Genomic DNA, 288,358 nt, shown 5'->3' on the forward strand with positions numbered 1-288,358 from the left:
GTACCACGTTCCATGAATTCAACCAACAACACCCCTTTGGCATCCCAAAACACCGTTGCCATCAGTTTTCTGGCAGAAAAATCTTGCGAGGCTTTTCTTGCTTTGGTAGGCGAATTTGAATGTGCCCACATCTTTGATTGTTCTTTTATCTCAGGGTTCACGTACTTAATCCAGGTTTCGTCACCGGTCACGATTCTGTTTAACAATGGTTCTCCTTCGTCCTCATAACGTGACAGAAAGTCTAATGCAGAGGCCATTCTTTGAGTTTTGTGGTGGTCGGTAAGAATTTTGGGCACCCATTGTGCACAGAACTTACGGTAACCCAATCTTGCTGTCACTATCTCGTACAAGAGAGTCTTAGAAATCTGTGGAAAACCAGTAGACAACTCCGACATTGAGAAACGTCGATTTTCACGAACTTTTGCATCAACTGTCTGAACGAGTTCGTCAGTCACCAATGATGGTCTACCCCTCCTCTCTTCATCATGAACGTTTTCTCGTCCACTTTTAAATAAACGTACCCATTCACGGACAACTCCTTCACTCATAACTCTTGGTCCGTACACGGCACAAAGCTCACGATGAATAGCTGCTGCAGAATATCCTTTGGCTGTAAAAAACCTTATGACAGCACGCACTTCACATTTGGCGGGGTTTTCTATTGCAGCACACATTTCAAACTGCCACAAAAACTAAACTAGCGCAGGTACGACGTTCACTCGACCACGGCTTGATGCCGACTGACCTGTTGAGTGCGTGAACGCACAGATGGCGTCGCTACTCCCCCCACAATCCGCACTGTGACCAATCGGAGGTTACTTTCTGAACCGCCCTCGTAGATAACGAATTTAATTGATGAAAGGAGAAAATATAAAAATGCAGTGATTGAAGCAGGCAAAAAGGAATACAAACGTCTCAAAAATGAGATCGACAGGAAGTGCAAAATGGCTAAGCAGGAATGGATAGAGGACTAATGTAAGAATGTAGAGGCATATATCACTAGTGGTAAGATAGATACTGCCTACAGGAAAATAGAGAGGCCTTTGGAGAAAAGAGAACCACTTGTTTGAATATCAAGAGCTCAGATGGAAACCCAGTTCTAAGCAAAGGAGGGAAAGCAGAAAGGTGGAAGGAGTATATAGAGGGTCTATACAAGGGCGATGTAATTGAGAACAATATTATGGAAATGGAAGAGGATGTAGATGAAGATGAAATGGGAGATATGATACTGCATAAAGAGTTCGACAGAGCACTGAAAGATGTAAGTCAAAACAAGGCACTGGGAATAGACAACATTCCATTAGAACTACTAATAGCCTTGGGACAGCCAGCCATGACAGAACTCGACCAACTGGTGAGCAAGATGTATGAGTCAGGTGAAATACCCTCAGACTCCAAGAGGAATATAATAATTCCAATCCCAAAGAAAGCAAATGTTGACAGGTGTGAAAATTGCTGAACTATCAGTTTAACAAGTCACAGCTGCAAAACACTAACACAATTTCTTTGCAGATGATTGGAAAAACTGGTTGCAGCTGACTTTGGGGAAAATCAGTTTGGTTTCTGTAGAAATGTTGGAACACATAAGCAATACTGACCCTACAACTTATCTTAGAAGATAGATTAAGGAAAGGCAAACCTATGTTTCTAGCATTTGTAGATTCATAGAAAGCTTTTGACAATGTTGACTGGAATACTCTCTTTCAAATTATGAAGGTGGCAGGGGTAAAATACAAGGAGCGAAAGGCTATTTTCAATTTGTATAGAAACCAGATGGCAGTTTTAAGAGTTCAGAGGCATGAAAAGGAAGCAGTGGTTGGGAAGGGAGTGAGACAGGGTTGTAGCCTATCTCCGATGTTATTCAATCTGTATATTGAGCAAGCAGTAAAGGAAACAAAAGAAAAATTTGAAGTAGGAATTAAAATCCATGGAGAAGAAATAAAACTTTTGAGGTTCGCCGATGACATTGTAGTTCTGTCAGAGACAGCAGAGGACCTGGAAGAGCAGTTGAATGGAATGGACAGCGTCTTGAAAGGAGGATATAAGATGAACATCAACAACAGGAAAACGAGGATAATGGAATGTAGTAGAGTTAACTTGGGTGATGCTGAGGGAATTAGATTAGGAAATGAGACACTTGAAGTAGTAAGGGAGTTTTGCTATTTGGGGAGCAAAATAACTGATGATGGTCGAAGTAGAGAGGATATAAAATGTAGACTCACAATGGCAAGAAAAGCATATCTGAAGAAGAGAAATTTGTTAGCATCGAGTATACATCTAAGTGCCAGTAAGTCTTTTCTGAAAGTATTTGTATGGAGTGTAGCCATGTTTGGAAGCGAAACGTGGACGATAAATTGTTTGGACAAGAAGAGAATAGAAGCTTTCGAAATGTGGTAATATAGAAGAATGCTGAAGATTAGATGGGTAGATCATGTAACTAATGAGGAGGTATTGAGTAGAATTGGGGAGAAGAGGAATTTGTGGCACAACTTGACCAGAAGAAGGGATCAGCTGGTAGGACATGTTCTGAGGCATCAAGGGATCACAATTGGATGGCAGCATGGAGGGTAAAAATTATAGAGGGAGACCAAGAGAGGAATACACTAAGCAGATTCAGAAGGATTTATGTTGTTGTGGGTGCTCGGAGATGAAGAAGCTGGCACAGGATAGAGTAGCATGGAGAGCTCCATTAAACCCGTCTCTGGATTGAAGACCACAACAACCAACCAACCTATTGTCATATACAAGGATTGGAACTTTAATAGTGGCAACTATTTGTTTACAGCTCGTACAAAATAGATACATGTTTTAAAGTTTTACTGACCTTCAAAGTAGTCACCTACATTGTGTATAACCGGTTGCCAGAAATGTGGAAGTCGTAGGATACTCTTAGCAGTGCCAGTTGTTTTGGCAGTTCTAGCAATGCGGTCTATTGCCCGATGAATTTGTAGCAGTTGAGAATTCTGTGAAGTGTTTCCTTCAATTTAGAAATCGAGCTGATCTCATGAGGGCTTAAGTCAGGGGAGTGCAGTAGGTGGTATAGCACTTAGCAGCCCCATCAGTCAAACAAATCAGTAACAGCTTGCACTGTACGTGCTTAAGCATGGTCCTGGAAAATGATGGTCAGGTCCTGCAGAAAGTGTCATCACTTTTGTCTCTAAGCTGGTCGTAGGTTGTGTTCCAAAAACGAGCAGCACAGCTGTTCTCAGTTTCAGATCTTCATTAAAAACAAAATTTTTTGCAGAACTGTTCTTTTATTTAATTTTCATTTGAAACTATTTGGAATGCATGTTGTCAATCATGTCTTCTACTTCCTAAGTAGTTACTGTAGGACACGGTTTGCATGATATTTACTATCCTATTTTGCAAAAGAAATCATCTTGTAGCGTATGTACATGCAATTCATAACTGTCTTGTACATAACAAATGACCAGTGATATTATTTGCAGGTTGTACAATGAGATAAAGAAACTGCCACTGAACAGGCAAATACGAAGGACTGGATGTTACCACTCAGAAAAGTTCAGATATTAGCATCCCAAACGAACATCCTTGCAAGACAACGAAAGTTTATCTTTAACATGTAAGGTTATTATATTCTGTTTTGTAAAGGGGTCTGTCCACTTTTAATGTGGTTATAAACGAGAGAATTCTAAACAAAAGATAAAGTGCCCAAACTGTGAGGTTATCTTGTGGGATGAAAATGTAAAATACTTTTACACAAATTCTCTCACTCAACTCCTTTAAACATGTACAGCAGTACAGGGCGTGTGTCCAATTAGTACAAGTACAAGAAATGGATTTATGTTGTTCTGTAAATCTTAGTGGGATTTCTGTATATAAAGATGAAGACAAGCCTTCCTTACCGTTTGCTTCTGGCGTGTTGACTTATGTTAAAACATTAACATGTCTGAACCTAGTGGAGGCACACTACCTGATATAAGAAAAATACCTAGTTATATGCCCCAAATTGTGAGGCAGCAACTGGTTCAAAATGTGGCAACAGTTGCCAGAATGCCTTACACAGTCCACACTGGTCTCCATCTTCCACCCAATTTCTTTATTGACATTTATTACAACTGTAGTGGACAGACATTGTTGATCATGATAACATAACAGTTGTGGATATCCTATCACGAAAAATGTGCTTTCTTTATGCTTCCTCAAATCAAAAGGAGCTTGAAAGGCTGTAATTTTAGGATACCTAAGGTGGTCCAAGCGGCTTCAATGTGATGCCTTGTAGTTTCCAATTTGAAGGAAGCATATGAAAACTCGAAAATGTGCCGATAGCATTGTATTAATACAAGAGGGATCTATTTTGGATAATACTATCTAGATGTGTACACATACATCTTCAATAGAATTCTATTTATGGCCTCGGTCACAATACTTGAAGCGTGCATACATTTTGTAGAATTGTGTGGAGTAATTTTGCATATGACAGTCCGCATAGCCTGCTGTAATTGCTGACCTGTTTACCATCTGAGGGCAGCACTAAACAGCAAGGCACGCAGTTTTTGTGCCTCTGTATACAATACTGTATATTACAAGAATGGTGGAGTGTGGCAAGGTGATGCTTACCACAAGTGGTTTGATACATGCAAATAATGCAATGAGAAGGAAAAATTAACATTGATAATTGACAAGATACTGAGAAGAAAAGGCTTTGTGATGCTGGATTTGAATGAATCATGAATAGGAAAGGTAGTGCCTGTGAAACAGCACTCAATAGGAGTTAGTGGAATAATGCTTTATGGGTTTTGTAAAAAGGTTTATGTCTATAGAGTAGCATATGTGTCCTGTATAGTGGTGTAGGTGCCCTGTGGAGTACATGGCCCTAACGACATATGTTATATGCAGCTTCTGAAAACATCACAGCAAAAATAGGTAACATGAATAAAATTAGCTACAGTTCTGTAGTTATCACCAATGAAAAAATATAATATATAATCCGAGCACTGCTACATTATTAAAGAGAATGTGAAATGTGATAATCCAGTAGAATATTAGGTATAGGTAGTAATATTGATTGATTGCATGATTCAAGATTGTGTATGCAGTGCTGAAATGTGCTCAACAGAAGGATGCATGGACATAAACCTTGAAATTAAGTTAAAGTTGTACAAAGAATATTATGCCTTGACATATGATGAGCAGTCCATTTACTTGACAAAATCCATGGAAACAGATATGCCAATGAGACGAAAAAAAGGTAAGACAGATGATACTTCACGGAAACGATCTACTTTCAAATACAAAGCCTAGTCAAATGAAGTATGCCAAAAAACATTGCTTGACATAAACTGCATCACACAGCAATGGATACAGACTCTTAACATAACTAAAAGATGGAATGACTACTCCTCAAGATGGTTGAAGAACACATTTCAACAGGCCACATCAAATGACAGCAGTGCTCTGATCCAAGAACAAGCAATTGAGCCATTGCAGCAATAATAAATCTTCAAAAGAATGTCTGCTCCCCAATCTCAACCACAGAATGTTATCAATTGTTTACCGTAAAGTTTCCTGATAAATCAATAAGCAGGTCATACTAGCAAAGTGTGTTTCAAACAGATTTTAATTTGAGTTTTGGAACACGTAGGCCATATACTTGTAGACAATGCGATTTGTCGTTTAACAAAATAATCACAGCTTCAGATGGAACAGAACTGCACAACATCGAACTTGAGAGTCGGTTGCGTCATACAAAAGTAGACCAAGCCTACAAAGTGCTAAGAAACAAAGCATATACTTGGCCCCATCCAATAACAAGGAAGTCAAAAACATAGTAATGTCATTAAAAAAATACAAAATCAGCAGGCTATGATGGATTGTCTATCAGTACACTTAAAGATGCATAGACAAAATATCTGATGCCATGGCGACAGCAGTAAATGATGTAATTGCATCAGGTTGTTTCCCAGATAGTCTAAAGACAGCACAAGTAACCCCGATTTACAAGAAAGGTGATAAATCTAAAATTGAAAACTACCACCCCATCTCAATCTTACTTGCATTTTCTAAGGTAGTTGAGAAAGTTATTTATACTAGACTAATGACATTCCTGAGTCAACACAATTTAATATTTGAAAATCAGAATGGCTTTATGAAAAACAAGTCAACATCAGTAGCAGCAGCACAATTAATAGACAAAATAATAATGGCCATAGAGAACACGGAGTATGTAACTGGAGTGTTCCTTGATCTAGAAAAAGCTTTTGATTGTGTCAACATCACCATATTACTTGACAAGCTGTGGAACCTGGGTATCAGAGGAACTGGCTATGAGCTAATAAAATCGTATATGAGCAATAGAAAACAATTTGTCTTGCTTAAAACAAACAGTGGGTCTTACAAATCTAAAATTAATGATATCAAATATGGAGTGCCTCAAGGTTCTGTCTTGGGACCCCTTCTTTTCTTAATTTATGTTTATGATATACAGTATTGTTCTCCTAACTGTACAAACATATTGTATGCAGATGACACATCAATAGTGTGTAAACACAAAGACTATGAGAGTCTGGAGGTACTGTGCAACAGTGTAACTAATGAAATAGTCAAGTATTTTAATGAAAGCCATCGAAATGTAAGTGCTTCAAAGACTGCAATGATGGAATTTAACACAAGGAAACATAGAATTTGACATGAAATTATTCACAGGAAATGAGATTGTAAAAAAGGAAAAATGGACAAAGTTCTTGGGAATTACAATCCAGGCCAGCCTCAAATGCGACATGCATATTGATTCCTTAGCGTGTAAGCTGTCGAAGAATGTGTTTGCTATAAATATGATTAGCAAATATTGTAAGGACATGTGTGTGCTAAAAACTGCTTATCATGCCCTATTATCATCAAACTTAAACTATGCTGTAGAAATATGGGGTGCAACAACTCAAGCCAACGTAAGTACATTATTAATATTACAGAAAAAAGTTATCAGAATTATTTGTGGTGCCAAACCTCGAGAAGCATGTCGGAATCTGTTCCCAAAATTAGGTGTGATTACCATTATAGGTGTATACATATTGGAAGTTATATTGCTTGTGAAAACAATAAATCCAAATTTCAACTGTGACCTGCACCAGTACGATACAAGGTAAAAGTTCAGATAACATGTAAATAGCCACAGAACAGCTTTGTATGAAAAAAATGCACTTCATGCTGGGCTGAAGCTAGCCAATGCCCTACCAAAAAGTCTCACAACCCTTCCTACTAACAAATTAAAATATCAGCTAAAAAGAATTCTAATTGAAAACCCTTTTTATTCCCTAGACGAGTATTATATCTGTATGAAAAGTGCTTCATAAGTATGTCAAGCTCATAGTTTTAAGTAACCTACAACTAATATAATGTTGATAAAAACAATATTTGTAATATTGTGATTGTATACTACCAAATGTAAAATGCATCAAAATGTAAAATTTATTAATACAAACAAAACTTTAGTTTGTAATTTATAAACTGACGTATTCAGAAGAATAATCTGTATGATGTCCTGAAACTGTATTATTTCTAGGGATTGTATTTGATTATTCGATGTTGAATAAATATTATTATTATTATGGAAATGGATAAAAGGAACAACAATACACATTATATGTGTTGACCTACAACAGGTTTTAGTTTGTCCAACACTGTTACATTCCATGGTATTTTACCACGGACTGCTGTTGTCATAGAATTTCACAGTTCATGACATTAGGTACTGGAAACATCACAGTAAATTTGTGGGATGAATCCACCGCAAGGAGAGGTTCAGATGAAATAGTTTGTTGTATGCTTAAATTTGTGACAATTACAATATGCATGAAGAAGGTATGGAACACGAACTGATTGTACGGTCTGACTGCTGAGTCGCGCTGGAGAGTTTTGGCACTTTATTTCTGTCTGGTGAGCTCCAAGCACTTTTTACAGAAATACATCAGAAGTTTTTATATTTGGGTCATAGTTTCCTACCCAAGGACAAGGACTTTGCAATGATCGAGAAAAGAAATAAAGTGTCAAACATTATTGTTCATTCAGAATGGAAGCATGTTATTGCTGAGGCCTTTGTCAATCCTTCAAAACTGAACATTCAGGAGATGATGACAGAAGACTTCAAGGATGTAGGATCCACTGACTTGGTTTTCAAAAAACCACCTACTTTGAAAATCACTAATTTACTGTGCAGTGATGATCCTCAAGGTGCAAGCATTTGTTGCAGTCACAATGTGCTTTGGCTATGGGAAAGACATTATACCATAAAATATGGTTGTGAACATCAAGTAAAAAATTGTCTAGTGTGGTTGCTGTACAATGGGACACAAACTTCATAAGAAGAAGAAAAGGGATCTACTGGGCATGATGGATTATATGGAGCCAAAAAACATGCATTTTTACAAAAACCTGCAGTGCGACAACTGAGTTTAATGCATCAAATTTGTGTGTCAAGCTGATGACAAACTCATGTTCCAATACCTCTTTCAAGACCAAAGTAATCAGTTTACAATAAGTATTATTTCGTATGTTGTTGTAATTTTCTTTCTTACTTTTTGATTCAAGACAACCTTCATTACACCACAACAGAGTACAGAGTGATCTGGGATAATGCTGTATATCCATTCCTATACAGCATTTTTCCATTTTAATACTTACTTATTTAAAAAAAAAAAAACTATGCTTAGTGCAATTTTAAAAAGCACAACCAAGTATCTTCAATAGTATATATGCACAAACAATACATATCTGCTATTACATTATTATTCTGCAATTTCCTAAAAACTATAAAATGTGCTACACAGCATTATTCATTTATTGGATGAACTTCCCGCAATTTTTAAAGTTTTTCTTCCATTTAAAATGATGTCAATGTGGAGATAATTTAAAAGGAAGTGCTTCTGCAGTACATTCAGCTGCTCACATGCAGACAGTAGCTTTCTCTTAAACTACCATAATTTGGGCAATCATAATGAAAAATGTTTTATTTCATTGTTTCTACATTGTCCACCAGATTTACAGTTGACATATACCATTAGCACTGGTTACAAAGTATAAAAAATTCAATTCCCAGTTAATTTGTTATTTTCATAACAAATAAAATATCAAATATTATTACTATAAAGCACCAGTTCAAATCAATCATGAGAAAGTATGAGATCTTAGTAAGTCAGTGTTTAAGAACATAGCAGATCAAAGAATAGTGAGCTTCCTTCAAAATTTTAAAAGTAAGAGATCAAAACTGCATAATTTATGTAGTGGGACAAATTTGACGTGACAGAATAACAAAACAGAAACAACATCTTGTCATATAATATATGATGAAGCATGGTAACCAACTGGTACCGTTTTTCAGACTTGTGTCCCATTCTTCTTCTTCTTCTTCTTCTTCTTCTTCACATCTTCATTTACTCCACCCCTTTGGTTAATATTCTTATTTGCTTACATGAAATAAAATATATACTTGTAAAGTTTTAATTTTATCCTCTGCAGAAAGTCAAGCAAGAAATACAGTCCTGACAACAATAAAGTATAGTCAAAATTTCCTTGCTCCTAACTATAAAATTTATTTAAAAGATCAACACTATACAAATAGAATATATGTCAGCCTGTGTGCAGTCTCTTTAAGTTAATAATGTGTTGGATGAAGACATACTTCTAACATGACAGAATACAATTTACATGCTGTGTTATGTAACAAATCTGCAGGAATGAACATTTAATCTGACAGTATGAAATGCAAAATATAGTAAGCATTTGTGCCTGCAAAGTCTTGGAAAGTTATTAGAAATATTCTACAAATATAAGTCTTGATATTTATACCTACGCTTCTTTGTGAATCAAGAAGTAGCCGTATTTACACCAATAGTGTATAATAAATGCACTGAAGCAATAACATCCACCATTCCAAAGTGGCTATGAAATGCCAGCAAACACAATAATACAGAAAGTTTCATTCAAATGCAATTACTCTGAAACAAGTAGCAAGTATATTTCACCTTTCACTGTGGCATAATTACTCTGGTAACATTTTTCTACAATTTTAATTAACTAGGCTACAAAGATAACTTCTTCGGCTTATAAGCTGTGTCAGTTGATGCTGTCAATAAAGGAAACAACTTCCCTGTGCACATCAGCAACATAAACCTTTCTCTTTTAAAGGTGAACTATGTTTGGTTTGCATGGCAGGAAGCATAAATTGTCCCAGCTTTTGATTTTGCCAGATCAGTAGCCTTCTTAGCGGCATCCTTGAGGGCATCTTTCTTGGTTGATCCTAAGCCCTGGTTCATTGTTTCCTCTCTTAATGGGATTGATGTAACAGGAAACAACGAAGAAAGTACATAATTGAAGCCTGAAACCATTTTCTGACAATTTTTGCGAAATCTTTCTACGCCAAATGCTTGTATAGCACGCCCAAATCCAAACACTTGAGAATCTATCCAAGCTGATCTTTCTGCTACAGTCCAGTTAGGATTTTCCTTGCTTACTCTGTATGTCACCTTTTCTATAACACTCTGAAACAGACAATACAAAATACATTTAAGTTCTAAATAATTTGAAGTTTATTTTGAACTGAAACATACGGGTCACTCAAAATAGTTATTGTATCTGATAACAAAATGGAAATACTTTTCTTTTTTACTTTGTCATGTGTATTGGTTAAGATGTTCAACTACTCCTAAATAACAGTGTTTCCTTTTCATCTATAATTGAGTTTCATGTTTTTGAGTTAGTACTCATTTTGTCTGTCTCCCCTCAACTATAATTTTTCTTTGAAGGAGCAGACTACTGTAATATCCCTTACAGCCACGGAGGGCAGGGGTCCACATTGCCGGGAACCAGGTTTCCTGGAGGGCAATGCAGAAAGCAGGTGTAAAGCTTAACAGCTGCCGTAGTTCAGCCAGGTGGTTGAAAAAACAGTCGCAATTCTTCTAGACGATGACGTTAACGTGAGGCTGGGAAGGCACGAAGGACACAAGGAGGCAGGTTATGGCTCAGGGTCACCTGCTGCCTCTGAGTATTTGTAGCCATTTCTATGGTGGATGAGGCATCAGTGAGGTCCAGGTCCGCAGGGGACACTAAGATCTCCACTGCATCCTCAGATGCAGAATTGATAGGGAGTGGTGGTATTGGCGCCACCAGAGGGTCCTGTTTCTTAGCATACTTATTCTTAGTTTGCTTTCTCTCTTGCTTCTCTTTAGGGGCTTGCTGGGAAGATTTCTCCGAAGGAGCTTCAAGCATGGAGGAAGGCCGTGAAGCTCTTCGTCCAGCAGCTTTTGGCTCCTCGAGCCACCGGCGAGTGTCCGCTGTGACGTCAGTGGAGACCTTGGGAGAGAGGGCCCCAAGGAACCACTTCTGCATGAGAGGAGCTGGAGGAGGCTGTTGCTTCTCCGGCAGGGGGGAGGGGACCGATGTCCTCTGCGTTGGGTGGGGGGGTGGGGGGGGGAGGAAGGGAGGGCTTGCTCCTGAAGTAGGTGCTTTAGGAGCAACGGGAAGATTTGGCCCCTACCATCAAGGGGCGGCCCGGAGGGCCTGCTGTTCGTGTCACACAGTGAGGAACCACTGGCACTTGGGACGGCAATGGTGATGTAGCTGCAGCAGATGTCAACGTCAACTGAATGCGGTGTAATCTTTCGAAATTACGTTTAGCCTCTGTGTAAGTCAACCGGTCCAGGATCTTGTACTCCATGATTTTATGCTCCTTTTGGAGTATCTTCAGTCTGGTGAGCAGGGGGAGCGGTGCTCCCCACAGTTGATGCAAGTGGGACATGGCGCACATGGAGTATCTGGGTGCAGTGGACGTCCACAGTCTCGACATGTGGCGCTGGAAGTGCAGCGGGAAGATGTGCCCAAACTTCCAGCACTTAAAGCACCGCATAGGGCGAGGGAAGTATGGTTTAACGTCACAGCAGTAAACCATCACCTTGACCTTTTCAGGCAATGAATCACCCCGAAGGCCAAGATGAAGGCACCGGTAGCAACCCTGTTGTCTTTGGGTCCCTGGAAATGCGCCGGATGAAATGAACACCCCACTGTTCTAAATTGGCGTGGAGCTCGTTGTCAGCCTCCAAGAGGAGGTCACGATGGAAAATAATCACCTGGATCCTGTGCCGTATGGTCACCAGCAAGAGATGACTTAGTCCACTTCATTGATGCTACCCACTCTGATCAGGGGCTCTCACCACGGGCACCACCCAGCGACAGCAAACGCCAACTGGCATGATGGCTGTTGCCAGGAGTCCTGACGCCCCAGTAAGACAGGCATCTACACCTCGGCATATGTGGGGAGTTTGCAGCTAGGCATCAGTAGTGTGATCCCTGTGTTGTCAGGGGGCTACCACCAAATAGGTACATGACAGCCCCACCACAACAAAATGCGCTGGATATTGGGGCAGAGAAATCCAATATTGTCAAGGGGGCAAAAGAGGACAGGAGGCAACGAAAGAAAATGACGTACTCTGGAAAGTTTCCTTGCCCAAATAGTTGAATCGCAGGTGGAGATGCAAAGCCATGACAAGAGATTCAGGCGATCGAATCTGAGGGCACTCGTGCACCACGTAAGGTGTCCTTCCCCACATGGCCCGCACTTCTGTAGAATTTTGAAAGTGACAGGTCAAACCATAGAATGGGACCTGAACTCACAGGACCGAAAAGTGAGAGACTCCTTTTAGTCGTCTCTTACGACAGGCAGGAATACCTTGGGCCTGTTCTAACCCCAGGACCCACAGGAGTGGGGGGGGGGGGGGGAGAACTTTGTATATAAAATTAGACACATTTATTAGTTTACACACACACACATTACTGGCGCAATTTCCGAGAGTGTAGTTAGGAAGGAACCGGAGAGTACAACTTAAATTACTGAGAGTAAAACTAGCAGCAATGGAACCTCAGCATCACAGCACGTCAGCAATCATTGGTTAATATATTAGAAAACTAAAAACCCGCCTCGATTGCGAAAAAAGCACCTAGTGTTAAGTGTTAACAATGTTCCACTGGGAAGGTTAACACTTAACACTAGGTGCTTTTCTCGCAATCGAGGCGGGTTTTTAGCTTTTTTAATAGCAGCAATGGTATTTATAATTCCTTGCTCATTACAAATAGACTGTGGTTTCTAAGAGTACAGCTTACACTGGTGCAGGCGAAATGAACGGCAATCACATTCTTGTAATTCCTTACTTGTCAAAAATATTTTGCTGCCCATTTCTGAATATGTTGCTATATTTGTGGGTGTGATTACGCAGGAACGTGAGAGCTTAAACTGACAGCTCAGATTGCTGCAAGTGAAATGAGTAGCAGTGATATTTATATTCTACATTGTCAGAAATTTTTAGCTGTTTGAGAAGAGACGTGGAGAGGAGAGTAGGCTTTGCGCATGCACAAGGTGAGGTGCTTCTTATGTTAGTTGTGTTTGCAGCAGGTGCATGTTGTACATTTAACGTCTTGTCTGAGAATCTACATGAAATATATTTTGATGTAGAATTCTATGGATATGATTTTTTTTTTTCTCTCGAGGAGATAAGAGCAGTTTTCAAGTTTTTTGATCAAATTCTTTATCTGACACTAAAAACCGACATCGCAGGGTTGTAGTAGTGAATTGCATCTGAGGGAATCACTTTAATACTGCAAGATGGCAATTCCTCTTCAGCTTGAAAAATACTGTCATATGATGTGGATTTGTTTGTTCTCCCTACGAGTCAATTAACAGAAGAAATTTGTTCTCTTGTACATAGGTTGTTACCAAACTAGTCACAAATGTTTTACATAATGCTGTCTTAAGTTCAGCAGATTTTGACAAAATAATGATGATATTCTTATATTTTGTCGGATCCTCACTCACCATTTTTTGAATCCCCAGTCCGTAAGAGTCATTACTTTCTTATAGGCATATGTAGACTGTTGGTATAATTTTCCAGAAAGGTTTATAGCATATTAGGCTGTATACAAGTGAGCTACTTTGTTCATATTTCAGTTTATTTGCTGTGTATGTAACGTAAAAATTGAAAACATGAAATAAAATAAGAAAAGAAGTTTCTGCATTAGGACCTGACCTCACAGCCTCCAGTTTACTGTTCTGTACACTTTTCGCTGTGCCAACAGCAGCCTGGAAATTACACTAATATTAATGGTTCATGTCCCTCCTGACTGGTGCCAAAAAAATATATTTTATTAATGCTCTGCCATCTAGAGCTTCCATTTCTGTCACATTTGTTTCTGGCAGAGCTCTGCATATGCCATAAATGGGATGGTGAGGTCACCTGCCTTTCTGTTCTGATGACGTCCAGTGTGAATCGTCCTTTAATGGGCAATAACTGGGCAACCATCTTTTGCTATTACAGTCTTCGTATACGTTAATTTTCAAGTACCATAACTCCGGTCAAAGAAGTGTTACATGCATGAAATTTATAATTCCGTAACTGTGCTTGTGAACAATAATCAAATATTAACATAACCATCTGCCTGTCATTTTAAACTACTTTAATGCATATTTTGAGTCCTTCAACCAAAGTTTTGCAAGACATACCCACTGATAAGAAGTACACTTTAAAGAGGTACATCATCAAACTTCTATGTAAATCACGAGTAGCCGATTAGTATTGGCCTTACCAGTTCTCGAGTGAATTGCTTTTAAGCGATGTATTGAAATTTGTATTCCAGCATTCTGGAAAAACCACATATCATTCATTAGCTCACAAGGTGAAGCATAGAAACAGTTCGCTTACTTAAAAAAAGGACACATTCTCTTACTTTTGATAATTTCTTTATTTCTGAAATGCAAATGCAAGGAAGTCACACTCGCTTCCACTAGACTGCTTTTGTCCACTTTGCAGCCGGGGTGCAGCTCGTCAAAACATTTCCGGCACAGATATGTACTGCTGCAAACACTGGTGTGCAACAGTGACCGGCATTATTGCCGAACATGTGCCTACAATTCACATGCTGCCAATGTTGTTGGTAATATGCAATTTTTACAGCACATGTAATGGGTAAATTAATTTTCAGTGAAACAGAATTCATTTCAAACTGAAAAAATTCTGTTAAATATTCTTTCAAAAGTCAGCAATTTTGCCAACTGAGGTGCTATGCATTTGATCAGATGCTGCTGAGAGTTGGACACGAGGGAGGACTGAGAAGGAAGGCTCACTTAATTCATACGAGCTGTCCACTGAAAAGTTCGGCTGAATGAACCCGTAAACATCAATTATGTCTACATCTTTGATGATTGCAAGAGACCCCACACGACAGTATTAAACACTGACATTTCTTATTTTAAATTTTTATGCTGCACGCCCCTTAGCTGCAGTCGTGGAAATGGACAGCACAGGACTATAACAATACTAGATAAACTGATAGAAACAGAACAGTGTTTAACAAAGGTTGTACTGCGAATATCTTGTATTAAGTAGGGCTCTAACTTTTAACAACTATTCACTAGAGAGCACACAATAGTAACTACATGTATCAATAAATCTGTCTAACTAGAAGCTGAGAAGGGAAAAGATGAACAGATTAATTAGTTACCTCTATAAAGTGTTTATTTCTAATCTAAATTTGTGAAAATTATATACCTTTTTTAGTTTAAGGTACTTTACTTGAAATGATAGCCTTCTTTTCTGCACATCCCCTACTCAGCCTACACTCATGCCATGAGAAGTCGCAGCGGCTTGTATATGAATGTTAGCCGGCACTGATGCTATAACCTAAACTACAAACACTGATTCACTTAGTTTTCTTGCAGAGGGGTGAATACACTGAGGAAGTCATTAATATCTTCGATCACACTGCAGCTTCTAAATTCAATAACGTTAGTTTTCTTAGTGTCACCTTGTCCTACATTATATACTAAATTGTCTATGATTTATTCCATGGTTCCATCTCTTTGCCAATAATCTATATTACTAAACGACTATCCCAGAACCTAGGGCACTGTGTCAGCCACCATTATCTTGTGGCTTCCAAGGATAACAGAAATCTGATTTTCAATATTTCATGTAATCATTAACCTAATTAACACATATAAAATGCTGTCATAATCTACTCATTTACGGTTATAATCTTATGTTGAAAGTTTAACACAATAAGACAAGTATTACAGTTGCAAACTGTGTGTGTGTGCACTTGCTTGGGCAGGTGTTGAATTGGCGACATGCTAATACCCAGACTTTACTCCTACAGTCTTTGTGAATGAGAACACTTACTGACTTCCAACAAACTTTAAGCATAATTTAAATCTTTTCTTAACTTTTCCTTGCTTATATGCTTAAAGGCAAATATTTAACACATTAACTCATTTCTAAACGGACATCTGAAGCTTTTCTATATATGGGAGCACAATTCTTCAAAGAATCGGAGCTTTACTGGTAATCTTTAACTTCACTATTTCATGACAGAAACGTGGCCGACCTTTTGCTGCCATACTTTGAATATCATAATTTCAAGACCTGCGATCTTTTTAGTAACATGTCACAATCTGTATTGTGTGGTTTTACATGACTTCACTTAAAGTGAAGCTAGCTTGAGGGCATTAAGTTCAAACATATATGGCAGTAGTCTGACAACAGAATGGCCGCAGATAGCCAGTTTATCAACGTAGTAAGTCTCTCCTTGGGGCTTATTTGTTCTATTTCTGTAAACAGCACACACTTTCGCATTGTCTCACCCCATGCCTTCTCAGTTTAAGTATTTATCTTTTTTGTGGCCTTTTCAACAATGTTTTGTGGATCTGTTTCCCACGAAGGGTAGTGTTGTCCACAACTAATACAGACTCTCTTTGCAGTTTCTTTAAACTGTTAAACTGCGAACGACTTTCTTCTCAACCCACTTCTTAAATTACTGGAGTTTACAGACGTTGGTAATCACCAGTATCTGTTCCCACTTTGTATAGTAATTTGCACCTTTCAACAACATTTGAATATCCCCCAAGATGTACAATTACTCAGTTTGATGCCTTCTCCCTGATGCATTTACATGGCTTGTGACTCCAATATCAGTACCTTTATGACTTTTCTGAATGTTAACTCTGTATCAGCCCAAGTTCACACACACAAAATATCGGCCCACCATCACCCCTCAATTACCTTACCTTCCGCAAGCAGTGTGTCCTCCAGTTAATAATATTGACCTTATTATTAATTTTTTCTTTCCTACACACATTTCTTCTATCTAAAGCCCACTTCCTTTGAGTTGTGTCTTGATGCTGTGCCTTTTCATTAGAAATTGATTCTCCCCCCCAAAAAAACAAAAAAAAAAAAAACAAACTTAGTAATGTCCTTTGTTTTATGATGATAGAAACTATCAACACGTACATTATGCTCTTCCGAGTGATTCCATTCCTTTCCGCAAGTTGACAAGAGCTGTTTGCTTTGTTACAGCCAAGAACTTCGTTTCTTATCCGTTGGACTATTTTCTGTTAAGTGTCACGAACTCTGCAACCCTGCCAGTTGTTTTCATTACATGAACAACCAGATACTGTTTTGTAGCTTCCTCATCAGTGATTCATAGTTTGTGCAATTAAACATCTTTCATCCCTATGGACTGCCTCTCCAAGTATCCTTTTTTATTATATGATCAATTAAATTTGCACTGTCACAACATCAAGGAAAAAATATTAGCATAAATCACAACACTTGCAACACACAATATTGCAAACCATGCATACTAAAAATGAGAAGGATGATGTAATGAAGTTACTGCTGTGACGGCGCTGCCCGTGTCTGCTCATGCACATATGGCACTTTCCTCTTTTCGTGCCCCTCGACACACTGACAGGGCACTTCTCCTGTGTGCAATATAATTTTTACATCTGTTGGAGTGTAGAAACTGGTGAAAGCCAGAAACTTACCGATTGGTCAACCTCTTGCCATCCTTAGCTAGGAAACAATATGGCATGCCTCAGCAAAATAACATTGCAGTGGGCATTCTGAATGCAATGTTGATTCCAATTTACTGCTTATACTGTAATTAGAAGGAGCTTGTTCCCCCACACCTCCCCACCCACTGCAACAGCCACTGTATCGAGGGGTGCAGGACCTATTCCTCCCCTAACCAGATAGGCTTAGTAAGTAGCAGGACCATTGCCTCCAGAACAAATCTCGTTACCAGCTCAGGCAGAAGACCTGAGGCCTTCCTGTCCCTTCACTATGGTTGTCTGACATCTTGTTTCGGTCTACAGCAGATCATTTCATAATGTCCCTGTAGCACAATGGACGTGTGACATTTTTTAACATAATGATGCTGTCAAAAACATCATACTATTCTTTGAAGGTGAAAAACCTCAAAATACTTATTGTGACACAATTTATGTCAATGGAACTTTCAAATACTGCAAAACGTTTTTTTTTTTTTGTCAAGTATTTACAGTCCATTGGTTTATTAACAGACATTACAATTCCAATGGTCTTTTATTTGTTGAACAATAAGGAAATTTCATGTTACTGGAATGGCCTTTCACCAGTTGTTGATAAATATGCTGATCTGGGCCTGAAATATCCCCACCAACAATATTTCCAGACTCTGAAGAAAATAATACGAAAGCTGGAATTACGAAGTGTGGACTGATGTAAGAATCCAGGGACATAAATTTCATCTAACACAAAGCTGTTGGTGAAAGGTACAAACATTCGGACTTTTACCTAACTACTAGTACAAATGAAATTGTGAAGTTTCCGTCTTACACATTTTGCTTAACAGTGCTGGATCCTGATATGATTGTTAATTGTTTTGTTGAGGACTTAACATCAAAAATCCCTGTATCTGAAAAATTACAGTTGTCTTTGAGTGCTTAGTGTGTACTTATGTAGATGAAATTATTCCTTCAACCATGTCAGCTGAACCAAGTCGCTATATACAGAGAACCACCAATCCTCGTGAAAGTTTCCACAACAAGCACAGTAGTCAGTTTCAATCCTGTAGTACAGATACACAGAGTGATCCGAAAATATGTTTACAAACTTGACATGGCACATCGGGCCTACAATAAGTATCAGTAATCATGTAGGCACAGGGGGTCACAAATGACACAAGGGGGCGCTACGGTCACGAGAAGGCATTGCAATACAAACGTGGGTGGAGCATACAGAGACTGTCGCCATTCACACTGTGGAAACGTTGGGAGTAACATGGCTAGCTACACATACCATGAAATGACTGAGATGCATTTGATTTATGGCATGGCCAGCTGCAATGGAAGAGAAGACAAGTAATTATATCACGCAAAATGTCCCAATAAATGGGTGCCATGCCACACATTATTCACCAACCTGCATCACGAACTATGAGAAACTGGCTCGTTCCATGTGCAATGGACAGCTGTGATGGAAGTATTCTTGAAAGGGTGCAGCGTATGCTGTCAACAAGTACATGAAGTATCCTGCACCACAGATATCCCCCAAACCTCTGCCTGGCACATTGTATATGATGGACTGTATTCATTTCATTTCCAATGCGCCCAGGCTTTGAAACTGGGGAACAACAACAAGTACATGTCATTTGTGTGGCAGTTTCTGCAAGAATCTGCTGCAGAGTGAAGCTTCACATCAAGTGACCTCTTTACAGATGAGGTGGTGTTCTCACTTGATAGTATGAGGAATTTTCACAACCTGCATATGTGGGCGGATGTGAACTTACATGCTACATGTACATGTGCCTCACAATGCAAACCGACTCGTAACATGCAGGTTGGCATGATTGAAGACTGTTTAATTAGGCCGTACATCTCTCATATTTCTGTGAGGGGTTCTGTTGTACATGCTGAATGATGTTCCGGTGTCTCTTCAACGTCACATTCAATTTCAATGCGATGGAGTCCCAGTGCTTCTCAGCAGGCAAGTGAGGGCACATTTGCAGGCAACCTTTGCCGGCCACTGGATTGGTCGCAGTGCGCCAGTCACACGCCACCATGATTACTTGATCCATTTTCAACCAAGGTTTTTCTGTGGGTGTATGTGACGGGCCTTGTTTATGAAACACCTGTTACATCACTGGAGGATTGTTGTGGCAGCAGGATGTCTTCAAGATACACCAGGTATCTTTAGAGGGGGCACCATTCAATGCAGCACAGATGTCAGACCTGCATGGATGCATCTGAGCGAAGCTTTAAGCATCTCCTGTAGCGGGCATCCAATTTGTAGCATGTGACTAAATAACTGCAATGCCACTTAGTAGCCCCGAATGGTCTTTGCAACCCTAGTTCCCATGTGATTACTGATCTTTATTGTATGCCGGATGTGCCACGTCAGTTTGTAAACTATTTTTGAATCATCCTGTACACAGATTTCCTGAGGTATTGGAGCAAATTCAACTCAAAACCACAATCAATTCCTCAAAATAAATGAATTAAATAAACTCCTTCATGATGCAGCAAGTGAAGAACTTCAAAACTGGAAAAATTACAAGAACACAATATCTGAAATTAGTTTCCTAAAAAATAAAATCTAGAAACTCTAACTAAAATGAAAAATATTGCCAATTTTAAAGATGTGCAGCATACATACTAGATTAGTATTACAATAAATTTGTAAATATATCTAAAAACAAAGATGATATAACTTACCAAACAAAAGCATTGGTACGTTGATAGAGACACTAACAAACACAAACACACACACAAAATTCAAGCTTTCGCAAACCCACAGTTGCTTCATCAGAAAAGAGGGAAGGAGAGGGAAAGACGAAAGGATGTGGGTTTTAAGGGAGAGGGTAAGGAGTCATTCCAATCCCAGGAGCGAAAAGACTTACCTTAGGGGGAAAAAGGGACAGGTATACACTCATGTGCACGCACGCACACACACACACACACACACACACACAAAAACACACATCCATCCGCACATATGCAGACACAAGCAGACATATGTAAAGCCTTTACATTTTACATAAGTCTGCTTGTGTCAGTATATGTGCGGAGGGATATGTGTGTGTGCGCGCGTGCGAGAGAGAGAGTGTATACCTGTCCCTTTTTCCCCCTAAGATAAGTCTTTCCGCTCCCGGGATTGGAATGACTCCTTACCCTCTCCCTTAAAACCCACATCCTTTCGTCTTTCCCTCTCCTTCCCTCTTTCCTGATGAAGCAACCGTGGGTTGCAAAAGCTTGAATTTTGTGTGTGTGTTTGTGTTTGTTAGTGTCTCTATCAACATACCAACACTTTAGTTTGGTAAGTTACATCATCTTTGTTTTTAGATATATTTTTACCATGTTGAATGTTTCCCTCTATTATATTCATATCAATAAATTTGTAAATATATTAAAAAATACTACACACACACACACACACACACACACACACACACACACACACACACACACACTTTTGGGTGTGAGACAGTTCCTCCATGGATAATGCTAAATGAACTAGTACAAACACCACTAATTCACATTTAACCTTAAGAGGTTCATTATCTTTTGATCTCAAGATGCACGATAATGAGAGCCATTCCTTGTTGTTACATACAACAAATACAAAAAAATTTTACAGCCTCGATTAGAGGTGTGTGTGTAAAGCAACCTTTTTATAAGACGAAGACTGGGTCGACTGCGGGAGGCACGAGTCCTGTACTCCAGGCAGACCCATAACTGTTTTGGGAGGCATGGGTTCCATCTTTATGACTGCAGGAGGTGTGGGTTCTGTGCAGAAGCTACTGGCAACTAACAAAATCAACTGAAGATTTAACCATATCCTCCAAATAGCTTCAATATATTATAGTAATACGTAGATATCTTAATATTTACTATCACTGCACAAGACGACTGGGGAGGCGGGAGTCCTGGGCTCCAAGTCCTATTTTTCTGACTGCATGAGGTCTACTGGGCTGCTCTCAGGTGTGTCTGCTACCAACAGCATCCCTCATTGAAAGTGCCAATATTTACTGTGCATATTGTACTTGTGCATGAGTGTCAGCAGAAACTTAACTGGGCAGAGGCAGAATGGAGGGGGGCACAGAGGTACGACCTTTGGTACTTGAGATTCTAAGTGGGGTGGGGGGCGGGGGGAGAGAGGAAGGGCCTCCTTTTCCCCTCCCACCCCTTCCCCCACTGCCTCCTGCAGACACCTACGTACTTGCAATTTCTTTTTTTGTTTTAACGTGTACGTTTTTTTCTTTTCTCTCTGTTAACTATATTTAATTTATTAATTGCTTTTGTTTTATTACAAACCTACCATTCTTGCCTCACCTACTCCATTAATTTAGCATTTCCCCATCTGTAATGTCTATTCTTTCATTCAAGGTGGTTCTCATTGCCCACTTTACTGAGTTTGCATTTTAATTGCAAGGCACAGTTGAATAACTAAATACTTCCAAGGCTAAGGGTGCTAATATACACTTATATGGTGGGGTCTGATCCATAGGGCAGCCAGATTGGATCCTGGTGACAGAACAATTTTCATCACTATCATTAGTGGTTATGTCTTAGGTTAAATTGCAAATTGAAGTGAGGACATGAGTCACTGTTATTAATATATTTGTAAAATTGAGATATTGAGTTCTGAAATCCCCTTCATGCTAACAGAAAGAAATAGATTATATGTTGACATCAGGTAACATCCTTCCTTTCTTTCACTTTCATCCGTACATTACTGACATGATGAAGCCATCTACTTGACACACTATTACATCACAGAGAGAAGAGGAAGCCAATTTCCTCCAAATAATCATGAGTATGAGAAGCTACATTACATGTAAAACAAATGAGAAAAATGTAACTACTTTACTGCCGTTTAGTTGCATACAATTCCTCTCATACAACTTTCCCTTAATTTGATCTGATTTGTTTTCTGTCACTATTCTTTACCCACACAGTCTATAAGGAATTTCAAGCTCCAGCTGTACAAAACACTGATACTACCTGTAGGTCTCTATGGTTGCAAAACTTCGATGTCAAGAAAAATGACTTAAATAATCTTCCTATATTTGAACAGAAAGTCATCTGGAAGACCTGCATTCAGGAAAAAGTTGATATCACTGGCATTGGTATAATTGTGAGCTGGATAAAATCTACAACAGCCCTAACACAGTATTGTAGGTTTGATGAAAACCCCAACGTTAGAAACGCAAAACGTCAGTCACAATGAGAATTTTGTTATTAAAATTCTTCATATTTCTAGGGTTCCATATGATAAAAAATGGCACCCTTATAGGATCACTTTGTTGCCCATATATCTGTTTGTCTGTCAGTCTGTCCCACTGTTCAAAATCCTTTTTATCATAAAGGAGTCCACATATCAAGTTGAAATTTATGTCACACATTAAGGTATGTGGTCCCTTGGCGACATAAAAAAGAGAAGATTCTAAGTGAATGCAGTCAAAAGACATGGCAATTTATGTTACAAATTTTGATGCTCACAAACTCCCTCATCAAAATCCATAGGGTACTTCCTCTTGATTAAGAATCATGAAATTTGGCAAGAAGAGAAGTTTCACTGTACAAGTAAAAGAAAGATTATAAAATTGTTAATTTTTAATCGTATCACAAGAAAAATATTTCTTTTGTTATTTGTTATCTAACTTCAAACTTGAAATTACAACATTCTTGAAAGTCTTGGAGTCCCCGAGATGGATATCTTCCCACTCAATATATAAAAAAATTCAGTTTGTACGGAACCCTCAATGTGTGAGTCCTACTCTTATACGCCTTTTTTTTTTTAATTTTTACTTAAAAAAGAAAATTGATTGTTTACACAGATGTAAGTAGTCTGATCAAGATTTGGGTATTCAGCATAATATTGAACATTTACGAATATTTACTAATGTGTCTAAAAGTTGATTAAAAAAGGTGTTTTTACATAATGGTGATAAACTTCCACCAGTAGCTTTGGCTCATTCAGGGGATGAGAAGGAAACATATGAACGAGTTGTCTTACTAATGGATGCCAATATGTAATCATGAGTGGATAGTCTATTGTGATTTAAAAGTTGCTGCAGTACACAGAGATTTACTTGCTGGTTTCACAAAATACAATGTCCAGTCACATTAATGTGACCACCTGTCAAAAGCCTGAATAATCCTTCAGCACTGTGGACCACTGCAAGACGCACTAGAAAGGAGTCAGTGAGATTCTGGGAGGTACCACCAAGGATGTAGGCCCATGCATCAATAGTGCCATGACCTGCTATGTTATGCTTCTCAATTGAGGGCCCATGGTGCAAACAGCCCGATAGAAGTGGTCCCACAGACTCTTGGTTTGGTTGAAATAATGCCATGACCAGCTGTGCTGTTTCTCGATTGAGTATCCATGGTGCAAACAGTCCAATAGAGGTGGTTCCACAGACTCTTGATTGGGTTTAAATTGGGGAGTATGGTGGTCAAAGGAGTACAGTACAGTAAACTCATTCTGGTGCTCTTTGAACCACACACATACAGTGGGAGCTATGTGCTGAGGAAAAATACTGTATGTAGTGGGGTGATAGTCCTCAAGGATAGATGCATACTTCTGTTAATCGACTGTGTCTTCCAGAATGACTAGATCAGCCAGGGAATGCCACGAAAACATTCCCTAGACCGTAACACTCCCTCCTCTGGCCTGAACCCTTCCAACAATTGTTGCTGGGTGTTTGCTTTCAGGTATTTCAGGCTGTACATGCCAATGGCCATCTGTCTGAAGAATTAAAAAATGTAGTTCACCTTAAAAGGCCACCTGTCACCATTCAAAGGGAGACCACTTGTGGCATTTGCTTGCAAATTCCAGCCTTTGTCAATGATAAACAGGAGTCAGCATGGCTGCATGAACCAGGTGCCTGCTGCAGAGGCCTATATGCAGCAATGTTTGCTGAACAGTTGCTGGAAAGAACTGTTGGTAGCCGCTAGGTTCATTTTGGCAGTCAGCTGCTCAGCAATTGCATGTCTATTCCCCCACATAAATCTCCAGAGCCACTGTTCACTCCTATCATCTGTGGTGCACCACAGCTGCCTCAGCATTTTGGATAGGGCCATTTTGTCATGCACAATATACTTTAACCACAACGGCAGTTACATTATACACCATCATGTTACACGCTACAATTCAGAGTCCTCTAGCGGTAGAGGGCTGCAAATATGTAGATGTGAAGAATAAAGATGTAGCATGTAAACATCATTTGTTTTAGTTAAACAGCACCTATGGGTCATTCCATGTCAATTCAACCAATTTGAGAAAATGTTCCAGCTGATAGTCTCAGATTTGGCTGAAATTTAGCACACCAATGCTACCAAGTGTGGAACACTCATGTACAAAATTTTAAGTTCCCCTGTCCATTAGTTCCAGAATTATGGCTTGTGAAAGAAGATGGCATGACCCGGAAATTGCAACCCGCATCTGGCAATCTATCTGCAGACCCAACTTCAGGCCTTAATAACTTTGGAACTATTCCGCACAGTCCAGTGAAATTTTTACAATCCAGTAACATCCACTTAGAGAACACACTCTATGAATCAAAACACCAACAACATATTTCTGAGGGAAAATAAAATATTCCAAAATGTGATTAAAAAAATGTAATATGTTAAAAGATACATGTAGGTGCCCTCTATGCCAAATATATTTCACTCAAAAAGGGTATAATTTTTTTTTGTGTCAAGCTTAATGTGGCCTAAACACACACTGAACTCATCATGCCCATATCAGTCACAAAAACCGAGTTACATGCACACGAAAATACAAAAATTTGAAAAATTACCTGAAACAAATGAATTTTTGAAGTGTGGTAGCACAAAAGGGACAAGTGGTATCCAAGCCAAATTTCAAACACTGCATAAGTAGACCATAATATAATATGTGGCAAAATTTCAACTTGTTATTGCAAGGCATTTGTGTGCAATAAAAGTTGACAGAGATGTATTTGGTTACGTTTGCCTTGCAATAACAAGTTGAAATTTTGCCACATATTATATTATGGTCTACTTATGCAGTGTGTGAAATTTGGCTTGGATACCACTTGTCCCTTTTGTGCTACTACACTTCACTTCAAAAATCCATGTTTTTCAGGTAATTTTTCAAATTTTTGTATTTTCGTGTGCATGTAACTCAGTTTTTATGACTGATATGGGCATGATGAGTTCTGTGTGTGTTTAGGCTACATTAAGCTTACCACAAAAAATTTATACCCTTTTTGAGTGAATTATAATTGTCATAGAAGGCACCTACAATATGTACCTTTTGACATATTACATTTTTTAAATCACATTTTGGAATTTTTTGTTTTCCCTCAGAAATATGTTGGTGTTTTGAGTCATGGAGCGTGTTCTCTAAGTGGATGTAACTGGGTTGTAAAAATTTCACTGGATTGTGTGGAATATTTCCAAAGTTATTAAGACCTGAAGTTGGGTCTGAAGATAGACTGCTAGATGCGGGTTGCAATTTCCAGGTCACGCCACCTTCTTTACAAGTCATAATTCTGGAACTAATTGGCAGGGGAAACTAATACTTTGTACACTAGTGTTCCACACATGGTAGAATTAGTGTACTGAATTTCAGTCAAATCTGAGACTATGAGCTGGAGCCCCTGGTTGAACTGACATGGAATGACCCCTATGCAGTCTTTCAAAGTTACTGCACTAGGCGTCACTGAAATGATTTTGGGTTTCTAGATTAGTTTGTGATTCTATTTTGCATACAACATTCTAAGAACTGGCCTATTTCCGTAAATATTGGGCACAAAGGACTTGTCAACTTTGCTATAAACTCAAAACACATCAGTTACTCCGGAAGAGGGGGAGGGGGGGGAAGACACTGTTTACTTTACACACACACACACACACACACACACACACACAAAAGACTGATACTGGAAGGGGTTGGCAGAAGAAAGTGCTATCACTCAGTTCATTGATCAAGTTATCTCTCATGTTTTTAATGCACCGCATGCTAGCCTTAGCGACCAGACAGTTGCATGTGCAAGTTGCATCTGCGTGAATGCTTGTGTGTATGTTGTCCTTGTTTAGCAGTCTTTTTGTTATGCCTATCTGTGACTCAATATCCTCGCTATGTGGTGAGTAGCAATCTATCCTTTTCAGAATATTGTCATAAACATATAACAAGTAGTAATACCAAGTATGTTCTTGTTGGTTATCATTTTCTTCCACTGATCCATTCAAGTTCAAATCGATGTGAGCCTTACAGTGTATAACACATGACTTGGTTGTGTAGGCTGTCAAGGCACACTACCACATTTTTATTTGTGCCGTCCACATCTTCTGCTCTGATTTCACATAATATGTTCTCCAATTTCATTCCTTTTTGTTTCCAACTCAGCTCTTTTCTACTATGTCCCTTTTGACAACAGTTTTTATTTTTTTTTTTTTTTTCCTGCCACTCCACACTGAATTCAAACAATAATTGACAATCATTTCCAGTTATTAGCAGTGTCAGTCACAGTGTAGTTCTGGGTGATGTGTGCTCTTCTCTAACCATCTCTCAGCTTGGAATCAAAATTACAGGTAAACAACTTTCACCTCTGTATTGTATGCTCTGAACTTTTTACTTAACATTTTCTCATTTTTATGCCCCTACTATGTATTATGTCAATTTCATTCACACCTCTTCTACTCAAGCGACTTATTATTCGGCAAGCATGTCGACTGAGAAGTAAAAACTTGCCTAAAATTAGTAAGTAGCACAGACAATGTTTAAAATTAATTTTAGCACTCGTACATGTGACGCAGCTGAAACGGAAAAAAATATCTACATGCACAAAAATTTCACTACACTGCTAATAAAGGCAGTAATAACTCACCTCTTCTGAAATGAGAGTTAAGAAAAAGAAAGGGAGCATGGACTAGGAAAATCTTCATTTATCTTACTGGTCCTGAGACTCTGCCATTTTGAACCTTTTATTTTATGGTAATTAATTTTATTATTGCCTGAGGAACAGCAACAGGAAATACTGTCATTCGTAGCACATAAATAGTCCTATTGCTAATGCCACCAAAAGCTGCTTATTTTTTTAAATGCATACCTACATTTTGCAGTTTCTAGGAATGGCAATTATTTCCATTAACATATTTATTAGCAGTTTTCCACATTTAATATCACATTCCTTCTTAAACAACATGTTATACACCTCATCACTGTGAAGGCATGGGTGCATGGGGGGGGGGGGGGGGGGGAGGTGATGATATAAACAACTTACAAACTCATTTGGGCGGATGCAGCTTACTACAAAATCATGTAAACGCTTCCCAGTGAGAGTGATTAGACAAAGGCCTGGTTTCAACTTTCCAACTGAACATTTAAACCAATGAAGCATGTGACATTATTGTGCAAACTGAATTACAGTCTGTGGTACTTTTAGAGGAACCAGTAAAATTGTAGTATTTTTTTTATTATTATCTCTGGAGCATTTAATGCTTCCTGTGCACTAATTATGGGGTATCATTAAATATTTCTTTTTTTATCATCATTTGCAAATTTCTTTTGGAATAGTTACTACTTACAAGTAACTTCAGAAGTTTGACATCATTACACTAAAAATTTGACAGAAGTGTAGCCTTATGCAGAAGTGAACAATAAACAATTCAGACACAAAGAGAATACAAGCTTTTGAAATACGGTGCTTCAGAAAAATGCTGAAGATCAGATGAGTAATGAGGATGTACTGAATCAATCTGTGGAGGAAAGAAATTTATAGCACAACTCGACTAAGAGATCTGGTCATTTGATAGGACACATCCCGAGGCATCACAGAAAAGTCAATTTGGTAATGGAGGGAAGTGTGGGAGGATAAAAATTGTACAGGAAGATGAAGGCTTAACTACAACAGGCAAGTTCAAATGTGAAATCACATATATTCACAAAAAAAGAGGAATGTGTGCATTCTTACCATAACTCTGACATATCCAATGTTTCTGGTGTAGGTGACCAACAACTTCTGCTTAGGATCCACAACAGACTCTTCAACAACTTTGACTGTTCTGCCACTAATGAATCTTTCACCCCATTTAGGAACTCTGTTAGTTTTTGTAAGGAGTCGTTTTGTATAAAGCTTCTGGTCCCGAACTTCTCTGAATACTGTATCTTCACTCAAAACGTGATTGCTGTAATCACAAGACATGTAATATCATACTTCCAGCAGTATCTATTTACAAGATTCTGAAATAAGATCAACTGGAATATACCCCCCCACCCCCTCACTCTCTCTCTCTCTCTCTCTCTCTCTCACACACACACACACACACACACACACACACACACACACACACACACACACACACAAGATTAGAAATCACTGAATCCAAAGCTTTCTGAATTTCTAAGTTCTTTCATCATGATAAGTAAAAAAGTAAATATTCCTGAGGGGGAGGGAACAGCATTCCAAATGTTAAACCATCATAAACCCAAAATAGGGGGAATGAATTAGAAATAACAAGGTATGAACAACACATATTCACATTCCACTCATAAGAAGCTAAAGGTTGCCAGTACGTCAACAATAAGAGCTAAAATTAAAATTAATAAAAAGCATGCCTGGAGAAACACTGGAATGTATACATGCTGCATGCTCCTCATCATTAGCAAATCTCTGCTACATATGGGACAATGGTTTAATGTTGGTTTCCATTTACAAAAGAATCATTACTAACCAATCCAGTTTGCTATCATATTGTATGACAGTTGTATATAAATAGATCACCTGATCTCCAAACCAAGCAAAATTCCAATACAACTAATTAGTGCAATCAGTTGAAACCATCAATGTTACCGTAAGTAAACTTCCATACAATATGTTTCACATAATTTTTACAAGATTCTTTAATACGATTGTTTCATAACATGCTGTGAGGTTATTCCACTAAATGACTACAACTAGCTGAATGTAGGGGCCCAAACTCAAAAATATATCCTGTGGTGTCTTGGCACTGTATTTCATTTTATATTAAGTAAAGTTTCAATACTACTGTTTGTGTTGTTTGTTTTATTTAATTAAAGGCTTGAATGATGCTAAGTGGAGATCAAGGGATGCAGCATGTACATGTGCGGACTACATCAATGTAATTGTAACCAGTTCCTGACCGCTGCCTGTCCCTCACTGCTTTGCACTTCATGCTGTGTCATGTTGCTGATGTGAAGAACATGAACTGATTCGCTATTTTACAGCTCTGTATACTGCACTCAACATAAGGCATGCAAGCTAATGTGAGCCACAAGGTATGTGTACTTGGATTTTGCTCAAGAATGCTGTATTTTATAAATAATAATAAATGTGTTATCACACTCAGCAATTGTCTCATTTACTTCTATTGGGAACTAAAAGAGAGTAGTAATCTTGTATGAGAGAAAAATTGCTAAAATACATTTGATATTCACTCTATACAGGGTGAATGGGGACCAGGGAGGACTCAGGGTGATGTACTGATCCCCTCAAACTGATAAGTCTGAGGTGCTGTCTTTCACTGAAACTGAGCTAATGAGACTCACTTCACCTGTTTTGGGGAAACCTATTTTGTCCAGTGCAAGAGGAGGCAAACACAGAAGGATAAGAGTTCTATTAATATTGGCAGTTGAAACATACAGTGAATGATAGAACCCCTCACAGAAATGGCAGCAAAGAACAGTAAAGGACACCTAGTGCACTCAGTGTGTATGCTTGGGGTGGGGGGCTCATTCAACATGTCAAAGAAGTTATTCCAGCAGCCACTGAGTGAACAGTGTGCAACCAACTGCAGATTGTGGTGCATGTTGGAACATATGATGCCTATCACCTGGGCTTTGAGGTCATACTTGGGTCTTCCAGCAACTGGCAGAGAAGGTTGAGAAGACCAGCCTTGCGCAAGGAGTTTCAACGGAGGTCACAATTTGCAATGTTGTCCCCAGAACTGATCATGGCCCACTGGTTCTGTGTCAAGTGGAAGGAATGAACCAGATACATCAGAAGGTTCTGTGACAAGCTAGGATGCGACTTCCTAGGGTACAACCATAGGGTCCCACTAAATGGGTCAGATGTGCAATACACATCAGAGACTGTTACTAAGGTAGCTGACTGTGTGTGGGGTGCACACAAAGTGTTTTTAGATTAGGCAACACTCCATCCAATCCAGATAACAATAGCCATAGAACACCCAGACATATTATTGCAAGATCAAAAGAAATGCCTCCCACAGGCGAGAGTATTAAAATCATAATGGTAAACTGCTGAAGCATTCGCAACAAAGTGTCACAGTTAGAAGCACTTGTAAGAAGCAGTGAAGCTCACATAACACTAGGAACAGAAAGCTAGTTGAAACCTGAAATTGACAGCAGTGAGATTTGGGGGGAAAATTGCCGAGTATCTCTAAAGGATGGGTAAATGGGAAATGGAGTTGGTGTAGACAAGACACTCAAATCCACTGGGATAGAAATTGGAGCTGCATGTGAGATTGGGCACTACTCAGTATCAAGAGTGGGCATAAAATGATAACTGAATTCTTCTATTGCCCACCAGACTCATCTCCTGATGTAACTGAAAAATTTAGAGAAAACCTCAACTCACTTGTACATACATTCGCCAGTCATACTGTAGTAGGTTACCCAGTCATATTGTAATCACTGGTAGGAACTTTAAGCATCCAACAATTAATTCGGAAAATTACAGTTTTGTTAGTGGTGAGTGTGATAAGACATCCTGTGAAACATTACTAAATGCATTGCCTGAAACTACCTACAACAAATAGTTAGGAACCCCACTCATGATGGAAATATATTGGATCTAATGGTAACAAATAGACCTGACCTCTTTGAGGATGTCCACATCGAAACTGGTATTAGTGAGCATGACCTGGTTGTGACAGCATTGATTACTAATGGAAGAAGTACAACTAAAACAAGCAGAAAGATGTATATGTTCAGTAAACTAGATAAAAAATCAGTAGTGTCATATATCAATGAGGAACTTGAAACTCTCAGCACAAGGCAGGAGCATTTGGAGGAAGTATGCATCAAGTTTAAAAGAATAGTTGACCACGCACTGGATAGAAGTGCACCCAGTAGAGAGTTCATAATGGGATGGACTTTCCATGATATATAGTCTCTGTACAGAAACTTCTAAAGAAATGGTGACTAAGCATAATAGGTGTAAAAGCATAAGACTAGAGATAGAGAGCTGCTGAATTAAATAGGTTTGGCTGTCAAGAGAGCAATGCACGAAGCCTTCAATGACTACTGTAGATGAATACTGTCCGATGATATTTCACAAAACCCAAAGAAATTCCGGTCGCATGTAAAGGCTGTTAGTGGAACCAATGTTAGTGTTCAGTCCCTTAGCGAATGAGACAGGAACTGGAACTGAGGGCAGCAAAGCAAAAGATGAAATGCTCAACTCTACTTTCAAATGTCTCTTTACAAAGAAAAAACCTAGGAGAATTGCCCCAGTTAAATCCTAATACCACTGAAAAGATGAATGAAATACAAATTATTATCGGTGATGTTGAGAGACAGCTGAAATTGTTACAATTGAACAAAGGGCCAGGTCCCAATGGAATCCCTGTCAGATTCTATACTAAAAACACTACTGTCAGATTCTATACTGAGAACGCTACCGTCCAATATCCTTGATGTCAATTTGTTGCAGAACCTTAGAACATATTCTGAGCTCAAACATAAGAAGATACCTTGAACAGTATGTCCTCCTCACTGCCAACCAGCATGGATTTTGAAAACACTGATCATGTGAAACCCAACTTGCACTTTTCTCACATGACATACTGAAAGCTTTGAAAGGCAGCCAGGTACATGCAGTGTTTCTTAATTTCCAAAAAGCATTTCACTCAGTAACGCACCTACTCTTAGTGTCAAAAGTACTATATTATGGGGTATCAAGGGAAATTTGTGACTGGACTGAGGACTTTTTGGTAGGGAAGATGCAGCATGTTACCTTGGATGGACACTCATTGTCAGATGTTCAAGTAACTTTGGATGTACACCAAGCAACTTCCTCTTCATGTTTAATGACCTTGCAGACAATATTAATAGTAAGATCAGGCTTTTCTGCAGATGCAGTTATCTGTAAGTATTACCGGAAAGAACCTGCATATTCGGTCAGTTTTTGATAAGATTTCAAAGTGATGCAAAAACTGGCAATTTGCTTTTAACGTTCAGAAATGTAAAATTGTGCTAAGATGAATTTTTTTTGTTTGTTTTGGTTTTAGGGCGCAAAACTGCTATGGTCATTAGCGCCCGGTCTGTGACTTAGGAAACAGTAAAAAACGACAGTGGAAACCAGCAGCAATGGGAACAAAAGTCATAAAATTGGAGAAACTAAAAGCAGAAGGAAGGCTTAAAAATCCACTACAGAAAGGGGTTGGTTGTCCCCAAAAAAAAGCTTCAAATGACTGACGTCATTTCGTTGGCACTAATAAACTCGAGAACGCGATTGGCTGAGCGTGTGTCATCTGCTAAAATCGACGATATATCAGGCGATAGCTGTAGACAGGCACGTAACGGATTAAAAGAGGGGCACTCAATTAAAAGGTGTCTTACCGTCCACAGCTGAGAGCAGTGGGGACAGAGTGGGGGAGGATCGCCGCTTAAAAGATGTCGATGGCTAAAAAGACAGTGCCCTATCCGGAGTCTAGTTAAAATTACCTCCTCCCGACGACGCGTTCGGGAGGAAGAGGTCCAAGCACAAGGAAGAGCTTTCACGTCCCGCAATTTATTATGGGGAAGCGTCGACCAATGCGCGTGCCATAAATGAACAACACGACGACATAAAACGCTCCGTAGATCGGCGAAGGGAATCGATTGGATAGCTGGCCGAAGAAGAGAGACTGCAGCCTTGGCTGCAATATCGGCCGCCTCATTTCCACATATACCAACGTGTCCCGGGAGCCAGAGGAACGCCACCGAGATGCCCCCCAGGTGGAGCAAGCGCAGACAGTCCTGAATCCCATGGACCAGAGGGTGCACAGGGTAAAGAGCGTGGAGACTGAGGAGAGAGCTGAGAGAATCTGAGCAGATTACGTACTGTATCCGCTGATGGCGGCGGATGTAGTGGACAGCCTGGAGAACAGCGTAAAGCTTCGCAGTATAAACCGAACACTGGACGGGAAGCCGAAATTGATTTGGGGTGTCGCTAACAATATAGGCACTCCCTACACCTAACGATGTTTTCGAGCCATCGGTGTAAATAAATGTGGCATCCGTCATTTGTGCACATAGAGAAGCAAATGCCCGACGATAAACAAGTGAAGGGGTACCATCCTTAGGAAATCGACAAAGATCACGGAGCAGGCAGATCCGGGGACGGAGCCAAGGTGGTGCTGTACCCAAAGTTGTCAAGAAGGTTTTAGGACAGCGGAAGGAAAGAGAATGGAGCAGTTGACGGAAGCGGACTCCCGGTGGTAGTAGGGAGGAGGGGCGGCCTGCATACCCTACATCAAAGGAGGCGTCGAAAAAAATGTCATGGGCTGGATTAGCAGGCATGGAAGACAGATGGCTAGCATAACGACTCAGAAGGACTGCTCGCCGATTGGACAGCGGAGGTTCAGCAGCCTCAGCATAAAGGCTTTCCACAGGGTTGGTGTAAAAAGCTCCAGACACTAAACGTAATCCACGGTGGTGGATAGAGTCGAGACGCCGAAGAATAGACGGCCGAGCAGAGGAGTAGACTGTGCTTCCATAGTCCAATTTCGAGCGCACTAAGGCGCGATAGAGGCGGAGAAGGACCACTCGGTCCGCTCCCCAGGAGGTACCATTCAGGACACGGAGGGTGTTGAGGGATCGCAGACAGCGAGCCGAAAGATAGGAAACGTGGGAGGACCAGCACAGTTTTCTGTCAAACATAAGACCCAAGAATTTAGTGACCTCTGAAAATGGAAGGTTGACAGGGCCTAGATGTAAGGAAGGTGGAAGAAACTCCTTACGTCGCCAAAAATTAACACAAACGGTCTTACTAGGAGAAAAACGGAAGCCGGTTTCGATGCTCCAAGAGTGGAGGCGATCGAGACATCCTTGAAGACGTCGTTCAAGAAGGCTCGTCCGTTGAGAGCTGTAGTAGATCGCAAAATCGTCCACAAAGAGGGAGCCCGAGACATCAGGAAGGAGACAATCCATAATTGGATTTATGGCAATGGCAAACAGTACCACACTCAGCACGGAGCCCTGGGGTACCCCGTTTTCTTGGGAGAAAGTACAGGAGAGAGTCGTGTTCACCCGCACCTTAAATGTGCGCTCTGCCATAAATTCGTGAAGGAAAAGGGGCAGCTGGCCTCGAAAGCCCCAAGAGAACAGTGTGCGGAGGATGCCTGTCCTCCAACAGGTATCAGATGCTCTCTCCAGATCAAAAAATATTGCTTCCGTTTGGCGTTTCCGGAGCAAATTGTTCATGATATAAGTGGAAAGAGCAACAAGATGGTCAACTGCAGAACGATGCTTTCGGAATCCGCATTGGGCAGGTGTTAAAACACTGCGGGACTCCAGCCGCCAACGGTAATTCACCATACGCTCCAAAACCTTACAGACACTACTCGTGAGAGAAATGGGGCGATAGCTAGAGGGGAGGTGTTTGTCCTTTCCAGGTTTCGGAACGGGAACGACGATAGCTTCCCGCCATCGTCTGGGAAAAGTACTGTCGGTCCAAATTCGATTATAAAGGCGAAGGAGGTAACGCAGACTATGAGTTGATAAATGCAGCAACATTTGGACGTGGATACCATCCGGTCCTGGGGCGGAGGAGCGAGAAGAAGAGAGTGCATGTTGGAGTTCTCGCATGGAGAAAACAGTATTGTAGCTTTCGCGATTTTGAGAGGAGAAAGCAAGATGTAGCACTTCCGCTGCACGTTTCTTCGGGAGAAACGCTGGCGGGTAATTTGAAGAGCTCGAAATCTCAGCAAAGTGCTGACCCAATGAGTTAGAAATTGCGATGGGGTCCACTAATGTATCACGCGCGACAGTGAGCCCAGAGACCGGGGAGAAACTAGGCGCGCCTGAGAACCGTCGGAGCCGACTCCAAACTTCCGAGGAGGGAGTGAAGGTGTTAAATGGGCTAATAAAGAATTTCCAGCTTGCCTTCTTGCTATCGCGGATGACGCGACGGCATCGCGCACGGAACTGCTTATAGCGGATACAGTTGGCCAAAGTAGGATGGTGGCGGAAAATGCGAAGAGCACGTCGCCGCTCACGTATTGCGTCACGGCATGCCTCGTTCCACCAAGGAACTGGGGGGCGCCAGGGCAATTCGGATGTGTGTGGTATTGAACGTTCCGCAGCTGTAAGAACAACATCGGTAATATGTGTGACCTCATCGTCGACGCTGGGAAAGCGACGGTCATCGAATGTCGCTAGAGACGAAAAAAGGGTCCAATTGGCTTGGGCAAACTTCCAGCGTCGCGGGCGCATATATGGCAGTTGAAGCTGCAGTCGAAGGACACATGGAAAGTGGTCACTCGAGTGTGTATCATCAAGGGCGAACCATTCGAAGCGCCGAGCTAGCGGAACAGTACCGACCGCAAGGTCTAAATGAGATAAATTTGTCGTGGAAGCAGACTTTGTCAACGGTCATTAGCGCCCAGACTACTTTAGGAATGCACCGCGAGTCACAAGTTTAAAACAGCAACGAAACGGAAAACACGATGAAAGACATACTGACAGGCATAGGATTAAAAAAGAAAACAGCATAATCAAATGTCCTTTGAGAGGGTTGTCAAATTGATACAATGAAGAACGCGAGCAGCTGCTCGTGGGTCATCCGCTAAAATGGCTTCTACGGTACATGGCAGGCCAAGATCGAGACGCAGGGTGTTAAAATCCGGACACGACGTTAAAATGTGGCGGACCGTCAGCAATTGCCCACATGGGCAGAACGGCGCCGGCGCAGCCGTCAGCAGATGGCGATGGCTGAACCGGCAGTGGCCAATTCGCAACCGGGCCAAAACTACCTCCTCCCGCCGAGAAGGGCGTGAGGAGGACGTCCAAGCCACGGGAAGAGCTTTCAAGGCCCGAAGCTTGTTGTCTGGAAGTGCAGCCCAATCGGCATGCCACAGCGATACAATGCGCCGACAAATTACCCTGCTACAATCTGACGAAGGGACACAACAAGAAGCTGTCCGAGGCTGGAGGACCGCAGCCTTGGCCGCGGCATCTGCAGCTTCGTTCCCAGGGATACCGACATGGCCAGGAACCCACATAAAGCTAACCGGAGAACCGACGTCCACCAGCTGCTGAAGAGAGCGTTGGATCCGGTGCACGAAAGGGTGAACCGGGTACGGATCACCGAGGCTCTGCATGGCGCTCAGGGAATCGGAGCAGATGACATATGCAGAATGTCGGTGGCGGCAGATGTAAAGAACAGCCTGGTAGAGGGCAAAGAGCTCAGCTGTGAAGACCGAACAATGGCCATGGAGCCGGTATTTGAAACTTTGTGCCCCGACAATAAAAGAACACCCAACCCCGTCATTGGTCTTAGAGCCATCTGTATAAATGAAGGTCATATTAATGAACATCGAACGAAGTTCGACAAAACGGGAGTGGTAGACTGAACCGGGGGTAACCTCCTTCGGGAGCGAGCAGAGGTCAAGGTGGACGCGAACCTGAGCCTGGAGCCAAGGTGGCGTGTGGCTCTCGCCCACTCGAAAGGTGGCAGGGAGTGAAAAATTAAGGTGTTGAAGGAGGCGACGAAAGCGAACTCCAGGGGGTAGCAGGGCGGAGACATACAACCCGTATTGACTGTCGAGAGAGTCATCAAAAAAGGAACGATAAGACGGGTGGTCGGGCATTGCCAGTAGCCGACAGGCATACCGACAAAGCAGTATATCGCGCCGGTAGGTGAGTGGCAACTCACCAGCGTCAGCATGAAGACTCGCGACGGGACTAGTATAAAACGCTCCGATCGCAAGTCGTAAACCCCGATGTTGTATGGAGTTGAGGCGGCGTAAGATGGATGGCCGTGCAGAGGAGTATACGAAGCTCCCATAATCCAGCTTGGAGCGGACGATCGACCGATATAGGCGAAGTAGGACGGTTCGATCCGCTCCCCACGACATACCACTGAGAACACGGAGGACATTGAGAGAACGGGTACAATGGGCAGCCAAATAAGACACATGTGGAGACCAACTAAGTTTCCTGTCAAATGTAAGACCTAAAAATTTTGTTGTCTCCACGAATGGGAGATCAACGGGACCGAGTCGTAAAGACGGTGGGAGAAACTCTTTGTAGCGCCAGAAGTTAATACAGACCGTCTTCTCGGCAGAAGACAAAAATGTGGGGACCCCAGTGTTGAGGCAAACTAGATCCGCTTGGTGGAAGATGTCTAGCAATAGTGAGCCACGTGGACAAGGATGTGGAGATCCCCAAAGCGGGTGGTGGGCATTGAAGTCCCCAACCAGCAAATAGGGGGGTGGAAGCTGACCAAGAAGATGAAGGAGATCAGCTCGTGCCATTGGTGTGGACGATGGAATGTATACAGTACAAAGAGAGAACGTGTATCCAGAAAGTGAAAGACGGACGGCGACAGCTTGGAAGGAAGTGTTTAAATTGATTGGGTGATAATGGAGAGTTTCATGGAGAAGAATCATGAGTCCACCATGTGCTGGAGTGCCTTCAACAGAGGGGAGATCATATTGGACGGACTGAAAATGAGGAAGAACAAAGCGGTCATGGGGACGCAGCTTTGTTTCCTGAAGACAGAAGATGACCGGCGAGTAGGATCGTAAGAGGATCGACAATTCATCCCGATTGGCTCGAATGCCGCGGATATTCCAGTGGATAATGGACATAGGGTGAACAGAAAATGGAGGAATGTGACCAAAGTTGCTGTCAACTCAACGACTGCTCAGAGCTTGCGAACGACAGCATGGAATGGCATTCAGCCGAAGGCAGAAGATCCTGATCCATAGGTTGTTCAGGAGCAGCTCCTGCCACCAGCGATCGGCCAGTTGATCGGCCGCCAGCAGTGCGCCTCGGCGACACAGAAGACGGCCGAGGGCGATTTCCGCCAGGCGGTGCTGTAGATGGGACACGCCTTGGCGGAGAAGGAGATGAACTGGGTTTCTTTGTAGCCCTCTTGGAATTATGATGTTTAGAAGAAGGAGGAACTGATGGTTGTGAAGTTGGGGTACGTAAAAAATCTTCACGAGTATGCTCTTTTTTCGAAGTCTTGGTGTCTGACTTTTGGGCTCGAGATTTAGCAGAACCCGAAGAAGGGTGAGCCATAGAGTGGGCAGGCGAAAGTGGTGAGGTTGAACGGGCGATCTTTGCGCTGGCCGATCTGACGACCATGGTACTGAAGGTGAGGTCGCAAGTCTGCGTGGCCGCCTCCTTTGTTGGCCGAGGAGAAGCAAGGACAGTGCTGTATTTTCCTGTCTGAGGCACGGTGGGCTGTCGACTGGCGAATAATTTTCGAGCAGCAAAGGTCGACACCTTTTCCTTCACTCTGATTTCCTGGATGAGCTTTTTGTCCTTAAAAATGGGGCAATCACGAGAGGAAGCAGCGTGGTCACCCATACAGTTGATGCAGCAAGGGGATGGAGGTGGACAAGCACCCTCATGGGCATCCTTGCCACACGTAACACATTTGGCCGGATTGGAACAGGACTGGCTGGTGTGATTGAACCGCTGACACTGATAGCAACGCGTAGGGTTTGGGACGTAAGGGCGAACGGAAATTATCTCATAGCCTGCTTTGATTTTCGATGGGAGTTGAACTTTGTCAAATGTCAAGAAGACAGTGCGGGTTGGAATGAGGTTCGTGTCAACCCTTTTCATAACTCTATGAACAGCCGTTACGCCCTGGTCAGACAGGTAGTGCTGAATTTCTTCGTCAGACAATCCATCGAGGGAGCGTGTATAAACGACTCCACGCGAGGAATTTAAAGTGTGGTGCGGTTCAACCCGGACAGGGAAGGTGTGGAGCAGTGAAGTACGCAGCAATTTTTGTGCCTGGAGGGCACTGACTGTTTCTAACAACAAGGTGCCATTTCGTAATCTGGAACAAGACTTTACAGGACCTGCAATTGCGTCGACACCTTTCTGAATAATGAAAGGGTTGACCGTGGAGAAGTCGTGACCTGCGTCAGACCGAGAAACAACAAGGAACTGTGGCAACGATGGAAGAACTGACTGTGGCTCAGACTCAGTGAACTTACGCTTGTGAGCAGACATAGTGGAAGGTGATGAAACCATTGCGGAAGAATCCCCCATGATTACCGGCGTCTCTGATGGCGCGCTCCTCCCTTGTGGGGGCCCTCTCTGAGGCTGAAATTGGGCAGTCCAGCAAGATGTGGACGACCGTCATAGGGGAGTCACAGAGACACCGAGGTGGGTCCTTGTGACGGAGGAGGTAACCATGCATTAGCCATGTACGGCCAATGCAGAGCTGGCAGAGAACCACAGAGCCCTGCATGGAGGACTTCGACACATTTGTAGTCTCCTTAATGGCATACAGTTTGTGGTGCGTACTGCGACTATCCCATTCCGTCTCCCAAAGCCTTGCGGATAAAGACTGAATGCAGGTCAGTTTCATAGATGCCCATATCTAGAAGCAGTTTCCGTGTAGCCTGTTTGGCCAGCCTGTCAGCAAGTTCATTGCCTGGGATTCTGACACGACCTGGGATCCACAGTAAAACCACGAAACGACTGGACAGTTCCAGGGCATAGATGGACTCCAGAAAGGTCACTACCAAAGGATGGCGGGGGTAGCACTGGTCAATAGCTTTTAGGCTGCTCAAGGACTCAGTACACAGAAGAAGTGACTCACCAGGGCACGAACGGATGTGCTCAAGAGCATGAGATATGGCCGACAGCTCTACAGTGAAAACACTGCAGCCATCAGGCAAGGAATGCTGTTCAATATGTCCTCTGCGGACATATGTGAAGCCAACGTGACCGAGAGCCATCGAGCCATTGGTCTAAACCACTTCATGGACTCAGTACATGTCATGAATCGAGAGGAAGTGACAGAGGAGAACCACAGAGTTAACTGAGTCCTTAGGACCATGTGAAAGGTCCAGGCGAAGCCGCAGCCGAGGTGTACACCATGGATGTGTACATGATTGGACCTCGAGTATAGGTGGTAAAGGCAGGGACTCCATTTTATATAGAAGGGATCGGACACAAACTGCAATTTTAAGCCCTGACCTGCGCTGCCGATGCGGGAGATGAACCGCCGTTGGTGGTAAAAGGAGATGGTAATTTGGATATACAGGAGAACTAGGAACATGTGCAACATAACTTTCAATGGAGGGACTCCGGCCTACAGCAGGACACTGGTCACCGGACTCGTCCTAAAATCTCCCGTCACTAGTCGAACGCTACAATGGCACACTGGGTCGAGGAAACGCAATGCTGAGGGTGCCGTCGAACCGTAAACCTGACTTCCATAGTCAAGGTGGGATTGAACAGGGGGTCTGTAGAGCTTCAGCAGTGTATAGTGATCTGCACCCCAGTTGGTGTTGCTCAGGAAGCGGAGGGCATTGAGGTGCTGCCAGCATTTCCACTTAAGCTGACGAAGATCAGGAAGCCAAGCCAATCGGGCATTGAAAATCAGTCCTAAGAATAAATATGTATCCACTACAGTGAGTGGATCGTCATTAAGGTAAATTTCTGGTTCTGGATGAATGGTACACAGCCGACAGAAGTGCATAACACACGACTTTGCGGCTGAAAACTGAAAGCTGTGGGCTAGAGCCCATGACTGCACCTTGTGGATGGCTCCCTTTAGACACCGCTCAGCAACACCTGTACTGTAGCAGCAGTAGGAAATGCAGAAGACGTCTGCATACAGAGAAGGTGAGACGGACAGCGCTACAGCCACTGCTAGGCCGTTATTGGCCACTAAAAATAGAGATAAACTCAATACAGAGCCCTGCGAGACTCCATCTTCACAAAGATATACAAAATCTCAGCATGGTAATGTTTTCGAATGTAAGACTTATAATTTGTAATCATTATTACTATAATCTGTATTGTTGCTTAAATACTAGAAACACATTCTACATCCTAGTGATACAATCGCATCAAGAATCTATGGAACACGTAAATAAATAAATAAATGAACCTATTTGCAATCACAGTTCTTTTATGGCTTTGGATGGAAAGTAAATAGCCTGAGAGTGTTACCATTTGGGCTTCATGATCACTAAAACTTGTATTTTCACAAGCTGCCATATACATTGTGTTAACAAATATTTGGTCCATAGTGGCACAAGCTTTTGTAATTATAGCTGGAATTGTTATTGTTTGTTTTAAACTGAAAATATCTCTTAGACTGAGCAGCATAGAAATCTCCACATACTACTGCCAATTCCATACCTCCATGTATTCTACATAATAATGTTTCAGTTTATTGAGGACTGTCACAAATTTCAAGTTAAAAGAATAGTTGACATTACACTGGACAGATATGTGCCCAGTGTAACAGTTCAAAGTGGGAGGGAACCTCCACAGTATACAGTCACTGTAAAGAAAGTTCTAAAGAAACAGAGATTACTGCATCACAGGTGTAAAGCGAAGTGTAGGGCTACAGATAGAGAGATGCTCAATGAAACATGTTTGGCTATCAAGAGAGCAATGGATGAAGCCTTCAATAGCAAAATATTGTCAAAGGACAATTCACAAACTCTAAAGAAAGTCTGGCCATATGTAAAGACTGTTAGTGGCACCAAAGTTAGTGTCCAGTCCCTAGTAATGAGACACGAACTGAAATTGAGGGCAGCAAAGCAAAAGCTGAAATACTTAACTCAGTTTTCAAATTTTCCTTTACAAAGGAAAACCTGGGACAATTGCTCTGTTTAATCCTTGTACCACTGAAAAGATAAATGAAATAGTCATTAGTGATAAGAAACAGCTGAAATTGTTAAAACTGAACAAAGCTCCAGGCCTCGATGCAATCCCTCTCACATTCTATACTGAATTTGCCACCAAGTTAGTCCCTCTTTCACTATAATCTATCAGCTCTTGTAAAAAGGTGCAGGTCATACCAGTCTACAAGAAGGATAATAGAAGTGATCTACAAAATTACCCTCCAATATCCTTGACAAGGACTTGTTGGAGAATATGAGAACATATTATGAGCTCATACAATGAGGCATCTTGAACAGAATAACCTGGCCTCAACACCCAAAAACATCGATCATGTGAAATCCAACTCTCACTTTTCTCACATGAAATACTGGAAGCTTTGGATCAAGGCAATCCGGTAGATACAGTGTTTCTTGATTTCCGAAAAGCATTTGACTCAGTACTGCACCTACACTTATTGTCAAAAGTACCAACATACGGGGTATCAAGTGAAATTTGTGACTGGATTGAGGACTTATTGGTAGAGAGGATGCAGCATGTTATATTGGATGGAGAGTCACTGACAGATGTTCAAGTAACTTCTGGTGTGCCCTATGGAAGTGTGTTGCTGTTTATGTTTTATATTAATGACCTTGCAAACAATATTAATAGTAAAATCAGGCTTTCTGCAGATGATGCAGTTATCTACAACAAAGTACCATCTGAGAGAAGCTGCATAAATATTCAGTCAGATCTTATAAGATTTTAACATGGTGCAGAGATTGGCAACTTGTTCTAAATGTTCAGAACTGTAAAATTTTGCACTTCACAAAATGGAATAAATGTAGTATCCTTTGACCATAATATCAATGAGTCACTGTTGGAATTGGCCAACTCATACAAATACCCGGCTGTAATACTTTGTAGGGTTATGAAATGGAATAATCACATATATTCAGTCTTAGGTAAAGTAGGTTGTAGACTTCTGTTTATTGGTAGAGTATTGGGAAAGCACTATCGGTCTACAAAAGATATCGCTTACAAATTACTTGTGTGACCCATCCTAGAATATTGCTCAAGTGTGTGGAACCCATACCACATAGGACTAACATAGGACACTGAATATATAGAGAATGGCAGCATGAATGGTCATTGGTTTCTTTAATCTGAGGGAGAGTATTACAGAGATACTGAAGGAACTGAACTGGCAGACTCTTGAACACAGACAAAAACTATTCTGCGATTGTCTATAAACACAGTTTCAAGAACTGGCTTTAAATTATTACTCTAGGAATATACTACAACCCCCTATGAATCGCTCGCACAGAGATCGTGTTGATAAGATCTGAATAATTACTGCATGCATAGAGGCATTCAAACAATCATTGTTCTCACACTCTATACATGAATGGAACAGGAAGTGACCCTAATAAATGGTATGATGGGATGGAATGTGATGTCAATTACCCATTTCATGGGCGAGATCTGACTACTTGTTTTATCTATCAATGAAGATTTTTCGAGTCTAAAAACAAATTGTCAATCTCTGTTGTAATATGGCCTTCAAGCCTCATAACGAATTTTACTGTGACCCTCATCATCGTCTCCGCCCAAAAGTGACTCTGCAGTGGAGTCTGCATACCGAGTGAATCAGCATTGACATAAATACAATATACGATTTTCATATTTCACTCAGAAACACACTCTGTAATGCGGAACATGAACTGCAATCTCCCTCCTCACAATTAGCTACCTTTAAAACACATACTCTAGTAGCTCCAATTATGCGAAACCACTGCCGTTGGTTGCTTCTACATTTTGCATTAACTATAAGTTACTTGTAATGTTACTTTTGCTTGAGATGTGATGTTCCTGTATGTTGAGGCATTTTAATCCTCTTTTTGTCTGTCTTGCATCATTACACGGTTTTCTGCTGTGATCTGCAACAGCTAAAATGATCAGAAAACTACTTTGTGATATATCTGGGTCTGTTATGGATCTTTCCTAACAACGCATTCCTACTGTACGTGATTCATCGTGGTTTGTTACTGACCTATAGTTCAAATCATGCTATTGACGATTTGGAAGTAAGATGCCTGACAAAGTATATTTCACGATTAATGTTTCAACATACCTGTGCGGGTTGGGATATCTTCTCCAAAATCCTTGAGCAACTTGTTCCCAAGTATAGTGGAACACCGAACTTTGTTCAAAGTACCTCACCATTTTCGTACAAGGAATTGGCGCATAAAATGGGTACGCACACCAGTTTTTCAAGTACTTTTATTTGGATCCATTAATTACATCACCTTCGAAGTAAAGTTACAAAAAATTCTGCCAACTGCTTTTTAACAGTACTTAGGGGAATACACTCATCCTTACGTTCAAGCCATGCTACCTGCTAAAATCGTAGATAAACACTTCAGGGGTACAAACATTGGTGTCCACAGTACTTGTTATTGGGATCGAGTATTCGACTTCGTTTTTGCTGTTTTTAGTTCATATTGCCCATGCTGAAACCTCGCTATAATAAATATTTGTATATGCCAAAAAAGCACAAAAATTATATCATAAAATGTATTCGGTGAGAGCAGAAAGTGTTAAAGTAAATAAGAAGTTTTTGGTGTTGTTGACATTAAAAGATTTTATCTCGCACTGAACTTCACACTACTGTTGACAAATTCATAACAAATGCTTCACACATTGCGCACGGGGAACAATACCCTCTATGTTCATGAAGTGCGATTTGTTACGTATGTAGTGTACGTGTGTAGTTACAGACTAGTTTCATGTATTTGGAAGAAAGAAAAGTTATTAGTGAGTGTTGCATGAGTAAGATATTCATGTTTCCCTATTCACGTTTTGTTTCGAGTGTTTCCGCATAATTAGAGAAAACTAGTTTTATTAATGCCCACATGTTAATTCAACACCTTGTTTTGCTAGTTTCTTCTTGTTCAGTGCGACAAAAAGTGAAATGAAGTTTGTTTGCAATACGATCGTAGTATAGCGGTTCCGAGTTCAGGTGAATGACCTATAGGAACGGAAACTTATTCTGTTATGGCTCTCAGCTAAAAATCCCATCGTGTGTAAGAAGAAATATTATTCACACCTCAAAAGCTTATACACAATAATAAAGGTGCATACATAGGTGCGTATTATATGTTGTTACCTTTAAAATGTTGATTTGTCTATAGTTATAGAACTAATACAAAACTTAATTGTAGGGCTACATATAAATATTCATTTAGTCCAGTTATAAACGACCAGAAAGAATTAGATACGCCCATAAAGTCTTCCGAAACATTTGTGAAAGGTCAGATTATAATTGCCCCATTTCATAAAAAGTGCCATGAACGGGAGACAGCGTCTAGGCAAATTAATTTCACCCTGTTGAATGTTTCTATAGTTCACCTATTTGTAATTTAACGTGAGCAGTACAAAGCTTACTGAGTATTGTGGAACAAATAAAAAAAGGTGTATCATGGAGGTTTGAATATTTTGAAGCATACAAACGGGGGAAGAACGTTCATAGCGAGCGGAGAAGAGTAACTGTAAAATAGGGCGGTCTTGAAGATCGTCGCGTTTAAGCTTTTGTATATAATATAGAGGTAAGTCCCTAATCGGGATAATGTATTCTCCGTAATGTGTTTCCTGAAGCCAGCATCGATATGCCGCTGTAACCGATAGGACAACACGTGCGCCATTTTCAGTTTTTGACGAGAAATTAACTAGATTTTAAAAACTGACGTTACCGCTGTCTTGCCCTAAATAACTACCCCCACAATGTTAATGGCTGTAATGTTGCGACGCGTGTATAACGTGTATAGACTTGCATTCCGTTTTCTTTTTTAATATGAAAGCAGTGGTATAAGAGTGCGTCTTTCAGAATTTTTTAAGTCTCATTCAAACTGAGAAATGTTATCGACTAGAGAACAGGAATTAATTATCAAGAAATGCCAAGAAGCCTAATAAAACGTAGCGCACATAGTGCGTTGCAAACGAATGGCTGTACTATTGTAATTCGCAGTTTTGTAATTTACGGTAACCAGAAACGGAGTTGTGACAGTAGAATGTTATTTAGATATAACTAGTAATTATTGTAGGGTTCTTTACTGTGTTGCTTACCCAAATTCGCGCAACGTACCTACTAGTACGTAGAAGGGTAAAGGGTTGTGTGAATGCTAGCCTCAGCATTAGTGTATTTGGCGAGTATGTTCCTTGTAAGAGAAATATCAGCGGTACAGGGTTACTGATTATGGTGCAGTAATGAATATGTGATAAATCGGGCATCATCTGTTTGCTGTGCTGATACAACGGAAATCAGTTCCGATGAAAAACATAACGGGCCGTTGGTAGACTAGGTCACGAATGTTTTCGGGATGCGGTAGTGTTCGTTAGGCGAGTGCATGGCCGTAACTCAAGACACTTAACATAGTTTCGTAAGTAAAATCCTATCGTACTACGGCATTCACTACTTACTGTCAATTTCCCGAGTGGATTCAGCTTTAGCTAATAGGAAACACCAATTTCAGTTGTTTCTACTTTGTAGCAATTTTTTTATTGCCGTCTCTCTCTCTCTCTCTCTCTCTCTCTCTCTCTCTCACACACACACACACACACACACACACTTTTTACCGCCATCAGCATGTGAAATGAGATCTGTGGAAGCAGTCTGTAGAAGAAAATTGTTACAATTATATTAAACTTTCATAGATTTATGTTTGTCTCATGGGGGGGGGGGGGGGAGTAGGAAGTGCATAATTACAGTAACTTATACCTCCTCCACAGAAGGTTGTGTAACTCACACTTGCATATCTTCTGGAAAAGACTTTAATTTAAAGGGTAGAATGTTAGCTTTAATGTCCTGCCATTAGAGGTGAAGCACAAGATCTGACTAAAAGTGGCAGGAAATCAGCAGTGGTTTTCCAAATAAACCATTCTAGCACCTACTCAAAATGAGTTGGGAAGAAGACATATACCTAATAAAAGTGGTAACAAAGGATGGAGACTTGAATACTGCAATTCTCGAATGTGAGTCCAGTGTCTTGACCGCTCTTGTCAGTTTGCTTGATCCTTGATTAGCTGCTGAAATGGCAGTATGTTTATATGACAACATTGTCATCTGCAAACATTAAGAAAAATATGAATTCAAGGTGGTAAAGAAGGTAAACTTGATAAATTTATTATCATAATTTATTTTTTTATTTTCAAGGGTGTTTTTCCTCAAATGAATCAGTGAGACCCACACTGTTAATATGGTATGTAAACCATTTGTAGCTCTGTCGCATTTCCCAGATTGAAAACCAGTGTCATATTTAACAGAAAGTAGCAACATATACCAGATGAATCAAAGTTGTAATTCTGCATTTATTAAAATTAGCAATAGTTTTGTATTACTGTAACATATAGCAACAGATTACTGTAGCTGCTCCTGTCAGCATATTTACCACTTGGCTCATTCTACTTCCAAGGCAAAGTTCTGTCCTTATGACACCTGTGTCGCCCCACATATTAATGAGTGATTGATGTGTGGAACTGGTGTTTGCACCTTAGCGTAAACAACACAGATTTGACACATTTCATATTCTCTGGTCAGAATTAATTCACACTAGGGCATACTGCCACATATTTTTTCAAAGAATTTATTTGCATGAATGTCTGTTCCACTGACAAAGATTGGAACTATTATTTTTTCTTTTTATATTTACTGTTGATCTAGAAATTGGTTTACTAGCTCATGGTGCTTAATAGAAGATTTTTATTGACCTACATCATTTGTCCCCATATTCAAATTAGACAGAAAGAGGGAGGACTAGAGTGTGCTCTTGGAACTCCATTCTGAAATCATGATTGTGGTGACAGACTGATCTGTAGTGTAGCTCAAGTGTGGCTTAGATTGAAAGGTGATAATTTGTTTGAGAGTTGGCAATACCAATGAATATGAATGTGCCAAGTAAAGACTGGCAACATATTGACATGTAGGTAGGCTAATGTTTATACTTGCACCATATTCAAACTCACTTTGCCCTGTTTAATGCACTTTTTGTCACAAAAACTGAAGCTGTATGGTAAATTCAGAAAGTTTATATTAGGTAATGGGCATGTCTCAGAGTATTTTGATGCATGTTACGTAGGCCTACATATAAGATTCCTAATTTACAAAAAAAAATACAAGGGATTCAGTACATAACTTGTACCACAAGTAGAATTGGTCTTCCATAACTTTTACTGAAACATAACTCTCAGCAAGTTCACAATACCATTTGATCCAGCTCATGGAAAAAATTCAATGTTTTTGTGATTAATATAATGGACAGGCACCAGGAACATTATAAAACTTGCTACTTCTATATTTTTATGTATTTGTAATACCTAAGACATATATTGCCTCCAAGCACTTGGCTTGAGTTCTGTAGGAGAGTCTGTAGTAGCATCACAGCGTAAACATATGGTAACACAAAAAGGGTTTCATTTTATCATAAGAGTGATTTTGAAAAAGAAATTTAAATAATTTTAATTTCATTGGTGAATTATTGAACTGATAGTGAATCATGTACTGAACTGTTTAGTCTTATCATTTCTTATGGTGTATGGAGGGTGACAGAATCCTCAGGAATTTGACTCTAGGATTTAATGAGCATTACCAGCATTGAAATCGCTCTTTAAGTTTATTCCAATTTAAGTGCTGTGGATCTCCTACGGTCTAGATATAGAGCATGCAACATAAGCCAAATAAAACATGGTACAGTTTTTTTCTCAAACATCTGTGATGTTTACAGCTTACTGACTGCAAATGCAAGTTTAGTAGTGAAAAGTGACTGTCTAGTAAAGCAATAGGCCTAAAACACGCAAAGCAATTTTTAAGGCTGCTGGTAAGTGTCTGTTAACTCCACAAGAAGTTAATTATGTTCTTTTTGCAAAGATGCACTCAGCATGGCAAGGGTGTGGAGGGGAAGATTGACGAGCAACATGCCTCTGTAGAGCATCCCAAACAAGTTGCTTTGGGATTGAGATTGTGCGGTAGGAATGGCCACTATATTTATTTAACTGTTCGTTCAAGATGTTTGTACGTGGGATAAAGCCTCATATAATATACTGTTTTATCTTGTGGGGTGACGTCACCTGTTGGACTGACATAGATATATGTGTATATATACAGGGTGGTCAGAAAATGTCTGAAATGTTTGTAGTGATGTATGTATAGTATGTCTGCATATCTGTGTACCTGCTATTTCATAGAGAAAGACAGAGAGATGTGTGTATCCATGTTTGGCATGTGAACCATATCACAATTAGTAAATAATGCGATACCATGCCAAAAGACCTGTGGTATCATTAATATGGTGGAGATACGTGACTCAGGAAAGACCAATGACTTGAAACATCACAAATTTGCAAATAATTTCGTTATTTTAATTATGGGCTACACAAGGTAATAAAAAAAAAATGTTATCATAGTTTCGTTGGTTTCACAGTCTCACTTCAACCTAACTCAGACCCTAGGCTACACCACAGATTAGTCTGTTGCCACATCATTAAGAAAGAGTGGAAAGCAGAATGGCAGTACTGGATCCTTTAGTGTAATTGCAATCTGTAGTAGACGTAGATGTGTCTAGTATACAACATAATCTAAGCAAGTACTCAAAATAATTAAATTACGTATTATTAAAGAACACAAACAACATATGAAGATATCGCTGATGCCAGCTACGAAACACATGTTGTCACTGTCCAAAGAATACATCAGTGATTCGCGTTGTCTAGAAGACCGGCCATATCATTAATGGGATGTATTGTATTTATTATATTATTGCCAAGAGAGCAGTTTAATTAACCATGTAGCAATTGTGTACATCCTCATGGTAGCAAAGTTAAAATGAGGTAATACCACCTTTCATCCATGTATGATACTGTCCCTTAACCCATGGCTTTCACATCTGCCCTTTAGCTTGTAATGGCTGTGGTGCGACTACAACAGTTAACAACTTGTTAACGGGATGCAGTGTGTTTGCTGGCAAGATAGTATCAGGAGGGGTAAGAGTTACAGGTTCCCCCTCTCCTACACACATTTTTTCCTGTTGTATATGCTATATGTATGAAACCAGGACCAAAATAATTGTCACAATTTGTCTTTTATTGTCTTCATTTACCTTGCACATTGTGGTTTTACTTTGTTGTAATGAAAACTGAATTTCGTACAGAGCAAACATCAGTACAAGGATAACCTACAGATAAATCTCTTCAGTCTTCATTTCGTATTCATATTTGTTAGCTTCACCAAGTGTCAAACCAAGTTGTCACCTTCCGACCTAATTTAGACCTCAGACAGCGCTACAGATCAGTCTAGTCGCCACAATCGCAAGGGATGCTATCTCACTATAACTTTCACAAAGGTATGGGATCTGTTTAGGAAAATGTTAAACACCACTTCTCTTTTTACAAGGAAACTAATCTTATATTAATATGTGGAAAAGTGAAAGTAATGCCTTTTGAAACTAATTTTAACCACTTGATCTTCAGAGGATACTTTAAATACATTTATTCAATTTTTATTTAAGTTTAATCTGGTTTTGTAATATTCGTACTTCAGTCCATAGTTTTTAATATTTTACTTTGTTGTTGTATTATCATTAATTTTTTTGGATGATTATAATGTTGCCTGAAAGTGCACTAATAAAATTTGGGGGGGGGGGGGGGTTGATACCAGCCAATGAGGTGTGTTGTTAAAACGTGTGTGTGTGTGTGGGGGGGGGGGTTGATACCAGCCAATGAGATTTGTTGTTTCAAGCATTTGCATTCAAGATATTTGTGAGAAATTAATAGCAAAAAATGCCATTAGTCTAGGGGTGATTTGATGTCAAGTAATCTAGGGGTCCACATCACTTCTTTTGTTGAAATTTGACGTGCAGGTTTGGTATTTGATCACAGTGGAGATTTATAAATTTTAATACTTTTTGAGTGGAGGTCTTTTAAGTGGAAGGAGTGCAGATGTTACTGCGACATTTTAAAAATTTTAACCATCTTCAAGGTGTTGTAATTCAATGAGTAATTGTGATAATGCAAAAGAACATGGCAATGTAGTTGAACGGTCTGCATTGTGCACATTATGTAAGCTTTGTCATTTCCCAAACTATTTCTTTGGCACACAAAAGTTGTCAGTAACATTTGTCTTGACAAAAATTCTCTCATGTTGAAAATAGCTTGATCTCTTATCGCATTTGGTTTAGAAACCTCTCCTTTTGTGATCTTATATCCTGTTAGATTATTTATAAAACCTGTACGTTTTGTCACTTTTCGGTTCATAGTTTTTGAGAGAGACAGGTGTGAGGATTATGCCAGAGTGAGTGATGATGTTTTGGGCCTTGGTATCTTGGAAGGGGTGCATGATCTATTTGTGAGAGCATCTTTTTCTCTACAGATATCAAATTTCCTCAGATGTGTTTTCCTTGGAGTATTTGTCTTCAGCTCACTCTTTTGTCCATGTTTGCTCACACATAAATTTGCTTTTGAACAGGTTCTGCCTTGAGGGGCACACTTTTCCCCCTTTTTTTTTTTTACACAGACATATTTTGCCGAAGTCAAATTTTTTACCACATGCTGTGATTTTTGTGGTTCATGTGGCAACAAGACTGAAAATAACAAACCATTTGATGATGCTCTGTATCTTCAGCAAGACATGTCCAGGTAAAAAAAATGTTTGCTCAGGGTGGAACTATCCAAAAGCAAATTTGTCCTGTGGAAATTTGTAACAAATTTATTGCTGCTTTGGCTCTGCTTTCATCTGATGAATATGTGCAGAGTTCTCTTGGGGCTTGTCCTCTTAACAATCAGAGGGTTAAACACGATTTAAAAGACTACATCAAGTGCAAAGTTAATGAGACTCAAAGCTTAATAAGTAGTCAAGTGGCATCTGTTGGTTGGCTTCCATCCAGTTGAGTTACAGTGGTCTGCAGGTTCAGCTAAAAATGAGTATATGAAACATTCTGATTATACTCAGCTGTTGGCAGACTAGAAAGGAAAAAAATACACACTAAAATGAGTGTTACTAGACAATTTGATATAAATGTTAATTGTTTATTGAAACAAACATGACCAGGAAATTGGGTTTTCCAAATTCTTGCCTGTAGCATCATTTAAAAGGACTACACACTTTTGATGGATTTGAGAGCTTCCAATGCTGAATGAAAAGCTAGCATGCTTCATCAATGTGCAAACGACTGCCAGTTAATTATTTTGTCATAAAGATAGCATCAAAAATCTTCTGACTATTCACACGTTTGTTTTGAAAAATCTCAACATTGTGAAGCAAATCCTTGAGTCAGATGTGGTGTCCAAGGTGGTGTCCAATGTTTTTGGTGGGGAAAAGTGCAGCTGCTGCACATCTCATTGTTTATTTTGTTAAGACTGATTAAGTTTTTGCATAATTAGTTACAGCCAGACATGATACAGTTGTTACTTTAAAGAATCCTATATTTTATCTATGCTCTAAAGTATTGATTTGCATGAGAAACTTGACTGGGTGATGTAAACCTTCAGGAGAAGAAACTAAAAGGAAGTTTGAAATTCTGCAGCAGTGCTATCAATAAATCACTTTTGTTACTTGTAGTTACTTTTTTCTTTTACTTACTTTTTTTTTTGTTAGAAGTCACTTTTACTATGTTCTGTGGTGAAAGCAGCTTTAGGCATGTCGCCTGGGAGGGCTGAGGTTGAAAGGGGATTTTTCTGTGTAAAAAGATGTCTTACAGAGAACTGCACATCACATTCAGAAAAAACTGCCAATGTTATGGCAGTAAAAATTAAAATGAAATTGTATGACAACCCAGAAAAAGTATTTACGAAGAGCTGCTTTCTTTGGTGCAGTGTGCATGCAATAAAATACCGGCTCTACCTAGGAGGAGGAGAAGGAAGAAAAGCAAAAACAAAAATATGAAGAGGAAAAAAAGAACAGCTCAGGAGGAAGACAAGCAACAAAAACTTGCTGTGCAGAAAAAGAAGATTTTGTCATGTAGAAAAATATTTAAACAAAAACGACAGCAAGAAGAGGAATAACTTCTAGCACCTAATAATCTGACCTCTGAAGCTAATCAAAGACTCACAGAAGAAAGGTTTTCAGGAATTGCTATTCCTCTTGGTGAAATAAAGATAAAATAAGTATGAAGCATGTTGCTTTTGACAGATGTTAGGGTAAAGGTTAAAGAAATTATTTCTTCTTATTTGTAAACAGTCAATTATGATCTTAATTGGGCATTTTAATATGAGATATTTCCCCCTTTAAATCAGAAATATTGTTTTGAAATAATGCATTTTCACATCTAAAAACTGTTGGCAACCCTGTTTGGAGAAAAAGATGCTGTTTCAAATAGTAGTTAATGAAAGTGTGGATTAGGGCATTCCTTCTGTGATACAAGATTCAAAAATAACTCACCCTGAGAGCAAATTTGTTTTTGGGCAACTTAATCTCTCTCTCTCTCTCTCTCTCTCTCTCTCTCTCTCTCTCTTCCATTATGGACCACCTTAATCTCCTTTTGTTCTCACTTCAGGTGAATTTTCTCATCCTGAGGTCTGAGTGACCTGCCCGCCTACTTTCTAACGTTTCCCAAATTATCCCTTTTTCTGTAGTGAGGAAGAAAGTAGTAGTCTCAGAGGGTAGGACAGTTTTGTGTACTTCTGTATGTGTCTATAACACTGCTGGAATGTAGCCTCCAGAAAGTAAGTACTGGCCATTCTGTCTCTTTGTAATTTTCGCACTGATGTCTGTGCTGCCAGTGTCTTTGAATTTAACTGATTGTACTAGGTAAGGGCTCCACATGCTGGAGCAGAGAACTAGTCACATTAGTGTCTTGCGATTCCTTTGCAACTGCACTTAATCTTGCATTTGCCTTATCTAACAATGATTTCACATATTCATCACATTTTGTATCATTTCTTTGTACTACCCTGAAATATTTAAAAGTTACTTGCTGCATATTTTAGACACTTATATTGTAATATGTTAAAATTGATTTCTCTCTCTTTCGTAAATGTAATGTCTTGGATTTAAGCACATGTAAAGATTGTTATGATTCTTTGCACTAAATGGAAATTTTGTCAAACTCTTTCTGCCTGTGTAGCTGTTGACAGGATGTTAAACCCTAATCTTCCTTCCTTTCCTTCTTTCTGCATGTCCAATGTCAATAATTTCCTGCCGTAATATTCATTGTAAACATGCCTTTATTCTTACGGCATGTGGATAGCTGTCATCCTGTAATAAATCTCATTGTAGTGGTGTAGGTGTTAAGCTACCAGTAGGAGAAAAATATTAAGTACAATACGTTAATTCTGTCTGAAGAAGGCAAAGTAGTTTGTCACTTTGACAGCAGTCATTCTGCATCCCCTCTTCCATTTAGTGACTACATGACCTTTTCTCATAGATTCTGTATAAAATTGATTTCATGACCATATTTTCCAAGTAAATGGATAATAGTTAGAGATCAGGATTATTATGCCAGCTGTATTAATTCTAAATGTAGTGCCAAAAGTAACTTTGACATTGAAAATTGCTTTAACATCTTACATGTTGTTTATCTGCCAAACCTCAGTTGCTAGTGATAATCTAGTAATCATTTTTTGCGTTATAATAATGCAATTGAAGGAGGAAAAGTAACAACTCATTGAGTAGTTGAAGTACTGAATTATCAGTAGGCACATAAAAAATGCTGAGATCATTTCTAGCTTTAGGACAAATTATTCTTTAGAACTGTAGAGTACACACACATCTGCACACCTATATTGTCCCAGCTGACTACACTGTGCTGGAACTGCAGCTTGACCGGTGCCATACGCAGGAGGAGTTGGAAACTGTACACGGGAATAAAATAATGGAAGAGGGCTAAAGGAGGTGGTGTGAATACAAGATGAAACACAAAGCAAAAGTTGTATGCACTAATGGCTGGTAGATCCTGAAGGGCAGGATCATCTGCCTAATTGGAAATGTTATTCCTGTCCGCCACACCCAGAGGCACACACCCTATATGAAATATGAGAGCTGTGTGTGTTAGTGCATGAGGGACCAGTGTTGGCTCATAGCCTACTACTCTTGGAAGATCACCAAGGGCCTGCTAAGCTTAACATGCCCATCTGGTGGACATATCACCACCACCACCAGTGTCGGATGCCCTCACTTCATGAGACACTGCAGAAAGGTTCAGGATGTAGAAACAAAGAGTGGTGATAAGGAACTTAATGACACCACTCCTCTGTCTCTTCTGCTGTAAAGGCAAAGAGAAAATTGTCAATGGCATGTGGCATATCCATTAGGTCACCTATCCAAAGTATTGGCCATGTCCAACAATGCTTAACTTCAGTCATCTGACAGGAACCAGTGTAGCCACCTTGGATGGCCATTGACATTGCAAGATAAACTGAGTTGGCTTAGGTCATAGGACAGAAATGGCATTGGATGCAGGACAGGCTGGTGAAGATTAAGACCAGGAGGATTATGGGATCCAAAATGTGATACAGGGGCAGTTCCCATCTGCTGTTGGAGGGAAGGATCTAGATGGCATGGTTGTGAAGCAGTCATTGAAATTGAGCATGTTGTGCTCAGCAGTATGTACAATTACTGGACATTCAATTCCACTGTTGGCCACAATTTTGTTGTAACCATTTATTTAGGCACAACAGCTAGTAAAAATTCCAGCAGATCTGTAGTATGCTATGACCACTCTCAAAGGTGGCCCTGCCTCATTTACGACAGGGTAAGCATCGAAGTGGGCTGGAGTAGGATGTACTGGGTGCGTTTATTGGACAGGGTAAGCATGGAAGTGGGCTGGAGTAGGATGTACTGGGTGCGTTTATTGGACAGGTCTTGCACCTGATTCTTCCACAGGGGTGCAATGTAGATGACAAAGGCTTGGGAGTGGGTGTGACATAAGAGTGGTGTAGGGTATTGGGTGGACTGTGGAACACCATTGTGTGTAGGATGTTGCTCATTTCAGGGCATGATGGTAAGTAAGAACAGCTGTGGCAAAGGATATGGTCAAGTTGTTCCAGTCCAGGATGATATGAGGGGGATAAGGGAGGACTCTTTGCAGCTGGTTCCTGGAGTTCATCAGAGGATTAGGGGCATATGTGGATATGGTACAGGAAATGTGTATGGATAGATTTGGGGGATAATGCTTGTCTGCGAAAAGCCTTAGTAATGTGTTCAATATATTAGACAAGAAATTGCTAGTCACTTAGATGTGCTATCCGCAGGTGGTTAGACTATATAGGGTAGACTTATTTGTGTCAAATGTATGACCGCTATAAAATACAGGTATTGTTGTTAGTTAATGAGCTTGATATGGACAGATATTTGGATGTCACCATCACAGAAATATAGGTCAGCATCCAGGAAAGTGGCCCAAGGGCTTAGGGGGACCAAGTGAAGTGGGTGGGAGAGAAGGTGTTGCGACTCTAAAGGCATGGGGAATAGTTTCTTGGTCCATGGTCTAGATATGAATATTTTATTGGTGGATTAGAACCAGACAAGGGGCTGGGGAATTTGGGTGGCTATGGTTGCCTCCAGATGGTCCATAACAAGTTGTCTTATGGTGGTGATTTTTTTTTTTTTTTTCTCATGACCATGCCATTGGTTTGTTTGTATTGTTTGTACTTCTCTTCAAATGAGAAATGGTTAATGCATAAGGATGTTGTGTGTCAGGTACACAAAGAATGAATTTGTCGGTTTGGAGTTGGTAGCACGCTGGGATAGGTAGTGTTAGGTAGCAACAAGCACATGGGGATTGTTGATGTGTAAGCAGATGGTGTCACTAGTTAAGCCTAAGATTCCATTCATCGGATAAGGATTTCTCATTACCATATAAATGCAAATTACATTTTGTCAGATACTTTTCACTTAATTTATTGGGACATGTTGAACGTTAATATGTTTTTGCCATGTTCAGCATGTGTTCCTACTGATGTCCTGGAGAAGTCATTCTTCTGCCAAAACCACTGCTGGCACTGTTAAAGTGAAGTAAATTCGTGTGAAATGCGGTATTCTTCAGCAGGACTGGCGTGATTAGATTGTAAATCATGTAAATTCATAATTTTTCTTCTGTTAGTTAGGTTTATTAAATTTTATATACTTATATCACTTACGATCTTTCACATAGAATAACATGACTGTTCTCGAACAAAATTTCAAAATGCAATAGGCAGAGATTTCCAACTCTTCCCTCATCTTCAGTATCCCACAAATATAGTAGGTCGGCTGTGGTTGTTACAGTTCTTGCTCCAGGGAATTAGCCGACTGCAGAGGGGCAGAGCAAGTGACAACAACCAGAGCGTGCAAAGTTTAAAAGCTGGCCTTCCAGAAGGTTATAACTGCACACTGTCAGAATTGTGCAGCAATTTTCATGTGGGGTTGATTGCTGCCCTGATATCGTGCAAGTGTTCTTTTTTCACCTTAAAATACAAGTTTCAGTTGTTATTTCCTTGTCAGTATAGTACACATACCACACAGAACCTTACCATCATATCGTTACAACCTGAAAACACCATAAACCCATCCTGCCCGAAATATGTCTTAATTAGGGTGAAAAGCATCTGGAAAACTAAGTTTTGAGTTATTCAGTTGCACTTGAACATAACCGAAAAATCGCTAATTCAGTGTGTCTTACGAGGAACGGTCATTGTTCTGGCAATGATTATTCAAAGTAAAAAAGGCAAGGAAACGTGATGTAAAATATACACCTTACGAACAATGATTGGATATTTTGCTGTAGCAGAAATGAACAAGCACTTATAGGTCTTGAAGTATGCATTTCAGAGCTTGTGTTCACTGGGTTGTTCCCCCTCCCCCCCCCTCTCACCCCCACCCCTCCTCCCCATTCAGGCCACAGGCCACCACCTTTCTATAAAGGGCGTTCAAAAAGAAAGCCGGAGGCATATTTACAGAAACCAGTACCTTTATGTGAAGTATTGTCCCATGTGACACAAGGTGGTGTATGGCTGTCTCATAAAATTCCTGGTGCTGCTATGTTAACTAGTTCCGCACGTACAGCTGGACATCGGCATCCGAGGGGAATCGTTTGCCCCTCAGAGCCTTTTTAAGGCGACCAAAAATGGCATAATCACGGGGGGAAAGGTCCAGTCTGCATGGAGGGTGGCAGAGAACCTGCCATTTGAATTTCTGAATGATGCTACAACCGTGTTGGCTGTATGAGGCTTTGTATTGTCGTGGAGCAGAAGGACCCCACAGGTGAGATTGCCTGCTCGTTTTGATTTGATCGCTTGACGAAGGGTGTTCAAGGTTTGCGAGTAATGCTGGGCATTCACTGTTGTCCCGTGCTGCAGGAAGTGAATTAGGAGAGGGCCATCTTGGTTCTCTTAAAAAGGCTCCGAGGGGCAAATGATTCATGCGGACGACAACGTCCATCTGTATCTGCAGAACTGGTTAACACTGCAGCGCTGGGAATTTTATGAGATAGCCATTCACCGCCTTGTGTCACAGCGGGACAAGTGTCTCAACAGCCAGGGTCAATACTTCTGACATACAGGTACTGGTTTCTGTAATTATTCCTCCTGCTCATTTCTTTTTGAATGCCCCTTATAAGCTTGGGAAGTAGAGAGCTTTCAATAAGGTATTTATTTTTGAGTCCTTTTTTGGTTTGAAAGCTAGTTTGTCACATTCCTGTATATTGACCGTACCTCCTGGGACATCCTGTACATTATACCTTAACTTTAATTGTACATTTTTATTCTGCAACTGTTCATGAGCTACCTTTGCTGACCAATCTGTTCCTTTATCCTTGTTTAGGCTATTTATTAGAAGGCCAAATATTGCTTGGTAATTATATTTTTGTGAAATGTTGTCAGAATTTGTTTGTTTTAGCAGCTTACACTATCATTTTATTTTGCCATGGATAAATTTTTGAGTGTTTGGTAATATTTCTATTCCTTCTTGAATTCTGAAGGAGGTTATAGAATGTGATAACAGTAATATTCTGTAACAAACAGTGGAATAAGCAGACATAACCACTCGTTGTGTAGTGAAAGCGTTGAGAGATATAGGCCCATAAACTGAAACATGGTAACTCAGTTTATGAACATTTATTTTTCACCCCCTCCTCCCTCCAATTTTGTGTGTGGAGAAATGTTCACCTACATAGTCGAGGGCCATATACCTCCAGATGATTATTTTTCTCAGTATCGTTCAGGCTAGGAGCCATAATGGAATGGTGGGTTATATTTAGTTAGTTTTTATTGTGTGTGTGTGTGTGTGTGTGTGTGTGTGTGTGTGAGAGAGAGAGAGAGAGAGATTTTAGTCATTAATATTTTGACTGCTACTAATTTTTTGAAAATTTCTTTCTTTACTTTTGCATGGATAGAAGAGCTTGAAGAAACTCATGAATATCCAAGAAAGACACTGAATCAGGAGGAAGGCCCAGTTGGATACAAATTGGCTGACTGCTCAGATTATTAAGCGGTGAAAGAATTTCAGATAAGGAGGCAACAAGAACTTATAAAGTAAAATGAATACACATCAGAGAATGCTGCCACAGCAGTATTGTTTGAGGTGGAAGTACCACCACAACAATCTGCAAGTCATGTTCAGCCAACTGCTAGAGCGTGAAAGTTTTTGCGATGTGACCCTTGCATGTGAGGGCCGAACTTTGCGTGCTCACAAGGTTTGTATGAAGTTTCTAAAAGATTTCTGGCAAGACTATGAAGAGTTAGTTCTTGGTTTTGGCTGTTGCGTGTTGTGTGCAATTTTTTCTTATATACATTTTTGTAGCTTATCTTTTTCAAACATATTAAATGTCACAGACTCGGACACGTTTATTTAATAGTGAGTGAATTTCTAATTATGAGTGGGTATACACACAACTGTAATTTTTTGTGTTATTTTTTGAATGTTGTTAGCTGTTGTAAAGTACCAGTAAGTTCCAGTTTGAATTTCTAAATTCAAAATGCAAAACTGAGGTAAATGTTTATTTTCTTCCTCTGTGCTTTATTTTACTTAATTTATTGTTTTGACAAGTAGAAATTAATGGGTGTCTTTTGGAATTTGTTTTGTATAATTAATCTGGTTTTTTACTTCTGTGATAATCTTGGCACTCCAGATATTTTTCCCTGAAATGGATTATCAGCAGTGAATTTCTCTTACCACTGCATTAACTAAGAAGGCCTATTTTGTCATCCATAAAATATTAGGTTGGTGCACAAGTTTGTAGCGTTTTTGTTTTGCATGTTGGAATTCCAGTTGCTGTCGATTTATTTATCGATTGTCAATTTTTATTTGCAGTTCACTGTTGTTATTTGAGTGTACATATTGTCATTGTGAGATATTGATTGGAGTTGCAAACGCTAGAAAATGGTGTGCCAAGCAGAGAAATCAGAACCTTTCCGACATGTACTTCTGCTTGAGTTCAGTAGAGGGGTGACAGCAGTTGAGGCAGCCAGAAATATTTGCACCATGCCATTGGACAAAGCACAGCAAGAAAAGTTTTTCTTTGTATTAAGGAGGATCGTTACGATGTTACAGTCTGATCCATGAAGCATGGCAGTCCACGCATGACGAGGCATGGACGGAGATTGCATAGGCGACGATTCAAAATAAGAGCTGTGGTATGTGCATGTGCGTTGCTTGAAGAAAGTGTATATCCTGCAAATCGTGTTTCTCACTTGCTTATGCAGAATTTATCACTTTTCACCAAAATCATCGATGACAACTCGCTATGATCACATTTAATGCATAAATTAACTATGCCATTCACAGCAGAGTTCTCAGTACCCTACTGAAAGCTCTTTGGTTGACGGTGAATGTGTGACATAGGTGCGTAGAACAAGCCTAAACTCGACTGCCATCGTTCGTGACACAACTATAGTGACTGTCCACGTTCAGAAAGACATTCAGGAATTGATGAAGATTGTTTAAATGTCTCAATCCACAATGATCCACGTCAGTGTACTTGATAACTGGCAGATGTGATGAACTGTGCTCATTCCAAGGACATATGACATTTGTGTGCCATGGGAAAGGTTCAAAAATCAGGTTAATGGGTACCACTTGCTCTAAGCCAGAATCACAATCAGTGGGTGGTCATCTCTGATTGCTTCTCATCAATTGGCTCACGAGCAACACTGACTTTCCCTATCATGGATTGTTACTGATGACAAGAAGTGATGTCTTTCTGCTAACGTAAGGAATAGAATGGAAAAGTTGAGCCCTAACAAAGCAGCAACTCCCTGTACAAAAATCTATGCACATCCACAAAAGATAATGTTACACATCTGGTAGAACAGCGATGGTGTACTCAGAATTGCTTCCCGGAGGTGTAACCATCATTGCTGACATTTATTGTCAACAGATGAGTTGCCTTACAGACACAATCCAAGAACAATGACCAGGAAGACTGAGTGAAATGATGCTACTCCTCAATGCCTGCTCACATTCTGTTAAGACTGACATTTATTCATCGTATGGCATACATCGCTTATCTTGTAGACTTTATGTACAGTTTAATTACAAATTAACATTCAGACATTGAATATAATCACTAGCCTCATCTGTTGCAGCTAGGAAGTTGATGAAGGTTCTCTTCTCTTGTAAGCTTGAGCTGGACATTCTTATACAAGGGTTGGAATTTGAATAGAGGCAACTATTTATTTACAGCTCGCACAAAATAGATACATGTTTCAAAGTTTTACTGACCTTCAAAGCAGTCACCAGCATTGTGTATAACTCGTTGCCAGTGATGTGAAAGTCGTAGGATCCTCTTAGCAGTGCCAGTTGTGTTGATAGTTCAGGCAGCACGGTCTATTGCCCAACAAATTTGTAGCATTTCTGAAGCGAATGTCGTGAAGTGTATGGGCAGAGGGTTATTAATTACCTTGTTGTATTCTCCGAGGAGAGCATTTTTTGCTGTATCTCTGATGGTGGTATATGGCTTAGGGTTGGCAACTATATAGTAGAGGTGGATTATGTTGTGCCACTGATAAAGCTTACAGTGTGATTTAGTGCCACATCAGTTCTGCTTGTGTATGGGTTATAATCCATACTGGAGCACAGTGTTCTGCTACTGAGTAGACAAGGCCAGTTGCTGATGGATGGAGTGTTATCTGCTATGGAGCCCCCAAGTAGTGCCACACAATTTCTTGTCCTCATTTTGCTTGAAGTCTTTGTCAAGTGCTCCTTGCAAGAGAGTGTCCTGTCCAATGTAGCTCCTAGATATTTGGGGTAGCTGTTACAGTTAAGGCATTTCCCTTCAAGGATAGCATTAAGCTCTCTTCTTGCTGAGTGGTTTGCTAAGGTGGAGGCACGATTCTTTGGCCTTGTTTGGGTTTAGCTGTGGAAGTAGTCTTTCAGTGACTTTAGGTGGGAGCACAGGACATGTTCAGTGGCCTCAAATGATTCGTGTTGTACAGCTAGGGCCCAGTTGTTCATGTAGGCAAACTTCCTAGATTGACAGAAAACACTATAAAGGAGTTGCATTATGAAGTCATTTCACACCTGTCCTATTTACCTGATCTTGCACCCCCACATTTTCACCTTATGTGCTCTCTGTCAAACAATCTTAAAGGAATTTCCTTTCTGGATAAAAATGTGCTCTGAGCATAGCTCAGCAAGTACATCATCTTGAACCCATGTGATTTCTACAGCTGTGGAATCGAAAAGTTAGCCCAGCATTGGCAGACTGTTGTAAATAGTGAAGGAGAATATATTATTGATTGCTAAAATCTGTTATACGTATCTATTGTGTTTATTAAGTTATGGTAAAAAGCTATGGGGTCAATCCATGTCAAATCGCCCCACATTGTGTCACCCACCATCGAAGATTTTCATGAAACTTTGTGTAACTGCTTATGCTTATAACTTAAGAACATCTGTAAACTCTTTTTTGGCCTCAGAATAAAACTTTAATATTGAATTTTCAGTATAATGATGTTCTGATAATATGGCTCTGTGAGAATGTCCATGCAAGGTGGCACTTATCTACAGAAATACACGTAACCCAAGTCGTTTTGAACTTTGAAGCAAGAAGTGGTGGACATTGCTTTGCTAAATGAAGTGTTTAAATTTTTAAAAACGTAAACAAAGAACAGTAGCAGCTGGAATGCAAATGGGAGGGAAGAGCAGGAACAAAGATATTGACAGCACTTGTGAGGAAAACATTACTTCTTGCACCACATGCTTTCTCTTACCTAATATTTGGAAGATTTTCTGTTAAAAAAATTTTATTGAGACTGAAAAATTGTTGGAATTCTCCTTCACAGTTGGGCATATCTCCAGGCCACATAACAGCAGATTGCATGGTCTGCTTAATCCAACAGACAAATATCCTATAGTACACATTAAAAAGATTTTATTCTAATTTAGACATTTAACTTTACATTCTCAGTCAGCACGTTATTTAAAAAATCATTCAAAGGGACATCAAATGTTTCTTTAATATACTGTTTCTTACTTATAGACAAATCACTTCACGAACATTTCTGTATTTTTTCTAAATCTGTTTTCTATTTTTATGTTTTGTTCATAAAGTATGACATTTAAGATATTTAAATATTGCTTGGTATTGTATTATTATTTAAATATTATTATTTAAATATGTCTGCTTGTGTCTGTATATGTGTGGATGGATATGTGTGTGTGTGTGTGTGTGTGTGTGTGTGTGTGTGTGTGTGCGCGCGAGTGTATACCCGTCCTTTTTTCCCCCTAAGGTAAGTCTTTCCGCTCCCGGCATTGGAATGACTCCTTACCCTCTCCCTTAAAACCCACATCCTTTTGTCTTTCCCTCTCCTTCCCTCTTTCCTGATGAGGCAACAGTTCGTTGTGAAAGCTTGAATTTTGTGTGTATGTTTGTGTTTGTTTGTGTGTCTATCGACCTGCCAGCTCTTTCGTTTGGTAAGTCACATCATCTTTGTTTTTAGATATATTATTATTATTATTATTATTATTATTATTATTAAGAATACCCACTGATCAACCAGAACATTATGACCAGCTACTTAATAGCTGGTATGTCCACACCCATGGGCATGGATAACTGGGGCGACACATTGTGGCATGGAAGCAGTGAGGCCTAGGTAGGCTGCTTAAGGGAGTTGGCACCACAAGTGCACATGCATGCCTCCCCCCCCCCCCCCCCCCTTACACACACACACACACACACACACACACACACACACACACACACACACACACACACACGTCGCCGTAACTCATGTAAAGACCGGGAGGGGGTGATGAGCTCTGACGTCACGTTCAATTACGTCCCAGATGTGTTCGATTGGATTCAGCTCTTTCTAGTTGGGGGTCAGCACATCAACTGGAACTTGCCATTGTGTTCCTTGAGCCACTCCATCACACTCCTGGCCTTTTGACATGGCACATTATCTTGTTGAAAACTGCCACTGTCGTCAGGAAACATGATCGTCGTGAAGGGGTTAAGTGGTCTACAACCAGTGTACAATACTACTTTACCATCATGGCGCCTTGCACAAGCTCCATTGGACCCATGGATGCCCATATGAATGTTTCCCAGAGCCTAATTAAACTGTCGTCACCTTGTCTCCATCCCACAGTACAGGTTTCAAGGAGCTGTTAACTTGAAAATCGAAAGATTCCCGCCATCCTGTCGGCATGATGAAGAAGGTATCTCGTTTCATCAGGCCATGCAGTGCTCTGCCATTACGTTAATGTCCAGTGCTGATGATCACGTGCTCTTTTCAGTCGTAGTTGCTGGTATCGTGGTGTTAACATTGGCATGTGCATAGGTCATTGGCTGTGGAGGCCCGGAATTAGTGTGTTCCGTGCACTGTGTGTTATGACACACTTAAACTCTGCCCAGCATTGAAGCCTGATGTTAGCTCTGCCACAGCTTGCCGCCTGTTCTGTTTTACTAGTCTGCCCAGCTTAAGGGACATCTGTAAAGAGGGGTGACCACTGAGCCCCATGGTGTCTGGATGTGATAAATCCATTGTGTAATTTATATGGAGTTTTTGTTTGCACTCTGCTCAAATGTCTGACCAAAACAGAAGTAAGTGAAGACAATATAAGAAAGTATGATGTCTAGCACAAAACCTCTTGATGGGTTCCATGAGGAACATAGGAAACTGGCACAGAAGAGAAAGCTTTCTTCAGCAAAAAGATATTTTTTATATCAATAATTAGGATAGAAATAAGAGATTTTTTTTGAAACTTTAACACACAGAACTCATAATTTTGAAGATGTCAAATCTGGGGGAATCATACGACAAATTTTGGAAATAATGTAACTCCTTTTATGGTAAGATTTGCTTCAGCTTTGTAACTGGAAAAACTTTGAGGTCAGTCTACGAGGATAATAAGAATCTCTTCACCTCTGTCTCATTTTTTAGTTATTCTTTATTCAGTTATCTTTCATGATACATCACAGCAAACTCCCATGAAAGTGAAGACACAAATTGATTGCAGTAACTCAATACTAATTGTATATTCCATATTCTGGTCTAAAACAGCATGCTTATGGAAAATTTGTTAAGTATAATGGTAGGTTAGTATTCCCAGTCATCAAATGAGTATACTGAATGCATGAAGTTATACAAAAACTAATTAGTGGATAGTGACAACTCCGTCTTACTGTGAAATAAATTGCTAGCAAAAAGATATAACAACACAAAATGGTTGACGTTAGCATTCATAATTTTTTGCTACTGGCGCAGTCTTGGGTAATGCCTAATTTCACTATGTCTTTAAGGGGAGCACACCCTGCCTATCTAACCCATGTTAATTTAGGTAAGTAGTTGACCCATTTCTGAAAAACTATTTGATGCAGGACCTTAATATTTTGACTGTGTGTTACAGGATGCTAATAGAGTCAACTGTTCTAAAATCTACTTTATCCATTTTACACTTTTTAAGAAATACTTTTTCATATTTGTTAACAAAAAATATTAAGTTTTTCTGTAGAAAATATTTTTTGGGGACTTCCTAATGGGGGAATATTAGTGAATGTAGTACCAGAGGTGGCTTTTTATGTTATGCAGAGTCTGAAAATTTCATTCATTTATCTACGATAGTTTCTGATATAATGAGGCATATGTACTGAAAACTTTAGTTTGCGGGAAATTGACTTTAAAGAAAAAACTTTTGAAATTTGTTACTTACAGCTAATTAAAACTGTCCTGCTGCATATGATGGCCTTCTTTGGCCTCTGGCAGGTCTTTCAGCTTCTTTTTCACCTTCCTGGATGTTTGTCTTGCTTTCTTGGCCATATTAGATGCAGACCTGCCTGCATCGGCTATCCTCATTTTATCTCAATGTTGCAGCCCAGTGATTATATTTTCACCAGAGTTAATTCCCATCTTTTTCAGTACCCAACACTTTCCAATATTACTACAATTGAATGTAATAACAGCATCATGAACTCCTAGTTTCGTTGTATGCATGCCTACAAATACAGTTTTAGGAAGCCAGTTCCAAATTATGCTGTTGAAACATTCATTTGGGTTCTGTGTCTGCCCATGCAGACATTTCCTTAGGAGGTTAGGATGAGCAAAAGTCCCTGAAAATAGGTTTTATTGCTGCAATAACAGTAGCAGGAAGAGAATGCTGGCAAGAATAAGATTCTCCAGTTGCCTGAGCCCTATTGTATTTGCACCACAAATTTTCTCCTGATGGACACAATCCATGACATGGCTTATCATCAGTGGAGGACTTACGGAAGAATATGGCCCAAATCTCTCTCTTCATCGCCTCCAGATTTTCTTTATTTCTCCTAATTGCCTGCCCATAGTATACCTGCAAGTTTTCTATTTCAGTTTTAGTTAACCGACCCTGTCCGGTCAACAATTTTCCATCTCCTAATTTTTTTCCTCTCATATCAACAGTTAGTTTTCTCAGCCTTGTTCCCAAATGTTTTTGAACATGGCCTACACATTCTATTTTGCTAATATGGCATGTCCATATGACTTAGACTTCACCACATTGTTGTATGCCTTACTGTCACCATCGCCCAAATACTTGGTGTGCTGTATGCCTCTTGTTTCTACAGAGTGATGAAATATTTGTTGTACTCCATGAACTTCCAAACCACCACCTGTTCCTCTAAAGTTAGCCACACAGTTCTGTTTTCATGTTCATTGACTTTACAAGATTTGCAACATTTAGACATTATCTCCACATCCAACACTTTACCGGTGTCTACACTCGTGGAAGTCACTACTCCATTCAGAGAAGTATGCCCTCTTTTCTGCCAACTTCCATCAAGTGCAACTGCAATATCTGAACATTCATCATTTTCTTCCACTGCTTCCCTATCAGCCAGTTTCGTGCTTTCCTCACTGACCTCACATACAGCTTTCTCTAATATTGCAGTCAGTTTTTCAAATTTATTTGGTGGTTGATGTAAGTTCATCACTGAACAAAATTTTCTCCGTGCAGCCGTGCCCTTGTCAATGAATCGTAAGACATAAACTAATCTAGTATTGATTTCATTAGGGCCACTTGCATCTGGTTTTGAAGAACTCGTAAATGAAATCACAGCTGAGCATTTAGTGCAAATTAAATCCAAGGCAATTGCTAGGCCTTTTCTCCCACTGGCACTCTCAAAAATTTTTACACTCAGTGACTCACCACACTGTCTACATTGTACAAATTTAGAAATTACATCTGATAATATTCTCAAATTTATAATAATGTTACTGCACCCCTTGTCACTTACAGTAAATTTGTTGTAACTCTCTTGAAATGGTGAGAGCTTCTTTGATGACGCACTTGTTGAAGAATTACAATTAGAAACATTTTTGTCAGGCGACATAACCTCTTGTAAAGAAAGCTTCATAAACTTGTATCCTCTAAATTGTTGTTTCTTGAAAATGCCTTTACGTATCATCATCTTCAGTAAACACAACAAAACACACGTAAAACAAGCACTGCATCTACATTTATACTCCACAAGCCACCCAGCGGTGTGTGGCGGAGGGCACTTTACGTGTCACTGTCATTACCTCTCTTTCCTGTTCCAGTCGCGTATGGTTTGTGGGAAGAACGACTGCCGCAAAACCTCAGTGTGCACTCGAATCTTTCTAATTTTACATTTGTGATCTCCACGGGAGGTATAAGTAGGGGGAAGCAATATATTATATACCTCATGCAGAAACACACCCTCTCAAAACCTGGACAGCAAGCTACACCGTGATGCAGAGCGCCTCTCTTGCAGAGTCTGCCACTTGAGTTTGCTAAACATCTCCGTAACCCTATCACGCTTACCAAATAACCCTGTGATGAAGTGCGCCGCTCTTCTTTGGATCTTCTCTATCTCCTGTCAACCCGACCTGGTACGGATCCCACACTGATGAGCAATACTCAAGTATAGGCCGAACGAGTGTTTTGTAAGCCACCTCCTTTGTTGATGGACTACATTTTCTAAGGACTCAACCAATGAATCTCAACCTGTCACCCACCTTACCAACAATTAATTCTATATGATCATTCCACTTCAAATCGTTCCGTATGCATACTCCCAGATATTTTACAGAAGTAACTGCTACCAATGTTTGTTCCGCTATCATATAATCATACAGTGAAGGATCTTTCTTTCTATGTTTTCGCAATACATTACATTTGTCTATGTTACGGGTCAGTTGCCACTCCCTGCACCAAGTGCCTATCCGCTGCAGATCTTCCTGCATTTCGCTGCAATTTTCTAATGCTGCAACTTCTCTGTATACTACAGCATCATCTGCAAAAAGCTGTATGGAACTTCCGACACTATTTACTAGGTCATTTATATATATTGTGAAAAGCAATGGTCTTATAACACTCCCCTGTGGCACGCCAGAGGTTCCTTTAACGTCTGTAGTTGTCTCTCCATTGAGAACATGATGCTGTGTTCTGTTTGCTAAAAACTCTTCAATCCAGCCACACAGCTGGTCTGATATTCCATAGGCTCTTACTTTGTTTATCAGGTGACAGTGCGGAACTGTATCGAACACCTTCCAGAAGTCAAGGAAAATGGTGCCTACCTGGGAGCCTGTATCTAATATTTTCTGAGTCTCATGAACAAATAAAGCGAGTTGGGACTCAAACGATTGCTGTTTCTGGAATCCATGTTGATTCCTACAGAGTAGATTCTGGGTTTCCAGAAATGACATGATACGCGAGAATAAAACATGTTCTAAAATTCTACAACAGATAGATGTCAGAGATATAGGCCTATAATTTTGCGCATCTGCTCGACGACCTTTCTTGAAAACTGGAACTACCTGTGCTCTTTTCCAATCATTTGGAACCTTCAGTTCCTCTAGGGACTTGCCGTACATGGCTGTTAGAATGGGGGGGGGGGGGGGCGGCGCAAGTTCTTTCACATACTCTATGTAGAATCGAATTGGTATCCCGTCAGGTCCAGTGGACTTTCCTCTGTTGAGTGATTTCAGTTGCTTTTCGATTCCTTGGACACTTATTTCGATGTCAGCCATTTTTTCGTTTGTGCGAGGATTTAGAGAAGGAACTGCAGTGTGGTCTTCCTCTGTGAAACAGCTTTGTGAAAAAGTGTTCAGTATTTCAGCTTTATGCGTGTCATCCTCTGTTTCAATGCCATTATCATCCCAGTGTGTCTGGATATGCTCTTTCGATCCACTTACTAATTTAATGTAAGACCAGAACTTCCTAGGATTTTCTGTTAAGTCGGTACATAGAATTTTACTTTCGAATTCGCTTCACGCTTCACGCATAGCCTTCTTTACGCTAACTTCGACATCGTTGAACTTCTGTTTGTCAGAGTTTTTGGCTGCGTTTAAATTTGCAGTGAAGCTCTCTTTGCTTTCGCAGTAGTTTTCTAACTTTGTTGTTGAACCACTGTGGGTCTTTCCCATCCCTCACAGTTTTACTCGGCATGTACCTGTCTAAAACGCATTTTACGATTGCCTTGAACTTTTTCCATAAACACTCAACATTGTCAGTGTCAGAACAGAAATTTTCGCTTTGATCTGTTAGGTAGTCTGAATTCTGCCTCCTATTACTCTTGCTAAACAGATAAACCTTCCTCCCTTTTTTTATATTCCTATTTACTTCCATATTCAGGGATGCTGCAACGGCCTTATGATCACGGATTCCCTGTTCTGCACTACCAGAGTCAAAAAGTTCGGGTCTGTTTGTTTCAGTAGGTCCAAGATGTTATCTCCACGAGTCGGTTCTCTGTTTAATTGCTCGAGGTAATTTTCGGATAGTGCACTCGGTATAATGTCACTCGATGCTCTGTCCCTATCACCTGTCCTAAACATCTGAGTGTCCCAGTCTATATCTGGTAAATTGAAATCTCCACCTAAGACAATAACATGCTGAGGAAATTGATGTGAAATGTATTCCAGATTTTCTCTCTGTTGTTCTGCCACTAATGCTGCTGAGTCGGGAGGTTGGTAAAATGAGCCAATTATTAACCTAGATCAGTTGTTGAGTATAACCTCCACCCATAATAATTCACAGGAACTATGCAGCTTTACTGTATGATTAAATGATGATGGTGTCCTCTTGGGTGAAACATTCCGGAGGTAAAATATTCCCCCATTCGGATCTCCGGGCGGGGACTACTCGAGGACGTCATTATCAGGAGAAAGAAAACTGGCATTCTACGGTTCGGAGCGTGGAATGTTAGATCCCTTAATTGGGCAGGTAGGTTAGGAAATTTAAAAAAGGAAATGGATAGGTTAAAGTTAGATATAGTGGGAATTAGTGAAGTTCGGTGGCGGCAGGAGCAAGACTTCTGGTCAGGTGAATACAGGGTTATAAATACAAAATCAAATAGGGGTAATGCAGGAGTCGGTTTAATAATGAATAAAAAAATAGGAGTGCGGGTAAGCTACTACAAACAGCATAGTGAACGCATTATTGTGGCCAAGATAGAAACGAAGCCCATGCCTACTACAGTAGTACAAATTTATATGCCAACTAGCTCTGCAGATGACGAAGTAATTGAAGAAATGTATGATGAAATAAAAGAAATTATTCAGATAGTGAAGGGAGACGAAAATTTAATAGTCATGGATGACTGGAATTCAGTAGTAGGAAAAGGGAGAGAAGGAAATGTAGTAGGTGAATATGGATAGGGGCTAAGAAATGAAAGAGGAATCTGCCTGATAGAATTTTGCACAGAGCACAACTTAATCAGAGCTAACACTTGGTTCAAGAATCATAAAAGAAGGTTGTATACATGGAAGAAGCCTGGAGATACTGGCAGGTTTCAGATAGATTATATAATGGTAAGACAGAGATTTGGGAACCAGGTTTTAAATTGTAAGACATTTCCAGGGGCAGATGTGGACTCTGATCACAATCTATTGATTATGAACTGTAGATTGAAACTGAAGAAACTGCAAAAAGGTGGGAATTTAAGGAGATGGGACCTGGATAAACTGAAAGAGCCAGAGGTTGTACAGTGTTTCAGGGAGAGCATAAGGGAACAATTGACGGGAATAGTGGAAAGAAATACAGTAGAAGAAGAATGGGTAGCTTTGAGAGATGAAGTAGTGAAGGCAGCAGAGGACCTAGTAGGTAAAAGGACGAGGGCTAGTAGAAATCCTTGGGTAACAGAAGAAATACTGAATTTAATTGATGAAAGGAGAAAATATAAAAGTGAAGTAAATGAAGCAGGCAAAAAGGAATACAAACGTCTCAAAAACAAGATTGACAGGAAATGCAAAATGGCTAAGCAGGGATGGCTAGAGGACAAATGTAAGGATGTAGAGGCTTATCTCACTAGGGTTAAGATAGATACTGCCTACAGGAAAATTAAAGATACCTTTGGAGATAAGAGAACGACTTGTATGAATATCAAGAGCTCAGATGGAAACCCAGTTCTAAGCAAAGAAGGGAAAGCAGAAAGGTGGAAAGGGTATATAGAGAGCCTATACAAGGGCAATGTACTTCAGGACAATATTATGGAAATGGAATAGGATGTAGATGAAGATGAAAAGGGAGATACAATACTGCGTGAAGAGTTCGACAGAGCACTGAAAGACCTGAGTCGAAACAAGGCCCCGGGAGTAGACAACATTCCATTAGAACTACTGACGGCCTTGGGAGAGCCAGTCTTGACAAAACTCTACCATCTGGTGAGCAAGATGTATGAGACACGCGAAATACCCTCAGACTTCAAGAAGAATATAATAATTCCGATCCCAAAGAAAGCAGATGTTGACAGATGTGAAAATTACCGAGCAATTAGTTTAATAAGTCACGGATGCAAAATACTAACACGTATTCTCTACAGACGAATGGAAAAACTGGTAGATGATGACCTCGTGGAAGATCAGTTTGGATTCGGTAGAAATGTTGGAACACGTGAGGCAATATTGACCCTACGACTTATCTTAGAAGCTAGATTAAGGAAAGGCAAACATACGTTTCTGGCATTTGTAGACTTAGAGACAGCTTTTGACAATGTTGACTGGAATACTCTCTTTCAAATTCTGAATGTGGCAGGGGTAAAGTACAGGGAGCGAAAGGCTATTTACAATTTGTACAGAAACCAGATGGCAGTTATAAGAGTCGAGGGGCATGAAAGGGAAGCAGTGGTTGGGAAGGGAGTGAGACACGGTTGTAGCCTATCCCCGATGTTATTCAATCTGTATATTGAGCAAGCAGTGAAGGAAACAAAAGAAAAATTCGGAGTAGGTATCAAAATCCATGGAGAAGAAATAAAAACTTTGAGGTTCGCCGATGACATTGTAATTCTGTCAGAGACAGCAAAGGACTTGGAAGAGCAGTTGAACAGAATGGACAGTGTCATGAAAGGAGGGTATAAGATGAACATCAACAAAAGCAAAACGAAGATAATGGAATGTAGTCGAATTAAGTCGGGTGATGCTGAGGGAATTAGATTAGGAAATGAGACACTTAAAGTAGTAAAGGAGTTTTGCTATTTGGGGGGCAAAATATCTGATGATGGTCGAAGTAGAGAGGATATAAAATGTAGACTGGCAATGGCAAGGAAAGCGTTTCTGAAGAAGAGAAATTTGTTAACATCGAGTATAGATTTAAGTGTCAGGAAGTCGTTTCTGAAAGTATTTGTATGGAGTGTAGCCATGTATGGAAGTGAAACATGGATGATAACTAGCTTGGACAAGAAGAGAATAGAAGCTTTCGAAATGTGGTGGTACAGAAGAATGCTGAATATTAGATGGGTAGATCATATAACTAATGAGGAGGTATTGAATGGAATTGGGGAGAAGAGAAGTTTGTGGCACAACTTGACTAGAAGAAGGGATCGGTTGGTAGGACATGTTCTGAGGCATCAAGGGATCACCAATTTAGTATTGGAGGGCAGCGTGGAGGGTAAAAATCATAGAGGGAGGCCAAGAGATGAATACACTAAACAGATTCAGAAGGATGTAGGTTGCAGTAGGTACTGGGAAGTGAAGAAGCTTGCACAGGATAGAGTAGCATGGAGAGCTGCATCAAACCAGTCTCAGGACTGAAGACAACAACAACAACAACAACAACAACAACAAATTTCACTTCTATTTCACTACAGGATAAACTACTATTAACAGTGACAAACACGCCACCACCGGTTGCATGCAATCTATCCTCCTTTGTCAAAATTTCGGCAGAATTTATCTCTTGCTTCAACCAGCTTTCCGTACCTATAATGATTTCAGCTTCGGTGCTTTCTATCAGCGCTTGAAGTTCCGGTACTTTACCAACGCAGCTTCGACAGTTTACAATTGGAACACCTATTGCTGCTTTTTCCCCGCATGTCCTGACTTTGCCTCGCACCCTTTGAGGCTGTTGCCCTTTCTGTACTTGCCCGAGGCCATCTAACCTAAAAAACTGCCCAGTCCGTGCCACACAACCTGTGTAAGTATAACAACTACTTGCAATCACACTTGAACAAAACTAACCATGTGTTTGAAAGCGTGTTGTTTACATACAGCAGAAACAAAAGAATACTGAGTGTTGCATTCCAAGGATAGCCAACACACTCGGGAGTAAAAAAGAAAATTCCTAACGTGCAATGTGGGGGTGGGGGATATAAAGATCTAAAATATATGCAGAAAAGTGGGCGTGGCACATAAGCACACATGGTAGGAAAATGCTCGAAAAAATTGTTTTCAGCAAAATACTTTTCAGAGTACTTAAATCAAACCTCAATCTATCGAAATATGATGAAAACCAAAAATTGATTTTTTTCGACCTGAACTACAGCTTGGTGCCCTGAATGAACTATTATTTAATATATTAAATCTCATTTTAAAAGTGTTTGATTGTGATGCCCCCCCCCCCCCCCCCCAAACTCCCAACCCACCCCCACCCCCACTTTCCACTTCCTTGTGTGAGGCAAGCAAGGGCGGCAGCCGACTGGAGTTCGGCCGCCGTATAGCCTGTGCAGGCTGGAGAGGATGAGCTCCATGATGCCACATACTGTTCTTTTTAACAATAAATGAGAGTTGATTGTATTATGTATTGATTGACAAACTTATCACAATTAAGTAACAAGTTTCATGTATTAGTTCAGTTGGCAAAATGTAATATAAATAGAAAAATACATTATACATCAGCAAAGACAACTAGACTGCATTTTTCGTTTCACAGCAATGACAAAAAGAAAAAAGATCATAATTACACTTTTTCCATGTTAGCTGCCTTTTCTTGAATTGAGCCTGCTATTTTAAATGTCAGGAAAGAGAACACTTATATCTGGCAACCATGACATAACTGAAGGGAAAGAAAGTTAACTGGAGAGAAACAATGAATCAAGAAACATAATATTTTGCAAATAATAGCCTCAACCATAGTAGCCAAAAGAAGAATGGTTGGACCCACTGTATTTTGGGGAAGTTGGATATTTACAGCACTACTGGGTCCCAAGAAGTACCTCGCATCTGTTCGCACATTGTTTTCATTTAAGTTTTGAGGTCAACATATGATACTGCTGTTGCCAGCTGACTTGTGAGACTGAACAGTTTTTCAATGTGTAATAGCGGATTGATGCAGCTGAAATGCTGCTACAGTAGCAGTTGACACCGACAGCAAACAGAAGATAGTTGATTGTAAAGGTGAACAAGGTGAAACTGAACAGCTGGTGAGTGTGGAGTGTGTTTGTGAAACTTTGTCACGGGAAGAATATCAAGAAGAGCCAAATGAGGAGCATTAGAAAAAACTTGACAAACAACTGGAAGATCATATTGCAGAGTCGAGAGTAGAAAAAAATAAGTTAAAATTAAATTAATTAATGAATAATTAAACACTTTAAAACATAGGTTAGAGTAGGAACTTGTTAAAAATAGCATGTTCGTGAGAAGAGTTCAACAGTAATTGAGAAGTACAGCATACTGAAGTTGTAGGAATTGTGCAGGAAGTGTCATCCGAGGTAAGTGCCCAAAGAAAATTGCAGGAAAATCATTTCTTGTATGTAGCAACTGAGTTAAAAACACGGGAATTCAAAACTTTAAAAAACGGAGTAAACTTTAACGGTCACAGAATTATGGAATTGAAAGGAACATCCCAACAAAATCCTTGGGAAAAGTGTATACTGCACCAGTAGATTGTGTGCACAGAATACAACACACTGAAACTGTTGCAGGAAATCACTAGGCAGGTGGCAGACATTGCTAAGCACATAAACATTAAATGTACTGAAAGGACTACTTAGCAAACACAGAGAGTGTAATACCAACACTATTGATTTGAAGAATCTGAAAACAAGGGAGAATTCAAATGGAGTACTATGCTATCAACCAGAATTATGGGGAAAGCTAGCGAGTGGTAGGAGGAAATTTTGTTTAGACAGTGGAAGTCATCTATGTAATAAATTTTCGTGTTTCAAGCCTTTAAGAGGATTTTATGGTCTCGAGATTTCTCAGCAAATTATTTTTTATACTCGAAAATCATTTCAGTGGAAGCATGCATACATCTGCGCTAGACCCTCTCGGCGCTTGGGCCATTTGCGACTCCAATCTCTGTCTCTCCGTAAAGCTATTGTAACGTTCTAGGTCAAAGAAAGTATTGAAACGGATGTTGTACGTGCCCACCGCATGTCTCGGGTACATGCTTTCAACAAAAGTGAGATGAAAAAAGCGGTTATGGTGCCACTTTTTCCAAGGAATTCAGGGATTGACAATTGGTAGCACTATTACTGTTCAGAAAGTTCATATAGATGGAAGCAAGCTGCCGGCCATGGTGGCTGAGCAGTTCTAGGCGCTTCAGTTCGGAACCGCGTGATTGCTATGGTCGCAGGTTCGAATCCTGCCTCGGGTGTGGATGTGTGTGATGTCATTAGGTTAGTTAGGTATAAGTAGTTCTAAGTTCTAGGGTACTGATTACCTCAGATGTTAAGTCCCATAGTGCTCAGAGCCATTTGAACCATTTGGAAGCAAGCTAAGATGAACAGGACACTGGATACTTTTGATCATAAGCCACCAGAGGAATGCAGTTATTGAAACTGTTGTTACTGATGACAATTTGATGGAGAGATGCCTTGAACCAGCATGCAGCACAACAGTAAAGTCATTAATTTGGACTTATACTCCAAAACACATGTTTTTGAATGTAAAAGTCATCCAAATTGCTAACAGTCAGGTATGTGTTGATTTTAACAATGAATTTAAGGGTGTCCTGCTTTACGTGCTTCACAGGAATCGTTATCAGCGCCACGGCTTGCTCATTCACCATGAAAACTGAAGTGAAGCGCTTCAAAAATTTGGATTGGTGCTTAGGCCGGTATTACACTATCAAATTTCTTTGTCCAATATCTTTGTCAGATATTTTTGTCAAAGAAATTTGATGGTGTAATAGGGAACTTCATCAACTGTCGTCAAATATTTGACCAAATGTAGGGCGTCGCTGTAGATTTGATCAAAGAAGTCGCTTGTCTTCTGTTCACTGCAATGTGACACGTTACCACGCGGAGCACTAGCATTGCTGCAGCGTTCTGTCATCTGTAGTGTTTTTATAAACATTGCTGGTAGAAACAGTTGGTGTGTACTGACAACTACAAAATTAGTAGAGATGTATGAAGCTGATGAGGCGCTTTACAGTGTGACACACCCTGAATGCAAAAATAGATTAAGAAGATGGGAGACCCAACCAAACCCAACCCTCTCCTGTAGCAAGGAATTGGAGTGTTACAGTGAGCCTGTCTTCTGCAGATACAGCAGTTCTTAAGTGAGTATTGTATTTTGTGACATGAGGATACACTTCACTGAGCACATACAGAAATGTATGCTCATCCATTCTTAAGTAATTGATGTACGACTTGACGTCCTCCACTATAAGCTCATGTAAGAAGTTTTGTTGAATGCTTTTATCGTGTCGTCGTAAAACCCACTGCTTCACCCAAGTAAGTCTCCCCCCCCCCCCCCCCCCCTGCCGCTCTTCTCTCCCGCATGTGCATACAGTACAGTTGTGGTACATGCCACTGCTGCTGACACCAAGTTGTTGTTGTCAGCCATCTTGAACTTTGACAAAAAATATGATGACAGTGTAATACCTCTTTTTAGCACCATGTAAAAGATCTTTGTCAAATATATTTGACGAATATTTGATGACATCTTTGACAAAGAAATTTGATAGTGTAATCCCAGCCTTATTCCAGAGCAGTGTCACGACTAGAATCGTGGCTAGAGAGACTCGCACTTCAGAAAATGATTCCTTCCAAGAAGAGGAAGGTATATTGTATGGCCCAGAAATAGCGGATTATTGGCAAGTTGCAAAATTTTAAAGTTATAGACACAAAAAATGAACTCAAAACTTTAAATGCACATTCCTTGAGAATTTTTTGCTTGTTCGTGCGTTAAAAAAAATTGTAAAATTAGATGCAAGTTTGGATTTAATAAAATTAGCACTTGTGATTTTGGTGTGAACCTCAAATACAGCACTTTTTCATGATGTTCATTATTTATTTACATTTAAAGGCACCAAAATAAGTTGATTTTCTCTACCTACGTTTTCAAGTGGACGGCATTTTGAAATGCTCTTCAGGTTCATAACAGAAACTAATTCTGATAATGTAGCCATTTTGTGCCAAATAGGTTCATCAATTTAAATAATATTTAGGAAATGTACTTTTGTTTGTGAATATAGATTTGTGTGAAAAAATGTTTTGCAGGGAAAAAATGCTGAACATGAGCATACAATAATGCTCAGAGACTTGAAAACCCCCTTAAGAGGAAATCTAGCCTATAGTCTTTTTACAAACATTTGAAGATGCTTTTCCATCAGTGTGGAGTGATAAAAAGAAAACTAGATTTGTAACAGTGTACCTAAGGGCTGCAGCTGCAGAGTGGGCAGTCCTTAATGTGAAGTAATTACAGAATTGGAAGGATTTTGAGAGGCAGTTTAAAGAGAGATACTGATCTGAAGAAGACCGGCAGAAAGTAACCCTAGAATTAGTGGACCCAAAACTGTACTGTCCTAAATGGGGTTGGGGTGGATTGTGAAGGTATTTTGAATGGGACCAAACAAGGATAAATTTGTTGGATGAACCTAGTAATGAGAGCCATCTAATGAGAGTATTAATCAGTAGCGTGCCCGCCCATGTGCAGGAGAAAATGACTGGCAATGAGTGATAGAGAGTCAGTTAAATTTTAAGTTATTGGGAACAATTGGATATCCTTAATAAAGCTCGTGAAGAAAAAAAAATGGAGAAAGAATGGTCAGAATTCACAAGTGGAGGCTCAACCCAAAGAGGGACAGACAGTGAGCGAAAGTAGTTGCTGCACAGTGGAGGAACGAAAACTAATGATGCATGCAAGGGGTTCAAACACAAAGAAAGCGATATAACTGTGGTAAGATCAAATGGAGGGTAAATATAAACAAACACAATTGTTAAAGTTGAGGAAACTGAAAACTCTTTTGATGCAAAGTGATCGATTTGCTCCAAGTGTGACTGTATTGCTATGAGTGTTGCAGTGAGCTGCCAGCTGTAAATCATTACGATTAAACTTATTTTTATATTTTTCTAAGCTGTACTCGTTATAGTTTGAAGTTAATGTAAAGAAAGTGGGGTTTTAGCTTACAGTGAATTTTTGTAACATAAATCTAATGCAAAAATTAAAAATATAGATTTGTGTTTCTCTGATATCAACCTGAATAAACTACTACTTGCTAATCATTCCAAGGTTTTTCTATTGTGATGAGAGAGGATTATTATTATTATTATTATTATTATTATTATTATTATTATTATTATTTGTAGGACAAATAATAATGAGACCAGGAAAGTAACACCTGTGTCATGACGAATGACAGCTAGTACTTAATTTGATGGTTCATTTAAGTTTTTCCAAGTAGTAACATTCTGTGTAACTTTGTGCTGGGATAATTTATTGGGACACCTTCTGTAATGGGTTGAAATTATTATGTACAGGATTTCTGGGTGTATTCCAGTTTTAAGGATCTTAGGATAGCCTCTGTATTTGACTAAAAGTGGTCAGTGAGGAGAATCATCTTGTTCGAGTGAGAAATGTTAAGGTTCTTCATAGTTTTGTATGGGGGGAAAGGTGAGGGCAAATCTTTCACCCATAGATGTACTTTTCCCTACATCAGATCCTTCAGTCGATAAGTATTGTATTGGGTAAGGAGGTATCCAGAACTGTTTTAAGAAAGTGTGTTCCCTGTGGAATATGAAATGTAATGTATTTAGTTGTTAAATCCTGGGTGCAGCCAAAGTGCTACTATCCAAAAGAACATGTGATATGACATCCCAAATTCCCAAGAAGATACCCAGATTATATCCCAAAATAATTAACAAAAACCATATTAAGGGGGAATGTAACGGAAAATGTAAAAATTTATTAAAAAAATCATGCAGCCATATTTATTAATGTACAAATCTAAAATTTTGCATGTGTAAAGCAAAAGAGCTGTGGTTTAACAGAAAAATATAATAAAATATGCAGGATTAATATTTTGCCAGAAACGTGAATTTTTATTTTTTTATTGTCTTTTATAACAAGCCATAACTCAAATTCCAATCATGCAATTAATCTGAAAATTTTGTTGTGTCCTGAGAAGGATGTAAGACCACTGAACTATAGTTATTAATTCATGGTATAAATTGTATCATTAACAGGGTTTTTAATTTTGAACATCCAAAATTAACTTTTTCTACATGCAATCATCTAAAAATCAGAATTTAATTGCAGGATCTCATATGTTTTAGTTCCAGGGAGGCAGCAACATGTTGTGAAAAGTTCCTGAAAATTTCATAGCATTAGTCCCTATCAAAAGGCTTCTAATAATGTAAAAAATGTAAAACATAGAAAATGGGGTTCAAAGATTTTCTTCTCGTACTTCTACACGTAATAAGCGTACCTCAATTTTAAAATCCTCCATACTGATACTCCTCATCCTCCAGATTTCTCTTCTGTCCTCTTCGAATCCGCCTGGACTGCATTTGCAGGTAACACACTGAACTGTTAGCTTTCTTGACACTGCTCTCGTTGATGGTGCAAAATGCTTCTGTTGTAAACACACCAGGATCTATACCAACTCTCGTCAGCACTTCAGTTATGCCATTACTTCTGTTACTATAACATAAAACTGCATTATACACACCTATTTTGAGTACTTAAAGTCCACAGAACGTCCTTTTGGGCATCTAATCCAAATTAAATTATTGAGGCTTTCATTTGCATTTTGTGTCTTCCCGTGAAGACACTTCCTCAATACATCAGGGTTTGCGTGAAACCTGAATGTGGGCTTAACTGCATTCATAACAGGTTCTGTTAATGAATGTTTATGTGAATATGTCTCATTTCTGTTGTTGAACTTACACCAATCATCTTTCGGATACAGATTGTGCATTGGTGTTTGGTAAGTGGATAGTTTGTGGAAAAAAATTGCCCACACAACACACCTCATTGCCTCTAAATTGTGTGTGTTTTTCCTGATAGCTCTCCCATAAAATAACTGAAGAAAATCAGTTTCTTTCAGAGTAAGCATTTCTTTTCCTCCCAGTGGTTTTCCATCCTCAAGTACTTCGCCTTTCTTCTCTTTCAGCAAGTGACGCCTACCACCAAGCCTCTTTTGGATGTATCCAACACATCCCAACTTTTCTATTGATGCATTGTATGGATTTTTATCTGTTACAGCTTTGAACGAAGAGGAGTCCCCACCACCAAGGTGCGATTATGTCGTAGCTGGTGATTTAGCATATCTAATACCATACTGGTCCACAGATCTGGAGAACATCATCACAACTGCAGTAGCCTCCATGCCCCCACTTGAGCCACTATAATTTTTAGAGCATGCTACTGCATGCTTTTCTTGCCACAGTTTCTCAATGTCTTCATTGTTGAACATTTTACTTGCTGCGCACTGGTGACAGTATTTAGACATAATTTCTACATCTAAAACTTTACCTGGATCAATACCAGTAACAGATGCAAATCGAGACCGAGATGTGTGATGCCTTTTCATCCAGGTCCCATCCCCAGGATCTATTTCTTTCTGGTTATTTTCACCAATTGCTCCCCTGCTTTCTTCATAAAAGCTTTGGCATTATCACATACAGCATCAGACATTTGTTTATTTTTTCAAAGCTTGCATAACATGGAGGCATGTCCAGAAAACCACACAATAAATTACCTCCTTCCCTTCCCTGCCCTCTCCAAGGCATCTCAGAGCATATGCTAACTTAAAATTGCTTTCATAGGTACCAGTGTCAGTTTTTTTGGAGGAGGAAAATGAAAATTTGTAGCCACACAAATCACAAATTAATTTAAAATCGCAAGCTATTCTCACTCTTCTTTTTTCAACAACAATTGTGCATTCCGTATTTTTACAGCTAACACATGAACATGAAAACTTTATACCCTGGCAGAGAGACTCTAAATCAAAAAGTCTGAATCCAGAGGAATCCATATAAATATCATTCATGCATGCGTACAATTCTCCTGTCTTAAGTTTCGATGCTGAAGCTGAGAGCTTATGTTCTTCATTTCAAGCTGCTTCCTCTTTTTTGTTGGTAAACAGATTTCCATGAATCCTCAGTTTCCTAAACACAGTTTTTACACCACCCATTATGTGTAAATCTTGACTTACATGTATAGGTTTGCGAATCCAACCTTCCACCTACTAATATCTGTTAATATTGTCAAAAGATAAATAAACCACTTGCAAGAAAGTTTTCAGGCAAAGATATAGACGTCAGCCAAAGATATCGAAAGAAAATGGCCTTCACACTGACAAAAATTCCGCTGAAGCAAGCAGTTTCCCAAATGTTGGAAAAGGTGGGAGTGGCCACCAGTGCAGAGTTAATCAGTTTAATAATTTAAAAGCATTTACTGTGTAGATGAAGAAAATAATATTTTTGAAAAACGATTTTTTGACCAAAATCCATTATATTCCCTCTTAAACGGTACCCAAAACATAGAGCATTAGGACTTCCTAATACCAACCAGTCCAGAATTGCAACAAAGCACAACAAACTTTATGTTCTTATGAAGTGAAGTGGTCAGTGACATAAAGTAATAATGGACATACGTATTTCAGCCCATTCCCGTAGAGGGCGTAATATATGTGGTCAGAAGGTTATAAAGTTGATGGGAAGGCTTTCTTCCTATACAGGCTAATACACAGAGATATCTTTGTAGATTCTTCTTAAAGGGAGAGGACACAGCTTTAGAAAAATGGAGTGAAAAGTCAACACAGTATGACAATTTCTAATTGATGAAAAAGAAGCTAGAGGTTTATCTGTTACAGCTGCTAACAAAATAAATTTGATGAAGCAGATCCTAAAGAATATTCTTGCTATACTTGGTGCATGTAAGCTTGTCCATTGTTGACATAAGTATGTAGAACTTTAGGGGAATTACATTGAAAAATAAATAAGTGTTGTAGTCCATTCTTGATATAGATTCTTTAAAAGAAACCCAATTTTAAAGAAGTTGAATGACCTTAGTGCCATAATCAGCCAGTACAACTGTGAAATATTAATGAACTTCATTCAAACTTAGCATGGGCCACAGCAGAAGTGTCATCTATATATGTGGGTCCTGAAATGTTGAAAAAGTGAAAGCACGCATATATGAGACATAGATTGATAAGGAAAGGCTAAAATAGAAGAGAGAAAATAATTGATATACTTTGTCATAATCTCCTAATTTTTTGTATTCGCTGGAGAATATAATTACTTGTGCACAGTGTTGCTTACGAACTGTCAAAATCATAAAGTATGAGATGAGTTCAAATGGCTCTGAGCACTATGGGACTTAACATCTATGGTCATCAGTCTATGAGATGAGTCCTTGGTGTGTGTGTGTGTGAAGACGAGTGTATAAACAGGGGACTGTGAATTTACTTTTCATGTATACATTGGTTAATACTAATCAAGCAGATACTGGATTTGTGAAATGGACAAAAAAGAAACAAAAAGGTAAGAGGTGGAGTTTTATTTATAGTGTCAATAAGTGTTGATATGCCAGATGACTGTCAAGTGCTGCTCATTCATGTGGATCAGTATGTTGTCAGTCTAATTAATATTAGGAACAGACTACATTACCTGTGGTTACAGAGCTAGCAAGGGAGGGGAGTTATGTAATGACACAAAATTGTTGACATTAGCATTCTTTCTCCTAATGCTGATGCAATCGCAGGTAATGCCTAATTTCACTACGCCTATAATGGACTGTTATTTAATGTATTTCATTTTCTTTCAAAAGAATTTGATTCTGGTTGTTGTTTTCTTTTACTGTGTGTGAGGCGAACAAGGGGCGAAGCCAACTGAATTTGGCCCACCGCATAATGTAAACTGGCCGCTCTTGTGCCTGCCACATAGGCCAAAGATATTTAGAGGATGAGATCCACGATGCCTCATAGATACTGTTCTGTTTAACAATAAATAACTTGATTGTTGTTTGAGATTGTGGAAAACTTGTAACAGAAGTAATGTCTTGTACATTAGCTCAGTAGAGCAAAGTGTAATATAAATGGAAAAATAAATTACATATCAGCAAAGGCAACTGGACCACATTTCTATGTCGTAGCAATGGGAAAAAGAAATATTGTTATTACGTTTTTCCATGTCATCTGCAAGAGCCTGAGAACAGTATCTATTAAATGAGTTAGCATGTTAGGCCTAATGGAAGTGTTATAGATGCAGCCACACAATAATGGAAAAAAAATAATTGGACAGGTACTGAAATTGTGTAGAAATGGTAGACAGTGGAGGAATGTCATGGAGAGCTGTGTTGATTAGACGTGTTAAAAGTCACCCACATTTGATTAACTTTGAGTGGGGAGACACAGTGGTCAGTATAATGTGTAACGGAGCCAAAGATTGAAATGTGCAACACAAATTTTTGGGGCGTATTTGGTGTAACAGACAGAGTGATAAAAAAAATAGCATAGCATAGGAGAAGGTGATGGAAGAGTCAAAATACTGTAACCGAAAAACTACCAGCTGATCTCTCTGACAAGGAGAGGTCCCCAGTAGTGGGATAGACTTTTTGAAACTATATATACAGTAATGTAGGGTAAGATCCCAGGTATCACACACTGCAGCCATTCACCCTGTGGGCCCCATTTGCAAGTAATTGACAAAAAAAGTTTTGCAATGTTGCATGATGCTCAATAGCATTAAAAATTTGTATTATGAAGACTGGTTGTGAGGTGCAATGAATCGGGTAAGGGTTTCACATGCAAGAGGTTGCAGGTTCAGATCTTGTCAGGTGCATGAAATGTTTCTTTTTTTTATTTTTAAATCTATTTTGATATGACTTTGATTACCATTTTTATTCAATTAATTGGTGTAATGTTATTTTTTTTTTTTATTTCTGTTCCTTTGTCACATCATTTTAATCGCCATATGAACTTTTCCATTCCATTAGGAATTTTTGTGAATGTGAATTTATTTATGTTTATATATTACCATACTCAGTTATTTGAAAATTTTGATCCATTGGTTAAAAAGCAAAAGACAAAATAATCTATTTATGTTGACTGTGGAGTGAGAAATGCAAAAACTCAGGCATGGCCATACATTAACCAACAACAGAAGTAAACCAGCTCTCATATGGAAAAACCTGTGTTGTCTTGGTATAGGCAAAGTATAAGCTGCAGGTGTTGCCATTATCCCAGCCAATGAACTGAATCGGTACTTCAAATTACCTACAACAATTGAACCACAAACAAAACGAAGAGTCATTGATTACTTAATGGGGATAACTATTTTTTTTGCCATGTTAATTGTCACAGAAACATAATTTAGCCCAAATTCAGAATCTGATCCAGTCCAGGAAAGTATCCTGTCACAATTGGGGCACTTTTGTGGTTCTTCTGTGGGAGGTTCTGGGTTTCTGAATGTGGCTCTCCAGCAGGGATACGACTTCCTCAAATCCTGCCCTGAAATGAGATCCATCCTTCATGAAATCCTCCCCACACCACCAAGAGTGTCTTTCCGCCGTCCACCTAACCTTCGTAACCTCTTAGTTCATCCCTATGAAATCCCCAAACCACCTTCCCTACCCTCTGGCTCCTACCCTTGTAACCGCCGCCGGTGTAAAACCTGTCCCATGCACCCTCCCACCACCACCTACTCCAGTCCTGTAACCCGGAAGGTGTACACGATCAAAGGCAGAGCCATGTGTGAAAGCACCCACGTGATCTACCAACTGACCTGCCTACACTGTGACGCATTCTATGTGGGAATGACCAGCAACAAACTGTCCATTCGCATGAATGAACACAGGCAGACAGTGTTTGTTGGTAATGAGGATCACCCTGTGGCTAAACATGCCTTGGTGCACGGCGAGCACATCTTGGCACAGTGTTACACCGTCCGGGTTATCTGGATACTTCCCACTAACACCAGCCTATCCGAACTCCGGAGATGGGAACTTACTCTTCAATATATCCTCTCTTCCCGTTATCCACCAGGCCTCAATCTCCGCTAATTTCAAGTTGCCGCCACTCATACCTCACCTGTCATTCAACAACATCTTTGCCTCTGCACTTCTGCCTCGACTGACATCTCTGCCCAAACTCTTTGTCTTTAAATATGTCTGCTTGTGTCTGTATATGTGTGGATGGGTATGTGTGTGTGTGCGCGAGTGTATACCCGTCCTTTTTTCCCCCTAAGGTAAGTCTTTCCGCTCCCGGGATTGGAATGACTCCTTACCCTCTTCCTTAAAACCCACATCCTTTCGTCTTTCCCTCTCCTTCCCTCTTTCCTGATGAGGCAACAGTTTGTTGCGAAAGCTTGAATTTTGTGTGTATGTTTGTGTTCGTTTGTGTGTGTGTCGACCTGCCAGCACTTTCATTTGGTAAGTCACATCATCTTTGTTTTTATATATAAAGATGATGTGACTTACCAAACGAAAGCACTGGCACGTCGATACACACACAAACATACACACAAAATTCTAGCTTTCGCAACCAACGGTTGCCTCGTCAGGAAAGAGGGAAGGAGAGGGAAAGACGAAAGGATTTGGGTTTTAAGGGAGAGGGTAAGGAGTCATTACAATCCCGGGAGCGGAAAGACTTACCTTAGGGGGAAAAAAGGACGCGTATACACCCGCTCGCGCGCGCGCGCGCGCGTTCGCACACATCCATCCACACATATACAGACACAAGCAGACATATGTATGTGTGCTTGTGTCTGTATATGTGTGGATGGGTGTGTGTGTGTGTGTGTGTGTGTGTGTGTGTGTGTGTGTGTGTGTGTGTGTACCCGTCCTTTTTTCCCCCAAGGTAAGTCTTTCCGCTCCCGGGATTGGAATGACTCCTAAAACCCACATCCTTTCGTCTTTTCCTCTCCTTCCCTTTTTCCTGATGAGGCAACAGTTTGTTGCGAAAGCTTGAATTTTGTGTGTGTGTTTTTGTTTGTGTTTGTTTGTGTGTCTGTCGACCTGCCAGCACTTTCATTTGGTAAGTCACATCATCGTACACAAATAAAGAAAAGATGTTATGTGGACACGTGTCCGGAAACGCTTAATTTCAATGTTAGAGCTCATTTTAGTTTTGTCAGTATGTTCTTCCACCTACGCTCAATGGAGCACGTTATCATGATTTCATACGGGATACTCTACCTGTGCTGCTAGAACATGTGTCTTTACAAGTACGACACAACATGTGGTTCATGCACGATGGAGCTCCTGCACATTTCAGTAGAAGTGTTCGTACGCTTCTCAACAACAGATTCGGTGACCAATGGATTGGTAGAGGCGGATCAATTCCATGGCCTCTACACTCTCCTGACCTCAACCCTCTTGACTTTCATTTAGGGGGGCATTTGAAAGCTCTTGTCTACGCAACCCCAGTACCAAATGTAGAGACTCTTAGTGCTCGTATTGCGGACGGCTGTGATACAATACGCCAGTCTCCAGGGCTGCATCAGCGCATCAGGGATTCCATGCGACGGAGGGTGGATGCATGTATCCTCACTAACGGAGTACATTTTGAACATTTCCTGTAACAAAGTGTTTGAAGTCACGCTGGTACGTTCTGTTGCTGTGTGTTTCCATTACATGATTAATGTGATTTGAAGAGAAGTAATAAAATGAGCTCTAACGTGGAAAGTAAGTGTTTCCGGACACATGTCCACATTATATATATATATATATATATATATATATATATATATATATATATATATATATATATGGAAACATTCCACGCGGGAAAAATATATATAAATAAGCTAGTAAGCTGTATTACATTCCATCTGGGTTTCTTTCCACTCTAGCCTTCATAATTTTATTTTTATTTTTTTATTATCCCCCCCCCCCCCCCCTCCTTGCGTGATCATAAATATCATGCCTCCAAGAATGCATTATGTTCTGTGGTTTCATACGTATATGAGCTTTGGAACCTGCATGTTCTCATCCCTTCACACATTGAACTGCCAATGTCACTGAATCAATTGCCTTACTAACTTTGAGAAAATATTTATTTTACAAACATGACTGGTCTTTCAAAGTATAATTAATAAGCATCTAGAGCTGAAGCAGAAAATAAAGGGAAATTCAGATTGTGACTTGTCATCTCAATAGTTGCACAGAGTGTACATTCTTCAAACTATGCTCTGTTTGGTTTTTATAGGTGCACTTGAAAACTGCGGAAATGCACAAACAAATTGATACTGCAGAATAAAATAAAAGTATTTACTTTTGAACCACCTTTGTATAAATGTTACCCTCGTAAATAATCAGCTGTGTGTTTGAATGTAGTGTCTTCCCGAGTTCATACTTACAGCTTTGAGGTCCAGCCGATTAGATTAATATTGTCCCTGTAGAACTTGCCATTTATGTTATTATTTAAAATGTAACTGGCACATCACTGTTTGAGACTCTCAGAGAGCAAAACACACAAAAAAGACCAAGCTTCAAAATATTTTTCAAATTTATTGTAGTTCTGTGATAAATTACAATTCTTTTCTTTCCTGCTTGTTTCACCACAAGATTGTTTCATCTTCTCTGAACAAATCTTACAAACCCATTTTGAATGCTGTTTCACCTGAATTGCAGGAATTTTAACAGGAATGTTGCATCCAACAAGCCTATTACTGATAGCTGCACTAGGAACAATTTCTTCCTGGGGAAGTGTCCTTCAGCAATTTCTTCAGTTTTTCCCCACTCATATATTTCTCCTTCTAATCCAGAATCATTCAGTGGTTCCTCTAAGAGTTTTCAAATTTCTTATACACTCAGCAAACTTGCCATTTGTAACAGAATTACAGAATTCGTCAAAATTAATGAGTACACACGTATGAATCTCTCGATAACGCATGCACGTAGTGGCTCTGTTGGTCACAACAGCAACTCCTATGTTTGCTACTTCTCCTATCAAAGTAATTCTTTAAACTGGCAACAGAGGGCAGCATCTGTCCAGGGACAGGCAGCAAAGATGTCCATACATTCCCATACCAAAGCAGTCCAGTTTTCAAGTGATTTGTGGCTCGTGTGTTGTGAAGCATCACAGCCAAAGATATATCAGGTGAAGTCCTTTGAACGCAGTTTTGTGGCTAGAGTAAATGCTTGGTTGCCAAAGTCTTAATAAGATATATAATTCACATTGGATCAGACATGCTCAATAATGTTCATGTGTGTGGAGTTTGGTGGCCGGTGGAAATGTTTAAACTCAGAATAGTGTTCCTGGAGCCACTCTGTAGCAATTGTGGATGTGTGGGGTGTTGCATTGTTCTGCTTTAATTGCCCAAGTCAGTCGGAATGCACAATGGACACGAATGTATGCAAGTGATCAGACAGGATGCTTATGTATGTGTCACCTATCAGTCGTATCTGGACATGTCAGGGGTCCCATATGACTCCAACTGCACATGCCCTACACCATTACAGAGCCTCCACCAGCTTGAACAGTCCCCTGGTGACATGCAGGGTCCATGGATTCATGAAGTTGGCTCCATACCCATACATAACCATCCGCTCAATACAATTTGAAATGAGACTCGTCCGACCAGGCATCATGTATCCAGTTGTCGACAGTCCAATGTTGGTGTTGATGGACCCAGGTGAGACGTAAAGCTTTGTGTCGTATAGTCATTAAGGGTACACGAGTGGGCCTTGGGCTCCACCCATATCGATGATGATGTTTCGTTGAATGGTTCGCACGTTGACAGTTGTTGATGGCCCAGCGTTGAAATCTGCAGCAATTTGTGGAAGGGTTGCACTTCTGTCATGCGGAACGATTCTCTCCAGTTTTTGTTGGTCTCTTTCTTGCATGATCTTTCTCCGGCCACAGCGATGTCTGAGATTTGGTGTTTTATCTGATTCCTGATATTCGTGGTGCACTTGTGAAATGATGGTTGTACGGGAAGATACCCACTTAATCGCTACCTCGGAGAAGCTGTGTCCTATTGCTCGTGCACCGACTATAACTCCGTGTTCAAACCCACATCTCTCTGCATTTGAATACACATGCCTGTACCAGTTTCTTTGTGCTTCAGTGTATATTCTTAAAATAATTTAATTATGAAGTGCCCATGATGTAAGGAGTATAAATTCCTCTGCTATTGTGCCAAATGTCCTGCCAAGGTCTCTATGAATTGATTTGCCACACCACTCCTTTCCATGATCCTAAAGCTCACTAACAATGAACAAATTTCTGACTTTTCCCACAGTACAAGTGCTGAAAAGAGGCAACTGAACATGTTCTCTACATGGACCTTAATTATTTTTCCTCGTGCCATGAGATGATAAAGGCTCTCATAAAATTCTTCCCCGCACATCTTAGTGTGATCTTACTACAATAAACTCAGAACTATGACGCAAGTACAAAACTCGTCCCATGAACCACCCATTTACTTGTTTATATTTCAGTCTTATCACCAAACAATGGAAAATTCAGGATGGAATGTAACAATATTTGAGAAGGAAAGTTGCTACTCACCGTATAGCAGAGATGCTGAGTCGCGATAGGCACAACAAAAAGATTCACACAAAACTTTTGGCCATTAAGGCCTTTGTCAGCAACACATGCACATACACATGCACGCGCGCGCACAAGGACTTGTGGTGGATGCAGCCATGCCATCTAGCAGCCACTGTGGCCCTTCCTGTTTGGAATTAATAAAATTAATCATTTATGTAATTTACCCCTCCCCCTCAAAAAACCTGTTGGATGAACTTCAATAGCTGTTTCACAACCAGTCCCATTTGGATTCCATCTTTGCCAGTTTTTAAAAGTACCTTCTATGAACTGAACTGAGAAAGTGGGAGTGTACCTCCTAGATATCATTTGGTTGCCCAACTATTTCAACATTGATCTCCATCTGCTCCTGCCTTCCACATGGCTCTACTTCTTTCTTCATCTCCTGCAACTGCCTTTGTTCCCACCCTCTGCCCCCCCCCCTCCCCCCTCCATATCTAATTAGCTTCACACTTCTCGCAGCTCCCATTTCTCCCGTTTCTGCATCTCCATATCCTCATTGGTTGTTGGTTCCACTCTTGAACCTCCACCTTTGTTCCAAATTGTTTTTTAGCTGCTGTTCACTATCCTCCTATCAGCTCTCTGTTTCACTTAAGTTTCTACTTGCCTGTACTGTTGTACACATTGAGTCCCTTAACTTCTCATTGCGTGTGCGTGTGCGCGCGCGTGTGTGCATAAGTGCTTGCTCATTTTCTTTGTTACTTTCAACGGAAAATGAGTGTACAGAGAGCAAGCTGCTTATTATAGGAATGTTGTTAGAAAGGGACACATAGGTTCACCTTGCATTTACATCCACACACTGCAAAGTCTGTGAATTGCATGGCACAGGGCATTTCCCACTGTACCACATATTAGGGTTCCTTTCTGTTCCATTCATATGTGGAGTAAGAGGAGATTGATAGCTTAAATGGTTATGAACATGCTGTAATTACTCTAGCTGCCCCCCCCCCCCCACCCATCTCTCTCTCTCTCTCTCTCTCTCTCTCTCTCTCTCTCTCTCTCTCTCTCATAATGGTGCACCAATATGTGGATGTGACATGTACCTAGATGTCTTGTATATGACTGTTACTTGAAACTTTCTAAGGAGGCTTTTGCAGGCTGAATTGTGAGTTATCTTTAAGTGTCTACCAATTCAAGTTTTACAGCATTTCTGTGATACCTTCCCAGGAGTCGAACTCTGTTTGTGCCACTCTTCTATGGATACATTAAAATCCAGGGGAAAACCCTGACAAGTCAGAAATTACAGATTTTCTGATTTTTCATAATTTAATAATTCAGACAGTGTAGTCTTAGAACCATTTTCAGAACTGGGCAAAAATGTGACAAATCGAGAGATATTCCAGTAACTTGAAAACATGTAGGGCGAAAAATCTTAAAGTCCATGCGAAATGGGGGAATATTCTGACAAGTCCAGGGAATGTAATGGGAAAATTTAATTACGTTATAATTCCTAGCTTGTGTAGGGCTGTTACCGCTAATACTATCATTGTCGCCAAAGTCATTGTCTTTAATTTGACCATTTTAGATTGGTTTGTGGATTTTGTAAAGGAAGTTCAATCTAGCATTGTACTGTGTCAAAGTAATATAATAAAGAAAATACAGACTTATCCACTCATTAAGAAAAATATACTATGTCTTCAGAGAAGCTGACCAAAAAAAAGAAGAAATTTGATCGCATTGTTGTTGTTGTGGTCTTCAGTCCTGAGACTGGTTTGATGCAGCTCCATGCTACTCTATCTTGTGCAAGCTTCTCCACCTCCCAGTACCTACTGCAGCCTACATCCTTCTGAATCTGCTTAGTGTATTCATCTCTTGGTCTCCCTCTACGATTTTTACCCTCCACGTTGCCCTCCAGTATTAAATTGGTGATCCCTCGATGTCTCAGAACATGTCCTACCAACCGAGCCCTTCTTCTAGTCAAGTTGTGCCACAAGCTCCACTTCTCCCCAATTCTATTCAATACCTCCTCATTAGTTGTGTGATCAACCCATCTAATCTTCAACATTCTTCTGTAGCACCACATTTCGAAAGCTTCTATTCTCTTCTTGTCTAAACTATTTATTGTCCATGTTTCACTTCCATACATGGCTACACTCCAAACAAATACTTTCAGAAATAACTTCCTGACATTTAACTCTATACTCGATGTAAACAAATTTTTCTTCTTCAGAAACGCTTTCCTTGCTATTGCGAATCTACATTTTATATCCTCTCTACTTCGACCATCATCAGTTATTTTGCTCCCCAAATAGCAAAACTCCTTTACTACTTTAAGTGTCACATTTCGTAATCTAATTCCCTCAGCATCACACGACTTAATTCGACTACATTCAATTATCTTCGTTTTGCTTATGTTGATGTTCATCTTACACCCTCCTTTCATGACACTGTCCGTTCCATTCAACTGCTCTTCCAAGTCCTTTGCTGTCTCTGACAGAATTACTATGTCATCGGCGAACCTCAAAGTTTTTATTTCTTCTCCCTGGATTTTAATACCTACTCCAAATTTTTCTTTTGTTTCCTTTACTGCTTGCTCAATATACAGATTGAATAACATTGGGGAAAGGCTACAACCCTGTCTCACTCGCTTCCCAACCACTGCTTCCCTTTCATGCCCCTCGACTCTTACAACTGCAATCTGGTTTCTGTACAAATTGTAAATAGCCTTTCACTCCCTGTATTTTACCCCTGCCACCTTCAGAATTTGAAAGAGAGTATTCCAATCAAAATTGTCAAAAGCTTTCTCTAAGTCTACAAAATGATAGAAACATTGGTTTGCCTTTCCTTAATCTTTCTTCTAAGATAAGTCGAAAGGTCAGTATTGTTTCACGTGTTCCAATATTTCTACAGAATCCAAACTGATCTTCCCCGAGGTCAGCTTCTATTAGTTTTTCCATTCGTCTGTAAAGAATTCACGTTAGTGTTTTGCAGCTGTGACTTATTAAACTGATAGTTCGTTAATTTTCACATCTGTCAACACCTGCTTTCTTTGGGATTGGAATTATTATATTCTTCTTGAAATCTGAGGGTATTTCGCCTGTCTCATACGTCTTTTTCACCAGATGGTAGAGTTTTGTCAAGACTGGCTCTCCCAAGGCTGTCAGTAGCTCTAATGGAATGTTGTCTACTCCGGGGGCCTTGTTTCAACTCAGGTCTTTCAGTGCTCTGTCAAACTTTTCACGCAGTATCATATCTCCCATTTGATCTTCATCTACGTCCTCTTCCATTTCCATAATATTGTCCTCAAGTACATCGCCCTTGTGTAGACCCTCTATATGCTCCTTCCACCTCTCTGCTTTCCCTTCTTTGCTTAGAACTGGGTTTCCATCAGAGCTCTTGATATTCATGCAAGTGGTTCTCCTTTCTCCAAAGGTCTCTCTAAGTTTCCTGTAGGCAGTATCTGTCTTTCCCCTAGTGAGATAAGCCTCTACATCCTTAAATTTGTCCTCTAGCCATCCCTGCTTAGCCATTTTGCACTTCCTGTCGATATCATTTTTGAGACGTTTGTATTCTTTTTTGCCTGCTTCATTTACTGCATTTTTATATTTTCTCCTTTCATCAATTAAATTCGCATTAGTAATACTTCAAAACTTTTAAAACTGCAAGCACATGACACAGGAGAACCATGTAAGCGTAAAAATAATTGTTTTGCTATTGTCAGCTATGAAAATTGAGGGAATATTATTAATAAGATGAACCAATTTGAAAATTTTGATGAAATAAATGTTATATAAATGGTTCAATCACAGTGGTCCTATACAGTGCAGGCATCCCAGAAGTGAAGAGCAGGAGGCATAGTTTCAAGATACATCTTATAAATCCAGTGTTTGTATTATCCTTAATGGAACTGTCCAAAAGTACATGTTTACAATCATTCATTTGCGTCATGACAAGGAATAAAGGAGGACAGGGTAGATAATTTACATAAGGAACTTAAATCTGGAGACCAGTCTCTGCGAGTTTGGATCATCATCATCTACTGAAAAGAAATGCAGCCTCATTCTCAACATTGATGCAATGAAACAGCCCGGAATTGCATCTTTGAAAGCAAAAAGTGTTCTATGATGGGAAGGAAAAGCAAAGAAAAAATGTCAAGAGTCCATCTATAGTTGTTGTAACTATGGACTACAGTAAAAATTTCCCTTGGCCAAATGCAAAAGGCAAATTAAATTCATTATATATGACAGTTGTCTGTATTTATTTTTAATGTTTATGTTTTGGGAATGGGATAGTTATTATTAGGGATCCATACCGCAATCAGTAAAAATGAAACCCTTGTACAATCACTTCGTTGTCCTGTCTGTCTGTCTGTCTGTCTTTTCAGCTGTTTAAAAGCATTTTTCTTGGGAACAAGTCGGAACGTATTAAATTGAAATTTGCACCACATACTCAGGTCTATCCCCCCCCCCCCCCTCCCAATGAACCATGGACCTTGCCGTTGGTGGGGAGGCTTGCATGCCTCAATGATACAGATAGCTGTACCATAGGTGTAACCACAACTGAGGGTTACCTGCTGAGAGGCCAGCCATATGTGTGGTTCCAGAAGAGAGCCAGCAGCTTTTTCAGAAGTTGCAGGACCAACAGTCTGGATGATTGACTGATTTGGCCTTGTAACATTAACCAAATCGGCCTTGCTGTGATAGTACTACAAATGACTGAAAACGAGGGAAAACTACAGCTCTAATTTTTCTCACGGGCATGCAGCTTTACTGTATTTACATGGGTAAAATATTCCGGAGGTAAAAAAAGTCCCTCATTCAGATCTCTGGGCGGGGAGTACTCAGGAGGACGTCGTTATCAGGCGAAAGAAAACTGGCGATCTACATATCAGAGCGTCGGATGTCAGATCCCTTAATTGGGCCGGTAGGTTAGAAAATTTAAAAAGGGAAATTGATAGGTTAAAGTTAGATGTCGGTGGCAAGGGTTAAAGTTAGATGTCGGTGGCAAGAGGAATAAGACTACTGGTCATGTGAATAGAGGGTTATTAACACAAAATCAAATAGGGGTAATGCAGTAGTAGATTTAATAATGAATAAGGAGTGCAGGTAAGCTACTACGAACAACATAGTGAACGCATTATTGTAGGCAAGATAGTCACAAAACCCAGGCCTACCACAGTAGTACAAGTTTAGTTTATATGCCAACTAGCTCCGCAAATGATGAGATTGATGAAATGTGTAATGATATAAAAGAAATTATTCAGATAGTGAAGAGAGATGAAAATTTAATAGTCATGAGAGACTGGTATTCGGTAGTAGTAAAAGGAAGAGAAGGAAATGTAGTAGGTGAATATGGAATGGGGGTAAGGAATGAAAGAGGAAGCGGCCTGATGGAATTTGCACAGAGCATAACTTAATCATAGCAAACACTTCGTTCAAGAATCGTGGAAGGAGGTTGCATACATGGAAGAGACCTGGAGACACTAAAAGGTTTCAGATAGATTATATAATGGTAGGACAGAGATTTAGAAACCAGGTTTTAAACTGTAAGACATTTCCATGGGCAGATGTGGACTCCGACCATACTATATTGGTTATGAACTGTAGATTAAAAGTGAAGAAACTGCAAAAAGGTGGAAATTTAAGGAGATGGGACCTGGATAAACTGAAAGAGCCAGAGGTTGTAGAGAGTTTCAGAGAGAGCATTAGGGAACGATTGACAAGAACGGGGGAAAGAAATACAGTGGAAGAAGAATGGGTAGATTTGAGAGATGGAATAGTGAAGGCAGCAGAGGATCAAGTAGGTAAAAAAATAAGGGCTAGTAGAAATCCTTGGGTAACAGAGAAATACTGAATGTAATTGATGAAAGGAGAAAATATAAAAATGCAGTAAATGAAGCAGGCAAAAAGCAATACAAACGTATCAAAAATGAGATTGACAGGAATTGCAAAATGGCTAAGTAGGGATGCCTAGAAGACAAATGTAAGGACGTAGAGAATTACATCACTATGAGTAAGATAGACACTGCCTACAGGAAAATTAAAGAGACCTTTGGAGAAAAGAGAAAAAGAGAACCACTTGTATGAATATCAAGAGCTCAGATGGCAACCCAGTTCTAAGCAAAGAAGGGAAAGCCGAAAGGTGGAAGGAGTATAGAGGGGATGGTGGTGGTGGTGGTTAGTGTTTAACGTCCCGTCGACAACGAGGTCATTAGAGACGGAGCGCAAGCTCGGGTTAGGGAAGGATTGGGAAGGAAATTGGCTGTGCCCTTTCAAAGGAACCTTCCCAGCATTTGCCTGAAACGATTTAGGGAAATCACGGAAAACCTAAATCAGGAAGGCTGGAGACGGGATTGAACCGTCGTCCTCCCGAATGAGAGTCAAGTGTGCTAACCACTGCGCCATCTCGCTCAGTATAGAGGGCGTCTATTCAAGGGTGATATACTTCAGGTCAATATTGTGGAAATGGAAGAGGATGTAGATGAAGATGAAATGGGAGATAAGATACTGCATGAATAGTTTGACAGTTTTGGATTCCTTAGAAATTTTGGAACACGTGTGGCAATACTGACTTTACGACTTATCTTAGAAAATAGATTAAGGAAAGGCAAACCTACATTTGTAGCATTTGTATACTTAGAGAAAGCTTTTGACAATGTTGACTGGAATACTCTCTTTCAAATTCTGAAGCTGAAGCTGACAGGGGTAAAATACAGGGAGCAAAGGGCTATTTACAATTTGTACAGAAACCAGATGGCAGTTATAAGAGTCGAGGTGTATGAAAGGGAAGCAGTGGTTGGGAAGGGAGTGAGAGAGGGTTGTAGCCTATCCCTGATGTTATTCAATTTGTATATTGAGAGAGCAGTGAAGGAAACAAAAGGAAAAATTCAGAGTAGGAATTAAAATCCATGGAGAAGAAATAAAAACTTTGAGGTTCGCCGATGACATTGTAATTCTGTCAGAGACAGCAAAGGACGTGGAAGAGCAGTTGAATGGAATGGACAGTGTCTTGAAAGGAGGATATAAGATGAACATCATCAAAAGCAAAATGAGGATAATGGAATGCAGTCTAATTAAATCAGGTGATGCTGAGGGAATTAGGTTAGGAAATGAGACACTGGAAGTAGTAGATGAGTTTTGTTATTTGGGGAGAAAAATAAATGATGATGTTCGAAGTAGAGAGGATATAAAATGTAGACTCACAATGGCAAGGAAAGCGTTTCTGAAGAAGAGAAATTTGTTAACAAGTATAGATTTAAGGATCGGGAAGTCGTTTCTGAAAGTGTTTGTATGGAGTGTAACCATGTATGGAAGTGAAACATGGACAAGACGAGAATAGATGCTTTTGAAATGTGGTGCTATAGAAGAATGCTGAAGATTAGATGGGTAGATCACATAACTAATAAGGTGGTACTGCATAGAATTGGGGAGAAGAGAAATTAGTGGCGCAGCTTGACTAGAAGAAGGTATCAGTTGGTAGGACATGTTCTCAGGCATCAAGGGATCACCAATTTAGTATTGGAGGGTAAAAATCATAGTGGGAGACCAAGAGATGAATACACGAAATAGATTCAGGATGATGTAGGTTGCAGTAGGTACTGGAAGATGAAGAAGTTTACACAGGATAGACTAGCATGGAAAGCTGCATCAAACCAGTCTCTCGACAAACATTGAGCTTCTATGTCAATGCAGTCAAAAGACATGGCCATTTATGTTACATATTTTGATACTCGCAGACTCACTCATTAATACCTGTAGGATACTTCCGCTTGACATAGAATCATCACATTTAGCAAGAAGGAAGGTTCTATAGTACAAGTAAAGGGCAAAAAGTCAGAAAATTGTTAATTTGTAATTGTATCATACAAAAAAATTCTTTTGTCATTTGTTATCTGACTTCAAACTTGAAATTAGAGCGTTCTTGAATGTCTTCGAATCTCTGGAATCGATATGTTGCCAGTATCAATGTTGGCATAACAGCCAAAAATTGTTGAAATCCTAGATTCGCGAAATGGATGAACTTTCTATATACATAATTAAGTTTGTACGGGAGCTTAAGTACGCAAGTCCTACTTGTACCTGACCAATTTTCTTATTATCCAGACAACATCAGCCGAAAAGGAGCAGATGAAGTTACAGCATTCCTTCATCATTTTGTACACAATTTTTCAAATCTATATATCAGAAATCTAGAGATCGTTTGGGACTTCTGCAGAGGGCAAAACAAGAATGCCGCTATGTTCAGATTCTTTCACCATCTAGTCAGTACAGAAAAATGACTGGGCGTTGTTAAAATCATATTCCCCATAAGAGGTTATTCGTGCCTTGGCTGTGGTAGAAAGTACAGTGGAGCCACAGTATTTCGAGGTTCTGTGCAACACAAGATGGTCTTAAGAAAATTAAAATTTTACATAAAACTAGAGTAGAAATATGTTTTCATATGTTGTCCACATTTACATTTTACGCACTTTCGAAAGTGTTACATTTTGAACTTATTTTACATGTACAAAACAGATAAAACTGTCCCACTTAGTATTTTTGTTCCTAATGCACAGAAATAACTTTGGCCTCGACTGCTAATGCATTTCTATTACAGATGAACAGGTACCATTAGGTTTTGAGGAATGCGCAGCGACAGTGATAGTTAAAATACAGTACACTGAAGTAACACTGCCGTATACATTTTCCAATTTTGACTGACAGTTGTTGTATGTACTGTAGTTGGTTGTTTAGTAACATCTGTATTGTAGTGAGCCCACCAACTGTGTGTTTCTTAATGTTTTAATTCATACATGACAATGAGTGGTAGGATTAAGAGAAAATTTGTGCTGTTGAAAGTGAAACTGGAGGCTTTAAAAACACTAGACAAAGGAGAAGCCATCGACCTTGCCACAGTGGTAACACCAGTTCCTGTCAGATCATGGAAGTTGAGTGCTGTCGGGCTGGGCTAGCACTCGGATGGGTGAAGGTCTGATTTGCTGAGCGCTGTTAACAAGCGTGGTGCACTCAGCTCTTGTGAGGTAAATTGAGGAGCTACTTGATTGAAAAGTAGCTGCTCAGGTCATGAAAACGTACAATGGTGGGAGGGCGGTGTGCAGATCACATGCCCCTCCATATTTGCATCCAGTGACGCCTGTAGGCTGAGGATGACACGACAATCGGTCAGTACTGTTAGGACCTTCAGAGATCTGTTGAGACGGAATTTAGTTTAGTTAGACAAAGGAGAAACATTAAAAAATCTTACTGCTGAGTATGGAGTCAGCGAAGTGACAGTTGGGGATTGGCATAGAAAGGGAGGCAAAATTGAGAAGTTTTAATCAAACAAATGTTCTGTTTTGTAATTTGAATGGAAGTCAATGAAGAAATCTGAGTATGAAGAAACGAGTCAAGCTGTTCATTTGATTTACTCAACAAAGACAAAAAGAAAATCAAATTTCAGGGCCTATTCTGCAAGAAAAAGCTATATTTTTTAGAAATAAGTTAAAGAAAGGTGAGGACAGTTTTGATGCAAGTTCAGAATGGCTGGATAGGTGGAAGAAGCAACATAGTCTAAGGCAGCTTGACATTTTTGGTGAAAAAATTTCTGCAGAGTCTCAAACTATTACACAGTTTAGCGAGAAATAAAGAAAAATTGTACAAGGAGAAAATCTTACTCCTGATCAGCTGTATAACTGTGATGAAGTGGGGCTATATTATGAAATCCTGCCATCTAAAACTCTAGTCTGAAAAGAAGAAAAATCTGCCCCGGCCTACAGAAAATGTAAAGAGAAGTTAACAGTTCGTGCTGCATCAAATGCAAGTGGAAACCAGAAACTGAAGCTGCTGGTGATAGGGAAGTCTACTAATCCTAGAGCTTTAAAAAAATTTCACTGCTTTAGCACTACTTGTTACATATGTCCACCAGAAATCTGCGTGGATGGATGAATATTTTTATGAAGTGGTTTTTTGAACATTTTGTTCAAGAGACCCAGAGATACTAAAGAAAAAGTGCTTGCCTTCCAAAGCAATCTTTAAGCTTTGACAGTGCTGGTTCATGCCCTAATGAGGAACAATTACAATAAGATGGTATTTGCACATTGTTCTTACCGCCTAATGTCATGAGTTTAATACAGCCTACGGATAAAGGCATTTTACAATGCTTGGGAAGAAGTGTCGTTGTTTGCTTCACACACTTCTACAAACACAAGGTGAAGGAACCCTCAAAGAACTTCTTAAAAAAAACTGCGATAAAAGATGTAGTTTATTGGATAGCTGATTCATAGTGGAGACACAAAAAAGCTGTTGGCAGAACTGAGGAAAAGTTTGCTGGATGTGAAAATGCCAATGCGAATGATGCTTCAAAATAGAACAACAGTTTGAAGTGACAGATCTTGCAGCTATCAAAATGGTTACTGAACCTTCTGAGGACAGTGACAACGAGGAATTGCCTGAAGTAATTGTACCAGTGACCACTCTCACCGAGGGTTTGGCAGTGCTAGATGTGGCATTGCATTATATTGAGCAGCGTGCGGAAGTTACTATAACTGACACCATGCCTCGTAGATGGTGGCACAACACCGCTGCCAAAAAATGAGGTTCTATTTTAAACCAGAGGACAATGGACAATTTCTTTAAACTATAACTTATATTTTTGCAACTGGATATGCTTGCCCATATATGTACATACAACACAGTATGTACTACTTGGTTTTTATTTATTTTTTGTTATTGTGCTCATTAAACACTTACTCATGATTTAACCATTGATTTGGTGATATTTTTGTATTATCTGTGTTTTTTGTAATTCGAGGTAATGTCAGCCTCAGTTAGCTCGAATTACTGGGTCTCTACAGTATTAGTATAATTGACCAATGTCAAATGCTGAAGGAGTGGTGTCAAGTTTTCTGGAATTTCTTCATGCACCCTTTGCCACCAGTTGTCATTGATGTTGAGGAGCAGCCAAATGTAATCAAAGGATGGACTGCGCATCTGGATAATACAGTATACGAGAAGAAACTCCGTTACCAATCCAGGACAATAAGAGAACAGGAAATTGCACAGTGTAAGGAAGCACTGGTTTAGTTTAGAAGCAGCCTGTTACTAAGTTTTGTTACTGCTACCTGGGAGGAAAAGACAAGCTACTTACAAGCAGAGTTCAACCTCCCATCTGCTTGAAATCAACATACTGTAGCTCCTTCATGACAGTAAATGTAAAAGTTTTTTGTGTTCCACAAAGTGAGTTTCTATTTTTTGAGGTCTGTAACTATTTGAATTTAGTTATCCTGATTATTTTACTGACAATTTGAAAATATCTACTGAAGAGTACAGAGATTTGCAAGACCAGAAAATATTTTGCTGTAGTGAAGTGCAAGTGTATTTAGATAGTCTGCTTCTTTAGTCCCTCCCATTTAAAAAGGACAGGATAGTATTTCATAATGTATTGTTATAAAATTACATTAGATAATTTATTGTAATGAGAAATTTAAAAAGTGGTTAGTGTTTGAAATCTAGTGGCTACTTGCAATATGTTATCGACTTGGCATATTTTTCCTATGTACAAGTTGCTTAATTAGATGTATATAATTTGAGCAGTATGATCACCTTAAACAGAAATAAAGAAAAAAACATGATAAATTGAAAGATTTTGAGCCTTGAAACTTTAAATTTTGTCTCCTGAAAAAAAGGAAAAAAAGGATTTACATATTATTTTCTCCTGGACTCATCATTTAGTATCAAGTGTCTTGCAAGCAACCTTCTTTGTAGGCCAAGTGTCATACCAATGAACCAGTCTGACCACCTGCTTCACCTACAACTAAGCCTATGTGATCATTCCATTTCAGGTTCTTCCAAATTTTTACACCCAAGTATTTGTTTGAGTGAACGGATCACATTTGTGAATGATTATTTTGTAGTCATGGAATACTAACTTTTTTCATTTTTTGAAGTGTGCATTTAATTACTGAATGTTCGAAGCAAATTGCCAGTCTCTGCACTACTTTGAAATCGTATCAAAACTGGCTGAATATTCATGGATCATTTTTCAGACTACTTCATTGCAGATAACTGCATTATATGCAAATATTGTTACTATTAATATTTTCTGCCAGATCATTGTATACAAGAAGAACAGAAAGGCTCTCAATACTCTTCCATGGCACACACCTGAAATTATTTCTACCTTTTTTGATGCATTTGTGTCAAAGGTAACGTGCTGCATTCACCGTACCAAGAAATCCTTAAATCCAGATACAGATAACTGTACCTTCATTAATAAGTGTTTATCTGTCATTGAGTCAAATGCTTTTTGGAAGCAAAGAAATACAGTATGTTCCTGATTACTTCGATCCAGTGCTTCCAGAAAGTCATGTAAGAAAGCAGTGAGTTGGGTTTTGTATCATGAATATTATTAGAATACAAATTAAACTGGGGTATTACTCAGGTTTTTCTTTGTATAGGGACATCTCCCCCTCTCCTCCCCCACCCCCACCACCCCACCCCACCCCACCCCACCCCACCCCTCTCATGATCAGTGTAATGTCTTACATTCCTCATCAATGCAGACAGTCGTACAGTAACTGCAATTGTGCCAGCAGGGTATACGTAGTTATGCCAGCCTAACATTTGGTTCCTGAAGAAAGAAAGGAAACTTTTCAGTAGTTTTAAGAGAAATAATGTGGATGTTTGAGCTGATGTAACTATAATGGCCTTGCTATGTTGGTGCTTCAGACTGCTGAAAGCAAGTGGAAACTACATTCATTATATTCCCAGGGACATGTTCAGAGAATTTAGAAGGAGAAATGGATAGGTAGATGTTACCTATAAGTGAAGTGTAGTGGCAGGAAGAACAAAATATTTAGTCAAGTAAGTGCAGGGCTGTCAACACAAAATCATATAAAGGTAATACAGGAGTAAGGCTAATAATCAATAAGAAAGTAAGGTCACGAGTAAGATACTACAAACAGCATAGTGAACCCATTATTGTACCAAAGATAGACACAAAGCCAACACACATCACATTAGTTCACATCTATGTGCACATTTGCTGTACATATGATGTAGAGATTGAAAAGATGTATAATAAACAAAAGAAATTACTCATAACTTTATGGGAAATGGAAATTTAACTGTGATGCAGATTGTAATTCAGTAGTCCAAAAAGAGTAAAAAGGAAAAATAGTATGAGATTGAGAGATTTGTTGACACTAGATTGTTTCAAACAACTGGTGTACAGAACTTTTGGATGAAAGTAACTTTTACGTGATGTGTCATTGCTAAATAACATACTCAACAAAACTTGAACCAGACATAGATAACTGCTATAGTATAGTATAGTGTAGAAGGTAGCTGAAAGAAAATAATATGCTCTTAAACAAACAGAAATGACACCTTTATTCAAAAACTATAACTACACTGAAGTCATTGCAATTTATGATGGTCCCTTGAACATTGCGCAAAAAAAAAAAAAAAAAAAAAAAAATAAAAAGGCAGCACACCATTCTCAGTAGGGTGTGTGATCAACATGGATGGCAGTACATGCTGTGCAGTGTGCTTTCATGCTGACCACAAGGTTGGAAGCAGTTCTTATGGTAAGGAATTCCATTTCTCCATGAGCGCAGTTGACAACTACTAGATGGTCATCTAGTGCGTGTGAATGTGCTGCAATACGTATGCTCAATGCATCTCACACGTGTTTGGTGGAGTTTAAGTTGGGGGAACAGATAGACCAGTCAGTTTGTCAAATATCCTGTACAGCATCTAACAAATAATTGAGGGCTTAGAGGAATTTGTGGCAGGCTGCATAGAACAAGTCAGAAGACTGATGATGGGGGTGGGTAAATAATGAAAGAGATTTTGAAAGCATAATTCAAAGTGCAAAACATTTTCAGATGCTGATTTGACCTGGCCATAGTGTATTGGTTATCAGCTACAGATTAATATTGAAGGAACTGTACAAGGGTGGGAAAAAGGGAGGGGCCTGGATAAATAGACAGAATCAGAGTTTACTGAAAGTTTCAAATGGAACATTAGGCAACTATTGACAGAAACAGTGGATGAAATTCCAATAGGTGTATTTCATCCACAGTGGATGCAGTTGAACTCGGTGACTGTTCTTTTATAGGTGTAGAGTAATAACTGCTACCAGTCATAGTTGAAGGGGACTTTATTTAACACGCAACCAGCTTCAGGCTTGTATCCAATCATCAGGTGGTTTACATTCATGTACTTGTTTCCATACTCGACGTTGGAGATCACTGTTTAAATAAAATAAAGACAAAAATGAAAATATTGGAAGGGGCTAAGCGACATGTGTTGTAAAATATTGTAGTACTTACATATAGCTGGTATGTCCATATCATTTTCACATTATAATTATCACATTTTTTTTATGAATTCTTGCTGGCAGATGATATAAGGTTAAGTAGACCGCCACCACCACCCCTCCCAAAAAAAAAGGAAAAAAAAACTAGTTGTTCAGCTGGATGGCATCCATGTGTTCCTGCTATCTTATAGTGAACTCCTTCCTGTCTGACCTATCAACTAAGTTTGTTAACAAATAGCTTGGAGAGATGTTGTGAAGCCTGTAAAGGGACAAGGAAAAGCCTTTGGGGAAAAAAGTAGTTGAATGAATATCAAGAGCAAGGCAGATGGTGTTAGTTATTTGCATGTTTTGTGGATCGTAACTGCAACCTGTTGCTATGATGTGGAATGTAAGTCAGTTTTATAATTAATGTGCTCTCTCTCTCCCTCCCTCCCTCCCTCCCGGAGACCAACTGTATCAGCCCCACCCCATTCCTAACTGATTAAGTAATTAAAATATGCCGGCCGGAGTGGCCGTGTGGTTCTAGGCGCTACAGTCTGAAGCCGAGCGACTGCTACGGTCGCAGGTTCGAATCCTGCCTCGGGCATGGATGTGTGTGATGTCCTTAGGTTAGTTAGGTTTAATTAGTTCTAAGTTCTAGGTGACTGATGACCTCAGAAATTAAGTCGCATAGTGCTCACAGCCATTTGAATTAAAATATATAATGTTCTTGGCACGACAGATCACTGTGTCAGACATGTTAACCGTGCAAGTTGTTCTCTGTGAATGGTTGCATGTTGAGGGCTTTGTTGAACACTTTCTGAGTGCACTTGCAGTTTTCCTCTGTTACTTTCCTAACTCTACAGGAGAAAGTTTTATTGCCTTGTCTCAGTGTTCCCATTGGAAGTAATCTCTGTTGGTCCCAGATCCTAATGTGCATTCAATAGACAGTGAATTTTGCAGTGGTTTGCGGAAAAATTATGATGCTACTACAGTGAAAGTTCCAGAATACTGGGATGCCACATGATTGATTCAATTTCAAAACTAGGAAATGTAAGTCATGGAGCCTAATTACAGCTATTGATCATCAGATTAATTCACCCAAATAATCTCCATATTACTTAAATGGCAGTAAAAAAGCATACTTAAATGTTTTCCTGTGTCAGGTTCACTTTTATGTGAATTTAATAAGCATACGCAGGACGTACGTCCTGCCTGCCAGAAATCTAGTTGTAGAGTGGATACATACTGTTTCTTGAGGCACTGTTAACTTTTAAATGTAACTTGTAATGCAAATACTTATACTCCCTATCAAGCTACACAATTTCTTACGTGGCTGCTCAGTGCACCCTTTCAATTGTTCGATCTAATTTGCCAGTCATTTCATGAAGTGAAATTATTTTTGTAATCATAATCTGGAAAAGCAATGTTCTACAGAAAAATGTAATAAAATTAAAAAGCAGTTTTGGACACGTAGATAGATATTTAAAAATGGTTACCAGTTTCAGTCCATTTTAGACCATAATCAGAACATAGTGACACAGAGCAGAAACTGTATGTCTGAGGCATGCATGTCATTGCAGCTCGAAGACAATTTTGTCCAAAGGAAAAGTACTCCAAATTGGCTAAGGAAAGCATATGCAGTACACCTACACCTCCCCCTTTGTGCAAGAGTTCAAGTGGATCATACCTTTGATTCGGAACCAGTTTGAACTGAATGCAGTTGTGCAAGAGTGTCCAGAGTGTTGGAAGTTAAGTTGCATTTGTTCAGTGTATTGCAAGCAGGGACTAGCAAAAGTATGTGTTGCTACTGAGACTTACGAAAAGTTATAAAGGGCTTATGGAGAACTTACTACATCCAGGGCATATGTTCAGGTGACAAAATACCATTTTATTTGGCCAAGAAGTAGTGGAAGGCAAAGCTTGTGCATAGATCCAAAATGTGAAGAACAAATGATAATGTGAAAGGAGTGAACTGATGATGTGAGAGAGAAAGAGAGAGAGGGGGGGGGGGGTTAATTTGAATTTCTTAAGTGTCCATCATATTTTAACATAGGATGTGGATGCATGAAAATTGTGCAAAATTTGATCCAAAGAACCTCACAACTAATAGAACAACAATAATTGGGAGGGTGTGTCAGGAACATCTTCAGGTGGAATCTCTTAATTCACATTATCATAGGTGACTAGGCATGGTTTTTCAGATATGATCCCAGAATTAAACACCAAAGTCTGGAGTGGCATAACGGTAAACTCTCCCTGTTCAAAGAAAGTGAGAATGAGCAAACCCAAAATCAGTGCTTTCGCCGCCTCCTCATCTTCCTGTCTACAGTTCCTGGATTCTACATTACGAATATGTACCTCCAGAACAAATTTTCAGTCAATCTTCTTATTGAGATGCTCTTGAAAAACTCAAGGAAAGCTGTACCTTAGCATCCAGGACTGGATGTACTTGGATGTGCATCGTGGCTATGTGCCATCACACGACTATCTCTGTCCATCCATTTTTGGCAGGAAATGGTATCCCTGTAAGTTCCTCAGTCCGCCTATTTACTGGATCTTGGTCCGGTGACCTCATTTTATTGCCCTGTTTGAAATCTACTTAAAGGGTATTTCTCTGATACTTCCAAGTGTAACTGACCAGCTGAAGTTTATTTTAACAGAAGCCTTCCAGGATTGCGACAAAAACTGGAAACATAACATTTGCCACTGTGTAACTGTCAAACTTGAGGTGTGAAAAATAGTAAAATTCATGCTTACGAAAAAATTGCTCTCATTACATTTTTAACTCATATTTGTGTAACTAGAATCCACATAGGCAATAAAAAAGATTATACAGTTTTGCCACATGTTCTGGAAATCAGGGCATTTCCAACACATTGTGAAAATATCAGGTCCCTCATTCTTACTGCTTCTCCCATTCCTACCACTCCCGTCAGCTTGCAGTCAGTGCTGCCACCACTTCTTGCCGATAGCCTTGCAGATACCAACGAGATGCAGGTTATGCATGAGGAGTGGTTTGTTTGGATCTAATTCTTAGAGACTGTAGATGCAGTGGCCAGAGATGTGGTCATGTGTGCGTGAGTTGTGTCTGGGTATTTGTGTGAATGTGTGTACTTTCGTTTTCTGATGAAAGCCATGGCTGAAAATTCAGTTGAGAGTGCGATTGTCTTTTGTACGTATCTGTCTGCAGCTCAGCAATCATGTTTACGGTGAGTTGCTACCTATCCTCATTATTATTGATTCTCAGAGTATTTGAAAAAGTTACCTGTTGCATGGATTGACCAATGTGGTCTCATTTCATCAACATGCTGTCCGTGGCTTGAGAATAGCTGGCCACATGGGTGGATATACACAACGAGGCAAAACTGGAGTCTGTTTCTGCGGGTATCTGTAATGGATTGGGTCTGCCGATCTGAAGCACATTTGGTCCTCACTAATGTGCAGGCCCTGCCTTTTGGATCTAGTCTCACCGATCTGCCTGCAGGCAGGGTCTGTTTGTGTGTGGCATAATGCAGCGGATTTTCATGGTTTATCCTTCTGCAGAACTGTTTTGAAATAGGCAGGGCACATTCTGAAAAAAGTTTGAATAATATTACTATCTACTAGTAGTAGTGAATTAGTTACTCAAGAATTAAATGCACAGAGAGAACTTTCTTAGGACACTGCATTCTGATTTCTGTTGTGCAACTGACACTGAAGTTGTCGACACACCACTTTCTATAGTTCCTAACGTTCTGACGACTTAAAGTGAGAGTGTGGATCTGTGTTATATCATCTTATTCCTCCAAGCCACCTTCCACTTCTTTACGAGGTGACTGACTTGGAATTTGCAACCACTCTTCTTTACTGAATAGCTGGCTGCTGGAAACCCTCTTGACTTCTTCTCTGTCGAATAATGCTAGGTACAGGAATTTTTAGACTCTTTCTACTTATGAAATAAGTAGACATACAAACTTTAGTTTTTGTCAACTAACGATGTATTTGACCTCCATACACAATAAAAATCTCACTTTCCACATGAATATGTAACTTCCTGCAAGTCTCTTGTACAGTTGGACGTGAGAAACAAATAGTTACAGTTAAAAGAAAGTTGGCTTGGATACCATGACCTTTCTTAACATGAATCGTAAAATGAGTTGCCTCTAACAAGGTTGCGTCAAGAGTCTACAAGAGTACTTTTTCAACTGTTCTTATTTTAATAACAATAGTCAATGACGCAATAAGCACAGAGCTGCATATAAATTCCATGGTTCTTCCTTACACACTCACTAAAACATCTATGGATTGCCCAACAGGTACTTGTCGGTGCCGTCCAACTGCTGCGTCTACTTTCTTCCCGCAACTGATTTTAAACCTGCACACACAAACATCTGACACGCAGTAGGTAGGATTCTACCATCCCACACTCATTTCCAGAATATCATGTGTTCGAGGCGGTAGAAGGCTGAGTGGTTCTAGAATTTACACAGAAATTCTCGAATCGGTACAAGTTACTGTCACGACATGCTGAATTGTGACTGTATATAATGTCGTGTGACTGTCACTGTGTGTGTATATGTGCCTTTAAACATCATGTTAACTGAACAGTTCACTTTGTGTCAGACATTCTTTTTAATAATCTGTGACACACTCTCCAAGTGAAAAAGGAGTGGTGACTGTCAATATGATAATATGTGAAAAATAAAGTTTTTTGTAGTCTGACTACACTATGTAATTAAATAACAATATAAATAACAACAGATACAACATAATATTTATGGCCTGGGATAAAAAATGGATCACTTTCAATGTACTGAGTGAGCTGCAGCTCCTTTCTAATATTTCCTAACCTACTCGTTTTCAACCGGATAAAGAAATTAACAGTTCTCAGAACTATAGTAGTTACTGTCTACTTTGGCATGTCTGTTTTTCAGTACTTTGAATTTTGAATTTTTAATGTAAATACATGCCAGCCACTGTATCTCCAAGAAATTTTACAGTTTTCTAGAATGAATTTTCCGTTTGATAAAAATAAATATTTACATTCTCCATCACCTTTATTTTTATAATAGTTGTGTATGAACTTTATACAGTATTTCATAAATTGCTACATTTTGATCATAGATTGTTGTACACTCCAAGAAGAAAGTTTGATATTGTGAGAAAATTGAAATTTAAAAGTGTGTGACTGTTTATATTTTTATCTTTACAGGTTGTGCTGTCAGCATGTAGTACATACTTCGATACAATATTTTCTCAGTATGAAGAAAAGAATCCTATTGTGATTTTGAAGGATGTTAAGTTTGCAGATATACGAGCACTTGTTGAATTTATGTATCGTGGAGAAATCAACATAGATCATGTGAGTATCAGTGCCTTGGTTCATTCTGCTTGGAAATTTTAATTGATTATCTGTTTGTGATCTAATCAACTCACCTTGCAGCTCCTCATGCCCTACCATCCCATTATCATCGTAAGCACTTTGCACTAGTAAGAGGATTGGTTCCTTCCATTGCCACACCAGATCACGTCGTACAGGACATTTCAGACAAGCTGTGGTGATTATAATTATTAAATTTGGCACTGAAATTTATCTGTGGCTCAAATAAAAATCAGATTAGTTATATTCAGCAATTATTCTCATTATTTCCCCAGGTAATAATTGTGAAATATTGTTTGGGTACACTGGTCATGTATATCAGGGCAGATAGTCGAGACCTCAAGGAGCTAGTCAGCAATAGCTGAGTTTGTGTTTCGGAACTGTGTGTGTGTGTGTGTGTGTGTGTGTGTGTGTGTGTGTGTGTGCCGCAGGAAATTGAGAGCTTGTTTTGACTTCAAGGGTGGAAATTATTGGTACAACCTCAGTAAATGTCCCTCAAACTAAAGGCAAACTATGCACCCATCGAGTGGTTTGCTGTTGAAGCAAAACGGTAGGTAGCGAACAATCTCCGAGGCGTTTGCTGTATTCCTGTTGCATTGGACTTGCTCAGGTATTCAGGGCTGTGCTGTTTAGCATTTAGTTCCTTAGTTCCTGACTGAGTGAAAGGGTGCAGTTGTATGACACTGGACATGTATTCATGGGGGGCAGCAGTTCAAATTCTTGTCTGGCTATCCGGATATACATTTTGGAAAAAATACTAACTTCTACTCTTTGTCTAATGACTTTATTGTAAATGGGGCATTAAACCCATAACTTGATCTTCCTTCATAGATGATCATTGGAATCAGTGTCCAAACTCTTAAAATTTCCAAAGTATAATCATACAATCTGGGAGAAATCCGGCTGAATCTGTGTAAAAGTCCTTGATGAATAATTCTTGAGAATGATAGTTCTGAAGAACTGTAACAAAATACTTGTCTCAATACATTTTCCTTAGAAATTCCTCCGAGAAAATTTCACAATTTTATGTGCATGAATCTGGGAGGTAAAATAACATTCAAATCTTACCATCTACATGCAGATACCAGACGGAGATTTAATTGAAGACTCTTACAGAAGTAAAATTCACTGACAAGAGACACCAGTTATAAATTGTTGGACCAGTTCTAGAATATTATTTATGAGGTTGGGACCCGTACTGAATCAAATTAAAAGAAGACACAGTGAACAATCAAATACTAGCTGTCTGATTTGTTGCAGATTGGCATAGTCAGTGTGGAAGTGTCATAAACTGCTCAGCAAACTGCAGTGGAAAATTCGAAAAGAAAGGCATTATGAATTGTGGAGAACCTTTCTCTTGAGATTCGGGGAGCCCATGAACAGCAAAAATGAAGAAAATTACTGGCTCCAACACGCACCCCATGTAATAGCCACATTAACAAAATTAGGTTTCAAGATTACGCCAAGAAATACGAGCAATTCTTTCCATGTTGCCTCTGTAGATGGAACAGTGGGACATAGAAATTATGATATACTACTAGATCCTCTGCCATCCACTGTAGAATGGTTTGTGGAATAGAAGATGAAAGCAAGAATTTGTTTTTCCTTCTTTTCCAAACAAGCCTTTTTACACACATTTAAATAATCTTAATATTATCATACATTAATTGCTATAGGTCTTAAATATACTGACAAAAAAAAAAAAATCGAGGAGGAGTTGTGACATAGAAACAAAAGTGGGTAAGCATGTTTCTACATCTGAAAGATGATGTCTAATCCAATTTCATGCCAGTCGCGTAAGAGTGGCGCTAGTAGTGCCACTATGAGAACAAAAATCAGATTTGCTTTAAATACATTCCATAACAGTTGTGAGCATTAGTGCCTCTGGGACTGGACTGGTGAGTTGATGTGTGTTAAGAATATTTTTAACACGCAAGGACCTTTAGCAACAGCTCACTGAGTTTGAATGCTGTGTAATAGGGCTATGAGAAACGGAATGTTCCTACCGAGATACTGCTGATAGACTTGTTATGGAATGTAGCCACCATACATGATTGCTGCCTGTGGTGGTCATGATAATGTACGGTCACAAGATGACCGGGCTCCGGACACCCACGTGGCACTACCAAGAGAGAAGACCACCATGTTTGGCATGTAGCTCTGGTGCATTATACTGCATCTGCAGCAGCAATTTGAATTGCATTTGGCACTACAGTGACAAAATGAACTGTTACAAATTGGTTACTCTGAAGACAGCTATGAGCCAGAAGCCTTGTAGTGTGCAATGCACTGACTGCGTACCGTCACCATTTGCATCTTCACTGGCATCAAGCAAAAGCTCATTAGAGGGCAGGGTGAAGGTCTGTTGTGTTTTCTGATGAAAGCTGGTTCTGCTTTGGTGCCAGTGATGTCTGTGTGTCGGTTAGGAGGAGGCCTGTTGAGGGCCTGCAACCAAACTGCCGGCAAGCTGAAAACACAGGACCTACACCTGGCGTCGTAGTCTGGCGAACAATTTCATATGATAGCTAGAGCACTCTCATGGTTATCCCATGCACTCTGACTGCAAATTTGTACATCACTCCGCTGATCCGATCTGTTGAGCTGCCATTCATGAACGGTATTGCAGGGGGTTTTTTCCAACTGGATAACACTTGCCCACAAACCACTATTGCAACCCAACATGTTCTATAGTGTGTTGACGTGTTGCCTGGACCTGCTCAATCACCAGATCTGCCTCCAGGTGAGCACATAAGGGACATCATCGAACAATAACTCCAAAGTCATCCATAAACCACATTAACTGTCCCTGCATTGGCTGACAAAGTGCAACAAGCATAGAACTCCATACCGCAAACTAATGTCCAGCACCTGTACAACTCAGTGCATGCAAATTTGTATGCTAGAATTCAACAATTTGGCAGTTACACTGTAATGTACTCACTTTTCACATTTGCAATGGCTTATCTCACACTACATCAACATGTGATCTTGCAATGTTAGTCACTTAAATATTTTACCTAGACAGATGTATTCTCAAAATTTCATTACTCTACATTAATTACTTTTTGGTGTGTCTTTCTTTTTTTTCTTTAAATCAGTGTGTATATAGGACTAACTTTTAAATTGCTTCCGGAGCTTATGTTTATTCTTTTGATCAACATTGGAGATCTCATTGACTTTACTTTGCTTATCCTAATGTTTATTGTATAAGCATAGAGAGAAAATTCTAGGTTGATAGATATTTAACATAGTTAAGATCTGCGATTTCTGTTACATTGTTTCACCTATTATATTCTCTGATGTTTTCTTGTTTTTCCCCTTTCTTACCGTAAGTTCTATGGCAAATGAGTAATTTATATTTCAGTCCCATTTGGCTAGTTTACTAAAAGCCGCAGAAGACTTGAGAATTAAAGGCTTGGCAGAGGTTTCCTGGCGATCTGAAACCCAAGCAAATCAATCTGTAGAGGAGAATGTGAACAATACTGACACCCGATCATCACAAATGGACACAGTGGTTAGTGATAATGAAGTTGAACCACCACTGAAAAGGAGGAGAGGTCGTCCTCCCATGGATGCAAGCAGTCCTGTCTTCCATCCAAAAGTGACAAGCGTGTCAAGTGTTGTCACCAATGAAGCAACTTTTAGAGTAAGTCCTACAAAATAATTTATTCTATTGCTCATTTTGAATTAGTTATATCACATTGTAGCTGCACGGTTGGAGGCGCCATGTCACGGATTGTGCGGCCCCTCCTGCCGGTGGTTAGAGTCCTCCCTCTGGCATGGGTGTGTATGTTGTTCTTAGCATAAGTTAGTTTAAGTAGTGTGTAAGACCGTTGACCTCAGCAATTTGGTCCCTTAGGCATTCACACACATGTTGTTATCACTTTGTAATAGTAAATATGTTCATTAAATGCTTATACTTCTCATTAACTTCAGAGTGTATGGGACAATTAGTGTTCGTTTTTCCTTTTCTTTTTCTTTTTGTTTTCCCCTCACTGAAAGTTATTGAAATCTGTCATGTTTTCATTTAACTTTGGAATATATTCTGAGTTAAGTTCTAGATTTCTTATATGTGGGGAAAGTAACATTCGCATGTTGGGTAAGTCAAAAAAGCTGTATCTTCATCAGTTATTAACATTAACTGAAGCCTTCAGGAACTTCCAAGTCAGGTTTCAACTAGTGACCCATAGCATACCAACCAGCAACACTAATCAGTACACCACTCAGCATGCACCACAGCTTACAGCATTGCTCCCTCTCCTGGAGAAACAGCAACCCACTGATTCAGAAGTTCTTTTTGGATTCAACTATTGCACCTTAGCTCGAGATCATGTCAGTGGTCCTGTTATGATGGTGCTTGCGGATCCTTGGGACTTGTGATGAGGATAGTTCCTCCCATCAAAGATGTAGTTTTTTTCAACATCCTATCACTGATCTGCACCTCTGGACTGTAGGATTGTTTTATGCAGAGGGCATGGATGACATCTCTGCCCTTTGTCTTCTTGATGAAGGTTTGTAATCCTAGACTTCACCTGAAGCATTAGACGAGTAATGAAAGATATAATACAAACCAAAGCAGCTCTTTAGTAACTTTTCCAATAGTCCTACTTTCTGCAGAGCCAAAAAATCCAAACCAAGTCTCCTAAACTGTATCTGTGCTTAGCACTTTAGCACTCTTGGTCCTTATCCTGGGCGTCGAGAGTCGGAGCCAGCTGTCTTGCGTCTACAGTCCTGGTGATGTTTCACATAGTCATATTGATTATCATCTGGCAGAAATGGGAACAATGTATCCACTGTCATTTTGGCCTTGTGGCCATGTAGCAGGAAGATTGGTCTGAAGCCTGTAGTGTCTTGCTTCACTGCATTATACTGAGTGTCATGATGGACAGTATCATCTTTCAGTCTCTCTGTTCAACATCAACATACATGAATGGCATACCTGCCAACATCTTATCAAAGTGAAGTGTTCTGTGAGGCCATTCATTTGTGGTTTGGTCCCTTCAGAATTTCTCTCTCTCTCTCTCTCTCTCTCTCTCTCTCTCTCCATTATTGTAGTATTTCAGTAATGTGTATTTCCTGTACTGTATTTGTTGTGTTTCTAAAGATTCTCTTTTGTAGTGTGCACATTTGTGAGAGTTAACTTGGGTAAATGAATCTGCATGTGTTTACAACTGTTCTGAGTTACAGTTGTAATTGTATTGTCCATTCACCTGTTAGTTAACTAAAGTACCAGAATATTATAGGTAAGAAAAGTTTTTGCCTGCTTTCAGAGTGATGGAGAGCAGCATCAGTCATTTCCTTTCGGGCTTTACTTAAGCAAATCCAAATTTCAACTAATAATTAGCCATTATCATTGCAGTATTTAGAGTTTTAATACATGCCCTAGTATGTCAGCCGCTGCTGTTTTGGCTAAAACTAGAAAGGAAATGACGGATTGTTTCTCTCCATCAGTTTGAAAGTCGTATCACACTCATTGAGTGCATTCCACATTCCTAGTAGAAGGTAATTTGTGTGTCTGCTTCTTCTTCAGATGTAAAATAATAAAAATGTGGGTAGTGGAAATATCCAACAGCATTTCAGTAATCTTAAGTCAAAGTGCTTGGGAAGACTAATTCGTAATTTATATCCATATCGTCAGTACTTTGTCCATTCTGTGTATGATCTTGATGAGGCAAGTTTCATTTGATAAAATATGGCTATTTTTCTTTCGTACAGGACAGAACTGGGACATCTGATGCAGAAAATGAAACTTCAGCTTGGGATGAAGCAGAAAATGAGGTGATTAATTGTGATACTTCAGCAGAAGCTACTCCAGCTGCATCTTCAGTGAGTGTCCAAAGTTATTCAACACTTCTCTCGCACCTCGCCAAGGGCACCCCGACCCCATCACAGGTACCTCACCTCACCACACTGCATGTTAATTTGCTGACACATTCATACTTTTGTTTGTTCTAAATTTGCCAGTGATTGTATTTTGCATTGTTTTGGTTCATAATTATTTCTAAGGTATTATTCAGAGAGAGAAATCCGCAGTTCTTGGCTGCTTATTTGCTTGCTTATAGTTCCTCTGACTCTCATTAAAATATCATTGTGAATTACATTTCCAGGAATCAAGGATTAAAGGCATATTTTCCTCAGTGCTAGCTGGTTTTTGGGCGGCACATTCTGACTCCATAGTCAGCACGAAGTCGAGGCTGTAGGCTAGCATAGTTTATTTTTTATGGTTCTGTACCTCAGTCGGTAAAAACAGAACCCTTATAGGATCACTTCACGAACCATTTGTCTGTCTGTCAGACCATTAACACCCCTTTTTCTCATGGTATAAAGTTCAAATTTGTTACGTACAGCACTTGGTGGTGTGAAAAATTTAAGTTTTGAAGTCAAACCATGGAAACACCAGGTTGATGTATCAACAATGTAAGGAAAGATAGATTGTTAACATACTGTAAAGATGACACGACACATTAGCTTTTAGCAACAGCGGCCTTCAATGGAAGCAGCAATAAAGAGGGGGCAGGGAAGGGGAAGGGATAGCAGTGTACGGATGAGGGGAGAGAAGAGCACTGTCTGGCAGTGTCTGCAGGGACTAGACTGCCAATAGGCAAAGTGTTGGGTGGTTGTGAGGCAGGGAGATGGGGTGGGGGGTGGGGGGGATGGGAGAGTGCGTTGGCAGACGGCGGCACACAAAATGGATGGGAGGCAAGAATACATAGGCAGTGATAGGACAGAGGGATGGAAACTTTTGGGTGGAAGATACGGGGATAGTATGTTGCCTTAAGTTGAAGCTGGGATAATTTCAGGAGCGGAGAATGTCTTGTAAGGACAACTCCCTTTTGCGAAGTTCAGGAAAGCTGGTAGTGGAGGGGATGATCCAGATGACTTAGGTAGTAAAGCAGCCATTGAAGTAAAGCATGTTATGTTTAGTTGCATGTTATGCCTCAGGATGGTTTACTTTGCTCTTTGGTCACAGTATGGTGGTGGCCATTCATTCTGATGGACTGCTGGTTGGTAGTCACACCAATATAGAAAGCTGTGGAATGATTGCTGCAGAGTTGCTATATGATGTGGCTGCTTTCACAGGTGTCCCAGCCACTGATGGGGTGGAATAAGCATGTGACAGGACTGGAATAGGAAGTGCTAGGTGAGTGGATTGGGCAGGTCTTGCACCTGGGTCTTCCACAGGGATTTTATTCTTGGGGCATTTGGGATTTGAAGTGGCATAGGTGTGGACTAGGATGTTGTGGAGGTTGGGTGTGTGAAGGAGCACCATTTAAGAGGGGTAGGAAGGATATTGGGTATGATGTCCCTCATTTCAGGGCTTGGTGATAAGCAATCAAAGCCCTGGCGAAGAATGTGGTTCAGTTGTTCCAGTCCAGGGCAGTATTCGGTGACAAAGGGGGCACTCCTATGTGCTTGGTTCTTGGGGGTGGTTGGAGGATTGGGGGTGTGAGGAGGAATGGCATGGGAGATCTGTCCACAGACCTGGTCTGAGGAATAGTCCTGTCTGTGAAGGCATTCATGAGACCCTCAGTTTAATGGGCAAGGGAGTTCTTGTCACTGTAGATACACCATCGCCAGGTTAACAGTCTGTATGAGAGGGATTTTTTGGTGTGGAAGGTAACAGCTGTTAAAATTCAGGTACTGTTGGTTATTAGGTTTAATGTGGACAGAGCCATCAGAGAGGATGTAGTCATCATCCAGGAAGATAGCATGCTGGGTTGAGGAGGACCAGGTGAAGTGGATGGGAGAGAAGGTATTGAGGTTGCAAAGGAACGAAGATAGGATGGTTTGGCCCCTAGTCCAGATCATGAAGGTGTCATCAGTGAACCCAAACCAGACTCCTCCACTTATAAGTTCTGCCAGAGTGATCCCATATCATAAGTACAGGAACTGAACCACATTCTTCATCAGCACTTTGATTACCTAACATCATGCGCAGAAGTGAGGGATATCCTACCCTAGATCCTTCCTACCACCCCCAATGTGGTATTCCATCACCCACCCAAACTCTATAATAACCTAGTCCATCCCTATGCCAATACCAATCACAGTTCCTTGCCTCTAGGGACATACCCCTGTGGAAGACCTGCCCAATCCACCCACCGAGCTCTTCCTGTCTTAGGTTTACCCTACCCCACCAGGGTCTAGGCCATCTGTGAAAGCAGTCATGTCATTTACCAGCTCTGCAACAATCATTGCACAGATTTTTAGATTGGTATGACTACCAACCAGCTGTCCACCACGATGAACAGCCACCACCAAGCTGTGGCCAAGAGCAAAGTAGACCACCCTGTGATACAATGTGCAACTGAACATAACATGCTTGATTTCAGTGGCTGCTTCACTATCCAAGTCATTTGGATCCTCCCCTCCACCACCAACTTTTCTGTATTGTGTAGATGGGAGTTATCCTTACAAGTCATTCTCCGTTCCTGAAAATATCCCAGCCTCAACCTAAGGTAAACTACTGTCCTCCACACCCTACTGTCGCACATGCGGGTGCTGGCGTGCGCGCACGCATTTACCTTTTGGGTGCATGTCTTTTTGCTGTACAGCGGACCCTCCATTTGATGAGTATGGACGCCCACTCCTTGAGGGAAGCCGCTGTGTTCCGCCGGTCATGTGCATTAAGTGACGCAACCATCGTTCTTCACACTCGCCAGGTCTGGTTGATACGAACAAAAATGAAGTACGGGAGTGTAAGTATCTTGGTTGTTTATCCTACAGTGAGGCTCATCAGAAATGTGACTTTCTTCATCCTGTTTCTATGGCATCTAATTTTGCCTCTGTTACATCCTTTCGTCTCTTCCCTCATCCTTATCCCTGTCTGTCTCACTCTCCTCTCGCCCTCCCCTGCAGTTCTCATGCCATGCCCTCCGGGTGCCACTCCCCTTACCTGACTGGAGGAATGTCCCCATTCTTAATCTCCTGTCAGTGATGGACCCCCCTCCTGAGGCTCCTCCAACCCCTCCTTGCTACCCCCACCCCCCAGCGTCTCTCAGACTGGAGGCTTCACAGCAAACAGACCTCCTATGCCCACAGCCCTAACTGCCCTCCTTCAGCAACTCCCCCCTCCCTTTCTCCTCCTTGGGGATTTTAATGCCCATTAGCTCTTCTGGAGCAGTGCTTTATTGTCTAGTTTGGGTCTTCTCATAGATCAGTTTCTTGTGGACCACAACCTGTGCCTTCGTAATGAACCCATTGTAATGCCACTTGTGGCACTTTCTCTGCCATTAGTGTTTCATTCACATCTCCTAGCCTTCTCACTTCATTACACTGGTTGGCGCATGATGACCTCTGCAATAGTGATCATTTCATGCTGATTCTTTCATTCCCTTTCCACCTCCCAGTGTGCAGGTTATCCCACTGGGCTTTCCATTGTACTGATTGGCCTCTATATTTGTTCCACGACTTGTTTACCGGTCTCTTTGTCAGGTTGTATTGATGAAGTTGTCCGTTATGTGACCAGTATGATTATTCACACCTCCTGCACTGCTGTCCACCCGCTCAGTGGGCACTTTGGCCATTGGTTGGTCCCATGATGGAGCGTGGCCACTGCCATCGCCATCACCATCTGTGATCACTGTCGAGCCTTGCAATTCCTTAAGAAGCACCAGACCTCTGCCAATGTTATTACCTTTAAATGCCTTCAAACTAAAGTCTATTATCTAATCAATCAATCAATCAAACAGGGTGTTGGGAACGTTTTGTCTCCTTACTAGGTTCTTCTCTTCCTTCGTCACAGGTGTGGGCTACACTCTGCACACTCAGGGTTGCCAATGGCCTCCTTCTTCCTCGGGCCTTGCCCTCCTAGGTGGTATCAGTATGGATCCATTGGTTCTTGAGAACACCCTGTGACCAAATTTGCGACGACATCTGAGTTACCTCCTACCCAGCTGAATTCCTCCTCCAGAAACAGCAGACTGAACCTACCCACTTATGTTTACCCGTTGTCAGGCAGAATCCTACAATGGACTTTTTACTGAACAGCAGGCTGGTCCTCTCCTCTTCCCACAATTGAGCTCTTGGCCTTGATTCCATCCCAACCCAGTTCTTCAACCTCAGTCGTGCACAACGACGTCTCCTGTGTGGATGTTAAATCATATTTGGCTCCAAGGTTTCTTCTCCTCTCAGTGGAGGGACAGCATCGTGATTTCTGTCCATAAGCCCGGTAATGACCTTTTGTCCCTCAATAATTATTGGCCAGTCAGTCCGACCAACAACCGAGCGAAGTAGCACAGTGGTTAGTGCACTGGATTTATGGACTCGCATTCAGGAGGACGACGGTTCAAACCTGCGTTCACCCATCCTGATTTAGGTTTTCCGTGATTTTCCTAAATCACTTCTGGCAAATGTCAGGATGGTTGCTTCGAAAGGGCACGGCCGACTTCCTTCCCCAATCCGATGGGATCAGTGGTCTTGCTGTTTGGTCTGCTCCCCCAGATCAGCAAACCAACACTGCAAGTTATTTGAACATATGATGATTTATCGGCTCTGTTGGGCCCTTGAATCTCGGAACCTTTTGTCTCCCTACCAGCGCATCTTTCAGGAGGTACAATCTCCAATTGATCATTTGCTACAGTTTGAAACCGCAGTTTGGCAGATTTTTTCTCAGCGCCGCCATCCGCCACAGTTTTCTTTGATCTTCGTAAGGACTAAGATGTGGCTTGTTGCCATCACATCTTTCCTCCACTTCATTAGTGGGGCCTTTGGGGCCCCCCTCCTGATTTTAATTTGCCAGTTCGTCACAATGGTTGTTCTGACTGTGTTGGCATGTTCTCTGCTCTCTGTGAACCCAGGAGAATGGCATTCCAGAGGGTTCCATATTGAGTGTCTTTCTTTTCCTCATTGCTATTAATAGACGTGTAGCCTCCATCGAACCGTTGATCATCCCTGCTTTGTACATTGCTGTATCTGTACTACTTCCAACTCAGTGGCATCTGCAGAGCTACAGCTCCAGGATTTCTGTATCTGGAATAGTTTGCACTCAGTGGCCTCTGCAGAGCAACAGCTCCAGGGTGCCATTTGGGGCACTATGGTCCGTCCCAATCCAGAGCTCTACCTCACTGCCAAATGACTGACCTTGGTCCTCCAGTTCCGTTTCTTGTGTCTTCTTTTTGACAACAAGCTTGCTTAGTTGCCCCATATCCCCTTCTCAAGATTGGCTGTTTCTGTCAACTCATAGTCCTTTGCCACCTTGCCCACATCTCTTGAGGCTTGGATCATTTGATTTTTCTCCACCTTTATCGGGCCTTAGTTCTGTCACATCTGTGTTATGGAGTCAAGTTTATGGCTTGGCTGCCCCTTCCACACTGCTTCTCGTGGACATGGTCCACCATTACGATGTCTTTTGGCCAACGGTGCCTTGCATGGTAGTTCTGTCGATAGTCTTCTGGTTGAAGCTTGGATCTGCCTCTCCTCTTTCAGTTTAGTGGTCCCAGCTCCTGATATCCTATGCCATCGCTATCTGCTCTTTCCCTGATGTTGCCTCATATTTTATTCTTTTCACGGCTGCGGGATGTCGCGTGGCCGCTGCTCGCCCTCGTATGGTTTTACCGATTGAGCTTTGCTTTGCTTCTCTCTATTGCAGTTTCCATCTTCCCTCTTTTTTCCTGTTCCCTACACTCTGTCCCAAACATCCCCCTCCCAACTAGTTCCTCAGCCCTGGATTCAGCTGAATCTCTTTTTGGAATCCAAAAGCCTCCATTGCTCCGATGGTGTTCCATTTTCTGTTCTGTCTGCTCCCATGATAGTTTCAGGATGCTGTTGTGTTGTATGCCAGTGGCTCTAAATCTGCCAAACATGTAGGATATGCCTTCACATCTTCTGTTGGCACAGAATACTGCATCTCTTCCGTCCACGTATGAGAAGTGCATTGCAGAACTGGGCTCTCTGCTTTATCAAAAACCGACTGAGGTAGTACATTGGCTAGTGCACTGGACTCACATTCAGGAGGATGATAGTTCAAACCCACTTCCAGCCATTCTGATTTAGTGTTTTCTGTGATTTCCCTAAATCACGTAAGGTAAATGGTGCCTTTGAAATAGCATGGCCAATTACCTTCTCCATCCTTCCCTAATCCAAATTTGTGTTCCATCTTTAAAGACCTTGTTGTCAGGGGGATATTAAACACTGATCTCTTCGTCTTCCTGCTTTATTAAACAGTCCTCACTCACCTGAGTTTTCTTATGTACAGGCTCAATGAGTGGCCTTCAGGCTATCACCTGGTGTTTTTCCCACCACCCCTTGGTCTCTACCATCCACTTTTCGCTGATCATGACCACGCTGCTTGTTAGATTGAGTTCCTTCGGGTTCCCAGCCACGTGGGCATGCTGTGTAATCATCTGGCTTGGTTGGGGGGGGGCACCTATCCTCCCATTCTCTGTGACCTCCAGGATCAGTTTTGCAGCTTCTAATCAAATTACATTTCGCTCAATCATGGGCCGGCCAGGCTCCCCCCTTTTTCCTATGTTTTGTCTGGTCTTTTGTGCCATTTTGTTTCCCCTTTTATTGGGTTTTCTTCCCCTGCTGCTGTCTCTGTTGTGTCACGATGATAGTATGGTGTGGGGATCGAGATGTGTCGGCGTCGGTGCTGGTGCCCCATCGTGCATAGTGAATCTGGGGTGCGCCCTACTCTTTGTCCATTTTCCCATCCCATCAACTGGACCATGTTGCTGGTATTGTTCCTCCCTTCTTTTCTGTCACCTAGAATCATGAGACTGATGAACTTGTTATTTGGTCTCTGCCTCGTCACCAGTGAACCAACCATCCATCCATGTTAAAAATGTAGGTCCCCCTTGCCTAGCTGGGGTGGGGCAAGTTAGGAACACGCAAGTCAATGGAGTGGCGTCCAGTAGAAAGACTTATTATTATTATTATCTGTATATATAATTAAGTTTGTATTGAGTCCTGCTCACACTGTCCAGTTTTTTTTTCACGTCTATTGTAGTAGTGAAACACACAAGGTTATTGGGAAGGGAAATTTCAGGAGAAAATGTTTGATTGCTATTTTGTTCCTGTGAAGTCCAAAGAAAATATAATCTTACAAGTCTCTTACAAGTTAAAAGTTTGTCGATATGAGAGTTCAGTTTGATGTATTTACAAGAAAAAGCTAAAAGCCAAAGATTGGGGTAGTTCTGTCTTTCAGTTAGACCTATTACACCAGCCCCAATTTCCTGTGCCATGCATTTTCAGTTTGTAACAGGGCAGTAAAGCACCCTTATTTGTCTGGGGTGGCATTTTCATCTTCACATTTTTAACAGTGATGACTCACCTGTTAATTAATATTTACTATCAGTAAATTTGCCCTAGTAGCTCGGACTGAGTTGTTTGACAGGCCACTAGTGTTCTGTCTACAGTCACTACCAACCCTGTAAATAAGATGTTACTGTTAGCATCATGGCTTTCGTATCCATTACCAATGCTGTGTTGTTTTGTTTGTGTTTGCTGATAGTGAAATGAGTGACAACAACACAGTTCCACTCCATAGCAAACACTATCTATAACAGTTTTTTTGAGAGCTAAGATTCCTATAGTTATTTATGTAGATACCCAGCATGAAGCACAAAATGCAAGTGTAGTGGTTGCATTGCTTAGGAAGTCAAAGATTTGTCCCATTGCAGCGGTCTTTTCCTAGGTATATGACTCTGTGTCATTTTTAGGTCCAAAAAATCATTTTTTTTTGCAAATGATAGAGTGCAGCAATCAGTCCTTTCTTTTTTTTTCCAGGTTTTATTATGCAAATCCAGATTTCTACTACTACAGTAGTATTCAAAGAACTGTGACTGAAGCCCGAACAACAGGGAGCTAACATGCATCAAAATTAAAAAATAGTGCTTTGATAATGGCTAGGCACTAGCCAAAATCTGGATTTTCATGTGTGGAAAGTTGTACTTGTGTTTGATATTGGTATCTTACATCAGCAATTTTATCAAAATTTCATTTTCAAGTGAGTGGATGCATCACACACACACACACACACACACACAGATTGGAGCAGTTGTGTTTCTGATTGTGAATCCTTAGCACCAGCTTGAATATCACATGCTTGATGTTGGGCAAGCAGGATGTAGATTGGTATTACAGATTTCAGATCAAACTAGTAGATTGTTCTTCAAGTAGCATAAAGAGTGTCATTATTCCAGGGTGTCATTACCCCAGTGGTTGTGACACTATAGTGTGAGATAGCAGAAAAATTACGTAGGTGTGTTTGACCTCATTTCTGAGTCATTTATGAAATCCTAAGTAAAGTCAAATGTCTGGGTTGGAAGTTTACTGATATGTCGTGCATCGTCACTGCCTGGGCGCAGCTGAGTGTGAGCCACTTGCGTACTCCCTCATTCTTACTGCTTCTTCCCTTTCTACCACTCCCATCAGCTTGCAGTCAGTGCTGCCACCACTTCTTGCTGCTAGCCCAGCAGCTGCTGATGAGAGGCAGGGAGGCATGAGGAGTGGTTTGTTTGGATCTGATTCTACATCTACATCTACATTTATGCTCCGCAAACCACCCAATGGTGTGTGGCGGAGGGCACTTTACTTGCCACTGTCATTACCTCCCTTTCCTGTTCCAGTCGCGTATGGTTCGCGGGAAGAACAACTGCCGGAAAGCCTCCGTGCATGCTCGAATCTCTCTAATTTTACATTCGTGATCTCCTCGGGAGGTATAACTAGAGGGAAGCAATATGTTCGATACCTTATCCAGAAATGCACCCTCTCGAAACCTGGACAGCAAGCTACACCGCGATGCAGAGCGCCTCTCTTGCAGAGTCTGCCACTTGAGTTTGCTAAACATCTCTGTAACGCTATCACTCTTACCAAATAACCCTGTGACGAAACACGTCGCTCTTCTTTGGATCTTCTCTATCTCCTCCATCAACCCGACCTGGTACGGATCCCACACTGATGAGCAATACTCAAGTACAGGTCGAACAAGTGTTTTGTAAGCCACTTCCTTTGTTGATGGACTACATTTTCTAAGGACTCTCCCAATGATTCTCAACCTGGTACCCGCCTTACCAACAATTAATTTTATATGTCCATTCCACTTCAAATCATTCCGCACCCATACTCCCAGATATTTTACAGAAGTAACTGCTACCAGTGTTTTTTCCGCTATGATATAATCATACAATAAAGGATCCTTCTTTCTATGTATTCGCAATACATTACATATGTCTCTGTTAATGGACAGTTGCCAATCCCTGCACAAAGTGCTTATGCACTGAAGATCTTCCTGCATTTCGCTGCAATTTTCTAATGCTGCAACTTCTCTGTATACTACAGCATCGTCCGCGAAAAGTCACATGGAACTTCCGACACTATTTACTAGGTCATTTATATACATTGTTAAAAGCAATTGTCCCGTAACACTCCCCTGTGGCACGCCAGAGATTACTTTAAGGTCTGTAGATGTCTCTCCATTGAAAACAGCATGCTGTGTTCTGTTTGCTAAAAACTCTTCAATCCAGCCACACAGCTGGTCTGATATTCCGTAGGCTCCTACTTTATCAGGCGACAGTGCGGAACTGTATCGAACGCCTTCCGGAAATCAAGGAAAATAGCATCTACCTGGGAGCCTGTATCTAATATTTTCTGGGTCTCATGAACAAATAAAGCGAGTTGGGTCTCTCACGATCGCTGTTTCCGGAATCCATGTTGATTCCTACAGAGTAGATTCTGGGTTTCCAGAAACGACATGATACGCGAGCAAAAACCATGTTCTAAAATTCTACAACAGATCGACGTCAGAGATATAGGTCTATAGTTTTGCGCATCTGTTCGACGACCCTTCTTGAAGACTGGGACTACCTGTGCTCTTTTCCAATCATTTGGAACCTTCCGTTCCTCTAGAGACTTGTGGTACACGGCTGTCAGAAGAGGGGCAAGCTCTTTCGTGTACTCTGTGTAGAATCGAATCAGTATCCCGTCAGGTCCAGTGGACTTTCCTCCGTTGAGTGATTCCAGTTGCTTTTCTATTCTTTGGACACTTATTTCAATGTCAGCCATTTTTTCGTTTGTGCGAGGATTTAGAGAAGGAACTGCAGTGTGGTCTTCCTCTGTGAAACAGCTTTGTAAAAAGGGGTTCAGTATTTCAGCTTTACGGATGTCATCCTCTGTTTCAATGCCATTATCATCCCGGAGTGTCTGGATATGCTTTTTTCGAGCCACTTACTGATTTAACGTAAGACCAGAACTTCCTAGGATTTTCTGTCAAGTCGGAACATAGAATTTTACTTTCGAATACACTGAACGCTTCACGCATAACCTTCCTTACGCTAACTTCGACATCGTTTAGCTTCTGTTTGTCTGAGAGGTTTTGGCTGCGTTTAAATTTGCAGTGAAGCTCTCTTTGCTTTTGCAGTAGTTTCCCAACTTTGTTGTTGAACCACTGTGGGTCTTTCCCGTCCCTCACAGTTTTACTCGGCATGTACCTGTCTAAAACGCATTTTACGATTGCCTTGAACTTTTTCCATAAACACTCAACATTGTCAGTGTCAGAACAGAAATTTTCGCTTTGATCTGTTAGGTAGTCTGAAATCTGCCTCCTATAACTCGTGCTAAACAGATAAACCTTCCTCCCTTTTTTTATATTCCTATTTACTTCCATATTCAGGGATGCTGCAACGGCCTTATGATCACTGATTCCCTGTTCTGCGCTACCAGAGTCAAAAAGTTAGGGTCTGTTTGTTATCAGTAGGTTCTCTGTTTAATTGCTCGAGGTAATTTTCGGATAGTGCACTCGGTATAATGTCACTCGATGCTCTGTCCCTACCACCTGTCCTAAACATCTGAGTGTCCCCCAGTCTATATCTGCTAAATTGAAATCTCCACCTAAGACTATAACATGCTGAGGAAATTTATGTGAAATGTATTCCAGATTTTCTCTCAGTTGTTCTGCCACTAACGCTGCTGAGTCGGGAGGTCGGTAAAAGGAGCCAATTATTAACCTAGATCGGTTGTTGAGAGTAACCTCCACCCATAATAATTCACAGGAACTATCCACTTCTATTTCACTACAGGATAAACTACTACTAACAGCGACAAATACGCCACCACTGGTTGCATGCAATCTATCCTTTCTAAACACCGTCTGTGCCTTTGTAAAAATTTCGGCAGAATTTACCTCTGGCTTAAGCCAGCTTTCTGTATCTATAACTATTTCAGCTTCGGTGCTTTCTATCAGTGCTTGAAGTTCCGGTACTTTACCGATGCAGCTTCGACAGTTTACAATTACAATACCGATTGCTGCTTTGTCCCCGCATGTCCTGACTTTGCCCCGCATCCTTTGAAGCTGTTGCCCTTTCTGTACTTGCCCGAGGCTATCTAACCTAAAAAACCGCCCAGTCCACGCCACACAACCCCCTTATACCCTTGTAGCCGCCTGCTGTGTGTAGTGGACTCCTGACCTATCCAGCGGAACCCGAAATCCCACCACCCTATGGCGCAAGTCTAGGAATCTGCAGCCCACATGGCGCAAGTCTAGGAATCTGCAGCCCACATGGTCGCAGAACCGTCTCAGTGTCTGATTCAGACCCTCCACTCGGCTCTGTACCAAAGGTCCGCAGTCAGTCCTGTCAACAATGCTGCAGATGGTGAGCTCTGCTTTCATCCTGCTAGCGAGACTGGCGGTCTTCACCAAATCAAATAGCTGCCGGAAGCCGGAGAGGATTTCCTCCGATCCATAGCGACGCACATCATTGTTGCCGACATGAGCAATCACCTGCAGATGGGTGCACCCTGTACCCTTCATGGCATCCGGAAGGACCCTTTCCACATTAGGAATAACTCCCCCCGGTATGCACAAGGAGTGCACATTGATTTTCTTCCCCTCTCTTGCTGCCTTATCCCTAAGGGGTCCCATTACGCGCCTGATGTTGGAGCTCCCAAAACCAGAAAGCCCACCCTTTGCGACCGCCCGGATCTTGCAGACTGAGGGGCAACCTCTGGAACAGGACAAGCAGCCATGTCCGGCCGAAGATCAGTATCAGCCGGAGACAGAGCCTGAAACCCGTTTGTCAGACAAACTGGAGAGGCCTTCCGTTCAGCTCCCCAGAATGTCTTTCGCTCCCTGCCACACCTTGAGACGACCTCCCACTCTACCACGGGTGGGGGGTCAGCCTCAATGTGAGCAGTATCCCGGGCAGCCACAGCCGTAGTCCGATCGGTCCGATCGGGGGATGTGTGGGACGAACTGGCCGTCCCTGACAAACCCCCATCCGGACACCCACAGTGATGCCCATTGGCAACAGCTTCAAGCTGCGTGACTGAAGCCAACACTGCCTGAGGCTGGGAGCGAAGGGATGCCAACTCAGCCCGCATCCGAACACAGCAGTCACAGTCCCTATCCATGCTAAAAACTGTTGTGCAAAGAACGTCTGAACTAATCTACAGAGCACAAACAATTCGACACAAAATTTAAACGGTTATTAAAATACAAGGTTGCCTAGTAAATGCAGTAATGCTGCTAGTTGCGCACTACTGACACACTGCTCGGCAGCAGGAGACTACGCGATTTTACACTATTCAGGTACTAAAGCACGATGCTACAACTCTCAGACACTATAATACGCCTGAAATTTATGAATTAAACAATGCCAGTACCCAAAAACACACAAGGAAATTAAGAATTAAACTATTTAACAAATAAGTAAGCTAGGAGTATACGACTTGCTGCTGCGCAGCTGCTTATCCAACGGCGGCAGGGAGCACACTGGCTGTGACCAACCGACACTGGCCGTTCAAAACAAAAACAGAAGACAGACGACTATGCGAATTTACTGAGACTGTTGACACAGCAGCCAGAGAAAGCTCTTATGTATGCATTAGTTGTGTCTGAATGATTGTGTGAATGTGTGAGAGTGTGGTTGTCTTTTCTGTGTGCCTGTCTGCAGCTCAGTGATCATATTTACAGTGAGTTGCTACCTGTCCTCATTAGTATTGATTTTCAGAGTATTCATGCAAGTTATCTGTTGCATGGATTGATCACTACAGTCTCATTTTGCCAACATGGTGTCAGTGACACGTAAATAGCTGGCCATAACAGTGGGCTTCCATGATGAGCCAAAACCCCTGGCCATCAAATCAGGCCTGGCTAACAGATCAGGCCTGCCAATCTGAAGCCCATCATTTCTCACTAATGTGCAGGCCCTGCCTGTCAGATCTACTCTCACTAATCTGCGTGCAGGCCAGGTCTGTTTGTGTGTGGCATAATGCGGCAGATTTTCATGGTTTATCCATGGACTCAGGGCTGTGGTACTACTTGGCGGACCAGAGGCCACTGACAGTGGACTTCAGGAATTGCAAGAACATTGTACAATGCGGCATTTTATAGATATTTTATTTATTCTAGCACATTTTGGTACTTTTAAAGTAGTTTATATTTTAGAAAGTATGGATGATAAGAGGAAGAAACTTGTCACAGTCACTGACAGCTTGTATGCTATGTACTCACGTATTTTGCAAAAGAAAAGCCACACAATACCTGTAAAATAATGGACATAACACAGTGGGCAATAACAGACAATAACAAACATAGTAGAACCAACATTTATTGGCAGTCACCTATAGTGTTCATTTACACAACTCTTCCCTGTCTTATACACTTCTTTCAAGAGGCCTACCTTTTTCTGAGGTTATTCCTGAAATCAGTGATGATATTGTAAATCTGTCTTGCTACTCCAATGAAATATGTATTTTTGTCACCAAATGTGTTTCATTTTATTGAAATAAAATAACATCAGTGGTCTTAATGAAACATATACATACCATTTGGCTTGTCTTCCTCCATCTCAAAATACACTCCTGGAAATTGAAATAAGAACACCGTGAATTCATTGTCCCAGGAAGGGGAAACTTTATTGACACATTCCTGGGGTCAGATACATCACATGATCACACTGACAGAACCACAGGCACATAGACACAGGCAACAAAGCATGCACAATGTCGGCTCTAGTACAGTGTATATCCACCTTTCGCAGCAATGCAGGCTGCTATTCTCCCATGGAGACGATCGTAGAGATGCTGGATGTAGTCCTGTGGAACGGCTTGCCATGCCATTTCCACCTGGCGCCTCAGTTGGACCAGCGTTCGTGCTGGACGTGCAGACCGCATGAGACGACGGAGACAGATCCGGAGATCTTGCTGGCCAGGGTAGTTGACTTACACCTTCTAGAGCACGTTGGGTGGCACGGGATACATGCGGACGTGCATTGTCCTGTTGGAACAGCAAGTTCCCTTGCCGGTCTAGGAATGGTAGAACGATGGGTTCGATGACGGTTTGGATGTACCTTGCACTATTCAGTGTCCCCTCGACGATCACCAGTGGTGTACGGCCAGTGTAGGAGACCGCTCACCACACCATGATGCCGGGTGTTGGCCCTGTGTGCCTCGGTCGTATGCAGTCCTGATTGTGGCGCTCACCTGCACGGCGCCAAACACGCATACGACCATCATTGGCACAAAGGCAGAAGCGACTCTCATCGCTGAAGACGACACGTCTCCATTCGTCCCTCCATTCATGCCTGTCGCAACACCACTGGAGGCGGGCTGCACGATGTTGGGGCGTGAGCGGAAGACGGCCTAACGGTGTGCGGGACCGTAGCCCAGCTTCATGGAGATGGTTGCGAATGGTCCTCGCCGATACCCCAGGAGCAACAGTGTCCCTAATTTGCTGGGAAGTGGCGGTGCGGTCCCCTACGGCACTGCGTAGGATCCTACGGTCTTGGCGTGCATCCGTGCGTCGCTGCGGTCCGGTCCCAGGTCGACGGGCACGTGCACCTTCCGCCGACCACTGGCGACAACATCGATGTACTGTGGAGACCTCACGCCCCACGTGTTGAGCAATTCGGCGGTACGTCCACCCGGCGTCCCGCATGCCCACTATACGCCCTCGCTCAAAGTCCGTCAACTGCACATTTCACGTCCACGCTGTCGCGGCATGCTACCAGTGTTAAAGACTGCGATGGAGCTCCGTATGCCACGGCAAACTGGCTGACACTGACGGCGGCGGTGCACAAATGCTGCGCAGCTAGCGCCATTCGACGGCCAACACCGCGGTTCCTGGTGTGTCCGCTGTGCCGTGCGTGTGATCATTGCTTGTACATCCCTCTCGCAGTGTCCGGAGCAAGTATGGTGGGTCTGACACACCGGTGTCAATGTGTTCTTTTTTCCATTTCCAGGAGTGTAGTTCATTCCAAAAGATGTTGATGTTAGTACTTAAGATTTTTGCTCACTTATTTAGAAATACAAAAGTCCTTACAGTTTTTTGTCAACTTATGTCTTTACTAACCCTTCAGATCTCAAAATTTGTCCCTCCAGGGGCCAACAGCTCTTTTGTGGGGTACGTGTGTGGCACACACAGGTCCCTGAGCTACTGCAGCCTTTATTCTTTTTTGGGCTGCTTTCCCTGTCCTTCCTTTCCCATTGTCCTTTCCTTTTTTTCTCGTGGTGTTGTTCTTTATGTCAGCCCAGCTATCCTCATGACTTAATTTTGTCTTGCAGTTTTGGCTGGTTGCTTTTCCTCCTCCTCTCTGGCTTTTCTTTTTTGGTCCCCCTCAGGGGTTAGACCTCTATTTCCAAATTTGAAATCTGTCGTGTGAGCCAGATGGGGAAGAACTCCCTCCCTAGCATCTTTGACGTGGATTCCTCTCCACCTCCTCTTCCTCTCCTTCTCCCTTTTCCCCCTTCCCTTCTCTCTCCGCCGAAGCCCTTTCGCCTCCTTGCTAGGTCACCTGCTCGGTAGCCAGTCCGTGCGGTGGGGCTTTTTGTATCTATCTGGCTGAGCTCCCTGATACCACAGGGATCACGCTGCTGGCACCTGTGCTATGAATGCCTTGAGCAAGTCTACAATTGGTTGCCCATCTTTTCAGGGCATCAGAACTCCTGGCAACAACCGTCCTGCCAGGCTGCCATTGTTGTGCTTGGGTGGCACCCACAAGGTGAGGCCCTGTTCAGAGTGGGTGGTACCAGGGCGGACATTTGGCAGATGAAATATGTTGAACTGTCTTGCTGCTCTATTGTAGTTGATCCCTTCCTTAACGTAGTTCTATCTCAGTTCCTGTTTCTGCGTTTCCAGCCATGCCTTCATGGGATACACCCTGGGAGGAGAGCCAGACATGCCGGCTTGAGGCGAAACTCTTTCCATGTTTCCTGGTCTGTACTAGGACTGACAGGGAGACTTTTGCCACCACCAAACCCCTTTTCTTTGTGGAACATACTGAGGGCAAGTTTGGTGAAGTTGAGTCATTAAGCAAGATGAGATGTGGCTTTCTCCTTAGAAAGACAACTTCTGCCAGTCAACCAGCCTCCCTGTGTGCCTGCGACCATTTAGGAGACAACCCCATGGCTGTTGCTCCTCACAAGTCACTCAGTATGACACAGGATGTAATTTTCCATAGGGCCCTTATGCTCGAGTTTGATGATGAACTTACGGGTAACCAGGAATGATGTGGCATTTGCTTCATCAGCATGCCCAGAAATGCCCTAAGGACCATCATGTTGACACTGGCACTTTCATCATGACATTTGAGGGGAATACCCTGTCCGAGAAGGTCAAGGTAATGGTGTACAGAAGCGACATAAAAGTGCACATTCTACCTCCCATGTGTTGCTTCCATTGCCTCAAGTTTGACCACATATCCTTGCGATACAATGCTGCTCCCATCTGTGGTGATTGGTAGCTGCCCTCTTCACGTGAGATCCCTTGCACTCCCAACACCTAACTATGTAAACTGCTCCGGTTTCCATTCTCCCCACTAACTAGTGTGTCCAGTGTACATGAAGGAAAAACGTATTCAGGAAATAAAGACCTTTGACCGTCTCAGCTACTTTGAGGCCCGGAAGAAATTTGACAGACTTCACCCTGTAAACCTCTCCTCTACCTTTGCCTCAGTTACGCCTTCCCCTTCTCACCCCTCACCCTTGGTCCCATCCTGCTGCCCTTCCCTTCCCTTTCCTCACCCTTGGTGGCTCCCATCCCTACCCCTCCAAGAACCGCTTCTCCTCCTCCTCCTCCTCCTCCTCCTCCTCCTCCTCGTCACCAGGGAAAGGTCCTCTTCTCTGGCTCCTGCTAGGGATGGGGCTCCATCTCGGAACACACCTCCCCAGCGTTCTCAGGACTGGAAGCTTGCACCCTCTGGCTGGAGGAGAGACCCACACTAAGAGGTCCCAAATCCACCCGCTCTCTATCCAATCCTGACATCACTGCCACCTATTCCCTTATTGGTAATGCCTCCTCCCTCCCTCCCTCCCTCCGAGGGAGGAGAAGAAGAAGAAGCAGCGGAAGTCAAAGGACGAGGCTTCCCTGGCTTCCCAGAGGGCTTCGCCCCCTCCACCTCGTACTGAATAATACCCAATTTTTCTGGATGTCACCACATCCTCATTGGTGACTACCACCGATCAAGTGATGTGACCTCATTTTGGTTTCTTTTTCTTACCTGGACTCTCATCACACAGTAATCCAGTGGAATTGCAAAACATATTATTGCCACCTCCCGGAAATACAGCGCCTTGTTTCCTCCTACTATTTGTTCTGTCTTGCTCTTCAAGAAACTCACTTTCATGATGACCACTCTCTAATGTTTCATGCTATTGGGCGTTCTGTTGAAACTGTGCTGGCCCCGCAGTAGCATCTCGAGGGGTCGGCACTTTGGCTCGCACCGATTTCATTAGTGACTGGATCTCCCTTCATACTAACCTGGAAGCAATAGTGGTTAGAGTGCAGACGACTCTGGCAATCACTGTTTGCAATATCTACCTCCCTTCAGGCAGGCCACTTCCTTATGTTGAACTGTCTACCTTAATACAGCAACTCCCACACCTGTATCAACTCCTTAGGGATTTCAATGTACCACCCCCCTCCCGTGGGGGAATGCCACTACATCAGGTGGGGATCTTCTAATTGACCAACTTGCTACAGACTTTGATTTGTCTCTCCTCAATGAAGGTTCCCCTACCCACTTCAGTGCCACTCGTGGCACCTTTACTGTTGTCGATGTCACAATCTCCTCCTCTGCTCTAGTGGCTTGCCTGCGTCGGTCAACCAGTGATGATAATTGCATTGATGTGGTCGTGCAGGGCACCTCTGCCACTATTCTTCATACTGCTGACACTGCTGTCTCCCGATCCATAGGTCTCCCTCATTATTGACCAGTATTGTGGTGTGGACCAAGGACGTAGCGGTCACTGTCCAGGACTGCCAACAGGCGCTGCAGCAATTTAAACACCACCCTCCACAGGCCAACTTCCTCACTTTTAAGTGTCTTCTTGCTAAGGCTCATTACCTTATTAAGCAGAATAAGAAGGAATGCTGGGAGTGCTATGTTTTCTCCCTGGGGCATATGGCTGTTCATTGCATGTTTGGTCCAAGCTCTGTAGCCTTCTGGGCCGCCAGTAACAGGCAACTGTCCAGGGGTTATCCTACAAGGGGCTCTGGTGACTTGCAGAACACCTCGCGACACACTTTGCGACAGCATCAGCATCCTCTTCCTACCCTGCCATGTTTCTCTGGCAGAAACACAGAGTTGAATAGAGCCCCTTCTGTTTCAGCCCTCACCAAGCTGAACCCTATAATGAACCCATCACTGAATGGGACTTCTTGCAGGCTCTTACCTCTTCACTTGACACTGCCCCAGGCCCAGATTCCATCCACAACCAGATGATCCAACACTTGGACATTATGCAGCAGCAGTATCTACTCAGGGTCTTCAACCACATTTGGTTCACATGTGTCTTTGCCTCACAATGGTGAGACAGTATAGTTATCCCCTTCCTTAAGCCTGGGAAGAACCCAACATCCCTCGTCAGCTACTGCCCAATTAGCCTGACGAATGTACTTTGTAAACTGCTTGAAAGGATGGTTAGCTTCTAATATGTTGGTTACTCAAATCTCGCGACCTTTTGTCCCCGTATCAGTGTGGCTTCCAGGAAGGACAATCTCCAACTCACCATTTACTTAGTTTGGAAGCTGCAATCCGACAGACTTTTACTAACTGTTGGCACCTTGTCACAGTCTTCTTTGACCTACATAAAGCATATAGCACAGATTGGTGCCATTGCATTTTAGTTAACCCACCAGGTTTTCCGGGTTCAGTTGGTTCTTCACTTAGCACCCGCCAAATTCAGGAGAATCCCACAGGATTCTGTATTGTGTGTCACACTCTTCCTCATAGCCATCAATGGGCTTGCAAACTCTGTTGGCCCTCAGGTTACCCCGGCGTTGTAAGTTGTTGATTTTTGCACCTGGTGCAGCTCCCACTCAGTAGTGTTAGCTCTGCGCCAGATCTAAGGCGCCATCCAATGGACATCTGCGTGCGCTGTCTCCCAGGGCTTCCAATTTTCTCCCACCAAAACGTGGGTTTGCATTTTTGTCCTCAATTCGTAGTACACCCTGATCCAGAACTTTATTTCGGGGTCCAGCTCCTAGATGTTGCAGCACAGTCCCATTTCTTGGGCTCTTCTTATTTTTTATGAAAAGTCGATGTGGATGCCCCATATTTGCTGCCTGAGGACTACATGCATGCAGAAGCTTAGTGCTCTCTGCCTTCTGGCCCACACATCTTGGGGTGCAGACCATGCTACTCTTCTCCATCTTTACCATGCTGTGGTCTTGTCCAGACTAGATTATGGAAGTCAAGTTTACGGCCCAGCAGCTTCTTCCACTCTGAAAATACTTGATCCTGTTCACCATTGTGAGGTGTGTCTGGCTATTGGTGCCTTTTGCCCTAGTCCCGTTGACAGTCCCCTCACAGAAACAGGGATTCTCCTCTACAAATACGATGAAGCCCACTCTTGGTTTTTTACACAATCGCCATTCGCAGATTCCCTGACCATCCCATGTACTCTGTCCTCTTTGCAAGCGAAGACGTCTGTCTCCTGATCACCGCCCACGGGTGGGATTGATGGTTGGAAGCGTCTCACTTCCCTCTGTCAAGATCTCCATCTCCGTTCACTGAAATGCGCTACTTGTATTTCCTCTCACAAGCCCCCTTGGATGGTGCCTAGACCACTTGTTAGGACCGACCTATTCCAGGGTCCGAAGGTCTCGGTCACCCCTATGGTCTTCCGGAGTCTTGTACATTCCATCCTTGCAGAGTTCTAGGGTGCAACCATCTTCTACACTGATGGTTCTAATGTGATAGATAAAGTGGCATAAGCTTTCATGTCTCCTACCGGCTTAGAACACAATTTATTGCCGAAATCATGTAGTGTGTTCAAGCAGAGCTGCTGGCTGTTACCAGGGCCCTCCATTTCATTACTCAGGCCTCTCTCCACAGTATTTTAATATGTACCAAGTCATTGAGCAGCCAGCTACTCTCGCCATACTTTGGTCTCTGCTATCCATGACCTCCTCTCCTCCCTTGGTCATGCTGCCTGCTCAGTTGTCTTTCTCTGGGTCCCAAGTCATGTGGATATCGGGGAATGAACTGGCTGACTGTTTGGCTGGATAAGCTGATACTCGCCCTCCATTCCCTTCCATGACACCAGCTGTGGATATGCAGGTCTATGTCAGATCTTTCTTTTTCCCAAATGTTGAATGACATCTGGAGTGGTGCTGCTCTCAGTAACAAACTCCGCACAATCAAGGAGACTACTATGCTTTGGTGCTCTTTCTTCTGCTCCTCTTGGAAGGAGTCCACTGCTTCATACCATCTACGCATTGGTCATGCCAGGTTCACCCATGGTTTCCACCTATGTTACCTATGCAACGAACCATCCCCACAATATGGTTGTGGAGCCAGACTGACGGTATCCCAAACATTGGTGGAATGTTCCCTTCTTTTGACCCTTCGTGCTGAGTGTAGTGTTTCTTAATTTTAATGTTAGCAGATGATTCACAGGTGGTTGAACTGGTCCTCTAACCTTTTATGCCTTTTACTGAGTGTGTTTTAACTTCCTTGTTTTATAGTTTGACTCCCCCTACTGGATCCATCCACTTTTAGTGGACCCTCTTTCTTCTGTGAGTAACTTTGGAATCGCGAGACTTCGGATCTTGCTGTTTTTGGTTGTCTTTCACTGTTAAATTGATCGGTCTACTGTCATATGAACACAAGTCACACAATATCAGTTGGTGTTATTCTCAGAGGCAGTTATTTGTATTCTTATTGACTGAATTTTAGTTACACATGACTTGCTCTTTGAGTAATTGGAACTTGCCACCACCGTCTACAATAAAAGTAAGCATTGTTTTGATTAAATTTAAAAATGCAGCATTTTTCCCCAAAACACATTTCTTTCACATATCCTATTAGATCTGCAATGTTATTACTTGTGTTTTAGTTGTAGACAGTAGGATATAAACCTCCCCCCCCCCCTCTCTCTCTCTCTCTCTCTCTCTCTCTCTCTCTCTCTCTCTCTGTGTGTGTGTGTGTGTGTGTGTGTGTGTGTGTGTGTGTGTGTGTGTGTGTGGGGGGGGGGGGGGGGGGGAGATTGGTGTCGTTGATGTTGTTTTTCGTTCCTCCTCGCCCCATTCCCTCAAGTTGCCACAGTTTGCAGGAAAATGTCTTCATGTTTAGCACTGTAATATATTATTTTGAGATGGTAGTAACCATCAAAACAAGAAAATTTCTTATTATGCTTATCCATTACGGATATTTTAGAACCGTGATTGTATATTGAATGTAAATAAGTTATACACAACTGCAACCAGTCACTTTTTTTCAATAATAATGCTTTATTACATTAACCGGTTTTCGAACCTTTTCATGTTCATCTTCAGATGGTTTCGGGAGGATCCGGGAAGTTACATCATTACTGGTAGTAGCATAATGCTGGGTGCTGGTTCTATGGCAGAAAGATGGGTCACACTTTAATTGTGACCCATCTTTCTGCCATAGAACCAGCACCCAGCATTATGCTACTACCAGTAATGATGTAACTTCCCGGATCCTCCCGAAACCATCTGAAGATGAATCTGAAAAGGTTCGAAAACTGGTTCATGTAATAAAGCATTATTATTGAAAAAAAGTGACTGGTTACAGTTGTGTATAACTTATTTACAAGAAAATTTCTAATAAACATGGGCTCTAAAATACACACCTTAAGAGCTATGAGCATGTCTTCAATAGAAGAGATGTTTCATTTTATGGTTACTGCCGTCTCTCAAAATATTCAACACCTGTTTTTAACACTCTGCACTTTAAAACAGAGTATATAGTAAAAGTTCCTTCAAATGCACTTTCAAAATCAGCTTGCAACACTGTTAATTTAAAACTTAGACAGTAGCTACTGATATTACCATAACTTCCTTATTTCTTTCTGGCCTCCTCCTCCCCCAAAGGAAACATTCATACCAGGTCTATGAACTGAAAGTTCTTGATAACTTGTTGCAATTTATTTTTAATTTAAGTGGTGCATATTTTTGTTTATCTGATGGAATATCTGTTCTAAGGAATTGCTCTTCCATTGTTCCAGACATTTTTCCAAATATCATAAATGCTAAGAATGAAAAATTTGAAGATGAACTGAACAGTTTTTGTTTTGTTATAGACAGTAACAAATAATATAAGAACAACGTTTACTCAGCTCTTAATAAAAGCCATATAATTTATTCTATATGAAAATATTTAGCTTGCAGATTTCCCTTAAGTTTTAACTTTACACCTAGCAGATCCAGCTTTACAGTCCAAATAAGTACAATAATTCCAACCACAGTATATGGAGACAAATCGGTACTTATTTGGGAGTGCATAATAAGTTGAGTTAGAATTACAGATGGGTGTTTCATTGAAGTAGCAATGGGCATGACATATCAGTATACTGAAGGCAGACTCCTATGAACGCTAAAAAAACTAGTTATTAAGTTTCCCTCCTTTATACACTGTATAGTGGTGTTTTGAGTGTAAATGTGGATGAAAACATTTTTATTTTCTTACATGACAGTAATAATAAGAATAATGTGGTTCCTGTACAACACTTCATGAAAAGCTAAAAACTTCATGAAAAGCTAAAAACATTCCGGTCTCCTGACGTATGTATGTTAAAAAATTTGCAAATTATGTTATAACCTTGCACCAAAAGCACTAATATTGCAAATAACAAGACATGGTGAAGCCATGTCTAGAAACCTTGGAGAAAATATTGGCAGTATAGATATCAAAAGTGATGGAATCAATTAATAAACACTCCCAAAAGAGCAATTTGTAAATGAGTTATAATTTCAGATTCCCTATCTTTTCCATGTGTTGTTTCAGGATGTCATCTCCTTTGTGTTTAGAAACTTTTTTTATTACCATTTTCTGTAGACATTCACTCAATGTTAACATGCATCTTCTCCATCTCTTCTACTAATGTGAAGGGTTATTAAAATAAAATGTCTCCAACTTTGTTGCACTTCTAAAATGAATATCTGCTTGAAGTTATGTTTTATTGTACATATTATTTCGTTTTTATACTTAGAAAAATACTATAACATCTACAGTCTGTAGCAGACTAGCTTATATTAACACAGCAGTTTGTCTCCTGATGATGTTCCATAGCTGAAATATCAAGGTATACATTTTACTATGTATGAAAATAAAACAGAAGTAAGTAAATAAGGAATTAATTACAAAAGCCTGCTACAAGGAAAAGTAATCTATTGCAGTGATTGCAAAACTGTTGATTGCAAGCTACTAGTAGCCCATGGGAATATTTTCTGTAGATTGCAGTAATGCTGAAGTCAGCTAACCTGGATTGCTCTACTGGCCTCAGACCGCACTCAAAGCTTGTTTCTCCCATTCAACTGCCATTGTCAGTGAAGAATACTACATTGTCAGCCTCATAGTTGATTGTATACACATGAGGTTGTGCACTTTATATTTTCATGTATATGTCAGATATTTGCTAACATGGATAGTTTGATTTACACATTTATACCAAGCTAGGTGCACTTATATCAGTTGGGAAGAAAGGGCACATTGAAAATCACACAGGCATTGAAAATATTTCGTGCTGGGTTCTGCTCCAAGGAAAGGAGAGGCAGGGCAACTAAAATCCTAAGTCAATGCTCAACAATCAACTTTCTTAAAGCCATTACACAAGAATGAAACAGTGTCATTCAGAATTTCAGAAATTACTGCACAGAATATGAAACCGTATGGAGGTAGTAACTAATGAAAACTGCATTTTTCGAAGCTGTGGATTCATCAGCTGATATTTTCATAAATAAGATTCATGGGGTTGTTCAATAAGTACTGCAACACTTTTTCTTCTCCGCCAATTTTGGTTGAAAAAAATGAGATATTGGTTGTGGGACATCATGGAATATTCCCTCTTCAAGGCCTATAGTTTCATGAAATTGCGATAGGTTATGGTGCTATAAATAGCTTTCAATATGGTGCCTGTAATGGAGGTGCTTCCCAAGCAGAGAGCTGTCATTGAGTTTCGTTTGGCAGTAAACCAGAGCATTGCAGACATTTACAGGTGTTTGCAGAATGTCTATGGCAACCTGGCAGTGAACAAAGGTACGTGGGCGAGGTGTCTGTCATCATCACTACATGGTCGCGCAAACCTGTCTGATCATCTGCTTGCTGGCTGGCCGCACGCAGCTGTGACTCCAGCAGTGTTGTGAAGTGCGAACACTCACATTCAGGATGATCTACAGATTACAAACAAACACCTCACTGCCCGACTGGATGTCTGTCTGGTAGTTCTGACACACTTGTCCACCAGTTAGTGTACTCAAAGATGTGTGCCCACTGGGTTCCTCACTGCCTAACAGAAGACCATAAAGAGCAACAAACGACCATCCTTGCAGAGTTGCTTATGCATTATGTGATAATTTTTGTTTCAAACATTGTCACAGGCGATGGAAACATGGGTTCATCACTTTGAACTGTACCCAAACAGCAATCCATGGAGTGGTGCCACACTACCTCTCCTCCAACAAAAAAGTTCAAAGCCACACTCTCAGCCATAAAGTAATGACAACACTAGTCTGCAACTCTGAATGTGCCCTCCCTCATGGGGCAACAGTCAACTCTGAAGTGTGTTGTGTTACTCTCATGAAATTGAAGAAATGACTTCATTGTGTGTTTCTCACCACAAAAATTGAAACTAACTTCTCCTCCTCCATTAAAGCACAAGGCCTCACACAAGTCTGCGCACCCAAGAGGAACTAATGAGACTTTTTTGGATTGTTGTTTCTCATCCACCCTACAGCCCGGATCTCATCCCACCTTCCAACTTCCATCTGTGTGGCTCAATGGAGGCTGCACTCTGCAGGAAGCAGTATGTGCATGATTGGGAGTTATTGATGCAGCAAGACTTGGCTCTGATGTCGACCAGTAGAGTGGCACCACATGGGCATACAGGCCCTCCCAGTAAGGCGGTGTAAGGCCATTGCATTGAATGGAACTTGTGTTGGAAAATAGGGTTATGTAGACAAAAGAGTGAGAAATAGTAAAGGGTATTTGGATCCTGAATAAAATCACAATTAAAATTCATTTCACATTTGCTAGAACTTTCAACTTTATAAGCAATATGTAAATGTAAGATCTTTTATTTAAATTCTTATTTCTGGCCGAGTTTCTTCTCGATTTAAAAACAGTGTGATGGCTCAGAAGCTTCGTAAGTTAGGCTGCCACCGATATGTATAATTTTGAGACAATATCTTCCAAGAAATGTAGGAAATCTCTTCTTGGAAGGCAGGGTCTCAAACTTTCAGCAGTAAACCTTGCCATGTCAACACAATAATACCCTTGTGGTGTCAACTAAGAGTTTGCTGCTGATCTGTGTAATGCTACCACTATAACACAATGATCCCCTTGAGCAAATATAACACTGTTTACTAACTCTTTACTTTCCCCCCTCCCTCTTCCCCCTCCCTCTTCCCCCTCCCTCTTCCCCCCTCCCTCTTCCCCCTCCCTCTTCCCCCTCCCTCTTCCCCCCTCCCTCTTCCCCCCTCCCTCTTCCCCCCTCCCTCTTCCCCCCTCCCTCTTCCCCCCTCCCTCTTCCCCCTCCCTCTTCCCCCCTCCCTCTTCCCCCCTCCCTCTTCCCCCCTCCCTCTTCCCCCCTCCCTCTTCCCCCCTCCCCCTTCCCCCCTCCCCCTTCCCCCCTCCCCCTTCCCCCCTCCCTCTTCCCCCCTCCCTCTTCCCCCCTCCCTCTTCCCCCCTCACTCTTCCCCCCTCACTCTTCCCCCCCTCACTCTTCCCCCCCTCCCTCTTCCCCCCCTCACTCTTCCCCCCCTCACTCTTCCCCCCCTCACTCTTCCCCCCTCACTCTTCCCCCCTCACTCTTCCCCCCCTCACTCTTCCCCCCCTCACTCTTCCCCCCCTCACTCTTCCCCCCCTCACTCTCCCCCCCCTCACTCTTCCCCCCCTCACTCTTCCCCCCTCACTCTTCCCCCCCTCACTCTTCCCCCCTCACTCTTCCCCCCCTCACTCTTCCCCCCTCACTCTTCCCCCCCTCACTCTTCCCCCCTCACTCTTCCCCCCCTCACTCTTCCCCCCCTCACTCTTCCCCCCCTCACTCTTCCCCCCCTCACTCTTCCCCCCCTCACTCTTCCCCCCCTCACTCTTCCCCCCCTCACTCTTCCCCCCCTCACTCTTCCCCCCCTCACTCTTCCCCCCCTCACTCTTCCCCCCCTCACTCTTCCCCCCCTCACTCTTCCCCCCCTCACTCTTCCCCCCCTCACTCTTCCCCCCCTCACTCTTCCCCCCCTCACTCTTCCCCCCTCACTCTTCCCCCCTCACTCTTCCCCCCCTCACTCTTCCCCCCCTCACTCTTCCCCCCCTCACTCTTCCCCCCCTCACTCTTCCCCCCCTCACTCTTCCCCCCCTCACTCTTCCCCCCCTCACTCTTCCCCCCCTCACTCTTCCCCCCCTCACTCTTCCCCCCCTCACTCTTCCCCCCCTCACTCTTCCCCCCCTCACTCTTCCCCCCCTCACTCTTCCCCCCCTCACTCTTCCCCCCCTCACTCTTCCCCCCCTCACTCTTCCCCCCCTCACTCTTCCCCCCCTCACTCTTCCCCCCCTCACTCTTCCCCCCCTCACTCTTCCCCCCCTCACTCTTCCCCCCCTCACTCTTCCCCCCCTCACTCTTCCCCCCTCACTCTTCCCCCCTCACTCTTCCCCCCTCACTCTTCCCCCCCTCACTCTTCCCCCCTCACTCTTCCCCCCCTCACTCTTCCCCCCTCACTCTTCCCCCCTCACTCTTCCCCCCCTCACTCTTCCCCCCCTCACTCTTCCCCCCCTCACTCTTCCCCCCCTCACTCTTCCCCCCCTCACTCTTCCCCCCCTCACTCTTCCCCCCCTCACTCTTCCCCCCCCTCACTCTTCCCCCCCCTCACTCTTCCCCCCCCTCACTCTTCCCCCCCTCACTCTTCCACCCCCTCACTCTTCCACCCCCTCACTCTTCCCCCCCCTCACTCTTCCCCCCCCTCACTCTTCCCCCCCTCACTCTTCCCCCCCCTCACTCTTCCCCCCCTCACTCTTCCCCCCCTCACTCTTCCCCCCCTCACTCTTCCCCCCCTCACTCTTCCCCCCCTCACTCTTCCCCCCCTCACTCTTCCCCCCCTCACTCTTCCCCCCCTCACTCTTCCCCCCCTCACTCTTCCCCCCCTCACTCTTCCCCCCCTCACTCTTCCCCCCCTCACTCTTCCCCCCCTCACTCTTCCCCCCCTCACTCTTCCCCCCCTCACTCTTCCCCCCTCACTCTTCCCCCCTCACTCTTCCCCCCTCACTCTTCCCCCCTCACTCTTCCCCCCCTCACTCTTCCCCCCCTCACTCTTCCCCCCTCACTCTTCCCCCCCTCACTCTTCCCCCCCTCACTCTTCCCCCCCTCACTCTCCCCCCCCTCACTCTTACCCCCCTCACTCTTACCCCCCTCACTCTTACCCCCCTCACTCTCACTCTCTCCCCCCTCCCCCCTCACTCTCTCCCCCTCCCCCTGATGACCTTAGCTGTTTAGTCCCCCTTAAACATCCCAACAACCAACCAATCCCCCCTCCCCCCTCACTCTCTCCCCCTCCCCCTCACTCTCTCCCCCTCCCCCTCACTCTCTCCCCCTCCCCCTCACTCTCTCCCCCTCCCCCTCACTCTCTCCCCCTCCCCCTCACTCTCTCCCCCCTCACTCTCTCCCCCCTCCCCCCTCACTCTCTCCCCCCTCACTCTCTCCCCCCTCCCCCCTCACTCCCCCCTCCCCCTCACTCTCTCCCCCCTCCCCCCTCACTCCCCCCCTCACTCTCTCGCTTCTCTCTCCCCCTCCCCCTCACTCTCCCCCTCCCTGTTCTCCCCTCCGTCTCTCTCTCTCTCTCTCACTCTGCGCCTCTTCTCCCCCCCCCCCCGTCTCCCTCTCCCCCGCCTTTCTTTCTTATTATTCCTACCTGTTACATTGTTGAGGGACAAAGACTGACTGAACAATATTCAAGAATGTGTTGAACAAGTGATGTTAAGCCATTAATTTTTTAAAGGTTTACATTTTCATAGGATTCTGTCACTAAATATCAGCCTGATATCTGCTTTTCGTAATACTGGTTTTGTGGGGTCATACCACATTAGATCACTAAGGACAGGTACTATCAGATGTTTTATTGTCATTACTGTTCCAGTGATTTGTCAAAGAGTAGTGTATCTTTTTACCTACTTATGTGCAATATGTTACATTTATTTATTTTTGGGATAAACTACCAGTCCTTGCACCAATTGTGAATCTGCAGGTATTCCTGCATTTTGATACTGTCTTCTGGCATTGCAACCTTACTATGCGGAACAGAACCATCTCGAACAACGTCATGGGGTTTTACATTGTCCACTAGATCATTCACATATATTGAGGATCACGATAATAGTCATATATCACTTTCTTGAGGTACTACTGAAATTACTTTTACATATGTTTTGTTCCCTCAAGAAGGTGTCGGATTCTACCTCCTAGGAAGTCTCGAATTCCATCACAGTCTGTATTTAAGATTTTGTTACTATTCACTTCACCCTCAAGTGAAGATCAATTTGTCATGTGCTTTGCTTTCAGAAGCTGCAGGGAAAATGAGGCTTTCAGGGGTTTCAGCAGCAGCTGAGGTGCCCCAGCTTTTGCCACATGTGCCCCAACATCACCACAGGTTCATTAAGCAAGCTGAAGCCTGTCACCAATGGCCTAAACAACTTCTAGCTTTTTCCAGACCGTGAACATTTCACCTACTATCTCCTCAGAACAAGTGTACTGCCTGCCTATTTCCAAATATGTAACACTATATAAAACCATTTGGAATATGTGTACAAATCAGTCCAAGAATAATTGAAAAAGTACACTCCATGAAATTGAAATAAGAACACTGTGAATTCATTGTCCCAGGAAGGGGAAACTTTGACACATTCCTGGGGTCAGATACATCACATGATCACACTGACAGAACCACAGGCACATAGACACAGGCAACAGAGCATGCACAATGTCGGCACTAGTACAGTGTATATCCACCTTTCGCAGCAATGCAGGCTGCTATTCTCCCATGGCGACGATCGTAGAGATGCTGGATGTAGTCCTGTGGAACGGCTTGCCATGCCATTTCCACCTGGCACCTCAGTTGGACCAGCGTTCGTGCTGGACGTGCAGACCGCGTGAGACGACGCTTCATCCAGTCCCAAACATGCTCAATGGGGGACAGATCCGGAGATCTTGCTGGCCAGGGTAGTTGACTTACACCTTCTAGAGCACGTTGGGTGGCACGGGATACATGCGGATGTGCATTGTCCTGTTGGAACAGCAAGTTCCCTTGCCGGTCTAGGAATGGTAGAACGATGGGTTCGATGACGGTTTGGATGTACCGTGCACTATTCAGTGTCCCCTCGACGATCACCAGTGGTGTACGGCCAGTGTAGGAGATCGCTCCCCACACCATGATGCCGGGTGTTGGCCCTGTGTGCCTCGGTCGTATGCAGTCCTGATTGTGGCGCTCACCTGCACGGCGCCAAACACGCATACGACCATCATTGGCACCAAGGCAGAAGCGACTCTCATCGCTGAAGACGACACATCTCCATTCGTCCCTCCATTCACGCCTGTCGCGACACCACTGGAGGCGGGCTGCACGATGTTGGGGCGTGAGCAGAAGACGGCCTAACGGTGTGCGGGACCGTAGCCCAGCTTCATGGAGACGGTTGCGAATGGTCCTCGCCGATACCCCAGGAGCAACAGTGTCCCTAATTTGCTGGGAAGTGGCGGTGCGGTCCCCTACGGCACTGCGTAGGATCCTACGGTCTTGGCGTGCATCCGTGCGTCGCTGCGGTCCGGTCCCAGGTCGACGGGCACGTGCACCTTCCGCCGACCACTGGCGACAACATCGATGTACTGTGGAGACCTCACGCCCCACGTGTTGAGCAATTCGGCGGTACGTCCACCCGGCCTCCCGCATGCCCACTATACGCCCTCGCTCAAAGTCCGTCAACTGCACATTTCACGTCCACGCTGTCGCGGCATGCTACCAGTGTTAAAGACTGCGATGGAGCTCCGTATGCCACGGCAAACTGGCTGACACTGATGGCGGCGGTGCACAAATGCTGCGCAGCTAGCGCCATTCGACGGCCAACACCGCGGTTCCTGGTGTGTCCGCTGTGCCGTGCGTGTGATCATTGCTTGTACAGCTCTCTCGCAGTGTCCGGAGCAAGTATGGTGGGTCTGACACACCGGTGTCAATGTGTTCTTTTTTCCATTTCCAGGAGTGTATAAGTAGATTGCAGCAAGAGGTCATATTGCTCAGCTGTGATGCTGCCCGTGGTAAAAGTTTTTTCATCTTTTATTCATCAGTTCTGCTGTCTTTTGGAATAGTAATGTCTGCAACCTACAGTTCCCATTTCTCCCTGATTCTGATGTTTGTCTGTTGTGCTCCAGTGTTCAATCAATGGGATTCCTACAGTAGTTTGGCTTTTGGATTTTCTTGCACTGAAGATATTATTTCTAACATAAGTTTATCATTCATGCCACAGCTTTGCTTGTAATCTGTCTGTGTGACCTTTGCAACAACTCAGTTGTTCATCAGATTGTTCCCTCAGAGGTCTCTATCTCATATAGTGTGCTACTCCATGTTTTTCTTCTTCCAATTTCTCCCCAACTTCCAGAAGCCTCTGGACATCTGGTTACCTGGACATGTACAACCTGTCCATCACATGAAAAGTTGTAAGACATGATTAATTATGAAGTGTTTCATTTTTTTTTTTTAAGTTGTACAGTTTCACTAGTGGACAGTCCACAATGACTGCAGTGTACCTATATGGCCCAGATATTCATTGCTTTGGTGTTACTGCCACCATTCAGTTTGCATTTTGAAAATTTTTCTGCTCCTTTAGACATATTCTTTGCTGAACAGTTTTCACATGATCAAATGTGATTTTGTCCAGTTTCAAAATGCCCATGTATTTGTAGAGTTGGTAGCACTCGATGGCTTCTTCATTTGTCATTGCTATGCCTTCCCTTTCTATAATCTTCTATGTTTTTAGTGCCACTTGATCATATTTTTCCCAGCTGAATTCCTTGTTGGTGCCAATGCTGAATGTCTGGGCTGTAATGATCAGTGACTGTGTTTTGACTTCCAGTTTTATGAACTATACACATATAGTGGATGAGATTTTCCACAAGCGTTAGGCCAATCTCTGGCCCACATGATTCCTTTGTTATCATCAGTCGTAATGAGTCACGAATGTGAGTCACCTTAGATGAGTGCTTTCTTGATGTTGAACAATCTGTAACTCCCTATTTCCAACAAAAGTTCAATCTTGTAGCACTAGACAGTATTTTCTGTAACATTCCTAATTTTTTCCTTACTCCATTGATTTCCAGGTATTTTGTTGTCCAACCATCAGGCAGAGTGTCATCCACTTTTGAAGTCGGTGCACAGCACATGAAGATTAGTTCTCTAGCTTTTGCAGTTTTCTAGAATAATTTTCCAATCAAAAGCTGGTCTGTTGCATTTTTGCCTCTTTATTTATTGCCTTTTTTTCCTCCACTTGCAGAGTATTATTTTCTTCAGAGTAGCCACTAGTTTTATCAGCTTATTGCTGGTCTACAACTTAAACATAGTGGGACCAGAATGAAAAATGATCCTATCATAGCACAAAAAAGGCAGATATGTCCTGGGCAGTGTTGGGGACTTAAAATATGGGAACTAGCATTCCGATTTATGTGGCAACTTCAAGATGTGTAAATCAAAATTTCTTGATATATTCACACTTTTTTAATTGTTAGTATTAGTGATCCTGTCATATTATAATGCATCATATCAAGTAAAGTAACATGATGTCATGTCGTGTGACATGGCACATGCCGTCATGTCATCAGGGGTCCCAACTTACAAAAAATATTGGGGATTTTGGCCCGGGAAATTTTCTAAATTTTAGATGAAAAACAGCGAGTTTTAAAGTTTTTTTTAAAGATTTTAGTTATATGATCAACATTATAACTCATGATGACTTGACACTTCAGGAAACTCGACACTTCGGGAAACTCGACAAGCCCGACACTTTTTTGGCTTTGAAAAAAGAAACAAAACATGAACACGCACGGTATTTTTGTAAAAAGCTAATTTAATTTACAGTAATAATCATGCTTATAGACTATTACAGAGCAGTGAGTATATAGCTCTGAAAAGACTGAAATTATATTTAAATAAATCCTAAACCATCATTAAAAGAATAAAACATAAAATATTGCTGTCGCACAGTAATAGCACTTTGATTAATAAGTGAAATAGGTAATTTAAGCTCACTCTGAATAAGGCTTAGGGTTCATTAAATAAAAACAATATCTCAAAGTTAATGCTTTAATACAGTTAATAAAGTTAATATAGTATGCCTAATACTATCAGACAAAAAGTATGTAAATAGTGGGGTTTAATTGAGTCTTACACCCCAAAAATATTTAAGTATTTGAGAATAACTAATTCTACAGAGATATAGTAATACATTACCAAACTAGTATTAATATTTCGAAACTGAAAATTTAAATTATGTATGTATTTAGTTCTCTATTTTATAAAGATTTTTAATATTGCTCTAAATGCCGTTATTATGGCTAGAGTGTCTTTAGAAAGGTGCAAATGCTGACCATGTGACTTGATTACTGAATATGAAGTCATTGATGACTGGTCGAATATCTAAGTCATCCGAAACATCTCGGTGGGCATGAAAAACGGCCAAGTTGTTGAATCACTTCTGTCCCATTGTTGACTGGAGATATGACTTCAGATGTCTAAGGGCACTAAATGACCATTCTGCTTTTGCTGTTGTGATTGGAACTACTTGGAGAAGCTTAATGCACTTCACTACTTCACATGACATTTCTCCAACTGCAGGCTCTTCTGTAATGTACTTTCTAACATCACCATAAAACATTTTTTGTTGCTTGGAAACAAGATGGCCATTTTTCTGACAATTACTTTAATTTTCTGCATGCTCATCGATAAAGTTTTAAATGGTCGCTCAAACAGTACAACATTTTGTAATGCAGCACTTAAATGCAGTGCATTTGTACAAAACACAGTTTTGTGTCTAGTTGCGTGATTTTTTTGCATGTAAAACCCGAATGATGAAATATATTTGCAAAAGCTTCTAATAATTACCTCAAGAACATGTGTTTTTATTGTCATTTGTATCTCTTTAAACCATGTCAGCAAATGTGATTCATGTAAAACTGGATTTTATATGCATTTTGTGTGCAACTTAGGACCATGGATAAAGCTTGCACAAAACAAGACAGCCATTACTTACGTGTATTTTTCTATTTTCTTACAAAATTTGAATCAATTTGCTCAAGTTTGAAACACTGAAATAGCAAGGGTGTAAAAAGACTCGCAAAATCTGAATGAAACTAGATGTTTGAAAACAAGTTCTCAATTTTATCGTAAGAATGCATTCTTTATTTATTTGATTCCCTTCAAACCGTTTCCACACATTCAGTTCACATGAGAGTAAATTTTAAGTTTTCATATAGTTTGACTTTAAACCATCCTTTCTCAACAATGGATAAATTATGTTTTCCCATATACAGTATATAACATCTGTATATATTCTACCTAAAGACTGCCAGAATTCTACAGCGTCTACCCAAAAAATTCTGAGACCAATTTTATTCCTGGCAAGTGATGGCAGTGTAGTAACTACAGTGGTAGCTTGAACTAGCAACCGTAAACAACAGAAGTGCATTTGACTGATAAGTTGTGAGCATGCAGTGTTATGTAGTGGGCGTGGGACCCTAGTGTGTCTGTTGTTGTTGTTGTTGTTGTTGTTGTTGTTGCAAATTGTAATTGTGTCACACATTGCAATGAAGCAACTAACTGAACATCTGTAAATTAGGAGTTCATAATGTTCTTTTGGATGTTTTGTAGAAGAGGAAAGTATGTGGGGAAATTTATCCCTCTCACCTTGCATCTCAAACAAAAATTAATGACGTTTAGACGCGTGCCACCACTTGATTGGAATAAAAAAGCAAGCAATTCTTTTCTGGAAAATGTCATCACAGGTGACGAGACTTGATATTATCACTGTGACTCTACCACAAACCAACAAAGCGCATAATGAGTCGTCTGGTTCACAAAGACTGAAGAAAGTGCTAATATAATGTGAGAGTTGAACATCATACCAATGAAGGACTTCCCTGGCAGTTTCACATGGATGTATGAGCATTCTATGCCTTGTACTCAAATGTAAGGGTCTACGTAGAATACCTGAAACACTAAAATCACCATCTTAACTTTTTTGCTCTAATTTTTAATAGTCCCGTCTGGAAATGTTTTTGACTGACAGGGTATGTCAAACACATCCGTTGCCATTACTATGATCGAAGTCAAAACCATTAATTATTAATTTCTAAAGGATCAGATTTGACATATAGATATAAGAGTGTGTTGCTTATATATTTTTCAGGAAAGTTTTGCTGAACCTGAGGAGAAAGAAAAGTTAAAGCCTACGTCATACTCAGATGGTAAGTGTAAGAAGTTTTCTTCTTTGAGAGTAGCTTGAATGCTTCAAAAAGTGGCCTATATTTATGTCTGTATTTAATATTCCACTTGAAAATTTTTATTTGCTAAAGAACTGTAACTCACATCTGTTAAATTTAAACATTTTTTACTATTCCTGTTTGGATTGCTAGTTTTATTATTGTTTCTGTCTTCATTGATTTTCTTTAGGATTTATTGTATAATATTTAAACCTATCATTAGGTAACCATGTTAGGGGCAAAATCCACTATTATTGCTTGCAGAAACTTGGAGAGAGTTTGGTGGGTGAGGTTTTAACTTCATAATTTTCATCTGTGATACTTAGCTTTGAAACTGGCATAATTTGGGATTGTTCCAAACAAGATTACAAAACTGAGAAATGAGTAGTAAGTAGAATGTTGCAGCCTTGAAAACTGAATGTTTCAGTATATTCTGAAAATATTACATACATTATTTTTGAGTTTATTACAAGAAACAAAAATTATGAAAATTTAAAAAAAAATGTTATGTTTGATGTTGATGAATGACTTACCTAAATCTTAGAACTTAAAAATAAAGAGCAAATACAAAAACAAGTGATTTGGTTTTTAAAATATTTTTTACTCTGCCATAATTTATTTTCGTGTGGTAATCTCAATAACTGAGACACAAATGCCAAAGCAGCATTCCTTCCATCACCATTGCTTTCCCTTCTGATGTGCTTACCAGTGTCTTTTTTACTCTGACTAGAACAACTTCGAGATAGACGTGTGCATTATATGCCATTTTATTGCAAGCCATTTGTGCTCTACAATGTCTTTCCCCTCTTAATTTGCCCTGACATTCACTCTTATAATTGTGTTTTTGCAAACTGATAGGTTTTGCCATTTATTTACCAGATTATCAAATAAATGTCTAAAATACACACACTCCTCACACAAATGAATGGGGAAGAAACCCTTATAAGTGGTATAGTGGGAAGCACCCAATTCTATGCACTTCAGTGCAAAGTATACCTCTAGTCTAGATGGAAGACTTGCCTTTTGAAAACTTCATCTTAAATTGTCGTAGCACAGTGCGTGGTGCAGGGAACAGGACTCATAAGCCGCAGTGTGCTCTCATGATTGCTGGCGTCCGTCTCCAAGAAATATGTCCCGAGCATGCCGTTCTGCAAAGTGGACATGTTAATTTCTACATCTGTCGTCAGGCAGTGGGTGGGTGGTGATGCTGAGAACTTAAACCAAACCAGTTCGTGTAGTCTGAAGAAAAGTTGCTAACACCATAATTCATGCATGAAATTTCAAATCATTGATCTGAGTTCCATTCCTCTCTCTGAAGTCAGAAGGCCTGCTGCTCTACACTTGTCTGTAATTCTCCATGCTGTTTCTTGTATATCCGTAGTTACCCTATTCCATGTGATTGTGCGCTTGTGACGGTTCACCTTCTTTATTTATTTCATTGTTTGTTGTCCTCGGTGTCAATATGATATTGAAACTGGAGTGTGATATTGGCTTAAAAATGGGTTGTGGAAGTACAACACTGACTACTTTAAATAATGTAGCCAACAGGTGCACAGTTGTGTTTCACAGTAGTTTACTTTCACTGTTCACAACTGCCCAATAATACACAGTTATATATGGCCAGTGCACTATTATTTTAACTTTCCATAAGCCTCATTAATAGTTTGCAGCCAAATCTCCACATGCTGCTACAATAGTTTACTGTTGAACATATACGAGCAGTGAACACCTAACCACAAAGTTCACAGTTCTTGAAGAAGAGAGAGGTACGTATGCAGCTTTAACACACGGCCTAATTGTGTTACACTTATTTCACGGATGCATTGTTGTTGATCTAACCAATACAGGTTCCTTGTCTGAAACTCGGCCATGGACTAACTGTCTCGGGACCAAACATTGGGCCCTTATATATCCTCATGATAGGAGGTGCTGAAACTACATGTTGTTCGAAGTTAAATTTACAGAAATTACAATTAAAACTTAACTCGTTAAATTAACTGAATATATCGAAAAATTCGTTCCTTTGAAAAGTTTCTTCTGTTACAAGATTTAGGCTGAATTATTTGTTTAAATGATGAAATTAACATATATCATTATGCAAACAATACGTTTGATAAAACTTTTAATTACTTTGGAATGAAGGGTTGGCTTTGCTATCATGTTTTCAAATAGAGCCAAACAGATCCTTTAAGAATACCATTAGTTGTTCCTCCAAATGCTTATAATTAGTAGAGAATTTGTATTTGTTTATATGTCAACAATAGAATGAAACAATTACTGGTTTCACCCTGTAACAAAAGACACCAACTAGGAATAGTCAAAATGAATCAGAGAATCAATTACCTTCATAAAACTAAGCCCAAAATTAGATCTGGTGTTATATTCTTCAAAACTAAGGGCCAACCTCTCTCTTTTATGAAAATGCAGATTATACTAATGCAGGGGCGGGCAAACGTTGCTCGCGGCTCATGAGCACACAGCGCTGCATGTGTGCTGCTTGCGTGCAATCGTCGCCTGGGACAGTGGTGACAGCCGGCAGTTTGCGGCAGTGTAGTACCAGGCTAAGCTGCGGACTTTGAAGCGAAGGGACCACTACGTAGTGAACATTGTATTTCAAGAACCGGAAAATGCACAGTGAATCAAGGAAACACAGAAGTGGAGATTTGCTATCTTTTAAAAAGCAATGGGAGAATCATTTTTTTCTTTGAGCAAAAACGTGAAAATTCGAAATGTATAATATGTGACAGTATTCTCGCTGGTCAGCGGAAGTTTAATATTGAACGCCATTATAATAAATTTCAATATGTTCCCGTACTTAGTGCAATAAAAGAGGAATTTCTCAAGCGATTTGGGGATATATCATACTTATCCCAAGGTTTTGAATAGTTCTCGAGGCAATTTGCTGTTTCTGTAGATGATATTCATCCCAGTTTGCAAATGGAATTAATAGATCTACACTGTAGATTCTGCAGCGTAATTCTCGTATGAGACACAAGTTCCTTTTGGCAAGATGTGTAATAGATTTTTATCACGACTTTCCACAGCAAGAGTTTCGTCGTCTCCATCGTGAAGCCGCAAAGATAATATGTTAGGCTCGACATATGTTTGCGAGAGATTTTTTTCTGTTATGAAAATTAATAAGTCTCGGTTAAGAGCAAACATCAGTAATGAAAATTTACGTAACTGTTTGCGTTTTTCTGTATGTAGAAATTTTGTTCCAGACATTAAACGTATTGTAAACTCCACGTGTGATAATTAAATACAACGTATCGTAGGTAATAGGTACTCTTTCAAACCATGATTTCTTTCAAGCACTCTTAGTAACCTTATTCCTTCATTCAATAAAGCAGGCCAGGAAACAAAACTTATTACAGAGGAAGAAGCGGAGAGACGGTATGGTGGGGAGGGGAGAGAAGCGGGTGGCCAGCTTGCCCCTGTGTGCACGCAGAACACCTGTTTACTGCACAAGTGCAAGTGCACCACACACATGCAGGATTCCTGCCCGCCCCTGTACTAATGTATGTTGATGGTAAGTAGTTAAAAGTGAAAAAATGAATTTTAAGCAGGCAGATGGCAAAACAAAAGGGGAAGTAAAAATATCCCAGATTGCTTCATCACACACTAAATCGTAGAAAAGACTTTACAATTATCCACCACTGACAAAATGCTTTGAGCCCTACATATGGCAAACAGATCACAAAGTTAGAGATAACTGTCATTGCGGTTATTATAGTAGCATTAAAATTACTTGTTAACTGACATTTCATACCTTGAAACAGAGTTTTTCCATTCATAACTTTTAGTGTTATGCTTAAATTGTCCACTGTTTCCAATGTAACACAACAAAGCATCAGTGCACTTGAGTAGTGCACAGCAGCTGGCACACTCAAAGCAAGTGTTATTTAGTTACTGGAATACTGAGCCCTGCCTGCACTTTCTACCACTGCAACAGCTCATTCCCTCTTTCACCAAGCCTTAAACATTAGCCAACTGAGAGCTATTTTGGTAAGCCATTGTGGCAGTTGTCATGCATTGAAAATCGTCTGCTGACTGAGAGTCTCAAGATTATTTTAGATTTGACACAGTAATACAGGAAACTATTGTTGTTATTTTACATTATCTTAAGTGTCAACCATAATTATGTGGAATAGTGTACTCTGGCATCCAGATCACAGTGTGCCACATTTTATTGGATTGCATTTTATTTGCTCATCAGCAGACTGCAGTGATTTGCTGGTGGATCTGCAGTCTATTTTGTGTAATCAAACAGATGTAGTTTGCGTTTTAAAGTTTTGTGTATTGTCACATGTTTTTAACAAGATTTTGGGGAGACATTTTTAATGTGTCAACAGGTTGGCTGGCTCACCAAGCTTTTTGTAAGTGGTTAGCCAGTCTCATTTCCCTGTGTTGTTCTTTTAGCTCTTCTGTGTCTTGATTTCATACTGTTTTTCTTTCTTGATTAGCTATCTTCCCTCCTCACTGGTTTTAGTGCATGTGAGATAGTGTGTGGTCATTTAGAGTGCATGCATGTATGACAATTTTAGTTCTTACCTACATTCAATTATTTTAATAAATGTCGGGGTGCTGTTAACCTTGCCATTGGGTGGTGCTAGGCTGGGAAATATGTCCAGCTGCTCTGCAGTTTTCATTGGTCACGCTCGAAATCCACTTTCAGAAAAGGTTCAACATGTACAAAGTAGAAGTACTCACAGCCTTAATGGGTACTGCAGCAGAAGAGATCACCTCACTTACTTAGAATACCTGAATGCCGTTTACACAATGCAGTACATGTATCAAACAGATGTGCCAGTCCTAGGTTACCTAGTCCACCTAAAAGTGTTTGGATGAAGGTGTTCTTTTACTTTTTCAGTCATGTCACATTCAAATATAGTGGAATCTCATTATTATGACCCCACTTAGCACAGCGGGCAGGCTGTATACATCATGGGAAGTCAGAGAAAATGCAGCAATTTTTTTGAATTCCAAGGTTTTTCCAGTTTCTTTAGTTTACAGTTAATTTTTTGTAATTTTGACTGGTAAGAACTGATACACTAACAAAGAATTTTACTTTGGCCCGCCGCTGCAGAATACTGCAGCAATAAAACATAAATGAGAGAAGAACACCAAAATAAAGCTTTAGTTGCTAAAAATTTGCACAATTTACAACAAAACACTGTGCACATGCAAGCATCTGCTGACAGCAAAATGTATCGAAGTCTTTAGGACGAAAACTATGCAAGACTGTGTAACGACAGACTGCTGTTGATGAGTGTGGCACCACAACTAATTAAATTTCTAACAGGTCATGATTGGTGGTTTGAGAAGTGCTCCATTGAAAGTAAATTTCCTTTTACGCAAGATGAAGGTGTTAAGTGTGAGAATGTCTGATGAATTTATCTCACAGAGTGTCTAACTCTCATTCAGAACTAATATATTGAGGACCAGCCACTTGGAAAAATTTTGGGCCCTAAAGATCAGCCATTTATGCCATTATTTAAAATTTTACGGTACATTTGTGTTTATATGTCTTAAAGGATAACACGCCAGAAAAGACCTGTATTATATGTGAAAGCTTAGTTTTTCCTGTAGCTATGCTGTATGTATATTAATTAAAACAATTAACTTTTCCTATATGTGTGTTTGTGCTACTCAAGTCATGTTGCTATTGGCTGACTACATTTTGTGTTTTCTCCTCTGAATATGTGCTGTCAATCGCTGGCAAGATCAGGTGACATGAACTATGATTGACTGACAAAAGCACATCACACTCTCCATTTTAGTCCTTCAGAAACCACCAAGCTGTATTTGGTGGAATTCATATTTATATATTTGTAATACAAAAATATGCAATGTACATGTTGCTGCGCATCAAAGATCTTTCCAAAACACATTGTGTTTTCTGCTAGATTTTGTTGCCTAAATTGCTGGGAAGTTCTATGCCGATGTATAAAACCTTTATCATTCAAAGGATTGAGAAGTTTTACAGTTCCGAGGGAAAGTATATTGTCACATAACATGGAAAAAATCTACTTTCATCCGGGGGGGGGGGGACGAAAATAAAACATAAAATGCAAGGAAACGCAGTGCTCATACAAGCGTTTGCCAACAGCAAAATGTGTCAAAGGCTTTAGGAAGACTATGCAATGCTTCATAACAACAAATTGCCTCCGATGAGCGTGACATCACAACTGTTTACTTTAGATTCGTTTTAGCAGTTAAAAGCAGGCTCATGCGCATGCGCAGTTGAGTGGTGTATGAATAGTAGTTTCTCCCATTCTGGCTACATAAAATGTGGCTGTTGGCTATGTAAGCAGACGCAGCAAGCAGCTAGATGCAACTGAGAAAAATTTTACTGCTGTGCCGAAGATGCCAGATTCACGCATATGCAGCGCGCCCGGATCTATAAGGGGGGGGGGGGGCAAATTCATATTCTTGAAGAGAAAAAAAAACCTTGTTTCACACAAAGCGCCTAGCATCCAGTGGACGTTGGTCTATCGAGTACTCATATGATTTTGATGCACATCCCTGGTTTGAACACACTCTGCAAGTTGATTTCTGAATGAATCATAAGCCCCGCAGGGTAGCCGTGCGGCCTGAGGCCACTTGTCCCGGTCTGCGCAGCTCCTCCTGTCGGAGGTTCAAATCCTCCCTCGGGCATGGGTGTATGTGCTGTCCTTAGCGTAAGTTAGTTTAAGTTAGATTAAGTAGTGTAAGCCAAGTGACCGATGACGTCAGCAGTTTGGTTCCACAGCAAAAAAAAAAAAAAAAAAAAAAAAAAAGAAGAAGAAGAAGAAGAAGAAGAAGAAGAAGAAGAAGAGAGAGAAGAAGAAGGAGAAGAATTGTAAGTTGATTTTTGACTGCGTGCGTAGTGTACATGATGTCTCTGTCAGGGGAATACTCGTCGCATCTAGAAATAAAGTTTCCTGCAGGCAAAAGGGGACCGGGCTGTACAAGCTGAGCGGAGTAAAGCCGAATGAGTGAACGCCAATCGCTGTCTGATTATGTTGTTGTTTGGGTTTGCGAACGATCAGCGTTGTTTGAATTACTAGGGAAATCCATAGATTCAGACTACCAGAGTGGAAATAATCAACTAACAGGAATGACAGGTAAGAAGGGTTACATATTATCTTCTCGGTGCATCCAGGAAAATGAAATTTTGTCAGAAAAATTTTAGCCAGATCGCTACACTAGTAAGAGTCAGTTGTACAGTCACCGTCTAGCAGCCGCTTAAGTTCTATTCTGGAAGTACTGCGGAAAATGGTTTGTACAAACATAACAATGCCTAACCGGAGAATAATCAGTGATAACTAAACCGGTGATTCTGGCAGGGTTAGTGAAGTTAACCAGCGAATAAGTTTTGACAAAGGCAGGAATAGTTCCAGAAGTAATCATGACATGATTGTTTGTTAGAACGAGGAAGGAAGAAACGGGAATCACACAAATTAGGGAAGAATATGATGATTCCAAATTTATATAAAAATCTCATACTACTTCTTTTCGATCTCACACTCGAGAAACTGGAGCATATGAACGAAATGTGAAACTATTTTCTAACATAAAATTTTTTGCTTTTAGTAGGTCTGATAGGCATTTTATGTTGGTCTTCGTGAATTATATTCTGTCGTGTTATCAAAGTGACATTTTGTGCGAAAACAGTCTCGTTTATGTCTGTAGTGTTAGAAAGGCCTATTTTGTTTTATCTAGCAGACAGTGACAAAATAGATGTAATCAGATCGAGAAACCACACCAGTCATGGTTACTATTTGTATTAACAGCTTACACAGTATTAGACAATGATATTTTGATTTTTCATGTAGCAAAACGTTCGACGAACTTTGATGAGGTAATAGATTCTTTCGCAGAAAGGAAAGCGCGCCATGTAGAAAACTGTGCTAAGAGCTAAGGATTGAAGAAATGTGTACTGTATTGTATGTCTCTTGTCTTTATTGGTTTTATGTATCCTATATTTAATTTTATGTCACCCAAAACAGATAGTTATTAGATAACAGGCAATATAGAGTGCAAATTTTCTGAAAAGTTCTTGTTCTCCTGATTACAAATAATCCCATCTAGTATTAATTTCGAGTGGGTGTGGTTGTTTCTTTTAAAAAGAGGGATAGGATGTCAAACCGGGCGACTGGGAGCAGGAGAGGCACCACAGGACATTTTAATTTCCACTGTCCTGAATGTAGTTTTATGGCATCCAGTACAAAATATACACATTTCAATTCCACGATGCGAAATACAGTGACATGTGATAGAAGAATGCTGTGTGAAGAGGGGTAGCACTGCACTCTGCCACACTTAAGACCAAATAACATGTCTTACATTTCCATGAAAATATATGTTATATGTAAGAGACTCTTCAGAAAGATGTTCCCTACAAAATAAACATGTTTTGGAAAATTTGATTTTTTTAAATTTTTGACACATTTGAAACGCTCGAGGGAGGTGGACTGGGAGGGGGCAGGGGGCGCCACAATCTTAGTATTGTCCTGGTTCGTAAATGCCGTAGATCCGAGGCTGATGCGCAGAGCAGTCTGAGATAGAGTGGGGAAGTGTGTAGTTTCCACGTGACCTGTTTTTACATTTAGTGAGTTTGCTGTTTCCTCTTCGTTTACTGCACTCACATCAAATGATAACAAAATGGATTTCTGTGGCTGGGAGCTATCAAGTTAATTAAAATACATTCATATAATTACGGAAGGCTAATATACGTTATTAGTTTCAGATTTTATTTTATTTCCACTTTTCTGACAGCCATGCATTAAACGCCTTGTAGAACAAAGAATTTATTTTTGCTGGTTTGCTAAAGAAATTTGGTTTTTATTAATCTTTTACGCTGAGGCAGTCAATGTGTTTGAAACAAATCTTTTGGTTCCACACTGTTGGCTAATTTCAACTGCTTGCTGCATTTCAAGTGCATGTTTTCATCTTCTAGCACATATGGCATTATGCCATAATAAAGAATCAAAAATGAGTTAATATAGAAAATTTACATCCCGAAACCCACTCTGAAAAGCGTAATATCAGGTCGAGACCTACATCATTGGGAATCTGGACAACGAATGTGCTCTTTAATAATGCACTTTAAATGTGCCATTTTAGTATGGTTCACGAAATTCTGATGCTCTCAGAGTATCCTCTGATGTCTTTTTTTCCTTTATGACATAATGTAAGATCTTTTAATGTTTTACACATACGAACATACTGGCTTCCTGTGTCACAGGAGCTGCCAAGGCGCGGTGGCACCTCTTATCTGGCGCTCTCTGACGACTACTGAAACAAACCTATTTCTAACAGGTGGCAGCAAAATATTGCAAATGGTGGTTTGAAAAGCGTTACTTTCAAAGTTGAACTATGTGCGGGAATGTATGATGAATTTCATAAATCGCAGAGCATTTGATGACGAGCCATTTAGAAGTATTTCGTGCCCAGAAGATCAGACATTCATGTCGTTATTATGAGCAAATTGATGTAGTGCTACAGGAAGCTCTTTCTCCTCTGCGGTAGCTAATTTATTTGTGGAAAACTCTGAGGACAAGTCACTGGACTCGGCAAAAAATTTTAATGGCACTTTTGTGTGATATACCTTAAAGTGTAACACGCGCAAAAAATATCATCATTATATATGAAAGCTTAGCTTCTCTTGCAGCTTATTAACCTTAGAGACAAATACTATATGTGAAAGCTTTGCTTTCCTTTTAGCAACACTATGTATATTAATTTAAAACATTAACTTTTCATGTTTGTGTATCCACGCTACTTAAGTGATGTCACGTGTCCTGCAGTCTGAATCTTTTAAGTATTGAGCGACATATCTGGGATGGGTGCTGTGAAGCTGGGTTGTGAAGCACAGATCAGGTGTATATCCTATGTTCCAACGTCCCGAATGAAAGGTAGGTGGATCCTTGGTATCAAAAACTACTTCCAAGTTTACGGTTTCCATCCATTCACAAAGAGCTTCACCATTACTGTCATTTTCACAATATCCCCATAGATTATGATGGCTGTTGAAGTCGCCCAGGAATGGAGATGGATGCTGCTGAGATGGTAAATGAGGAGTAGGCCAGGTTACTCCGGGAGGCTTGTAGACATTGACTATTTTTACACTATAAATGTTTGCTGACATTGTGAAAATATCGTTTTCGCTGCTCACTGAAACTACCTGATAATTTTTCATATTATGCTTGATGTAAAGTGTAAGACCATATTTTAGATGGTTATTTGAGGCTATTAGTTTGTATCCTGGTATTTTCCCCTCTGCTCCTTATCTGTTGATCGTCTGCTGTGTCTGTTTCTTGGAGTGCAATGACATTGACTGCATGGTTTTTTGATAGTTGGGATAGACAGTCACATTTCGACCTGCTTATTCCTTCGATGTTAAGTTGACATATACGAATAGAGGGTCCAATTCTACGAACTTGTGTGTCCTGAGAAGGACTTTTTGGTTGTTGCTCTGCATTCTATGACTGAGAGGCCTTTCTGGGCAGTTCAGTCTTATCCTGTTGTTACTCATTTAGCACCACCCAGGAGGCACGTGTGATTTAGGGTATGTCATGGACGCGAGTAACCTTGCCGCCCCCCCCCGCCCCCCCGGTTCAGCTTACAGCCATAGTTGTACCTCATGTAGCAATCTCTTATGGGTACTACCTGCTGCACAGCTTGAACGTCTGCATTGGACACTGGAACCTGTCCTGGAGAGTTCCAGTCATTACATGTGCCTTGTGTATCCAAAAATATATTAAAATTCAGATGCAATAATAAAAATGATGATAGTGATGCTGATTGATAGATAAATCGCTATTCACCACACAGAGGCGGTGTTGAGCTATTGACAGGCACATTGAAAAAATTCTGGTAAATATTATACGTTTCAGACGTAGAAAACACATGCTTGCATGTGCCGCTGCCCCCCCCCCCCTCCCACCACCACCACACGTGCGCGCGTGAGCGCATCCACTGTCATCTCTGGGCACGAGGCCTGACTCTTAGCACCCAGATACGATAGAGACTGTGTGTGTGTGTGTGTGTGTTTTGGTCAACACCACCTCTTTGTAGTGAACAGCTACAGGGTGTTTCAAAAATGACCGGTATATTTGAAACGGCAATAAAAACTAAACGAGCAGCGATAGAAATACACCGTTTGTTGCAATATGCTTGGGACAACAGTACATTTTCAGGCAGACAAACTTTCGAAATTACAGTAGTTACAATTTTCAACAACAGATGGCGCTGCGGTCTGGGAAACTCTATAGTACGATATTTTCCACATATCCACCATGCGTAGCAATAATATGGCGTAGTTTCTGAATGAAATTACCCAAAACCTTTGACAACGTGTCTGGCGGAATGGCTTCACATGCAGATGAGATGTACTGCTTCAGCTGTTCAATTGTTTCTGGATTCTGGCGGTACACCTGGTCTTTCAAGTGTCCCCACAGAAAGAAGTCACAGGGGTTCATGTCTGACGAATAGGGAGGCCAATCCACGCCGCCTCCTGTATGTTTCGGATAGCCCAAAGCAATCACACGATCATCGAAATATTCATTCAGGAAATTAAAGACGTCGGCCGTGCGATGTGGCCGGGCACCATCTTGCATAAACCACGAGGTGTTCGCAGTGTCGTCTAAGGCAGTTTGTACCGCCACAAATTCACGAAGAATGTCCAGATAGCGTGATGCAGTAATCGTTTCGGATCTGAAAAATGGGCCAATGATTCCTTTGGAAGAAATGGCGGCCCAGACCAGTACTTTTTGAGGATGCAGGGACGATGGGACTGCAACATGGGGGCTTTTCGGTTCCCCATTTGCGCCAGTTCTGTTTATTGACGAAGCCGTCCAGGTAAAAATAAGCTTCGTCAGTAAACCAAATGCTGCCCACATGCATATCGCCGTCATCAATCCTGTGCACTATATCGTTAGCGAATGTCTCTCGTGCAGCAATGGTAGCGGCGCTGAGGGGTTGCCGCGTTTGAATTTTGTATGGATAGAGGTGTAAACTCTGGCGCATGAGACGATACGTGGACGTTGGCGTCATTTGGACCGCAGCTGCAACACGGCGAACGGAAACCCGAGGCCGCTGTTGGATCACCTGCTGCACTAGCTGCGCGTTGCCCTCTGTGGTTGCCGTACGCGGTCGCCCTACCTTTCCAGCACGTTCATCCGTCACGTTCCCAGTCCGTTGAAATTTTTCAAACAGATCCTTTATTGTATCGCTTTTCGGTCCTTTGGTTACATTAAACCTCCGTTGAAAACTTCGTCTTGTTGCAACAACACTGTGTTCTAGGCGGTGGAATTCCAACACCAGAAAAATCCTCTGTTCTAAGGAATAAACCATGTTGTCTACAGCACACTTGCACGTTGTGAACAGCACACGCTTACAGCAGAAAGACGACGTACAGAATGGCGCACCCACAGACTGTGTTGTCTTCTATATCTTTCACATCACTTGCAGCGCCATCTGTTGTTGAAAATTGTAACTACTGTAATTTCGAAAGTTTGTCCGCCTGAAAATGTACTGTTGTCCCAAGCATATTGCAACAAACGGTGTATTTCTATCGCTGCTCGTTTAGTTTTTATTGCCGTTTCAAATATACCGGTCATTTTTGAAACACCCTGTATTTATCCATTTTAGATTATATTTCATCTGTTTGGCTTCAGTTAAACGTGTACTTCATGTCTACTTCATAGTTTTTTCAAAGAGTGATGATTCATGGTTGTATGTTCTTCACATGAACTAACATTGTAAAGTTCCACACCACACAAGTAGCCCTCAGAGTTGTTCGGATACCTGTAGCCACCTTGCATATGATGTAATTGTGATTAGAAACTTTGTATGAGATGGGTTAACATCAAGATAGTATAATATGCAGCTCTGGTAGTTAGTTGTCACAATTAGATTTTGCAGTGTAAAAATGGAAAATATTTTCACTGTAGGATTAACATTATAAAAAATTCATTCTTTATGCTATATCTTTCAGAAATGACTTCTGTGAAATCTGCAAATAGAGAATTTTTGAAATTGTGTCATATATGTTCAATAAGCACAAAATAGACCAATGTTGAAATTTCCATTCAATTCCATGGCACTTCTTGATGTTCCTTTCTTGATGCATGTGAAACTGGCAGCAAATAATGTATATTGATGTGTGTTGCTACTGTCTTATGTGTAGCCTTTTCAAAAAGTCTTTACATTGATAATAAGGAAATTTACCTATAATTGCATACATTATATCTTTCTGTATTTATATAGTTTACTAACCTGTATTTTAATCCATCTGGAAGCTGAACATACTTAAAAGACACACACATAAATGCCTTTATTAAAATTTAATTGTAAATTTCCCTGTTCCTCATAAGTGTATTTGGTAATTTATCAAACCATGTAGGTATTTAGTATTCTGTGGTTTAATAATTAATTCAATTTCCTCCTTCCTTATTTGCTATAGTTGTATGAGAAGTGTCTGTGCCAAGAATGAAAATTTATCCTGCACGACAGATAATTGCCTTGGAACACGGGCCTATTTTACACTCTTGTCTGTGCCAATAAAATCTTAATTTTACCAACTTGATACTCACAGGAAGCAGTACTTAGATGTTTTGTACAACTATGGTGAATCATAATGTTACCTACACAGATGCAATGTAATACAGAGCCAACTGAAACAGGTGTTAATGTGATTATTGCCAAGACACATTGGAATTCAGAGAATTAAAATTGCACAGCTTCTAAAGAGATTTGCATGGGACACACCGTAGCTCACTGTGTTGTTATTTTTTCGTAATTTTATTGAAAACAAAAATAATGTAAGGAAAAGATAGATTGCTACTTACCATAAAGATGACACATTAAGTTGCAGATAAGGACAACTAAAAGACACACATTAGCATCAGCCACAGCCTTCTTCAGAAAAAGCGTGCGCGCGCGCGCGCAAACACACACACACACACACACACACACACACACACACACACACTTATTCACACAAGCAAGCACACCTCACGTGCACATGAGCACCATCACTGGCAGCTTGGACCAGCATGGGCATTCAGATCCAAGCTGCTGGAGATGGCAGTCATGTGTGTGTGAGATGTGCTGACAAGGGCTGTGGCCAGAAGCTAATGTGGAAGGGTATTTTAGTTGTGCTTGTCTGCCACTTAATGTGTTACCTTTATGGTAAGTAACACTCTGTCTTTTCCTTACATTGTAAATATTCCAGACTGCAATTTCCATTGTTGAAAATATAATATGAAAACTGCTATATAACTTAATGCATCTTATTCCTCGTTTTCATAATACATGCTCCCTGGGTACTGATGTTGGGATACAAATCTCGTCAGAATCAACTGAGGAAGTGTTGGGCACAGCATTTATCTAGTTTCCCACAAGTTTAGGGATGCTTCTAGACATATACGCCTTAGATCCATATTTGTCTAGTTTCGCAGTCATCACAGATACCGGGTCGTGATTTCCTTCAAACTGCGTGATGGTATCATTGAACTACTCGTAAAGTGAAGATTTCCTACCAGTTATGGCAATAATTGGATGGTGATTGGTCTTTTTTTAAATTTTTTGTATTTCAACAAGTTCGCTTAACCAAAAACATCTCTTTTCGAAAAACGGTGAACAGTGGCTGCTCTTTTGACAAAACTGTGTTGCTTGTTGCAACATAAAGATCAAAAGAATGTGCAAAACATTGAACACACATTTGGAAGGTTGGAAAACATGCCAGTTGATCTCATGTGTGAAACATTGCTCATTATTATGGCAGTGACTTTAAAGTTACATTTGGTGATAATAGCCTCATGCTGTGAGTGCATAGGAACTACTATTATTTATAGTTGTTCACCTATTGTTTCCTTCACAGTAGTCAAATAGTTTTTAATTTTACCAAATAATTGGTTATTAGAGACTTCGATAATGTTTTACAAATTTGTAAACTACAGTTTGGGCTAAAATGTTTTAGTTTTTTTAAAATGTAGTTTATATAATGTCATGCAAGTAGAATCCTATCTTAAGTTATTTGTGTAATCAATCGCTTATCAGTGGAAAATTTTCAGACTGGCCAAAATATGCCAAAAGTAAACCCCTTTACCAGAAATGGGATAAAGAGACACCATCAAACTATCAACCAATTTCACTTTTGCCAGCTTTCTCAAAAATATTTGAAAAGGCTGTGTTAAAGTAATTCCTTAAGCATCTGACTCCAAATAATATATTGTCCGAGTCACAGTTTGGCTTTCTTAAGGGTTCTGGTATAGAGAAAGCTATTTACACTTACAGTGAGAATGTACTTAATTCATTAGATAATAAATTAGAGGGTACTGGCATTTTCTGTGACCTGTGAAAAGTCTTTCACTGTGTGAACTACAGCATTCTCTTAAGTAAATTGAAATATTATGGTGTCACCAGCAATGCTGCGAAATGTTTTGAATCTTAATTAATAAACAGCAAACAAAGGGTGTCACTGCAAAATACCTGTGCAGTAAGCTGTCAGTCTTCATCTGATTGGGAATTAATTGCATGTGGTGTTCTTCAGGATTCCATCTTGGGTCCATTGCTTTTTCGTATGTACATTAATGACCTCTCGTCTGTTACATTGCCAGATGCTAAGTTTGTTTTGTTTGCAGATGATACAAACATTGCAATAAGTAGCAAGTCAAGCACAAATTTAGAAATAGCTGCTAATCAAAATTTCACTGACATTAGTAAATGGTTAAAGATAATTCACTGTCATTAAATTTTGAAAAGACACACTATATGCAGTTGAGAACCTGTAAGAGATGTCCTTCCAGCATGTGTATAACATGTGAAGACATGCAGAGCAAAGAGGTTGATGGTGTTAAATTTCATCATCTACTTCCAACCAATAGCTTAATACATAGTATCAATCCTAGGTATAAGAAAAACCTACATAAATACCAAAAATCACTTACCTTGGTCCAAAAAGGAGTCCAATATTCAGGAACACACATTTTCAATAAATTGCCAGCAAGCATTAAAAACTTGGTTTCAGATAAAGCATGGTTTAAACAGGGCTTGAAAGACTTTGTGATAGGCAACACCTTCTACTCTATAGATGAATATCTTAACAGGACTTAGACCAGCTTAAGTAAAACTGTCTGTTAGATGTCAGTTTCGGCAGCACTTAGTCACAACAGTCAATATTAGGTATTTTGTGTGTGGTACATTTATTAAAAGTGCATATCAGTGTTTCATTCTGACAGTGTATTAGTTCTGTAAATATTAGCAGATCCAGTTCACTGTTATGTTTTCACCTATTTTTCAAAGGACCAGGGCAGTAGGTGTTATATTCAAATGTTTTGTGTTTTCTATGTTACACTTTCTGACATAGTCCACACCCACAAGAATCATCTCATTTTTCGGGTCTATGAAACGAAAACTGAATCTAATCTAATCCATAATAGTATTTAGTGTGGTTGGCTTCATAACATTGACCGATTTACGTATCGGTTGGTGCGTATAAAAATCGGTTGGGTGAGTGTGTCACAAAAGAAAATATCTTGGTTAGCTTCTTGACCTACAAGAGGAGTGGGGAAGCTGGAATTTTGATATTTATTCAGGTTTGATGAGGAGCCAGACAAACAGCAAGTTATCTGCTGGAAGTAATGGCATTTTCCTTTTTTTATCCTGTACAGTAAAATATTATATGTCGCATGAAGCTCTTCTAGATGAGCACCTTCACATCTGCAGCATTGAAAAATATGTGAAAAAATTAAAACATCTTTTAAACAGTGAAACTTAAAACTAGATTTAATGAACAGACAGTGTATTCTATAACCTATACATCCATATGTAAAATTTAATAATGTAATGTAAATACTGCCATTATAATAAACAATATCCAGGGTGAGCCAAACTCAAATTGAGAGCATTGATTAAGAAGGGATTTGATTTAAATGTGACCGTTATCAGTGAAGAAAAGCAAAAGAGCAGAGAGTGGGAGGACTCCTGTGTCACTTAGCAATCAGCTCCATGCAGAGTTGAGAGTGGTTGGGGAGTAGTGAGTGGCTACCGGGAGCTAACTCGCCAGCAGTTCTATCTGTGCTGAGTCTAGTGGGATAGTGGAGCAGTGAGCTAACTCACCAACTCTCAGAAGTCAGTTACTTGCAGCTTGCTTGCTTCCATTTGAGTGGCCGAGTGCACCCAGTCTTCAAAGCTTTGTCTGTTCATAGTCAAGAGCTGAAGAGCTGGCTCGTAGTTCCTTGCAAGCCCGCCCCCCACCCCCAAAATCAAGAATGGAAATAAAAAGTGAGAAAGTGTTTCACATTTTAATGCAGTGCTCTAAAGAAATAATTTTTTTTTGCTTTCTGTTCTTTTCATCCTGGACAAAAGCTGCTCATAAAAGTATGGAATATAAACAACATACATGTATGTTGTCTGTAGTGTATTTTTCTGCAGTTTGGGAGAAGTTGCATACTGTAATGGTCTTTGACATAGTGACTAATTCAACATCTTGCCTGGGATGCCATTGCAGCATCCTGCCTTAGAATCTTTGTTCCATTCACTGACATCACTGGATAGGCAGTTTGGACATGAAGACCTAACACTCCTTTTTTCTGAGTCACCAGTTGTTTGCTCCAAAGAAGGATATAGCTTTTTGAATTAGTTCAAGAACACGTCGCCCATCTCCACTACTCCTACGTAACTGATAAAACGCATTGAAACCATCAGACTACTTCGTAATTTTTTCCCAACTTATACTTATTTTTCAATGAAAATGACACACTGTCAAGCGTGTCAATTTGCCTCATTTCTCCAATGTATAAAATTTTCTATTGTTGCTACCAAATTATGACATTGTGTTGCTGCAGTCATGGACTGTGCGGCTGGTCCCGGCGGAGGTTCGAACCATCTCTCGGGCATGGGTCTGTGTGTTTGTCTTTAGGATAATTTAGGTTAAGTAGTGTGTAAGCTTAGGGACTGATGACCTTAGCAGTAAGTAACACACATTTGAACATTTTGACATTGTGTTTTTATGTAACTGTGCAGACATCAACTAAGTATTAACAGTGCACTCTCTGTCCTCGCCAAAGCTAATTTGTTGCACCGCTTTCAACATTAGGCTCTTTCTTCAGTTGTCAAATATAATTTATTATTATTTTGAATTAATCATGTTGAGTCTTCCAATCTTCCTATGAGAATTGTATCTAATCACTACATTGATGAAGTAGGTAGGAAACTTACCTGAATTTAATGTTATGTTACACATTCAGTTTGTTGCTCATTGGACACTAGCATTTGCATTTAAAATTTAGGTGCACCAGTTACGACGACACCATCAAGTGGCATAACAAGTCAGATAGCAGAGCAGTACAGGGATGTCATCAAATTAAATGACTACTTGACAACAGGAAGGCGGCAGCAGTTTTGGGAGGAGCCATTCACAAGGCGGATAATGGATGCTATAAAGAGCAAAGAATTGGAAATGAAGACTGGTGCTGAATTACTTGGTGTGTCGTACGGCACCTTGTATGGGCGGTATAGAGATGCTTATGGCTGTCTGAAACATCCTTACCGGTAAGTTCTAAGTATTGTAAGTTGTTTGTTTTGTTATTGCCCATAGAGGTACTTTATTTATTTATTTTATTTTTCCCTTATTTATTTGAGGGGAAGTTTTACTTTAACTTTAGTTTTACTTCAACTTTAGTAAAACTTTCCCTCAAATAATTATCATATATTGTAAATTACCTGCAAAAAGTCTATAAAACACAAAATTGTAGATCTCTTTTTGGGAAATGTGTGTGAGAAATCCTTGATGCCATTTGACAAGGGGCCTAAGCGTGAAACTAATTACGGTGAAATAAATCAGTTGTTCAAAAAGCAAAAACTATTTGCAGATTTTTTGTCAGTGATATTTGACTTGTATCCTTTGTGAAAGAACTCTGGAAGATTTCAGAGACTACCCCTCCCTTTTGTTTTTTTCCCTAGCAACTGTGATGCTTCTCCAATAGGCAGGAAAACCAAACAACTGGCTGAAATAAAGTTTCTTTGTTCGGTGACCACAGTCATAATACATTATCTGAAGAAATCATTGCTGCCACTTGACTGTAAGTTTTTATTATTAATCTGTTTCACTATTGTGGTTTTGGCTGTAGAGCCGTTTCCAAGCACAAAGGCGAAAGAAAGTCAGTAAACATCCAACACATCTGAACAACACATTGTCATCGAATTGTTAAAACACATTTGTGGATGTGTATATACCAGCTGTATCCCCTGTTTTTAATTTTCACTCAGATTTTGTAATGAGGCAACATGTCCACATATGTCATGATATTTCAATGCTGACGTGTCAGTATTTACTGAGTTTTTTTACCTTTGCAGGTAAAAACATCCCTTCAGGTGAAATTGTGATTGTGAAATAAATGAGTAACAAAAACTTAGTCAAATGGTGATAATGATTTCATTAAACAAAATGGCTGTTTTTGCATAATTCACTTTGAAGACAGGTGTAGCAACCAGGAGAAATTTATAGTTAGAATAACGAAAGAATTTGGTGTAATTTTTTTCAACTAACAGATTTACTACTGAAGTCTGGTAGGAGATAAAAGTATGTAGAGGGGTTGCACAAACATTGCTCCGCAGGACACAGATCTAGAGCTTGCCAACGACATCCTCCTCTAGCAAAACCATATTGACATGGAAGGAAAGCTGCAGTACCTTGAACATGAAGCCAGTACTGTTGAGCTGAAATTGAATGCCACCATGACGAAGTTTGTGAAAATTGATACAAGAGATCGAAGAAAGCTGAGAGATGAGGATGTTGAACAGGTAAACCAGTTCACGTACACTGGGAGTATTGTTATTGAAGATGGAGGAGCTGCTGCTGAAGCCAGAGCATGAACCCACGAGGCCTTCATTTAGCTGCATGCATTACAGAAGGCAAGAGAGATTTCCGTAACAACAAAACCACAAATATTTAGAACCAACACGATAGCAGTGCTGGTAAGTGGATGTAAACTTCGTAGGTTATCTCTACAATCGCCAATGGTTTGCAAGTCTTCGTCAATAGATGTCTTAAAAGAATCCTTAAAATCGTTTGATAAACATGATATTCAATCATTGGAATCAAATGCAAGAAGAATCTATTGCTGTCCAAATCAAGAAAAGGAAGTGGAGCTGGATCAGACACACCCTCTGAAAAAGCGAGGATGCTGCAGAGAGAGATGCTCTCTGCTGTACCTCACAGTGTAAAAGGAAACGAGGAAGACCACGGTCAGCAAAGAGGACAGCGGAGGGAGAAGCCAAGAAAATGTTTGCAGAGTTGAGGATCCTTGGACTACAGGTGCATGTAGTATAAGCTACCTGCTAGGCAGCCCTATTGATTATGTTCTGTGCAGTGTACAAGCTACTTGTCCACCCAGCCTGTGTTCACTCAGCTGAGGCAATATGATCACATAAAGTACGATGTGTGGCTAGAAAAAAACCGGACTAGTACTGGTGAAACAATAAAACGAATGCAATAAGGCTGAAAGTCGCGTGGCCTGTCACGTGACTCTCGCTCCGCCTACTGCTCGAGTTTCATCTGCCTCCTGCTCTCAGTCTGCCTGTGGCGTTCTGTTTTAAGTAGTTGACGTTTTGTCTGTGCGTCGGAAAATGTTGAGTGTACAGAAAGAACAGCGTGTTAACATCAAATTTTGTTTCGAACTAGGAAAATCTGCAAGTGAAACGTTTGTAATGTTACAACAAGTGTACGGCGATGATTGTTTATCGCGAACACAAGTGTTTGAGTGGTTTAAACGATTTAAAGATGGCCGCGAAGACACCAGTGATGACACTCGCACTGGCAGACCATTCTCAGCAAAAACTGATGCAAACATTGAAAAAATCGGTAAACTTGTTCGACAAGATCGCCGTTTAACAATCAGAGCAGTGTCTGAGTTAACAGGAGTTGACAAGGAAAGTGTTAGGCAGATTCTTCATGAAAGTTTCAACATGAACAAAGTGTCCAGAATGAGATTTTCACTCTGCAGCGGAGTGTGCGCTGATATGAAACTTCCTGGCAGATTAAAATCTCATTCTGGAAACATCCCCCAGGCTGTGGCTAAGCCATGTCTCCGCTATATCCTTTCTTTCAGGAGTGCTAGTTCTGCAAGGTTCGCAGGAGAGCTTCTGTAAAGTTTGGAAGGTAGGAGACGAGATACTGGCAGAAGTAAAGCTGTGAGTACCGGGCGTGAGTCGTGCTTCGGTAGCTCAGATGGTAGAGCACTTGCCCGCGAAAGGCAAAGGTCCCGAGTTCGAGTCTCGGTCGGGCACACAGTTTTAATCTGCCAGGAAGTTTCATGAACAAAGTGTGTTCAAAAATGGTTCCAAAGTGTCTCACAATTGAACAGAAGGAACGCCGAAGAATGATTTGTTCTGACATCCTGGAAAACATTGAAAGTGATCCCACCTTCTTACAAAATGTTATTACTTGCGATGAATTGTGGTTTTTTACTTACGATCCCGAAACTAAACGCCAATCGATGCATTGGAAAACTCCTGGTTCTCCACGACAAAAAAAAGCACGAATGTCAAAATCGAAATTCAAGGCAATGATGTGTTTTTTTTTTACATCAAAGGGATTGTGCACATTGATTGGGTACCAGAGGGACAAACAGTAAATCAGCATTACTACATTAGTGTCCTGGCTACCCTACGTGAGCGAGTACGGAGAAAACGGAACGATTTGTGGAGAAAAAAGTCATGGATCCTTCACCAAGACAATGCCCCAGCTCACAGTGCGTTGTCAGTGAAGACGTTTTTGGCAAAACACAACATTCCCATCTTAGATCATCCACCCTACTCACCTGATTTGGCCCCCTGTGACTTTTTTCTTTTCCCTAAAGTCAAGTCAGCTTTGAAAGGAACTAGATTTGAGACTGTTGAAGCAGTAAAAGAAAAAGCGACGGAAGTAATATATGGACTTACCGAAAATGATCTGCAGCATTGCTATGAACAGTGGAAAATTCGTATGGAGCGGTGTAGAGACCGAGGAGGAGAGTACATTGAAGGAGATAACATGAAATTGTAAATAATTGCAAATAAATGTTTTTTCCAGCATCAGTCCGGTTTTTTTCTAGCCGCACCTCGTATAACCCTACTGTCTGACTGCCTTCAGATGAGCATTCCAGTTGGAACTGCCTGATACAGAGCACTCGAGGAGGACTGGATAAAACTGAATGTTAACATGACTAAGCAAGAAAACAGGTTTCATTTCCCAAAGGGTCCTCGGAAGCTAAAAACAGTGCCACTATATTGATAGGATGCACCAAAAGATAACTGCGAGGAGTTAATGTTTTCAAAAGTTTTATGCATCGTGGTCGCTGAGGAATGGATAAATTTCCTATATTTTTTTTGTTGGATCGTCTTGGAGGACGTAGTGCAGGAAATTAATTGAACTACAGTCATGGACAGTAGAACATCATTTGGGTGATGTTGAGCATATTGGATATTTACATCCCTACCTTAACCACCAGTTCAAAGGATATTTGATTCAAGGCATGATACCAACCATCTGAAAGCAGGCAAATATATCATTACGTCAAAAAAGGTGCTGTCAAAGATCCCATAGTCACTAAATAATATTTGCTTGCTGAACACACTGTGCGAAATATAAGAGCGATTCATATAATCAGATAATTGCACACAGAATGTTAACAGATCTTGACCAAACACACTATGGTTTCAGGAAGGGAAAACTGAACCGTACATAGTAAACAGAGCAGTTGCAATCATTTATAATGACTTACTTGACTTATTTCGTGTTGCTCTTGTGCAGAGCATAGGGTTTTAATGAAGCTCAGCCAGGGCATTTGATTTGGGCCAAGGATCCTCAACTCTGCAAACATTTTCTTGGCTTCTCCTTGCGCTGTCCTCCTCTTTGCTGACCATGGTCTTCCTCGTTTCCTTTTACACTGTGAGGTACAGCAGAGAGCATCTCTCTCTGCAGCATCCTCGCTTTTTCAAAGGGTGTGTGTGATCCAGCACCACTTCCTTTTCTTGATTTGGACAGCAATAGATTCTTCTTGCATTTGATTCCAATGATTGGATATCATGTTTACCAAACGATTTTAAGGATTCTTTTAAGACATCTATTGACGAAGACTTGCAAACCATTGGCGATTGTAGAGATAACCTACGAGGTTTACATCCACTTACCAGCACTGCTTTCGTGTTGGTTCTAAATATTTGTGGTTTTGTTGTTACGGAAATCTCTCTTGCCCTCCGTAATGCATGCAGCTGAATGAAGGCCCCATGGGTTCGTGCTCTGTCTTCAGCAGCAGCTCCTCCATCTTCAATAACAATACTCCCAGTGTACGTGAACTGGTTTACCTGTTCAACATCCTCATCTCTCAGCTTTCTCCGATCTCTTGTATCAATTTTCACAAACTTCGTCATGGTGGCATTCACTTTCAGCTCAATAGTACTGGCTTCATGTTCAAGGTACTGCAGCTTTCCTTCCATGTCAATATGGTTTTGCTAGAGGAGGATGTCGTTGGCAAGCTCTAGATCTTCCAATCTCTGTCAGTCCCCATTGTATTCTTGTCTTCTTCTACTTCTTCTTCTCCAATTCCCATATCACGCCATCCAGCACCAGTAAAAAATGGTTGCAGATAAAACACATTCTTGGTGAACTGTAGGCTTACTGTCATGGGTGACTCAGCATGTGTAGTTATTGTAAGTCTCCCTCAAAACCTGCAGTATCTTCTCTGGTATCATGCACCTTGCCAAAGATTTCCACATATGACTCTTTTTTAATGGAGTTGAATGAAATTCAAAACCTGCCCAAAAAAAAAAAAAAAAAATGTGGACTAGCAATGAGTTTATTTGATTGTTCACTTATGACTCTGTTTGTTTATTTGAACTGTATGAGAACAGCTACTTCTAAAACTAGCTTTCTCCTTTTTTTATCTGCAGTCTGAATAAGAAAGAGAACCAAAAGATGAAGGTAATCCTGAAATGGCAGAAAATATGTTTAATTCAGAGCCACCTTCAAAGGAAGAAATCGAGACGGCAATCTTACAGCTAAAGAACGGAAAGGTTCCAGAGTCAGATAATGTTCTCGCAAAACTTCTGACTACTGTCCTGGATCCAGCCACTGCTCTTCTCCACCATAAAGATGTGGAACTTGAAAAGTGTGAGTGCAGGAATGGAGGGGTGACTCCCATCAAATTTCCCAAAAAAGGAGACATCACTAACTGGCATAATTTGAGAGGAATCACCTTGCTTACAATTGCAAGCAAAGTGGTGGCACAGATAATCCATAATAGAATCAAGGTTCAAGTTGAATTATTGATGATTACCATGAATATGATGTCACTGCTGTGATAAACAATGTTATTGATAATCTTTCAGGACTGAAGTTACCAACATGTTTGTGTAACTCCTTCAGAGACTACCTTCGCAGTAGAGTACTGAATGGACATCTCCTGATTCTACTGCCAAATGATAAATAACAAAAGGATGCTCTCATAGGTTTCTCTGTGGCCCTGACTTCTGCGATGTTGTGAGCAAGTCACGATGTTGTGAGCAAGTCACTATTGGAAATGATAAAAGAGTCACTGATGTCATTAGTCATTACATATGCAGCTGATAACCCTCATGGTAGTTACTGGAAATTCTACAGCTCAGATAGGGCAAATGTGTAACCCAGCAGTGCTGTGAACAAAACAAATTGAGGATTGCAGGAAATGACTATCTACATGCTGCTGATGGGAAAATTGTTGAAAACAAGGAATCCGGGTATTAGACGAAATGTTGCCTGGTTAGTAGGAAAATGGTAAACCGGTGTTTGGGGAGATATCTGAATGAGAGTAGAATGTACACACATTTGGATGCAACAGATGAAGGCATGCAACAGGTGAATGGAGGGGCAGGAGGGTGCAGGGAAGGATTTTGTGACCCACGGGTGTATATATAACAGCACAGACTGATGTGTAGAGCAGGGCAGGGTAGCACAGCACCTGCTTCCGCCTTCGCCGCACAATGTCTGGGACACAGTTTACTGCGTGAGTATAACACATGCTCCCACTGGGTGGTGTCTCAGAATGATGACAATGAAGGTGAAGGTATTGGAAATATCGGTGGCTATAAGGAGGTTACATCTCGAACTGATGGTCCTGCAGGATTGAGCTTTCTTCATTAACCAAACACCAATGTTGTCACAAACAACTAAAGAAAATGAAGAAACTTGATCTTTCCAAGCTTACACAACATTCCATTGTGCATTGCAAATAAAGACCAAAGGAAAGAGCAATTGAACATCTGTCAGTAACCCTCCCTACCATTTCTTCATATTGATGGACCAAGAAAAATATGCCACTGACAGGTCAATATTTCATTTGAGGTAAAATATCTGAAGTGATTTCGCAAACAGAAGCATCTCTCCTAGGAACTCACAGACTTACAGCTCAAGAACTCGAACCACCGTGGAACTATGATGCAACAAGTGCTACATATCCATTGTACTCATCAGAAGCCAGAAGTGTGTCTTTGACACTTCTTCAGAACTCAACAAATGTGCCTTCTAGTACAGCTGTGGAACCGCATGCTCAATTCATATATAGTAACAACAATTTCTCTAATTAAGTTTCCAAAGTAACCTTTCCAACTCTTCCTTAAATCGTTACATTGTAAGAAATTTCAGTAAAACTTAACTCAGGAACACGGCGATTTTTTCTTCACTTGCAGTTGGTTTTTAGACATTACACCCCTTAGAAAATATAGATTTCTGCATGAGCCCATGAACCTAATGGAGTTTGGTACCTTCACATTTGAAGGACTGCACACCCCATGAACCATGGACCTTGCTGTTGGTGGGGAGGCTTGCGTGCCTCAGCGATACAGATAGCCGTACCGTAGGTGCAACCACAACGGAGGGGTATCTGTTGAGAGGCCAGACAAACGTGTGGTACCTGAAGAGGGGCAGCAGCCTTTTCAGTAGTTGCAAGGGCAACAGTCTGGATGATTGACTGATCTGGCCTTGTAACAATAACCAAAACGGCCTTGCTGTGCTGGTACTGCGAACGGCTGAAAGCAAGGGGAAACTACAGCCGTAATTTTTCCCGAGGGCATGCAGCTTTACTGTATGATTAAATGATGATGGCGTCCTCTTGGGTAAAATATTCCGGAGGTAAAATAGTCCCCCATTCGGATCTCTGGGCGGGGACTACTCAAGAGGATGTCGTTATCAGGAGAAAGAAAACTGGAGTTCTACGGGTCGGAGCGTGGAATGTCAGATCCCTTAATCGGGCAGGTAGGTTAGAAAATTTAAAAAGGGAAATGGATAGGTTAAAGTTAGATATAGTGGGAATTAGTGAAGTTCGGTGGCAGGAGGAACAAGACTTCTGGTCAGGTGACTACAGGGTTATAAACACAAAATCAAATAGGGGTAATGCAGGAGTAGGTTTAATAATGAATAGGAAAATAGGAATGCGGGTAAGCTACTACAAACAGCATAGTGAATGCATTATTGTGGCCAAGATAGATACGAAGCCCACACCTACTACAGTAGTACAAGTTTATATGCAAACTAGCTCTGCAGATGACGAAGAAATCGAAGAAATGTATGATGAAATAAAAGAAATTATTCAGATAGTGAAGGGAGACAAAAATTTAATAGTCATGGGTGACTGGAATTCGAGTGTAGGAAAAGGGAGAGAAGGAAACATAGTAGGTGAATATGGATTGGGGCTAAGAAATGAAAGAGGAAGCCGCCTGGTAGAATTTTGCACAGAGCATAACTTAATCATAGCTAACACTTGGTTTAAGAATCATGAAAGAAGGTTGTATACATGGAAGAACCCTGGAGATACTAAAAGGTATCAGATAGATTATATAATGGTAAGACAGAGATTTAGGAACCAGGTTTTAAATTGTAAGACATTTCCAGGGGCAGATGTGGACTCTGACCACAATCTATTGGTTATGACCTGTAGATTAAAACTGAAGAAACTGCAAAAAGATGGGAATTTAATGAGATGGGACCTGGATAAACTGAAAGAACCAGAGGTTGTACAGAGTTTCAGGGAGAGCATAAGGGAACAATTGACAGGAATGGGGGAAAGAAATACAGTAGAAGAAGAATGGGTAGCTTTGAGGGATGAAGTAGTGAAGGCAGCAGAGGATCAAGTAGGTAAAAAGACAAGGTCTAGTAGAAATCCTTGGGTAACAGAAGAAATATTGAATTTAATTGATGAAAGGAGAAAATATAAAAATGCAGTAAATGAAGCAGGCAAAAAGGAATACAAACGTCTCAAAAATGAGATCGACAGGAAGTGCAAAATGGCTAAGCAGGGATGGCTAGAGGACAAATTTACGGATGTAGAGGCTTATCTCACTAGGGGTAAGATAGATACTGCCTACAGGAAAATTAGAGAGACCTTTGGAGATAAGAGAACCACTTGTATGAACATCAAGAGCTCAGATGGAAACCCAGTTCTAAGCAAGGAAGGGAAAGCAGAAAGGTGGAAGGAGTATATAGAGGGTCTATACAAGGGCGATGTACTTGAGGACAATATTATGGAAATGGAATAGGATGTAGATGAAGATGAAATGGGAGATACGATACTGCGTGAAGAGTTTGACAGAGCACTGAAAGACCTGAGTCGAAACAAGGCCCCCGGACTAAACAACATTCCATTGGAACTACTGATGGCCCTGGGAGAGCCAGTCCTGACAAAACTCTACCATCTGGTGAGCAAGATGTATGAAACAGGCGAAATACCCTCAGACTTCAAGAAGAATATAATAATTCCAATCCCAAAGAAAGCAGGTGTTGACAGATGTGAAAATTACCGAACTATCAGTTTAATAAGTCACAGCTGCAAAATACTAACACGAATTCTTTACAGACGAATGGAAAAACTAATAGAAGCCAACCTCGTGGAAGATCAGTTTGGATTCCGTAGAAACACTGGAACACGTGAGGCAATACTGACCTTACGACTTATCTTAGAAGAAAGATTAAGGAAAGGCAAACCTACGTTTCTAGCATTTGTAGACTTAGAGAAAGCTTTTGACAATGTTGACTGGAATACTCTCTTTCAAATTCTGAAGGTGGCAGGGGTAAAATACAGGGAGCGAAAGGCTATTTACAATTTGTACAGAAACCAGATGGCAGTTATAAGAGTCAAGGGACATGAAAGGGAAGCAGTGGTTGGGAAGGGAGTGAGACAGGGTTGTAGCCTTTCCCCGATGTTATTCAACGTGTATATTGAGCAAGCAGTAAAGGAAACAAAAGAAAAATTCGGAGTAGGTATTAAAATCCATGGAGAAGAAATAAAAACTTTGAGGTTCGCCGATGACATTATAATTCTGTCAGAGACAGCAAAGGACTTGGAAGAGCAGTTGAACGGAATGGACAGTGTCTTGAAAGGAGGTTATAAGATGAACATCAACAAAAGCAAAACGAGGATAATGGAATGTAGTCGAATTAAGTCGTGTGATGCTGAGGGAATTAGATTAGGAAATGAGACACTTAAAGTAGTAAAGGAGTTTTGCTATTTGGGGAGCAAAATAACTGATGATGGTCGAAGTAGAGAGGATATAAAATGTAGACTGGCAATGGCAAGGAAAGCGTTTCTGAAGAAGAGAAATTTGTTAACATTGAGTATAGATTTAAGTGTCAGGAAGTCATTTCTGAAAGCATTTGTATGGAGTGTAGCCATGTATGGAAGTGAAACATGGACGATAAATAGTTTGGTCAAGAAGAGAATAGAAGCTTTCAAAATATGGTGCTACAGAAGAATGCTGAAGATTAGATGGGTAGATCACATGACTAATGAGGAAGTACTGAATAGGATTGGGGAGAAGAGAAGTTTGTGGCACAACTTGACCAGAAGACGGGACGGGTTGGTAGGACATGTTCTGAGGCATCGAGGGATCACCAATTTAGTATTGGAGGGCAGCGTGGAGGGTAAAAATCGTAGAGGGAGACCAAGAGATGAATACACTCAGCAGATTCAGAAGGATGTAGGTTGCAGTAGGTACTGGGAGATGAAGAAGCTTGCACAGGATAGAGTAGCATGGAGAGCTGCATCAAACCAGTCTCAGGACTGAAGACCACAACAACAACACTGGATTAACAAGGAAAGACTCTGTGACAATGGCTGAACTGCCTCCCAGTATGTGCACGCTCTGTGATGAAAAATATTTCCTTCGCTAGGCTGCCCCTGCCCCTGCCCCTGCCCCTGCCCCTGCCCCTGCCCCTGCCATTTCCCAATGTGCACCTGGCATAACCCTCCAACTGCAGTTGATGCCCGTTTCTTTCTTTCTTCCTCTTTTTTTTTTTTTTTAAATGATGTTGCAAACCATTTATTCAACAATTAGAATGGTTGTAAGAATTGTGTTACAGGATTGTAACAAGAAAACTGAAAACTAATTTTAGAAGTGATTTTTTATTGACATTTAGTGTATGTGCATGTGGGAAATGTGGAAATAGCGTTCAGTGCTATAAACGCAGATGCAAGTTATTGTAATTTTTCTGAGTGTGGTATATCTTGAAGCACGGTTCCATACACAAGCTGGCAATAATGTTTACTGAACTTCTCATGCGGGAAGACGTAACTGTAAGTGTGGGAGTGAGACTTGAGAATGCATAAAAAGTGACTCCCGGTGTTCCAGAGCAACAGAAAGATTCAATGTGAAAATTGTGCCTTCCGGTGTACAAACAGCAGACATACACAATCTTTCAGGAAGAGCTGAATGCACATATGTACATCACCTGCAGATGGGTGGTTAAGCTGAGGTCACACAGGATGTATTTCTCATTGTTAAACACACCTGATGTTTCCATTGTGACTGTTGCATGTGTATAAATGAGCTAGTGCATTGCATGGAACATGCACCTCAACATAATTTTCTGCTGTAGCACTATCCAGTGAGAGTTCTTGGCTGTATCTGGTTTGTAAAATACAGTTTGTTGTTTATGAAAATGAATGGCTCTAAAATTCTTATGTTAGCTCTGTTAAAATGCACATTTCCTTCCTTGTCCATATGCTAGTCATGTTGTTCTGTCTGTAGTATCCACACACAAAAACGTCATGGATATTAAACATGTTATAAGGCAAAAAGGAAAGTTCCATGTGCAGTCAGTAATGACACCAGTTTATAAACTTTTATAAAAGTTCCTTTACAAATAGTGTGGTGCAAATTTACAATAGTCTTCACAAACAATAAAAAATTATTTTATCATTTTCACTTTGTAGTTTAAACGTAAGTTCATTCTTACTGGGTCACTGCCTCTATGCAGTATGGTAGCAGAATTCTGAGAACATATGAAATATAGGACTCGAAACAAGAAAGTACCAAATATCCTACTGAAAGTAGTGGTTAGTATCACTGGTTTACTGTGCCTCTTGCTTCGAATCCCACCATCAGCAATTATTGATTAACATTTGTGTAATGCAGCCAACCAGTTGCAAAAAGATTTTACTTTAACGTGGATTTGGCACCAGTTATAGGTGTCTTCATCTGGAAGTCCACGAAATTACATGTAGTACCAGATGAACACATTTACAAGGAAAGTGCTCATGATCTTATATCTTATGGGATGTTTAACAAAGATGATGTGACTTAACCGAACGAAAGCGCTGGCAGTAAACAAACACACAAAATTCAAGCTTTCGCAACAAACTGTTGCCTCATCAGGAAAGAGGGAAGGAGAGGGAAAGACGAAAGGATGTGGGTTTTAAGGGAGAGGGTAAGGAGTCATTCCAATCCCGGGAGCGGAAAGACTTTGTGTTTGTTTGTGTGTCTATTGACCTGCCAGCGCTTTCGTTCGGTAAGTCACCTCATCTTTGTATATATATAGGACTTTTCATGTTGTTTGAAAAGGATTTGATGGACTTACAGATCAGAAAACAAGGTGCCAAATATTTGCGTAGGTGAAGCAACATTGAAAAGAAAGAGAAATGTGCAGGAACCTAATAGCTTACAAGAAGAAAACTGAACATATGAATTACATAATGGCAATACCTGTGAAACTAATATAGGAAGAATAGTGTCTAGTATTGTATCAGACTTGGAGATTAAATTAATCGCCCGGTACTTTTGGAGGAGGTTGAGCCACATGCTGATGAGGCACAGACCCTATTCTAATTCTCTCTGTCAATTTTAAGTTGGTTGATGGGGGGGGGGGGGTGACGACCAAACAGCAAGGTCATCAGCAGCAGTCCCATCGGATTAGGGAAGGGTGGGGAGGGAAGTTGGCTATCCTCTTTCAAAGGAACCACCCCAGCCTTTGCCAGAAGCAATGTAGGGAAATCATGGAAAACCTAAATCAGAATGGCCAGATGCAGAATTGTACAGCCGTCCTTCCAAATGTGATGGATTTAAGATGAGAAGCAGCAAAAGATGTGATGTTGAGAAACTGAAACACACATGAACATGTAGTGATAGAGTACCTTGATCAAAGTTTCACGGTTCATGCAGACACAGATAATTTTAAAAGGTAAAGTTTATATGACATATGTGATAGAAAAACGTGCTGTTCCAAACAGTCTGCTAGACACTTATTTCGTGAATGAACTACATAAGAATTTTAATTCTTGGAGTGGAACAGAACACAAGATTTGTAATGTCTAAAAGTACCACTGTAGATTCAGCTTTAGAGGGACTGTGCAAAGAAATGATGATTGATGTTAGCATTAGGCAAGAAGTGCATGTTGTTCTCAGGGTCTACATGTCTCAAGTCTTAAGCTCATGATGTGTACTTGGATCCAGATTTTTGTGCACTGCTACAGAGGAAGGGAAGAGAGTACATCACATCATCAGGGTCTGCATTGCAGAACAAAGGACCACAGTCACATTTGGTGAGTGGTGATGTTCATGCCAAAGACATTGAAGACCAGTGTGAACATCTGCCTGAAAGTAGTAGTCAAAGTTTCAGAGTCTGACATGGAGTGCTGGCGGTGCCCTTCATCATGTGCAAATAAAACAGTAACAGAATGATGACCAATTAATACTTACGTCTAGCTTTATTTTACCAATTTCTCTTGGCTTTTTACCATTACATTTAACTTCTTTTCACTGTGTTTTATGTTTGTTTGTAATTAAATAACACTTCACTGTTTTCAGTCTCATTCCCCCCTTCCCATTTGTGTTTCCTCCTCCTTTAGATAAACTTTCTTTCTCGGTATTTTGTTTATTTTTTATTTATTTATTTATTTATTTATATATTTATTAATTTTTTTCAATAGTTGATTAATGTAATTTGATGTTGGTTTCATAGCTGTATAGACAATTACAAGGCTTGAATGAAAAGAAATGCCTCCACCTTCGTTAATTGGGTTTGAATGGGAATATTTTAATAAATCAAATGCAGAAATAATCCTTAGAATGTGATCTTTAATTACCAGTATTCACTTTTACGCATAATCACCAGCCAGTTGGATACATTCCTGCCAATGATGAACAAGTTTTCTGAAGCCATCACAGAAGAAGTCAACACTGTGTTTCTGCAGCCACAGTCTCACAGTTCTCTCAATGTCTTCATCAGAAGCATAATGATGTCCTCGCAGATCGTCTTTCAGTATCAGGAACAGATGGAAGTCAGACAGTGCTAAATCTGGACTGTTTGGAGGATGCTGTACAGTGGTGAGATTCAGCCTCTGAAGTTCTGCTGTGGTGGCACTTGGAAGTTTGTGGTTTGGCATCGTCATGCTGCAGGAAAACATTTCATTTTTCCTTTCGGACCCTTGTTAGCCGTTGTTTCAGAGTTTGCAGCATTGTGATGTAATGCTCTGAATATATTGTTCCACAATCAAGGAAATCAAAATGGATAACACCATTTGCATCCCAGAACACTGTGACCATGATTATTCCAGCTGGGGGCTGCGTCCTGAATTTCTTTTTCTGGGGGCAAGTCTTTGTGTCGATATTCCATAGACTTTATTTTTTTAACTACACTCCTGGAAATGGAAAAAAGAACACATTGACACCGGTGTGTCAGACCCACCATACTTGCTCCGGACACTGCGAGAGGGCTGTACAAGCAATGATCACACGCACGGCACAGCGGACACACCAGGAACCGCGGTGTTGGCCGTCGAATGGCGCTAGCTGCGCAGCATTTGTGCACCGCCGCCGTCAGTGTCAGCCAGTTTGCCGTGGCATACGGAGCTCCATCGCAGTCTTTAACACTGGTAGCATGCCGCGACAGCGTGGACGTGAAATGTGCAGTTGACGGACTTTGAGCGAGGGCGTATAGTGGGCATGCGGGAGGCCGGGTGGACGTACCGCCGAATTGCTCAACACGTGGGGCGTGAGGTCTCCACAGTACATCGATGTTGTCGCCAGTGGTCGGCGGAAGGTGCACGTGCCCGTCGACCTGGGACCGGACCGCAGCGACGTACGGATGCACACCAAGACCGTGGGATCCTACGCAGTGCCGTAGGGGACCGCACCGCCACTTCCCAGCAAATTAGGGACACTGTTGCTCCTGGGGTATCGGTGAGGACCATTCGCAACCGTCTCCGTGAAGCTGGGCTACGGTCCCTCACACCGTTAGGCCGTCTTCCGCTCACGCCCCAACATCGTGCAGCCCGCCTCCAGTGGTGTCGCGACAGGCGTGAATGGAGGGACGAATGGAGACGTGTCGTCTTCAGCGATGAGAGTCGCTTCTGCCTTGGTGCCAATGATGGTCATATGCGTGTTTGGCGCCGTGCTGGTGAGCGCCACAATCAGGACTGCATACGACCGAGGCACACAGGGCCAACACCCGGCATCATGGTGTGGGGAGCGATCTCCTACACTGGCCGTACACCACTGATGATCGTCGAGGGGACACTGAATAGTGCACGGTACATCCAAACCGTCATCGAACCCATCGTTCTACCATTCCTAGACCGGCAAGGGAACTTGCTGTTCCAACAGGACAATGCACGTCCGCATGTATCCCGTGCCACCCAACGTGCTCTAGAAGGTGTAAGTCAACTACCCTGGCCAGCAAGATCTCCGGATCTGTCCCCCATTGAGCATGTTTGGGACTGGATGAAGCGTCGTCTCACGTGGTCTGCACGTCCAGCACGAACGCTGGTCCAACTGAGGCGCCAGGTGGAAATGGCATGGCAAGCCGTTCCACAGGACTACATCCAGCATCTCTACGATCGTCTCCATGGGAGAATAGCAGCCTGCATTGCTGCGAAAGGTGGATATACACTGTACTAGTGCCGACATTGTGCATGCTCTGTTGCCTGTGTGTATGTGCCTGTGGTTCTGTCAGTGTGATCATGTGATGTATCTGACCCCAGGAATGTGTCAATAAAGTTTCCCCTTCCTGGGACAATGAATTCACGGTGTTCTTATTTCAATTTCCAGGAGTGTATATATGACGGTAGTATCTGTTCCCGAAAGAACAGTTACCGTCAATGACCATGCAGCTTTGCTAGAAATCAAATGATAATTAAATGGACACCCTAGCTGCAAGCAGGCGTTGATACACTTCATTGGGGACATGTTGAAAATGTGTGCCCCGACCGGGACTCGAACCCGGGATCTCCTGCTTACATGGCAGACGCTCTATCCATCTGAGCCACTGTGGGCACAGAGGATAGTGCGTCTGCAGGGACTTATCCCTTGCACGCTCCCCATGAGATCCACATTCCCAACATGTCCACAACACTAGATTCGTAGTGCACCTAATAGATGTTTGCCCATCATACTCATTACCGTCATATATAGTTAAAAAAATATGGGTTTCCGGCCTTTGACCTTCTTGTGCGATCGCACACGCTATGCCCGAACTCGTACGGGACTTGGTAGATTAATCTGCCACGAGTAATGAGTATGATGGGCAAACATCTATTAGGCGCACTACGAATCTAGTGTTGTGGACATGTTGGGAATGTGGATCTCACGGGGAGCGTGCAAGGGATAAGTCCCTGCAGACGCACTATCCTCTGTGCCCGCGGTGGCTCAGATGGATAGAGCGTCTGCCATGTAAGCAGGAGATCCCGGGTTCGAGTCCCGGTCGGGGCACACATTTTCAACATGTCCCCAATGAAGTGTATCAACGCCTGCTTGCAGCTAGGGTGTCCATTTAATTATCATTTGATTCCATAGACTGACGTTTCATCTCCAGGTCGTAATGGTGTACCCACATTTCGTCTCCTGTCACAATTGAATAGAGAAAGATGTCACCTTCGTTCTCGTAATGTGAGAGGAGTTCCTGGCAAATATCAGATCTGTGCGCTTTCATTTCAGGAGTCAGCATCTGGGTTACGCATCGTGCACAGATCTTCCAATAGCCAAGCAAAGCAATAATGTGACCCCCACCTTCTTGTGAAATGCTGATTGTGCTTGCAGTTTCTCTCTGGATGATACGACGATCGTCCTGAATCAATTTGTCAACATTTTGCTTGCGAAACTCGGGGATTGCTGTCCCAGGACGTCCAACTCTTTGTTTGTCACATAGGTCAGATGTTCACACCTCAACATCTTTAAACGTAATCGCCCATTGGTGCACAGTAGTCATATCAACACAATCACTATAACCTGCTTTCATTCTCTGATGAATCTCCATTGGGGTAACACCTTCTGCTGTCAAGAATTCAACAACTGCATGTTGCTTAAATCGCATTGACTGACAGTCTGAGCAGCGTTCCATACTTTACACTGTAACAACACAACCATTCAAAGCTAAGGCTTGCTGTCAACTGGAACTGTAGAGAAGAGGCTATGGAACAAGCCAGTACCCGGCACATACCAATGCTGCCAACTGTTTAAGAGTTATGAAGGTAGAGGCTTTACTTTTCAGTCAACCCTCATATTTATAAAAGAAGGAAACCATGGATCTTAATAATAATAATAATAATAATAATAATAATAATAATATCTACTTCTGACTAATTAGTCATTCCAAAATTCTTAGAAGTCTGATGTTTAGAGCACATGTTGCCATTGTTATATTCGTTGGCAACGATGTCGAATAAAATTCTAGAAGATATCTACCCTCCAAATTGTAAAAATTACTGTAGAATGTAGATTGTTGTTGGTGGACCATTACATATTGATGATATCATCTTAGTTGCAAGTTGACAGACTTCTTCTTGGTAATATGTGAGAGGCATCTTTGAAATGAAACTGTGAATTAATTAAAAAACTGAAGAAATTCCTCTAAAATTACTGAGTGTTAGTGACTTTGTAATTATTCTTTGTGAGAATCCTTACACAATCCAATCCTATACCTAAAGATGAATAGAGGACACTCAGTAGATTAGACACTGTTGCACCAGCTTTTAGCACAACCTCAACAACATTAACAGCAGTGAAGTGTTGATAATACTATTTTCCAATTAAAGTTACTAGATAGTTGGACATTTCACACTTTGGAGCCATCTTCTTTCAATCAGACTGCTCAATGTTACTGCCACAACAAATGGCCAGTTCACTTTCAATTTCTTTTATGGCTTTCTTTTCTTTGATATGTTTGGATCCTGAATCCTGGGTCTGTCACTTTTATTTCGAATTTCATCACATAATAACCGTTCCAAAGATCACACACACACACACACGTTTCATACATAGCACTAACCATACACTACTGGATCCTTTTGCACAAGACGCCATTCAGCATCACATATTATATTCAAAGAGATTTATAGGTGTACATTAGATTAGCTTCGTATGACATTGCATGGAGCCAAACTTTCTGAAGGTTGCAATTCATTGTCCTGACTGACTGGGTCAGCAGAGTTATAATTATAACAGTGTTCTGTAGTCTGATAGCATAGCACAATGGTTAGGATAGACCTGACATGTAGAAGGTTGCGAGTTTGAATCTTGTCGCCAGCTTGGAATTTTTTTTGTTGTTATTATGAAAATGACTTCATTATTTTTATTCATTTAATCAGTTTAAATGTTACTTTTTACTTCTAATACTCTGCCGTGTTATCACCACCATTGACTGACATTTATATTTCCACTTATTTTTCTAACTATCATTCTTATTTCGTTTGGAATCTGCCTGTGTTGCCTATAACCTGTAACAGAGTCCCATCTATGACTGCTCATTTGTTGCTAATATGGCAGCTTGTGTAGCCAGTATGAGGATAGTTTTAGGTAACCAGTGATAGTGAGAAATTATAATTTGATTTTAGTGCTGAAACTGAAATTTTTCTGTCTTTAGTTTTCTCATTGGTAGATGTGAGCATTGATTGCCATGAACAAAGCGATCATGATTGTAGTTATGCTGCAAGATGTTGACCAACATTTCCTTGTATACATTGCACATCACAAGGTCACGATTGCATAAGGACAAGAGTTTAGCTGCAGGGCTACAAAACGTCTTCTGTCACAGTTCAATCACTATTCATTTAAAATCGGCTGTCGACAAAGCATCTCACATTTCCGTCATATTTCACTGTAGCTGCTTAAGACATTGCTCCGTGTTAACCCCCTTAGCAGTATTGTGAAGTGTTCGGCTGTGCTTGTGTATCAGTTATAACAGAGTGGCAACCAAAAGCTGATGTGACAACACTGTAGCAGCAAGTGACAGACATCAGCTACCAAGTAATTTCTATTTGACTGTTTAAACCAAACTGGGAAACTGGATATAAAGGAACATTGACTCATTCTAAGTCAGTGTTGTTGCACCAGTGGAATTTTTCTATTGTGATAAAGAGGAAGCAGAGTTGTTATTCCAGTCATAGGACTTCGGGTAAACCTTGTACAGTGAACAAAAAAGTTCCAGAATCAGTTTAAAATGTCAGTATATCATTTAACAAAATGTTGCTAGTTCCATAACTTGGTGTAGAATCTAGAAAGTGTTAGATTTCTCACACTAGAAATTTGGGGTGCTGTCAACATGGAATCTGGTGGCTTCTTGAAATAAGTGGTGCTTCAGTGCTATTAAAAGTAATTGAATTGTAGAAATTTGGATTTACTGACACACTTACACAAAAGGACTTTTTTACCCAACATTGATTTCAAAGAAGAATGAAGATTTTCGGGTATATGAGTTTGAGTTGTAGGCGTAGGCTACGTGTAATATTTCACATGTAAATGGGATTTTACTAATACAGTGGAACCCCGCATAGCAAGCATAATTCATTTCAGAAAAATCTTACTCGTAGTGTGAAACACTCATTAAGCAAAACAATATCCCATGTAAGTTAATGTAAAATACAATAATGTGTTCCATGCAGAAAAAGTACTGAAAGTTTTATCTTATTCATGCCATTTATTAAAAACAATTATACATACAGTATTATGTACTTTATTATTCACGATACATAACTAATTCCTTTTTACTAGGAAGCTATCTATAGTCATTTGTTTCTACTGACGCTTCAGCACTTGGAAAAAATGGGACACAGAATTATCATCAAATAAATTTGTAGCGCGCATAACCACTGCTTTATTGGGGTGACGATTTTCATTGTATGATGCAACTGATTCCCATGCTTTTAGCATTTCTCTTATTGGACCAGAAGATTGCTGCTTTGCTCTTGCCACCCCATCGTCCTCCTCCTCCTCCTCCTCCGAAGAAGAAGAAGAAGAAGAAGAAGAAGAAGAAGAAGAAGAACTCCTCTCCATAACTTCTTGCTGTGAAACACACTGCAACTCCATAAGCTCTTCCTGGTCATTTCTTGGCTGTGATCTTCCACAAGTTCATCAATATTATTATTATCATCCATTTATAGTCTAGTCCAGTCTAGTCTACTCTTGGCCAAAGACACAATCTTGTTGACTACAGGCTCCACAGGTACTGACTAGGTTAGAAATAATCTGCTGGTCCATAGGCTGGAGTAATAGAGTGGTGTTGGGAGGCAGAAATTGGATCCTGATGAATTGAAATTCTTCAAGAAGGTGGTCTTGTAGACCTTTAAAATGGACAGGAGTGTTGTCCATAACAAGCAAGACATTGAATGGTACACTCATCTCAAGCAAACATTTTTTCACTGAAGGACCAAACACTTCATTGATCCAATCACAAAAAAGATCAAGTGTCACCCAAGTCTTGTTGTTGAATGTCCACATCATATTTAACCTGCTATTCTGGACTTAACACTTCTTGAACGCCCATGGAGTTACTGAATGGTAAACAACCAGCAGTTTAATTTTCAAATCACTGCTTGCATTGGCGCAGAAAAGCAGTCCAGAATATGAAACTGTTGTTTAGATACTCTTGTCACTCCCTTTGGAGCATCTATCTCCTTAATCTCGTCCTCGTTCTTGAGGGTAGTGCTAATAGTTGATGTAGACTGACCATATGTCTGTGCTAAACCATGCTCGCATTTTTGAGTGATTTTACTTTTCATTTCTAAGGCCATTCTCTTCCTCTTATCGTTGTTTTCTTGCGGCTTTATCTTCAGGGACATTTCTATGAAGGTTATTAAAATTTGCACACAAAAAACCAGTGTCTGAACAAAAGCTTAGAAAAATATGGGCTCACAAGCTGCACTAAGAAGGTAGCACTAAACTGAGACTGCAGTAAGCACTAAAGATATTGTTTATATGCCGCTGTCGACAATGAAAGGTGTTTGTATTGTAGAAAGTTTCACCCACTGCACGTGAATGGCTGGTGATGTCACACTAGCTAATCATCACTCATTACATAAAACATCACTTGGTAAGCTAGTAATTTTCTTATGATTTGTTTTGCTCATTATGTGAATTGCGCATTATGGGAAACACTCGTTAAGCAAGATTCCACTGTTCTTTGATGATAATCTTTGTTCCTATTATTTATATCTTACATATGTGGCAATGGTTAGTTGATGTGAAAAATTTGTAATTCCAATATCGGTCCCCCTGTAACAGGTGGGAGGGGGCAGAGTCAGTTGTCAGTTCAAAGATCATGGGAAGGACTTTCGTGTCTTGGCCAAGAGAGCCATGCCAATTAATGTGCCCCTGGTAGTAAGAATAAATGAACTTTATTTGTGCTTGTAAACTGAGTACAACAAAACAGTTATTCAGACATAAATCCACACTACTTGCTTCCTGTCCACCAATATGGTTGCTGTCATATCACTGGGAGAGATTTTACAAGGGCGGCATTAGTGCGGCCGTATCTGTGGACAGCAGTAGAGCTCACGGAAAGTCCAGGAGAGAGGGGCGTGACGCCCGCACTCCGATGCTCGACTTGCTGCGGCTCACTTTGGTACCGTCGCTCGCGCACGCCAACGCCACTAGCGCAACGCCATGTTGGGACGCGGAAAGGGAGGCAAGCTTAGCTGCTGTGGCCAAGCTTCTGCTCATGCTGGCAGGAGATGGCCGTGGCAACAACAAGAAGAAGCGAGGCCGACCGCAGCACAAGAGGCTACCGCTGCCAGATCGGACATGTCGCCAGGACGTGCAGGGCCGCAGTCGCGTGTCTGAAATGTGCCAAGGCGCATGACACGCTCGATTGCGACAAACCACCACATGTCGCGCCTACGTGCGTTAACTGCGGCGGCGCACTCGCTGCAAATGTTCGCAGCTGCGCATACTTGAAGCAGCGGACATCACCGCCAAGAAAGCGGTACTTGGAGAAGAGGCAGCAATCCCGCCACCCTCTCCCAAAGGGGGAAATGGGGAGGCCGCAATGTCGCTCAGCGCCACCACTGACGATGCTGTGGCTGCTCTCAAAGCCGCGATGGCCGATGCTACCCCCACGGTGGTACGACAAGCTGAGGTGGATGTGTCGACACAAACAGACGTCCCCCTGGAACCTGTAGCAATACAGGAAACTGGGGAGACGCCCATGGACGTGGTGCAGCCTGTACCGCCGCCACCTCCAGATGGGGAGAAGACGACGCAGCAGCATAAACAAGATCAAGAGGGAGGAGGGATGTACTCTGAAGTTATACCGTTCCTGGACATCACGAACCTGCCAGTGATACTCAAGAAGATTGCCACCATGGTGCGAGATGGGCGGTACGACGTCCACAGAAACCGTTACCTTCACACCATCAACTCGAACATGGTCTTTACGCCGCGTGACTGGGGCTTCATCTTGGAGGATGCGGTTGCGTGGTTGAGGAAGGAGGTCTGAGATGGAGAAAGGAAGCTCTTACCCGAGCTGGAGTCTGCACTGAATAACATCACGCGTGAGGGGAAGAAGAACTAATACAACGTCAGCTGCCAACTCCACCACCACCAGCAAGCAAGCATGCATGATAGCAGCCAAGATTTATTACCTAAACCACACAAGGACCATCCACAACGAGAGGCACAACTAATCCAACCCGTAAGGATCTAGGAGGAACAGCTATCCACAGCTTAGACTCAGATACCTCGGGCCAATGGCTAGGCCCGTATGTACAGCAGGAGCGTGAGTGCCAGGAGAGAGGTTCTGGTAAGGCGGAGGCCTGTAGCTGACCGGAGTTAGTGTGGCTGCTGTGCCCAATGTGGAGAAATGAGCTCCATTGGACAGTCTAAGGACATGGCTGGTGCAATCCAGGAGTGAAGGTGAGTTGTGTGCTGATGAAATGCAGATGTGGCCAATGCTGAGTCCAACATGGAGAACTCATACGAGGTGCAGAGTGGACACTTGGACACAGCTCAGAGTGAACAGTTGCACTGGGGCGAAGGGAGCTACTATTGGGAGACTGGCAGGATGCAGTCAGTGGCCCGAAGTGACTCAAAATGTGAGGTGGTGCAGGATGGCCAGGTGGCGTCCTTTATAGCTGCCTTGTGGAAGAATACTGCCATGGCGATCAGCAGGCAAGTCATCAGAAGATTAATTAATGCCCACAGTGGCAACATTTATTGTGGCAACTCTTGCACTGCTTGTAGGGAAGTGTGTTACTGTGGCAGTTGCAGGAGATGCAGTTGACAATTCAATGTGCTTGTGTTATTTTCATACTGTTTTCTTGCGATGGCCTGCAGTGGAGTCGCCAGTGGCTGGAAAGATGGGAAGCCACAGTATATGCCTGGGTGATTAGAAATATAAGTAAATGGTAGTTGGGGTGGATGGACTAGTCACTGAGAGAATCGTGCAGTTATGGTTGACTTTTTGATTAAGTGAAAAGTGCAACTTTTAGTTGTTGAGTTATCTCTGAACTCTGAGCTAGTAACTACTGTTGCCATGTTGGACTGTACCACAGCAATGAATCAACATTGCAAGAGGATTACCAAATGTCTGTTTAATACCTGACAAAAAATACTCCCAAATTTTCAGGGTGTGAGGACAAAAGAAAACATGCCGCTCATTACGACTTACACCCATAGATATCACCATTTATTTATCCAGTAGACGCATTTTGTCTTAACAGCATGAAAAAGATATATGGCTATGGGAAGGAGAACTGTTCTTCATATGGTATTATTAAAATGGCCTGCAATTATTGAAAATCAATTTTGGGTTGCAATTTTGTGCTCTTCGATACATACACTACCGAGCAATGGAAGTAATGGCTAGAGGGGCAAGTACATAAGATTCCTCCTCCACCTTTTCTGCACATGCTCCATCTCCCGTGTTCTCACCATGGTGCTCATTTGTCACAAGTTGGAATCCTTTGGCCAAAGGCCCATGCATGGGGCTGAACCTTGCCATTGAACAGTACTGTCTGGTACATGTATACATTACTAGATGCTCATTTGGAAAGGTATGATTACCAAATTGTCAGATGGCACACTGCAATAAAGATTTTACTGCCAGAAGCAAACAGTGACTTCTTTTAAACAATTTCTTATGCTGTGAAACAATAGATCGAGAGTGTTCAAAAATGGTGTGGTGAAATAGGAGCCATATCTTCATTCTTTGGCCCTGCATTATTACTAATTTATTCCTGTGTGGATTATGTTGTATATTATAGCAAAATACACTATTGCTGCTTTTCTCATAAATTATAAAGCGGGTTCAGTAAATATTTAAGCATTGATTACCTCATCATGTCAGTTTTGACCTCAATGCGAAGTAGAAAATATGAATCTTCTGCTCCCCACAACTGATATCGGCAAATGTGCCAACACAGTTCTGCCTCATGATGATAAATTTTTGTGAGCAGAGAGGATATTGTAAAATGACAGTAAAGGGCAGCATTTATTGCTTTAATAAAGGGAAAGAGCAAGAAACAGAAACATAAGAGGTATTATATTGTTGTTTAATTATCCTGCCCTGAAGAACTAAATGTATCAGAAATTCAGTATTGAAGGAATCATTTGAAGCAATAACACTTGCATCATTGTATTGAATTTTATTGGATACTTTCGTTCAGAGAGTCATTTTCTTGAAAATTGTCATTGTGGTGCATGCACATAGCTCAAATTTCCACAATAACACCATCAAGGGCTTCCTCGCATAAATTCTGAACCTTGTTAATTTGGAATGTACAATTTGTGGACGCAACCTTTCCTTTCACTAGCACCCATAAATTTTCTAATGGGTTTTACTGGCAGTGGTAACAGGAAAACCTCACAATCTCATGGCCATTTCTGCTGCTAAATTAAGTCTAAATAAATCAAAATGATTGTAAAGATGGTTATTGTGTCGAACTTCCTCAAACATTTTTGCAATCGTTTAGCAGCTCAAAATTGAAAGTTTTCTCTTCTAGGCTCTGCACGTATAATTTGTTCCTTGTCTGTGTTTGAATTATTTCTCCTTTTTTAGATTATAACTGGTGTTATCCACAGGAGTCACATAATGCTCTTATAAATCAATTAATAAATGCCATGTATTATGCAGTGTTTAAACACACTTTTATTCATCTTTTCATGATAATCATTAGATTTGCTAAATGTAGAGGTTAGCTTTGCACTCTTGATAATGTCGTATTGAGATGGCCCTTTGACAGGCAGTCCCTCTGTTTTCTTTGCCATTTCGCCATTTGACACTTTCAGCCATTGTCTTTCGAAGCCTACCAGATACGGTTCCTGACATGGTTTCGATTGAATATAACAAAAAATAATAAAATGACAATTTTCTTTTCAGATGTTATACATTTTTCTCAGGAAATTTGCCCTAGCTGCTTCAATATTGAATCTTTCCAGCATATACATCTTTCATCAAAACTTCCTTTCTTAACCGCAGGTTTCCATTCTCCATCCTTCTGCACCTACTTTCTATATTGTTCTGAGTGAAACATCCTACAACTTTGTAGTTGTGGTCCGTGAAGCTTATAAGATTTCGTCTCTTCTGGGATTGCCTAAATTCTTACACCTTGTGTATGTCTTTGTGTGTCTTCTGTCATCTCAAATCGCACACAAGAACAGCGTAATCAATGCAACACTTCCGTACAGCGAATGTACAGGCAACTGACTCAGCAGAATTTCAAAGGTAGGTTTGTGTGTGTGTGTGTGTGTGTGTGTGTGTGTGTGTGTGTGTGTGTGTTATAGACACTGCTTCTTATGATACTATATGGGCAGCAGCTGTCACAGAAATGACATTGTGCCAACAGGGTGCTCTTAGCCATGAGTCAAGCCAGTCTAGGTCAGAGGCTTTTCATTGGCAGTTACAAACAAAGGGAAGACAAGGTGTGGGAGAACTAGCATCCTCCTCCCCAGCTGCTTTTGTTTTAGTATGAAACATACTAATAACTGTGACCTTATGTTAATTTCATACTAATAACTCTCCGTCCCCCATGTGTGTTTCACATCAAGTAATTTAAGTTTTCTTTTGCCTACAGTGTTAGAGATTTCTGGTCAGAATCTGGTCCTGCTGACGTTCTAGCTAAAGTGCAGAGGAAAGAAATCACACTGTTTCGAGCAGCAGAAATGTTAAATGTGACAGTGACGACTCTTGCAAACTACCTTTCTACATTGCGCCAGTATGAAGGAGATGAAAGCCTTGATGATGCAAGAGATCACGATGATATGTTTGGAGATACATATAAAACACCAGTTAAGAAATTTACGTCAGCTCTTGAAAATAATCCTGATATCACTATTGTGAAACAGGAACCACCAGGGACAATGATGAACCATGAACAGATTGATAATGATAGTGCCCTTCCTTCAGTTGGAACAAATGATGCAGACCATTCCGACACAAAAACTGTTGGTAGCCATCTACCAACAAATGGAGTAGATGACGAGGGAGGTGAATAGGTAAGTATTGTTGGTTGCTCAGATGAAAACTGCTTTGTTGTTGATAGTGATGGTGGTAATGATGGTGATGGTGGTGGTGATAATAACAGTAATAATAAAAGTTGGCTGTGATACTGCATAACTGTAATGCGTAGGATTTCTGCAGAGTAAAATGGCGCGTCTGGGAAACTACTTTTCTGTAATTAAAAAGCATGCCACAGTGACTGGTGTTAAAGAATGTAAAAAAATTGCCAACTTAGTAAGGATATAAGTGTGGTAATGTAAAAGATGGTGGCAAATTAGAATAATCTAAATAAATTTACAGATAATCAAGGAAAGACAGTGAAATAAATTCAGCAGATGTAACTTTTAAACAATGTACAAGGTTTGGTGGAGAAGGGAGGAGGGAAGTTAACTTAGAAAACCAGGGAGTATGTCATTTGGTAAAAGAGAGGAAGTTCTTCATTTGGAAACATTTGTATGTTTCTAAACTGTACTATCCACAACAATATAATTTCATTGTTTTATGCCACTTTGATCCTGTTGTAGTTATGAATTTTTTAAGTTGTAATGATGAAATATTTTCATATTGCTTATGCCAGTGGCCTTGCCACAGTGGTAACACTGGTTCCAATCAGATCACCGAAGTGAAGCACTGTCGGGCTGAGCTAGCTCTAGCATGGGTGACCATCTGGTGTATCGAGCACTGTTGGCAAGCAGGGTTCACTCAGCCCTTGTGAAGCAAACTTAGGAGCTACTTGATTGAGAAGTAGCTGCTCCGGTCTCATAAACTTACATACGGCCAGGAGAGCACTGTACTGACCACGTGCTCCTCCATATCCGCATCCAGTGACGCCTGTGAGCTGAGGATGACACGGTGGCCAGTCGGTACACTTGGGCCTTCATGGCCTGTTTGGGTGGAGTTTCGTTTTTCATATTCCTTAATGTCCTATCTTTGTTATAACTGTCTCATGTGTTTTCTTCATTTGAGAATCATTTGATATGCTGGTAGGCCAAGTTAATCTTCTTTGAACAGGCATTTCTTTTCTGCTGTCAGGTTATAGTTCCTTGCGGAGTTACGAGGCACCACTTGATGTTCCCTCTGAATGTTTTTTTTGTTGAAGGCTTTATGGCTGCATTCAGGTAGCTATTAATAAATTATGTAACATTTTCAAATTGACAAGAACGTAACAACCATAAGCCTCCCATAAGAGCTGAAAAATGGCACTAATGTAAACATTCATATATGGACAGTGATGTTACAAAATTGTACCCATTGTGTTAAATTGCTGCTATAGTCTTGATTTATACTGTAACATAATGTGAGATGTGTTTTTGATAAAACTGCTAAGTACTGTCTAGTCATATCTCTTTTTTAATTTTTTGTAATTTTTTTCTTCCTTTTATCCCTAGCCTCTTCATGCTCCCCATCTTCCTCTCCAATGTCACACCATTTCCATTTCAGGGTCCACATATGATGGGCTTCTCTTAATGAAGCTACTAACACTTACTTTTGTTTTGGATAAATTTGAAGAACATCATTGTGATTAAGAAAATGAGAAAATTGCATTAAATTTTATTTAGTTACAAACAATCACGAAGAAATGTATGATGAGATAAAAGAAATTATTCAGGTAGTGAAGGGAGACGAAAATTTAATAGTAATGGGTGACTGGAATTCGAGAGTAGGAAAAGGGAGAGAAGGAAACATAGTAGGTGAATATGGATTGGGGCTAAGAAATGAAAGAGGAAGCCGCCTGGTAGAGTTTTGCACAGAGCATAACTTAATCATAGCTAACACTTGGTTCAAGAATCATGAAAGAAGGTTGTATACATGGAAGAATCCTGGAGTTACTAGAAGGTATCAGATAGATTATATAATGGTGAGACCATTTAGGAACCAGGTTTTAAATTGTAACACATTTCCAGGGGCAGATGTGGACTCTGACCACAATGTATTGGTTATGAACTGTAGATTAAAACTGAAGAAACTGCAAAAAGATGGGAATTTAAGGAGATGGGACCTGGATAAACTGAAAGAACCAGAGGTTGTACAGAGTTTCAGGGAGAGCATAAGGGAACAATTGACAGGAATGGGGGAAAGAAGTACAGCAGCAGAAGAAGAATGGGTTCCTCTGAGGGATGAAGTAGTGAAGGTAGCAGAGGATCAAGTAGGTAAAAAGACGAGGGCGAGTAGAAATCCTTGGGTAACAGAAGAAATATTTAACTTAATTGGCGAAAGGAGAAAATATAAAAATGCAGTAAATGAAGCAGGCAAAAAGGAATAGACGTCTCAAAAATGAGATCGACAGGAAGTGTAAAATGGCTAAGCAGGGATGGCTAGAGGGCAAATGTAAGGATGTAGAGGCTTATTTCACTAGGGGTAAGATAGATACTGCCTACAGGAAAATTAGAAAGACCTTTGGAGAAAAGAGAACAACTTGTATGAATATAAAGAGCTCAGATGGAAACCCAGTTCTAAGCAAAGAAGGGAAAGCAGAAAGGTGGAAGGAGTATATAGAGTATATCTATACAGGGGCGATGTCCTCGAGGACAATATTATGGAAATGGGAGAGGATGTAGATGAAGATGAAATGGGAGATATGATACTGCATGAAGAGTTTGACAGAGCACTGAAAGACCTAAGTCGAAACAAGGCCCCGGGAGTAGACAACATTCCATTAGAACTACTGATGGCCTTGGGAGAGCCAGTCCTGACAAAACTCTACCATCTGGTGAGCAAGATGTATGAGACAGGCGAAATACACTCAGACTTCAAGAAGAATATAATAATTCCAATCCCAAAGAAAGCAGGTGTTGACAGATGTGAAAATTACCGAACTATTAGTTTAATAAGTCACAGCTGCAAAATACTAACGCAAATTCTTTACAGACGAATGGAAAAACTGGTAGAAGCCGACCTTGGGGAAGATCAGTTTGGATTCCGTAGAAATATTGGAACACGTGAGGCAATACTGCCCTTACGACTTATCTTAGAAGAAAGATTAAGGAAAGGCAAACCTACATTTCTAGCATTTGTAGACTTAGAGAAAGCTTTTGACAATGTTGACTGTAATACTCTTTCAAATTCTAAAGGCGGCAGGGGTAAAATACAGGGAGCGAAAGGCTATTTACAATTTGTACAGAAACCAGATGGCAGTTATAAGAGTCGAGGAGCATGAAAGGGAAGCAGTGGTTGGGAAGGGAGTGAGACAGGGTTGTAGCCTCTCCCTGATGTTATTCAAGTTGTATATTGAGCAAGCAGTAAAGGAAACAAAAGAAAAATTCGGAGTGGGTATTGAAGTCCACGGAGAAGAAATAAAAACGTTGAGGTTTGCTGATGACATTGTAATTCTGTCAGAGACAGCAAAGGACTTGGAAGAGCAGTTGAACGGAATGGACAGTGTCTTGAAAGGAGGATATAAAATAAACAATAACAAAAGCAAAATGAGGGTAATGGAATGTAGTCGAATTAAGTCGGGTGATGCTGAGGGAATTAGATTAGGAAATGAGACACTTAAAGTTGTAAAAGAGTTTTGCTATTTGGGGAGCAAAATAACTGATGATGGTTGAAGTAGAGAGGATATAAAATGTAGACAGGCAATGGCAAGGAAAGCTTTTCTGAAGAAGAGAAATTTGTTAATATCGAGTATAGATATAAGTGTCAGGAAGATATTTCTGAAAGTATTTGTATGGAGTGTAGCCATGTATGGAAGTGAAACGTGGACGATAAATAGTTTGGACAAGAAGAGAATAGAAGCTTTCAAAATATGGTGCTACAGAAGAATGCTGAAGATTAGATGGGTAGATCACATAACTAATGAGGAGGTATTGAATAGAATTGGGGAGGAGCGGAGCTTGTGGCAAAACGTGACAAAAAGAAGGGACCGGTTAGTAGGACGTGTTCTGAGATGAGATTAGATTAGTTTACGTTCCATAGATCTGTGCTGAGGAGATCCTCGTGGATGTGGAACAAGTCAATTTTTTTTTATTTATTTTTTTTTAAATTTTTTTTAAGCTGAAATAACTATACTAATAGTATGAATATATACAGTACATCATTTGTTTCTGTTAAAAAATTCGTCAATGGAGTAGAAGGAGTTGGCCACTAGTAAGTCTTTCAGGCTCCTTTTAAACTGGTATTTATTTGTAACTAAATTTTTTATGTTTACTGGCAAATTATTGAAGATGAGTGTTCCTGAGTAGTGGACCCCTTTTTGAACTAAAGAAGTGCTTTTAAGTCCTTGTGCAGATCATTTTTGTTCCTGGTATTGTATGTATGAACTGAGCTGTTTGTTGGAAAAAAGAGATATATTATTTAGGACAAATTTCATGAAAGAGTAAATATACTGAGATGCAGTAGTTAGTATACCCAGTTCTTTGAAGAGGTTTCTACAGTACGTCTGTGAATTTACTCCACAAATAATATGTATTACATGCTTTTAGACTCAGAAAACTTTTGTTTGACTTGAAGAGTTACCCCAAAATATTATACCATATGACATTATGGAATGAAAGTAGGCAAAGTATGCAAGCTTTTTAATTTTTATGTCGCCTATATCTGCTAACACTCGAATTGCAAATACAGATTTGTTAAGGTGTTTCTGCAGTTCTGTGGTGTGCTCTTCCCAACTGAATTTATTATAAAGTTGTAATCCAAGGAATTTAAGACTGTCAACTTCTTCTATCTGCTCTTCTTCGTATTTTATGCATATGCTGGGTGGAAACCTCTTACAGGTTCTAAATTGCATATAGTGAGTCTTTTCGAAGTTTAATGTCAGTGTGTTGGCTTCAAACCATTTATTAATATCCATGAAAATATCATTAGCAGATCTCTCTAGACCTACACTTGACATACTATTTATTGCAATACTTGTGTCATCTGCAAACAAAACGAACTCTGCTTCTGGCAGTGTAACTGATGAGAGATCATTAATGTACACAAGAAAAAGCAATGGCCCTAAGATGGATCCTTGTGGGACACCACATGTAATTTCTTCCCATTCTGATGATGACTGATGACTTAATTCACTAGTCCCTTGCACTTACACCCTTTGTTTCCTGTTAGTGAGGTATGGCTTGAACCATTTTGCAGTTGCCAGTTGGCAACACTGCGCCGACGCGGACTCTTCGAGTATTTGCTGCACTAAATAATTATACAAAGCGTTGTTATTAAGCTATTTTTAAACGTGTACAGGTGTTATAAATATAATATAAGTGTTGTTGAATTAGTGGAAGTGTTAGTGAAGTATAAAATAAGATTAAACGGGGTAAGAAGCGTACTTTTCTTCTCGCGCCTGTAGCACGAATCCTAGGCCTAATTTCACGCGCGCGAATCGTAAAGTAAGCAGTGAATTAAACTTATAGATAAACGTTTCCAGTTGGTATAAATATAATATAAGTGTTGTTACATTAGTGGAAGTGTTAGTGAAGTGTTTAAGAGGATTAAACGGGGTAAGAAGTTTATTTTCCTTCTCGTGCCTATAGCACGGATTTTAGGCTTAATTTCATGCGCGCGTATCGTAAGTAAACAGTGAGTTATATGTAATCACCATTTTTTTTTATTCAGTACTCTTTCAATTTATTTATATCTGCCTGAATAGTTTCTAGGGTCCTTTGTTTACGTTTTAGTCACTACTTAAATCAGCTTATACGATTTCTGTTTTTACCATGAGTGAGAAGTGTGTGACATGCCGTAGGATCGTTAGTTCCGGGGTATGGTGTGATGGGTGCTGTAGTTTCTTTCATTGGGGTGAATGTAGTGGTGTGGGAAATGGGGACATAAATGAGGCTCACCAGTGGTATTGTAGGATCTGCAGTAGAGATAGGAAAATACTGGAACAGGAAGGGAAAATTGCAGCTCTTCAAGCTGACCTAGACAAGGCAAGGGAGGATCTGGACAGGTTAAAGAGGGAGAAGGGTGAACAGAGGTGGGAAGTGGCAACAGGTAATAGGGGGAACAGGCAAAGGAGAGCATCAGACAGCTTTGTCATAAATCTTGAAAATAGATTTGACCTGTTGCCTCAGTCAGAATCGGATGAGCCTCGTGTAGCTGAAGCTGTAGAAAGGGCACAACAAGCTTTCAAGGACTTGAAAAAGGTAGGGAAATTTGTAAAGAGAAAGAAAGTTCTGTTGTCAGGTAGTTCCCATGGTAGAGGTGTTGGCAAACTACTGCAGGAAAATCTAGGTCCAGAGTACCAGGTCACAAACTTTTTCAAGCCTAGTGCAGATCTGGGTCAGGTAACAGAGGATGTAGGTGCTTTATGCAAGGATTTCACAAAGGAGGATGCCGTGGTTATAGTGGGTGGTCCGGGAAATAGAATTGGCAGAGACTCTGAATATTCCATAGAGAGTGACCTGGTGAAGATAGCGTCAGCAACGAAGCATACGAGTGTGGGATTTGTGTCTGTGTTGAGATGCCATGATCGGCCTCATTTGAACTCTTCCGTAGGGAGGGTGAACTTGGAGTTGGAGTGGCTGCTTAGGACGGATATAGGGTCCCATATTGGTTTGATTCCTGTGGATGCTATCGATAGGTGGGACTACACTAGGCATGGCCTTCACCTCAATAGGAAAGGGAAGGGAAAACTGTCTGGGTTGATTGCAGAAAACTTAAGGGGGGACACCGGCACAAGTGGTAAAATACCATTGGTCACAGGTGTCAGAGGGATGCCTTTTTTAGGATAGGGAAGGGGGAAAGAAAACGAGTTTTAAGAGAAATTGGCACACACACTCAGTTTGAGAAAACAGATGAACAGGAGTCAGATTTTATCATACAGCCTCCATTTAAACAGTGTTTAACAGAAAGTAATCAGAAACTGCCAGTTCATCTTCGCCAAAGCAGTTACAATCCCATTAGTATGCAGTATCAGTTATCTTTATTACACCAGAACATTCCGGGACTTAGAAATAAAGTTGATGAACTACTCATTTGTATCGATGAAATGAATTCATCTAACCAAATTGACATAATCTACCTCTCTGAACATCAAGTGACCACTGATATAGATATGTTAGACATTTCAGGATTTAAGCTAGCTTCCTACTTCTGCAGAGTAGATATGGATGGAGGAGGAGTTGCCACATTTATCAAAAACTGCCATAAATTCAAGAACATTGACATTAATAAATTCTGTTTAGAGCAGCATCTAGAAGCATGTGCAACAGAAGTAGAGTTCCATAACAGATCCTATATAATAATAACTATTTACCGATCACCTGCAGGAAATTATAATCTATTCTTAGATCATCTAGAAGCTCTTTTGGGTTATTTAACAGGAAGAAACAAAGAAATTTTGATTGCTGGTGACTTTAATACAGATTTTCTAATGCAATCTTCCAGTAAACATTCACTGCAGTTAGTAATGTTGTCTTTCAATCTAACTCACACTGTAAACTTTCCAACTAGGATCACTAAATCCTCAAGGACAGCCATTGATAACATTTTTATAGACAAATCAAAGGAACAAAATCATATCATAAAATCTGTTATAAATGGACTATCAGATCATGACATGCAGCTCCTTGTTTTAGATGTAAATTGTAAGCAGATTATCGAGACTGCTAAATCCGAGTACAGAGGAGTAGTCAGTCAACCAAAAATTGAGTATCTTGGAAAACTGCTCAAAGATACGAACTGGAAAGATGTTTATAGTGCTCATGGCATGAATGAAAAATATAACACGTTCATGAACAATGTCAGTACCATGTTGGAAAACTGTTTTCCTCTAAAACTTACTCAAATTAAACAGAAGTCTATAATAAAACCATGGATTACACAAGGAATAAAGATTTCCTGTAAGACAAAAAGGAAAATGTGTCTGTCAACCAAGAATAGCTCCAATGCTGATGATTTAGCTAAATACAAGGAATACTGTAAAACATTAAAAAAAAAGTAATTCAGATGTCTAAACAAATGCACTACGAGAAGAAGATAGCAATGTCAGGGAACAAAATAAAAACAATATGGGATATAATGAAAGAGCAGACTGGTAGAACCAGAAAGGAACAGGAGCAAATAGCACTAAGGGTAGATGACACATTAGTAACTGATGGGCATAGTGTGGCAAATCTATTTAACAAGTACTTTATATCCGTTACTGATAGAATGGGACTTTCAGGATCAGTAAATAATGTCCTTGAATATCTGAAACTAGCCTTCACAAATAGCTTCAAGTACATGAATATATCGCTCACTTCACCAAAAGAAATAACGCCCATAATAAAATCTTTAAAAACAAAGCATTCTAGTGGGTACGATGAAATATCAACAAAGTTAATTAAGGCATGTTCTTGTGAGTTTAGTACAATTCTAAATTACTTGTGTAACCTGTCAATTATAACTGGGACATTTCCTGACTGGCTAAAATATGCAGATGTTAAACCTCTATTCAAGAATGGGGATAAAGAGATACCATCAAACTACAGACCGATTTCACTTTTGCCAGAATTCTCAAAATTTTTAGAAAAAGTAATGTACAGGCAGCTGCTCAACCATCTGACCACAAATAACATATTATCAAGAACACAGTTTGGATTTCTGAAGGGTTCTGATATCGGGAAGGCTATTTACACCTACAGTGAAAATGTACTTAATTCATTAAATAACAAATTACAAGCAGCAGGTATTTTCTGTGATTTGTCAAAGGCATTTGATTGTGTGAACCACAACATCCTTTTAAGTAAATTAGAATTCTATGATGTCACGGGCAGTGCTGCAAAATGGTTCAAGTCATACCTCACTAACAGGAAACAAAGGGTGTCAGTGCAAGGGACTAGGCATCAAGGGATCACCAATTTAGTATTGGAGGGCAGCGTGGAGGGTAAAAATCGTAGAGGGAGACCAAGAGATGAATACACTAAGCAGATTCAGAAAGATGTGGGGACCCGATGACCTCAGAAGTTAAGTCGCATAGTGCTCAGAGCCATTTGAACCAGAGCCAGAAAGATGTGTGTTGCAGTAAGTACTGGGTGATGAGGAAGCTTGCAGAGGATAGGGTAACATGGAGAGCTGCATCAAACCAGTCTCAGGACTGAAGACCACAACAACAACAACAACAACAACCAATCGAGCTCAGTTTGGGGCCATATACTGTACTTCAGAGCCAAAGAACTCACATAATGCAAATCTTCCTCTTCCTTCTTTAAAATATATCTAGTTCATAAATCATTGCAAATTATCAACAATTTACTATTGTCACAGTGAGAGTTACTTATATAATTTGAAACCTTTTCACATTTTACTGTGCGTTCAGTGTATTATGTCATCTGCGTTCCCCCACTCTGCCAATTTTATAGAAGATTGACCTGTGCCACAGCTTAATCTGAACTGCAAACATCGACATGTAATTAACTACTGCATAACTCCCACCCTCTACAAAAAAATAAAGCTAATGCATTAATCATTCATGTATGACCTTATGAGGATACGCTTCTATAATATAATCTGTTAATTATTATGTTGCAGCAAATGCCACGGTAAACCAACACACTGGTTTGGAATTGTCTAATGTAATGAATGAGATCCTGTTATTGAACAGGTATTAACGTGGAAGCGTTGAAACACACTAAACAGAATTATAAATATTACTAGATTGCAATGTCAAATGTATTCTTTCATTTTCGCACACATGTAGCCAAAATGCTATAACTGGCATATTGACTATCTTATCAAAATAAAAATGTAGTAGGTTAACTTTTTATAGTTGGGGTTCAAAATCATGTAAAATTTTTTGAAGGACATCATAGTTGCCTTGGTTGCAAAAACTGTTTGTTCATGAAAACAGTTACTACAGTTTTGACCATGTGGCCATTTTCAATTAGTTTTCTCTGAAAACTTTTTGCTTCAGCACATATCAAAACTATGAAAAATATTTTACATGTGCAGGGTAATTATAATGTCCATGAAACATTTTAAAAAATCTGCACAGGGAAATAGCTAAACATAACATTTAGTGAATGGTGCCCCTCCACATATCCACAACTGTGTATGAGTTTACCTGAAAGAGACATTGCCACATTGCTGGATAGGTTGTGTTGCAACTGCTGAACTAGCACTACTCAAGTGCCCACAATGGTCACTGGACTCAGTGCTTTGTGATCTTTGCTTGCGGCATTACATCATTGATAATGTTTGCATGGAATATCTGTATCACAGCACCTTGAACTATGACAGTGCAATGCAATAGCTGTTCTTACCATCACTCCTGAACTGATTTGGGTATAGGTAGAATTGGACCGTCGAGTAGATGTGTGCTGTGTGATAAAGTATGGACACACATAACATTTATGAACACTCTAAAAGAAAACAAACTTTTTGTCTTTTACATAGCCCATTGTTTGTTAAATTGCTCTTGACCATTTATCTCTGTTGATTTTTTGAAGTGTTTCATTCACTTCATGCTTAGTCTGTATTGTCATCATCACTTCAGTGGGCTGAATATTTAACATTGTCATCATCTTTGGCATAAACAACATTAAACCATTTCACATACATTACACTGATGGCAACTGAGACTGTTGGTGGGAAGAAGATATTCAGAGGTCATGTTTTTCTGTCTGCAGAACAAGTTCTTGTCTCTGATAGTGGGCATCAAGAACCAAATTATGTCTGCACTCAGGTGGTGAATGACAACGAAAGTTTACATGTTGCCAGCTGCATATCTTTCTACTCAAGGATAACCACCACGAAACTGACCATATACTTGAATTCCCACAGAATAATTGTCCAACTTAGGACATTCAATAGCCAGTTGTTCAGTTTGCGCTATGGTATGATTTGGAGGCTTTCTTGCAACACCAGTTTCCTCAGACTCGAGAGATGGGAACTTGTTCTGCAGTGTATCCTCTTATCCCACCACCCAACTGAAATCTGAGACAGTTCTTACATAATAATTGAATTGTTTAAGAAAATAGAGATGTTGTAAAGCCCTCTCCCCTACCATTTCTATTTATAGTTGCAACATTACTCGTATCCTTCATCACTACTTGAGTATTAATCACTGTTTAGAATCTCTGTTAACATATCTGCAAGCCTCATTTTATGTCCTCATTCAGCCTCAAAAGAGGATATAATAAATGATGATAGGAATTTTCAGTAAAGTTGTAGACACTCCTTATATTCAAATTACTGTCAGTAGACATTTATTTTAACACCAGTGCTGAAACGATCAATTTGCTGTTTCAGATAGTTAAAAATTTTTAAAAAATACCGTCAAACCTAAATCAACGAATGGTAGCTGACAGTGATTGATTGTAACTGACTGTGACTGACTGACTACCGAAGACAAATTGACAGTGACTCGATGCTTAACAGAGATTGACTGATCACAGCTATTTATTTGCCACTAGCAATTGCATTGTTCACCATGCCTGTTTTCAGATGTTCATAGAAATTTTTTTAATTTATGTTCACAAAATAATAAAATACATATCAATTAAATTTTCAATGGATATTTTAAAAACCGGAATTATGGGCAGTACTTGTACACCTATGAAAATTAATTTATTTTATTTAACTAATCACAAATTATTCAGTAAATGACTTTGGTACTGTCCTCTACTTTTATGGACACAGTAGTCTAGTGAACTCAATCAAAAGTATCCCAGAAACAAAATCTTATGTTTGAAATATTTCATTAACTAACATATTTTCCCAGTAATTATATTCATTTTTAGCAACAACAAAAATGAGCTTCAAAGTAGTTATACTGGATTTTTGTAAGTGTTACATTTGAGAAGTCATCCAGTTCTGCGTTTCTTCCAAAAATAATGTTTTTCAACAGCAAAGTTTCCTAAATTTAAAAACAAGATAGGAAAACTTATGAAGGCAGAAGAAAAGGTATTTAAAATGCGATACTGTGTATGTGAGGACTGTTGAGAAAGTAATGACCAATAGGTCACAAACCAGAAACGGCAGTGAAAATCCAATGAATTTTTGCACATATGTTTTGGGCATTGTTTCTAGTACGCCTGTCGATCATGTTACATCGCTTTTTTCAGTTCTGAGCAAACAGTCAGCATGTAAAGATGCCTATAACAGTAGGGTCTGCCACCAGGTATGGGTTATCACTGCGCACCTGATTTCAAGCAACCTCACATTAGGTACCTGTCATGCATTTTCTTCTTCATGAAATTCTTGGTCGCACACTGCAGAGACAATGAGGATGACCCTACAGTGTTTTTGATGGGAAGTGTTGGTCACCCACCTTACAGCCCAGACTTGGCTGCCTCTGATGTTCATTCCTGCTCACATGAACCACTGGCTATGAAAACATTTTGGCACAGACAGTGAACTGCAGACTTTGTATAGAGAAGTGGCTGATAGAACAAGCAGCTGCCTCCTATGATGAGGGTATTGGAAAGTTAGCACAATGCTAAGACGAATGTCTTAAATTGGAGCAGCAACTATTTAGAGAAGTAACTGGAAGATATTGCAAACTGTTGCAAATAAAATGTTTTTCGTTTTCACTGTGGTTTCCATTTCATGACAAATCGGATCTTACTTTCCAAATAGTCCTCGTAAATAATGAAACGGACACTGCTGTCAAGCTAGTCAATAAATGGGGCCTTATATTTTAAACTATAAGAATCATAAAAAGTAAATCTCTTTAAAGAATTTCACACTTTGCATGTCCTATGTACATACATAAGAATAGAAGAAAAAATATTATTTGTAAGGAATGATACCAAGACAAGTGAATCTGGTCCACCTTGCTGTGTTTCAAGTGTGTAGTACTATCCAAATACTTTCTTCTGCAGCCTTTTGCTAAATGATAGGTTGTTGAAATGAGAATGAATCAGATTTTATGCAATTCATTGACAAATTACGCTTCTAGGTAGTTGTACAAAATCTTTCATGCGAGAGGGGAGGTACTTTCCTAATGCAGCTGTTGGGAATTTATCACAAATACAACAACTTCGGTGCAGTGAGGTGTCTTGTAGCTCATACTTTGCCACTGTTATTGTTGTTTACTTGTATCATTGACCACAAAAATGTTGTCAATGTGATTCTGGTTACAGCTCTTTTGGCACCACATTCCATGATCGGTACCAAGCATACCTGGCATCTTTTAACATTCTCTCCAGTGATTTTCATAAATCATTTTGTCGTTTATGTGAATGCACCTGTATAGTCACTGCTTTTCAGTCCAAATTGCGAGTCCTTTTTTAAAATTTTTACTACATTTACATGAAACTTCCTATTTGTTAAAAAATTTTCCCAAAATTCATCAGGGTTTTTTTCCAAATTTCTTGTGTGCATACCTTGAAATACTCTTTTAAGATGTAGATTCGTAAACCCTACAGCTAGATAGATTTTAATATTGTCTATTACATTGTACACTCTGATGCCCCCTCTGCCAAACATATCCTCATTATATTAGCATTGCTATTCATAGCTCCAATATGTGTAAAACCAACTAATTTTGGCTCATTGTTTGTCCAAGCCTCCATATTCCTTACAAAGATCAACCTAGATAAGATCTTTTGAACTAATTATCTCCTCATCCACAATCTATCTCTAAATACAGTACTAAAAGTGTTGTCACCTCATACTCTTTTCCAATTATCAGTGACAAAAATGTTATCAGCTATTACACCAGTTCACTCTTACCAATCATTTGAAACCACAATCTTCATGTCACCAGCATGATCGTTAATAATTTTCTGCGCAATATCTGCAATTTTTTGTACAGCTATTGCTTTCAGAATAGAGTTTTGGTTCCTCATTCTGTTCCAATTTTTACACACACCACAAGCATATGTTCTTTATTCGTCATTTTCATGTACTTGTTCTTGTTGTATCATGTATTTTTTCTCCTTCAAATAGAAATATTTTTTTCATTGCCCCTGTCTGCTGTTAACTGCCCCAGTTGAATGGATTCCTTATTTTCTTTCTTGGTGAGTTGGTTGTTCACTTTCATGCCGTCTTCTTAGGACAGTGTTTTTATTTTAATGTTGTAAATCGGACAGATTGCTACTCACCATATAGAGTAGATGTTGAGTCACAAACAGGCACAACAGAAAGACTACTAAACATGTGACCTTTCATCCATAAGGTCCTCTAGTATTAAAAAAAAATTAAAAAAATATATATATATAATAATAATAGTAATAATAATAATAATAATAATAATAATAATAATAATAATAATAATAAAATTTCAGTTGACATATGTAGAATACAAAGACACAAATACAGACATTAGACCATTCTTGCATAGACCACCAAATAGCCCACAAGTCGAAACAACAATAAAAACTATCAACACAATCATACACAACAAAATAAATGAATACACAACTATGGAAGAGTTAAAACTACTGGTTTATGTAGGAGCACTCACTACACTAAATATACACACTAGGCAGAGATCAGAACCAACCAACACACAGAAGAAACCCACAAAACCAGCATGGCAACACAGGCTACAGATCAGAATAGAAAAACTGAGAAAAGACATCGGACAGTTAACACAATTTATAAGAAATGAAATATCAGACAAAAAACGAAAAAGGTTAGGTAAAATCTCACAACAAGAAGCAATAGAGCAATTAGATGAAAAGAAGCAAAAATTACAAGCTTTGGCCAAACGACTTAGAAGATACAAAAAAAGTGAAAATAGAAGGAAACAAAACCAAACATTCAACACAAACCAAAAGAAATTTTACCAAACAATAGATAACACACACATAAAAATAGACAATCCACCAAACATAAGAGACATGGAACACTTCTGGAGCAGCATATGGTCAAACCCGGTACAACATAACAGGCATGCACGGTGGATACAAGCAGAAACAGATACATACAAGATGATACCACAAATGCCTGAAGTGATAATTTTGCAACATGAAGTCACCCGAGCAATTAATTCTACGCACAATTGGAAAGCCCCTGGAAATGATAAAATAGCAAATTTCTGGCTAAAGAAGTTCACCTCAACACATTCACATCTAACTAAATTATTTAACAGTTACATTGCAGACCCATACATATTCCCTGATACACTTACACATGGAATAACTTATCTGAAACCTAAAGATCAAGCAGACACAGCAAACCCAGCTAAATATCGCCCCATAACATGCCTACCAACAATCTACAAAATATTAACTTCAGTCATTACACAGAAATTAATGACACATACAACACAGAACAAAATTATAAATGAAGAACAAAAAGGCTGCTGCAAAGGAGCGCGAGGATGTAAAGAGCAACTGATAATAGATGCAGAGGTGACATATCAAGCTAAAACTAAACAAAGGTCTCTACACTACGCATACATTGATTACCAAAAAGCTTTTGATAGTGTACCCCACTCATGGTTACTACAAATATTGGAAATATACAAAGTAGATCCTAAATTGATACAGTTCCTAGACATAGTAATGAAAAACCGGAAAACCACACTTAATATCCAAACAAATTCAGATAATATCACATCACAGCCAATACAGATTAAGCGTGGAATATACCAAGGAGACTCATTAAGTCCTTTCTGGTTCTGCCTTGCTCTGAACCCACTATCCAACATACTAAATAATACAAATTATGGATACAATATTACTGGAACATACCCGCACAAAATCACACATTTGCTATACATGGATGATCTAAAACTACTGGCAGCAACAAATCAACAACTCAACCAATTACTAAAGATAACAGAAGTATTCAGCAATGATATAAATATGGCTTTTGGAACAGACAAATGTAAGAAAAATAGCATAGTCAAGGGAAAACACACTAAACAAGAAGATTACATATTGGATAACCACAGCGACTGCATAGAAGCGATGGAAAAAACGGATGCCTATAAATATCTAGGATACAGACAAAAAATAGGAATAGATAATACAAATATTAAAGAAGAACTAAAAGAAAAATATAGACAAAGACTAACAAAAATACTGAAAACAGAATTGACAGCAAGAAACAAGACCAAAGCTATAAATACTTATGCCATACCAATATTGACCTACTCATTTGGAGTAGTGAAATGGAGTAACACAGACCTAGAAGCACTCAATACACTTACACGATCACAATGCCATAAATATAGAATACATCACATACATTCAGCAACAGAAAGATTCACATTAAGCAGAAAGGAAGGAGGAAGGGGATTTATCGATATAAAAAACCTACATTATGGACAGGTGGACAATTTAAGAAAATTCTTTATAGAACGAGCAGAAACTAGCAAAATACACAAAGCAATCACTCATATAAATACATCGGCTACACCACTACAATTTCATAACCACCTCTACAACCCGTTAGACCACATAACATCAACAGATACGAAGAAAGTAAATTGGAAAAAGAAAACACTTCATGGCAAGCACCCGTATCATCTAACACAGCCACACATCGATCAAGACGCATCCAACACATGGCTAAGAAAAGGCAATATATACAGTGAGACAGAAGGATTCATGATTGCAATACAGGATCAAACAATAAACACCAGGTATTACAGCAAGCATATTATTAAAGATCCCAATACCACAACAGATAAATGCAGACTTTGTAAACAACAAATAGAAACAGTAGATCACATCACAAGCGGATGTACAATACTAGCAAATACAGAATACCCCAGAAGACATGACAATGTCGCAAAAATAATACATCAACAGCTTGCCTTACAACATAAACTTTTAAAACAACAAGTTCCTACATACAAGTATGCACCACAAAATGTACTGGAGAATGATGAATACAAATTATACTGGAACAGAACCATTATAACAGATAAAACAACACCACATAACAAACCTGACATCATACTCGCCAATAAAAAGAAGAAATTAACACAACTAATCGAAATATCCATACCCAATACAACAAATATACAAAAGAAAACAGGAGAAAAAATTGAAAAATACATCCAACTGGCTGAGGAAGTCAAGGACATGTGGCATCAGGATAAAGTTGACATTATACCAATTATACTATCAACTACAGGAGTCATACCACACAATATCCACCAGTACATCAATGCAATACAGCTACATCCAAACTTGTATATACAACTACAGAAATCTGTAATTATTGATACATGTTCAATTACCCGAAAGTTCCTAAATGCGATATAACACATACCATACAGTTAAAAGGAAGTGACGCTTGATCAAGGTCCGCGTCACTTTTCATTTTTAACCAGACTTAACGTCTGAGAAAGTAAAGAATAATAATAATAATAATAATATGTTCTGCCAGTCATAAAAGGCGACGAAAAGAACAAACCACTAATAGGGCTAACCCCCCTTTTAGTGTGATCAGTTGGTTCAGGACAGAACTAAAGAAGCCTCGGACAAGCGCCGTTATGGTCGGGGACGACGCTTGAACCCTATGCCCGCCCACAATGGTAACGACACTGCTAGCCAACTGGAAAATGATTCAAATCCAGATAGAGGTGTTTTGCAGGAAATGCTTCCTGCAGCCACCCTAGAAGGAAAATAAAGACAGAGGATGAGATGGTCAGATGAAGTTAATCGACACCTCATGTTCTGTTATTACCAAGCAACAAACCTAGGAACCAACACAACTGGATACAGGTCACAAGTATACACAACATTTATTACCAGATACCCAGAATTAAAATTTTTAACAGAACAATGACTAGCTGATCAGATCCGTGTAATAATCAAAAATAACAGGATACCCCAGTCAGAATTAGAAAACATCAAACAACAACAAATACTGGAACAAAATAATGTGCAATCAGAAGAAGAAGAAAATACAGTAATGGACTCAAACATCCCAGAGCAAACAAACAAAGAACAACACGCATCAATTAAACAATCAGAGCAAAACGAAATCTTAAGGCAGCCACCAGAACAAGCACAAATAGAACACGAAGTGACACACATGTTAGATATAGAAGAAAAATTTCAGCTGACGTATATAGAATACAAAGACACAAATACAGACATTAGACCATTCTTGCATAGACCACCAAATAACCCACAAGTCGAAACAACAATAACAACTATCAACACACTCATACACAACAAAATAAATGAAAATACAACTATGGAAGAGTTACAACTACTGGTTTATATAGGAGCACTCACTACACTAAATATACACACTAGGCAGAGATCAGAACCGACCAACGCACAGAAGAAAACCACAAAACCAGCATGGCAATACAGGCTACAGATCAGAATAGAAAAACTGAGAAAAGACATCGGACAGCTAACACAATTTATAAGAAATGAAATGTCAGACAAAAAACGAAAAAGGTTAGGTAAAATCTCACAACAAGAAGCGATAGAGCAACTAGATGAAAAGAAGCAGAAATTACAAGCATTGGCCAAACGACTTAGAAGATACAAAAAAGTGAAAATAGAAGGAAACAAAACCAAACATTCAACACAAACCAAAAGAAATTTTACCAAACAATAGATAACACACACATAAAAATAGACAATCCACCAAACATAACAGACATGGAACTCTTCTGGAGCAACATATGGTCAAACCCGGTACAACATAACAGGCATGCACGGTGGATACAAGCAGAAACAGATACGTACAAGATGATACCACAAATGCCTGAAGTGATAATTTTGCAACATGAAGTCACCCAAGCAATTAATTCTACTCACAACTGGAAAGCCCCTGGAAAAGATAAAATAGCAAATTTCTGGCTAAAGAAATTCACCTCAACATATTCACATCTAACTAAATTATTTAACAGTTACATTGCAGACCCATACACATTCCCTGATACACTTACACATGTAATAACTTATCTGAAACCTAAAGATCAAGCAGACACAGCAAACCCAGCTAAATATCGCCTCATAACATGCCTACCAACAATATACAAAATATTAACTTCAGTCATTACACAGAAATTAATGACACATAAAACACAGAACAAAATTATAAATGAAGAACAAAAAGGCTGTTGCAAAGGAGCACGAGGATGTAAAGAGCAACTTATAATAGATGCAGAGGTGACATATCAAGCTAAAACTAAACAAAGGTCTCTACACTATGCATACATTGATTACCAAAAAGCTTTTGATAGTGTACCCCACTCATGGTTACTACAAATATTGGAAATATACAAAGTAGATCCTAAATTGATACAGTTCCTAAACGTAGTAATGAAAGATTGGAAAACCACACTTAATATCCAAACAAATTCAAATAATATCACATCACAGCCAATACAGATTACGCGTGGAATATATCAAGGAGACTCATTAAGTCTTTTCTGGTTCTGCCTTGCTCTGAACCCACTATCCAACATGCTAAATAATACAAATTATGGATATAACATTACTGGAACATACCCACACAAAATCACACATCTGCTATACATGGATGATCTAAAACTACTGGCAGCAACAAATCAACAACTCAACCAATTACTAAAGATCACAGAAGTATTCAGCAATGATATAAATATGGCTTTTGGAACAGACAAATGTACAAAAAATAGCATAGTCAAGGGAAAACACACTAAACAAGAAGATTACATATTGGATAACCACAGTGACCGCATAGAAGCGATGGAAAAAACAGATGCCTATAAATATCTAGGATACAGACAAAAAATAGGAATAGATAATACAAATATTAAAGAAGAACTAAAAGAAAAATATAGACAAAGACTAACAAAAATACTGAAAACAGAATTGACAGCAAGAAACAAGACAAAAGCTATAAATACTTACGCTATACCAATATTGACCTACTCATTTGGAGTAGTGAAATGGAGTAACACAGACCTAGAAGCACTCAATACACTTACACGATCACAATGCCACAAATATAGAATACATCACATACATTCAGCAACTGAAAGATTCACATTAAGCAGAAAGGAAGGAGGAAGGGGATTTATCGACAAAAAAAAAAAAACCTACATTATGGACAGGTAGACAATTTAAGAAAATTCTTTATAGAACGAGCAGAAACTAGCAAAATACACAAAGCAATCACTCATATAAATACATCGGCTACACCACTGCAATTTCATAACCACTTCTACAACCCTTTAGATCACATAACATCAACAGATACGAAGAAAGTAAATTGGAAAAAGAAAACACTACATGGCAAGCACCCGTATCATCTAACACAGCCACACATCGATCAAGACGCATCCAACACATGGCTAAGAAAAGGCAATATATACAGTGAGACAGAAGGATTCATGATTGCAATACAGGATCAAACAATAAACACCAGATATTACAGCAAGCATATTATTAAAGATCCCAATACCACAACAGATAAATGCAGACTTTGTAAACAACAAATAGAAACAGTAGATCACATCACAAGTGGATGTACAATACTAGCAAATACAGAATACCCCAGAAGACATGACAATGTAGCAAAAATAATACATCAACAGCTTGCCTTACAACATAAACTTATAAAACAACATGTTCCCACATACAAGTATGCACCACAAAATGTACTGGAGAACGATAAATACAAATTATACTGGAACAGAACCATTATAACAGATAAAACAACACCACATAACAAACCTGACATCATACTCGCCAATAAAAAGAAGAAATTAACACAACTAATCGAAATATCCATACCCAATACAACAAATATACAAAAGAAAACAGGAGAAAAAATTGAAAAATACATCCAACTGGCTGAGGAAGTCAAGGACATGTGGCATCAGGATAAAGTTGACATTATACCAATTATACTATCAACTACAGGAGTCATACCACACAATATCCACCAGTACATCAATGCAATACAGCTACATCCAAACTTGTATATACAACTACAGAAATCTGTAATTATTGATACATGTTCAATTACCCGAAAGTTCCTAAATGCGATATAACACATACCATACAGTTAAAAGGAAGTGACGCTTGATCAAGGTCCGCGTCACTTTCCATTTTTAACCAGACTTAACGTCTGAGAAAGTAAAGAAATAATAACAATAAAAAAGGGAGAGAGTGCACCTACATACGTCCCAAGACGTGCGCGTGCATGTGGACGGATGCGCGCGCGCGCGCGCGCGCACGCACACACACACACACACACACACACACACACACACACACACACACAGGCTTTTGCAATCACTATCTCTGCTCTGACCACCAAGGCTGGGCTGCCAGCAACTGCAACTGTTGGGAGAAGCATTTGTGGTGGCGGTAAGGGGGATAGGTGGTTGAACCTGACAGCTCGCTGAGTCCTTTTACCCGGTAGTTCCTGCAAATCACAATAACAGTGATACAGCCAGTGTTGGCAGATAGGATGCTTCGAAAAGACCACCCAGAAACAAATTCTTGGTACAGCGATGGTCACCTACATGGCACCATCCTATAACAACCTATTCATGGGCCATGTAGAAGAATGCTTCCTAATCACCAGAATCCCAAACCCTTCATCTGGTTCAGAGTCATTGATGTCTTTATCTGAACCAAGGGTGTGGAGTCTCCTCTAAAACCTTAACACCTTCTCCCTCATTAGTTCCACTTGGTCCTCCTCAACCTGTCCTCACTCACATTGTTTCCCATCTTTGCCCTCACCATCTGTCTCATTTAATCTCTTCACTCCCCAGTCCACTTCGTTTCCCCTCTCCCCCCTCCAAACTACTTCATTTCCCCTCTTTGCATACCCACATCTGCTTCGTTTCCCCTTTAAGCACACACCCATCTGTTTCATTTTCCGTTTAAGTACACACCTTCCTGCTCCATTTCCCATCTAAACACACATCCAACTGCTTTGTTGCCCGTCGAAGCACACATCCTTCTACCTTGTTTCCCCTCTTTGCACATTCCCATCTGCCTCATTTCCTCTCTTTGCACAGCCGTCCGGAATGGCCGAGCTGTTCTAGGTGCTACAGTCTGGAACCGTGCGACTGCTACGGTCGCAGGTTCGAATCCTGCCTTAGGTTAGTTAGGTTTAAGTAGTTCTAAGTTCTAGGGGACTGATGACCTCAAAAGTTAAGTCCCATAGTGCTCAGAGCCTCTCTTTGCACAGTCCCATTTGCCTCGTTTCCTCTCTTTGCACAGTCCCATCTGCCTCGTTTCCTCTCTTTGCAGAGTCCCATCTGCCTCGTTTCCTCTCTTTGCAGAGTCCCATCTGCCTCGTTTCCTCTCTTTGCAGAGTCCCATCTGCCTCGTTTCCTCTCTTTGCAGAGTCCCATCTGCCTCGTTTCCTCTCTTTGCAGAGTCCCATCTGCCTCGTTTCCTCTCTTTGCAGAGTCCCATCTGCCTCGTTTCCTCTCTTTGCAGAGTCCCATCTGCCTCGTTTCCTCTCTTTGCAGAGTCCCATCTGCCTCGTTTCCTCTCTTTGCAGAGTCCCATCTGCCTCGTTTCCTCTCTTTGCAGAGTCCCATCTGCCTCGTTTCCTCTCTTTGCAGAGTCCCATCTGCCTCGTTTCCTCTCTTTGCAGAGTCCCATCTGCCTCGTTTCCTCTCTTTGCAGAGTCCCATCTGCCTCGTTTCCTCTCTTTGCAGAGTCCCATCTGCCTCGTTTCCTCTCTTTGCAGAGTCCCATCTGCCTCGTTTCCTCTCTTTGCAGAGTCCCATCTGCCTCGTCTCCTCTCTTTGCAGAGTCCCATCTGCCTCGTCTCCTCTCTTTGCAGAGTCCCATCTGCCTCGTCTCCTCTCTTTGCAGAGTCCCATCTGCCTCGTCTCCTCTCTTTGCAGAGTCCCATCTGCCTCGTCTCCTCTCTTTGCAGAGTCCCATCTGCCTCGTCTCCTCTCTTTGCAGAGTCCCATCTGCCTCGTCTCCTCTCTTTGCAGAGTCCCATCTGCCTCGTCTCCTCTCTTTGCAGAGTCCCATCTGCCTCGTCTCCTCTCTTTGCAGAGTCCCATCTGCCTCGTCTCCTCTCTTTGCAGAGTCCCATCTGCCTCGTCTCCTCTCTTTGCAGAGTCCCATCTGCCTCGTCTCCTCTCTTTTTGCAGAGTCCCATCTGCCTCGTCTCCTCTCTTTTTGCAGAGTCCCATCTGCCTCGTCTCCTCTCTTTTTGCAGAGTCCCATCTGCCTCGTCTCCTCTCTTTTTGCAGAGTCCCATCTGCCTCGTCTCCTCTCTTTTTGCAGAGTCCCATCTGCCTCGTCTCCTCTCTTTTTGCAGAGTCCCATCTGCCTCGTCTCCTCTCTTTTTGCAGAGTCCCATCTGCCTCGTCTCCTCTCTTTTTGCAGAGTCCCATCTGCCTCGTCTCCTCTCTTTTTGCAGAGTCCCATCTGCCTCGTCTCCTCTCTTTTTGCACAGTCCCATCTGCCTCGTCTCCTCTCTTTTTGCACAGTCCCATCTGCCTCGTCTCCTCTCTTTTTGCACAGTCCCATCTGCCTCGTCTCCTCTCTTTTTGCACAGTCCCATCTGCCTCGTCTCCTCTCTTTTTGCACAGTCCCATCTGCCTCGTCTCCTCTCTTTTTGCACAGTCCCATCTGCCTCGTCTCCTCTCTTTTTGCACAGTCCCATCTGCCTCGTCTCCTCTCTTTTTGCACAGTCCCATCTGCCTCGTCTCCTCTCTTTTTGCACAGTCCCATCTGCCTCGTCTCCTCTCTTTTTGCACAGTCCCATCTGCCTCGTCTCCTCTCTTTTTGCACAGTCCCATCTGCCTCGTCTCCTCTCTTTTTGCACAGTCCCATCTGCCTCGTCTCCTCTCTTTTTGCACAGTCCCATCTGCCTCGTCTCCTCTCTTTTTGCACAGTCCCATCTGCCTCGTCTCCTCTCTTTTTGCACAGTCCCATCTGCCTCGTCTCCTCTCTTTTTGCACAGTCCCATCTGCCTCGTCTCCTCTCTTTTTGCACAGTCCCATCTGCCTCGTCTCCTCTCTTTTTGCACAGTCCCATCTGCCTCGTCTCCTCTCTTTTTGCACAGTCCCATCTGCCTCGTTTCCTCTCTTTTTGCACAGTCCCATCTGCCCCGTTTCCTCTATTTTTGCACAGTCCCATCTGCCCCGTTTCCTCTATTTTTGCACAGTCCCATCTGCCCCGTTTCCTCTATTTTTGCACAGTCCCATCTGCCCCGTTTCCTCTATTTTTGCACATTCCCATCTGCCCCGTTTCCTCTATTTTTGCACATTCCCATCTGCCCCGTTTCCTCTATTTTTGCACATTCCCATCTGCCTCGTTTCTCTTCTTTGTCTCTCCCCAATTCTCTTTGTTCCCTCTGTTTGCTTCGTCCTTAATCCACTTCAACTCCCCCCCCCCTCCCCCCCTTTTGTCTCAACCCCCAATCCGCTTTGTTCCCTCTCTTTGCCTCTTACCCTCATTCGCTTTATTCCCCACTTTGCCCCTCCCCCCACACCCACTCCGTACCCCTCTTTGCCCCACCATCCACCTTGTTGTGTCTCCTTGCCCCCGCCCTTTGTCACCATTTTTGTGTGGTTGCCCTGTTGTCCCCCTCTTTGTGTGGTCCATTTCCTTGTCCTCCCCCATCTTTGTGTGTGGTCCATTTCCTTGTCCTCCCCCATCTTTGTGTGTAGTCCACATCCTTGTCCGAAACGCCCACGCCCGGTGTGAGTGTGCGTGTCTGTTTTACACACGAACGTATACGTAATATCTAGATGTCTTAAATATTATCCGTTTATGTGATGGTTTAATTATTTGAGTGTTTTTTCTTCTAATTTCAGATATTAACTGTTTGATTCCTCAAGGCTCTAACAGTACAGAACATTCCTGAAATGAAATCAGCTTCTGCAAAGATGCCATCACACCTTTTTTTCTACATTTTCTGATATTTGTATGAAGAAAATTGTGTTTAAGTGATGGTTACTCGGGAATGTGGTACAAATGGTTCTAAATTGATGTAGCCATGTGACTGTAATACAAGAAATTACTGCTGTATGATAGAACTGGGATAACTTTTTGAAGTCCAGTGGTTTTGTTTATTTTTATTGCAAAGGATTTGACTGGCAGATGTAAAACATACAGAACTGGATCCACACTCCTCTTTTTGTATCTCAACACAGACTGAGAAAAGGGACACATTTATGTGATGTGTGACTGGTATTCAGAGTTTTGTGCAATCGGTTGTTCTCTTTGTAGACTGCAATGAACTGACTGTGTTAACACATTGTCTATGCTTTGTAGACAGTCTCTTAATTTTATTATTTTTTTTTATTTATTTCTGTTTTGTACTGAGGAACGTTTACTGACTAAATGATATTGAATGAAATGATCTAGCGATATTGTTGACAAAATATTTAATGTTAAGGGAGATATGGTAAAAGCCTATTATAATGCAGCTTTCTATTTCTCACAGTGTGCATTGTAATAGACAGATTTCAATTAAAACTGATGCCTCCAAAATTAACCTATTTGTAAGTCATTTTCATTCTTTCTTAATTGTCCTTAGTTGCATTTGTCGTGCTTGTGGTCATAAGTTGCTTTTTGTAGTATTTTGTTATCCAGCAGGAGTAATTATTGTTTCAGTATGGTGACACTCTTTATCACTCATTGGAAGTAATACCACAGTGAGCAAAGGAAATGTTGAACAGTCCTGCAGAGAGGTCACCATATTTGCAAAATTAGTCAAGAACAGTTTCATAAGTTCAAAACAATTTAAGTTTGGCAATAAAACAAGTACCAAAATGTTGTTTGCACCACCAACATCTAACTCGTACTTTTGATACGAGTTGGCAGTTCTGAGGAAGAAAATGAAAACATTATTGCTGTGTTATTTTAGGCTTGTACTGCAAGTCTGAATTTGTTGTACTAATTATTATTTCCATTCCTGTGATATTTCTGGAAATAACTCTTTCAAGCTGTTGTAAGGTGTAATTATCTTATATCTCACACCTAGATTCGATGGTACATCAAGGTGCAAAAACCCACTTCTCGCAATCACAGTATCGTTACTTTGTTCGGATGTTTAGTGTGCTACTAAAAGTTGGTTCATAATGTTGCTATTCAATCATTTACATTGCTATGTTCATTTGTTGTTTGTAAATGTAATGGAAACATGAGCAAGTGACAGTGTGTTAAATATTGTAGAAGGTAACAATCCACACGTCTGGTGATGTCACAACAAGCAATCTTGTGTGCCATCCCCAAGTTATAGTATTATATACAAATACTGTAATCTACAGAAGCTAAAATCAATAAAAGATAACTGTGCTGATGTTACGTTGACAGACACTACCATCAGAATGGCTACCACAACTACTTATCTCAGTTGTTTAGAAGTAACATTTTGTTGCCAGAAAATAAGAGAATGTATCAACTAATAACCATAATACTCAGTGAGGTTTATTGTTTCGAATGCAAACCATGAGATGTCGCCAAATGCGTAAGTAAAATGATATTCCAGTATTGTGAAATTAGTTTTGGTTGAAGACATGGCAGGTTTTCACTAATCAGCTCACTTCTGTGTAATATGCATTATTACAGTGACATAATGTATGAAGTTGCTGCTTGGGTATTAATCTTCATTTACTTTGCCCATTACTGTTGTTACAAAGCTTACATTGTGGCTTTTGTAAGGCTTCAGTTTCCCAATATGAGCAAATAGTCAGTTTGAACATGAATGGTAATTTTAATTCCATATACTGGTCTGTGCTCTGATGTAAACAACAGTTAGCATATTCAATGTATTAATTTTCGCTGTTGAAAAATCTTGTCATGTTTCTCTATTTCAGCAGAGACAAACCAAATTAAGCAATGACATCACCAAATCAACCAGTATTTTTGTAATTGAGCAAACTGTTCAAAAATAACAAATCAGAATATGGAGGCCTTGGATAAAGCACGACGTCTGTCAGTATATATAAATGCCCTGAGTTATTTTATTACTGAAATTTAAGTAGTTTCTTTTCTATAAACTGAAAGTGGAGAGGGGAGAGAAAGGGAAGGAAATATTGATGTCAGCTGCATCGGGACTTTAAGCAGAATCAGTGGCAACAAATGAAAATCTTTGTGGACTGTGATTCGAACTCTACATCTCCTGCTTAGTAGGCAGTTGTGTTAACCACTGTGCCATCCGGACCCAGTGTTTATTGCAATTGCGCAGACTATCTCCGCTGACCCACAGTCCCATGTAGTGCCACATAGCCACAATCACCGCCCGTATCCTCCATGCTTGCTACTTTGAGGTTCCCGCTGAAGGTAGAACGTAATTGTGCACCTGCACTGAAGGTGGTGGATTTGTTGCCCATTAATGTGAATCAATTGTATGAATGTGTAGGATCTCTTCATTTCAATGTGTTGGATTCCATGTGGTATCTGTTCTTTCAGACCACACATTCAAATAAATACGTTCTGTTAAGAAATTGCGTCTACAAGAACACTTTCAGCCATTATGTATTGTACACATGGCTTATTTTATATTGAATTAGCAGAAAACTGCTCATTTTCCATATTGTTGTTGCTATACCCCACTTTACATTTTTGCTTTCTCTAATCTCTTTAGAACAACTGTTGGATAACAGTATCTTTTCTTTTTCTTCAATCACAAAACATTTCCTGTCACTGTACCCATCCCATCAAGTTGGGATGTATCGATTGGAGCATTTTTATTATGCCAGTTCTCCTTCCCTTCCATCCTTATTCATCTCAGGTCCTATTCTTCCAGATGTTGTAACATTAATTCACTCCTACATCTCCCTTCCCAATCATGTGACTAGCAAACACTGCATTTTTCAGTCAGATTTCTTCTCATACCGTCAGCATTCTTTAGTACAGATCATTTGATGCTCAGTCTCATTTTTTATCTTCTCTGGCCTATATCTTCCCAAGCACTTACCTCTCTTTCTTTTCTTTAGTTGTGCTGCACTGTGTCAGACTAATGTCGTAATCTCAATTGCATATAATTCTATGTTGGGCTTTTTTGTCTAGTTGTGTCTTGCCTTTGCACCTCAGTGACGAAGAGGTTGGCAGAAACTAGGCAGCCCATCTATGCATTGGTTTCTTGCATTTGTTTCATTATTTGCTATCTTCCAATGTCTGATCACTCTGTCAAGTGTGATGTAGAACTTTTGTTGTTTATCTTTATAAGTAAAAGTCTGCCAGTACGGCTTTCTTTATCTTCACACGTACCTTTGTCTTTCATCTTTAATTGGTACTTCGAGGTAGAAGTGCTCATGGAGTGCTTTCATCAATTATTTGGTCCTCATTTATGTAATGAAAATATGAAATTATCACATTTGTAAAATTTGAGTTTTTCACACTATTTAGAAACATGCTGAGTATTGAATTAGTTTAATATTTGTGGCTAATGAAATCTCTGAACTCTCATTTTTAATGTGTGCTAAATATCTTATACTTTATGTTGTATACAGATATTTGTTTAAAATTTGCTTATGTAGGGTCTTAAAAGACCGCACTTGCTAGGATAATTGATGTATAGTATTTAAAAGCTATGGTTTTCTTCACTAATGTTTTGCTAACTTATTCTAGTCAGTGTCAAGAAAGAAAATCCTACTGTATGCATGTGTTTTATGTAACTATTCATCAATTTTTTTATGGTGGAAATAGCACTGATGTACATGGATGTGAAACAGCATACAAATCATCTACCTGAAGTTGCCATGGTATTCTGAGTTTTAGAATCTTTCAATTAACTATCAGAGTGGGCATTCCATACTGTGAAATCTGATGGTTAAATGAAATGACTTTTCACATTAATTTACTGTACAGGGAACATCATAACCATAATTTTCCATTATAGTATTTCTAAAGTGCAGCTGTGTAAACCATTGAAATAGCTTATATAATGAGAAAACACACACACACACACACACACACACACACACACACACACAGTCACTCACTCTAACTTCACTTCGAAATGTTCTCAGCAAAAAAATGAGGTGTGCGGTAATCTAACGGGGCATTCACTCAGTACACTTGTACCGGTAACAGCTGTGATTTTCTCTGTATGTGGGCACATCTGTGGAGCTCTCCTCCATAATCTCACAGTACCTTGTAACACCAAACAGCTTATGCAGAAACTAAAACACACCAAGTAAAGCGGTGGCCAGCATAATAGTGTATGGAAGCAATGCAAAAATAAGAAAAAATATGATATGGAAGTCTTCTGTTGGAAACCAGATAAGTGGGTTTACAAAAACAAACGGTTGCGAAAAGTGGGTTTTGAAACTATTAGTTATTTATTTACTTGTAATGTCAGTATTTATTATATCTCTTATATAATTTATAGAACCATAAATTAGTGTTAAATGCATTGCAGATATAATCAGTATAAACTTATGATTTTATCTAGTACATAAAGTATGTTTTAGACAATCGTATTTACATTTTGATATGTTTACACAGCCATCTGACAAACATAAGTGTTCATGACAATTTTTATACTTTTTTTATGTCAGGTTTTCTGTTGTGGCATTTTAAAGACATAGCAAGGACCAAAGAACTGACAGAATAATTTTTGAGATATAGACTGAACCATGATCAAAGTATTTAGTTTGTGTGCATTGTATTGTGTAGTATTTTCACAGAGCAGTGTGATCTTTGTGTTTGTGGCAATGTGTTTTTGAACCTTGTTTTGTAGGTTCAGACTGCAGCAGAAGCAGTGTATGCATATCAAAATGATATGAGAAAATTTATTTATGTATTTTTACCTGTCGCTGTGGATAATTTGGCCCAAGTTTTATTAAATAATTTTTGTTTTGTGCTTCACATTTTTTCCATTATGTATGAACTCATTTTTCATTTAAATGTACAGGAATCTAGGATTGGTTTGTAACTAAAGATAATTGTCTGTATACACACTGTGAAACAATCCTGTATGTACATTTTTCATTGAGGTCTTATTTTAGAGATTTTCCTTGGTTCTCTTAGTGTTGGTAGAGAATTATCAGGTCTTCATTTAGTGGATACCAGTGCCTCATGCAAAGAAACATGAATTAATACAATCACTTTTCTAAAAAGGTAATTGTGCTACATTTGCATCATCTGTAACCAAATATGTAACTGACATAGCTATGAAGATACATTATTAAGAATATATATATATGTATACATACATGTAAAATTCAATTACAAATATATGAATGTGTATTAGAAGGGAAAAAAGAGAGGAAAACACTCACACAAAGTTCCTATATCAGAATATAATTCTTGCTAATTTTTATATCTCAGTATTTGAGCAACATTATAAAAAGGAAATGTAGCTGTGTATCAATTTGATGAAACAACTTTTTACTTTAGCATTAAATATTAATGCTTAGGTGTTTGTTGTAGAGCGTCTGCTTTGAATTGAGGCAAAAAGAGGAAGATTAAGCTATTTATCCTCAAAATATTCTAAATGTTGGATAACTGAGAGGAAAGTGCACTTTATACGTACTAAACCTATTTCGGAGATTCATTTCAGTTCTCATCATTTGTACATCACCCAACACTGTTAGCAGTTTACCTCAACTTTTGTGTTGTAGCTATTGTTCTTGTTTAATTATTTATGTTGTAAGCAATTCTGTAGTTTATTTTCATTTGTATATGCATATTGTAAGTTTAATGTACTTCCTTTGCCGAGGTATTGTCACAATTGTATGAAAGTTTCACAGTTGTTTTCAAACTAAATGGGGAAATTTACAGGTGAAACACACACATGAACATTTTTCTTATGTTCTGATTTAATGTCCATGCAATATGCGTTTTATCACTTATGTAATAAAACGCTGCAAACTGAATCCAGTAAGCAGTTGAACAGTGGTGGTTTGTGCAAAGCAGAATTCTAAAATTGAGGTTACTCTGGAAGTTGGTTCTTTATTTCTGCCATTGAGATTATGTAAACTGCAGCTCTAGTTACCATTTCTTCACCTCTCACTTTCACTCATCTCTAGTGCAACGTGCACTGATTAAGTACATCACTTGCATCTTTATTTTAGTTATGAGTCAGTTTTTTTTTCCTTTTCTTTTGTTCCTTGATCATTGAACACTGACATTGCTTTTTTACAGATTCAAATATAATTTCCACATTTTTGTTATTTTTCTGGTGTAGTACTGTTTTATGTTAAGTCATTTGGTTGTTCTCGGCTCTGTAGAGATTCTGAGGCCACCACAGTGACAGCAAGAATTGTGACAGAGTGTAAGAAACTTAATGAAATAATTAGAAACTACTCCAGTCATAGGGCAAGAAATTATCTTAGCTGCACTCTGTAAAGAAAAGTAACTTTAGGAAAGTTGCTGTTGGACAACAACTGTATAAATAGATAGCTGCTTAAAGAGTTTCATTACTCAGTTTTCTGATAGTTTAAATGCATGAAAACTGAAAAATATTAGTTCATTGCTTTTCCAATTGTTTGTTAAATTGAGAAATAACTGTTATGACAGCAGCTGTTTTTTATTCTGCTTTTGTAGCTACCCACAAGTGGTTTCAAGCATTATTTCTGCATTTAACTTCCTAAGATATATTTTAGGTTACTGAATATGCAGCTGCAGTTTACGAGAAAAAAATAAATAAATTTGTGGTTGCTTATTTTTCTCAGAATATTATTCTTATTAGTTTATAATGCTGAAAAAATTACAAGTTAGGCCTCTGCCTGTTAATATAATATGCAAGTGAATCTCTTGCAAATTCTTATAGTGAAAAATATCAGACAGAAGTAGGTTTCATTTGATGTAAAAACACAACTTATGCCATCTTCTAGATATCTATTGTAATACTTTGTTTGTATACTCACAATTCTTTTTTATTTCACACACAAACACAGATAATTGATTTGTCAATTTATCAGGTTATGACCATTTGAAATGAGAGTATATCACAATATATTTCAAGACTGGAAAAGATACAACAAATTCATGGAGTGTTTTGAAAGCTGAAATCCTGTGAGTCATTACACTTACCTACTTACAATAGATATTTATATTGGTGTCAGTGTACAGTCAGCAGGGGTACCTTAACTTCTGTATTTGTAACTTTGTGACCAGTATAGTAACTGTTTTTGTGCGTTTATTGTTCACAGGGGTGATTTGATATTTTTTAGCCAGGTTTTAAATATCTGTCTGATATACCCCACTTAAGAAATAAGCTCTTGGGAGTGAACTAAACACCTTGAACAGCCATGCATGTGTGCTTCAGTTCTTTACCAGTGTTGGTGTAGGACATGTGAACGAATCTCAGTCTTTAAGATATGTATATCTTTCAGTCTTTTGATATGAATATATATGCTGTACTTGCTGTTGGGGATTCTTTCCTACACATGATTTTGCCATTTCAGGACAAGTAGGAAAGCTCGCGTAATTGCACATATTACATTTTGTTTCGATATAAAATGAAGATGATAGTTTTGAACAGCATTTTGCTAGTGTGTTAGGGAGAAACTATTTTTAATGATCTCATATTTTATCAAATGCAAAATTTATTACCCATATGTAGCTTTATTAACATAATTTATTCTCCAGGAGACTGATAAATGTTTTTTGTCGTGTGTGTGTGTGTGTGTGTGTGTGTGTGTGTGTGTGTGTGTGTGTGTGACCACCATTCTTTTATTGCATGGCAACATATTGACACCTATATAAAGATGTTCTAGCAAATTACTTGATTTTCATGCGTGTGTTGCTCATACAGTCTTGAAAGATTTGAAATTGTAGTGCCATCATTTTCCAAGGGGATTGTATTCCATTGATACTATCCCTAATTTTATTTTGAAAAGATGGTATTACATAAGTTACTTTTTAAAAATATTATTTTTGTTGGACATCTTGATTCAATTAATGAAGTTTTGCGAGATCATTGAACTGAAAGCATTTAAAGTGATTGCATTATTTTTTTCTACAGATGTAAATCTAGCATTTTTTTCTTGGTTTTCTGATATATCATTTTTTCAGTTCATGACAGATTATTATATAAGTGTAGCGATTGTTTTATCAGGTTTTTGCCTTTTGTGTAACTCATTCTTTTGTCAGGAAGAATGTGAAATTTCATGAATGATAAAAATAGTGTTTCATTCCATGGTTCTGTATTGCACAATGAGCACTTTAATTCTGACCAGTATAAAGTAAAATATACAGGAAATATTACATTCACTGGCAAATAATACAAGTAACTTTCATGTTTCTCAGACATTATACACAAGATATCATTTTAAATAGCCTGTCGTGAAATTGTTTTTCACACAACTGCACTAAAAAGATGTGAGTATTTCTCATAACAGTTGCTGCTATTATACAGCTACAAAAACTTTCATCATTATTGAAGAATTAAATTTTATTTGCTTTATGGAACTATTTTTATGATGATTAATCCTATGAAGTAGGGCATTCTTCTGGATAATAATAGAAATTAAATTCAAAACTTGTAGTATGATTGTGTCTCCTTTATACACTGTATACTGTTCCCTGTTTTTCTGGATGCTGTATTACAAGAATTGATGCTGTTCTGGGAAGGGGAAAAGGGGGTATTAAGATAAAGTTCCAATTTGAAAGTTGGTTATCTCTATGTTTCAGTCGCTTTTTACTGTGGTATAAATTGTGTTTCGTTTCATAATAAATACCTCTTCCACAGGTACTCATTACCATCCAGTTCTGTTTCATGTGTATATCATCATCATGCATTGAGTGGAGCACTTAATAATTTCAACAAGGTGGATTGTGCCATGTAAACATCTTTAATGTTCCGTGATTCATTTACTTCTATAATTTGGTGTTACAATCAATTTGCTACGCCTGTTATAAGACAGTAACACATTCTAAAATAACCAAACACTGATGAATTCATGTCATATAAAACTTTTTACCACCTGATAAAGCAAGGTGAAGAATTACTTTCTTCAAATATGAAAGGTTTTTTGTAACATGCACACTTTTATTTATGGATGTTAACTTTGTAAAGTCTCTTGACTATTTCCTCAAAATGTTACATCTAACATCTGACTGTGGGAATTAAAATTACAGTAAATGCACAGTTTCTTCAAGATCTGAATAGGTGTGGCAAACCTGTCTCTCATTAATGTAAGGCACAGTAAGAGGAAGAAAATCTGAAAGAAGTTATATCTTCATTATTCCTGTCACCTTTTATGACTGTAGGAAATAAGAAATTTATATTGTGCATAAAAACTGATATATGTTGAGAAGTTTATTATAACCTACTTGTTTCCCAGCCCTGTACATTTGAAGGAAAAATATATCATTATAGATGTTTGCTAATAAGACGCGTACAGGACATTTCAGAATATAAATGGATAATGAATATCAAAATATTATTTGAATATATTATTGTTATTATTAATTTTCGTATTTAGCACATAGTTTGCAGTAGAAAATTGTTTTTTTTTTATTTTATTACTTACGGACTGATTTGTTTTGGTGACAATTTCTTCAGATGAATAAATGTGGAATTGTTGTTGTGTGATATAAAGTGTCTCCCTACTGTTTATCACACCTTTTTGTTTCTTAGTGAACATAGACATCAGGAGGGCAGGATCCTGATTCAGCCAACCTATTTCAGTATATCATTGCCTGAGTGAAAGGAATACTTTTACACAGAAAAAACAGATACAATAACAGTACATTTCTGTAATTTACGATATTCTGACCTTTTTAAGCCACCCTTGTTCATAATACTGATCTAAAATACATTCTGCATACATGGTTGTGTTCTGATATGAATTTGAAATTGGCAAAATATTAGTGTTTTATTGCTTTAGTATTCTTAGAATAAGTGATTGTGCTGAGCTTGAAACATATCTTGAATATTTGTAGCATATTTTGAATTACAGTAAATATACTTCTTCTCTTGCCAAAAACTTATTAAATAAAGAGGCTAAATTAAAACTAAAATATTTTACTTTGAGTGTCAGAATGCACAAATGAAAACTAGTCTATTCTGTTAATGAGAAACAAACAAACCCAATGCTAGGCTTTGTGTGTTTCTTCTGTTTAAAAAAAACCCTAAAGAAGGGGACATGCAAAGATATATATGAAAACATACTCAGAACACTTACATAGTCGAAATTATTCTTGTTTCATTGTCCTCTCTAGAAAGGTGCTATTTTCATTTGATCATCTGTTGTCAGAGTTTCTTTTTTTGTACTTCCATTAATGTTTCATATTTTTAAACTAAGTTTTAAATCAATGTGTATTATATCACTGTTTTGGAATCATAAGGAACGAGTGATCTTTCCTGCTTAAAAATGTGCATGTATGCTCTATTATAATGACATGCTATGAACTATATCTGCCCACCGATATATCTTGTCTTTTTAGAATGAAATAATTTTGAATTGTATTTGAAAATAATTTCTGGCCAAGCTATTCAGAATTCTCTAAAGACTGTGTTTTATTAGCCTTTTATAATTTTTGTTGTTACTATTTTGATTGGATTGGAGTGACAGTATTCAAAGTTTTGAGTTTACATATTGATTCAGTAATTGTTTGGATTGTAGTTAAAATGTTCTGCTTCTTGCATGAAAAACCAATTTCCTATCTGTCAGTTATCTCTCTGGCTGTGATGTTCTGTTGTAGACACCATGTTGCTTGTAGGAAACATTTAAATCTGCTACTTGCAATACCTTTTGAACTGACGTTTGTTATTTTTGTAATGATACATATTTTGTCTTTTCTTTATGATAATATTGGAGGTTAGGTTCTCAAATAATTTAGAATGTGTTTACAGAGAATAACAGTGTGTGTTATTGTGTTTATTGCCATTCATCATTCACTCTTTATCTGTTCATTCAGTGCTTGAAAATTTAAGGATGCAACCATAACAAATTTGTTATAATATTTGCATTTGTGGTGGTGTCACATTGTAGTGTGTATACAGGAGATATGTAAATGTGAAGTGCAGTTGTTGCGGTTAGCAGTTTGTGTGAGAATGTTTCTGTAGAAAGATATTGCATGATAATTAAATACATGCAGCAGGTGCACTGTTGATTTGAACCAGACATATTACTACCTGACATTGATGGTTCCAAAGATCTGTTCTTATTGAATATTAAACCAGATATGCTCATTTTCATTTCCAAGTCATCGTGCATTATGTCGAAGAAAAATGATATATGCTGTCAGATGTAAAAAGCATTAACACATGCCAGCTCCACATTTTCATATACCATGAATGATATATGAAATCTGCTAGATAAATTTTATAAGTACTGTTAAGTTGCTGTTTGAATCCATTTTGCAACATTGTTTGTTGTTACATTTTATGTTTATTCCAAGGCAAATATTTAGTTTATAGTACCCTTTCCAGAATGAGATTTTTCACTCTGCAGCGGAGTGTGCGCTGATATGAAACTTCCTGGCAGATAAAAACTGTATGCCGGACCAAGACTCGAACTCGGGACCTTTGCCTTTCACGGGCAAGTGCTCTACCAACTGAGCCACCCAAGCACGACTCACGCCCCGTCCTCACACCTTTACTTCTGCCAGTACCTCGTCTCCTACCTTCCAAACTTTACAGAAGCTCTCCTGCGAAGGAGAGCTTCTGTAAAGCTTGGAAGGTAGGAGACGAGGTACTGGCAGAAGTAAAGGTGTGAGGACGGGGCGTGAGTCGTGCTTGGGTGGCTCAGTTGGTAGAGCACTTGCCTGTGAAAGGCAAAGGTCCCGAGTTCGAGTCTTGGTCCGGCACACAGTTTTAATCTGCCAGGAAGTTTCTTATAGTACCCTTTGTTCAAGATATGTTACTAACAAGTTCAGTTTCATGTTTTCCCACCTCCTGTCATCATGCATTGACTACCAGAGATGAAGTATAATTTACAGTGAAACAGAATTGTAGAGGTTATTAACACTAAATACTGCTATGCAGGAGATTGTGTAGACCATTTGCTATTCATTGACTGCTGAGTGAAAGAACATCTGTGGCAGTGCAAGAAGCTTGATTTGGGTATTCCTAGAATTCAGGTGTTTCCATTACTTAGTGATTTTTACGTTTTTTGTTTGAATGAGAATGCTCTTTCTTGACTGTCATAGTGCATAGCACATAATACATTGTTGAAATGGTTGTGTGTTCTCAGAATAAAATTATTGTGGTTGTTCCAGTAACATCACAATTTAAATTGACAAAGATTATAAAATTGTAAGTTGTAAGTAGATGCCTGTGTTCAACAGAAACTTATGGTTAAACTGTAGGGGCTCTATTAAAAAAAAAGCTGGTCAAATACCAGACTTATACCACAGTCTGACATATACAGTAATGACACTGTTGTGAAAATTGTTACACTCAGATACTCAAAATGACGTTAGTGCTTCAATTATATAAGCTGAAACTTACTCATGAAGGAATACTTTCAATGTGTATAATAGCAGCCTGCTCCACTAAAAACAAGGGGATATAAACATACATTTGATCTGTGAGAAGCATACATTTCTGCTTTTGTTCTTGACACAAAACAGTTTTTTATGGAGTCTAATGATTCTTACGTTCTTACACATCACCCAACTCTAATACAAATATTTTTGTAAATGTAATTATTTTGCTTCAAAGGCAAATATTTTGATTCTTGCTGTTTGTGCCTCAGATTTAGCAACAGCTATGGAATTGGTTTCTCCTGTGGTGGGAACCACTTTTATTCTCACATCTGTGTGGTTTTTCCTTCAGCTACAATTGTGGTAGCTTATTTGGTATGATAAATAATATAGGTCTTACATTCCATACAAGTTTCCTGCATTCCACATTCACTGCTTTGACTGGAAATGTATTGAAGAAAACTGCACACTGTTGGAAAAAAAGAAAACTACGTTCTTCAGTATATATCTGTACTGTACATTACAAGAGAACTGCAGATAAACTGTCCTGTAATGTACCGTTTCATACGTCCCTGGGACCTTCAGAAACTAAAGAAAAACAAATCTAGTGTCATTTCTTAATTAGTGCTGATTGTTATTGCACTGCATGTGTCCTCTATTGTAAAATTCTAGTTACAAATCAATATAAGTGATACTGTTCACACACATACCGTATTATATTCAGAAGTGTAGCATTCTGTCTACCTTGAGAGCTGCCATTGCAGTATATAACAAGCATGAGTTGGGAGTGTTGTGACTGTATGTGTTAGACTCTGATTATACTAAAATACAATTACTTGTATATCACTGGAGTACGACTACCCACATACATTTTGTTGTCACAAGAATAATAACCTGATACATTAATATTACATCACAGGTTAGAAATTTCTGCATCCATACCTCTTCATGCGTGTATTTCCACTCCTTTTGTACTGTATCAAAAGGAACTCATCTGTTACAGAATGTAGAGACCTAACATTTGGAGATGTCTGGCATATCTTAAATATTCCTATAATGAGTGCAGCAACCTTTCCTTCCTCCATGATCCAAAACTTTTAGTTAAGTTACTGCCTTTTATAACTAGGTGTACTAACATTGCTACAAAGTGTGTACCACATACAATTATTTTCATGCTTCTACAAATGTAAGAATTAAAAATGTAACTTATGGCTACTGTAAAGCCACACAGGAAATATAACCTCTTCATTTTTTTACTTCACTTGCTAACTGAAATGTGAGATTTTGCTCTTTTAATAAGCAGAATCCTACTTCTATTTGTTGTATAACAAGAAGTATGAATTTCACGCGTCCGGTTTTCGTTAGCAGGTGGTAACATGATGTGTGCTGGAACTGACACACTTCTGGGCTGCTTCCTGGAATTGACACTACAGTAAATTTTGATAATTCTTCACCACTTGAATGAGGTTAAGTTTTTTCCCAAAATTGTGTCAATCATAATTTCACTGTGGACTAATAATTTTATTGGAAATCAAAGATCTATGATTTACATAAAACTTAACACTATTTTACACCATTAATATAAATGTTCACAATCTGGTTTTGCTTAAGAGAACTGTGGCACAACAAGTTGTGATATAACAAATTACTTTGTTTATCAAATTTTTCCCACATGGAATGTTTCCCTCTATTATATTCAAATTACTTTGTTTAATATATTTCGCTGTTCACTTATTAACTGGTGAATTCTCACCTATGTTGGATGACACAAAAACATATTTTTGTAAGTTATTTTCTTGTTTGAAACACACCAAGTGCTTCAATATTGAAATGCCTTACCCACTTTGCCATATTTACCATTGCAGACATTTCCATGATGTGCAACAGCACAAAAACTTTCACACAAATCAGTACTTGAGTTCCTTTGAAACATTTGCCTTAGATGTTGTATATAATGTACTTCATGCTAAATTTGCCTTTATTGTTATTTGTATATATCAAAAGGACAGTTTTTAACACATGTACTATGCTTGTGTGATCATTGCAGTTTTGTGCTTTCGAAAATAAATCCAATTCAAATGGAGTATGCTATGGAAGTTTGTATGGAAGAATTGTTATGCAGAATAATCTGTGTTAGTGTAGTTTGTTATTGTTAATGCTTGAGTCAAGATAAGCCCAGTATATCATTTAAAAATGTAAGACTATTAAATACCAAATATACTTAAAATGTTTCAGTATATTTTGTATACAATAGATTTAGGACCACATATCATATATTTGACCTTAGACTTAGGTTAGTATGTTGCCTGACATTTTCATCAATATGTATCTGATTATACAGTCTGACTGTTGGAAAATTTTGAATTGTGCAATTTTCGTAACAGATGGAAATTAAGTGCAATGAGTTTATTGTTTTTCTTTTTCAGTTATTGTTTCCATTACAAAACAAGGTTTTTGTTAGTTATGAATGAATATTATTTGATGATATTTTCATATATCCACATGTTCTAATGAATGTTTTTCTGTAATTGGGATTGTTTTACTGCGGCTGTTATAAATGGAAAGTGATATTTATACTTTGTTGTGGAATGACTGGGCTTGATATGTTTTAATATGCCATAGTACATATGTCTACATAAATATGCATTTTGTCGTAGATAATAGTGAGGGGTTATGGCTATTCCATTATTTTGATAAGAGTGTAGCCTGTTTGGCCCTTAAAACAAAATAAAAATAAAATTAATAGAAGTGCATTTGTTTCATTTCAGTTATCCTCTGTATTTTCAAAAATAATTTTGCATGTGTATACATTTATATCAGTGGAGCATCTCATATAGTGTAATGCACAGTGCTCTAAATTAAGAGACAGGTTGGCAAGCCAGGCTTGAATTCAATCCATTTGCCATATTAATGACCCTATTTCTTGTACACAGATAAATTCAGGTGTGGTGTTTTGACAGTTTGCATGTCTATCTAAACAGATGATGGCCTAATCCTCAGTCTCAAAATATAAATGCGCAAAGGTTCAAATATGACACCACATAGACCAAAGCTTACACAATTCACCGAGTGATGGTGCACATGGCTTTGCTCAGTTAGTTGCACAATGACTGTATAAAAGTTTCATCAATTTCTTGCTGCATCAGATGTGTTTATTAACTCAAGCTTTGTTACTTCCTCTGTCGTCATTGTCAGACTTTATCTGAAGACCATTTGGTACTGTCTTTAGTTGGCCGAATTAATGTCACGGAGATGTCATGGTAATGGAAATGCCTTATGCCACCAGACATTGTGTTGCTATCTTATGATGGAGGATCATCAGTAGCAATGCTTGTTTCATTAGATGGTGGGTAGCTCAGCTTATTTGCCTGTAGCCTTTCAGCATCAACTATTCATTTCCATGTACCACCAAGGGCTCCAGTTAGGAGGAGGAAAGGGTCATACCAATGAGCATGCATTCAAAATGCCTGTGAAGAGCGTTAAAGGGGATAGTATAGTTATTAAACATGTCAAACAATGAAAAATCCAGGTTGGAATAATGACAGTATTATGAAAAGGATAGATAGCGACTCACAATATAGAGGAGATGGGACACAGACAGATACAACAAAAAGGCTGCTATACATATGAGCTTTCAGCAAAAAAGCCTTCTTCCACAATAGGAAACTTAGCCACATTCATGCAAAAACAACTCTCACACACCATCACTGTCTTGGGCCATTGAGTCCAGACTTGGTGGCCATACCGTGTGTGTGTGTGTGTGTGTGTGTGTGTGTGTGTGTTCGTGTCCTTTCAAAGAAGGCCTTTTGGCCAAAATCTCGGATATATATCAGGTTTTTTTTGGCTATGCCTTTTTGAAACTCAACATTTCCTTTATTAAACATATCGCTTGCATACCACCTATATGAATATGTATTTTGACACTTAATGCAAATGCTTTTTTATTATTATTTTCTTTCTTCTATTAGCCATCAAACCTGCTCTTTATGAGAGTTGTGTATGCAACTTTTTTTTTTAGTGCAATTAATTTTTATAATCAAACAAATGAAAGTAAGATTTACACTAATATTGGTTAGAGTTCATACTACACACTGTATTCTACACTACTGATGTTTTAGTCGTTTACAGTGACATCACTTCTACTTATTGGTCTCAAGTTCTTGTTTTCTTTCCTGTCAGCTACTCTTGGCCAACTCCTTGCTTATTGGACCCCAAAAGTATTAGGTTTTGAGTTCTGAGGGTGTCTTTCATTTTCGTCCTGATTTTGTACCTTCTTGTAGAATAGGGCCCTGATTCACTAAAGTTCAAGGGAAGAAAACCTTGGAGAGAGGAGTGGATAAAAATTAGCTCTTCCTGCTGCCTTGCAGGATTAATGGCATGGGAGCACTGACGTCTACAAAATGTTAGCACTCCAAAACAAAGGCTTGTCAGGATGGGCTCCTAAGCTGTTCTGAACGCAGTCAGTGTAGGGGAAGGAAAATCTTGGAAAACAAACCCATTGACAGCTAGGCCAGCAACCAACTGGAGGTATAACTTCATTGCCCACAGTATCAGTACTGTGCCACAAAATGCCATAGGAAGGAACAAGATACTAAAGAATTTATATTAAAAGAAGACATGTTCAATATAGAATGAATCTACAAAAATGTTATATATCATAAATGATTAGCAGAGAGAAAAAGAGAGAATGCCAATAAAACAGAGGATAACGTAGATAAGAGTTGGGAGAAAATCAAGGAAATTACTGAAGCAGCAGCTTAAGAAACATTAGGTACATGAGTTATAAAGCATCAGAGGAAAATAAACACCATGGTTTCACAAAGAGGTTAAAAAGAAGACGTGCTGATTTTACATACGAAACACTCAAACCAGGAGTCGTACGAAGATAACAAAAGAACTCGTAACAAGGTAAAATCAATAAGGAACACTATGAAATCTTTTCTAAAATATATTACATTGCTTATATGAGCTTCAGAAACAAATCTAGAGAATGGTACAACAGAAGAAAGAACTAAATGAAATTTTGATAGTGAATGACATAAATGAGGAATCTTGGGCTGAATATCTAACAGTTGTTTAAAGGTAAAAACTGTCAGATAATGGAAAGATATCAGAGATCAGCATACAAGTAAACAATGGTGTAACTGTTTCAGATGCAGAGGTAGAAGAAGCCATAAGTCTGCAAAAAAAAAAATAGCTAATCCCCAGGAAAAAAATGGGGTTCCCAATGAATTACAAATGTATTTGGATATTCACTAAGGGAACAATTAAAGTTAGTTAACAATGTTATTACTTGAAATAAAGTTCCAAATGACTGGATAACTAGTATCATTATTCTCATGTACAAGAAAGGGGATAAGAAAGACCTGTCCAATCACAGAGGGATAAGTCTATTCAGTTCAACTCATAACAAAAATATTGGGAACAAAAATTAAAATCCTTGCTGACAAGCAGTATGGTTTTAGATCTCATAGGTCATGCACAGGTGTTGTATTCATTCTCATGTAGGTTGTAGAGAAGTCCATTGAATACAACAGACCAGCTTATCTTTGTTTATTGACTTACAGAAAGCTTTCAGTTAACAGGTGTGGTAAACCTGATTTACAATTGTGGCATTATTATCAACTTAATCAAGCAGTTGAAAACGTTTATTCCAACTACTACATCCAGGCCAACTAGCTGTAAGCCAGTTAACAGTGGTACATAAGACTAGGTGACTCTTTGAACTCACGGCTTTTTTATATATTCATAGGCAATGTGATGAAGTAAATATTGCGTGGTGATAATAATAGAATGGGGACACAAAAATAAAGTTATTTTGCTAATGATGCAACCTTGCTAGCTCACAGTGAAGACGATCTGCAGAAACTTTTACATATGTAATTTAATGTGCCAGACAAAAATCTAAATATGGTCATATCCACTCAAAAAACCAATGTATGACCATATATGTAGAACCAATTAGACTGGAAGTAGGTGGAATAATTATTCAGTGTGACATTTAAATACCTTGGTACTGAATTGTTCAGCAATAGAAACGTCAGAAAGGGGCCTAGAGAACTTGTAGCAAAAGCAAAGAAAGTTGCAGGGTGTTTCAATGTTAAAATTTGGAAAAGAAATGTATAGGAAAATATGCAAATGCAAGAATAAACAAAACAATAATGAGACCAGTTATGACCTACACAATTGGAACAAGACCTGAAACATCAAAAATTAGATGACTTTTGGAAACCATGAATATGAAAATTCTGCAGAGGATTACATGGAAGATACTGAGAGATAGGAAAGTGAAAGCCTTAGAAAAGAATGTAAACTGGACCCCATTAATGAATGCATACACATGAGAGAGCATGAATGGAATGGACAGGGTGTGTGAACAGAAGATTATGAAAATTCTTAAAAAATAAAATCACCAGCTGGTAAAAGAAATACAGGTCATCAAAGGAAAAGATGGAATGGCAGCCTCTATGCAGACTGAGGTGTACTGAAGGAAACAGGCTTTATACAAGGGAGAAGAATAAGATGTGCAATTTATATCACATCTCTTCTTATCAATGCAAAAAAATTAACTAATATTCACACGATGTAAATATGTTTTCAGTGCATTCATTTCTTATGCTTATATCCATTGTACAAATCATACACAAACATACTGAATGAAGTCATTTAAGACAGTGGACTTGCACCCAGGAGGAGTGTGCTTCAAATAACTGCAGAGCCTTACTTACTTAGGTTTTTTGTAGCTTCTCTAATCATGTAAATTGAAGGCTAGGTGCTTCGTAAAGAACATGGTAGTTCACACCCCATCCTTGGCCAACCAAGCCTGTTTTTCTCATGACGGTGGTAGCAGTGAGACATACAACCATACTCTATCTTATTTTCCCCGTTTAAAAATTCTCATTCCTTTCTTATATATTTTAAACTGAATTAATAGCTGTAATTAAAATGACCTCTAAAATGCATCCTCAATCAAATATCAGTAAAAGTATTTTACTTCCAAGCGGTAGCTCAAATAGGATGAGTTTTTTTAGCAGGGCAACTTGTTTGAGTGTGTCAATCAAAGAAAAAATAGAGAATATTTGAAGATCTGATGAAACAGATGGGACAGGCAGTATGGAGCCCTTGATTAGGCCAAAATGGTCAGCACAAAAGAAGCAGCGTGTAGTAGAGAAGAACTAGCCAATGGAAAAATGTTGAGACATCAGAAAAATAGAAACAGAAGGGAAGCAAAACTACAATTTTCTATTCTGACACTTGTGAACAAAATCCACTATTCTCCTGACACAGACTGTGGTATCTTGGTCACATTCACTACCTTTACGTCATCCTGGTTGGACCGTGTCTTCCATACCTCATTCCTTTGCCATGTGGAACACATCCTCCTCAGCACTGTTGCTGTAAGGCATATTCTGAGCACATTCTCTCTTCTGTTATCTACCTACATTTCATCTCTCAACCTTGTCCTGTCACCACTCTAAGGTAAACTTGTTTTTCCCTTTTTTTTTCTCTCAATTTGTTGCCTCCCCGTAACCCCCTTCTTCCTCCCTCTCTTGTCTTTGTCAACAATCCTCTTACAATTTATCAGGTTTTCAAATTCATCCCTTACATGCATCTTTTTGTTGAATTATTCTCATTCTAACTGATTAGTATATCCTGACCCAAGGTTCTGAATATATTAAGGTCAGTGAAATGAGTTAGCTGATACACCAATGAAGAAGGCATGTTGGGAACACCGTGTGGTACACTGTGGCATTGTTTAACTTTTGAGGTACATATCCACACACTAATAGGTGAACAAGTGGTGTATTTCCTTCATGACACTGATTGATGTGCTTCCGAATTACACATGTAGACAAAGTAATGTACAGCTTCCCGTTGGTGTAAGGAAATCAACTAGTCTGACTAAGCTAAATGGTGCAGCAGTTAAGACACTGTAAGAAGAGGGTTTCCAACCCTCATGTGCCCAAAATGCCTTAACTTTTCTTGGTTTCCCTAAATTATTTGGGGCAGAAATGCTGGAATCATTTTTACAGCCACTTTTCCCATCATATTTCACTGGCTCCTTAAAGGTTGCATTGTCATTGAGATGAAATCCAACCATGCTTCAGTTGACTGTTAGTGATTATGCTTAAAGTATACAGTAAATAAGTACATTACATCTTAAGCTGACTTGCAATGCCTAGATCTTCAATTAATAAAGGTTTCTTTCCAGAAACTTGTAAGCCCTAGGTGAGTTTCTAAACAAATTCTAAATATACAACTAAATTATGATGCCTTTCATTGGCATCATTTGTTTGAGAAGTACAGAGCCACTATACAGATGTCATTGTAATAATGGATGTGTTGTACTCGCCCTTTTTCTGTTTCATATAGAAAAATTAGTGGATAAATGATGTTTGTGAATACCGTTTTCTCATCAAAAGCTTCCTAGACCATCCATTCTATATATCTCTCAATCCTGGCAGCATTTATTTTCTCGCGAACTGAACTAATATAAAAGTTCTTGGGCTGCCTTCCAGATGAGTTCATTGAAATGGCACAACATTTTGATGATTGTCTCCATAAAATTCTTGAAATGGTGTCTAGGATGTGATTTTAAGGGAAAGGGGGGGGGGGGGGATTCTACCCTCCACAGTATCACATAATGGGCAAAACTGAAGTGAGACACCATTCTCAAGTCCTGTCATGCTCAATCAGGATCCACTTTGTGTGCCATCTGGATGTCTCATGGCTAAGGACATTTAAACTGCATATTGTGATCAGTAATGTTCAGAACTCAGTTGACAGCCACTATCTCTGTTCATAAGGACACCATTGTTCCTGATTTCAATGACTTCAGTATGCTGTTCCAAGAAGATATTTGAGAAAATTTACTACTAGCTGAGGCAGTGCGCAAGGTACCAGTCAGTTTGTGTTCCGTGATTTCAGTCGTGCAATATTTTTTACTGTGTGGCAAGATAATGAAAGTTTTCAAGAAAATTTATGTAAAACTGTGTGCCGGACCGAGACTCGGACTTGGGACCTTTACCTTTCGCGGGCAAGTGCTCTACCATCTGAGAAACCCAAGCATGAATCACGCCCTGTCCTCACAGCTTCACCTCTGCCAGTATCTCGTCTCCTACCTTCCAAACTTTACAGAAGCTTTTCTGCAAACCCTGCAGCACTAGCACTTCTGAACGAAAAAATATTGCAGAGACATGGCTTAGCCACAGCCTGGGGGATGTTTCCAGAATGAGATTTTCACTCTGCAGCAGAGTGTGCGCTGATATGAAACTTCCTGGCAGATTAAAACTGTGTGTCAGACCGCCTGCGAAAGGCAAAGGTCCCACGTTCGAGTCTTGGTCCGGCACACAGTTTTAATCTGCCAGGAAGTTTCATATCGGTGCACACTCCGCTGCAGAGTGAAAATCTCATTCTGGTAAAATTTATTTAGTTACCTAAAACAAAATAAATTCTGTTACGAGGGAGGAAAATGTAATCAGCCTACATACTAACAAGTTTTAAGAATGTGTATTTGAACCTCGATGTAGACTGTATTTTTTGCTTGCCCCTACCTGTGAAAAAAAAATTAGTTAATTTTTTAAAGGAAATGTCAAAAGGAAAGAGCCACCTAAGGTTTTTAGCAATTATTGGTGAAATATCACTTCTCTCTTTCTAGGTACAATATATTGCTTGCAAATTATTTGAGATGTGCTCACAATAGAGCAGATGAACTCACGGTCTTCATCAGACTTCAAATTAAAACCCATAGCAGAATGAGACACTTCAAGTATTAACACGGATTTGCTAAAGTAAGTTTGTGTGGTTGTGTACATATGGTAGAATAAATGAGTCTTAAAGGGGGGAGATTAAAAGTACCAGGATAAAAATCTTGCTACAGTTTTTATTTCCTGCCAAAGCATGAAGAATATTGCAGAAACTGAAATTCGAATCCATGCGCATGGAATTTTACTGTGATCTGATTACAAGCTTCACATCATTTGGCCACCATTCCAGTTAGCAAGAGGTTTCTTGGTCGTTTGTACCTGCAAAGAATTAAAGTTACTGATTCTTAGATTTCTTGGAAATTATTATATATTAGGCCTAATAGCTACAAATAAAATACCATTACTTTTAATGTTGTAACAATTCCACCTGCACCAAAACCAGATCCTGCATCATTGCTTTTGAGCTCTTCTTTTAGGAAATGAAAGCATAATGCTGTAACCTTTTTATAGGCATTACTTTTGAGTGATCCCAAGCAGTATACTGAAGCATTCTAAATCAGTTGGTAACATGATCTAACCCCTCGTTGCTACACTAGCATCATTTAGTTGAAATCTGCATGATTCTCGTAAACAGCTCATGGTGCATTTACACACTGAACATAGCCTTTAGTGTAGCTGATGGGTTCATAATGAACACAAGTTGGAAGTATTTGTTAAATATTAGGTGACTCCATCCATTCACGATAAACGTCACTGCAGAGGCTTTTAAGATATTTGTCACACATGTGACAAGTGAGGGGGTACAAATAATTATTTATAGAAGCAGTGTCAAAAACTGTATCAATATTTGAAGTGCTCTGGATCTTTGAAGATGCTCAGATAGAGCACAGTGTCAGTGAATCTGATGCATTTGTAACAAAAATAATCACCAAAATTCAAAGCGCTATGAAAATTGGAAGAAAAGCCTGCATGCTCAGTATATGTTCCTTGTTTCTCTGATAGGAGCTAGAATCATCATATTCAAGCTGGAGTTCCTCTACAAACTCACTGAGCAAGTTCAAGTGAACAGTTGAGTTAGCCCTAAAGTAATTCTTAAATACCATCATTGCTATACAACAGAAGTATAACATAAAATCATAGACAGCCTAATTTTATTCTGGAGATGTTTGCATTCCAAAAAGTCAGTGAGAGAAAAGTCTTGCAACGACTGTAACAAAATCGTACCGTTAGACCTCTCCCAAAACATGCCTCCAAAGAAAACTTGATTATTGTCGCCACTGTTCTATCACTGTACCATTGCAAAAGTGAGTAGCTTGTAAGCACCAACAAAAGATTCGTGTAAGATGCTGTACATAATTTGCAAATTAAGTAGCTCTGGAGTGTAACATAAGTTACTGTAGATGTCTTGAGCCTATTACTGTTACAAATTATGTGGAAAAAGCAGAAGTGCAACCTTAGATCACTAACCTTATTTTGTAGCAGAACTGTGTAAAACTTGAGATCTGCCCTGGATTTGCATGAGTAGGCACTAAGTAATATATATTACCAAACTTTCAGTCAGCACTCATATTATCCTTGAAGCCATTGTCACCATATGGATTTGCTGTTTCTATGCTATTAAAATGCTTTTGTTGAGTCCCACATTAATGAAGAAAAATGTTCTTACAGAATCTCTAACAAGCCTTATAGCAGCTAACATATTAATGAGAATAACCAGGTTTTGAAAATATAATTGGATGGATAAAAAATCTACACACCAAGCAGTGGCAGGAGAAAAAGCATATAAAACTTGTGGTATGTGCAAGCTTTCGGAGCCAATGGCTGCTGGGAGGAGGGCTGAAGGGGAGGGAAGAGAGATGAAGGAAAATGACTGATAAGGTTTGAAAAATGGGGAGAGGTACAGAAAAGTCACCCAGAATCCCAGTCAGGAGACTTGTGCAAGATGAAAAGGAAAGACTGACTGTTGGATACTGCACCAGATGAGCTTTTAAAACCTTAAAGGTGGAAGATAGCTTAATAAGCAAAACAGAAATTACTGCAATGCGTACAATGGGACTGATAACTAATATACGTAAGTGGATAATTTCCCTCAATATTCTAGAATAAAATTCTATATTTGCTTGCAACATTTGGTTTTTATGATATTCTGAGCTTCCAAAGACTTCTTCCATGACTGCTGTCAGAGATAACTTTCATACCTTATGGTGCTCTGGTATTTTACATGTAACATTTGTGTAAATTACACTGTAGTGACGTCATACAAAGGGTAAGAAATATATGCAATATCGTCAGGGTTCGTGAAATTAGTAACATTCATAGAGAATGTGGCAGCTTTTATACAGATCAGTTCTATTATATTTGTAACACTCCTACAATTTAGCCATGTATGTGCTTCAGTACTGCTTCCAACAAAAATTGCGTGCCTAAGTACCAGAAAAATAAGTTGCAGCCACAATGGAAAAAAAAAACAGTATCTGAAATTATAAGCTGTGTGAGTCAGTTTGCTACAATCACCATGTTATTCAAGTTGAATGAATTCTCATGTTGACCATTATTGCTCAGTCATAAAATGAAAAATTGCTGAGATTGGAATAATTCAGAACCCATCCTCTTTACAGTATAAAGATTTCATATGTTCACTGCCACTCTTCTCTTCTATGGTTGTCTGTCATTGCCATCAATGCTGTGTTATATTCAGTGAGTGCTTAATATTTTATGCTCCATGTGTTCCACAATCTTAAAGGTTCTTTGTTATGCTGAGCTCTGTGGAATGTGGGTGATTTATTCCTCCATCATTCCCCAGTCCAAGCGTGTGCTTTGTCTGTAACGATCTCATTCCTGATGGGATGTTAAACCCAACTCTTCTTTCCTTAGTATTCCATAGGCTACAAATTCTCACTGGGTTGTGCTATGTGGTGGCCATTATAGGGAGCTCAGCTCTAACTGGCTGGCTTCAGATTTGCCAAACAAAGGGCTTCCCAAAGAAAGGTCTAATCAGTGTAAGGTTACGCATAAAAACACGTCCAAAATATAAATGTAATTTTTTGACGTGTTTCATAATAGATGTACCAGGGCAAGATAAAGTTTTCTGTCTAACAGTGAAACATTGTGTTTCTCATTACAAAAACACGCTTAATTTTAGAGTAATTCCCCTTCTAGGTTAATTTCTATGTACAAATATTGCACGTATTTTTGGGTGTATTAATTTTTTAGGTTAATTCACTGCTTCTAATTTTTCTTTTCTTTTCTGAGTACATATCACTCGTGTGATTCTGGAAGGTCTTCAAAATATTCACCTATGGTTTACCATAACCTTCTGAGTGAACTCAAAATAATTTCCAGCAAAAAATTTCTTTACATGTGGGAACAGATAGAAGGCAGAGATAACAATTCTGCTGAATAAGGTGAATGTTCCATCTGACTATATTTCAAATCCCTGTTTTTCTGTTATCAAATCACAGTTTTAGATAGCTGCATACTCTTGAAGAAAGATTTTTCCCCTCTTGCAGGAAGTGAGGTACTATAGCAGTAGTAAGCCACCAATAGAGACAACACACCCGGATCACACTTTATTAAACAGAACAGTAGTAGAGAGGTTGTAGTCAGTCGCATTGACCAGCTCGCACTAAAATCCCGTTGTGTTGTCCCAAAGAACTTCCACACCACTCATCCCAAAGATTTTCAGTCACTCTAGGACAAATGCCACACTCTCTCTTGCAGTTTGAGATGTAACAGGTCAGCTTAGATAACAGATTGAACGGATCACTAGCATAACTTTCAGTTCATTTAGGAGGAAGAAGTAGTGAGACAGATGCTCTGCACCTGATAGGGCTAAGGTGTTGCAGTAGTCGTCTGGTATGGCCAGGTCGGTTGGCTCATTCGGAGCCAAAGCAGCATTACATAGCTCTTGTGATGGCTGAAATGTTGCATTGCATGTGTCAGTGTTGTTGACATGGTGGGTATCATCGTCATCCAACAATGATGGAGGAGGTCCATCTTGCAGTATCCATGCTAGGTTGAGGCAGTCAAGGCAGACTGTGGTAGATTTCTTGTTAGTCAAAATGTCAAAAGTATGAATAAGGAAGCTGCAATGTGGAATGTATTGTGTCATCACACATCATCACCTGGTCACACTGTTCAAGATCTCTGTGGACGAATAACTTCAACGGGGAGTGTGATGACGGCATAGGAACCCATGTGTGGCGGATGTGATTTTTTATACGTCATACAAATTGCAGAAGATCCGAACTCGCTGAATTTGGTCGCGGGCAGAATAGAATCTGTAGGGAGCGCAAGGGGTTCTTCATACATTGCTTCAGTGAGCAAAGCCTGAAGGTCCTTTTTATGTGCAGTCCATATGCCCCAAGAACCATGGACCTTGCCGTTGGCGGAGAGGCTTGCGTGCCTCAACAACACAGATAGCCCTACCACAGGTGCAACCACAATGGAGGGGTATCTGTTGAGAGGCCAGACAAACGTGTGGTTCCTGAAGAGGGGCAGCAGCCTTTTCAGTAGTTTCAGGGGCAACAGTCTGGATGATTGGCTGATCTGGCCTTGTAACACTAACCAAAACGGCCTTGCTGTGATGGTACTGCGAACGGCTGAAAGCAAGGGGAAACTACAGCCGTTATTTTTCCCGAGGGCATGCAGCTTTCTGTATGGTTAAATGATGATGATGTCCTCTTGGGTAAAATATTCCGGAGGTAAAATAGTCCCCCATTCGGATCTCCGGGCGGGGACTACTCAGGAGGATGTCATTATCAGGAGAAAGAAAACTGGCATTCTATGGATCAGAGGGTGGAATGTCAGATCCCTTAATCAAGCAGGTAGGTTAGAAAATTTAAAAAGGGAAATGGATAGGTTAAAGTTAGATATAGTAGGAATTAGTGAAGTTCCGTGGCAGGAGGAACAAGACTTTTGGTCAGGCGAATACAGGGTTATAAATACAAAGTCAAATAGGGGCAATGCAGGAGTAGGTTTAATAATGAATAAAAAATAGGAGTGAGGGTAAGCTACTACAAACAGCATAGTGAACGCATTATTGTGGCCAAGATAGACACGAAGCCCACGCCTGCTACAGTAGTACAAGTTTATGTGCCAACTAGCTCTGCAGATAACGAAGAAATTGAAGAAATGTATGATGAAATAAAAGAAATTATTCAGATAGTGAAAGGAGATGAAAATTTAATAGTAATGGGTGACTGGAATTCGGTGGTAGGAAAAGGGAGAGAAGGAAACGTAGTTGGTGAATATGGATTGGGGCTAAGAAATGAAAGAGGAAGCCGCCTGGTAGAATTTTGCACAGAGCACAACTTAATCATAGCTAACACTTGGTTCAAGAATCATAAAAGAAAGTTGTATACATGGAAGAAGCCTGGAGATACTGACAGGTTTCAGATAGATTATATAATGGTAAGACAGAGAATTAGAAACCAGGTTTTAAATTGTAAGACATTTCCAGGGGCAGATGTGGACTCTGACCACAATCTGTTGGTTATGAACTGTAAATGAAAACTGAAGAAACTGCAAAAAGGTGGGAATTTAAGGAGATGGGACCTGGATAAACTGACGAAACCAGAAGTTGTACAGAGTTTCAGGAGAGCCTAAGGGCACAACTGACAGGAATGGGGGAAAGAAATACAGTAGAAGAAGAATGGGTAGCTATGAGAGATGAAATAGTGAAGGCAGCAGAGGATCAAGTAGGTAAAAAGACGAGGGCTAGTAGAAATCCTTGGGTAACAGAAGAAATATTGAATTTAATTGATGAAAGGAGAAAATATAAAAATGCAGTAAATGAAGCAGGCAAAAAGGAATACAAACGTCTCAAAAATGAGATGAAAAGGAAGTGCAAAATGGCTAAGCAGGGATGGCTAGAGGACAAACGTAAGGATGTAGAGGCTTATCTCACTAGGGGTAAGATAGATACTGCCTACATGAAAATTAAAGAGACCTTTGGAGAAAAGAGAACCACTTGTATGAATATCAAGAGCTCAGATGGAAACCCAGTTCTAAGCAAAGAAGGGAAAGCAGAAAGGTGGAAGGAGTATATAAAGGGTCTATACAAGGGCAATGTACTTGAGAACAATAGTATGGAAATGGAAGAGGATGTAGATGAAGATGAAATGGGAGATAAGATACTGCGTGAAGAGTTTGATAGAGCACTGAAAGACCTAAGTCAAAACAAGGCCCCAGGAGTAGACAACATTCCATTAGAACTACTGACGGCCTTGGGAGAGCCAGACCTAACAAAACTCTGCCATCTGGTGAGCAAGATGTATGAGACAGGCGAAATACCCTCAAACGTCAAGAAGAATATAATTCCAATCCCAAAGAAAGCAGGTGCTGATAGATGTGAAAATTACCGAACTACCAGTTTAATAAGTCACGGATGCAAAATACTTACGTGAATTCTTTATAGACGAATGGAAAAACTGGTAGAAGCCGACCTTGGGGAAGATCAGTTTGGATTCCTTAGAAATATTGGAACACGCGAGGCAATACTGACCCTACGACTTATCTTAGATGCTAGATTAAGGAAAGGCAAACCTACGTTTCTAGCATTTGTAGACTTAGAGAAAGCTTTTGACAATGTTGACTGGAATACTCTCTTTCAAATTCTGAAGGTGGCAGGGGTAAAATATAGGGAGCGAAAGACTATTTACAATTTGTACAGAAACCAGATGGCAGTTATAAGAGTCGAGGAACATGAAAGGGAAGCAGTCGTTGGGAAGGGAGTGAGACAGGGTTGTAGCCTCTCCCCAATGTTATTCAATCTGTATATTGAGCAAGCAGTAAAGGAAACAAAAGAAAAATTCGGAGTAGGTATTAAAATCCATGGAGAAGAAATAAAAACGTTGAGGTTTGCTGATGACATTGTAATTCTGTCAAAGAGAGCAAAGGACTTACAAGAGCAGTTGAACGGAATGGATAGTGTCTTGAAAGGAGGATATAAGATGAATGTCAACAAAAGCAAAACGAGGATAATGGAATGTAGTCGAATTAAGTTGGGTGATGCTGAGGGGATTAGATTAGGAAATGAGACACTTAAAGTAGTAAAGGAGTTTTGCTATTTGGGGAGCAAAATAACTGATGATGGTTGAAGTAGAGAGGATATAAAATGTAGACAGGCAATGGCAAGGAAAGCGTTTCTGAAGAAGAGAAATTTGTTAACATCGAGTATAGATTTAACTGTCAGGAAGTCATTTCTGAAAGTATTTGTATGGAGTGTAGCCATGTATGGAAGTGAAACATGGACGAAAACTAGTTTGGACAAGAAGAGAATAGAAGCTTTTGAAATGTGGTGCTACAGAAGAATGCTGAAGATTAGATGAGTAGATCATATAACTAATGAGGAGGTATTGAATAGGATTGGGGAGAAGAGAAGTTTGTGGCACAACTTGACTAGAAGAAGGAATCGGGTGGTAGGACATGTTCTGAGGCATCAAGGGATCACCAATTTAGTATTCGAGGGCAGTGTGGAGGGTAAAAATCGTAGAGGGAGACCAAGAGATGAATACACTAAACAGATTCAGAAGGATGTAGGTTGCAGTAAGTACTGGGCGATGAAGAAGCTTGCACAGGATAGAGTAGGATGGAGAGCTGCATCAAACCAGTCTCAGGACTGAAGACCACAACAACAACAACAACAACAACAACATATGCCTGGTAGGACCTATGGAAGTGCCTTGGTTCATGGGCCCTTGTGGAACATGAGTACTACTTTCATTGTTCTATGCCATCTCTCCACCAGGCCCTTAGTTTGTGGGTGGTTAGCAGTAGTGTGCATACAGTCCTTCCCACAGAAGCAGCAAAGAGCATTGGAAAGAACTGACTCAAACCCAGTGAGTATTTGACTGATGGTGGCATCGTTAGTTTGTTCTTGTGCCCTGCCCTTTCAATTGTATGTCATATTGTAGGGAGATTGCAGAAAGATGGCTGAATGTGAGTCTTTTACTGCCCAATAAGATCCAAGTGACAGAAATGTCGAGGGCTAGCATTTGTGGACAGACTGCAAATGGCATCAACCAAGGGCTTATGGTCTGTGAATATTGTTGCATGGTGTCTTTTGATGTTGTCATTAAAATGATGCACAGCGAAATAAACTGTGGGGAGCTCGCAGTCAAATGCTGACCATTTCAATTGTGTACTGAGAGTTTCTTGGAGAAAAATCGAAATTATTGTGGCACACTATTAACAATCTTTTCAAGAACTGCTCAATTGCAGCATCATTCATGGTCATTGTGTCAACTGCGCATCCGGTTATGGGTGTGCCAAAGTAATAGCTTGAACTGGGCAATTTTTAGCGCAGCGAAATGTTTTGCATTATTCCTGGGGTCCAAAATGATTTCCTTTTCCCATGTTTGTCCTTGCCTTTCAAGGCATTTGTTAGTGGGATCTGCAACTCTGCTGCCTGTGGTAAGTAGAGGATGTAAAAGTTGGGAATCCCAAATTGTCATAGGTTGTGGTATATTTCTGGACCAGCAACAAATGTTCAGTTGTCAGTTTGATGCCAGCAGTGTTAGGAGCATGCCTGGAGAAGGTGACTTCCATCTGCTGGAGTTGTGATTTCACTTCATTACTGATCACTCAGTCCTCCTGCAATGCGACTAGAATTTGTTGTTGGTGCAGTGAGGCCTCATCTGCACAGAACATGAGAAGATAATTGTGTCATCAAGATATGTATAGCAGAAGGGGAAGTGAAATAGGAGACCATCAATGAACCATTGCCAAGTCTGTGCAGCATTTTTAAGCCCATATAACATAAAAAAATACTCAAACAGTCTGAATAGAGTTATAGTGGCTGTCTTTTAGATGTCATCAGGGTGTGTGCGCCTGCAAGGATACGCATAAAGTCCTGTTTGTTGGGAATGTGATAGCTGCCATGTGTTATATGAGAATTGACAACCCTGTAATCACTGTAAAATTTGGTGGAGTTACAAGCTTGATTCTGGGGGCCCAGGAACCATCTGAAAGGTGAACAATTCCTACTTGAAGCAATTCATTAACTGCAGCTTTGACAAGTCATAAATCTGCTAGGGCTAACCATTGTGGTTTATGTTGAACTGGGATTCCGTCCGTGATTATTTTGTGATGCTTGGTTTTCTCATGAACAGCACAAGTATGTGTGTATGTTGGCAGGCTCACGAGTAGCGTTAACAGTCACTGCACTCTTTGAGCTACTGACCTTGGGGTGGCTGCCAGCTGCATCAGTGTTGACGTGATTTGTTTTAGAAGGGAGCATGCCTGCCCAAGGGAGGGGCGACGATGTCGGGCTGTTTGTTGTCTGCTATGTGGAATTACTCGTGTGCTGCTGTTGCTGCTGCTAGAGACACAGCAGCTATGCGACATCGAAGCTCGTCATTTTCTGTACAGAGCTATTGCATCTGCACAATGAAAGCAGTATAGAAGTGTGTGGAGTTTGTCCTTTGAAAGTTTGGTGCATTCATAGATAATTTTCGTGGGTGGTGCGATCGAGGGGGAGCACAATATCTGCCAGTTGTGGAGGCGGTGAAGAGATGGAGGTAGCTTTCACTCATTTGATCGAGATGTGGTGAATGGCTGTGGACTATAATACATTGGGGAACCGCCGATGAAGTAAAAAGTCGATTCTGATGACTGGTTCTCCCATGTCGGTAACCAGGTAGGTCCATGGTCACTGGAGTGTGTCCAACTGGTGCACGTTACATGCGATGGTGGCCCATTCAATTAGTAGATATTGGTTTTATGCTTTGTCCAAGACAAAGAGACATCCATGAGCAGCTGGGATACTGTTAATTTTTTCCTGTGGAAAATGATGGTGAACATTCTCTCAGGCATAGCCAAGTGCCATTCGATTGGCTCTGTCTCATTCGAAATCATGATGAGCTGTGTGTCTGTTGGTAGCTTGATCAACCATAGGGCCCACAGCATGGTGTCTGGTATAAGAGCTGAATTGGCTAAGGAGTGGGGACACGGCCAAAGATGTGACAGTGTTGTATCACCCAGTCTGATCTCGTACATGGTTTCCTGAAGTTGCTATTCGCATGCTGGATTGTCTCTGTAACAGTGCTGCCTTGGCTGTCTCGTATCTATTCTCCACTGGAGGCAACTTGATGATATTGCAAATTAGTCCCAAGTGGCCAGCCAGATGGCTGATCAGATGCATATCTTTCAACTGGTCATCGAAAATGCTGTTTTTCTGAAAAATGCACTCAATACTCATGAAGCACAAGCTCAGATTCGTGGTGTCGTAAAATGAAGCCTAAGCTGAGCGCTGCCCAAATATGTCAATTTATCAATGGTCGCACTACATACATGACATGTGTGAGACAAGATGGCTGCTGATTGTTGCTGTTGCTTGCTGCATCATGAATTGCGAATGTTGAAATACAATGTGTAGCATGGAAGTTGCAGTTGACACCAACATGGCATTGCAGAGATGATTAAAATCGAGAAGGCAGTTGAAGGAGTCTCTGGAATTCACTGGATTTAAGTCAGCTACCGAGTTCATCATATGCAGTATCATGCCACTGTTGGCTAGTGGTCACAAAAATGGATTATTCGTGCATTCAGTTGTCACAATCATATTCACTCACTCTCCACACTGATCCTGCACTGCATTCCTGTGAGTGGTATCTGTTGATGTAAGTATGGTGCCCGATGAAGTGGTGTATGATGGCCACATTGTCATTACATAGTAAGCATGATTGAATATGGAGATGAATTTGTGCATATTCAGCATTGACATTTGTGCATAATCAACCTTGACAAGGGTCACCGATCTAGTAATTGGGATAATATGGTGGTAGTAATCCACGGATAGAGATGACACACCTGGATCGCGAGAGTACTCTTTATTAAACTGTGCAATGGTACAGACCGTGTACACAATCACATTGTCTGCCTCACACTGAAGTCCTGTTGCGCTGTCCCAAAGAGTTTCCACACCAACCATTCCAAAGATATTCGGTCACTCTGGGATAAATTTCCTGACATTCTCTTGCAGTTTGAAACATAACGGATCAGCTTAGATAGCAAACTGAATGATTCAACAGAACAATTTTTAGTTCATTTAGGATACAATCACCCAAATCCTAATTAAAAATATAATTATAATGTAAATACAATGCTGATATCAGTAATCCCTACCTTGAGAATGCTATGTAAAGTATATGAACTTGAAACAGCAATGCATCAAGTCTGTAGATCTCGGTTAATTGATAGGAACATCTGAAATTGTCGCATTCTATTGTAAATTATATTCTTACCAGTAGCCCATTTTCAATTGTCAGCCAAAATACTTCAGACGAAGCTTATTGAACTTTTGTACAACTGTTATTCATCTGTATGCTATGGACATAGTCAATTAGAAACTACAAACAAATAATTAAAACAAACTTTTTAGTTCAAAGTCAGAACATCTGTTAACACTGATAAAAAGGTCTGTTTAATCAAACATTGGAAACATGTTTGAATGGTTGTACCTAATTTATTTATCATGTAATTAATAAGCTTTCTTTGAATTGTATGTTTGATATAATTTCATATGACAAAAGCGATAACTGGGTAGTCAGAATAACAACAATTGTAACATTTCTAATTATACGTTAATTAACAAGATGTGATGATTTTTAATTGTAACTTGTAAAATCAATGCTATCAATAATGTCCCTGTTGTCGTGAAATGAGTCTTAAGCAATGAAGTTCACTGTTGATCCAATTTCCATGATTTAAAATCTGTGTTGCATTGTGAAATAAAATCCTATAAAAAGTTTCTCTGCATTTTTTGAACACATTTCACATTACACACCATATGGACTTTATTTCCATGTCCAGTACTTGACAACAAATTCCACAACATCAAGCAAGAAACAAGTTATGTATCTGAGTCACATTGCCTGTCAATGCTGAATTTACTTTTATAAAGTTTTAATTACAACAAGTAACAATCTGATTTATAAAAAAGTGTTATGTCACAAGTTGGTGGAGGAGCTTGTATTTGAGGTAATTCTGGATAAAATGCTAATGATGTTTTGAGTTTCAGGTATGCCAATCATGCACAAATGAGAAAATAAAACTGCCATGAGAAGCTGTAAGTATGAACCACATCTGTGGAGTGAGGTACTTGAGCCAAACTAAAAGGACAGAAATTAAATTTAACAAAAAATTGGACATGTGATTGTCAATAATGTGGACCTCATAACACCCAAGATAAGTACATTAAAAAATTATTATTTTTTGTGTTGTTTAGTCCATGGGTTTAGGTTGTGTGAAGAACTTTTGTTTAGTTTTGTTCCTTCATAATTTATTAAAAATGAGTAGTCGGGTGACGTTGTTCAGAACATGAAGTAGTCAGAAGTATAGACTTGGAACAGGACAGTGATGACATGCAATCTTTTACTGAATAATAACAATTCAAATGATGCAAGTTGAGAAGATGGAACTTTAGAGAGGGACTAAGGTACTATTTGCTCTTCTTTTTGTGGATTTGACCACAGAGAACAGTGACTTATTTGAACAGCTCGCAAAATGCCTAGGAAAAAGTTGAACAAACAGAACAAGACATAGGACAAACAGGACAAGAAGTCGGACAAACAAGACTAGCCCATGGGCAAAAATTCACATAGGGGAAGATTTTTGACGCATTGGAGAAAATTTTGGAAACCAGTGTTCTTAGTGGGACAAGGAAGGTGTTAGGAGAAGTGAAAAGACAGATAATACCATCACATAGTTTGATGACTTAAAGGAGGAAATACACAGTTTCAAAAGTTTTGTCAGTACTAAGTACCAGGTGACTGACAGTCACGTTAGGCAGTAGAAACCAAAGACAGTAAAGTGGAAAATGACTTACTTGGTGAAATAGAGAGAAGTGATAGAAGCTTTAAGATTTGGTATGGCATGATGAATTATGAAAGGGAACTGTTCAAACAGGAATTAATTAAAAGTAAAGAGTCAGTTGATAGAAAATTAGCAAATGTAAACAATAATGTTGATGCATGTCAAAGCAACATAGCATATATTAATATTAAATTATGTGACTTACAAAAAGATTTAGTTACTAAGAGTTTTGGCAATTGTTTTAATGTATGGGGAAATGTAAATAAGAAAAATTTGCCAGGGGAAAACAAATTAAACCCAGTTGACTTCATCTTTCAATGTATAGATAATTTTGTATCAGGAACGTCTGAAGATTTAAAAATTAAATTTGTAAAAAAATTTTTGGATGGGGAGGAACTATCTTGGGCCAACCAAAATATTAGCACAGATATGACCTTCAATGAGTTTGAAAAATGTTTTCTAAATAAGTTTTGGTCAGAAAATAACCAAAAAATAGTAAAAAGTGAATTCTTAAATGAACCCAATTTCAGGGAAGGTAGTGACAGAATGAAGGACAATTGTGAGCAACAGTTAAAAACATTAGTGCATTTGGATAAACCACATCATGAATTAATCCAGACTGATGCCTTAAAGAGGAGATTACAAAATAAAGGAGGCGGCAATTATTAGCGTTTAATGTCCCATCAACAAAGGTCATTAGAGGTGGAGCACAAGCTTGGATTAGGGAAGGATGGAGAAGGAAATCAGCTGTACCTTTCAAAGGAACCATCACAGCATTTAGCTGAAGCAATTTAGGGATATCACAGAAGACCCAAATCCGGATGGCCGGACACATGTTTGAACCGTCATCCTCCCAACCACAGCGCCACCTCACTTGGTTACCAAATGAATATCAATGGGGATTAATATATGAGCCAGATGATTCTATTGAACAGTTTCTAAGATATGTAGACAAGCTAGACATGGCTTGGGTGAGAGATGAAAACCAATGGGTAGAAGAAGAGAATATAGTCATAACCAAAATGAAAACGTGATCTCAAAATTATTGTGAGGCAAGATATAGAGGGGGAGAATGAAGAAATTACAGAAATGATTAGTGGGACAGTAATAATAAGAGTGAGAGCCACTGGAATGAAAGGAATAGAAATGAAGATAGAGGATATGAGGAAAGAGGTAGAGCATGAAAAGGAAGCACTGGACAGTTTGTTAACACAGAGACAGAAAATAAAAGGAATGGTCCAAAAAACTGAGGAACATCCCACTGGGAGTCTGTCAGTTTCAGATGAGAAGAATGCATCAAAATCAGGCTAATGGTTACAAAGGAAATAGGGGAAGAAACAGTTCACAAACAAGATTTCACTGTGGGGATAATAGGAGATACTAGGTTAATAGAATTAATTTTGACAAGGAATTTTAGGAAACTATACAAACAGAAATAAAAGAAGAGGAAAATAGAAACCAAGAAAGAGAAATAGGGGTGGGTGAAGATATTTTGACAACCTTTTTGATGAAGCAAGTAGCTAATCTATGTCTGTAGAAGAGAGAGAGAATGATTATGATCAATCTGTTATTGTAAGATTAATGGAAGATGAAAATACTGGGAATTGGGGGGGGGGGGGGGGAGGGTGGTGTTGAACCTATTATTGCTGAGGCTGAAGGTGTCGAAACTGAGAATCATTCAGGGTGATTCAAAAAGAATACCACAACTATAAAATGTGTATTTAATGAAAGAAACATAATATAACCTTCTGTTATACATCATTACAAAGAGTATTTAAAAAGGTTTTTTTTTCACTCAAAAACAAGTTCAGAGATGTTCAATATGGCCCCCTCCAGACACTCGAGCAATATCAACCCGATACTCCAACTCGTTCCACACTCTCTGTAGCATATCAGGCGTAACAGTTTGGATAGCTGCTGTTATTTCTCTTTTCAAATCATCAATGGTGGCTGGGAGAGGTGGCCGAAACACCATATCCTTAACATACCCCCATAAGAAAAAATCGCAGGGGGTAAGATCAGGGCTTCTTGGAGGCCAGTGATGAAGTGCTCTGTCACGGGCTGCCTGGCGGCCGATCCATCGCCTCGGGTAGTTGACGTTCAGGTTTATACCAACGTTTAATACACCACCTATCAGGAGGTTTAACACCATACTTCGTTCGAAATGTACGCTGAACAACTGTCGTCGATTCACTTCTGCCGTACTCAATAACACAAAAAGCTTTCTGTTGAGCGGTCACCATCTTAGCATCAACTGACGCTGACGCCTAGTCAACAGCGCCTCAAGCGAACAAATGTACAACTACATGAAACTTTATAGCTCCCTTAATTCGCCGACAGATAGTGCTTAGCTCTGCCTTTTGTCGTTGCAGAGTTTTAAATTCCTAAAGTTGTGGTATTCTCTTTGAATCACCCTGTATACTAGAAGAGAAGAAAGCAGGACAAGGAGTAATTGTGAGGAGAATATTGAGATTATTAGTGTTTTTAGAACTCAAATTAATGAAGAGATAGTGACAAATGATAATATTACAGATACTTATATTAATTACATTACATTACATTTTTATTGGTCCTTTTGACCATTTGTTGTACAAGGTATACAATATGACATTGGACAAGTCATTGTGATTTACAATACATGTTTTTAAATCATACAAGAATATTTACATTGATTTAGGCCTAATATTATCACAACTGAAGGTTCAGCTTCCATACATTATATTTAACCTTGGCAATAAATTTTTATGTTTTGAGATACTCATCTATACTATAATAACATATTTGCAATAAATATTTATGGGCATCAGTTTTAAATTTTGAAGTGTCATTTATTGGTTTAATGTTTGTAGGTAGCTTATTCTATAGTCTGTTTCCTGTTTGCAGTGGTCCATTCTGTTTTAGTGTTGTGTGTGCATGTTGAACATGTATGTCTTGCTTTCTCCGTGTGTTATACAGGTGGATACTCTGGTTGGTTGACACAAGATTGTTGCTATTTTCTAAGATTTTCCTTGCAAATATGATTACTTGTAAAATGTACAGACATGGTAGTGGAAAGATATGTAGTTTCTTGAATAAGGGCTTGCATGAGCTTCTTGATGCAGCATTTTCTATGGCTCTTACAATTCTCTTTTGGCATATAAAACAACTTTTGCTAGCAGATGTGTTTCCCCAAAAGATTATGCCATATCGCAGTAAGGATGGTGCCTGGGTGAAGTATACATCTTTTAGTGTCCCTTTCGATGTGCAATCAGAAAGAATTTTGATAGTATAGCAAATGGTATTTAATTTATTTGTAATGTATTTTGTATGTTGGACCCATCTTAGATCTTCTTGGATCCATATCCCAAGAAATTTTGTAGAGCTTACATTTTCGAGGGTTCTAGTAAACAACTCTATGTCTGGTGCTAGTGGACATTTATTTTGCACTGTGTGTATATGCATTGTAACTGTTTTTTCTGTGTTTATTACTAAGTTGTTTCCAGAAAAACAGTCTGTAATGTGAGTGGTACAATTTTTAATCTCATGTAGTAGTTCTTCTTTGGTCCTTCCTTTTATTATCACATTTATATCATCTGCAAATTTTATGTAATTATGGCATGGGCTAGTTGGTTCCAAGTTATTTACAAAGAGTAGAAACAGAACTGGTCCTAGAATGGAGCCTTGTGGTACACCATACTTGATGCTCTGCTTTTCTGTGCAGTAGGACTTTATCTTATTCCCTTCTTGGATAGTAAGCTCAACTAATTGCTCTCTGTTTTGGAGATACAATTTTATCCATTCATAGGCCAGGCCCCTAATACCTACAGATTCAAGTTCCTGACGCAAGATGTTGTGATTGATGACATCAAATGCTTTAGAGAGGTCTAGAAATATGGCTGAGGTATATTCTTTATTGACTATTGCATTTAAGGCTTCATTTAGATTTTCAGAATCCATGTTGAGTATTTGAGAAATATTTATTTTTTTCCATGAAATGATTAGTCTTTTATAATAGATTTTTTCAATTATTTTGGAAAAACCAGATAATAGTGAGATTGGCCTGTAGTTAAATACTTCTGTTTTTATCCCTTTCTTGAACAGGGATTTTACTTTTGCTATCTTCAATTTTTCTGGGAACACCCCTTCTGATAGATACCAATTACAGATGTTGACAAGTGGCCTGGCTATGAGGAGAGCACATTTCTTCAAGATATATCAGGAATATTGTCAGTACCAAAAGAGAATTTGGGCTTCAGTTCTTTGAATATATTAAGTATTTCCTTTTCATTGGTGGGGTATAGAAAAAGAGATTTGTTATTTATAGTACATCTGGATTGATTTATTGGAGTACACTGTAATTTTTTATTTATAAGATGTTCAGCTATCTGTGTAAAGTAGGAATTAAATTTATTTGCAATTTTTGTAGGTTCAGTTATCACAGTTGAGTTCTCCATTAGGCAGTTAATGTTATGAAAGTCTATCTGCTCTGCTGCAGTTTCTTTCCTGACAATATTCCATATGGTTTTCATCTTATTGGTGGAATTTTTCATGTATGTGTCATTTGCCATTATTTTTGCTCGTTTGACAACATTTTTGAATATATTTTTATAGGTTTTGTAATAAGAGTCAAATTCTGGTGACGTGAGTTGTTTTGACAATCTGTGTAGTAATCTTTTTTTGTTTGAAGATACTAAAATCCCAGGAGTAATCCATTTATTTTTTGTTTTCCTTCTGTATGTTTTCCTCTGGGTTGGAGGGAAGCACAGTTCAAAATAGTAGGAAAAATTGTTAATAAAGTTATTATATTTTCCATCTGTGTGTTCACAGTTATAAATCTCTTCCCAGCTTTCTTTGCTCAAGTAATGGAGAAAATGATTTATATTTTCATTACTGAGGTTTCTACTAGTGATTGTTAGGCAGGGTTTAATCTGTAGCTCAGTTTCCATATTCAGAGAGAGTTTTTGAGCTGTGTGATACTCAAAGCCTGTGTTTAGTGTTTCTATTGTATACTTCATTTCTACATTTATAAATATCTGATCAATCGTGGTACGAGAAGTTTTTGTGATACGAGTTGCTGTTTCTATGGTGGATTTCATGTTAAAAGTTTGCAAGAGATTCAGTAATTCATTCTTTTCTTTCGTGTCCTTAGCAAAGTCAATCTTAAAATCACCACATAGAATAACTCTTCTGTTTCTTTGTGTTAGTCTGTTAAGTGAATATTCCAAACTTTTTAGGAGAGTATTTATGTTGCTCTGTATAAACAAATAACAGCTAGTTTAGTGTCTACTATCTTAACTCCTGATAGCTCTACATCTTTTTCCTTCACTACTTCAACAGGAAATTTTATATTTACAAAGTTTATATTATTTCTTATGAATATACAACTGCCACCATGTTTAAGAATTTTTGTACAGAAATAACCACTTAGCACAAAGTTAGGTAGGGACACAATATGTAACTTGTCCTCATCAAGCCAATGTTCTGTGAGACACAATAATGAGGTACTTTTTAATTCATTTTCTAATAGGATTTGGATTTCCCTTGTTTTACTAGTTAGTGATTGCACATTTTGGTGAAAAAGAACCAACTTCATATTTTGGTGTTTTACCTGTGAGTTTTTATTTTGTGTCCCCACAGAAAGTCCTGGCTGTGAGGCAGAGGTCTGGATTTCATCTGATACTTCATTTCTGGTATTTTTTGTATTTTCTTTCCAGGGAGATGTTTTACAATGGGCATTTAACATTTCTCTGGAATATATTTGCTTTCATGTATTTTCACCCCTATTACTGTTTATAAGTTTCTCTTGTTCGTTATAATCTGACAAACATCTATGAACATCTTACTAAATATTCTAGATCTTGTTAAGATGCAATCCATCTTTACCAAGACACTTGTCATTATGAAATTTGTTTGGATCAATGAATATTACACCCAGTTTATTACATTCCTCTTTAATATTGTCATTTATTCTGTGTATATCCCTGTCACTTACCGACCTTGTGTACATAATGCCACTGATTATAATTCTCGAGGTGTTGTAGACGTTTCTGGCAGTTCTTATTAGATTTTTTGTGTTGTTGACAATTTCTTCTTCACTGCTGCTTCGTAGACAGTTCGTTCCAACATGAATAAATACACCTTTGGGATTTCTATCACATATCTTAGTAGGGCTTGCTGCTGATTTTAGGATATTGCTGAAATGTTTTTGTAACTACTTAGTCCTGATTCCAGGGCGAACGTCTAATTTTGAGTTTGGAACTACAATGTTTCTTAACATGGAGTCGCCTATTATTAAAAACTCATTTTAATTTGCAGTACTCAGAGGACGTTTCTTTTCATTTTCGGCATTTGTATCACTTGTCCACTTATATTTGTTTTTGTTTTTTGTACCTAAAGCATTTTCTACTCTAATGGCAATTGAATTGTTTTGATCATGTGTATCACTTCGCGAGTGCGAGGATTTGGGCCTATTTTCTTCTATCACTTCAGTTGTCTTACCACTAGGAGGGCGCCTCTTTCCGTTTTTGTCATTTTTAGAACTTGTCCACTTATATTTATTTCTGGTGATTCAGAATGAGAAGATATTTCACTTTGTGAAGAATCACATGGAATGATTTATGTTGAAGTGAAGGAACAGTAATTTGTGAAAAAGGTACTAGGAATATAGTTGCCTGTGGTAGAGATGAACAGGAGATGGTATGGAAATACATAATGATCGGCTTGTACCTGTCACCATAAGTTAAATAGTGTTTACTTGTTAAGATGACAAAAAAGAAGATGAACTTATTAGAGACAAAATATTAAGAGCAACTTTTGAATATTATAATGATATGGGTAATGGTAATCAGATACATGGTATAATGGAAAAGGTTTGTCAGAATTTGTATCCAGATTTGGGGGAATGGCAGGAGGGTAGTTCTAAAGTAAATAATGAATTAACGGACAACAATGTACCTCTGGAGGCCTTACAACCTCCAGTAAAAGAGGAGCTACTTAAAAGAGAGAGAATTGGAATTTAAAGAAATATAAATAGAATTATTAGCTGAAGGGGGGATGTAGGTGAATATGATGTGCGAGGGAGTCTGTATATTTATGCACAAAACTATAATTGGAAAGGGAATTGCCTGGTTGGCACTAGAAGCCCTATAAATGGAATATTGGGAAAATTAAGAGATAGAATAAAGAGTGGAGAAAATTTTATTGAATTTCCAGTAACTAGGGTTAGAATCAGAGGTGCCACAGGGAAGTCCGGTACGATAGTAAATAGACAAGTTTCATTATCATTCAGAATAAATAATGTTTCTTTTATGCAGGGATATATGGTGATAAATGATCTAAATGAAAGGTTAATATTAGGAATGGATTGAATTGTAAAAGCAAAAATTGGTTGCAGTTAGGGTGACATGAAATAATTTTTCACACATCCAAAAAGAGGAATTTGTTCTGGAACTGATATAGTAAATCTAAGTAACAATAACAGCAATAACCAAATCAATGGGGTGGTACAGTTGGACAAAATGGGTTATTATGAGGAAGATGAAGGTTCTTATGATTATATGGTAAATGAATCATACAGTGGAATAATTGCAGAAAAGTAAGGGAGTTTGAGAAAGGAAAAGAGGAACTAGCAAAAATTTTTGGGAGTATTGTGACATCCTTGAGGAAAAGCCAGGGAGAATAATAGATAATCAACATAAGCTTAAGTTATACTCTCATGATCCATTCTTTATCAAGCCCTATGGTGTACCAATCTGTAAAAGAAAGGTGGTCGAAAGGAAACTTCAGAAAATGCAAAAATGGAAAATAATGGGTGAAGTAGTGTTCATTACAGGCCGTATGGGATACCAATTTGTAGAGGAAAAGTGGTGGAAAGGAAATGACAGTTGATGAAGATATAGCATAACATTATGTCAAAACACACTGTACTGATTTCTTACCATTCACTGAATGATCTTACATGTTGTGATTGCCTATACACATATTGACAATTACTGATTTTAAAAGAAGCTTGTTGTCACGTATGAATGGTTAGCAGATGTTTTCGAATAATTAGAACAATGACACATATACCTATAGCTGTATTGATTATGAGTGGCAAGAGGACAGTAGATGATTTGGCTCTCTCAAGTTTTTTATAAATCTTCATGATCAATATGGTAGCATGAGTATAGCCACTTGAAACATTACACACTTAATGAATTATAATACAAATGTCTGATTAACCCTGACACACCAAACCCATTGTGAACTGATTGACTGTCTCAATGAAAAATGTCATGGATGGAGGATATCTTTATGATTTATGTGAAACATGAATGAACTATTGTGACCCACCATTGCACTAGACTATAAGTATTATATTTGCCAGTCAAAAATGTACCTGTACTAACTAGAAATTCATATCTTATTGGTTTTTGTAAAGCATCTAATACAACTCAGTAAAACAAAACAGTTAAATAAGACTCAGTTGAGAAATTAACACATGATTAAGCTATGCTATTATTATTTTTACACTTTTTAAATGGGAGAAATCACTTCATGTACAATTATGTGAAGCTTATACAGGAAGTTTGATTGCCGAACTAACTTGTACCAGAGGGTCACGATCCATACTACATTGGAATATTTGTACTATTTGTTTTTACTGAATGAGAATATTAATTCCTTTTATCAGTATGTGTTGCCTACTCACCACAGAATATTGATATTGAACATGTTGTCTCTATACTGTCTTTTTGAAGGAGAATAGGATTGGAAATGAACTGTATGTAGTTTGTCTGGATAGCCTAAACTGCACCTTGTTATTGCCATTCAGCTATATAACTGCACTCAGAAAAGATAATTTCTTATAACAGAAAAGTCTAACACTTGGTAAATTAATCTGCACAGTGAAAATTATAATATAAAGGTAAAGTATGTTGCCCATACTTACTTATTTACTTACTCACTGGTCATACCGGACTCGAGAGTCCATTACCGCAGCAACGTATTTTTGCCATCTGTCTCTGTCTTGGGCTATTTCCTTCCATTCACCTTCAATACCGAGGCTCCTCAAATCAGCCTTCACATTGTCCTCCCATCTACACCTCGGTCTCCCCACAGGACATTTTCCCTCTAGATGCCCTACCAGTACTCTGCGCACTGCCCTGCCCTCATCCATTCGAGCTACATGACCCGCCCATCGCAGCCTACGTGATTTAATAATACTGATTATGTCAGGGCTTGAATAGAGTTCATGAACCTCTTCATTATGCAGTTTTCGCCACTCTCTGCTAATGTCATCCCTTTTTGCTCTGAAAATTTTCCTCAAAATTTTGTTTTCAAATACTTGAAACGGCTTTTCATTTTGCACAGTGAGAGTACAGCATAAATGGTAGAATAATAGTTTTGTATGTTCTAATCTTCAAATTCCTAGACAGTATCCATGATGAAAGTAATCTATTCAGTGAGAAGTAGCACGCATTTCCCACCCATAATCTCTTCTTCAGTTCAGATTCAATCTCATTTCTTGTCCATGCCTAGATACTTAAATGTGTTCACTTTTTCAAACTGCATGTCTCCAACACTTAACATTTCCTGATCTACTGCTGTTGGCATTCTAGTAGTAACCAGTTATTTAGTTTTGTCTTCAAATGCGTTAATTAAGGCTAGTGAAGATATTGCCCATAGGTGGAGTTACAGTATGTACTTCAAAGAGAGAGCTGTATGATGCAGTACTTCAACTTATATACAGTGTTCACTTCAATTTATCAATGAGATCTGAAATACATATTCTGATAAAATCTTCTCGGGTTGCCAGCCGAGTCATTACTTCCAGGTGAAGATGGAAAGTAAGAAACTTGCTGAAACGTTGCTGGAGAACAACACATTGACTCGGCTGGCAACCTGAGAAGATTTTATCATCGAGATTTGCCGAGAAAGATTGCATTCTCATATAACACATATTTTATGTATATGTATCATACTGTGTTCAAATGACTAACTGTTGGTTGAAGTAGCACATTTATTGACAACAAATTGATAATGAGAAGCCTCATCAACACACCTTACTTCACTAAGTGTGAAATTGATAGTTGTTGAGGTAAATATGAAAACAATAACTATGACAGTGATATATAAATCATTGAAATGTAAATCTTTAGAAAGAAATGCATCAACATTACTGGGTTAAGCTTGTCTCTTTTTCTGTACAAGATATTGATACTGAGGTCATTTTACCTTTCTGTATTGCTTTATATGTTCTTGACCTGATGTTTTTCCTTTGTTAGGTTGTCATTCATGTACAAAGAGATATGTTGTTCTATGTAAGTGCATGAGTTGACAGAAATAGTGATTTAAATTATGATATTTGCAGGTCTGTATGACACATGATATGTTGGAAAGGACAGTCATGTTCGAGAAGAATGTCTGCACAAAGAACTGGGAGATAGTGCCACAGACATGATATTTGAATTAGAGTGGCAATTATTAAAACAAAGCCGTTTTTCTTTGTGATGGGGTCTTCAATCACCAGTTTTTTCCTGTGATTGCAGGGAAAAATGATCATCATGATAAAATAAGAGAAATCAGGGCTTCAACAGAAAAATTTAACTGCTAATTTTAACGGTGGAACGGTAGAGAGAAAGCTTGAAGGTGGGTCATTGAACCCTCTGAAAGGCACTTTATTGTGAATAATAGAGTAATCATGTAGATGTAGAGGACAAGAATGGTTTTTAAAGGGTAATACCTTACATGTCTTGTTTACTTTATATGTTCATTGTAATACAAATATATTTGTTGTAGCACAACTGCATAATAGTGCATATATTACGTCACTTGTGTCTGAGTATGTTCAAAGTTCTAGTGTATGCATAAAAGTTTGTGCTTATTGCCTATTCTCTATTTTGTGGACTGCCCGGAAGAGTTTTGTCTATCCTGTGGGTGTACAACTTTCTTTGGGTGGGGTTAGGTTAGGTAGCAAATTGAATGGTTTGATATCACAACTTTCAGTTCATTTAGGACATGTAATAACCCAAATTCTAATTAACAATATAATTACAATGTAAATATAATGCTCATACCACTAATCCATACCTGGTGAATGATATGTTTAGTAAAACAGCAATGCAACAAATACATAGAACTCTATTAATTGGCAGGAACATCTGTAACTGTCACTTTTATTGTAATTAGCAGATCATGAAATTGTGTTCTTACAAGTCGCTCATTTTTATATGTGAGCCAAAATACCTCAGACAAAGCTTAGCTCATTTCACATACTGCTGTTATTCATCTGTATGATCCACAAATGTAATGATATTCACTAATTTTCAGAATAATTGCAAAATTTTATGAATTATTATCAATTAAAAACTATTAACAAATGGCTAAAATCCACTTCTTAGTTAAATTTCAGAACTTCTGTTAATACTGATAAAACGGTCTGTTTAATCAAACATCATAAACATGTTAGAAAGGTTGTACCTAATTTATTTATTGTGTAATTAAGAAGTATTGTTTGCATTTGATACTTGATGTAATTTCACAAGACAAAAGCAATATCTGTGAATATGTTTATACAGATCGAATAACAGCAATTGTAACATTTCCAACTGTATATTAAATTAACACAATGTGATGATTTTTACTTGTAATTCATAAAATCCATGCCATTGACAATGTTCCTCTCATCATGAAATGTATAGAACCAACTGAGTTATGAGAGGTGGGGTTCACTGTTGATCTGACTTCTGCACTATAAGATCTGTGTCAGGTTGTGGAATAAAATGTTATAAAAAGTTTCTTGGTGTGTCTTGAACTCGTTTAATGTTACACACCATATGGAGCTTACTTTCATATCCAGTACTTTGACAATGAATTCCACAACATCAAACAAGAAAGAATTTATGTATCTGAGTCACATCACCCATCAATGCTTAGTATGTTTCATCAAGTTTTAATTACTGCAGGTAATAAACTTAGTTTTAAAGAAAGCATTATGTCACAAGTTCAGGTTGCTCTTTGCATATTATTTTATTCTGGTTGTCTTGTGTAATATTAACCAGGCATTGGTTTATCCTTTTCAAGGTAATCAACAGAATGCATTCCTTTTTATCAGGAGGAAATGGGACATTACCTTTTGGACAGATCAAATCAATTCCACCTTTTTTTTATTGCAGGACCTCTGGCTTTTAGTCACTGCTTTGATTACTGAGCCCACTATTCTTCTGCCTCCAGTAGCCCAGTCTACAGCATCTTCTCCAGTACTACAATCACCGTCTTCAGTAGAAGCAGATCAACTTACATCACTGACAGGTTCAACAACAGTACCAACTACCCAAGCAGAAGCAATGAAAACCACCTGCCCCTTAACCAAAAGAAGAGTGTCACCACCAGGCCATCTAAAAGATTTTTTTATTGGAGGCAGGCACCAATCAGCCAATGTGGTGAGCACTGCAACAGATGCTAAGCATAAAAAATTAGTAGTTTTGTATCAAAATGTACAGGATATAATTAGTAAGATTCCAGAATTAGAAGTACTATTGCTTGATGAACTAAAGGATGTTTCAGTTTTATGTGTATGTGAACATTGGCTAAAAGAAAATAAAGCTTTTACTGCCAGAATAACAGGATATGAAATGGTTAGTAGCTTCTGTAGAAAAACTTTAAAATGGGGAGGAACATGCATTTATGTCAGACAAGGAATTGAATGTAAAGAAATCAAGTTCAGTAAGATAAAAAACATTGTAAAAGTATTTGAATATTGCGTTTGCAAACTTACAGACCTTAAAATAATTATTGTGTGTGTATACCGTTCCCCAAAAGGCAATTTTATGGAATTTTTGGACAGTGTTGAAAGTCTTTTTAGTGAGTTAAGACATTCCACAGAAAGCATTATTGTACTTGGAGATTTCAATGTCAACTTTAAAATCAACTGTTTAAATGTTACAAAAACTGACCAATGTCTTTTGTTCGCATAATTTAGCACCAACTATCTTTGAATACACTAGACATGGAAAGAACCCTGAAACAATAATAGACCAAATATTTCTTGACTTACATAAACTAGACAATGTTCTAAAACTTAGTATAAATAATGTACTCTGTAAAAACTCTAGGCCAAGTGAGAAACACATCCACAGGAGATGTATTAATGAGGACAACATTAGGATTTTTAATTCCTTGTTAAAAAATAAAAGTTGGAATATAGATAAACATGATAGTATAGACATGAATTTTGAGTCATTTCTATCTGATTACAAACATAACTTTGAAATTGCTTTTCCCCTTAAGGAAATGAAAGTAAAAGGCAAAATTAACACATGGATAACACAGGGCATAAGAAAATCTGGAGAGCAACTCAGAATGTTAAGTAAATCAGCAAGGCAAAATCCTGCTTTGAAACAACATGTTAAGTGTTATAGCAAATTATACAAGAAAGTAATTACTGCAGCAAAAAAGTTAAATAATGATTCATATATCAGTAGAAATAATGGCAACAAAAAAATGAAATCAGTTTGGAAAGTGATCAATAGTAACTGTTTCACTTGAGAAGGCAGTCAGCAGGGTGAGCTACTGCGTCAACCTCTATTACGAGTATCAGCTATTGTAGAGCTCCAGCTTTCGAACGGAAGAGTTTTAACAAGCCCAGTTTACCGCAAAGTAAGAAACAACATTGTTATTAAAACTGAGGACAAAACTATAAATGATCCATTACAAATTGCCAATATATTCAACTGTCATTTTACAAGTGTAGTTCAATACCTCATACAAACCCAAAGTAGTACAGACATCAGTCATAACATCACATTGAATCCCAAAACTATGTTTTTGAATCCTGTAAAGCCCGGTCCACACACAACGATCTGTCTGCGCAGACATCGGCGCAGATGTCTGTACATGCAAAAGATTGCTGCAAATGTGGTGTGTTCACATGACACAAATCCCAATCTACTACTCGCCTGCCATCTGTCGGTGTATAAAAGAAATATCAGTGGCAAGCGACTACGCTCCCCGTAAATGTCAAAAATTTTATTCAGTTATTTTGAAATATAGAAATGGAGGAAGTTCTATTGTGGTCTGTGTTTGCAACTTGTGTTACAAAAAACATTCAGACCAACCGCAGGAAGCAGAGAAAGCGGTCAAAATGGTGTAGACAGTGGCTCCTAAAGTGAAAGCAGTTTTCTCACGTAAATTTACTGCGAGATTTGCAGGGCAAACCTTAAGAAAGCCAAGGATATCAAAATACCATAATGTTGGCTGGTATACTTGATCTACTCCTACATCAGATCTTCTAGATTTTTGAACTTTGGATAACTCTTTTCGGTAAACAGTTCGCAACGATTTTTTTTTTAATTCTGTTTGCCGAGGCGTCAACTGCCCGCAATTTTTCAATTAGAGCATTGTATGGTGCTGTCTTTTTGTCTCGGTCACTATATTCTTTACTTTAATCTTCGACAAACTTTTTTTTTTTTTCCTTTATTGTATTTCAATTCCCCATCGGGGCAGGCTGGCAGCAGCATAGGTGCTGCTCTTCAGCCGAAAGACATAGAACAAAACAATAGAAGACATTTAAAAACAGCAAAGGAGAGAATAAGGTGAACATAGCTATAAAAAAGGGGAACATAATGGAAGACAATAGACAAAAAACGGGGTGACCGTAAAATGGAGATAAAAAAAAACTGTTTAAAAGTAGCACACACAAAAAGCCACACACTGTGACGGTTAAAAGAACACAAGGCACAGTATGACTGGAGCATAAAGGTAGCGACGGATGGCATAGCACATAACGTAACACTGACGGCGAACCTCAAGGCAGGACACAATTAAAAGCACACCTCTTGACGCACACGAGAAACAGCACTAAACAACACTGATGTGGCACACTGATGAAGAGCAATACACAGGATCTGCCAGGCGCTAGGAGATGAGGGAGACCTGAAGAAGGGAGGGAGGGGAAGAGATGGGGGAGGTGAGTGGGGGGTGCGCGGAAGAGGGCCAGGTAGGGAGGGATGTGGGAAGGAGAGAGGCAAGTATGGGGTGCAGGGTCTCAGGGGAGGGGGGGACAGAGGAAAATCCGCTCTGGGAGAAGGAGGAAAGAGGAAAAGGGGGCCCTGGGGAGAGGGGGGGGGGGAACAAGGCCAGGTTATAGTTGGAAGGAAGGGTAGATGTCACGGCGAAGTTCGTCATCCGGGAGGGGGAGGCATTGGAAATTGCCCTGATGAAGGAGATGGAGGGTGTGGAGGTGGAGAGAGGGAGGGATACAGCGATAGAGGCGCGGCAACGGGCGGGGGGGGGGGGGGGTGGAGAGGAAGGAGGAAACCAGAGGGTGGGGGGGATCAAGCCTGCAAACAATGTAAAGGATGCGGAGATGTTGGAGGAACAGGAGGAGGTGGGGGAAGGGGATCAGTTCATACAGGAGCCGTGTGGGGGAAGGAAGGCGGATACGGAAGGCAAGGCAGAACGCATGGCGTTCAAGGATTTGGAGGGCCTTGTAAAAGCGGGTGGGGGCAGAGATCCAGGCAACGCTGGCATAACAGAGGATAGGACGGATGAGGGATTTGTAGGTGTGAAGGATGGTAGAAGGATGCAATCCCCATGTCCGGCCAGACAGGAGTTTCAGAAGGTGGAGGCGGGAATGGGCTTTCTGCTGGATGGTCAGGAGATGAGGGGTCCAGGTGAGGTGTCGGTCAAGGATGAGGCCAAGGTATTTCAGGGTGGGGGTGAGTTGGATAGGACGACCATAAAGGGTCAGGTAGAAATCATGGAGGCAAAAGGAGCGAGTGGTGCGGCCTATGATGATTGCCTGGGTTTTGGAGGGGTTGAGACGGAGGAACCACTGGTTACACCAAGTGGTGAACTGGTGAAGGTGGGTTTGGAGGGTACGTTGAGACCGTTGAAGGGTAGGATAGAGAGCCAGGAAGGCGGTGTCATCAGCATACTGGAGAAGGTGGACTGGTGGGGGTGGCTTGGGCATATCAGGTGTATACAAGAGATAAAGGAGAGGGGAGAGGACAGAACCTTGGGGGACGGCAGCCGTGGGATAAAAGATACGGGAGTTGGTGTTGTGGAGGGTGACATAGGAAGGACGGTGCGAGAGAAAGGAAGCGACCAGATGGACAAAATTGATAGGCAGGGCGTAGGTTTGGAGTTTAAAGAGGAGACCGGGATGCCATACACGGTCATAGGCATTTTGGAGGTCAAGGGAAACAAAAATGGCGGAGCGACGGGAGTTGAGCTGGAGGGACAGAAGGTGAACAAGGTTGAGGAGTTGGTCGTCAGCAGAGAAGGAGGGTCGGAAGCCAGACTGGGTAAGGGGGAGGAGGTGGTGTTGAGCAAGGTGCTGATGGATACAGTGGGAGAGGATGGATTCAAAGACCTTACTGAAGACGGAGGTGAGGCAGATGGAACGATAGGAAGAGGCGGCAGAAGGGGGTTTGTTGGGTTTGAGGAATAAGAGGATGCGGGAGGTCTTCCACAGGTCAGGGTAGAAGCCAGTAGAGAGGACGACATTATAGAGATGGGCGAGGACAGTCAGGAAGGAATAGGGGCTTTCGCGAAGGTGACGGTAGGTGACACAGTCGTGACCAGGGGCCGTGTTGCGTTTGGACCGGAGGATAAGTTTAATGTCTTGTGCTGTGATGGGAGTGTTTACGTCGGAGGGGGGCAACTGCCCCAAGTACTGGAGACTAGGAGCAAGTGGAGCGACTGAGGTATCGGCACGTTCCATGACCGTGGGGAAAAGAGAATAATCAAAGTGGGGATCATCGGGGATGGAGAAGACCTCGGAAAGGTGGGAAACGAAGTGGTTGGCCTTATTGAGGTTGTCAGGAAGGGGGCGACCTTTATGGAGAAGGGGGTAGTGGGGAGCAGAAAGGGAACCAGTAAGACGATGGAAGGCGGACCAGTACTTGGAGGAGTTGATAGGGAGGGTGGCGTTGAGTCGTGTGCAGGTCTGGCGCCAGTCTCGGCGTTTCGTTGCTGTAATAAGGTTCCGTACGTGTCGCTATATTTGCCGGTGGCGTTGGAGTGTATCCCTGTCACGAGTACGCAGGAAGGAGCGATATAGGCGGCGGGATTCACGGAGGAGGAGGACAGCCCGCGGAGGGAGAGTGGGACGGTGTGGGTGGATGGTTTTAGTAGGAACACGGGCCTCCACGGCGTCAGTAATTACCTGCTGAAGGAAGGACGAGGCGTGGTTGATGTCGTCAGGATGGCGATAGGTAAGAGGGTGGCTTTCGACCTGGGTGGAGATGGAGTCCCGGTAGGCATCCCAGTTGGCACGGCGATAGTCATGGACGACCTTGGGAGGGGGTGCAGGGTGCGGAGCTAGAGGGGGGCGGTTTGCAGACGTTATGGTGAGAAGGACAGGGAGGTGATTGCTACCTGTGGGGTCAAGGACGGCGACAGTGATACGCCCAAGGAGGTTGGCGGAGGCAATGACAACATCGGGGGTGGTGTTACTTTCAGGTCGGGTGTGCTGGGGAAGAGGAACAAGGTCACCTTGGAGTGTGGAGAGGAACTGATACCACCGCCGAAGGGCAGCAGGAGTGCGGCTATGGATATTGAGGTCGGCGGCAATCACATAGGTGGAGAAGGTGTGGTCAATGTGTGAGATGAAGTCATAAGGAAGAGGAACAGTGGGGCGGACATAGATGGTGGCACAGGTAATGGTGAGGGAGGGGAAGAAGACGCTAAGGATAAGGTGTTCAGTGGGGTCATTGAGGAGAGGTTGTGGCCGGACAGGGATATGCTTAAGGTGGCCAATCGCGACTACACCCTGCGCACGAGGACCAGGAGCGTCAGTGCGGTGGAGGATATAGGGGAAGGTGCGGATAGAATGGTGGGGCTGGAGAAAGGTTTCGTTCAAGAGGAAGGTGTCGACCTGGTGGTGGGAGAGGGTGTGCAGGAGGAGGTATTTGTTGGAGCGGAAGGAGCGAATGTTCTGGAAGAGGATGCGAGACTCGTGCCGCGCCATGACGGGAAGGAGGGGGGGAAGAGAGGGAAGGGAAGAGACTTAAACTAGGGTGTCGAGGTGGGTGAAGGTGAAGTGGGCTTGGTTGTGGGAGTAAGTGGCGAAGGCGTTCAGGTGGAAAACAGAGCGAGCAGCAAAGGATATTTGTTGGAAGGTGTGGGGGCGCTGAAAAGGGTGAATATTTTGGAGTACAACGGTAATGAACCGGATGATCTCCTCGGCTGTGGGGGGTGGACGGAGGGAATTGTTGGGGTGGACAGGGGGATCGACGGGACGAACTGGGACTGTAAGTTCAGGGGTGGCTGGAGGGGGTTTAGCTTTACACTTGTGGGAGTATGTGGGATGGGGGCCATTGCAGGTATTACAGGAAGGAGGAGCAGCGAGGTTGGGGCAGTTCTTAAGAAAGTGGGAGGCCTTGCAATGGGGACAGGTGGGGGGGTTTTTGCAGTTGGGAGTCAGGTGGTCATTGTACATCAGGCACCGCTGGCAACGGTAGGATTGGGGAGGGGATTTGGAGGATTCAACAGGGTAGCGACGGTGGTATATCAGGGCACCTTGGGTGAGGAGATGGTCTATGGATGGGGCGGATTCAGAGAATACCCGCATGAGGTAGGTGGGACCAGAGGCATTGTGGATACGGCGGGCAGAGCGGATTTCCAAGTCCGGGTGGGAGTTCAGTTCTACCAACACTTCATCCTCTGTGATCACCGGGCTGAGCTTGGTGATCACAGCGGTGTAGGTGGGGGGGCGACGGGGAGGCTGGGGCTGACGAGGAGTGGAAGCGGAAAGGAAGGGTGTCAGAGAGGCGTGGGGGCCAAACATAACTCGTGGGAGTTTTCGCAGGAGGTCTGTGTGAAAGGATGGGGACGGGGACTTGATAAGGACTGAGTCCCTGCGGGGAATGAGTTGGGAAATGGGAGCACCAGGTAAGTACTTTCGTATTTCCTTGGTGAGGGTACGAGCGTCGAGGAACTTAGGATCGGGAGTTGACAGGACAAAGGTGTGGAGGGTGGGGGCCAAGGTATGGGTGGCAGGAGGAGGGGTGGTGTCCATGGTGACGGCAGGAGCAGGGGGAGGAGGAGGTGGTGTTGATTTTTTGTGGGAAGTGGCGGGAGCAGAGTCGGTAAGGACGCGCTTTTGGGGTTTTTTGGAGACTGGAGGCTGTGAGGAGGGGAGAGGGACGGGGAGGAGAGGGAGGTGGCGTGAGGCAGATCCCTGTGGCATAGTGGAGGCACCGGGAGAAGTAGCTGGTTCAGTGGTGGCGATGGTGGCTCGGCGCGACGTGATGCGTGCGGGAGATGCAGAAGACGAAGCGACGGGGTCGGTGAGAGAGGGGAAGCCAACCACCTGAGGGGTGGCAGCAGAGGCGGCAACAGAGGCGTACGTGAGGGCGGGGGTAGGAGTGGGAGCTGTTGAGGGTGTGGAGGCTGGAGGAAGTGTGTAGAGGTGTGGGTATACAGCAGGGGAGGTGATAGGGGGATGGTTAAGTGGGGGAAGGGAAGGGGAGGTGTTAGGAGGGAGGCCAGGAGCGGCACTCCAGGAAGTGACTGTAGGAGAGGGGGAGGGGGAGGTGTAGATGACGCTGGAGGTGGGAGTACTCATTGCAGACGAACGGCGACGGACAGATAGACGTGCAGCAGGCAGCGGCAGCGGCGGCGTCGGCGTCGGCGATGGTCGGCGGCGAACAGACGGACGAACAGCAGGCGGCGGTAGCGGCGGCGGCGGCGGCAGCGGCAGCGGTTACGACGACGGCGATGGACAGCGAGCAGGCAGGCGGACGGACGGACGAACGAACGAACGAACGAACAGCAACAGCAGCAAGCGGCGGGCACACAGACAGACAGACAGACAGACAAACACAATCTTCGAAGACAGAGATTCCACCCTAAGAGTAGACCAGGCTTTGCAATCTTACGCTTTCGAAGGAGGGGATCCAACCCTCTAGATGTTCGACAAACATGGGTGGTTTCTATATATTTCAATGAATTCACTAACAAACTCTCTAGAACACTGATGAGTATCAGCCATTTTAATGCCCTGTGCGCACAAATACAAACACTAGACTGAGCAAACAGCTGTTTCGTGCCAGATTTGCGGCGATCTCCTGTGCACACGCTCAAACTTGTCTGCGCAGATGTGGTTTGAACCCACAGATTTGAGAGGTTTCGCTCAAACCTCCAACTCCAACTTCCAGGTTTGCACACACCTCAGGTTGGTGCAAATCTTCTGTCCACACGCAACGATCTGTCTGCGCAGATGTGATGTGCACAGACATTTGCGCAGACAGATCATTGTGCGTGGATGGGCCTTAACAGTACATGAGGTAGAGAATGCCATCAGCAAACTAAAAAATAAATTATCCTGTGGCACCGATGGCATTCCAGACAAAATCATTAAACACAGCAGATATATTACTACTCTTCTTGTAGATATAATTAATGCATCTTTCAGTACTGGCACATTCCCTAGAAAGCTGAAACAATTAATTATAAAACCATTATACAAAAATGGGGATCATTATGATGTAAAAAACTACAGGCCTTTATCAATGTTATCTTGTTTTTCAAAAATTATAGAAAGAGTAATGTATGGAAGACTCTCTACTTTCCTAAAAAAAAGTGGAATATTGGTCAATGAACAAAATGGCTTTCGAAAGAATAGATCAACTGAAACAGCTATATACAACTTTCTAAAACTTGTCCTAAATTCCATTGATAATAATGAAGTAAATTGTGGAGTATTTTTAGATTTATCAAAGGCCTTTGACGTTATTGATCATAAACTACTGCTCGAAAAACTTAGTTGCTATAGAATCTGTGGTACTGCTCATGCATGGTTTAAGTCATATTTATCTGGCAGATGCCAGAAAGTAGAAATAGTTCATGATGGAAAGTCATACTTTTGTGGTTATAAGGAAGTTAGTTATGGGGTGCCCCAAGGTTCGATGTTGGGACCCCTGTTGTTCTTGATCTTTATAAATGACTTGCCAAACTATTTAACACAAGCTGATTGTGTACTTTTTGCTGATGATACAAGTCTCTTTATTAAAGCTCAGAATGAGACTGACCTTAACAGGAAAATTGAAACAACAACATTTGAAGCAAGTAAATGGTTCAGGTACAACAGTTTATTTGTGAATGAGAAAAAGATTATGGATGAATTACAGACATGTTTCAAATAATGTGAAGCCCAATATAACTGTGAAGCTAGGCCAACAGAATATACTACAAACGCCAAATACAAAATTCTTAGGAATTTGGTTAGATGAGCATCTAAAGTGGGACAAGCATATAGATGTGTTCAATAAAAAGTTAAGTAAATGTTGCTATGTATTTAGAATGCTCAAAAATTGCTGCAATGATCAAATAGTATTGTGTACATATTATGCATTTATGCATAGTCTTTTGCGATATGGTGTCATATTTTGGGGAAATTCAAGTTAAGCAAAACACTCTTTTATTATTCAAAAATGAGCGATAAGAATCATAAAAGGAGCTGGATCTAGAGATCCATGTAGGGAATTTTTCAAGGAATATAAAATCATGAATCTTTCATCCATTTACATCTATGAAAGTATATGCTTTCTGAAGTCTCACTCCCAGTTTTCTTCTTTAAACAGTGAGTTCGATGACTATACAACAAGACAGAGTAATGAATTTCACAGAGAAGTGCATAAGAAAGCCCAGTACAACAAGAGTGCAATATACAACCCAAAAATTCTCTATAGTGCTCTTCCCTTAAAAATTAAAAGGATTCAGAAGCTGAGCAGTTTTAAAAGTGAACTCAAAAGAATGTTAATTAGTAATAGTTTTTACAGTGTTAGTGAATACATGAATTCTTCAGAAAGATAGCGTGCCTTCACCTATCTTATAAGTTACTCATATACAAACTTGTGTTGTGGGGTAGACACTTTTATGTACACACAAAAATTAATTAATTTGTCAATATAGAGTGTTATAATCATTGTTTCTTGTTGCTGTCCATTATACACAGAATATATGTAACTTATTGTGTCCTATATTGTTACAAATTTATATCATGTAAACTATAATTGTTTTGCCCATATGTTTAATTCAGATTGTTCATTGATATTTTTTACATAATATGTTCACTTTTTCTATAGGATTAAGATCAGGTGATTTGCAGTAGAAAGAACATCCCCAAAACATCACAGAACTACCTCCAGCTTGAACTATAACCTTCATATACTGTGGGTTAAATGTTTCATTGAGCCATCAGTGCACTCGGTGCCTTGCAACATATGAAAAGAAGGAAAATCAAGGCTCATCAGACCACAAGTCACACCCCTAGACGGCTACTGTCCAGCTTCTGTGTTGTGTATCCCACTGAAGACTTGCACCTTTATGTGTCACTGTGGCAAATGGCATTTTGTGAGTTATCCGATACTGATACTCATGCATGTAGTTCCATTCATAATGTTTGCACCGATCAATCACTGATAGCAGGAAGTCTTGTCATCTTGCAAATCGATTGTCATTAACAATCTCCACTCACTATTGGGTAGGGTCATTTTACTACCTTTCAGTGGTGGAAACAGAAAAACCTAAAGGAGGGTGCTAAAGATATATTGAGCTACCTTTACTTTTTCGTAGGTATGTGTTAGCTATCTACAGGTATGTGCCAGACAGAAACATATAAAGTACAATGACGTGGACGCATGTGCTATGTAGGAAGGTACAACTACTTGATTACTCGATTCAGTCAAGTCGACCGAAGAAAGAAATGAACAAATAGCATGCTGGCTGATTGGCGGGGGCGGCATGGGTGGCCATGTGGGTGGCCCTGCAAGGGGGAGTGAGCGCCCCCCATATGTATCCGCCACTGCTACCATTGTTCTTACATTGTGTTACATGGCTACCAATGATATATCATTCCTAGTAGACATATTAGACAGTCCACAATAGTACACCAACAGTTTCAGGAAACTTCATTCAAGCTGTGATCATGGGCACACACAAACACTATAGCTTCTTTCTGTCATGTCCATCCATATTGAATGTTGTGATTCCTTACAACAAACTGGCACATACACACCACTTCAATGCCACTACTTACGTCAGCTGTAGAGAGTCACCACCTGTTAACGGCCCTACACCACAGCACATCAATGGGTGACTAACAGTGGCATGGCTAGGTAGTTTGGCACTCGGTGCAGCATTTTTTGGGAAGAAATTTTTTGATGCAAGTGGTTATGTAAGCAAGGTATAGTGCTAACTATTTTGTAAACAGTTTTTATCAATGAAAACAATTAAAACACATTTTTATAAATATCACAGTTTAATCAATTATTAATGAAGCAGTAAAAATAACCAAAGATGAAACAATGGAAACTCCAAGTAGGAAAATCAACAATTTAAGGAAAGATATGCTGCTGCTTACTATAAAGAAGACACGCCAAGTAGCAGATAGGCACAATGAAAACACTTTCACATGTAGCTTTTGGTCACAGCCTTCATCAGTAAAGACACACACACACACACACACACACACACACACAAAAGCAAGCACACCACACCTCATGCACACACAACCTCACGCACACATGACCGTCAACTCCAGCATCTTGGGCTGGAATGCAACATCATGTGGGATGCAAGCACCAATCTGGAGGGGGTGAGGAAGGCAAAGGGGAAGGGGCCGGGGAAGGGATAGTAGTGTATGGGTGGGGAAAGAGATAAACATTGTCTGCTGGAGTTTTCAGGTACTAGACTCCAACAGGTGCAGTGTTCAGGAGGTCGTGGGCGGGGAGATTGGTAAAAAAGGAACAACAAATGAGCAGAGCTGGGAAAGACAGGCAGATGCATTGGCAGAGGGCTGCAAATAAAAAGGATGGGAGATGAGAATGGGGAGGAGAAGATAGGACATGGGGATGGAAACTGTTGGGCGGAGGGCGTGGTGACAATATGTTACTGTAGATTGAGCCCATGATAATTGTGGGAGTGGATAATGTATTGCACGGATAATTCCCATCTGCACAGTTCAGAAAAGCTGATGGTGGAGGGAAAGATCCAGATGGCTCGGGTAATGAAGCAGCCACTGAAATCAAATGTGTTATGTTCAGCTGCATGTTGCGCCACAAGGTGGACTACTTTGCTCTTGGCCACTTTGCTCTTGGCTGTTCATCATCCTGGACAGCTGGTTGATAGTCACACCAATATAAAAAGCTGTGCAATGATTGCAGCAGAGCTGGTAAATGACATGGCTGCTTTCACAGGTGGCCTGGCCCCTGATGCGGTAGGATAAAACTGTGACAGGACTGGAGTAGGAAGTGCCATATGGGTGGACTGGGCAGGTTTTGCACCTGTGTCTTCCACTGGGATATGATCCTTGTGGCAAGGGGTTGGGTTTGGGAGTGGCATAGGGATGGAGTAGGATGATGTGAAGGTTGGCTGAATGATGGAACACCAGTTTAGGAGGGGTGGGAAGTATCTTGGGTAGGATGTCCCTCATTTCAGGGCACGATGATAGGTGACCAGAGCCCTGTTGAAAGGTGTGGTTCAGTTGTTTCAGTCAAGGATGGTACTGGGTGAAGAAGGGGACACTGGTTTTGGAAGGTGGTGGGAGGATTGGGGTTGTGAGGGAAATGGCACAGGAGGTCTGTTTATGGACTAGGTCTGGGGATAGTGCCTGTATGTAGGCCTTGTGAGACCCTCTGCATAATGAGCAAGGGAGTTTTTGTTACTGACATACACCGTCCCTGGGTAGACATGGTGTATAGGAGGAATTTTTCGGAATGAAAGGGCTGACAGCTGTCAAAATGCAGGTACTGTCAGTGGTTGGTGGGTTTAATGTGAGCAGAGGTGTGGATGGAGCCATCAGAGAGGAGGAGGTCAACATCTAGGAAGGTGGTAAGCTGGTTTGAGGAGGACCACATGAAGCAGAAGGGAGAGAATGTGTTGAGGTCGTGAAAGAGCAAAGGGGTGTCTCAGCCCTGGATCCAGATCATGAAGGTATCATCAATAAATCTTAACCAGACTAGGGGTTTGGTGTTTTGGGAGGCTAGGAAGGTCTCCTCTAGATGGCCCATAAAATGGTTGGCATAAGAGGGTGCCATGCAGGTGCCCTTGGCTGTTCCATGAATTTTTTTATATACCTTCCCTTCAAATGAGAAATAGTTGTGAGTTAGGATAAAGTTAGTAAGGTGTATGAGGAATTAGGTAGTAGGTTTGGAGTCTGAAGGAAGTTGGGAAAGGTATGTTCAATAGCAGTAAGACCATAGGAATGAGGGATGTTGGGGTATTGGGAGATGGTATCAGCAGTGATGAGTCGGGATGATGGAGAGTCAGTGAAGGAAGTGGTTGGTGTCCTTGACATGGGAGGCTAGATTACAGGCAATTGGTTGGAAGAGTTGGTCAATGAGTGTTGAAGTTCTTTCAGTGGGGCCACAATAATCAGCCACAATGGGGTGTCTGGGATTGTTGGGTTTGTGGATTTTGGGGAGCATGTAGAAGGTGGGTGTTTGGGGTGTCATAGGGGTGAGGAGGAAAATGGATTCAGGGGAGATGTTCTGGGAATGGCCTAAGGCTTTAAGCAGGAATTGGAGTTTTCATTACTGCGGACAAAGGTTCCACCACTAATGTGATGAATCGCAGGGACTATATGACAGAAGGCCTCTGCCAATTGTCTGACTCCTCCACTTATAAGCTTTGCCAGAGTGATCCCATTGCAGAAGTGTAGGTGTTTTGAAATTCCCATGACTGGTCATCAGTCCAGTCATGAGTTTGATCGCTTTCCTGTTCAATCCCAAGATCACAGAGCCTCTTTTAAAGCATGGCTTGGGCATCATTACCTTCCCATGTTTTTGTTTATGGACCATGGTCCAATATTCTATGTGCTGTTTCCTAAGCCAGTTCCATAGTTCTAGTTTGATCATAGCTTTGGTGATTGTCAGGACAGGTTTTGATCCAATAAATGGAGTCATTGCCCACATCCTGGCCAATCTGTTGGCTTGTCCATTGCCATAGATCCCTGAGTGGCCAGGGACCCACAGTAAGTTTATTCTAATGCTTCCCCCTAGCTCCACCAGAGCTCTGTAGCATTCTGCAACAATCTTAGATCTTGTTGCAGTTACTGCCAGTGATTTCAGAGCTGCCTGAATAGATGTAGATGCTATGGTCCTTGTAGCACCTATGCATATTCTCCTCCATACATGCCCTGATTGCAGTAATTTCAGGTTGGAATACTGAAGCCAGTTTTCTTAGAGAGATGATGCCCTCCAGTCTTGGCTGAACCTCATACACCCCTGCCCCAATGTCTTGGTTTGATTTCAACCTATCGGTGAACCTAACAATGTCCCCCGTACAGTGTCGAATTGTTTTTTCCCACTGCTCCCTGCTTCCAATTATTATATTGTAAGGCTTTTTGAAGCAGTTGGGAGTTATTATATAGTTGGCCGGCATTTCCCCAGGCATTCCTATGTTTACCTCATTCACTATCATAGTGTGTAATTCTGGATATCCTGAGGATACCAGTTTTAAGTCTGTATGCCCCAGCTGCTGCCTCCATCTTGACCCAAAGGTGTAGAGGAGGCATGTCTAGCATGGCTTCCATCCCAGTGGTTGGTGTGCTGCTAATTCCACCTGTTATGGCTAAGCAGGCCAGTTTCTGCACCTTAGCAAGCTCCTCAGCTGCAACCCGCCATTCTACCTTCTTCCACCACACTACGACCCCGTAGAAAATCCTAGGTCTAACCACTTTGGTGTATATCCAGTGCATACCTCTGGGGCTTCAGCCCCAGTTTTTACCACAAGCTTTTCTGGTACTCACTAGAGTACTTTTTGCCTTGGAGCAGATGCTCTTAATGTGAGGGGTCCATGTTAATTTCTCATTTAAGGTTACCTCTAGATATTTCACTATCCCCTTCACAGGTGGAGTTTCATTGAAGAGCTTTAGATTCCAACTTGAGTGTTGAATATGCCTCTTCGTGAATGGCACCACAACAGCCTTCTTAGGATTAACCATTAGATCCTGTTTAATGCACCAGTCCTGCACAATGTCCAATCCTCCTTGTGCCATTTTTCTAACTGTGTCAGTAAATTTGCCAAATATTACTATGACAAGGCCATCTGCGTATCCTTGGCAGAAGCATTGTTTGGAATTTAGTTCCTCAATGAGTTTGTTCACCACTAGATTCCACAATAAAGGGGCAGAACTACTCCTTGTGGGCAACCTCTAGCTGTGTTAATTACCATCTTTTCATTCTTCATGGTAGCCTCTACCTTCCTTCCACTAAGCGTGGCCCTGGTCCACCTACATGTAGTGGTCCCTGGGTCATGCACTTCTGCTGCCCTTACTATGTAATCGAAGGTCGTGTTACTGAAGGCCCCCTCGATATCCAGGAAGATGCAGAGGGCTATTTATTGGAAGTGAAGTGCTTTCTCCACCCTCCCAATGAGTGGATGGAGAGCTGTCTCACATGATTTACCTGGTTGATATGCATGTTGGTTTGAATGTAGAGGGGCCCTAACTATCCTCCTCTCCCCAACACATTCATTAACAAGTTTTTCCAATGTTTTGAGAATGAAGGAGAACAGACTGACTGGTCTCATATCCATGGCCTTGGTATGATCAATTCTCCCTGGCTTTGGAATTAAGACAACCTTCACTGCCCTCCAAGCATTTGGAATGAGTCCTACTGCTAGGCTAATCCTTAATAACCTGCAGAGGACTCTTATGAGATTCTCTCCGGCCTGTTGCTGGAGAGATTCCATCTGGGCCGGGTGACTTGAATGGTTGGAATGTTCCTACTGCCCATTGTATTTTATTGAAGTCCACACACTCCTTGGCTGATTCCCGGTCCTCTCTTCAAATGCCTGAGAACAATTGTCTTTCCAGGATCACATTCTGGTCTCCTCAAACTCTACTGGATTCCTTATCGAGGTTTTCATTTCCGATAAGCCTAAGTCAAGGTCCCTCCTCTATGTCTCCCAGTCTGTTTTCCTGGGATTCCTATAGGTCATGGTCTGCCTGATTCCCATTTCAACCTTGAATTTAATGTACATGTGGTCCGATGAGGATGGCTCTAACACCATGTGCCATTGTTTAACATAGCTGCCCATCATCATGGAACTAAAGGTTATGTCAATTACTTCTTCCCTTCTGCTATTCCTGACTGTAGGTTCATTGCACCTATTCAGGACCTTCAAGTTGTTAGCTAAAAGAAATTCAAGAAGGTAGTAACCTCTACTGTGGTGTCCTTGCTGCCACACACTAGGTTGTGGGCATTGGCATCACATCCCACCAACAGTTGGTCACCTTGCCGATGGCAAGCTTCTACCAGTCTCCTCACTTCCAAAGGAGGAAGAGAGCTGTCTTCCTAAGGAAGGTACACTGATGCCAAAACAATTTCCCTTGTGATACCTTCCTCATACTGCTGCATTCTAATGGTCACTAGGTCCTTGGAGCAGAAATCCATCATTGGCATGAAAGAAATTCCATTTCTTATAGAGATACATGTTCTGGAGTTTCTTAGATTTCTAGCATAAATCAGATTACCTCTAGTGCCACTGAGGCCTGATACACCCCCTTTATATGAGCAGGATTCTTGTATCAGGGCCATGTCCACTTCCTGCCTCCCCAGGCAGGCTCAGGGCAGCAGAGGCCCATAATCTGCAGCACCTCCAGTCTCCGTCTTGCTGCCGTCATTGCCTTTGAGGTCTTTGATAACCCTGACGGTGACCTGCAAGAACCCTAAACACAATTTCAGGCCTTGCTCTTGCATTGCCTTCAGGGACTTCTCTCCGACCTCCACCACCAGGGTTCGTCCTTCCGGTACAACTTCTCGTTGATCACTCTCCAGTCTTCTGTTGAGACTTTTGGGTTCTGGGCCCCTATTTTCTCAAACAGAGTCTTAGGGGAGACATCTTTAAGGATCTCTGGTAACCATATTGATATCTTTGCGGTCTTACGAAGCTCCACTGCTGTCTTGACCAGCAGCTTTGCATCTTTCCATGGGGATATCATGGGCACCATATCCTTAAGCCATTCCACCATGTACACCCCTTCACAGACAAAAATGAGGGCACCACAATCTAGATAGACCCTCCTGAAGTTGGGTCCTGGAGCATCACCTCCCTCTCCCCCCCCCCCCCCCCCCCCTGCAATCTTTCCAAAGGGGGCCATCTGTACAAGTTCCTCCTGCTGTGAGGTGATGGCTACTAGTGGACAGCCTTCCTGGATAACTGCCATCCTAAAAACCGGGACTGAAGTACTATAGGTCTGTTTCCCTATTTCTTGCCTTGGTTTTTTCTGGGCTCGCTTATCCAGGAGGGAGTCTTAGATTCCTCCCTTATTGTCTTGCTGCCTGTCTTCGACATTGTGGGGAGGGGGGGGGGGGCTGCATATCCCCTTCAACCTGAGACAGTGTTTTCTTGGGGGTCTTAGGTTCAAGCCCCTTTAATTCCCTCCACTTGTCTTTAGGACACCATTCTTTCCCGTCCTTTTTTCTCTGTTCCCTGAGTAGTTTCCTCCTCTGGGCCCCAGACAAGGCTTTAATCTTGATCTGGTCCAACTTCTTGGTTACAGTTCCCACTTATGGCTCAAGTCTAGACCCTGATTCAGTAGTGGGAATGCCTTCCATCGGTCCTGACCCCGATGTTAGGGAGTCTGTGGTCTCAGTTTGCCCCTCAGTTTGTTTTAATTTATTTTCTTTAGTCGTGTCCTTATTGGTCCCATGAGATCTGGCGATCTACATGGTCCACACCACGAACAGCCCGCATGGTGTAAGGCTAATTACTCAGGGAGGTTGCCCGGTATCCCTGAGGCTCCATTTGCAACACATCTTCCGATGTGCCATGCACCCTTCAGCATGGATCTCATCACACCTTGGGTTGGGAAAGGAAATTGGGTAAGGACTAGGAGTGGATAGGGAAGATGGGACGTTGTGGAACACTCTTAGTCTGATCCACCAGCTGAGGCCTTTCCGGCAGTAGGTCCTCTACCTTCGGCATAGCCCTCAGCTTCACGCAGGTATGCAAGCCTCTCTCCACCCGCACAGACAGTGCTTCATCAAGGTGCTGTCCCCCAGAGAGGTGTTATCGAGTGGTTCATATATTTTCTGTTTACGTTCTGTATCAGGAGTAATGCAGTAACATTCCCATTTTCAGTGGGTAGAATGATCATTCTGGATCATCATGCAACTCATAGATGGCCGCTCTTTCCACTTCTTAATGTTGCTCTTCAGTGGTGCAACCATACTGCAACAAAAATATAGTCTTCTAACTAAGCTGAAGCAGCTAGAGACAACATTCTGAAGAAATGTATACTACCCTGCAACAAGCAGAAAAGGTGTGCATTCAAACTGGTTGTACCTAAGCAACAGCAAGAAAAAAAAGAAGCACAAATCACTAGCATGTACCCCATTAGTCAGCAATACCTCCAGAAAAGTAAGCAGAATATTAGAGTAACATAATTTAAATGTGTATTCCACCTGCTTCCTAAGACCTTGTTACTACTAGGTTCAGTAAAGAGGGATCTATACCTTTACAAATCTGAGCTGTACCAAATTACCTGATAATGCAGCAAGGTGATTGGGAAAACTGTTCGCCCAGTAGAAGAGAGGTGCTGTGAACATAGACACCACACTGAATTACATCAGACCATCAAATCAGCTGTGGCTGACCGTAGTATAAAAACTGGCCATGCCACAAACTACAACAAAACCAAGACAATTAGCAATCTTCCTCTTCCTACAATTTCTTGATCATAGAGGTGAATGAGGGTCCAAGATGACCTAATTAACAAGTCTGACCATGGAACTCTGAACCGACTCAAGAAAAGGTACAGCATTCCTGTAGAGTGATGTCCGCAAACAGTACAATACTGTAGACTGCAGTTTGCAGACATGTGTCACTACCCCAACCACAGCCACCAGCCACCATGGCAACAGCATAGACAGTGAGAGGAGTGGAGTGGTAAAGGGGTTTATGTACATTATATATATTGATGTCCGATTGGTTCTACATCAGTCAGCCAAATAGTGAAAAAATTCTGAGAACCAAGATAGCATAATGGTACTCAACTAAAAACCAAAGTTTGTACTGTTTTTGCTGTAGGCTCTTTAGTACGGACATGAGTTTGAGCACTGCACATAAATTTGTTACTGATTTTCAAGCTTAGGAAACCTCAGAAAAATATCAAAAAAAAAAAAAAAAAAAAAGCTCCGTCTTTAGGCCACAAGTGGCCCTTCCGGGACCGTCCGGCCGCCGTGTCATCTTCCGAGGAGGATGCGGATAAGGAGGGGCGTGTGGTCAGCACACCGCACTCCCGACCGTTAGGACGGTATTCTTTGACCGAAGCCGCTACTAATCGGTCGAGTAGCTCCTCAATTGGCATCACGAGGCTGAGTGCACCCCGAAAAATGGCAACAGCACGTGGCGGCGGGATGGTGACCCATCCAAGCGCCGGCCACGCCCGACAGCGCTTAACTTCGGTGATCTCACGGGAACCGGTGTAGCCACTGCGGCAAGGCCGTTGCCAGAAAAATATCAAGTTTGTTTCAAAAATGGAAACCGTTCAGAACAAGTCTCATTGCCAATAGAAATACTAAGAAAACAGTTGCTCAAGCTATAACAATCCACTCAGTCACAGCTGGGCAAATGAGAAACAATTTTAAATGTTACAAAAAAAATGAAGTACTTTTGTACCAGTACCATCTTTAAGAGCATGCTGACATCTCACCCCTACTCTGAAGCAGTGAAACCATTTGTTACTTTCACATTTAGAGAAATCAAACAAGTGGAAGGAAAGATGGCATTTCTACATTAATTTCAGCACCTGGAGGCAACATTCTAAAGGTACAGTAGCAAGCAGATAAGGTGTACATTCAGACAGGTTGTTCCATAATGAGATTTTCACTCTGCAGTGGAGTGTGCGCTGATATGAAACTTCCTGGCAGATTAAAACTGTGCGCCCGACCGAGACTCGAACTCGGGACCTTTGCCTTTCACGGGCAAGTGCTCTACCAACTGAGCTACCGAAGCACGACTCACGCCCTGTACTCACAGCGTTACTTCTGCCAGTACCTCGTCTCCTACCTTCCAAACTTTACAGAAGCTCTCCTGCGAACCTTGCAGAACTAGCACTCCTGAAAGAAAGGACATAATATTATGTCACCACAATATCCTTTCTTTCAGGAGTGTTAGTTCTGCAAGGTTTGCAGGAGAGCTTCTGTAAAGTTTGGAAGGTAGGAGACGAGGTACTGGCAGAAGTAAAGCTGTGAGTACCGGGCGTGAGTCATGCTTCGGTAGCTCAGTTGGTAGAGCACTTGCCCACGAAAGGCAAAGGTCCCGAGTTCGAGTCTCAGTCGGGCACACAGTTTTAATCTGCCAGGAAGTTTCATATCAGCGCACACTCCGCTGCAGA

At 40.3% G+C, this 288,358-nt stretch overlaps 2 protein-coding genes and 2 non-coding genes across 10 annotated transcripts; 2 read left to right on the forward strand and 2 right to left on the reverse strand.

Moving 5' to 3' along the window:
• Positions 1–8,761: 8,761 nt before the first annotated feature.
• LOC126253033 (protein preli-like) lies at positions 8,762–45,063 on the reverse strand. The gene is made up of 3 exons (XM_049954104.1): positions 44,767–45,063; positions 28,768–28,981; positions 8,762–10,496 (listed from the first exon to the last, which is right to left on the reverse strand). The coding sequence occupies exons 1-3, from the start codon at positions 44,856–44,858 to the stop codon at positions 10,149–10,151; spliced, it is 654 nt and encodes a 217-aa protein (XP_049810061.1). The 5' UTR covers positions 44,859–45,063; the 3' UTR covers positions 8,762–10,148.
• Positions 45,064–45,345: 282 nt separating this feature from the next.
• LOC126253041 (longitudinals lacking protein, isoforms H/M/V) lies at positions 45,346–221,521 on the forward strand. 7 transcript variants are annotated; one of them, XM_049954124.1, is made up of 10 exons: positions 45,346–45,464; positions 45,576–45,780; positions 59,987–60,286; positions 110,381–110,530; positions 113,913–114,194; positions 116,264–116,440; positions 151,378–151,435; positions 169,732–169,993; positions 196,006–196,426; positions 221,005–221,521. In XM_049954124.1, exons 3-9 carry the CDS (start codon positions 60,131–60,133, stop codon positions 196,424–196,426), a joined length of 1,506 nt encoding a protein of 501 aa, XP_049810081.1. In that variant the 5' UTR covers positions 45,346–45,464; positions 45,576–45,780; positions 59,987–60,130; the 3' UTR covers positions 221,005–221,521. The 7 variants fall into 7 exon arrangements, with proteins under 7 accessions (XP_049810081.1, XP_049810073.1, XP_049810121.1 ...); XM_049954116.1 differs by having other exon boundaries at positions 45,362–45,780; XM_049954164.1 differs by having other exon boundaries at positions 45,362–45,780; positions 116,264–116,374.
• On the forward strand, positions 186,359–186,433 carry Trnat-ugu (transfer RNA threonine (anticodon UGU)). Its single transcript has one exon. It is a non-coding gene; the product is annotated as a tRNA-Thr (tRNA).
• A 66,380-nt stretch (positions 221,522–287,901) lies between the features above and the next one.
• Trnas-uga (transfer RNA serine (anticodon UGA)) lies at positions 287,902–287,976 on the reverse strand. Its single transcript has one exon. It is a non-coding gene; the product is annotated as a tRNA-Ser (tRNA).
• Between the last annotated feature and the right edge of the window lie 382 nt (positions 287,977–288,358).

The sequence above is a fragment of the Schistocerca nitens genome, chromosome 1 (genome assembly GCF_023898315.1).
Source record: "Schistocerca nitens isolate TAMUIC-IGC-003100 chromosome 1, iqSchNite1.1, whole genome shotgun sequence".
Taxonomy (NCBI): Eukaryota; Metazoa; Arthropoda; class Insecta; order Orthoptera; family Acrididae; genus Schistocerca; species Schistocerca nitens.

Bases quoted from the DNA above. Each gene is read 5' to 3' on its own strand.
- LOC126253041 (XM_049954124.1), top strand. From the start codon at position 60,131: ATGAATACACATCAGAGAATGCTGCCACAGCAGTATTGTTTGAGGTGG. The intron at 110,531-113,912 runs GTGAGTATCAGT...TTTATATTTCAG, and splicing joins GAGAAATCAACATAGATCAT to TCCCATTTGGCTAGTTTACT. The intron at 116,441-151,377 runs GTACCTCACCTC...TATATTTTTCAG, and splicing joins GCACCCCGACCCCATCACAG to GAAAGTTTTGCTGAACCTGA.
- LOC126253033 (XM_049954104.1), bottom strand. From the start codon at position 44,858: ATGGTGAGGTACTTTGAACAAAGTTCGGTGTTCCACTATACTTGGGAA. The intron at 28,982-44,766 runs GTATGTTGAAAC...TTGTGATTACAG, and splicing joins AGATATCCCAACCCGCACAG to CAATCACGTTTTGAGTGAAG. The intron at 10,497-28,767 runs GTAAGAATGCAC...TGTCTGTTTCAG, and splicing joins TTGGATATGTCAGAGTTATG to AGTGTTATAGAAAAGGTGAC.